The 288,358-nt window shown below is 45.5% G+C and overlaps 2 protein-coding genes across 2 annotated transcripts in view; one reads left to right on the forward strand and one right to left on the reverse strand.

The window, feature by feature from the left end:
* Positions 1–4,970: 4,970 nt before the first annotated feature.
* PIGU (phosphatidylinositol glycan anchor biosynthesis class U) lies at positions 4,971–174,422 on the forward strand. Its single transcript, XM_086932287.1, has 12 exons — positions 4,971–5,134; positions 32,966–33,030; positions 46,336–46,395; positions 52,172–52,234; positions 62,850–62,959; positions 71,238–71,338; positions 82,930–83,027; positions 102,827–102,981; positions 114,466–114,609; positions 118,367–118,491; positions 145,611–145,753; positions 172,346–174,422. The coding sequence occupies exons 1-12, from the start codon at positions 4,996–4,998 to the stop codon at positions 172,457–172,459; spliced, it is 1,317 nt and encodes a 438-aa protein (XP_086788413.1). The 5' UTR covers positions 4,971–4,995; the 3' UTR covers positions 172,460–174,422.
* Positions 174,423–271,200: 96,778 nt separating this feature from the next.
* Positions 271,201–288,358, reverse strand: part of MAP1LC3A (microtubule associated protein 1 light chain 3 alpha) — a 185,626-nt gene continuing 168,468 nt past the window's right edge. The window contains exon 4 of the mRNA XM_086932288.1: positions 271,201–275,278. Within this exon, the coding sequence (XP_086788414.1) occupies positions 275,116–275,278 (163 nt within the window). The 3' untranslated portion in view covers positions 271,201–275,115. The remainder of the gene's footprint in view (positions 275,279–288,358) is intronic.

The following is a 288,358-nucleotide window of genomic DNA, read 5'->3' on the forward strand; positions in this document are numbered from 1 at the left end:
GGGTCAGCTGCGGAAGGTAACATTACCCACATCCCCAACCATGGACGCACTGCTGCTTTCTGTGCTGCTAATTCAGGGGGTACCTGACCCACCCCAGGTGACGGGCTTGCTGGAATTACAGGTGGGACAACTATCGGGACCGGGTTAATGGGTGGCGTGACTGGTGCTATTGGCACGCTTATCGGGATTTGTGGGGCAGGCGTGGGCGACTCAGGTGCAGTAGGCGCTCCACTCGGGACTGGCCCCGGGGACCCCCCTCCTAAAAGGGGCTTGGGGGGGTGACTACAACCCTTCTTAGCTCTGCCACGTTTCGGTGGGGTCTTGAACTCCCCCCTCGGTCTCGGTGGCACTATTATCCGCTTGGGCCTCCCCGATGGCCCTGCCTGTGCCTCAACCCTCGCACCCAACTCAGCGACAGTCTTACCCAATTTGTCCACCTTCCCCAATCTCTTGTCCATTGCTTCCATTCTGCGCATCATGGTTTGAAACATCAGCTCCATGCGCGAATTCCCTGCACCCCGTCTGCCAGACATTCCTACTGTTCTAGCACCTTACCTGCACAATGCGTTAATTATTGGCACAATGTGCCTTGTACCTGTTCCAGGTTGGAGGCTCAAAGGCTGGCCGTAAGCACCACGCAACTGTGACCGCACACACCAGCTAGCCTGGAGTGTTTGGGCGAGCGAACTCTAGCCCCGCGGCCCACCAGAAGCAGTGAAATGCAGGCCTGCCCGTGCCCTCGGATTCCGCCGTGAGCTCCTCGGCTAATCGGTCAGCAGCGGCCCCTGTCCGTAAGCCTACGATGGAAGAGATGTTACCACCGATTCTTAGCTACACAACACAGCAAATTCCTTCGTAAATATCAAAACACTCCCCCCCCCCCTGGCTTGCGTAGATAGCTATTAATTGAAAAATTTTATTGGGGGGAAGGATTGCTAAATAATTTTACACTGTCTGTATTTTACTAAAACACCCTCTCACAGGCCACTCTATCACTTGTTGGCAAGTGAAGCACTTACAAGTGTGTACTTTATTTTAATTTAGTTTAGTAAATTCCCTCTCACCAAATTTTGGCTATCACGTTCAAAATTATCCCTTTTAAATGGCAATATCACGTATATAGTATATCCCCGATGCTCGTTTTTGCAAAATCAGGGCTGTCCCCGTAGAAAAACCAGGGCTGTTTAAACCCCAACATTTAAACTTTTCTTGAGTCTGTGAGCACATAAGCCAAAACGATCTGATCTTCTTAAAGCCCACTGTGGTCTCCCATCCAGCTGTTGCCCAAGCCGACCCTGCTTCGCCCTGACACAATACCTCCAATATGTGCCGAGCAACAGCCTCCCGCACGCTCTGATGAGCCGATCCTCGCTCTTCCGCCGCCCTAAACAGCCCGCACACTACCTCGCGCCCGACTTGCTATTAGATCCCCTGGCCGACGCGGATACTCGTGTGCTCTGGCCTCAAAACAGTTGCGTCCTCGCTCCTCCGGTGCCGATGTAAATCCCTAGCCGGGCTCCCTACTCGAAACGATGATGCACTACAGGCCCCTCCGTTTCACCGCAAAAGGCGCCAACAGCCGTTCCGGCTCCACGTGCAGCACCTGGAATGAAAAATAAAGGTACAAAGAGAGTGCTTCCCGTGCTCCCCAGGCTCTTAAACCCCCCCCTGTCTTGGTCCTGCCCCCTTGACCCGGAAGCGCTCAAACTGCTTCCGGGTCAACGGCGGGACCCACCAACCAATAGGGGCAGGTGAGGGGGCCGGGCCCAGCCATGCGTGCATTGTGGCCAAGCGGCCCCCCCATTCCTGACGCTCTCCAGCCCAGTCCTCCGCCTCTGTTATGGGGAGCCGCGGGACGGCGTCTCTGCTTTACGTGTTTCCTACGGCGTGTTATACCAGGGTTTGTAGACACAACCACCTGCTCTCCAGCCCAGTCCTTCGCCTCTGTTCCTAAAAATGTCAGCACAGGCAGTGGCGTAAGCATTAGGGCATAGTGAATTGAATGTTGAGTTTGCAGTTACAATGCGAGAAAATATATTTCCTAGGCAATTATTAGATAATAATAACAGTACTGCATGTAGGGCTCAACAAGAATCAGAAATCAAAGAAACCAATGTTTAAAAAATACAGTATATTTTATTGAATATTATGTACCAACTCCAGTATATAGGAGAAGTATAACACAACAGATCAAATGTACTTATTTTAAACAATATATAAAATCCATATAAAAAAATCTGGGTTAAAAATACACAATACAGTAGTAATTATCGACGCGTGTTTCGGCGTAACATACGCCTTCTTCAGGAAATTACCATACTTCTAATAAAATAAACATATTGTAAGGAAAATAAAAGAATAATGCGGGGAATGAGATTTTGATACCTTTTCTGATTACCTAGATACCTATCTCATTCGTTCTTTTTGGATCGATTGTTATCTGTCATTGAGTAAAAGGCAAACCCCGCATAGGTTAAATCAACCCCATTGACTGACGCAACTCTGAAGAACCACTTACAACTGATAAGTTTTAAAAGATTTAATATAAAATCAAGATTAATTGCATATACAATCCTCTTAGGATAAGGTTCACCAAATATACAGGAACTAGAAGGAACATAAATTCCCTAAAGAACCTCAGTCTACAAAAGAATACAATTAAAATCAGTTCAAGAATCAGCAAATTAAAAAGCATAGATATGATGTGGTTCCGTTGCGTCATCTAAGAAAAGAGAATAAACAAGTTAAATCTGTCCCTACGCTATACTAAGTGGCATTCCCTACTTCGCTAGTTCCTGGTACCCTAAAAAGGTGTCAGCAGTTTGACTTCCTAGGAAGATCAAACTCTCTTAGCCTCTAATAAGGTAACCTATGTCGAGAAGCAGTACCCTCTCTGCCTACCCATCCGCTCTCTAAGGGTCCTTGGCCTACTGCTCTCTCGCGCTCTGCTCTCTGATCTTCTGCGCTGAGCTCTTGTGCTGTCTTCTCCCCAGGGTGCTGTCCCTAAATACACAATCACAGTATGGGTGGAACGCCCCTTGACGCCCACCACGTACATTCTCATGATGTCATTTCTAGCTCTTTCCATGGCTTCATCTCTTCGCGTCGTCCGTTAAGTTGACCCTTCTCCTTCGGCGCCATCTTCGTCTTCTTGCTGGTGACTTCATTGACACTTTCGGAGCAAAAGTCTATCACCTCAGCAGAACTCTATTCTTTACGACTGTGTTCGTAACCTTCCTTGGTCCTGTAAACGGTCATTTCTAAACAAGACTCAAATTCCAAACGTCTCTTATCACGTTTAGACCATAAACTTCGTCCTGCATTGTCACCTTAAATCTAACAAGAACCTAGACCCTCGGCTCGCACTTTCACATCAAGGCTATTCACGACTCCTGTGAGCCCACTAAATTATATGTAGCAGACTACACTCCTGCGAACCCTTGGTCAAGTCAGGTTAAAATCACACATGACCTAAACTCTTCTAACATTCCTACAAACTCTTCTACACAGTATAACCTTTAACACACATTTATATATGTAGTCGTCTTTCGCTAATCGTTGGTTATAAGTGAAATACATTTTACATAGAATATAACTTTATATTCTCATTTGTTACATCGCTATATATGCTCTCTGCACATTTCTTCATCTTACATTTCATCGCTTTCTCCATTTAAAGTTACACACGTACATGAATTCTACTTTGCACTTTCTTCAGTTCTTAAGCATTTCTATACATTTCTACATTAGCCCACTATGTATACGGGCCTTCTAATTTATAGTTCCAATGGAGTACTAAAATATATACAGTTACATTTCCCATCACTCTGGTTACATCGGCAAATTTTATGCTACAAGTGCTAATTTCACGTTACAGATTCTACATTTGCGTTATATGCTTGTAAATATGACTCGGATATACGTTTTATTCAAATTGCGCTCTCTCAATAACATCTACGTGAAATAACAACATTTCCTAACATAGTTATAATTCATATACTCTAATGAATAATTTATCGACGTTTCCATATTGTCATATATGAACACAAATTATTAATACAGACATAGTCCTATTTTCGAGAGCACCTCCATCAATTCTTTTATATGACCAACATAAAATGCATATTACATGCCTGTCTATTAAGAGTTTGCAGTTGCATTCAGAAGAATAAAGACATGTTATCTTAAGCTCCATGTGTAGTGTAGTCATTGGCAAGTAGCCGGACTGGCGAGAACAATACACAGGGGAAGTATAGCTCTTTTGTCAATTTAAAAAAACAATACGGGCATTGTAGTTTTAGATCTATAGTGTGGTTATATGTTCAAGTAACATGCCTGCTACGGTTGCCACCTTGATGTTTTTGTAACAAGAATGGCCAGTATTGTAATGTCCTGACCGGGACAACAATTGGGAAAACCACCTAAAGGCAGTATTTTTTCCAATATCAGTATATACTTTAAATGGTAAATATACGACAAAACCACTGTAATATGTCTTCTAGAGCTGTCTTGATGATCCCTGTTTGATAAAGTATATCAAGACTGAAGGGCCATGTAACAAAGGTAATTCTAGGTCACGTTTACTCAAAAGTGCTCTATTCGGATCTGGGTTTAAAAAAACAATATTGCCAAATCTTGCAATGGATTGATGACTCGTTCACTATCATTACCTGCTAAGAGGGGTGACGAGCGTCTAAGCTAGATATGCACATGCGCCCCCAAAATACAATTGTGTGTGTACTCGGGCTACTTCTGTTGCCTAGAAGCAAGATTTGCTACATCAGCTGCAGCGTCGGGAGCGACAGCATTCACAGTGACAGCGTAATAAGGATTAACTGACTGGTGCTCTCGGAGTGCGGAAGCAGCTGCTGCTTTGTGTTTAGGGAGTCGTAGTTCTAAATGTTGACTTTCCCGCGGAGCTCCAAGGCGCTGCTGCTTCCGGGGAACTACAAGCACCGAAAGACCTCGCGCGTTGCTCTGTTCCGTGTAGTGAAGATGGCGGCTCCCTTGTTGCTGGTGGCTTTGGTGGCTTTGGTGGCTGCCACTATACGGGCAGTATTATTCCGCTCTAATTTGGCTGCCTTCATCTGCGAGAGGGTGGAGGTGGTGTCCCCGCTCGTCTCCTGGAAAAGAGGTGAGAACAGCAGGGAGGAGTCACTGTATACGCCAGATGTTAAGCATAATCGCTCCCACTAGGGAGTGGATCTGCTGAATGAAACTGAAGGAGGTTAGGTGCCGCATAGTACAGCCTCGCCAGATATTGGGACAACGTGCAAGTACACCTGATCAGAAGGAATGGGGCTAGGGATGGAAACTGTCATGAAAGAACGATCGCGGAAAATAGAGCTGGTGTTCACCTGCCATGAAGGAATGGGAATGAGAGACATTGCTTGGAGAAATTAGGCAGGACTGATATCTGCCATAAGAGAGCAGAGTGACACTTGAGACCTGCCTTGAACAAAAGGGGCCATCAATAACGCCTCAAACATTTTAAAGAAGTTTATGGGGTGAAATACGTACGGCGGGTATGTATGAGGAGGCGATTTTTCCCTAAAGAAATAGGGAGTAAGAGGTGATCCGTGCCATGAATATTTGTAAAAGGGATGTAATGAGACTTGGCACGAAGGAAGGGGCGGGGAAATGCCATGAAAGAATGGTTAGGTCAGAAGAAACTAGTGGAGTTATGCATGGGTGTTTATCATCTACACCTAAGAAATAACTTGGAAGGTGTGCAGCAAATATAATGGCCAACTTGTCCCTTAGCATGACACTGTGCACAGAAATGCTTTGGGTGTGCAGGACAATCACAAAACGTTTATACGGATGTGGTAGGGGAGAGGGACATTGCACCCCACTTAGTTGAATTGAAACATGAAAAAGTACTTATGCTTGTGCTTACCAAATATAAATAGAGATTTATAATAAAAAGCTTACATTTTAGTTGACAAAGCAAAGAAAAGTGCTAGTACATGTGCCACATCAATCTACTTCATACTTTGCAATTTTACACACTAAGATCATAAATTGTAGACTAAATCAGAGCGATAATAGGCAATAAGGAAAATGAGGGGGAAAAAGTCATAAAAACCTTTGATTACAATATGCAACACGAAGATACTTAGTTCGAGCAGAATACAAATAAACACATATAAAAGGAACTTTCAATCCTATTGAGTTATTAAAGACAAAAAGAAAGTGATTGTGCTCTGTGCTTAAAAGGCCCACAGTAGTCTGTTAACAACGTCAAAAAAACACAGAAATCATATTCTGGACCTAATTGTTTTTCAAGGGGTTTTAAATTGCTGCCAAAAAGCTGTAAACTTCTCAACACTCCCAACTCTTTTCTCATCTGCTTCTTCAAACTGTTTAGTCCTTAGCATTTTCACCTGCCATCCCTGAAGCGTTGGAACCTGCCATCTCCTCCAATTTTGTAATGTTAATGAACAAGCTATCGTTAATGCAATCAAAATAAAAATCCTGCCCGTATTTGTGTATCTTTCAGGTCCCCTTAGATAGCCCAAATAACACTACACTTGCCTCTACTTCCACCCTTGACGGCACAACTTTATTAATAACTGCAAATAGGTCCCCATCAGAACTGAAAGTTTTTGGCATGCATAAAATATATGAAGCCAGTCCCCCCTTCCTCCCTGATAACAGCGGAAGCACTGATCCAGAACTGAGGTGAACAATTTATGAAGAACTTTGGGAGTGCAATATGCCATCTAGCAGGACTAAAAGGACAACCTCTTATAGTTTGCCCTAGGGATTTATGCCCAAACTCAGGAAGGAGCTGCTTATCTCTTTCCTGCAGCCTACTTGGCGTTCTTTCAATAACTTTTTCCAGGAAACCGGATGTTTTCTAAGCAGCCTGTATAAGTTACTGATACCTGTAAGTTAGTTACTCCAAGCTATAGCCTGCCAGGGCAGATGGTGTTGTTGACTCGATTACTGTGTATTGGTAGATAAAAAAATGAATTATCTGTCCATAGCTTAGAAAGAACTAACTACACTGTTCCCCGTACCGCAGTAAGATCTCATTCCATTTGATATAATTGCCCCTCACTACGAAGTCGCTCAGCTCCTTAAATCTCTCAGAGTTCCAAAAACATATTGTTGCCCTAGATAAATTTAACTCAAAATGGTTACACTCTTGAAACTTAAGATAACTATAACCAGCCAAGTCTGGCGGGAACTAAAAAGTATGTAATGCGTATGCTCTTGAATAAACTTATAACGAGTTTTCTTAGACAGTTTGGCAGTTTTAACAAAGGTTGCGAGACTTATTACTGATTCTTGGACCATCTTTCTCAACAAAAAACGTCTAACACCTCTTTGCCATCAATTAATCATACCATGATATCGAGCAATGCTGCTTGGTAGTAAGTCTGAAAATGAGAGATTACTAGAACCCCTTGGGTCTTTTCCAGTTGCAATATTGAATACTTCATTTTAGGGGCTTTCCTGTTCCATACAAATCGTCGAGCAAGAAGTCTAGTTACTGGAAATAAGAGCTACTCATTTTTATAGGTAAATACTAAAGAGAAATAGTGGTAAAATGGAAATCTTGATAAGGGACACCCTCCCTATCAGTGTTAATGGGAGAACTGACCATCTTTCCAGTAATGATTGAACCTTGCTTAACATGATCATATAGTTTAGTTGAAACAACTGATCGTAACTTTTTGCCACAAATATACCCACGTCACTAATTGGTCTCTGTGAACTAGACCGCTGCTTTAAAAAAATCAAGAAGATCCTTCACCGAAGCTTTAAACAGAAGCATCTCTGTTTTACTTTGATTAATCTTGCAACCCCTATATTAGTAAATTCTTTAATCAGATCGAACAACCCTTGTATATTAATCTCAACCGGCTTTATATATAGAATGATATCATCCTCCCATAGCTTTAGTTTGGGCATGCCCGCCATGTTTGAATGGATTCCCTCTATTACCACTAATGGCTCAATAAAAAGAGCAAATAACATTGGAGATAGGGGGCAACCCTGTCAGGTGCCTCACTTGATTATCAGCGAGCCTGTAACTCAAGAATTAATGATCATTTTGGCTTGATCCCCCTGATATAGATTCTTAATCATCCTTATAAATTGCGTGGGGAACCCAAATTGACCAAAGCTATAGAACTAGGAAGTCCAGTTAAATACATCAAATGCCTTCTTGGCATCCATCGTTATTATTGCTGCCGCAGTTTGGGTATGCGCAAAATAATCAATCACATGGATTAAAAAATAAGTATTCAATGCCATTATCCTGGGCTCCTCGCCCTCCGCCTGGGACGAATCCTGGTGGCCCCCCGCCCTGGGCACCGCACCCAAACCGACAGACCACGCACGCAACCTGGGCTTCATCCTGGACTCCTCCCTCTCCATGACCAGACAAGTCAACGCCGTCTCCGCGTCCTGTTTTAACATCCTGCGCATGCTACGGAAGACCTTCCGGTGGATCCCCACTGAGACCAGGAAGACGGTCACCCAGGCCCTCGTCACCAGCCGACTGGACTACGGCAACGCCCTCTACGCCGGAACCACCGCCAAGCTCCAGAAGAGACTCCAGCGAATCCAGAACGCCTCAGCCAGACTCATCCTCGACATCCCCCGACGCAGCCACATCTCCGGACATCTAAGAGACCTACACTGGCTCCCCGTCAACAAGAGAATCACCTTCCGTCTCCTCACCCACGCACACAAAGCCCTGCAGGACCAAGGCCCGAGCTACCTCAACAACCGCCTCAACTTCTACGCTCCCAAATGCCACCTCCGATCGACCAACCACGCCCTCGCCGCCGTCCCCCGCATCCGAAGAGCGACAACAGGAGGAAGGTCCTTCTCCTACCTGGCCGCCAAGACCTGGAACTCCCTCCCGTCCGACCTGCGCCTGACCCAAGACCACCTCTCCTTCAGGAAGAAGCTCAAGACCTGGCTGTTCGAGCAGTAGCAGCACCCCCCCCCCCCCCCCCCAAGCGCCTTGAGACCCTCCGGGTAAGTAGTGCGCTCTATAAATGTCTTTGATTGATTGATTGATTGATTATTCTATTGGCTTCCAAACCTCTCTTATCTTTGTGAATTAACAATTGAGCAACAGGGGTAATCTGATCAGCCCAGACCTTTGTCAGCAATTTATCATCTGCATCGAGCAAATTTATTGGACGATACAAGCTGTCATTAGCTGGGCATTTATCCTTCTTCAAAAAGCTAACAATGGTGGATTCCTTAAACGTGGTTGGGACCGCCTGAATATTCCATTATACTATTAAACAGATCTACTAAAAAGGGTGCAAATTGGTTTACAGAAGCCTTGTAAACTTTTGAAGGAAATCCATACTTCCCACAAACCTTTGCGTTGGGCATTTTTTGAAGCGCTTCTTCAATTTCAGAGACTGTTATTTTGGCTAAGACTGCATCCACATGGGCTCTTGGAAATTGGGGCAAATGAATAGAACTAAAATATTGTTCTATATCAGAAGGTGTAGCTGGATATGTATTCTCTTATATTCTACTAGTAGTAGTAGTAATAATAATCTTTATTCAGTTCATAATACGGACATAAAAGTAGAAATTAGTATTCGCAACAAGCATACTATTGCTATAATAACAATATAAAAATCAATAAAGGTTTTAAAATGTAGAATCTTGCTCACATTAATAACTTAGCATAAAAACAATCAGTGTAAGAGACAAGGGGCCAGACGTACGACCCTTAAAAGTAGCAAATTGCGTCATTTTGCGACTCACAATTTGCGACTCGCAAAATGTAATTTACAACAGTGTCTCAGACACTGTTTGTGATTCCTAATGGGGTCGCAAATTCCATGCCTCATTAATATTCATGAGGCAGGTGCAATTTGCGACCCCATTGCGAATGCCTAGCAATCCCAGGGAAGGTGGCCTCAGCGGACCAGCATGTCTGTGACTTCTTTTTAAATAAAGCAGGGTTTTCTTTTTAAAAGCAGGCAGTTTTCTATACAGGAAAACGGGATGCATTTAAAAAAGAAAAATGAAACGTTTCTGTTTCATTTTTAGGTCTCGCCTGAACCAGCGCATGTGCTGCTCTGCGAGACATTTAGTTAGGACTTTTAAAAGTGCTGCCACACGGCCTAGCGCTTGCGTTCACGCTCGCAGCCGCCAGCTTTCAGCGCCCTGGCTTTCCTTTGCCACGCGCACCACTCACCGGCTCACACCCTGCTCCCCCTCCTGCCACAGAGCGCGTCTCCCGCGTCTTGCGCCATCTCATGGCCGCACGTCCTCAACACTTTTTCACCCTCCCCGCGATCACTTTCAATTCTCTCCCCGCGATCGCGACCGGCCGCTCACTTTCATTTTCACAGCTGCTGCTCCTGACGCCATCTCATGGCCGAGTGGGCGCGTCACTTTTTCACCCTCCCCGTGATTCCAAGTCCTTGAGACCTAATGTGCCATGTTCATAATGGCTGCATCACACACTATTCGATTAGCGGTTTTCAGACTCTGGCAGCATTTCACTTGCCAAATAATCCAGAGTTGTGTTCATTGATACTTGCATGTTGGCTGTGTGCACACACACAACTCCCGGGCTTTGTTCCTCCCTTTTGCGCGCTGCCAATGCTTGTTTTAAGTTGGTTGTGTTGTGTTTGTATGCAATTAAAAAAAAAGGTTTTAATAAAAACAGCATCAACAAAGAATCAATACCGCATAATGGACATTTGGGACTGAATTGTTCAGGGTGCAGTGATTATTATAGAACAACATGGCCTTAAGGCATCCCGTGACTTGTCTTAACCCCTTCCATGCGGCCGCGATTTGTGCCTGTGCAGCAGAATCGCGAGTGGGCGGGTTCATGACGGCCCCAGCCGTCATCAGCACACGAGCACCGTAGTGCATGACGGCTGGGGCCGTCATCAGCATGGAAGGGGTTAATGTAAATACTATAAATATTTTTACATTTCTAGTTCATATTTTGTGAGAAATTACGTGTGTTCCCTGGGACCACTTCCTGCTCTTAAAAAATATTTTCGCATCCATTCACAAAGGGGAAAGATTCCCGTCCTTTTAGCGAGTCGTAAACCCTATTTTTCGAGTTGGTAATAAGTTGCCAACTCACAAAATAGAGTTTGTACATGGGGCAGACCAATTTTGTAGTCGCAAACGGGACAATTTCCCGTTTGCGATGGCAAAAAATGGTCGTACATCTGGCCCAAGATTAATTAGTACACATTATTTACACAATAAAACTAAGAACATTGTATCACATACACAGTTATTTATGAGTCACCAGAGGTTGAACATTGGTCCAAAAATGAGAAGAGCCCCAATATTTTAATTCGTTTTAAGGCCCCAACCACTCCCTAGGGGGCAGCATCAATCAGAAGGGTACCATTTTTACATATTCTGCCCTGACATGTCCTCTCTTCTAAAACTCCATGCATGTAACAGATATCTTGATAAAGCAAAAATCAACCATGCAGTAGTGTCACTTTTGAAAATCCTAAAGGTGGGCCTCATTTGTCTTACAGACAAGATGTGACAAATAGGAACTAACCAAGATCTCCTATTTGCTGCATATCTGGTAAAAAGGAATACAAAAATGTTCTTCCTTATCAGGACTATCTGTATAGACTAGGCATAGGGGTGAGATGTTCTGGCCATTCCATCTACATCGAAAGAGATTAAGTGGCAAAATGCTGTACCTGAATTGTAAGTATAGGGATTTCGATTGCGGGGATGCAATCTGGTTCAGGAACTCCTCACAATACAAGCTGTCTTTAAAATCCAAAAACCTACCAGTTAAATCCCCTGCAGTTGGGGTAAGTCCATAGCTCACTCATGCCAAGGTTATGTAGCCACGTTTTAACATCTTTTAACCAGGGAATACTCCCTTTACTGTCCAGTGCTGTTAATTCTGAAAATGATTCTCTAATAGGGAGTGGTGCATTATTATGCCAGACACATGACCAATAGGCTAGAGGTCCAAACGCTGCAATGTGTGCTATAAGACTGAGGTCCAGCCAAATAGGGGTTAGGCACGCACTGCATGGTAAGCCCAGTATAGATCTCATGTAGATATTTTTTGTTTTCTCTATGGGTCCTACATTCTGCTAGCCCCGTATCTCCGCGCCATATAAAGCAGCACTTACCCCCTTTGCCCAATAAATGTCGATAACGGGGGTAACTGTCCTATATGTACATGTTTTCAGTTTTGTGGACATGGCAGAACTGACATGCTAAAGGGTGAGCTGGGAATTGGAAATTTGAGAGGGCCATGCTATAGTAAATCTGACCCCTACATAGACAAAATCATATACTTGTTCTCGCATAGAGTTTCCCAACTTAACTTTACCCTTAACAGATTTATGAGGATTAAACGCCATACATTTTGTCTTATTGACATTGAGGTCAACTCCAAGATCATTGCCTGCCACTTCCAGTTCAATAAATTTTGAAACCCCATGGTTGTCCGAGTGACAAGAAGTGTGTCAAACATTAAAGGCACAACTGGGCTACTAGCTATCTTAGAAGGGTCCCCATTACAATCATATAGGGACTCTAGTATACCATTCTAGCCTGAAGGGGCGAGAGGATCTAATTTTCCTTAATCCAAGAATGTAATCTTCCCAACAGGTGCCTGCAAAACAATTTATGTGAGATATTTATCGGGCTAATCGGCCAGCAATTAGCGGGATCGTTTTAGTCTCCCTTTCTGTATACACTAGCAGCCCGCCCCAGCGTTGCCTGGGGCAGAAAGGGGCTGGGGGCAGTACACCCGCTCCCGCCCGACCCCCTCCCATCCCGACTCCCTCCCGCCCCCACTCCTCCCGCTTGTCCCTCTGTGCACACCCGCTCCCGCCCGCCACCCGCCGCCCGCCTCCTGCCTCGATTTCAATGAGCATTTACTTTACCTGAGCTGCCGCTCCTTCCCGTGATCTTCACTTTACCGCCGCTCCTCTTCGCCATGACGCGCCCGCGCTCCTCACTTCACCGCAGCTCCATGTCTCTCCTCCTCGTCATCACACACGTCCTCATCACGCATGTCGCGGCCAGCGCTATGTCGCGGCCAGAGCAGCGTCGCGGCCGGCACTACTTCCAGGGCACTACTTTTTTTTTTAAGTTATATTTTTAAATGTATGTTTTAAAAAAAAATTTTATAGCCTATGTCCATCTGCATACCCTGACAATTTCTACAATGTATCGGGTGTGTGGATTGGCGCTGTGGTTCCCGAGTTTACCTGGCTCAAAGGTGCGTGTTCTCTCTTTATAATAGTAGTATAGATAGGGAACACCTCTACCCCAGCCTAGAATCAAGGACCTATGCACCACTAGAAATGGCATTAAAACAGCGATTAAGAATGACACTCCATAGGTGTACTTCAGAGCGGTAAAGATCCCCAGGGATTTTATCTAAACCAGGGGCTTTCTCTCTCTGTAGCACAGCGAGGACTAGCCTGTTTCTTCCAGGCTAATATCAATGGGGTCAATGTCCCTGGATTCAATACATATTCTGCTATAATGCTGCAGAAATACCTGAGCAACAGCATTGTCCTTGGAAATTAATGAATGACTATCAGGGTTCTCAATCTGCCTAATTACTTGTTTAGCGTATTTAATGCGGGTAGGACAGGCCATAACTTTTCCGAGCTGTTGATTCCCTTGCTACATTTTTTGCTGGAACAACCTTGAATTATTTATTTCCTCAAGTACAAAGAAATCCCTAAGATTTAGCTTGGTCCTTTCCAGCTGTTTTTTTAGTGCTCTAAAGGCCCCCTGCCCTAACACAAGCCCCTGTAGCATTAGTCACTGCCAGCTGCAATTCTTTTAATCCTGAAGCCAGCTGCTTATTTTGGCTAGCTGTATACAATATATTATGCACTGCGCCGTGGCTTTAAAGGCCTCCCAAACTGTAAAGCCTTCTGCCGTGTTACGATTGACAAGAGAAAACTCCCTTAAAAAAGTTTTCATGTCTGCCCTCCTGCCCCGGTTGGAGCTAGATTTAGGTAATAGCAAATTACCGAATGGTAAATACCGAATTTTACCGATTCTGTATTTACTAATCGGTAATTGCTATGTAGGACAAAAAATCGGTAAAAATACTGAATCGGTAAGATTCGGTAATTACCGATTCGGTAATTACCAAATCAGTATTTGCCATTGATTCCTATGGGCCTTGAAGCCCATAGGATTCAATAGCAAATACCGATTCGGTAATTACCGAATCGGTAAAAATACCGAATTTCCAAGGGGGACAGGGTGTCACTTTGACACCCTGTTGCACCCCTGTTTCTGGCTTGTGTGCCATGTGGCACACATACATGCCCTAAGGGGCACTGTGCATGTACACAGAAATTCGTATTTTACCACCCAATAGTATTGGGTGGTAAATACCGAATTTCTAAGGGCCTGTGGCACTGTAAACTCTGCCACCTACATATTGAATTACAGAATCAGTATATTTACCGATTCGGTATTTTACTGAATCAGTAAATTTACAGAATCGGTAAATATACAGATTCTGTAATTTTCGAGCCCCCTACATTATAATACCCAAATACCGACTGGTATTTGGGCTCCTACATCTGGCCCTTAGTTACCAAACACCTATCAAACTGCCATCTGGGCCTTTCCTTGATGGGAGCATCCAGCTCTATAGAAATAGAAATTGCTGAATGTGACGAAAACACGTTTGCTCAGATATCAGAACCTCCCCCCACTTCACTGCCTGAGATAATAGAAAAAAGTCAAACTGTGATGCTGTTTTAAAGTGCTGTAGGTAGCAAGTATATTGCGCTAGCCCAGGATGATCTTCCTGCCAAGGATCTATTGGTTAAAAGTAATGTTTTATATCGCCTATGTTATGTTGGGGGCCGTGGACCCGAAGTTAATAAATGATAAAAAAACTCTCCCAAACAAAACTAATGTTAATCAATAGGACATATTGGACACCAGAGAAACTCTTCTCACTTCAGCTCCTTGATAGTTCCTTATGTTGGAATTGTAAGTCCCAGGTGGGCGACTTAGCACACATGCTCTTTTACTGCTCCAAACCTTTTGGGACAAGATTTATTACTTTATTCAAAGAACCTTCAATTATCGCCCTGTCAGAGAATTCGCCTATGTTATGTTGGGGGCCGTGGACCCGAAGTTAATAAATGATAATGATGGACACCTGATGGATCTCATGCTTACACTTGCGTGCAAGGTTGTTTTAAGCAAATGGAAGAGCGCTTCGGAAGTGTCATTTAAAATTTGGCAGGAGTGGTTGGCCTCTTTAAGGGGGGAAGACAATACTACACTTCATTCTTCCCCATGGAGCAAGTTGCATAATAAACTCTGGAACTCACTCGATCCACTTGAATTTGGCTATGACCCGCCATAGGTCCTGAATAAAGTCTTACACCACATACCCTGGTTTTGTTCTAACAGTATTGTACAAATAAACACCATTACCTTATACCAGTGTCACTGTCAGATTGCCTCATGTGATTATATGCTAGCTACTACCGTCCACTCTGTTTTTCTATTTCTCCCCCCCCCCCTGCTTTTCTTTTTTCGTTCTAATGTCTCCTCATTTCGGGCTCATCATTTCACTTTTATCATTTGGCGATTGTGAATCATCTGCATTGCCTTCTTTACGGACAATTCGATCTAAAACTTGTTTGCTATGTTAGCACCATACTGGTCATTCAGGTTATTTGTTAACTATGCTGGCCTGTGATTGTCATTTTGTATTTTTTCCTTATTGTATTGTCATCCCCTGCATTCCTTAATAAAAAAGATTTGAACACAAAAAAATATAATAATGTTTAATAATAGTAAAGATTTTCTTTGTTTGGTTTTGAGTTTTTTTTTTTGCTGGATTGGATGTGTCTAGGGTAAGGTCTTGAATATTGTTGAAATCACCCCCAACAATGACGTCCTCTTCTGCTCCTATAGCGATATTGTGTATCTGCATTAGTGAATAGATTTCATTGCTAAGTGGACCATAATAATGAAACATATTACTGGGACGCGTTGGGCCAAAACTTTCCCCCAGAGCCAACGACCTTCAGGATCCCTGGTAACTTCCTTTATATCCCAGTCAATCCTGTTGCTCAAATAGATCGCAACTCCCCTCTTTGTGAGCCAGAGGAAGCAAAAAATGCTAGGTATTAGTTCTTTGGAGTATAGAATTTTGATTAATGCTCTTTAAATGAGTCTCTTGAAAAAATATTGCATTAGGACTAACCAATATCTGTGAGGAGCTACATTTAAAAGAGGAAGATTATTCAGTGCATGAACTACTCATACTTTGGGGATGTTCTATTCTAGATTGCTTTTGTTTTATGATGTTCTTTCAAGTGCTGTGTGGAGTGGCATTAAAGGAATAATGCATAATGGTAGCGTCTGGTCTTGTAATGAAATTCCATTAGCATTACAAGATACCACCTTCAAGTTCTAGATAATTAAGTAACATAATTGTAGTTGTGCACTCACTTGTCACTTCTCTCCAATTAATTACATTTCAACATGTTTCTAGTCTGCTAATTTTGATCAAAAGTGCTCCCACCTACCCTGAACCCCACCCTCAAATGCCCCAGTGATGACTCAATCCTGAAACCCATCCTTTAATAACCCAGTGATCCCAAATCCCTGAAAGCCTAACAAGGGGGAATTTCCCACATTACCCCTCAACCCCCAATGGTGCTACACCCAACTGTACTCATAACCCCTTAAAAAAAGGGGGGGGTGGGGGCCTCGCCCGCCCAACCTACATATATACAGATTAACCCCCTAAGTTATTACTCTACTGTGATATGGCATTTCTTCTGCGTCTCGTTTTTTTTTCCTTCTTTCACCCAATGGGAAATGCTACAATCCACACAATAGAATATACATCTGGGCATTAGTTAGAAATTGTTGACAAAAGTTCCTGAGCCTCTTCCAGATTGGTAAACAGATGAAACTGTCCCTTCATGAGAGCTTTAAATTTAGACTGCTGCACAAGGAATGCCTAGACACCTTGAGTCCTGAATAGCCCTGCAGTCCATATAAATTCCTTCCGGTGACGGGCTGCAACCACTAACATATCAGAAAAAATTTGAAACTGGTATATTCCCGGGGTTGAGAAGCTTCTCTTCTTGATTGCCTCAGTGAGAAAACGCTCTTTAATTCGATTGTCAGCAAAATTTCCGAAAATGGTGGGTGGATATTTGAAGCTAGATGAACATTGAGCCGGAACTCGACCCCTTGTAATAGTGAGGTTGCCTGAAAAATCGGAGGTGGCAGGCACAGCCTGCATGCTCTGCTGCTAGTGCACTCTGTTGCCACCCCGCCCCGGCTGCGGAAGGAGCCTGGATCTGGGTCATCGACGCAGCAGACAGCAGGCAGCAGCTCTTGCACGCCAAGGAAGGACACGAGTGGTAGTAGCCGGAGCGGCTTCAACGAATCCCCTTTCAGGGCACTCAGGATTTGCGGAGGACAGTTTAACAAGCTTTCAGATAAGCAGGCAAATCTGCTCGTTGTGACCACTTGAGATCAATCCCAATTTCACGTGTAGAGGTGAGTGCAGCTGGCTGCGAGGAGTCAGGCCTGGTTAGCCCACACACCAGTGGGTTTGGTGTGCTGGGAAGTGCTGCAATAAGTGTTCTTTTGGAAAAGCCAGGCCTGGAGAAAACATGATCTTGCATAATCTTGAACAATAGTAGAGTGAAAAGACAGCGTAGCTCTTCATACGGCTTTGGGAGGACAATATTTGCAGCCGACCCCAATCTGGTGTGTTCTGTGGATTGTTTTTTTTATAAAGGTCTGAGTTGTGGGGCACAAAAAAAAAGTATAAAGCAAAAGGTAAAAGCAAGAAGAGGTGATACAGTGAAGTGTTTTCATACTTTCAACAAGAATGAGAAAGCAACATTTCAGGGCAAGTGTCACCTCAGCTCCACTGGTGCCTTGCCCATTTCTTCCCAGAAAGGAAAAAGACTTGCAATTCAGGCCAAATTGGCGACATCCCATGCAAACCAACCTTAAGAAAAGCATGCAAGTAGGGAATATAGTTGAAGATGTACCAAATCAAACAAAGCCTAAGGAGTGTCTGCTATTTACTAACCAAACCTAGGGCACGCTAGGTGCATTGATGGATCAGACAGAAACCCTGCGATAAACACACCCAACATCCCCAGAATAATCCCTTTGGCACCAGCAACTGAGTACTTGGCTCCCGTCGATCAGATGCCTGTGCCACCAGTTACCAGGAAAATTCTGGAGCTCCAGAATGCTGTCATAGAACAGAACTATTCAAGTTCAAATTCCGAGAATGGGCCAAGGGGTGGACTCTTATTAGGAGGACATCTATCAGGACTCTGTCAAAAGTATTCTCAATACATATTGCTGGAGTTAAGAAAATTCAAGATGTCTAAGACACAAGAGATTGCTGTTGTTCATGACACACTTTCTAAGATTGAGGAAAGCATGACACACCTCTTAGAGAGATTGAAAAAGGCAGAAGCAAGGATTTCAGATCTGGAGAATAAGCCCAATTTAGTGCAGCAAGTCATGCTCAAACTTGAAAAGCAAAATGGGCATATGGTGAATAAGATTGAAGAGCTCGAGAACTATACACGATGTTCTAATCTACGCATTGTGGGCATACCAGAGCTGTGTGGGGGCCAACATGTATCCCTGTGGGTGGACTCTGACTGAGTTTACCTATTAATCCAGATTAAACCAGGTTCCCAATTTATTCCAAGTTGTTTCCTCGTATACCCCTTTCCATTGTAGTAGGTTGCATTCCTCAACAAATCCAATAATGCACCCCACCATAAATGAATGAGTAGGGGATCTCGATTAAGCTATCCCTTTGCTATTAAAAAATTTCCTACCATGATCATAAGAAAGAATATACCCTTAATGTTAGGGAAAGCATGATCAATTGCGAAAAAAGTAATGCGCTAAACCAAGGGAACTAGTTCCATCCTCACGGTAATCATAAAGCCCATAAAAATTCCAGCCCAAAATTGCTCCAAGAGAAGACAAGTTGCAAAGATATGTACATGTCTGCATCCAGGAGTTAACAACAAGGACATAAGCATTGAGAACAACAGCCCAATGTATCGTACCCTCAAGAAGCTCTGAACAAGTCATGGATCATCTCAAAATGCTGTAATCTTAAATTTGTGGTATTTACCGGAATATGTCCATCACTTATAGAGTCGGTCAGTAATTTGATATCTAATGGAACGGGGGAGGAGCTTCGCGGGCAAGCAAGATAGCCGCGTAAGCTCGGAGCTCCGCAGACCCTCCGGCCCTCCGCAATAATCCTGCCTGAAATCCTGATCCACGTAGGTGGATTCTAACTGCTGACGGGTCACTGATGCGGGAACTGCCTCCCGCGTTCGAATCGGAGGTTCCTACGCTGAGCTACGTCGTGTGCTGCCCCTTGCCAAGGAAGCGCCATTGTCTCCTCGGTCTCCGCCACTCCGCTGGCTTGGGATGCGTAGTGCTGGGTGGTGATCCCCACTTGCGGAGTTTCTTATACCACTGTGCCATCTATCACTGGACTTTGCTGCACCACTGCTCTACAACCTCGGCACGGTGCACCTTGGGCTCGGAGCTGTGTGTGGTGGCCCCACGGTCTCATCGGACCCAACATGGCGGGCAAGGGCGACCCGGACAAGACGGTGAACAAAGGAGGTCGAGGCAAGTCCCAAGTGCAACAGAACAGGATTGATCGATATGCTCAACTCCGCATATCGCCGGCACCGGGAGCCTCTGCTAAGGACACCTCCACATCGGGCTCGCCGGATGGATCCGAGCCCACCCTCAGTGATGTTATGGGGGCCATCTCGGGCATCCGAGCAGAAATGCAGAAACAGCATGAGGTTATGACCCACAAGGTGGACACACTGGCGGTGGATCTCACTCTCATCAGAGCCGATCTGGGTAAAACCAACGATCGGGTGAAATCACTGGACTTGAAAGCCTCGAGCCTCACCACCGACGTCTCGGACCTGCAAACCGAGGTCCGGACCCTACGACTCGCCTCTGACCAAGTCTTCAGGAGACTGGATGAATATGATGGTCGTGGCAGGCGACAGAATGTCCGCATCATTGGCGTTCCGGAAGGGTCGGAGGATGCATCTGCGGACCTGTTCGTTGAGGACCTGATTCAGAACCATCTTACTCCCCCCGGGTTGAGCAAATTCTTCTCGGTGGAGCGAGCGCACCGGGTGCCAGGTGGCCCGCCAAAGACTGGCGCGGCACCTCGACCCATCATTGCTAGGTTCCTCAACTTCAGGGACCGGGACGCAATTCTGCAGGCGTCCAGGAGGCATGGTCCGCTACAGTACCAGAACTCAGAGGTGAATTTCTACCCTGACTTTACCAGAGCGGTGCAGAGACAGCGCCAGAGCTACGGGGGAGTGAAACGGCGACTGAGGGACATGGGACTCAAGTACTCGATGATGTTCCCGGCCAAGTTGCGGGTCGAGCACGACAGCCGTGCAATGTTTTTTGACTTTCCGGACAATGTTAGCGAATGGCTCGACACCCTACCACAGCGAAGCGACGACCGGGAGAACAGCGAAGGGGGCGCGGCTGGTGGCGCAGATTTGTGAGGAGTGGCTCTATCAAGTGGATACTGGCGGTTGGTGGTCCTGCTATATGTGACACTCGTCTCCTTTATTCAGTGTAATAGCAATTTGAGATCCTGTCGTTTCATGGAGGGCGGCGGGGGGGTGTCCGCGGGGAATCCTTACTCCTCTTGGGGCTTTCTGTAGACTAGTTAATGGGGCGACAGGCACACTGCTGGTTGGGGGGGCTTTTTAGTCTGCTGCAGGGGTGCAGGGTGGGGGGTGTTTTGGGACAAGTTTGAATGTCTCTTAGAGTGTTTTTGTTTTCTTTCTTTCGGCAATGGGTGATGTATATTGTTGTACTTTCGATTCTGCAAGGGTCTCTCGGGCCGGGTGGGGGAGGGTGCCACGATGATGGGGGGTAAGAAATTAAGAGTTATCAGTTGGAATGTCAACGGGTTGGGTGACCGAATCAAACGGGGAATTGTGCTTCAAATGCTCAAGCGTCACATGCCTGATGTGGTTTTTCTGCAGGAAACTCATTTGATTGGGAACTCATGCAAAGCGCTCAGTCGCAAAGGGTACAAGATGGTGGCACACTCGGGGTTCACTTCAGGCTCTCGGGGGGCGGGCGTTCTTGTCCGGGCTTCCCTGCCGCTGGAGATTGACGTCACTACGATAGATGACAGAGGACGTTACGCAGCGGTGGCTGGGCGGTGGGAGGGGAGGACCCTCATCCTACTTTCAGTTTACGTCCCGCCTGGTCTACAGACTAGCACGTTCCAGGACCTTGGTGGCGCCATTTTAGCTCTGCCTGATGGCTTACTTATTGTTGGGGGTGACTTCAATTCTGTCTGTTCTGGCACTCTGGACCGACAACCATCTAGAGATCTTCGCCAATCACAACTGTGGCTGCCCTCATTTATAGACTCAATGGGCCTTGTTGATAGCTGGAGACTCTTACACCCTACGCTGCGTCATTACTCCTTCCTGTCCAGCGCCCATGGTAGCTTGTCCCGAATAGACTATATCCTTACCTTGGCAGCTCACGCTACGGCCGTGTCTGAGGCTCGTTTTCTGGCGCGTGGAGTTTCTGACCACTCACCGCTCCTGGTCTCCTTTGATTTCGATATTGCTTTGTCGGTGCGACCGGCAACGGTCAACCCCTGGTACTTTCGTAACCCAAAGACCCGTGTTCTACTAGCCAAGGCGATAGACCGATACTTCTCCGAGAACGAGGGTTCGGTCGGGTCGGCCGCGACTCTGTGGGAGGCTTTCAAGACCGTCCTGAGGGGCGAGGCATTTGCTTTGATAGCGGAGGCCCGTCGGAGCAGAGACGCCGATCTCCTCTGTATCGAGGAGGAGATCTTGAACCTCGACGCCCAACTGGACCCTGACCCTAACCCAGACCTCCTCCATGCGCTTTCTCTAAAGCAACTGGAGTACCGCGATCTCGCTACGAATGCCGCCCAGACCCTGGCTAGGGAACAGCAGGGCCGCATTTATGACGTGGGAGACAAGGCTGGCAAACTGTTGGCCTGGTTGGACAGGAGGGAGCTGGCCAGTCGGGTAATACCTGAGATCATGGGCGCGGATGGCAACCCTGTCACCGACCCCTCCGCCATCGCCGAGTCGTTTGCCGACTATTTCAGGGGTGTTTACACCTCCTCCTCTGACTGCACAGAGGCCGACGCGGCAGAACTTCTCTCGACCGTGGATCTTCCCTGTCTTCCAGAGGAGGACCGCGATGATTTGGACAGGGACATCACTTCTGATGAGATTGCCCTTGCGATCCGCTCCTTGAGATCTGGCAAGGCACCGGGTCCCAATGGAATTCCGGCTGAGCTCTATAAGATACGGCCTGATGTGGTCTCCCCGCATCTTCGTGCTATGTTCCTAGAGGCGAGGGACGCCGGCGTTCTCCCACTCGATCAGAGGGTGGCCACTATCGTGGTCATTCACAAGGACGGTAAACCAAGGGACGTGTGTCGTTCATATCGGCCTATTTCCCTACTGAACACCGAACCAAAGGTCCTCGCCAAATTGCTGGCTAACCGACTGGTTGGGATTATTGGCGACCTGGTGCATCCGGACCAGTCGGGCTTTATTCCGCACCGTAACACTGCCCTCAATCTGAGACGACTTCACGGCGCCCTGGCTAGGGCGCATACTCTCACGGAGCCAGCCGTGCTGGCGTCTCTAGATGCCACCATGGCGTTTGACGCTATTGAGTGGAATTATCTCTGGGCGGTGTTAGCTAAGTTCGGTTTTGGCCCGGTCTTCCTCAGCTGGGTGAAGCTCCTATATGCCAGCCCAATGGCTAATGTATCTGTGAATGGTCGCCTGTCGACGACCTTTGTCCTCCACAGGGGTACCAGACAGGGCTGTCCCCGGTCGCCTCTACTATTCGCCCTGGCTCTCGAGCCCTTGGCGGCCACTCTGCGCTGCCACCCCGACCTCCATGGTATCACCTGGGCACCGGACTTTGAGGACCGTATCTCCCTCTATGCGGACGACATCCTTCTATACCTGACGTCCCCATACCAGTCACTCATCGTCGCCTGCGACGTGCTTGAACACTTTGGGAGATACTCTGGCCTGATTATCAATTGGGCCAAGTCCTCCCTGTACGTGTTGAAAGGGGACACGCCGCGCCTCCCTAGAGGCTGCAACATCCAGGTGGCCACACAGGGCTTCAAGTACCTGGGGATCTACATCTCTGGGAACCCGAAGGTTCGATACGACCAGAACTTGCTCCCTCCACTGCAACGCCTTCGACGCGACGTGGAGGGTTGGCGTAAGCTCCCGCTCTCCCTGCTTGGCCGAGCGGCCCTGTTTAAAATGATGTCCTTACCCAGATTCCTGTATGTCCTACAAAACACCCAAGACCCGGTACCGGCCCGATACTTCCGAGAAGTTGAGAGTCTTCAGCGGGCCCTGCTCTGGGATGGCCGACCTCGGGTGGCGATTACGAAGCTTACGCTCCCGTGGTATGACGGGGGCATAGCACTGCCGGATGTACGCAGATACTATTGGGCCTCCCAGCTTGCGGCACTCAATCACGGGTTTTATGGGCCGGTAAATAGCCCCGGTTACGCTATGGACAGGTGGCTCATGAGTGGAGGTAATTATTACCGCGCCCTTTATTCCAGATCTCTGGATCGGCGTATGTCCGGTCCCACTAAGACGGCAGTCTCCATTTGGCGTTCGATCACCAGGGTGCAGGGATGGCAGGGCAGACTGACCGGTTTCACTCCCCTCTATGAATCCGATATGTTGGGCAGGCTATGGCACACCAAGGGCTTTGACAAATGGGAACTTATTGGCATCACCAGGGTGGAGGATGTGATTTCCAAGGGGACTATTAAGACCTTCCCCCAGCTACAGACTGAGTACCAGCTGGGTGACTCGGAGTTCTTTCGATATGCGCAGCTGAGGCACGCCTTGCTCTCTGCTATGACCCCTGGGGAAGACATCCCGGAAAGCTCACCGCTGGAGGACAGAGTGTTGGATGGCCATATGCCGGATAGTGCAATCTCGCTGTCCTATAAAAAATTAATTAATGTTCGCACTGACCTTCTCCTTGGGCTACGAGACCAGTGGGTGGCGGACGGCCTGGAGATCGATGAGGACGACTGGCAGAGTGCAGTGTCTTCCCCTAAGGAGGTTGCCATCTCATCCCGGCTTCGCTTGGTCCAATTTAAAATCCTGCACAGGGTGTACGTTACTGGCCCCCGCTTAATACATATGGGCTACTCGCCCGACGGCCTATGTCGTCGAGGCTGTGGTGCCCTCGCCACCTTCTTGCACATCCTCTGGGAATGTCCGGCCATAGCGTCCTACTGGAGGAGGATTCACAGGGTTATGAGTGAAGTGTCGGGCGTGGGGATTGTGGCGGAAGCCCGTAGGTGCCTCCTTAATATCTGGGAGCCGACGGATCACAACACAGCCCAAACTCAGTGGGTGACCCTAGGCAATATGGTGGCCAAGAGAGACATCGCTCAAAAGTGGGGGGCCAATACGGCACCCTTGGTGGTGCAGTGGAAGGCCAACATGGACTGGTGTATGCTCCGGGAGAAAACTGTCTATGTTGCCAGGGGTAAACCCAACAAATGGAACAGGGTGTGGGGTGCCTGGAACTCTTACCGGGGTGATGTGTGTCTACCGCCTGAGCCTGCCTCACTGGATGAGCACCTGTCACTGTGACCTAGGACACCAACTGTATACAATACCTGAGTAATCCTGTCTTTCTCCTCCCCCCTCCTACCATCCTTTATTCTCCTGTGTTTCTGAAATGCTGGTCTCTTTCTCCTCCTGGCCTTATACTCCTTGCTGTATTCTCCTCCCATTGCCACTTCTTAGCGTCGCTTGGCGTTTCTTCATTGTTATAAAATATAAAATAAACCTGTAATTTCCTGCTGTACCTGAACTGCACTATTATGCTCTGTTTATTATGCTGCCTTGCCTCCGGGATGTCAGGCTGAATAGCTGTGGTCTTTCGTGAAATAAAGGTTTTTAAAAATTAAAAAAAAAAAAAAAAAGATATCTAATGGAACATTCCGATGAAGAAACCATTTATTAGAAGCAATACTCAAATCATTGTCAAAGTTCGTATAGAAGAACTATGCTTAATTCTTTCCCTTTTCCTCAAGCATTACTTGCAGAAGTGGAACATTGTCTAAATACAGATCAAGATTGTTTTTTCTAAAAAAAAATATATATTTTTATTACATTTTCACAACACATCACAACAAATCAATGCGTATAAGAACATAAACACTGGCAGGCTTACCTCAGAGACAAGACCGTAGTAGTCAGATAACATAATAGAGGTACAGTTAATGGCAATGAAAGCATCGAAAAGGCCCATCAGAAGAAACGCACAACCATAGCAATGGACCTGGGAGCCCACAGGAGTAAAATGTACACAAAATAGTAGACAGACACACCCACCCAACATACCCACCATGCACAGTCCCCAGGATCCCCCACTCTCAACAGGGGGATCAATCACAAGAACGAAGCAGAGAGAGTGGAAGGCCAGTAGGGAGTGCCACTCGGAGTAGGATTTGGCGCTCCTGTATTCGAGGGTGGTACGAGCCGCCACATGGGGAACCATCCACAGGCACTAGGCCCCCTGAACCGTTCACGGGCAAGCTAACAAGATGGTGTCCCATACACTTAACATCGGTACCTTCCGAGCCCCCGATACTCCTCCCTCCCTTTTGCAGTCTGCCCACTTGGTCAACTCTAACCACCATTGGTTATGGGGATCCCGGACAGATTCCAACTCATAGTCAGTTGCCTGTGGGCAAGAATCAAGGCCAGATCTAAGAACCTAGCAGTAGCCTTCTTAGTTGCTGATCTTTAATGGAGGCCTAGCAAGCATAGTGAAGGGCTCAGAGGAAATTCCCAATCCTTGGCCCTTGAAATAACTGGAGGACCATATTCCAGTAGGACAATGAGAGCTGGCAAGACCAAACCATGTGAAAAAAATTGACGTCCTCAACGGCACACCAGGAACACTCCGAGGCCACGAACATAGCATGTGCAGGTTGGGGAGTCAAATAGGCCCAATGTAGGTAACATAATTGGATGAGTTTAAAATCCGTGCATTTCTAGATCCTTTAGTACTTGATTCTAATATTTTCCTCCAAGAGGGATCAGAGAGAGGAATCTCTAGGTCTGCCTCCCAACTTTCCCGGAGGGTCATTGGACCCAGCCACGCCCCCTTCATTAAAACCCAATCAAGTATTATGTGCGCCTTTGTTCTACCCGTGATAAGGAAGAGATGACCCAGGCAGTCATACTCCAGAAGTTCCGCAACGCCAGCACCCCACCATTTCCGTATCTTGCATGTCAGGGCTCCATGAAGTATGAAATGATCCACTGGGATATCCTAGGACTCCCAAAGATCTGAAAAAAGACACTATTCTCCTCCTCCAAACAAATCATCTGGGACATCAATCCTTGCCGCCAGCCACTCACGGAGACCTGGCCATCCCCCTGGCGACCCCCAATGCCAAATTACTAAAAAAGAAAGTTCTCAGGTGTACTTGGTCGATGTCCGAGTCTGCCGTAAGACACGAGGCCACACATGACGCATGGTCCTAATCAGGATATTCGAGGTCCGTTCTCTGGAAGCAGATGTCCGTTTCAGTAGAAAACCCAATAGGCATTCATTGGAAGGTGAGTCGCACTTAGCCTTTCCCACCCCACAGAAAGGCCCGCCAGTGTGTCTGTGACTGAAACTGCACTGCTAAGTAATATAATTCCAAGTCACCTGGAACTAGGCCCCCCTCGGCAACGGGCAGATGCAACTTCCAGAGAGCTACTAAGCAATGCGAGGCGCCCCAATAAAGCGGCAGCAGCAAACCATCCAGCTCCTGAAATTGTTTGGGAGTCAACTCCCAATGGCAGTGTTGAAACCAAATAAAGAAGATGCAGTAATATAATCATCTTGGAAACAGTCACATGGCAAAGTAGACCAGAAGCAGACGGAGCGATGCAGCCCAGCCAACACAAGCCGAAAGTTCCCCTCATACAAAAATTCCTGGGGAGCAATAAACAGCTGCTCTAAGGTACAAAAACGTATCACGCTCCCATCTCAACGTTGGGGCCGTCGAGATAGGACCACGCTCAGGGACATTTCCCCTCAAGGGATAAACACATGACTTGTTCCAAGTGCCGAATGAACCCCGAAGTCCGATAATACTGCTACCACCTCCAGGAGATCGATGTCCATCCCCTGAGATACAATACCATGCCATCTGTGTACAGAGAGAGGTAAGTACAGCTAGAGGCATTGCTCAGGCCTTGATAGTGTAGCCCCTGCAAACCGTGCAGGCGAAAGGCTCCAAGGCCAGCACAAATAACAGATGTGATAGAGGCAGTCCCTCTCCACGCAAAGTCCTGCGATATCAAAGTACCAGAACGGATCCTGGCCAGGGGGTCATGTAGAGAATCATTGTCCACCTGACAAAAGGCAAACCCAAGCCCTTGCTAAGCATAGTAGCATATAAGAACTCCCAACGGAGCAAGCCAAACTCCTTCCTAATGTCCACCAAGATAACCAGTGCTTTCGGTGGAAGTTGCTCCCGACGGTCTAAGGACAAGAACAGTTGCTGGATATTAGACAGAGTGCTGTGAGTTGGGATGAAGTCTGTTTGATCCAGAAGAAATCGAGAGCACATATGAGGACGTAACTGATTTGCTACATTTTTAGTCAAGATATTGTAATCCGCATTAAGCATAGATAGGGGGCAGTAATAATCAAGAAGAAGAGGGTCCTTATCCTTCTGAGGGAGTGACACAATGGCTGCCTCCCGCAGCAAGCTTGGAAGCTGACCACGCTGCAGGAATCAATAAAAAGGGCCACTCGTCTAGGAACAAGGTCCAATGCGAATGAAGCTTTAAATTCTATTGGAAACCCATCCAGGCCAGATACCTTACCCCTCGCCATGTCCTTAAACCCTCCCCTTACCTCCTGTTAGGTAATATCTACATCCAGTTGATCTGCCACAGTCAACTCAAGGAGCACCAGAGAAGATATAGTTCAGAATTTCCCCCTCACTACTTGCCACCCCGAGGAGTACAGATCATGATAGTGTTGAAGAAACACCTCATTGATCTCCTCCTGTGTGAATACATCATGCCCGAAGAACCATGTAACAGAAGTATAGAGTGATATCCCTGACATCCTGCAAAAGCCATGCCAGCATCATGCCCAACTTACTGTGGTACTGGTATAATGCTAATCTCAGTATATATGTTTTGTGTATGTGTGTATACACACTCGCCAGAAGCCTATGCATGTCCCTTATAATCCATGATCCAGGACCCGTCATGTTACCTTGAGGGGTGGACCCAGTGTTCACTTAGAGTAGACAAAAGGACTACTGTTCTTGTTAGCAGATAAAAGTGGTGGTGGCAGCGTATTGTGTTTTGTGAATCCTTAGCGTGACCAGACATTTTTATATGTGGCAGCAGAGTGTTGACTACAGGTCCCTCTTGTGTAAAGTTCCTCCGTTATGTGAAACCTTGGGTGAGGTGACAGCACTTGAAGTCCGCACTTTCTTCTGGAAGAGCTGAGGTTCTGCTTAGTGCCTAGACGCTTGCCAGCATGCTAGCAGAGGGGAGGAGACTGCCTTGCACTGCAGGAGGAGAGACTATCCAGGAGGAAAAGCCCATAGTGTTCCTGGTCGAGGAACATACAAAGAAATTAAACCCAGGAATGGTCCATGCTACAGTGAGTCTCTTGGTCTCTGTCTGTGGTTCTCATTGAGAGCCGCACCAACTATTGTTGTGCTACAGGTTACTACCTGCCTGATTTGGCCCTTGTCGGGCAGCAACTACATTGCTGCCTGAAACTTTCACCAGCCCTTGTTAGGATGCAGGTTTTTCTGGGTTGGTCTGAAGAGAACGCTCGAATGTTAACAAACTAATTTTTTTTCAATGCTTAAACAGTGGGATTTTTACCTTCGGAAATAGAGTAATACAAGCACCCTTATTAATCAAAAAGGCCAATGAGGAGCAGAGTAAAATGTGCATTCCAGATTGAGTACCCTCTGTCTCTCGCTATCCAGGAATCTAATAATCCCAAAGCCATGACGATTTTTGCTACTGTTGCTCCGACTTTAACAATCTTATGGATCCCTTGTTTAGTGAATCCATCCATGCAAGGATTCAGCAAAACATTAAAATCACTGCAAAAAATGTAAGGACCATCCCATTTTGATAAATTCAATTAAATGTGATACAAACATTTTTGGTTTCTTGATGTAAGGACTATAAAATGCGCATAGCACCAGTTCTGCGTTCCCCTTGACTATTTTCACTATTACCCACAGGCCCTTTTCATCTATCATTGATTGTTTGCAATCCAGTGTATTTGTTTTATACATTGCGGCTAAACCTCTAATAGACGTTGTTTGCAAAGTGCAGACCAAGACAGAATATCCTGCTTGATATACGTGGGGTTCTGGAGACACACTATTTTGGAATTGATCCCGTAAAACTCTTTGTTACTAGATTTCCTTTTGTGGCCAAATTTAAATAATTAACATTCCTTGTTCTTATACTTATTTTGGGTGTTGTAAAAGTGTTTACCAAACAAATAACCAGAGCATTCTCTGTAAACAGCCAACAATTGTAAGCACTCTTACCATTTTGTATTGTAAGACTCACCTTCACCACCACATCCCAACCACTTCCCAAACCACCTACCAGCTAACGCGCTTTCCTCACTCCAGGCATCTGAATCTCTCACCGCCTATTTAATCCACCCTCTTTCTGGGTGCGTGAGATGCAGCTTCTCAGGTGGGTCCCCTCCTCCATGCCTGAAAAGTGTGTAACAGAATGAACATGCTCTTACCTAATGAGATAGTATGGTAGAACAGGGGTACCCCAAAAAGATAACCTGGGGTTAACATATGTATAGGGAAACAGTGGTTCTATGTTGGCCCAGTAGGGTCCTGTGCAAAAAGTAAGGTCTCTGAGGGGGACACACGGTTATAACCGCTTAACTGCGGCGTCAATTCCACCACGGTGCGGCGGTTTAGCGGAGTGGGCGGGCCACGGCGGCCAACGGACATTCTCAGCACCACGGAGGTAGTGCTCGCCACGGCCATTGGCCGACGAAAGCACGCAAAGGGATCATTTGAGCTTGACAGTTAATCATCAAGGGAGCACACAAATAAGAGAGCATATGTAGTGTAAAATAGACAATTTATTTTACACAGGCATGATTTTCAGTAATCAGAGTAATCAGGTGCTCACATAAAGTGAAAAGTGCGTGATGTGACAAAGTGAGGTGAACTGAAAACATAACATCACATTGACAACAAAAGTAGGAACTCCGCATGAGTATATACAATTGAGGAACTTCCTGTTGTAGGGGTCGCTCCAGGATTGAATCATTTCCGCGCGTCAGCCAGGATGGTGCTTCACTCCCCACTGGGACTCTGACTTAATTTCAGACAAGGTATCACTGAATCCCATACGTTGGGCAAATTCTCCCTTGCAGCTCACCCCAGCGGCTCCTTAATTAGAGGAATACCCTGCCTAATCACGGCAACCCGAGTACCGCTGAGCCCTCCGTGCCGGCGTCGAGTCATTTCACTTTACTGCCAATACCATGATATTAGGCATTCTTAACTACATGGCCCACAAGTGATTAAAGAACACTTTTCGAATAGATTGCCCTTATATACTACTTCCGGCTGAAAGTAGTCCCTCCACTAATGACTTAAAAATTAACAGAACGTCCAGTGCAAGCAGCAATTCCTGCACCAGCAAAGAGACCGCTACCCCGACCCCCCCCTGACTATGCCCTGATTAGAGATTTCAGATTGCTCACTTATTGTACTGAAGATGATCTTAAGTCCCTAATAGATCGAAATGCCGTCGACCCCTACAACAGGAACTTCCTCAATTGCATATACTCATGTGGAGTTCCTATTTTTGTTGTCAATTTGATGATATGTTTTTAGTTCACCTCACTTTGTCACATCACACACCTTTCACTTTATGTGAGCACCTGATTACTCTGATTACCGAAAATCATGCCTGTGTAAAAAAAATTGTCTATTTTACACTACATATGCTCCCTTACTTGTGTGATCCCTTGATGATTAATTGTCTAGCTCAAATTATAACCCTGTGTCCCACTCAGGGACCTTACTTTTTGCACAGGACCCTATTGGGCCAACATAGAACCACTGTTTCCCTAAACATACCTAATAAGATGACATCATTATTAGTAACAGCTAAATTAGAAAAAAACTAAACATAACTAAACGAGTATATATACCATGTTTACCCCAGAAAGGCACATCTTCAATACATCTGACAGTCTGATGCCAGTTTAATCTACAACTGAAGTATGCATCTTCTTGAAGGAGCCTACATATTCTTGTGTGTTAATTGTGGATGTGAAAAACATAGTACTGTTCTCACACAGTTCTTTTAGTTGAGCAGGTTTCTTCAAATGATTGGAGTTGATGTTTGCCTTGAAGGAAGGAAGCACTGCCTGTGTCTCAATCTCCATGGCAAGATCTGAATCCTTGGCCTCGTACAAATTCTTAGAGATTTTAATTGAGTCTGCTTCCGTGACTCATTCTCTCTTCCTCCATATTCTTCCGAGTAGAGATGTTTCCAAAACCTTTATCCATTTTACGCAGTGCCCTCTGTGCCTTTAGATCAGCTGTCTTGGTGGCTTGGTTTCCCTGACTGCTTTCATCTTTGTAGAAACTAATTACTTCATACATTGAAGCTGAAGGAGGTTTCTGCAGGTTCTGAATATCTTGCTCCAGGGCATCACCACTACACATGTCAGACAGTGAGCTTAGAAACCTATTGGATTAAAAGGACCACTTCATAGTTAAAAACTTTCCCTTCACTGTAGTAAAATTATTAGCAGAGTTGTCCTGTTGTAATGCAAACTCGCCTTCCATTGTATGTTCCTTACGATCTTTTCGCAGGTTAACACTTGGTGATGTGAAGGAGGTCAACACCTTGTTTCTTGTCCTGCAGTTTCCTTCCTTCTGGGAATGACTTGAAGACTACCTCAAATCACAGTGCCTCCTCTGGTTTGTCTTCCACTGACGAAGGGATTGAGTGGCTGAGTCATTACCATTTCACTCACCCTAGTGTCTGCCTGCCTCACATGTTATTGATGTGAGATGCCAGTCTACTGAATAAAGTCATAGGAGAGGCCCTCTTGTATTCCTAGGAATGTAGCTGGGACTGAGGAGAAGCAAGACAGCACCTATCTCCTTCAGAACACCACCAACTGTTTGGGTATCTCCCACCCCTTCTTTTTTTCAAAAAAGTTCTAAGCATTTCAGGTGGGAATGTAACTGCTTTGTGGTACCAAAAGTTTACCATATGACTGTCCCTTTAAGGGGTTCTCGTGGAGAACTAAACCATGAGACCAAAGGTTGGGCCTTGATGTCACTGAACTCTAAAGTGAAAAGATGAGGTTAAGAAATAGTGAATCAGGATTCCTTTTTGCCGAGGGGGTTGTGGTGGGGTGTCCGCGAAATTGAGTGTGTGTTTGTCCATGCTGCCAGTGAAAGAAAATACATAATTTATTAAAATATTGCCTTAGGGTCTGGTAATTGTTCAAACCATTGCTAAATGTTTAGATAACCTAATCTGTAATCTACAAGAAACAACCTCATTCCCATCAATTGTGTTTTTTTCAGAGAATTAGCAAATATGAAGTAAAAAAAAACATTATTTCACATGTATTGTATTTTGTGTGATTCTTTTTTTCTCAATTTGCATGGCTTGTATCTAAGTCCTTCAATTAAGTATATTCAAGATAGACCCATCTATTGACAATCCAATAGTTGCAGTTTTAATTGTATGCAACAATACCTTTTCTGTACCCCAGAAGCTTCTGACATGTGTCTCAACACTTTGTTTTGCAGTGGTAGAAGGGCTTTCATTGCTGGACCTTGAAGTCTCTCCTTATGCTGGAGATTTATTTCATGAAGTAAGTATTGCTTTAGGTTACAGAGTTCTGTAATTGTAGATTAAATGAATATACCTTGAAAGGTCACCCAGTCTTCTTTTCGCATGTGGAACCAACAAACCAAGGTGTTAACAAAAAGCACATTATAAGCTTTTCCACAGAAGCATATTGAATAGTAATTTTGCCGTTTAAGATTTTCTTTGCATGTTCATTTTGCATCCTCTCCTATCCCTTTTAATATTATAAACATTTGGTACATGTGCTGGTTTGAGAATTGTAGATTACCCCCTTAGTGGTCAGGTAATCTGTTCTCACACATTGTCGGAGAAAAACAAGTGACATCTTGGCATGTACTTTGGTGTCTGGCACGTTTAGATGTGACTGTTCCATGGCTTCGAAGATTTTATGTCCACACTTAAAGGTCACTGTTATTAACCTTACATATATTGACTTCAGAAAGTCGATTTAAGTGCAGTTGATATTAAAAACTCAATATTTTGGTAGAACACCTTCCTTTATGCCCATCTGTGTTTCAATGTTTGCAACTCCATGATGACCACATGTGATTTATTCACTTTAAAAGTTGTATATAGCTCAAACATGACCCATGCGGATATCAGAGCATTTTACACATGTTCAGAGAGCAAAGACAAATGGGGAAAAAAGTTTGGATTACCACAAAATATAGACCCAAATGGATACAGACATACAAACACAATGATCCTGAACAGAGCACTCATCGAAACAATGATACCAAGCAGTATTCATGGGAGTAATTGACAAATCAAAAGATGTACTCAGAGAGGAGATCATAGGATCAGGGCTTAAATTTGTTCATGAGTAATATTTTAACTTATTTTTTTAAAGAAACAGTTGAGGAATTCAGTTTGGTTTTAGGGAACAGGGATGCTCGCTTATATGTTTTCTTTTTGGAGAATCTCTGTGGTTTCAACAGTAAGGTGCTGAAACTTCTGGAGGATCTGTTGCTGCTGGAGAATTCCAACTTTGAGCACGGTATCTCGGAGTATTAAAGTGTAGGGCTTTTATATGTCATGCATGCAATTTTTTTATTGAATTATTATTTCATAAGGGAGCCAGTTGAGAGCTTTTAAGTCCGGGGGTTGTGGCTATTTCTTTTTGAAACCATGATTAGTCTAGCAGCAAAATTGAGGAACGCCTTTAGAGGAGCCTTTGTGGATCTGGGCAGTTCGCACACGATTGCACTTCCATAGTCCCATCTAGGAGTTACTAGGGCTTGCACTGCAGATTTGAAGTCATTAGAGTGGATGAAGGGTTTTCATTTCGTCAAGATGTTCAGTTGGAGGTTCGATCCTTTTGTGGCTGCGCTGATATTCTTCTGCATGTTAAGCTTCTTGTTGAGAGTTAATCCCAGTGATCTTGCCGAGTCAATAGCTTGGGGAAGGCAGTTGAAGGCTATTATTTGTTTCAGCCAATCCTCAATGATGGGTAATTGGTTGGGAGGAGCGATTAATAGGAATTTGGTTTTGAGGGAGTTTAGTTTGAAGTAGTTGTCTACCAACCAGCTTTGTGTTCTTTGTAAAGGTAAATTGAGGGATTTGACGTCTTCAAGGGAGGAGACTTTCAGGTACAGTTGGATGTCATCAGTGTACATGTGATAGTGGATGGTGAATGAGCTCAGAATTTCAGTTAGTGGCTCCATGAACAGTTTAAAGAGAGTGGGTGACAGGGAGGAACCCTGTGGGACTCCTAGTGTGACCGGAGTGGTCTTAGATATGACTGATTACCCTTGAATCTTTGTGTTCTGTTTTGGACAGGCCCCAATAAGCCCATTCTAAGCTCAAGTAGTTCTAGGAAGTTGTCTTGTTTAACCATATAGAATGCCGAGGACAGGTCAAGGAGGATTAGGAGGCAGGATTCATTTTGATCCAACATTTTAGCGCATCGTCCACTATATGTGAAAACTGATTCGGTGCTCTGCCCCGGATGGAAGCCAGATCGAAATTAGCTCAGAAGGCAGAATTGTTAAATGTGGTAACAGAGTTGGATGTGAACACGTTTTTCCAGGAGCATCGGCAGAGTGGGGCGGGAGTTGTTGAGATCTGTGTGGTCTGCTGATGGTTTTTTAAGGATTAGAGACTTCTGCCCCAACGTTAGGCTGTCAGGGATAGAGCCTTGAAGTATAGAAGCATTAACAATATTGGTCCAAAGTGGGAGTATCGATGATTCCAACTCATTGAAAAAGTTGGAGATAAGAGGGTCGTAGAAGTGGTTTGAGGGGTTTTAGCGATCTTAAAATTTTGCGAATGTCACATTCCTTAAAGGTTTTGAAGGAAGACCATGAGGTGTTGCTTTTGCGGGTGTGCCCAGGTAGACAAGCCGGTAAAACCGTGAGGAAGAGGGTGGAGATAGGTAAGCGAGGACCATGTTCCAAAGCCCTCTACAAATCAGTTTTCATGTTGTCTGTCTTCTCAAGGAAGAAGGAGGTACATTCCTTGCAGTTAGGTGACACAATTGATCCAACTTGGGGCGGGTTGGGATGGCCATTTGATTGTAGTTTAGGAAGTTCAAATATTTCTTTAGGTCGGTTTCTAGCTTGGTCAAGTTCTGAAGACGTTGGCTTCTGACCTTCTGATACTTTTGTAGTACGAGTTCCTCGTTGTCAAAAGCTTGAGGTGTTCAAGGTTCAAGGTGTATGCAGGCAATACCTCCACCTGGCCTGCCAGAACTGTCTAATCTAGTGATGCCATAATTAGGAGGAGCTAGTATGTCAAGGGTGGGTGCAGATTAATTATTTAAGTTTCAGTCAGGATTAGGAGATTGAGATCATGTGCTGGGATAAGATTGGCAATATCCGCCACCAGTCTTGTGGCAAATCTGCAATTGAGTAGCATGTATTTCAGTTGAGGTTTGGTAATAGCAAGGGTGGTTAGTGTGAGGGTAACTCGCTTAATGTTGTGTTTGTTTACTACTCTGTAGTTGGGTCTTGGTTCCCTGTGTGGATTTGGAGAGATGGATTGGATTAAAGCATGATTGTCTATGTTATCAGGGAGTGATGAGTTGTTGTCATGGTATGATGAGTCATAACAGAGGAGGAGTGAGTGGATATCTTTGTCGAATAGAGGATCTTTTAGTCTAGAGGGCTGGATGGGTGCATTGGGGTAGGGTAAAGTTCTCCATCTCAAGTGTGTGGGCTCCTGAGAAAGTGAGATCCTCTTGGTTGGGCGGTATGTGGTAGGCAAGCTATGGTGGTTGGGGGATTTGCCATAAATAAGACTGTTCTTATTCAGCCACTGATTCATGGACAACTGTAAGGCGAGGCCAATAAGTCTTTGTAGGTCAGCTTTGAGTTGTTGTAGATAGTGTGTGATCTCATCAAGTCTAGAGTCAGGTGAGGTGTGGGTACAGGTTATCAGGTGTAGGGGCGAGGGGAATTTCAGAGGGGGGAGTTGGAGTTGAAGGAGTTGGAAGGCCAGTGGCCTGTGGAAACCTGCAGAGTGGATGGAGAGGCAGGTAAAGTCAATAATAGAAGAAGGAGATGAGGTTGAAAGAGGAAGGGGAGATAGGTTGCTATGCATAGTTAGGGACTCAGACTTTTGGGTGTGGCATAGGTTGCGGGATCTGGTGAGTCGGAGGAGTAGTTAGGGTGAGGGAATTAATGTCTTGTCCCGGTGAATGGGAAGTAGCTGCTCTGGGTGTGGGGTAAGATTGTAGTGTGAAATGATGATTGAGGAATGGGGGCTTGGGTGCAGGTGATGAGTAAGTGTTTCATGCGGAGTTAGGAAGGCCTTGGGCAGGGGAGGATTCAGTCCTATTTGCGGCTTTCTTGTTGAGAATGGAAAATGTCCTCAAATATTTCTAGGTTGCTATAAGATGATTGTATAAGGATAGCCCCATTGTTTTAAATGGTGATGGTTGCTTCTGCTCTGAAATCTGATGAGGGAGCAACCCAGACTCCTAGACCATGAGGAGTTTTCCTAGATGTGGAAATAAAGAGCAATGAGAACAGGGCTTTCCTCTATTGAGGTCTTCTATTGGCGTAAAGGATGAGGTCCCTTGTTATGACTACTTTATTCATAGAGAAGTAGGGGTCAGAAACCAGGGTTTCTGGGTGGGATTTGAGAAGAATATGTTTGAAGCTCTTGCCTGCTTTTCATGTTAGATTTGGGAAGTACTTAATTATATAGGCATAGCGGCCCGGCAGCTCCAGATTTGCATCAGTAATTCTTGTTTGATCCATATCAAGGACTGGCTGCAGGAGGCTATTGAAGGGAGGAGGGAATGGTGAACAGGGTTAGTGAAATGAAATACTAGTCTTATTGTTTAGATAGAATTGCTTGGGGCAAAACCTTGCCGCATACTAAATGGCTGAATTTTTAGGGAGTAGAAGGGAAGCGAGAGGCTGTCATAAGATGTATATACGGGTAGAAGCAGGAGCATCGGACCCAGAGTGCTCTCCTAATGCAGAGAATTGCTCAGACGCAGCAATGGAGACTCAGACCCAGTGTTTTCCCATAGACAGTTGTGAAAAAGGCTGCCTAAATAAGGCATGTAGAGCTCTTCAAATAGAATGATGTAAAACTCTTAACCATTGTAAGATGGCTGCCCCATTGATGAAGCTGTTGGAGTGTATAACAGCCCTTCTTTTCTTTCAGTGCCTCCAGGTGCCTTAAGTCCTAATGTTATTGTTTTGCAGGTGGGAGGGCCACCATTTTAGGGAAGGGGCCTTCATGTAGGGAAGAAGGGGTGGGGGGACCCTCAAATAGAGGGCTAGCCAAGCCCACTGGGGCCAACCCTCTAAACAACAAGCTCAAAACCATGAGAGCAAAAGAGAGGAGCATGTGAAATATGAGATTAGGGGTTCACGGAGTTTGAGGCGTGCAGAACATGAACTATGTCAGTGCTCCGTTAATTGAGCACCAGGGGTGCAACGCCCATAGTCAGTCTGCCAGAATTGAGCAGACAACACAAAGCAGCGGAAGGGCTCTTGTGTCAGCGGCAATTGTGCTCCGCAGCCCATGTAGAGGGCTCTCCAAGTTTGAGGCTGTCAGAAAATTAACCATGTCTGGGCTCTGTTACTGAAGCATCTAGGGAGCTGCACTAATAGTCAGTTCAGCAGAATTGAGCAGGCAAAGCAGCAGGGGAGCTCCTGTGTTGACGTAGGGCTACGATTTTCCTCCGCAGCCTACGGGAAGCACAAAATGTATCCAGGGGCGGGGAAACACTCTTGCTTCCATCATTTCTATGGGTCTGTGATGTAAATTGTGTTGTAGTAGGCGGGCTTCAAATGTCCGATGACTGCCTAGACACTCAGCTCAGTGCTCCCTCCACTCATTTCTCACGCTCTAACCATCCATCCGAGCTAATGAGGTAACCCCATCATCAACCAGTGATTACAGCATCACCGATGTACCACCGAAAGATAATTCCAGACATTTACCCTACTGGAAACTGTCTTTTTACCCTTGGGCCTTTGAGGACATTGTTGCTGAAAATGGTGTCCGCCATCCACAATAGTCTTTCCCGACGGCTCCCTCTTCCTATATTGGCTGAACGACCCATCACTTACCTGAAAAGACCAGGATCATATTTGTAGAGTAAAAGTGGCATTTCATCTGTGGGGTCAACACTTCCTGTGGCGCACCACTACTTCTTCACCACAGCGGGGACTCACGGCCTTACATGACATCATGGCTGCACCCTGCCGACTGTTCATCTCTGTCTGCACCAGATAGGTAGCAGGCACCCCCCAATTGCCATAACTACCATAAACTACCATGCCGGTTGCAGTGATAGTGCCAAACAGCGCCGCAGTGTTACCCCGCTATCCTGATTGGTTGTCATGGTACCACGCACCTGAAGATTGCCTACCTGTGACCTAACGGAGCTCCCGCTGCAGTTGCGACAAACCCTTGTGTACAGCCTACCTGCTCCTGTCTTCTTTCCTCCAGCACCACTGAGACTCCTGGCTGTGTTGCTCACCAGGAGACCACCTACTTGAATCCCAGCGTTTCTACTGTGACTTCGGCCTACACACCTACAGCCACCACGCAGCTGTCATTAGAGACCTAACCAACTCCCAGAGGCCTGATCCTTCAACCACCACTGGTACATCTGGAATACATAACTCACTGCCTGTCTTCTGTGATCCTTAAGTCCGTAAGAAGCGCCCAACACCACATCACGGATGTCCCTGGTCCTCCGGTAATGGGCCTTGATCACTGTAATCGCACAACCACAGTGTACAAACTACCTGCTCCTGACTGATTCGCTCCAGCTCCGCTGTGCCTCCAGACTGTGTCACTCTCTAATCTATTCCCAGCAGTGCCACTGCAATATCGATCTACATATATGCACTCACCGCACAGCTGCCATTAGAGGCCTACCCAACTCCTAGCGGCCTGATCCTTCCGCTGCCAGCGGCCATCTGGAGTACGCAACACGTTGCCTCACCTTAAGATGGCTGCCATATAGCTGAGAAACAAACTGCTCTATAGTAATTGGGCACTTACAAACTTACTAGCTATGTTCTCACTCACCTATTTGCTTACTTGCTACGATCTTATCTATTCTGTAATTACTCCGAGCACTGCTTGACACAATTTGTATTATCAACAAACACAGAGCCCCTCCAGGCACTCCTCTCATGCTTATTTTTCACCTGCATTTTTGTGGGGCGACAAACGGAACCAACACCTGGAGAAAGATCAATCCATAGGCCAACTAACAAGTATTTGACAAACTGTCTAATTACTTAACAGAAGATCGCCCAGATATCCATACCATCAGACATTTGGACAGCAGCCATTGGTCCTCAGCCAGTGTCCAGCAACCAGTGGGTCTGCAGCTAATAGAGAACAATAGGCAACAACCGACAACATTTATCTCCCAACCGACAGTAGACTACAGTTACCAGCAGTTGGTATCTTCAATCTTCTTTAATCACCTAGCGCTTTCAACCTCTCTCACCAAGATAGCCGACCATAAAGGAAAAGATTTCAAAGATCAGGAAGAACACCAAGAAAGCAAAGCTCCTCAAAAGTGACCCAAACCTGATACCCCATAGCCAGACTGCCAAGAAAAAAGCAAAAGAGATCTGTCTGTTAACGTGGAAGTTATCATCCAATGTCTGGGTGCTCTACATAATTTAACCCAAGCTCCGAAATCCAGCAATGATGCCATGAGGCAAGACTTCAGAGCTCTCCGAGACGACGTGAGGGGTCTCTCCAGCAGACTCACCGAGGCCAAATCTAGAATTGGTTCCATGAAAAATACCAACACCGCGACTGTAAAACGCTTGGATCAATCATCATGCAATGAAAATGATGGTGAGAAGACTCTCAGAACTCGAAGACCGTAAACGGAGAGGAAGTCTACGTATTTTTGGCTTACCAGAGAACACTGAAAAAGATGCCAACTTCTGCGTGGAATTCCTGGAATCCTGGATCCCTCTCACACTGGGCTTAAATTTCGACAAAGACTTTGAAATCGAACAGGCGCACAGTATCCCTTCAAGCATTCCGCCCAACTCTGTACCTGGCAACTACACTCGCCGTAGAACAATGATCTTTAAACCATTGCGTTATCCCCACACCTAAATCATTCTCGCCCACATAAGGAAAAATCAACAAGCTGTATAGAACAGATCGCGCATCATGATCGCCCAGGACTTCTCAAAAGTAAGTGTGGCCACAAGCAAGGGCTTCCTGGCCCTGCTTCAAGGTCTGAAACATCCCCTTCTCCTTCACCGGCCCAGCGAGATTTCGCATATTCTTCAAAGACAAACCATTGGTCTTCTGCACTCCTACCGATCTTCAAGCCTTTTTGGACACAGCCACATAAACAGATATGTCCATTTAACTATATATTAGGGGTTTTCCTGCTACAACGTTTTCATGTGCCTATCATTGACCTTTTTCACACCTGTGTACACGTAACCACCTGTGTCCTTTGTCTCTATGCTAAATACATCCTTGAGCTGCTGTGGTCTCTCACATTAAGGAAAATGGCCATGATCCTGTTTCTTCAGTTCTAACTAGTTAATTTCAGTCTGGTTGTTACTGGTGGTAACGCTCTAACAATCCATCTCAATACTAACTCCACAACAACTTAAGGGTGGGTCATGGTCTAATCCAATCACACCTGGATATTATACCTCAATTTACTCCCTTGAGTGTTCTTACTCATTTACTTACTTCTGTACTCATTCAAGTGCTCCGTTACTATGGTACTCTTGCACTAAAGCACTAAAATACTTGGTTACATTATTGAATCTACGAATAACCTACATACTCATGTATGATGCCCTGACTACAGTTTTCTCCTAGTTTTTTTTCCCATTTAAACACTTCATGGATTTGTTATTGCATTTTGTGTGTAATTCTTGAGCCACAATAAGCTGTACATCTCACACCAGAATGTTGTACCATTAGGATGGAGCTTCTCTGCCGATGGTTAGGCCCGGCCCTCCCATGGCCTTCCTTTCTTCTTCCCTAGATTGGGTTTGAAAATGAGGTTCACCTGAATTTCAAGGGTGGGGTGGCGGGCAGGATAGGATTTAGGGTTCTATTTGGTTTAATTATTTCTCTCTCTTACTCCTTCTACTCCTCCCAGTTTCTTTCTTTCCCTTACCCACACCCCCAACCACCCTCCCCAATGTAGGTGTAATTGAGGTGTATGCTCCCCCAAGCAGGTCTGCAAGGCTTCTCCCATGGTTTTTGATCTCACTACCCCACTCGCTGTCTGTCATCCCTGAGCCCAAGTCATTGCGGCAATATATACCCCACACACGTTCGCGCTAGATCTACCTGGCCACAGGTCTCTCCGCCACAACCTCAGATCTCATCACATATCACCTTGCAGCCCCACACGGCCATCAGCACTCCGATATCGACTTCTCACTAACCACTCAGCTGCTCCATTACCTGATGACTGACGTCAGAATCCTCTCTTTAAACACCAAGGGCCTCTCCCACCCAGTAAAACTTTTAAAAATAGCTGATTACTGCAATAAACTGAAAGGAGATTTTATTCTCCTACAAGGGACCCATGTTGATTCAATCAAAGATGCTAGATTATATTGCTCCTGGGTCGTAGATACTTTACTTTCTCCAGCCATAGCCAAGAAAAACAGTGTCATTATGTTATATGCAAACAAATCCGGGATAGCCGTCCTTTCCCACTCGCATGACCACCAGGGACGATGGTTAATCACAAGGATACTAAAGAAAAACAGAGAAACAGCTGTAGTAAATATTTCCCCACCTAAAGATAACTCGGTTGCCTTTTGGCAAGACCTAGACAAGCGCATCTCAGAAATCCCAGATAACGTTGGCATCATTGTGGGGGGACTTCAACCTACTAATGGAAGGTGTCCTAGATAGAACTACACAAACAAATTTATTGACAGCAGGTCTCACAAACACATGAAACTATGCTGCAAGAATAACAATCTAATTGATAGATAAAGATTATTGAACCAGAGTGGTAGTGACCACATTTTACTCCTCCCCACATTGCACTTTCACAAGAATTGATTATATCCTTATAGATAAATCTTTAGTGCCCAAGGCACAGAACCCCATAATCGAGCCCTTACTAATTAGTTACTATTCATGTATATTGCTTGAACTCTCAATTACAGACATGCACCCACCCCCAAATGTCTCGAACCTTAATGACTCACTCCTGGAGGACAACCTATCCAAATCTAAAATCAGGGAAACAATCCAACAATCCCTGGTAGAAAACAGAGCAGGGGACATATCGGACTCTGTTCAGTGGGATGCCCTGAAGGCCACTCTCAGGGGTACCCTAATGACACTAGCTGCCTCCAGAAACAAATCCATGAATAAACGTCTCAATTCTATTGCATCTAAAATAAATTCCCTAAACGAATCCATCAGACACTCCTCTGGGTCTCAACATATTCCTAAACTGTGCCAACTACAATATGAGTACAATCAAATACTAAGTATTAGAGCGCAGAAATGGGTGGAAATTGCCAACGTGGAAAAATCGACCACTAGAAACAAAGCCTGGAAGGCCCTTGAAAAACTACTTAAAATACTCTAAAAACAAAACCATCACCTCTGCCATTGAAAACAAATCAGGCCTCACAGTAAACTTCCCCCCTTTGAGATTCTTGAGGTGTTTCAGAACTTCTACTCAGACCTCTACACTCCAAACAACACAATCAACCCAAAAGACTATGTTTCATACCTGAACTCCTGCTCTCTCCCCTATCAGCCGAGTATAGAGCCCTACTTATTCCTCCAATTACTTCCGATGAAATCCGCTGGGCCAGTAAATCCCTCACCCCAGGCAAGGCTCCAGGCCCCAATGGGTATACAGTGAACTTCTACATCTACTAAACGTGCACCGCCATCCTAACATAACCCTTTCTTGCCTTGTTCCAATCGTATACTTCTACCGGCCGAGTCTCTGATTCAGCCTCATAGGCCTCAATAGTAGTTATCCTAAAAGAAAGAAATGATGCACTGGAGGTCAAAAACTACAGGTCGATATTGCTAATTGATATCGACTCTAAAATATACACCAAAATTCTGGCACGAAAATTAGAGAAAGTGCTACAAAAATTAATTGCCCCAACTCAATTTGGATTTTTTAAAGGCAGGCTAGCCACGGACAACATCCATGTTTGTTGCTACGCCCTTGAAAAAGCTTGGTCATCGTCCTCGCCCACCATGGCGATGGCGCCTGATGCGGAAAAAGCCAAGGTCTCCTGGATCTTCCTACATGAGACACACCGCAAATTCCAGTAGGCGAGAATGTATCCGCATGGTGATGGCCCTCTATGCTGCTCCAGTGGAGACAGTCAGGGTAAATAGCAGACTATCCAACTCATTCTCTGTAGCCCAAGCCACCAGGCAAGGATGCCCCCCTCTCTCCTATTAGTTATCAAACCGCTCTTATGTTACCTAAAAGCGAATGACAACATCAAAGGTGTCCAATTCCAATTGGGTAGGCAACTAATTGCAGCCTACGCCGACGATTTTCTGATCTTTAGATTGTGAGGAATCCACCGAGTCGATTGAACACATGCTCTCCACATGCAAAATGGTCCAACCACTATGGTCCAAGATACAGCAAACCATTCAAGACATCTTTAAATCCATTTCTCCCCAACCCTACTGACCTCAACACTCTGCCTTGGTGCATATCCACCTATCCCCACAAGACTCGCTTCTACACGATCTCATGCTAGCCCTAGGTTCTAAAACAATTCTACTAGAATGAAAATTCAGCACAGAAATACCCTTCAAGAGATGGTGGAACATTCTATGTGCCACCAGAAGTGCCGACAACATCATGTATAAAAAAAGTTCACAACACTTCATGCTCACATGGCCTATGGGACTCCGTCGACCATGATCTCCAAAAAGTGGACCCTCCATAGTTCTCATACACCAGGGCTGATACCACAACCACACATCTTATGGCTTTTAGACCTACTTCCACCTAACCCCACTGGCCTCCACGACACACCTGGAGACCATGCCCCTCCTCCCCTCCCCCCTCACTCCCGCCCTCTCTTTCGCCTCTATCTCTCTGCCTCTTGCACACCCTATCTATCTGCCTCTTGCACACCCTGGTATTTCATTCCCCCACCAAATAATGTATCTTCTGCTTAATCTCCCCAACCACCCAGTTCTTCTGCATGGGCCAGTCACATATGCTTCCATTCCATCTCTACCTATGGTAAGCCTGAAGTCACCAGTCCTACTATTGACAAAGACACCCCAGATGCCGTATTTTGTATACTATAACGCTGTTTTCCAACTATATTGAATGCTGCTATATACCTTACTCTGCAATGTGCAAATATCATCCACTTTGTTGCAGCTCTGTTTTTCTTTTATATATATTTTGGAAATAAAAAAAGCCTTTGAACATAAAAAAAAATGTCCCTTAACTCTATAATTGTCATGCCTTCCTTTTCGATTTCCATGAAGGGCGCTCGCCAAAGATGCCTTTGTTGAGGTTAATATTTGACCGAGTCAAGTTCAAAGTGTCACTACCATTTGATAGTATTGCTACTAATTAAAAGAGAGGCATATAAGAGTCAAAAATGTACTCGACTCCAGGATTTTGAATTAATGTCTGACTCTCGGGAGTTCTCAAATAATTTTTAGAGTACTCTTAGAAAGCTTCAGAGTCGCTAATTCCCAGGATCCTTCACAATCATTTCCATAAGTACACATTGAAATGCCCACTTAAACATATTGAGTGGAAATGTAATGTTAATATGCATTAGCATAGCTTTTTATATGCTCAAAATATATTTCCCATTTTGAGAAACTCCTTTTCTCTACATGTTCATCAGTTAGCTATTCTCCACATCATCACCATGATGGACTTAAACATATCTTTGAGAGTGAATACCTTGAAAAGATCGACTTGTTTATCAGATATGTTTATGTTGGATTTCAGTTATCCAACACCATTCTGTTTACTTATTTGCCGTGTTAGAGGCAGACGAGGACCACACATATACGCAGAAATGTACCACAATCTACTAAATATGGTTTTCAGAAAATCTAATTTTAGAAACACTACAGTGTTGTGGACTTATGAATATTTTGCTACTCAGCAGCAACTATTAAGTAAGAACCTTCACAGCCCGTTATCAGTCAGTATTAATGGTTTTTCCACATTCCTATCACCTGTTTTTCTGCGTAGTTCACAGTGTTTGGAACTTCTCGACATCGAGTACAGCAAGAAGACTTCGATTTCCAGGAAGTAAATCTCGCACATAACTCCATCATGATATACTTGCCACAAAACGTGCTTTCTTACATATTCTATAATGCTATATGAAATGAATGAAATGAAATGAATTCGTATTTGTATAGCGCACTTATACCCTGAGGTGTCTTGGCGCTGTACGCATACCGCTGTGGAACCCTTCCTGGCTTTTCCCTGTGAAATGCCCACTCCTGGGCACCCCCAAGGTGAAGCCAGGCATCCCGGCGCTGTTGGGGCCGTTGTGGAGATTAAGCAAGCTATTGCCCAGAGTTGCAGAGTGGGACCCATGATTAGAATAGGCACCGAGGCGAGAATTATCAGGTCCGAGGAAATTGAGCCCAAGACCCGGGTCCGAGTAAATTGAGCCCAAGACCCGCCGAGGCGGGAATCGAACCCTGGTCCCTGGCCAGACCTCTGCAACAGGGTCTGCCGCTCTAACCATTAAGCCACACTTTTCCACATATACCAAGTATCTACTATGCTAAGGTATTTATTATTGTAATGTAAATTTTAAACTATAATGTTTAAAAAAAGAATAACCTATACTGACTGTGTCTCCTTGTGTTTTTCTTTCCAAAGACACCTCTGACGATCTACCTCTTTCATTTCCTGATTGATTATGCTGAGCTTGTATTTATGGTAAGCACTAAATTCTTTTTCAAGTATTTCGACTTTGAATTCGTGTTTTGCTCAAGCAAAAATGGCAAGGTCTATGAATGGACTGTTAAGTAGTCACATTTCTTAGATTTATGAAAGGTGATGAAAGACTACCATGCCCATCTAATATGTTGGCAGTTGCAACTGAAATCCATTGACGTAGTCATTCGTAGACTTATGGCAGTTTTCCCACTAGTTCACTAGTTATGTGGCACAGCACTGACATAAGTACAGGCTTGTTTTCATCCCCTTTAAGTAGTCTTGTCAGCCAACATATAGGGGCATTCCAATGTGGACGGAAAGGGAAGAGGCTCCATCATCGGTGACCCCTATCCCTGCTTCAGACTGTGGCAGTAAAAATCCCACATGACTTCAACACTTTCTGCTACTGCCTCACAGAAACATGCACCCAACTGTCACTAAGCTGCATGGCTCTGAGTGACTGAAACCTCTTCTCTGCCATTTGAACCGTCTCGAAGGTAAAAACACTCCCAGTTGCATGCAGGTCACCTTTCACAAGGGTCTGGTGATCTTATCCTTCACATTTTCATAACATGCCTCAATTCTTTCACATAGTTCATTCTTCTTCCACATTACAAAGAATATAATGGGTATGGTGGCAGAATATCGTGTACTAAAAATTGTCTGGGGAAAAGTATTGGGCCCCAAATATTGTTTTTATAACTATCACCATAAAGTTAATAATGTGAAATCTATTTACAGTAGGGCATAGTCTTGTGAATGATATTTAGGGCTCAGTGTTTGTCTGAAAGTATTTTTGTCCTCAATATTCTGACATACTACCATATACTGTGGTACAAGGCTCTTAGTCGGGGTTATGTGTTGCAACATTGCCAACATAACAAATCATATAAATCTAGAAGTAGTAATTATGTAATGAAAAGATTATCAAGCAGTTTTGTGCATTTTGTAACATATTTACAATAAAAAACATTATTGGGCCGATTACGATGTCGGGTGGAATTGCTTCCGCCCGATACACGTCTCGTAAATGGGACTGACCGACCTCCGGTCGGCGGTCCCGACTGCCTGAGTGTTCAGTCGCATTCCGACATTCCCCTATGGGAGCATGTGTTAGGGCTGTAAACCAGCCGTAGTACATGCTCCCGTAGGGAAATGGGAGGTGGTGTTAATGCTGCACCCCGTGCCTGCACAGGTTGCAGCTAATAACAGGGGCGACGACTGGCCGGTTTCAGTTCCAACCGGCTGATTCCGATGGGAACTGAAACCGACGACGGCACTCGGAAAGCCTCCGACCGTCATCGTAATATGCCCCTATATGTCACATTAACTCTGTTTTTAAAATGTTCTTGTACTAGTTGCTATTGGTGGTTTTAGTTCCATGGGAAACACTGCAAAAACTCCTGTGAATCCCTCCGTATTTCCCACTTTTGAGCCACAAAAGTTGTAAATTCACCAATAGGAATTGCTTGGATAGAGGGAGACATAGTCTAAAAAGCTGCAACACCCTTGTCCCGAAATGAAATATTGTATCATATTGGCACCTGGGGGATTCGGAGAAACAATTATGTCAACCCGTGGTGAAGAGTGCTGGGAGTTATTCAGAAATATTCTCTTCTTTGCTCCCCCTGTGGATGGTACGAGCCGTTATGTAATTAATTGTATTCTCCTAGTTGACATTTTCTATTTAGAAAGTGTATATAATTCTATAAAGCATGTAGTGCTTCCAAATTTCACTTATGCACAGCTAGAATTTGTTAGTAGTAAATACTAAGTACAGTAATGAACTTCGTACGTAAGCAAAACAAACTTAATAACTATTCTTGATCAAGTAAAGAATTGCCAAATTCACCTATACAAATCTCTGCAAACCATGTGCTGGTAACTTTTTGTTGTCATATTTGGAGTCTATACTTTGAGAACTTCCTATGTTCCTTTTTGTACTTTACTGATTCCGGATGGCAATTTGTTAGAGCTTTCGGGCCAGGAAAAAAATACAAGAGCACTAATGGAGAAAATATCCTTTGTATAATAAAGGCATCAATCTCAGATTTAGCAGCAAGGCCTCATATATTCTTAATTGAAATCACCCTCCGTTACCCCCCAGTTTGAGCTCCCAAATGCTGATTTTTGCCAAAGAAATCTAATTTGAGAGAAGTTGCATTTATTATGATCTTCTCTGTATAGATTCCAGTCACCTAAAATGTACAGTTTGTTTCAATTTTATTTTGGTCATGTGCAATCAATGTGCTGCCCTACTTTTAATTATTATCAATGTTCGAGGGAAAAATAATCTATTACTTAGGGTTGTGCGAAACCCTCGTTATCTGCTGTAGCATAATTACGTGAAATAACAGCAAAATTACACGGAATTACACAACATGCATCTCTCACTCATAAAATTACCCAAACTCAAAAAATGTATTTCCTATTGATTTCCGAATGGTCATATTCAAAACACTGTCACTTGCATTCAGATTTATAGTTTTGCCCTCGAAAATGAGTCAGTCGGCTCGGGTACATTAATAAAATAAAAATAAAAACGTTCTGAAATTTGGGTGACCGTTTCATTTAAGGAACAGCGGCTTTCATTCAAAACTTTGCCATTCGCATTCGGATTTTTAGTTTGGTGCTAAAAAAATACTCGAACGGTCCTTTAGGGTAAAAGTCTTCCTGAAGTGGCACTGGCTTTCACAAATTACCCGAACGGTATATCCTGCATTAAAATTTCAACCCCAAAATTATGCAATATGGCATATAATTTCTCATGCATGAATTTTGTTACACAAAATTGCCAAAATTATGCAGTGTTGTTAAAATTTCGCCCAGGTGTATTTATTTAATTATTTATTTACTGCAGTTAATACACATTGTACTAACTGATTTCTTTATAACTTAAAACGTTTTAAGTTAAAGCTTACCTGGATTAATAACGTGTCTGTTTTATATTGTTCACTAGGTGACAACTGTGGCATGCATCAAAGCTGGCATACTAGTTTAAACAATGCATTATAACGACAGCTCTGAAACGAACTAAATGGCTGCACACAGCAAAGTAAAATAATATTCAGTAGCCCATTTGCTTGTGGCACAAGTCTGAAGCTAAATATGTGAAGATAAGATGTAAGTTCTGAAAAAGTACATGGTCTTGACAGGCAAATACTAGAATGCATAAACTAGACCAGAGCAGCAACAGAGACCAGACTGGTAGATTCACACCTAATGTTGCTAATTCAGTATAGTGCACCCTGCCAACTTTTCAGCACTATGGGGCCAGATTCCTATCTGGGCCGACCGAGCCCAGTGTTTTCCGACCGAACCGGACGCCTGCAGTCCGACCGAGCGAGTACGATGTAGCTTTGCCAGTGTACACCCGCTGTGTTTGGGCACACTGCTCCCTTCCCCTCACGCTGCCTATGCCTGCTCATACTCGGTCCCCACAGCTAGCTTCACAGCCCGACATGAAAGGGCACTGAAGTGACGCTGATCCAGAGCCTCCACCCCTCCCCTCTTCAGGCGGGCTGAGCAAGCAAACTTTGCCCAAAGCTACTGCAGCTGAAGTGAGTAACCGATACATAAAGCATGTAACGCATTGATTTATTGTGGCCATTTTGTACAGACCAGAAACCGGTCCCCGGTAGCTTGTTTCCTTCCCAGTGAAAGAATTGGCTTGGTAGTTTGGTTTGCCCTGTTCCCATGATACACTGGTCCAGGGTCAGACTAATTTGCATATAGCCAGGTTCTGAGCTGGGATGGTGCAGTGAGCGAAAAAACGGTGTTGGATTAAGCCCTGATCTCTTGACTGGGTGAGAGTATTCAGCTTAATTCAGAAACTCTGTCCATCACCACCCCCTGTTGTTTAATTATTTTGTCCACCATAAGCGTGGAAGGGTATACTCAGACGTGAGTCCCTTGCTCATTGCACCATCAGGATTCAAGCAAGCCGGGCCGAAGACGGCTGAAATGCCAGAAACCGGTCCCCGGTAGCTTGTTTCCTTCCCAGTGAAAGAATTGGCTTGGTAGTTTGGTTTGCCCTGTTCCCATGATACACTGGGCCAGGGACAGTCTAATTTGCATATAGCCAGGTTCTGAGCTGGGATGGTGCAGTGAGCTAAAAAACGGTGTTGGATTAAGCCCTGATCTTTTGACTGGGTGAGAGTATTCAGCTTAATTCAGAAACTCTGTCCATCACCACCCCCTGTTGTTTAATTATTTTGTCCACCATAAGCGTGGAAGGGTATACTCAGACGTGAGTCCCTTGCTCATTGCACCATCAGGATTCAAGCAAGCCGGGCCGAAGACAGCTGAAATGCCAGAAACCGGTCCCCGGTAGCTTGTTTCCTTCCCAGTGAAAGAATTGGCTTGGTAGTTTGGTTTGCCCTGTTCCCACGATACTCTGGGCCAGGGACAGACTAATTTGCATATAGGCAGGTTCTGAGCTAGGATGGTGCAGTGAGCTAAAAAACGATGTTGGATTAAGCCCTGATCTCTTGACTGGGTGAGAGTATTCAGCTTAATTCAGAAACTCTGTCCATCACCACCCCCTGTTGTTTAATCATTTTGTACAGACAGCTTCCGTCTAAGGAACAGGGCATAATTGCTGTAAAGCACTTTTTGGGCCCGCATCCACCACTCTGGCGTTGGTGGTAGACTAAAGTCACCCAACACGGTGTGTGATTTTTAGGTTTCACATAGAGCACTGCAGCATGTCGACTGAATATCTAAACTATCTTGAAAGGGAAGTTGCTATGTAGGAGAGGAGTGTGGACAGAGAGTGATAGACTCATAAGGGGGGTGGGGAGGTGAGGCAAATGGAGACGAAAGTTTGACAAATGAAGGAAAGCATGACCACAAGAAATAAACTGGAAGAAATAATAACAAGCATTTGCAATGCAATAGGTCTCGCATTAGGTAAATGAAGAGACATTGCCTTTGTAACTGTAAAAGTAATACCGGGAACAAAAAACTTTTTTTTCTTCTATTTATTCACTTTTGTAACAATGGCAGCACAACATTGTTTACCCGCTGTATTAACTTTCCATTTACAAAGTCAATAACTCTGCATTTAACTAATGCAGACCTATTGCATTGCAAATGCTTGTTTAACAAGATACCAGCTGACAAGGAGAGGTCTGGTAACTCTTGGGAATGTTCAATGCAGTTCTGTAATATCTCTCATTCTTATCTCTCTACCTTGGTATTCCACACTCTTTGGTCTTCCTACCTATTGCCTTGGAACCTTCCACACTTCCAATCACTTAGTTTGAAACTTTCTTTCCTCATCTTCTTACTTCGCTGAATCTTCTGTCATCAGTAGCGCTTTCTATGTGTGGTGCTTAAATGTATCCATGATCTGTCTTCTCACTGTCCTTTTGCTTTTAGACAACTTTACATAACCTCTTGCCTCCTTTGCTCTTCCTCTTGCATTCAGCGTGTCCAATTCCTTTCCCTTCGTGCCACTCCATTTCCCAAGTCCTTTTCCACGCCAGCGTATAACCGCTGTAATTCCCTGACATTCTTGTAGTTTCATTCACAACCCTCTATTTGTTTCTCTAAAACTCTCCTCCTTCCCTTGATTTCCCTGGTTATTTTCCACATGCACAAGAGAAGGGTGCCTACATTTTAATGTTTCATCACCGTTTTTGTATATTTCTGTCTTTGTACTGCGTTTTTGCTAAGCGCAGCACTTACATACAAACAAATGATACATTAAATAAAAGCTGTTAATGAGATTAAGTAAGCAAGCTGTTAATGAGATTTGATTTTCTTTCATCAGATCACAGATACACTGACTGCTGTAGCTCTCTACCTAGCAGTGCAGGACTTCAACAAGGTGACGGTAAGTTTATTTCCTGTAAGTTATGTCTTCAATAAAGCGGCCGTATCTTGTGCTTTTTGTGCAAAAAACCTGCTCGTGATCTAATCAGCATTTGTTATTCGGGTACTTTTTCTCTTCAAGGTGCATTTTACGTCTTCCAAGAAATATTTTGCATGACATTTTGAGTATCTTTTTAAATGTTGAAGTGTCTAATGTCCTTTGATTTGTTCTACATGTAGTGAAGATCATTGAGGCATAGAAAATATTGTTCATTTTAGCAAACAAGGACTGTCGGAAAACAGCACGGGTCAGAAATCACAATGTCCCTTCTTCATGAAGTTAAAACCTAAGTCTGTGCAGTGCACAATATTAACATTTAAAAATGTGCTTATAGACATAAATCAATAGCATTTTATGAAGAAAAATAAACAGATTTATTGTTTTTTATGGCATTGTGAATTTTAGAAACAATATATTTATTTAACAGTTTAGAATATCTCTCAGTTGTTAACGTCAAACACCCCCTTTTTTAATTGATATGTTTGTGTTTCTATTCAATATAAACACCAACAGTGGCTCTTAGCGGTATTTAGAATAAAAAGGAGCAATGTGTAAAGGACTTCTGATTGGTCCTTAAGTTGAATGGATAAGAATCAAAATTTCAATATGACAATGCCACCCAGCAATATAGTTTAATCCCCACAGATAAAATGCATGTGATGAAGTAGCTGAGATGCCCAGGGCTAAATTGATCACATGGGAAAACATATTAAGTGACATTTTGTATGTACAAAAAAAAGAAAGGCTCTATCGGATTAATTGATTCAGTGTTAGAAAAGTATACATCCGAGTCAAATAAAAATAAAAAAAACACCAAGTATTGTCTAGTAACCCCCATTGTAAACTTATTGACCCTTTCTTGGCTAATGTCTTCATCATTTTCAGGACCACAAACAAAAAAAACTCCAAACACCGAGGCCAAGGAAGTAATAGAGAATAAAACAACAATCCATGTAATATTTGTAAGCATTTTCACTTCATCAAAAAAGTTAAAAAAGGTAGGTGACACTGGCAAGAGGATTTATTCTGTAGTATAAAGCATTCATAGATCAATAACGGGAATTGGGCCAGCCATTCACATTGGTTCCTAAAATATGGGCAAGCAAATAATGTGCAAAATATCTAAAATCATATATGAAGTTGATACAGGGACTAAGCTACTCCCTGTAGGAAAGATCCTAAATGTAGGAGGATGATAAAAAGGGTTAATCCATTGATTCAGTGTTTGAATTAGTCAAGAAAACACTAATTACAAGGAGAGAAACCTACATGAACATATTGGCACAAATCTTTCAAAAGAAGAGAGATACCCAATGTATGGAAAATCTCCCAAATTGCTTCAAAGATGCCTGGAAATAGATTTGATCTAAAATTATGGAATAGACAAAACTATTGTTGAAAACTGTAGTCGTCAGAAGAAACAAAAGGAAGTGAAAGGACATACACAGTCCGTCTCAACTGAATAAGGAAGCTCTGCGTAAGTCGGTGTCAGCACTGTGGAGACTGAACTCTGCTTCACCCTCTGAAAGTGAATTGCACTGTGTAAAACCAATCCAGTTCTCAAAAAACAGGAACACTGTCTAAGTCGGTGTTAGTGTGTCAAAGACTGCTCAAAATAACATTGAGGACTTGAGTTGGCAAAATATTTAATTTTTCATTTTTAAAACTTTTTTCCTTTTTTATATTTTTTAAAATAATACTGGGATGCAACACAGTGTGAAGGTTTTTAGGTCTCGCCTGTCGATGCGCATGCGCATCGAGCAAGCGAGAGTATTGGGACTTATCCACTCTTTTCCGAACTTGCAAGGAATCGTGGCGATTCCTTGCAGTGCCCGTGACTTTTAAGCTCAATGCGCATGCGCATTGAGCTTAAAATCGCGTGCACGTCCGTCTTGGTTTACCCGCTCCGCCCCCTCCCCTTCCCGCCGTGTCGCATTTCTCCTCCCCCCTCCCCTCTCTTCCCTCCGTCTTGTTCCCGCCCCCTTCCGCGCTACGATTGGCTCCCTCCATACACGTCACAGCCCCTGTGATCAGCTATTTCCTGGTTCTGTATCACTGACGGCCCACCCTTCAGAAAGCCATCCAAACCCGATCGGCTGCCGGATTCACTCTGTACCCGAGCCACAATCCGATCAGGTATGTGCTCCGGTCACAGGCCCCTGTAAGTCCTTGACTACGGCCCACTGCTCTCCGTCCTCTGCTAATTCGTCCCTTCCTCCCGCAGGTTCTGCCCCCAACCCCCGGACGCCTCAAATGCCACTACAGGAAACGTACTAAGACAGTGCTCGATTCACCGACCACGTCTTGTGCATTCGGCAAGTTAGTATTGTTACCAGTATACCCTTTGCAACCACCCGAGTACCCCGGCACTCTCTTACAACCCTTTCCTTTTTCCTCCAGATTGACTCGAAGACACCCCTACCCCTACCGCGCATGATTGCTCCTAATAATTCAGAAAACCTTCAATCCTTCAGGTGTGACCAGCCGTGACCTCCTGTAATTGTGCAATTCCTGCCAACCGTAGTGCTTTGAGCAGGGTTCTTCCAACCCCCCCGCCTCCTTTCCCAGCTTGCGCCCCTACAGCTGGCGTTCGCTACAATCCAGCCCTTGACTGTCTGTCCAGCACCTTCAAGTGCACGCGCCCCCCCCAGCCCGCCTCAAGCAAATAACACGTGCCCACCCGTATTACACTGTTGTGCCTCTGGGCATGTCACTCGAGCTGGCCGTCCCAGATCATTTCGCACCATTCAAGCGCTCCCCCCCTCCCCTTTTTTCACTCAATTTGTCACACGATCTGAATACCCCCAGATAACTATGGGGGCACTAGACCAAACATTTACACAAGTACCTTTACGTACCATAGTACCCAGGTAGAGCAGGATACGAGCTCCTACATTTATGTACCTCGGTTCCAATCGCCACTACACATCCTTTACCATCCCAACTGCGACCACCCCGGTTGGTCAGTCCTTCCCGTAGACTACCCACCAGCTGCTTACCTTAGATCTCACTTAGGAATCATGAGCCCTTGAGTTCTTAGACCAACTTTCTCTGTTACACCTTGTGCTTCGCACTGCGCTTGCCTCCCTGACCTCTCCTTTCCCTCCCGCAGGACCTTCTAAACCATACAACCCTGTCCAACTGCTTTAGCCATTTTAAATCAGTATTTTCCCTTTTTTACCTGTTTTTTGCTTACTTCATAACAATAAAAATCTTAAACGCGGGATAGCTAATGAACACTTGATTTCTTTTGTTCCCACTTCCGGGTTGGTTTCTTTAACTACCGGGTTCCCGCGGCTGTGGTTACCACTGGGATTCAACCCGAGAACCATGACGTCGAAGGGAGACTAGAAGCAGGGGCATCAGCCTAACGAGTAAGTTTTCTTGCGGACGCCGTTTTAAACTGGCGTGCAATCTCCGCAACTACGGATGCTTGCCGTCCCCCTTTGCAGGGGCATAAGCCTTCAAAGCACCCCTTACCCTAACTTTGACGCCGATCCATTTGGCGCGTGTAATCGTCTCATAACTTAAAGCTATATGCACGTTCCGTTTTTCTTCGTGAGGACAGTCCCTTTTAATTGCTTGCGTTCTCTGCTCACTTTTGTATAACTTAAATCCTACGAGCTGCATTTTCGTCTTCTAACCGTATACTAACCTGTTAATTTAGATGTATTTCTGGATAACACTGCCTTTCTAAAAATAAACTCACTGTTCAGACAGAAATGTGGCGCAGTACCAACCATACGCCTTTCTGTCTATGTGAAACCAATAGTCAGCCAACATAAATTAAACAATATACAATATGCATACTTCCAGGCACACCCCTGGAAGATGCATAGATGCGTGTGCACCCACTCTGGCTTCACTCTGCCAGCCCCGCCTCCCTCGGCATCCTTCCTCCCAATCTCTGGCTCCCTCTGTCCTCTCACCTCACTGTGCCCGTTCTCTCCCCAGCCCCTCCTCTCTGCCGCTTTGATCTTCTCCGTGAGCCGCATGGCCTCTGAGAACATCAAAGCAGCCTCCAAATGCTGACCATTTGTCACCCCCTCCCTTCCTACTGGCATTCCCCCCTCCCTTCTCGCCCAGTCCTTGCTTTCTGTCGTCTTTTCCACTCAATGTATTTTTCCTCTCACTCCATTCTCGCATGTTCATAAAGGGTACTCTGCCAATGGACTTTTCATCGAATTCTTAGAGAGTCGTGAGTGCAGACCTCATGTGCCTTAATATTGGCAAGTTCCGACACTATGCATGCTTTGTTTCAGAACGCTGATACGCCTTCTTTTTAAGTCATCAAAAAACTCTTGCACCATTTGTTGGGCACAGCGTATATAGTACTGTAAAGTATTATTATTTTAAAAACGAAGTCTCATCAGAAGTCTCAAATGAAAAGTTCACTCCCATGTCACCAAATGGTAATTCTCTCAATTGTAATCTACTTCGTGTTTATGTCGGGAAAGTTTAGCAACAGCAGTGAAGCTGAGGTGGAAATCTGGGATAAACCATCATTCGGGTCAAGTGAGCCGGTGTATTAAGCTAAGGTATCCTTAAATTCAGCCACTTCTTGCACAAGCGGCAGACATCCTGAGACTTGCTGTACTCGTGAAATGTTGTAACATTCCCAGCTCGGGAAACATGACACGCACACTGTACACATTACCCATGAGGTCAGAGCAAACAACGCCTGCTTTTTTTTCACCCTCTGTTTGCAGTCACTTACAGAAAACTAAAGCTACATTCCTTGTGTCCAAAATGTGCTTTGCGCTTCTCCCTTCATTACGAGTGAGACCATTTCAAGAAGGTAATAACAATTGGCTTAATATGCATATGTTTTTCATCTGTAGGGGAGGTGTAGCTGTGCTCTGCTTTCGATGCTGTTTCTGTAGGCACCGTTGTTGAGACGAGAAGTGTTTTATATGCGTGCATGATAATGCAGGGCCTTTTATAACGACTAAAGATTCCAGAGTCGCAACTCACCCTCACCCTCACTCACCCTCACTCTCACTCACCCTCACTCAGCCTCAACTACTCCCCCTCACCCTCACTCACCCTCAACACCTCACCCTAACTCACCCTCACCCTCACTCACCCTCAACACCTCACTCGCCCTCACCCTCACTCACCCTCAACACCTCACCCTCAACGCCTCACCCTCACTCACCCTCACCCTCACTCACCCTCACCCTCACTCACCCTCACCCTCACTCACCCTCACCCTCACTCACCCTCACTCTCACTCACCCTCACTCTCACTCACCCTCACTCTCACTCACCCTCACCCTCACTCTCACTCACTCTCACTCTCACTCACCCTCACTCTCACTCACCCTCACTCTCACTCACCCTCACTCATCCTCAACACCTCACCCTCACTCACCCTCACGCTCACCCTCACTCACCCTCAACACCTCACCCTCACACAGTGCAATAGGTCTCAGACCATTTCAGTTAGAGCTTTTAGAAATGTTTATGGCTTTTTTTATTTGTAATTCTTTAGCATTGGCTACAGGAAACAAAAATGCTAAACATTTACCAAAAAAACCCATAAACAATTCTAAAAGCACTAACTCTAATGGTGCGAGACCTATTGCATTTCCAATGCTTGTTTTTTAATGAAACACATAGTACAATTGTGAGGTTAAGTTGTGCGGGCTGACAAGGCAGAATGCAGTGTCTCGTTAGCCCATGTGTTCATTAAATCAAATTCAACAGCAACAACAACGTTATTCGTTTTTTTACAAAGAAAACCATTAAAGTCAAGCAATCCTAGTTAAATTCATTAATTCATCAGGCTTCTCTTCTAAACTACAAAATGTCTTATGCATTTAGTCCTAACTTTCAAAGTCCTAAACCAGTTTATGGTTTGTCCATAGTGCAACCATTTACATCCCTCAACCAAATGGGTCTTTTAAGTAGACCAAAGTATTATTTGGGTATTGAGAAACTTCAAGGTTGTTTCCAATTCATATATCGCAGTATTTTATCGCAGATCCTGCTATAGGGACTAGATGCTCCACCACTCGTTCGAACAGAAGTGGTGACAATGGGCAGTCAGGATGATTACCCTGCTTCAGTGTGCAGGAATCAGAGATGGCCTTGCCCATTTTGATTCATTCCTGTAGTTGTGAAGGAAGCCAGTGTATCCATTTCAATATGTAGGATCCAAAATTGTATTTCTCAAGAACATGAAACATGAAGTCCCATCCCACAGATCAGTTGAGTTTACTGTGTCTGGAGAGGCCAAGCTCTATTCCTCCCAGGACATGTCCAATAAGTATTTAACCAGTACCAATAATCACATATTATGCACACTTACAGAATAGGATAAAACCTGACTGATCTGCAAGTAATAGTTTGTACTGGATATACCAGTGTTTTGGCAAAGAAAGATATAACCAGTCCTGCTGTTTATTGCAACACATATCCATAAGATCCAGTTGGGTAGTGGCGTCCATCAGTTGTCTAGTAAGGCTCTTGTGCTGGTCTTGATGGCGATATGTTTACCACTTCATACTACACAAAGTTGAAGATTACGGCCCAAATCACCCGGCCAGCAATTCATGTATTTCTACTTATGTAGGACGTTGGGTGCATCTACAGTAAGCAGACAAACCTCTTGTCCATAAGGATGTCGTTTCCAAACACACATCTCCCCTCTGGATCCTAAAGCACCCACGTTTTCTTGTAGGGGCCCCTTTAGCAATCCTTGTAGCTACTCCTTTGGAGGATGACGAGTAGAAGGAGCTTTACAAACTGCTTCCACAGGATATTTTACCATGTTGTAGAGGGATCAAATGGCTCTTTTGGAGGAATGCGTTGCCCACCATCTTGTGTTTTTTAAGAATGTGTGCAATCTTTTAAAAAACGTTTTTTTTTGCATTGTTATAATACACATTTCACAAAACGTAATATAAACAAGCAAAACACATTGCCAAGCAAATCAGTAGTTTGAATACATCAATAATACTTAAGTCTTAGGGCTCCTAGACCTGGCCCTAATGGCTATTTCTATTTGTGATTTATGTAGTCCCTGGGATGGAAAATGTTCTCAGTCCACCCCTCTCCCCTTCACAGGCTTTCATTTGCACTATAAAAGCCTGCACATGCCTCATGCTGTTTAATTCATCCTCCTCCTGGCTGTAGAAGTCTCAACCTCCCCTAAATCTTCTCTTACATTTTTGGGGAGCCTCTGCTCCCATAAACCACTTTTTCAGCCTCCATGCACCAATCCAACCCGCCTTCCACTTCGATTTTTTTATCGGCATTTGTGAGAAGCCCCACTGTCTCGGATTGTCTTTTTTGGATACAACAAGTCTGAATATGCAAAACGTAAGTTTACTTCTTGGAGAAATCCACGTTATTGGAATACCCAACATCACAATTTCAGATAAGGGTGGAATATTGCAATACCATTCATCATTGCTGCTAGCAACAAAAACAAGACCCTGATCCAGACCCACTCCTTCTTGGAGCCAGGCAATGCTTAATTTATAAATAAATAAACTGTGACTGCCGACTTTTACCACAGACTGGGCCCAGTTCTACCACTGATGCCACCTCCCCCTCTAGCATCTACCCCTGCTCTGCTCTCCAGCCTCTCTACCCTTGCTTTACTCTCTCTCCCTCTCTCTCTTTGCTACTTCTTTTCTCTCTTTCCTAAGTCAATCCCTCTATTTCTGATTTGCCCTGTCTCCTCTCACTTTTCAACCCCTTTACTCTTCCTTATCTTCCTCTCTCCCTTCTCCTTTCCAAGCTTGCGCCTCTTCACCCATCCCCTTTTTCTTCCATTGTTCTTGATCTACCTGTGCCACATCCCACTGCTCATTTTTCCTCCACCCTCCTGTCTTTGATATTTCCGTATACCCATTCATTTCCCTTTTTATTCACCCTTCTTCTCACCTCTCTCCCTCTTTTTTCCAATCACTTTATTTCTCCAGCATGTCCTTCCATAAAGCTTTGCATCTCTCTACTTCCTCTCCTCGCATCGTTTGTCATGCTCTCCTCTCATCTACCCGATTGTGTGTCCTATCTACCCTGACATCTCATTTTCCTTTCCCTAGTTCCTCATTGGCCCCTGTTAAACGTATCCATTGCTTGGTCAGATGCCCCCCTTGCCTCCCATGAACCCTTTCCCCATTCTCCTAAATGATTGTCTATTGTCCGTTCTCTCTTTTTGTTTTTCTTTCCTCCCTCGTATCCTCCCCTCTCTCATTCAAGCCACTTTTCAATCCTTCTGCCTTCCACATGAGTTCTCCCACACTCTGCATCAAATCTTCCCCTAATTCAGATGTGCTGCTGTGACAGCTCAAGGGCACAGTTAGACGTCTTGTTGCTGAACTCTTAAGTCAGCCTAAATTATGCCTGTCTCTTAAATGTCTGACAAGCAGATCACCGTATATTGCCGGGTGGACAGACAAGCAATGTTACATTCATCTTGGTCACTAGCACATTGAGTCATCAGCCCCATGTCACTGGGCTTTGTACAGCACACCCAGAGGGCCATAGGGAGTTCTGCTTACTAGATTGCAGACTTTGGTGGCTCTGTATGTGAGTTGAATCCCAGCTTCAGTTCATGCCTGAAAATCTTATAATTCTGGGCAAACCACTTATGCGCCCTCTCACTGTGACTAAATATTTTTTCATGCAATGGAATTGTGCATTTGAATTGTGCACACCCACTACAGTCTTTCACCTAGGACGGTTAAGATCCTGTTCTTACCATTCTCCACATCTCTACAAATTAATGTCAAAGATTAGGCTCACATGGACATGGCTCAAAACGTTCACACCGGTTTGAGGAACCTGATAAATGAATCCTACAGCCCCTCTTCTTTGAATGTTCTTGTGCGATTACTTAAGCATTGAACACCTTGGCTATATTTATGAAAGCATTTTATCTGTAAAGATTAAATTATGTTGTTGGGTGCCTTTGTGATAGAATGACTGTATTTCTGATACATTTAGCTATGGGACCAGTCCTTAGTCCTTTAGAGATTGCTCCATTGTTTTCTAAATGATACCACTGTCAACCACTGTTGATGCTCATATTTACTGCTCTAGGTTTCTGTTTGGCTGAATAGGGCTGCACCTGTTGATGTTACACATACTTATGTTAAGGCAGTGTGGAGGTCCTGGGAGGTGTAATGGAGCGGCTGCCTTGTGGAGACATCTGAAGGAAGCGTGTTTTCCACTGATCAAAATGTTCTGGCCTTGTCCCTAAACCCTCACAAACCTAGGATTCTGTTTCTGAACTCAATTTAAACTAAGTTTAGGGATCAACTTCTCAACATCCTTACTGAGTCAGGTTCAAGCCAGGTTATTGTGCTTCATCTGTAACTCGCATCTCCTGATTATGGTAAGTTTCTGGCTGCTGCAGTTTTAATTTGCTAGAGCCTAAGGGTGTTATATGTACTTTTTGCAAGTATGGTATCTTTGAGAGAATATTTGTTGCTTTATTATTATTTTTTCATTATGTGTCTCACAGTCTGATTTAGGAAAGATCTATTTGTAGTTTGTATATCACTTGTCAGGACAGTGTTTACTTCACAAAGGGACTGCAGATCACAGTTGTGTTATGTTATGCGCACCTACATCTCTTACCCAATGAAGTAGCTTTGAACAAAATTACATTAAAAAGTTCACACAATGATGTGTGCTTTGGGCTGCGTGAATGGGCATCCAATTTAGACATCATACCAGAGGCTCTTCTGCTACGAAATGCATTCATTACTCGGTTTGGAGACTAATGATGTAAGCAATGGCTCTAGGCTAGAGATGCCTAAGTGCTGGTCAGTTAATGTCCTTTGAAGTTGCTCTTTTGGGAATACTGTGTTGATGATTGACCCTAAAGATCCAAGGGCCCGATGTAGGTAATTCTAATTTACCACTTCTAAAATACCGAATCATACCGATTCGGTATTTAAGAAGTGGTAAATTAGAGGGGGGGAAATGTAGGTAATTCTGAATCGGTAAATACCGAATCTGTAAGATTCAGTATTTACCGATTCTGTAAATACCGAATCGGTATCCCCTATTGATTCCTATGGGCCTTGAAGTCCATAGAATCAATGTGGAATTACCGAATCGGTATTTACCGATTCGGTAATTACCTATTCTTGCAAGGGTGCAGGGGGTGTCACTTTGATACCCTGTAGCACCCCAATTACAGGCTTGTGTGCCATGTGGCACACATACATGCCCTAAGGGCATGTCTGTGTGTCACATGGCTACAGGTGTGCATGCACAGATGTGCATGCACACCTGGATTCGGTATTTTACCACCCAATTGGATTGGGTGGTAAAATACCAATTCTGTAAGGCCTGTGGGACTCAGAAGAGTCCCACCTACATCAGGAACTTACCGAATCGGTAAAAATACCGATTCGGTATTTTACCGATTCGGTAAATTTACCGATTCGGTCAATTTACTGAATCGGTAAAATAGGGACCCTACATCACAAATGACCATTTACCGGACGGTAAATGGCCACCTACATCTGGCCCCAAGTCTTTTTGGAGGCTTGTATTATGCATTTCTTTTTAATTCTTTCATTTGACGTTTGTTTTCTGTCTCCAACAGTTCAAAAAACAGAAGCTCCTCCTAGAGCTGAAGCAGTATGCCCCAGATGTGGTGGAACTCATCCGAACTCCTTCAGAAATGTACTACATACCACTGAAAGTAGCATTGTGGTAAGTGTCAGCTCCATAGATCATCTTATTTTTGTGAGCAGGGTTTAGCTCATTGTCAGATGCTGTGGTTTTGGTTCCTAGTTCCCCTTAGAGTATTTGCATTCTGTTAGGCTGCTGCATCATCGTTTTCGAAGGGAAAAGCTGTTTGTCTATGTCCTTGTGCTGGTCTGAAGCCCTGTACCACTACCTTGTTCTGTAACTGTTTTCCTCTCTACTAGTACCCCTTTCTCACAGCCAGCAACACTACAGTTGTTATTGTAATTTCAGCATCCAATTCTGGTCATCCACAGCTTCGCCTTTAGTGACTCGACCCAGAAGTCTGTCATTCTTTATATGAAGTATTGGCTAAGAGATTTGCATATTATACTTAGGAATATGGAAAACAATGAGCATCCATGTGTAAGTCTGGTGTTAGCCAAGACCTATTGATTTATATTAAACGTATATGTATAATATACTTACTTAAAGGGGTTTTTAGTAACCTCTCTTTATCCGTCGGTGTGTTGTTGTCAATCACATTTTGCATCTGCCCACTACAGCATACAGCATGGGGCGATAAGTCAGACTACTTCTGAGAATGGTTAACTTTACTTCGAGTGACGTCACCTTGCTCTATCACAAGGAGCATATCTGCACACAAGGTTGTTCCCTTCAGGGCCTGTGTTTTTGTTCTTACTTTATAATTATTTTAGTGTTGCCTTTATGTTTAGAGCCTGGGGTTAAAGCATGACTCAATTGTACCAATTTGAGCACGAGCCACATTCCATGCTTTACCACTTCCTGTCTCCTGCCAATACTGTTGTGAATTCTTTTTGGAATGTCCTTTCTTTATCTAACTGCTGGTATTTCACAGACAAATGCAAAAACAACAGTTGATGGACAGAATGCAGAACACTGTCATACATTCACCCCAGTACAGAGATCTGGGCCTAAATTCATCGTTTTATTGCACTCCACCCCACCCCAGTTCAGACATGGCCATATGCAAATCAGTCCCGACCCTGTGCCTCATGGGAGCAGTCCAGCCGGAGCTGCCAAGCCATGTCTTTCCTGGACCGGAATCAAGCATCCTAGGACCGGTTTCTGGCTATCAGCCGTCTTCAGCCAGGATAGCTTGACTCCAGTGGTGTGGAGAGCATGGGACTCACGTCTGAGCATACCCATCCCACTCGGGGTCACAAATGCAAAAACAATTGATGGACAGAATGCAGAACAATGTCATACACTCACCCCAGTACAGAGATCTGGGCCTAAATCAATCGTTTTTTTGCACGCCACACCACCCCAGTTCAGACATGGCCATATGCAAACAGCCCTGACCCTGTGCCTCATGGGAACAGCCAGGATAGCTTGACTCCAGTGGTGTGGAGAGCATGAGACTCACGTCTGAGCATACCCATCCCACTCTGGTGACAAATGCAAAAACAACAATTGATGGACAGAATGCAGAACAATGTCATACATTCACCCCAGTACAGAGATCCGGGCCTAAATCCATCGTTTTTGCACTCCACACCACCCCAGTTCAGACATGGCCATATGCAAATCAGCCCTGACCCTGTGCCTCATGGTAACAGTCCAGCCCGAACTGCCAAGCCATGTCTTTCCTGGACCGGAATCAAGCATCCTAGGACCGGTTTCTGGCTATCAGCTGTCTTCAGCCAGGATAGCTTAACTCCAGTGGTGTGGAGAGGATGGGACTCACGTCTGAGCATACCCATCCCACTCGGGGTGACATATGCAAAAACAACAATTGATGGACAGAATGCAGAACAATGTCATACATTCACCCCAGTACAGAGATCTGGGCCTAAATCCATCGTTTTTTTGCACTCCACACCACCCCAGTTCAGACATGGCCATATGCAAATCAGCCCTGACCCTGTGCCTCATGGGAACAGTCCAGCCCGAACTGCCAAGCCATGTCTTTCCTGGACCGGAATCAAGCATCCTAGGACCGGTTTCTGGCTATCAGCCGTCTTCAGCCAGGATAGCTTGACTGCAGTGGTGTGGAGAGCATGGGACTCACGTCTGAGCATACTCATCCCACTCCTAAGCATACTCATCCCACTCGGGGTGACAAATGCAAAAACAACAATTGATGGACAGAATGCAGAACAATGTCATACATTCACCTAAGTACAGAGATCATCGTATCCTTCTATAATTTCTTTATAAGGATTTGGACCCAAAAGAGTCGAAGTAAACAGAATCTTTTCTGCGACCAGTATTATTGTATGTGTTCAATTGAATCATGCAAGCAATAACTAATGGCAAAGGTTCCTTATCCGATAAGGTCTTCGCATCTGAACATTAACCGTTTTGGTGCGAAATGCAGAGTAACTCTTGGTGTAGAGTTGCAAGAAGTAACAGCCAACGGCCTTGCCGCCATGGCCCAAGCAGCCACTCTGCTGGCCCCATTCAGCCTGCTTACCACAGACCGGGCTTTCCCCCAGAGGGTCAGGATGTCCGTGAGGGGATGAGAGGTGCCAGATTGCGTCCTTAGCTCTACGGGAGAACTGGTGTTCCCAAGGTAGCCGTGTCGCACTAATCAGCCATTTGTTCCTAGGCAACTGTTGCAGCGCTGGGGTGGCCGCTCCTCCCGGCCTCACGAAAACCACTGGCTACATCTTCCACTGGCTGGGCCCCCTGCATCCCTGTACACGCAGGGAGGCTTTCCATTGTGCAGCATTGTAGGGTAATGTTCAATATGCATACGGAGACTCGATGATCAAATTGGGCATCTGATCACTAGTATGTGGTTGACTACCCAGTATACTCAATAATCCTCACAAAAGAGTAAGCACATAAACTGGTTTTGGGATTTATTGAGATTAGAATGGGTCTGCATTTTCTCATGTCCATTGCAACAATTGTCAGATTTTTATGATTAACTGGAAAGAAAATACTTTGCCAGTTTTGGCATCAAGAGATTTCTCTAGATTGTGCCACTGCTACCTCCCTTCATCTGCAAAGTCACGTGGGTACATCCATAGTCTTGTTCGTCATTAAACATAACAATAGCATTGTGTTAATTCACTAATCCCCAATTTCCTCTCCTTTGCCAACTAACATTTGTAGGCCAAAGGAGGATCCTAGGATAGTGTAACGGGCCCTACTCTTGTCTGAGCTGGGTTTGAGTAGTGCTTTGTGTTCTCCCCTTCACCATCTCGCCTTGGATCTGGCTCATCTAGCCCCAATGAAAGCGTCTGTACAGTTCTCATTGTTCGGGCTCCAAGCAACACCCTGGAGCAGTAAAGCATTGACCTCTGCATGGGGGTGGAGAAAGCCAGACCGCTCTGATCAGCCACAACCCTGCCTTACAACATGTTTTGGTGGGAAGCCATGTTATCTGGGATCATCACAGTATTCAAGGGCCAACCCTCCGCTCATGAGATTTTAAGGCTAGAAGGGCCTTGGGGTTTGGGTGCAATCTGCACTAACCTGGTGCGCGTGTTATCACAAATCCCCATGCTACTCCTGGTGCCTTCTCTCTCTGAGCACGAAATCCCTATGACCCTCTCAGAGTACCTGACCAGCTTCCATCACTTGAAAAATAAGCATTTTGAAAGCCAATAGGTCTCATCTTTTAATCCTCTTGGCCTTGTCCATGTTGTTTGTGGGCATGTGATTGCATTGGGGAAAGCATACAAGGGAGAGAGCAGCATGGGCCTCACACAGGGCTGTCGGATCTGTGCGTTGGAGGGAGGGGTTTTAAGCACATGGTGGAAAGAGCAACGCGTATCACGAGGGTGGAATCATTTGGAAGTTGAGGTTTAGGGAGAGAGCAACACATAGCACAGGTGTTTTCAGGGAAGGCGAATCAGATGAGGGAGAGAGGAGTATGGGGTGGAAGAGTTTGTGGGGGTAAGCACAGAAAGGAGAGAGCGAAACAGAACACAGGCTACGGAGTGTGTTCTGAGAAGGGGAAGGGCACACACGACATCAGCAGGGGGCACAGAAGAGTCTGTAGAGGTAGAAGCACACAAGGGAAGACCAGCATAGAGCAATGGGAGGGGAAAGCAAATGAGAGAGAGAACATCATTGAGTTCGGCAGTAGGTGAATGAAAGAGAGAGAAACATAGAGCGTGGGGATGTTTTGCTTGTGGGGAAAGCGCACGAGGGAGAGAGCATCACAGGGTAGAGGAAGCACTTAACAGAGAGAGCAAAATATATCCTAGGGTTTTTCTGGGGAAGCACATGAAGGATAGAGCAACATTGAGCACTGTGGGTATGGTGAGGCAAAGCACACATGGGAGAGAGGTGGAAAACACATGCACTGTTATGGAGTGCTTATCCAAAAAGGATAGTTCTCTAAAAAGCAACGGGTGGCTGTAAGCCCACTGTAAGTTCACAATCGGTCTGTGGAACCAGGCAGCTTGCGCTGTCTGATAGATGAGGCCTAACTATATTTACAGGTTATTCCAGCCAACCACAAGATGTCACTAAGCCCATAAGGAATAAATCCATACTTGGCAGAGCCACCTATCTTGGTTATTTAAATCATGGTTGTTCAGCTGCCTGAGACGTTTGCTGATTTGCTTACGGAAATAACCTGCAGTAGCACTCCAGCCCTCACTCCAGGCGACTAGTCGACCTCCAGGCATTTTGTTGCTTTACAGTTCCCCATGTGATATTCTGATCCCAAGCATTACTGAAGCCTGTTCTCAGCACACAGTATGCACACATTTAAATCTATCTATTCTTGTATATAAATATCTGTTTACTGATCTAATTTATAGTGTTCCAAAATATTGCCACCTCATTGTTGATCAAAGGTGTCCCGACACAAAATTGGTAGCAATATTGCCTTTTCAGATGACTTTTCCACCCCCGGTTCACTCACACTTTTCTACCTTTGGGAGTCTGGCCCTAGTTTCAGAGCAGGTGGTATCCAAATATGTGCTATCACTCAGATTTAGTCGAGTATTGTTGGAATTTCCCCTGACTCCCTTGGAGCTGTCACCCCAACTTCGTTTATGGGTTCATAGAAAAATATCCCTGACGGTGTTCTTACTGGATACAGTAGGCAGTGAGTTTGTTGGGCAACCACAATGCTAGCGCAGAATAAATGGTCCATCTGAACTAAATATACCTGCTGGTTGAAGGGCAGCTGCTCCATTGAGCACGTATGCAGGTGGGAAACATCCTTTACAACGCAACTTTTACCACGCAGTGCCTTTACGACGCAACTTTTACAACGCAAACCATTACAACGCATTGCGCTGGGGGGCGCTCTAGGATAGGGAATAGGTTTAATTTACTGTCCAACACCTTCCCTACTATCCACGGGGACTGGAGTTGGAATAGTAAATTAAACTATTCACTATCCAGCACCCCAAAGCACTATGCGTTGTAATGGTATGCGTTGTAAAAACCGCGTTGTAAAAGCATGCGATGTAAAAGCATGCGTTGTAATGTCATACATCCATGCAGGTCGTCCCCTTCATTGCTTGCTCAGATATCGGTTGTACTCTATCCTTTCATCTTTCTTAACCCCTTCGATGCTGATGACGAGCTCAGCTCGTCATCAGCCACGGGTGGCTTGTGCGGATGACGAGCTGAGCTCGTCATGTAACGCGGTTTTGCGAAAACAGCCGCACAGCGCAAAAATGACCGCAGCAGTGATGCGGTTAACCCACCTCCCAACCAGTTGATTTATTGGCAGCAGAAAATATTCACCCCTTCTCAACCTACAGTGGAAGCAACTGCAATTCATTGGAAACAGTGCAGCAAAGATGAATGCTGATTCCTGATGCTTGGTGTCTATTTGCTGTTACTGTGGCACAGAGTCAGTCCAACAGATTAGTGACAAACTTTGGAGATAATCCAGTCACTGGATCTCCCCTATTCGCCGATTGATCAAGCAGCTCTATATTTCTGGAGCTAGGACAAGTGACATCAAACGTCCTGAACGCCATTGAAATTCACAAGTTTTTTTCATGTTAATAATGAACTCTGCCTACCTGTTTTCCTTCAAATTCTACTAGACTGACTAATCAACAAACATCCAAATAGCTGTGGGTGTCACTCCTGGAGCTCTGTCCACTTATGTCTTTCCTATCCTTATTATTCCCCTGTAGGTAAGGCAGCTGTCGTTGTGTTGCTGTTATGTATTTTTTTGTCATGAGCATTTTTCTCTGTTTCGTATGATTACCTTGGCTCATTTGCTTTAGCAGGGTCTGCTATTTCTCAGCTGTTCATTTATACCCTTACTCTAAAATATGGTGGAGGGACGAGAAGAGAAAACGAGGATGTCTATATTTGCATCCTCCTCTTAAATGCATAACACAACGAAGCAAATGAGACCAAACAAGGTCAAGGTTAATTTCTCAATTTTAGAAGACTCTGTATTCATTTCTGTTAGTCAATAAAGGACCTTAATTTGTCAATATCCCTTTTATACTCTGGGAGTCAGTTAAAAAAAATTGAAAGGTATGGCCTCACACACCCCGGTGTCCTGATTCATCATAAGCCATCCTTGCTCATCAGAACGCATATGGATAAGGGGTTGGGCATCCAAAAAGAAAGGAAATAAACATCTCAGTGACTTACAATACAGACCTACCTTGAATTATTTCAGGAAAATATTCTAAAATTGGGATATGATCCCCACCTTGACCTTATTTTGTCTCATTTGCTTCGCTGTATTATGCATTTATACCCTTGATCAGTCGCTTCATGCGTTATCCTTGGATACCTTATACGCCAACTACCTTGACTTGTATTGTCGGAGTTATGTTGCACGCAAATGCCTCCAATTTTATTTCTATTCCTCTAACTCACTTACTGGAGCAATGATAACTCTAATGAATCCCCAAAACGTCACCTTCTCAGGCTGGCCTGAACGGGCTGTTCCCACCACCAGTTTCGATGCCATTGATGATTTAAATTTCTCTACTTGATGTTTACATTCAGGTGTTTTTCTGTTTATCTAGGTTTTTTAATCATTGGTGACCTAGCCACCAAAGTAATATAGAAGAGATATCCATTTATCTGAAATCTTTTGCAACCCCAAACAGTATGTCAGATGTTCTTGAATGATTGAATGAAGTGCATGCAGCACTAGTAACATGCCCCCTAACTCTGTCTTGGCGGAGATGATGTGCATCATGTAAAATGTACATTTAAAAGAGCATTTCTTACCTTGTAATCATGATCTAACTCTTTAGAAAGTGCCATACTCTTAAGTCATTCTGTTACAATCCGAAACGTAAACTCATTGCCTACATCCAGTAGTCCCCATCCAAAACAAGCTCACTTCTTATTCATCTCACTTAATCTTGTAGAACTTTCCTACTTTGTAGGGCGTGCGCAACAGCCTGTGCCGACTGAACAAAGTGTTCAATTTAAAATAAGCCGATTTACCAATATATTGTAGCAAGTCATTTGATAATTCATATGGGCTGTCAATGCCCATTGTAGTCTCACTCTCCTCTTCAATCCTTCTGCAGGCTTGCTTCCATTTCTACTTCTGCTACCTTCACTATCATTTTTTTATGGTGGAACATTTCCCTTAGGATTTTGCATGGCCTTCTTGCCTGTTGCACAATTCCTTCTTATGCCTACAGCATTTTGAGGTTTTATCCATAGGTCGAAGATATTCGTTGCCCTCACAGATAATGGACATTTCTTTTCAAAGAAGGCACTTCAGTTTGTGGGGTATCACCACAATCTTTCTTGTTCCTTCGTTCATTGAGGTCCTATGCTCAGGATTCTGCAGATTCCTTTTTCATCACCATTAGGTCTTCTGTAGAGCCATGAATGAATTATTCCTCAGAATCAGGTGAGAAACCATAATTTCATCAGGATCAAGGTCACTGATGTCAAAAAGGAGAACATTTGGCCTGCTAGGCATGTCATGCAATGCTGGTTATGGAGTGTAGAGTGTTTCCAGCCTGCTATGATGCATTTGTGAGAGACCCACTCACCCCAATACACTGCTGCTGTGAGTTGTCACAGCTTAAAATCATCTTTCAAATACTGTCCTTTTGGAGAAGAGCCTAAGTGTTTTAAAAGTTTCATGGACCTAGATTGGAGCATCAGAGAGACTTAAGATGATATCACAGAGGTCGAGTGATCAGAGGTTCTTTTGCTAAATTCTGCTTTAAGTAAACAAATACAGATGAACAATGTGCATCTCAATTGTATGAGTGTAACTGAAATGATAAAGCTGTTTCCTAAATTCTCAGGCGTTATAATTCTCCAGTCTCAGAAGAGCTCTAAGTGTTCCTCTTTCCAGGACACAATGTTTCTAAATAACTGTTTTTCTTTCCAGTTATCTCCTAAACCCGTTCACAGTGCTGTCTTGTGTTGCCAAGTCCACCTGCGCCATCAACAATGCCATCATTGCATTCTTCATCCTGGCCACCATAAAAGGTACCATTTTCTGGCATTTCATTCCCTTTCTTCCAGTTTAATGGGCAAGTTAATGTATGATTTAATTTCTGTGTGAGCAACAAAAAGAGGCACCATGCATTCTGGAGTTAATCCGAGGAAACGCATTTGCAAATGTTACTGTGGTTTCTACAGACTTTTGTTTAAAAGAAGGATTGCTTCATATAGAGGCTAGCAAAACAATAGGGGGCTAGACTCAAAATATGTAGGATGTGAATCAGATGTTTTGTTTTATCTGGTAATATCACAACAATGCAGAGATATTCATATGTATTTACAGATGTAGGAAATGCTCCCAAAAAATGTAGATGATAAACTGCTTTGTGCCAGAGTCAAGTTACCACTAACCTTTAGATCCAAATTGTGCTGCAGGGACAACGTGGAACTCATAAGTCTTCTTCTCCGTTGACAGTGATGAACACATCCTAAACTGTGCTCAGTACTGAAGGCGAAGAAGTGGAAAGGGATATGAGAAAAAGAGACATTATCAGGTTGTTGTCACACAGCTTGCCTGGTCAAATGGAGGCTCTCTTGGTGTTCTGCAGTCTCTCGTGAGTGACAGCTCTTTTGTACTAAATAGAACAAAAGACTGCTATTACTCTCTGCTCTTTCATCAATTTCAATTGCATCCAGTGCTTTTTCTTTACATGCTTACACATGAATGGTAACCTTCTACATAAACTTAAAACGTACCAGAGAAGCGCGGGAGCAACGGATGCATTATAATAAACACGCAATATGTCAATTGCACCAGTACCTTTCTCTTGCAAGAGCCAATGGATTTGTTGTGAGACTGGTCCTGTCCCAATGTCCTATCCTTAGCTGAAGTACCACATCTTGAGGCACGGAAACAAAGGTTTACTCAGAATTTGTAAATAACTCTGCAAAGGACCAAGAGAAAGCTTTTGCAGCATAACATAGAAGGTGAGGCAGACTTCCAATTTGTAGGCCAGAGCTTTCCAAACTCTGTGTCGGGACACTGTAGTGTGTCACCTGCCATGTGTGGGTGTGTCGCGCGATGATGCATAGCTGCCGAGGTTTCAGATTGCCATGTGTGACGTTTTCATAAAACCGGACTCTTTGTTTTCTTCGTTTCCTCAAGGTGTGAAGATAAGTTTTTTTTTTAATATAAATCTTTTTATTAAGAATACCACAAAGAAAAAACATCCGGTGACATACGCCGCTCCCACATTTGTGCATATATACATTTCTGTACTACAAAATAATACATATAGAATATCGTTAAGGGATCACAGGGCGTCATGTGTTACCGCTTCGTCCTGACCAACTGGGGGAACAGAAATATCTCCACGATAACTATTCCAGGCATCCCAAATATTCCCCCACTTCGCAGGACAGCCCCTAGCAACGTAAACCAACTTCTCCCTGTACATGCACCAGTCCAGGTCCTCCATCCACCTCTCGACCCGGGCGGTTGGCTGGCACCCCACAGCTGAGCAATGTTGCGCTTGGCTACCATACATGCCAGGGTCGCCCATTGTCTCCCATACGCACTCAAATCCGTAAGTTCCAAAACATTCAGGATGCATCTTCGGGCCTCCAGTGTTATCTCCACCCCCAGCACCTCTCGCATCGTATCATTAATTTTTACCCAATATTCCTGTATCTCTGCACAATGCCACAAAGTATGCATGAAGGTTCCAAGCTCCCGCACCCCCTCCGGCACTCCCCAAATTCCCCACATCCCATGCGTACCAGCCGGGGCCCGTGACATATGACCGGTGAAGGATCTTTAATTGTACTAGCCCAAGTCTCATTTGAATAGCCACTACCTTTGTAGAGGAGACCGCCTCCCTCCAGTCCTCATCATCTAGTACCAATCCATCGGCACCCCATTGTGTCCTAATGGTTGCCAGCGGATCCACCATATTATTGATATGTTTTTTATATATTAGTGAAATGGTCTTTTCCGGGAGATGACCGTCTAACACTCGATCTTCCAGGGGGAGGCGTCTGGGAGCGTAGTGCCTCTGGGAATGTGCATAAGTTAGGCATGCCTAACTTGGAGGTAGCGGTAATGCTCACTCTCCTGGAGATGGTATTTTTCCTGGAGGGAACTAAACGTGAGAACTGTGTCCTTTCCCCAAATATCCTTGATCTGGGTGATCCCAATGAGATCCCATTTGTCAAACCCCTTTGACCTCCACAGGCTGCCCAGCCTCTCCGAGTTCCACAATGGGGTGGCAAGTGTGAGCTTCCCTTCCCACTTAAGATGTCGATGAGCTGCCTGCCACATCTGCACTGCATGAGCCGACGGCCCAGCCAGGGTACATCGTCCGGATCTGGCATATAATGCCCTCGTGAAGGCGCCCCCCGGGCACCTGCCAGTGGTCCATCGCATACCCGGGGTCTCCGGGAGACCCGTATATGGTGTGGTTCACCGCAGCTAACTGGGAGGCCCAGTAGTATTTCCGCAGATCTGGCAAGCCGATCCCACCATCGTACTAGGGGAGAGTAAGCTTAGAGAAGGCGATGCAGGGCTTGCCCTCCCAAAGAAGCTGCCTTTGAAGGGCCTCAATTTCCTGAAAGTAGTATGACGGCACCGGGTCCATTGCCTTCTGAAGCGCTTACAGGAATCGGGGAAGGGCCATCATCTTGAAGAGCACTGCCCTACCTAAAAGGGAGAGCGGTAGCGTCTTCCACCTCATCACATCCCCTTTAAATAAGATCAGCGGGGGGCCCAAGGTTTTGGTGTATCGTAACTTCGGTCTAACGCCACATAAATGCCGAGATATCGAAATCCTACTGGTTCAATTTGTATCGGGCAGGAACGCGGGACTACCGGAGGTTCTCCTCTAAGGACAAAGAGCACTGATTTCGACCAATTAATTGCGAAACTAGAGTATCTCCCGAATATAGAAAGCACGTCAAGAAAACAGATCAGGGATTATCTGGGAGTGGTGAGGTAAAGCAGGATATTGTCAGCGTATAGCGAGATCTTGTCCTCCCATTCCAGCGTCCAACACAGCCCTCTGATCGACCGGTCCCACCGGACCCATGCCGCTAGCGGCTCAAGGGCCAGGGCAAAAAGAAGCGGGGACAAGGGACACCCCTGTCTCGTGCCTCTGCCCAGAAGGAAGTCGGCGGATTTTCGATTGTTCACCACAACCCTGGCGAGGGGATCTGCAAACAAAAACTGACCCAGTTAATGAACTCTGGGCCAAAGCCCATCTTCGTAAAAACTGCGAATAAGTAGGGCCACTCAACCCTGTCAAAGGCCATGGTGGCATCCAAGGACACCACTACCGCCGTCTCCTGTATCGTCGGGGCCCTGCCCAATATCCCGTGTAGCCTCCGTAGGTTAAGGGCCGTATTTCGACACAGCATGAAGCCAGATTGATCCGGGTGGACCAGGGTGGGAATAGCTTTAGCTAGCCTCGTCGCCAGGAGCTTCGCCAGAACTTTAGGCTCAGCATTTAGCAGCGAAGAAATGGGGCAAGCCAATTTGCACTCAGTTTATACAGCTCTATAGGGATGCCGTTCGGGCCTGTGGCCTTCCCGGAGTGTACTCCCCTGATGTCCTGCGCCACTTCATCATTTGTGAGCGGGGAATCTTAAGTATTTCGGATAATCTTCCGATAGCGTGGGCATACGAATGTCATGTATCATGGCCTCGTTTTCTTATTCTGTGTATACCCCTGCGGATGTATACACTTCACCATAGTATTCTGAGAACTCGTTCGCTATAATTTGCGGAGCAGTGATCCTCTCAGAATCACCTTTCTGCAACTTCGGTACTAGCCTCGACGCCCACTCTCCCTTCTACAGCCACGCTATCAGTTTACCTGCTTTGTCACCGTGTTCATATATCCTGCTCTGAGTATCCGCGTGCTGTGATTTGGCCCTATCTCTAGCTAGGCCCCTATATTCAGCCTGAATGAGTTTTAACCGGTGTGTACCCTCAGGGGTCGCTTCCTTGGATACCTCAATCTCCATCCTGGTCACCTCCGCCTCCACCCGGTATACTTCGGCCTGACCTTTCCTCTTTTTTCCTGCGACTAATGCTAAAACCTCCCCTCGAATGACAATCTTATATGCCTCCCACAGGGTCAGTGCTGAGTCTACAGAGTCCGCATTCTCTTGGAAGTATCTTTCCATACTCATAACAATTTCCTTCTTGGCAGCGGGGTCCCTTAAATGGCATGCGTTTATGGGGGCTATTCTACCTACTTCAAATTGGCCAATTTCCAACCGGTGAATGATCAGATATTCCCCTACCCAAGTGCCACACCTCTCGGACCGTCGCCGCCTGAGCCACCGGTATCAGTACATAATCAGTTCTGGATAGGGTGTGGTGAGCAGCGGACGCGTGTGTGTAATGCACCCCGCTTGGGTTTCTCAACCTCCAACCATCGATAAGCCCTGTTGTTTCTAAGAAGTCGGGAAGCCACCTCTGGGACGGCCTCAGAATTCAGGCTGGGTGTCTATCCACCTCACCATCCAGCACCGCATTAAAGTCCCCGCCCATCACCAGTAGACCCACGGGCAAAGTCAGGAAGATTGCACCCAGGTCTTGGAAAGTGTCAGATTGCAGGCCTGGTGGAAGATAAACAGACATAAAAGTAACAGTTCTCCCTTCCCACTCCCCCGATGTGCTGAAATACCTGCCTCGATGATCAGCCCATGTGGCCTGTATGGCCAGGGGAAAGGAGTTTTTCACTAAGATACCTGTCCCCCTAGACCCTGTAGTGAATCCAGCATGCACCACCAACTTCTATCCCCCCTTGTGTAAGGCCATGCAACGATTCCCAACTAAATGTGTCTCCTGCAGTAGCACTACATCTGGGGAATGTCGCTTAATCACTGGTTCACTATTCCCCTCTTAATTTTGTCCCTGAGAACATTCACATTCCAACTGAGCACATTTATCCCTGATCCTCGTCTAACAGTAGACATTATAGTGGTAAGGAACTAGTCCAATCATAGCAATGTCACCAGATGCAAAAAGAAAATGAAAACAAATTGCAAATATAAATGCACGCAAAAAAATACCAATATCCAAAAATCCCATCTCTCTCAACCCCCTCCCCCCTACTGCACCCCTGCATATGGCTGTCGCCCATCCTCAACTAGCAGTGTGCCCGCGCCCAAATTCTAAGTAGTAAAAGGAAGGAGGACCCAAATCCCCGCCACAACCCCCACCCCCCGTCCTCCCCAAACACATCCTTGAATCTGGGACAATCCACAGTACTTTTCAGTTAAGCGAGTCTAGTCAAGAAATCGGCTGTGGAGCCACCCCAGCCCCTGACATTACAATACTGCACATTAGATTCCACTGCCTTATTTATACTTATTCCTGTTGTTCATCTTCTCCACCTCGGTCCCCGTCCTTCGGCTCGCTCGAATGCCTGCTGTCCAACCAGTCCGACGCCACCTCAGGGTTATCCCAGAACCAGGCCTTCCCGTTGAGTTCAACCCGCAGGCGGGCCAGGAACATCATAACGTATTTCAGTCCCCTGTCCCTGAGTTTCTTCTTCACCGGCAAGCAACTCTGTTGTTGTTTCTGCACAACTTGAGTAAAGTCCGGAAAAAAGGAGAGCGTCGCATTTTCATACCTCAGGGGGGTCCCCGCTCGTGCCGCCTGCAAGATCGCATCTCTGTCTCGAAAATTCAGGACCCTCGCAATCATCAGGCGAGGGGGGGCCCCGGGCCTGGGACTTCCCCCCGGCAATCTGTGCGCGCGCTCGACTGTGAAAAGGTTACTCAGTCCCTTGGGCTTGAGGTGGTTCAGGACAATGTCTTCGACAAACAGATCCGGGGCTTGGCCCTCTGATTTCTCGGGCACCCCAAGAATGCGAATGTTGTTCCGCCTAGCCCTCCCCTCATATTCATCAAGCTTGTGATCCGTCAGGGCTCTTGAGGTCTTCAGGTCTCTTACCTCTCGTTGCAGCAATGCCACGTCATCGATCAGACTGGCAGTCTTGAGTTAAAGTGATTTGGCTTTCTCATTCGCCTTCGTTAGATACGCCCGCATCAAGTTTACCTCAATTGTGACCGTGTCTAATTTGTTATCTAAAGCTTCCATTTTCTGGCCCAGAGATGCCTGGACCCTATTTATGGCTCCCATGACATCTGTCAGAGTTGGTTCACTGGGAGGGCATGTTGTGTCTCCCCCCACCGACTGAGCCCTCTTCATTTCTTTGGGGGAGCCTTTAGGCATGGTATATCAGTCCAACTTATTGGTTTGAATGTTTCTAGATCCCTTGAAGGATCTGGGCAAGGATTTTTCAGCTTCCGGCTTGGCCGCCATCTGAACGCCGTAACTTTGTCTCTGCCCGTCACTGGTCAGAAGATTGCACCCAAGGGCCAGGGTCATAGGGCTCCCCTCTTGTCTTCCGGTCACTCCGAGTCCAGCCGCCGTGTCGCCTTACCCCCAGGAGTCTCTGCAAGTCAATATCCAGGTCCCCCAGTCAACCAGCAAGTGGGGCGGTCTTCACGACCACCGGTCATCCAAGCACACAATGGACAAATCGCCAAACACTAGCGCCCACACTTCCGCCCGTAAAGCAAGTAGTTTGAGTCACCTGTCCAGCTGCGGGGCGCAGAAACTGTAAATGCGGCAGGGCCACTCTGTTCCGGACGTTCCTCCACCCCCATAGCAGCTCGACCCCCAACTCGACCCCCACAGCCAGTACTTAGGGCTAAAGGGTCCGCTGGGGGCTTCACATGCGTCGTGGTGCCAAGCGAACTCTCACAGCACCCTGTACTATTATTAGCAGGAGAGTTTCACCGCGATAGGGTAGAGCACGCCCGGTCAGGACACCTCCGGGGCCTCTCCTCTCCACTCTCCATAGAACTCCCCTCTTGAACAAGGCGTTTTCACGGCCACCGCCGCTCGTCGCGCAGTTAGGATGATGGGCACCCCCCCAGGCCACCGGCTCACATCGTAGGTTCTTCCGCATACGAGGGCAGTGCAGGACAGTTATATGAGCCTCAAGGGGACCAGCACCACCAATCCACCGCCCACCGGGGCCTCAGTGTTTAGTTTGTATCCTCCATCAGCGCCACATTCAATATCCGCCGGCTTCGGGCCTCCGCCCCGCAGAGCAACGCCTCGTACTCATGCAGGGCGGCTCCTTTCTCCAGCTCCACGGGGCAGTCCAGGCTAATCACACGGTGCCAAGGACTCTTCGCAGCCGCAACGCCCCCAATGTGCACTCCGCCGGGCTCGCTACAGTCTCAGATGGGCGTCAGATAAGTTACAGGGCCGGACCGGTAACTTCCGGTTTACAGACCCGATGTGTGTGCATTCGGCGACGGGCTCTCCACTCACTCAAGTCCCCGGCTACAGATGCAGGTAGGCCACCGATTGTCGGACGGCATATCTCCGGGACCGAGCACCCCAGGCGGCCCGGAGACACAGCTGAGGACGTCACTTCTTCTGCGCGTTCAGGGAGTGGGGTTATGCTGCAGGATTGCTGCCAGGATATTGAAGCTGTAAAAGGAGGTCGGCGGAGCCGAGCCCTCACGTGGCCATCTTGGTCTCGCGCGTGGCTCCTCCACGAAGACAAGATTTCAAATCAAGTAGCCGCTTCTTTATTTAAAATCTTGTCAACACATTAATAGTTTCTTGCCACTTATTTACAAACTGGCTAGTACCGTTTACCCACTTTATAAACAGTAACAATTACTTAAAAGTCAGCATGCTTGAGGTGATTCTGTGTTATAGATAGAAGTATTTTATCTTGAGAGAATGCTTCGGCTTTGCATGCTGGCGCTGTGCTAAATCGCTGCAGGAATTCTGTAATTGAGTCGCCTAATTGATTGAGTACTCTTTCCCTGCATGATGCCTGTCCTTGAGGAAAATCAGGGGATACACACAATTACAGGTTTTTCCGTGTTCCCTATTGTTCATCAATAGATTAACTTAGGCCGCTCTTTTCAAGAGACTGTGTCCTGTAATTTAAGCAGGAAATTGACTAGTATTCCAAGCTTGTACTTTGTTTACTTTATGTTATATTAATCGCTAAATTACACAACAAGGCAATAGGAGGTTGCAATTAGCATTAGTCACAATTGCTACTTTTACTTTTATATAATGCCTACACTTGATAAAAAAGTCCAAAATATAGACAGTTTTATCTTCCTTAAATGAGATATCTGACTGAAAAAGGAACATTGTATTCATATTCATATTTGTGTGTAACCTGTCTACATTTTGATTATTGTTTTGCATGGATGACATATGGTTATGTACCTAAGGCTAAAATAAGATGACTGGACAGTTTGGAGCGTGTGTTTTTAGGATCACCTCACCACTGATCTTTTTCTGAGAGTACGAAGAAAGGATTTGGATCATCAATAACAATAACAAATGTCGATAGAGCGCTGCACATCACACTTCAGTTTCTTAGCAGTGTAAAAAACTAGATTACCCAATTTAAGATACTTAATTAACCGATCTACGGAAGGATGAAAAGTTTAATTTGTCTTCGCAAGATTTGAATTCACAATATCCAGATCGATATCCAACACTTTTTTTTAGTGATGAGTGTTTAGCTCTCTGCCACATAAAGAACACTAATTTCAGTGTTCAGTTCACCTTGAAGTTTCATGTGCTCTGGGTTCCATCACTGAAGTTCGCAGAAACCTCTGAATCTCTCAGGATTGAAAATCTTATTTTCAACACTAGATTACTTTGAACATAATGATAATTATTTTGGGGTCCAGGGAGTTTGCAAATCTTCAAGGATTGTAATATACTGTATCAGAAAAGTGACACTATCTTCTTGTGAGTTAGAAACATAATTTTCCTAGTTCCGTGGTACACAATGTATCTTATAACCCAAACTTAAAAACAAACTATATATATATACATAGTAATTTTCATAAAAGAAATATTTTGCAAAATATATCAGTAGAAAGAGTTCGCAGTCAAGATGGTGTTGTGCAGATATAAGGTCTTACTACATTCAAGCATGGAGTGTGAGGACAGGAAATATACAGTGTAGAAACTTAATTCTCGTTGGTATTATGCACATATTCTCCTATGCATTACAAAATGTATATTTACTCATTTGATCAAAAAGAAAATACCAATGTTTTATTATCAAGTATGAACGTTGCTTTACTGTGGTTTGTAGCTTCCAGTAGCTTTGAATATGGTTGCTATTCTTCATAGATCAACCAACAAGGTACCTACTTTACTTTCCCTGCTCCGTTTCTGGTTTTGTGTTAGGGGAGGGACGCAGCATATAGATTGGCTGCAGCCTGTTTCTGCTCATGTGCAGCAGTAGAAACATTCCTGCTGCCACACATCTCTTTGCAGCTTTTCATGTTAAAAAAAAAACAATTATCAGCTTTGCAGTTTGCAAAGCACTGAAGTTTAAACATACAGCGCAGTAAGCCCTCTGACAACTTTGCACACCCCTACCTAATAAATAATTCAGACTTTACAATTATTATTCCTCCCTTTCTATGCACACGTTTATTAAAAAACACAGTTAAAAACTGAGTTATGCTTTTGACAAAAGTGCAAAACCAAAGAAACCCACACGTTATGGCCATTCTCAACTGGGCCTGGAGTTTTCCCCCATCTGTTTAGAGGCCATCCAAGCTTTTTCTGAGATATTCCTCTTTGGCCATTCTAGCTCTGGCAGTCTTCCCTGTAGTGGTAATACTTCCAGCATTCACATCTCCCCCTTAATGGACTGCAAACTGTCAGCAGAGGATTTGATCACAGATTAATCAAGGATAGGTACTAGTAAGTTTAGTTGGCCCTGTGAGTGAGTGTGAGCCTGCCAACACAGCCTTAGCTCACTGTGCGCGAGGAAAAGTTTACTGAAAATCGTTAGTGAAATACTGCACTATGCCCTTTGGTTGCCTACAGCAAAATCAAGGGAAGAAGGTTTAAGATTTTAAGTTAAAGGTGTATAATTAAAAAATCCCCCTAAGGTGGTTCGGGCTCGCTCGCAACACTGCTTTACTGTGTCGCGAAATGATGCATGTCTCGAAAGTGTGTCACCAACATGAAAAGTTTGGAAAGCTGTGATGTAGGCACTAAAGAAGCCAACTGTATTTTCACAATCCAAACACAAAATGTAACTCTTTCTAGCTAATCACTAACCTGAGGCCTCTGCAGGCTAGATGTTAAAAGAGCATTAAGCTAATACTTACACTAGCGATTCTTAACTCTAGTCTGCAGACCCCTGTGGGTCCGTGGGATCTGCTCAGGGGTCCACAACTGTTTAGAACATGTAATCATTTGTGTAGCCTAGTAAAGCGTATATAGACAGAATTTCTTTTAATTTGAACCTAAAAATTAAGTTGCTGCTGTTGGCTTGAATCATGAAAGCAACTGAAGTACAAAAAGCAGAATCTATTATGTGCAACATGTGGCCTCGAAAAAAGCACTGGTTCGTGTCAACAAAAAGAGAGCATGCATTAAAGCGAAACCCCCCAGAGATATTCTGGAGTCTAGTATTACCAGTCCCCAACCTTTCCATTCAAATTAAAAAAAACATTTTTTTGTTTAGTTCTTTATTTGTGAATTCAAGAAAATATTTCATATTTGTATATTTGATGTCTAGTGTTGTGTATTGCTTTGAGGTTCGCATCATATAAATTGCTTATGCGGGGGTTCCCTGCTTCCAGTGGTTATTCAGTGGGGGTCACCAGATTCCATTGGGGGTCCTCAGGAGTCAAAATGCTGACATGGACAGAACTGGGGAGCTAAGGGCATCAATCCGTTATTTGTGAACTAAGACTATATTGATAGAGTAACTTCCTACTAACCAGTCCATCACAAGATATCTAGGTTCATATATCTTATTGTGCTACCAAGAAGCAAACAGATGTATGCATGCAAAGCCTAAAGCCCATTAAACCCCGGGTAAAGCAGCCATGGCAGCCATGTTAAAAAAAAAGTATCTCTGACTGAGATTTGTAAATCGGCTACCTACAGCTACCCTGCTTCTCTGTCATGGCTATCTGTACTGTATTAATGAACAGCCATCTTTCCTCTCTGAATACAAGGAGATTGGTTGGGTTGAGAGCCCCGTTATGAACTGGAGATAGACAGTGTGATGCTGTGCCTTAACGGAAAACCTAGCACAACCTGCAGCCTTAAAGGCACAGTGCAGTTTTTTCCCTGTATTTTCAGCCTGAAGGCTTAGTATGCCCACACGGACATTGTGTTTCCTTTTTCCTGTTTTTAAGACCAGAGGGGTTAACAAGGTTACTTTATAAGTTACTTCATGTTTATCTTATCCTAGAAATAGCCTAAATTAAAGAAAATTACTGTGAGCTAGATAGGGGTAGGTTAAAGTTAGTTTAAACATATTTTTTTTCTCAAATGAGACTTTTTGTACTTGTAGAAAGTGTGTAGATTATCAGTGTTCAAGAAATGAACAAATATTCTAGTTTTACAGTTGAGAAACGTGTTCTTCCTGCTTAGTATGTAAGCAGCAACCCCCTGTTTCTTTATGTTATCTGTTTATCTGGGCACTTTGAGTAATAATTACCCAATTCATACTTTATAACCAAATGTTTAAGGTGGGTACCATTTATGTCCTTTAAATTAACAAAATATGTTGGGTTCTACTTTTTTATAGGCAGTGCCATTCTTAGTGCTGTATTCCTGGCTTTAGCTACATACCAGTCGTTGTATCCGCTCACCTTGTTTGCTCCAGCATTGTTGTATCTGCTACAGGTAAGGATCATTTTAAAAGATATGTCTAATTTTACATGAAACAACAGCAGTTCGGACATTAAGATTTATGTTGTGAATCTGTTCCCTAAATACTTGTTGAACTGTTTTTTAGCTTCTGACTGAGGGTGTTGTCTTTTTAGAAAACTGACAGTTCATGCAGTTATTCTACCTGCTAATAGCCAGTATTTTACATTGCAATTAAGACTATAATTCCCCCTGGAAAAAACAAGTAATGCCAAATATTGATGCGTAAAGGGTGAATCTGTTTTTGCATAATCATCAGAGAGAAAATCTGTGTAATTCTGGAGAGACTAAACTGACACTTTAAGACTGTTCACAGTGGAAACAGACGGAGGAAACTTGTGCAAGCTAACAGTGACAGTAAACAAATGACGGTTTTGAAGTAAACTTATTTCATCTTTATTCTAACATATTGTTGCTGCAGGCGAAAATCTGTATATCCTCTTGGGTGTCTGCGAAGATATAGATATATATATCACCGAATACCTGTAGTTCAGTCAAGTGCTTATGTAGGAAGATCAATTTTTGTTTCACTAATAACCTTGGTGTCTTTTGACAAAACTGCACAAAACTTTCCATAAAAAGATGGAATCTGCCTTGGCTCCTTCACGAAACGTTTCACGCTGATCTGTCAAGTGTTGCCCATGAAAAACTAGCATTTACAATGCAATGGTTTCGCCTTTGGAAAAGTTAGAGCTATTGGCATTGTAAATGACAAAATTTGTATTTATGTGTTGGTTTTGAAAACAGATAAATAAATGGCATTGTCATTTACATTGCCATTAGCTTTTGTACTGACTAACAGACTCACGTGTCCACCCCTTGAATTAACAACTTATATTTCCCTATACTAATATACCACTAACCCTTTTTTGGGCTCCAGAGTAGCATGCTACTTGCTGAAAAAGCGCTACAACACCGGGTCAGGAGTAGTAAGCGCTACATGAATGCAATTAAAATTATATTTACCATACATGGCCAATTTATACTGTTGCTAAGTACACCTGTCCTGAATGATGGCTTGTCTATTCAGCATCACTGCTTACTTATCCTTCGGGGTGGACAGTGGAGCAGTTTTAATGATATCAGTGCTGTCTGGAGAGTTCTGAGAATCCTTGATTTCCAAAGGTTCCTAATATGAACAGTCAAATACACATATATCTTCTCTATCTAGAAGTTGCAACTACTATACTAGCGACCTAGCTTGTAAAGCAGGTGTAACCAAGGTTATAACTGTGGACCTAGAATTGAGACTGAAAGATATCACACCTGAGGGATAGCTTTTGGTGTTTTAGGCCTGAACTTTTAAAAATGCTGTCACACAAAGAGACATGCATGATAGCTCCTTCGTGTCTATGAACTATGTTACCTGTAGAATAACACTTGTGTAAATGGTCTAAACATATTACCTGTTTACACCTTGATGAAAGACTATGCTTTCTGAAGTCTGCTTGTGTAATTCTTTTTGTAATCAGGATAGCTTTGCCCTGATGGTTGGACTCCAACCTAACTGAGCCTCTCGGGCTCTCCAGGAACTGCAGCCAACGTTGGAGCCTCTCAGGGCTCGAGAGCAAGGTGGGGGGCAAGCGGAGTCCCTCTCGGGGGACTCAGCGTCACTGGAGGTAGGCGGAGCCCCTCTCGGGAGACTCGGAATCACTTGAGGCCTCACGGGCCTCTCAGCACAACGATACTCGCTCTGGAGGGGAGGGGCGGGCACCGGCAATGTGCCCCGACACCCCTCCTCTCCCTCAACACACTCACCGGTTCTGGCGGTGCTCGGCAGCGGTTCTGCCTCTCGGGCGGCGGTAGCACTTTGCAGGGCTCTCTCACCACATGAGAGCCCCGCCTTCACCATGCGCCCGGCCGCTCTTCACCCGGTCCCCCATCTCGGGACCGGGACTCAATCAGGAGCCTTCGTGGCTCCTCGGACAGTAGTTTCTCTCTCTCGCCGCGATGGGGCGGGACTTCCGGTTGGGGCCACGCTGGGATTGGCCGGCTGCCCAACCGCTTCCGGGTCGTCGCAGGCAGCGCGGCGGCCCGGCGGGGACTTGAACAAACTCCTGGGCTGCGGCGGTGAATTAGAGGCACACGAGGGGTGGGCTCCCTCCCTAATTTAAATATGCCACGAGGAAGGCACTCGCTCGGATGCGATCTGGCGGCAAATGCCGGGTGGGCTCCGGCTATGAACAAAACAGCGCTCCCAGGCGCTAGGTCAGCAATACGGCACTCCCAGCGCTAGGGCAGATGGAAAGTGCTATAAGTGAAAATGTAGCGCTCCCAGCGCTGGGATTGGCCGGCTGCCCAACCGCTTCCGGGTCGTCGCAGGCAGCGCGGCGGCCCGGCGGGGACTTGAACAAACTCCTGGGCTGCGGCGGTGAATTAGAGGCACACGAGGGGTGGGCTCCCTCCCTAATTTAAATATGCCGCGAGGAAGGCACTCGCTCGGATGCGATCTGGCGGCAAATGCCGGGTGGGCTCCGGCTATGAACAAAACAGCGCTCCCAGGCGCTAGGTCAGCAATACGGCACTCCCAGCGCTAGGGCAGATGGAAAGTGCTATAAGTGAAAATGTAGCGCTCCCAGCGCTGGGATTGGCCGGCTGCCCAACCGCTTCCGGGTCGTCGCAGGCAGCGCGGCGGCCCGGCGGGGACTTGAACAAACTCCTGGGCTGCGGCGGTGAATTAGAGGCACACGAGGGGTGGGCTCCCTCCCTAATTTAAATATGCCGCGAGGAAGGCACTCGCTCGGATGCGATCTGGCGGCAAATGCCGGGTGGGCTCCGGCTATGAACAAAACAGCGCTCCCAGGCGCTAGGTCAGCAATACGGCACTCCCAGCGCAAGGGCAGATGGAAAGCTCTATAAGTGAAAATGGAGCGCTCCTAGCGCTTACAAGCAGGATAAAGCGCCCCCAAGCGCTAGGACAGAACGGCGCACGGACAGTGGGAGGGGGGGGGGCGGGAACGGACAGCGGGAGGGGGGGCGGAAATGGCGCACGGGCAGCGTGAGGGGAGGGGGGGAAGGCGCACGGACAGCGGGAGGGAGGGGGCGGAAACGGCACACGGTCAGCGGGGGGGGCGGGAACGGGGACTCACCTGGACTTCTTCCGGCGGCCGTGGTCGGCATAATGACGAAAACAAACACCTAAAAAAAAAAAAAGAAACTCCACCCACCGCCCGATGACGATGCAAAAAGGGTGGAGAGGGAAAAAATCTCGGGAACGCCCACGAATCTGGTCCGGCCTTGACGGACAGATCCAGCTTCCAATGGCTAGCCTCCATTTATGGAGCTAGCCAATGGAAGAAGGGGCGGATTCAAGTCCCCCATACTGCAAAACAAAAGATTTCTCCTGGGGGCGGAGCTAGGAGCTCCGTGCCCCAGGCGAAACCTAAAAAGGTGGCGGCCCAAATGTGTAATTTCATATGTTATATTCCATAGGAATCTTTGCTGTCCATTACAGAAAAAATGGCTGAATGGAATGACACCAAATTTGACAAAAGTTAGAATTTTACTCAGAAAGTATGCTTTTTTTGATTTGGAATAAATAATGTTCAACTGATTAGGCAATCATTATTAGTTGGCTAGAACATGAATATTATGTTGCTGCAGCCATTACAGGACTCAGAGACATGTTCTCTGAACCCTGAAAATAAATAAAAAAATATATATATGCGTTTAGGATGTACACACATTGACACTCAGTGGCATGTGGGTGCAAGGGGCCAAGGGGCCATTACAGTACTCTGGGCCACCTCCCTCCTATCCCCCCTATTGAACTGCATTCAAGTGAAAGCCTGTTTTTGAGGGTCACAAAAAGTAAAACATGTGAAGGATGATAACAGATCTTAGTCACAATGCAACTCATTTGTTGCTGGTGGGATACTCCTTTTAGGAACCCTGTATGTATGACAACAGTGTGGCACACCTGAAGCCGTTTTGATTGAATCAAAGCTGTAGAACTTGACGCATTTCCTTTAGAAATAAACAGAATGAAGAAGTTATGGCGTATCATTCTCATCCATGTCAGTATAGCATTCTAACAAGCAGACTGAAACATGTACTTTCAACATCAGTAAAACTCTATCAGTTAACTGCCTTATGATAAATCAGAGAATGCAGAACAATGCTAACATGCAGTCTGCTCAAGCAAAAGCCACAAAACATGCACTATTCCTTTAAGAGCCTCACTCTTACTCCCGTGTTCCATCATCCCCAAGAGGCAATAGTTAGGTTAGTTATTCTTTGCCGCTCCTTACAACCAGATCCTGAAGGTTTGAGCTCTGCTTTTTTGTCGCTTTCACTTCAAAAGTCTTTTGAAGTTGGTTTAAACTATCTTACTTGATTTCCTTTAGAACTAGGAAGCGTTCTCACCTGTTTCCTGTCTTTAATCTTTTTCATTTTCCAGTCCAAATGCCTTAACTTTTCATATGATGGGTAGGGGTGCCCAAGCACATTCAAGAAGGTGTTGGGACACTGGAGAACAAACTGTTGCCTGACACTGGATGGGAGACTACCAGGAAACAGCTGCACTGCTGTACAGGGGCTATATACAGATGAGCCTTTGAAACGTTTATCATATAAAAGAAAGATGTCTCCAAGTTTTTTGTAGGTGAAAGAGAATGGGTAGGGCTATTGAAACGTGTTATTCTACTTGATCAATATATGGCACAGCTACTGTGCCAAAATGTATTAATCAAATGTAATATTGTTGCTATATATTGTGAACGTTGGGAAAAAGAGTAAGTAAAGTTTGAAAAAAGTTCTCTGCCTGTGGTAAGAAAAAAGCCTAGTCAGAACACCATGAACTCTGTTTGATATTTCTACCAGAGGGTCATCACCTTGATAACTTAGGGCACTGTCCAGGAGTACTCAGCATGACAGACAGAAAAGCAGACAGCACAATCTACAGGACAGACTCCAGAAAGCAGCTTTGGGATGTTTCGATGTGTGAGAAGATTTACCATCCACTTCAGCACCCTCCTCATGCTCAAGGGACTACCCAAGAGGTAGATCTAAGTAGCAGAGAAGAAAGGAACAGAGATGATGTTCCCATTCAATATCAAGACCAGGTACTGTTGCCAAAATGATTGCTGCCCAGACATGGGACATCCATGAGGTTGAAGTCCTCGACTTTGAGAAGACACAGTAAGTTGACATTGAAACGACCTTTGACATTGGTGTCTCCTACCTCAATGTTAACTCTTAAGAGACTCTCTCCATCAACATTAATACTACCAGAGTCAAAGCTAAAGACCACATTCTGGATCTACTTCAGAACTGAGGCTTTCAATAGATTGGCTTTATCGCCTCAAAACGAGAAGAGTGCTACGATCTTCTGAATCTGAATATTCAAAAAAGTACTCTCCCACTAGAGATGGTATGCTGTGGTCAATGTTTCACTTACTCCTTCTACACGGAGATCAAACTCTCCAGATTTATCACCAGCACCACTGTCTACTCCACTACTTTGAACGTCCCCACAGGGGTTGAAGTCACCAGTGGTCCCTTGGGTAGCGCTGGTGCCACCTGAGACAGCATCTAAAGAGACTTCAGGCAAATGAAGATCATGCATTCAATCTAGAGCTTGCATGATGTCTCATTCTCTTTCAAAGTGCTTTAGCCACAATAGTGAGACATCAAATTCTAAGCGAACCTCTAGGAGACGTAGTCACTTCCCTTCATGGTCATTCTATACATCAGGCAGTTCTGTAGTAGGGGATCTCTGTGTATAGTCATAATCTAGTGAATAGTCCCGCCCATGTGCGTGGACCCCGGCAATCAAAAATAATCTCTTAAGTTGTCAAAATAATGCAGAAACTGCAAAGACACTTAAGAGAGAATTTAAAGACAAATAATGCAGCCTATATCCACAGGCTACACTGTCCAGTACTTCAACTAGAAATTCCACCAAAAAAACACCACACACAGTACAGCCTGCTAGTTTCTACCATAGAGAAACCTGCCTCCCCCAGTCGAAGACTCAGGAATGATAGAGAGGAAGGTAGGGACAGACAAGCCCCATAGGCTGCCATTATGTGGCTTAAATAGGATACTGTGCCTTTAAGAGAACTTTCCAGAACTACTCCCAGTATCCCAGAATGCATAGCAGGTCCCTCTACTTTCAGTTCTTTTTTCCGGCTCCTGCTTACAGGACCCTGGCATTGAGCTCTCCCTTTTTCAAGGGTTTATTGGAATTGTTTTTGCACTTTTGAATTCTAAAAGTGTTGCAGTTTACTTCTTGGTGTTCTCTTCTCCTTTTGTGCTGTTTTAGGCGTTTTGGGGCTCCAAAATGCCTGGCCTTTTTGTTAAGTGCCCAGCATGTGAGAGGAAGAAGGCCAAGAGTGACCCCCATGATGTCTGCATCGTGTGCCTTCCAGAAGATCATGTCCCTGAGGATTGTGTCATCTTCCAGCAGCTTTCTGCTCGGACCCTGAGGGACAGATTGAAGATCAGGCTGGCTGGCCTGGAGGATAGGCGTCTGCGGGCTGCAGGTGGGTCTGGGCAGCCTGGGAAGGTTCCCTCTGCCTCTGCTGAGGCCCCTGGGGGGCTCCCCGGGGGCAGGAAGTCCAGCAAACGGTCCCATTCTCCGTCGACGTCGATGGCATCGACAACGACGTCGAGAGGGATGACGACGGCGTGCTCCCCTTCTCCCCGGGGCTCCGGGTCGAGACGGCGTGGCGGCTCGACGGCGAAGGAGAAGCCGACATCGAAGCCACCGTCGACGTCATCGTCTTCGTCGACGTCGAGATCTTCCTACCGACGCCGAAGGCAAAGTGACGTGCATCGGCGCTCGCCGTCGAAGCGGCACCGACGCTCGCCGTCAAGGCGACACCGTCGAGGCGACACCGCCGATCGCCGTCGAGGCGACACCGCCGATCGACGTCGAGGGGCTCCTCGACGTCGGGAACATCAAGACGACGGCGGCGTTCGTCGTCGAAGGCGGACCGCCCGACGTCGAGAGGGCGACGTGAGAAGTCGCGGAAGAGGAGGTTGACGTCGAGGAGTCGACGGTCGACGCCGAGGAGAAGAGGGTCGACGCCGAGGAGACGGCGATCGACGCCGGAGTCCATGAAGCGTCATTCGACGCCGGAGAAGCGTCGCTCTGCATCCAGCAGACAGCGGTCAGCGTCAAGGAGTAGGTCACCCTCTCCAAAACGGAGCAAAAGGGAATCTAGTCCCAGGAGTCACGCTGCTTCCAGTGGGGGACGCAAGAGGAAGCGGTCGCCTGCGGATGGGGATGGCTCTCCGCGCCCTTCGCCTAAAGGGTCACCGGGCTCGGTGTACTCGGACGTGTACACGCCATCTCGGCCCAGGACTGCGACTCCTCCCCCTGTGCCTAAGGAGGACCCTCCACCCAAACCACCACTGCCTTCAGGAGATCCTCCTCCACCTCCGGTCCCTCCGCATGGGCCCACCCCGCAGCCGAAGGTTCCTCCGCCGAGGTCCACTTCCCTGCCGTCCCTGCCTGTTCCTCCTAAGGGGACTCCAAAACCGAAACCCAGGGAGGAACCGACGAAACCCCGTGAGAAACCACGGAAGACCCCTCCACGTAAACCGAAGGAGCGCCCACGAGCTGGCAGGTCTCGCTCTCGCTCTGGGGGGAAGGAGAGATCGCGGCGCAGATCATCCACGAGATCGAGACACCGCCATAGGAGCCGCGAATCTCGCTCACACACGAGGTCCTCTGGGACCAGGGATTATTCCCCTACTCTATCTGGGTCACCGGACACCAGAGTGTCCCCGATAGATGACCTGGTGGCGTTTCAGGACGTCCTGTTGAGGGGCGCTGCGAAGCTAGGCATATCCCTGACAGTGCCTACTCCAAAGACGTCGGTCATTTTCGAGACTCTACATCAAAAGCACCTGTCTCGTCCTCTCCTGCCTCTGGTGCCGGGCCTGGAAGAACCGGCTATGGCTCTGTTTCTCACCCCGGCGGTGACGAGGGCGGCTCCATCAAGATTACTAAAGAAGTACCGGGCTCCCGACTCGGATCCGGCCTTTTTGAGAGCGGAGCCTCCGCCTGACTCTGTCATCGTCACGGCGGCCCGCAAGCAGCATGCCACCACTCCGTCCTCCACGGTTCCCCCGGACAAGGAGTCAAGGTGGATGGATTCGGCGGGGAGGAAAGTCTGTGGAACTTCCGCTACCTCCATGAAAGCGGCGAGTGCCACGGCTCTGTTGGGCCGATACGACCGCGCCCTCTGGGACTCCCTCGAGCGCTTTGCGGAGCATTTACCTCGGGAGCAGCGCGAAGACTTCATGGAAGTCCTGAGTGAGGGGATGCTGGTGGCCAACCAGATAATCAGCGCGGCAGCGGACTCTTCCCTGTTGGCGGCTCACGGATTTTGCCACGGAATCAACCAACGGCGCCACGCATGGCTCCGGCTTACGTCCCTGAAACCGGACGCACAGCAGAGGGTGGCCAATCTGCCGTTCTCCGGTGAGACCCTCTTCGGGAAACATGCGGATGATGAAATGGCCCGCATGAAGGCGGAGGCCGAAACGCTGACGGCTGTGGGCCTGGAGAAGCCCAAAGAGACCAAGAAGCAGTACCACCCCTTCCAACGGCGGTTCGGCGGACAAGGCCGAGGACGAGGACAGGCTTCGGGGCACTCGCAACAGCAACAGCAGTTCCGTAAGCCGTTCCAGAAGCGGCAGAGGGGCAGGGGAGGCCAGCAGTCGGCTCCGGGGCCCAAGGGCCAGGCTGGGTCTAGGCCCTAGGAACTTACTTCCCCCGGATCCGTTACCCACTCCGGTAGGGGGAAGCATCCAACTTTTTCTGGCAGAGTGGAGAAAAATTACTCAGGACAAGTGGGTGCTGAATATTGTTTGCAATGGATACAGTCTTCGGTTCACCAGCCCTCCTCCAGCGATTCCCCCGGTCAGCTCGCAGTTTCAACTGCGCGAGCTTCAGGCGGAAGCGGATGTCCTGTTAAGGAAAAGGGCGATAGAAGACGTACCTCGGTCTCAGAGAGGAAGAGGTCTGTACTCCCGGTTCTTTCTGGTTCGCAAGAAGGACAAGAACGAGTTCAGGCCCATTCTGGATTTGCGACAGGCAAACAAATGGATTCGCAGAGAAAAGTTCCGCATGCTGTTGTTGCATCAGATTTACCCTCAGTTGCAACAGGGAGACTGGCTTTGCGCTATAGACCTACAGGATGCTTACTTCCATGTGCCCATTGCGCACAAACACAGGAAGTTCCTGCGGTTCCAAGTCGGCACCAATCACTATCAATACACAGTACTCCCATTCGGACTGAAGTCTGCGCCGAGAACGTTCTCGAAGTGCATGGCGGTGGTAGCAGCGCACCTGAGGAAGCACAAGGTGTTCGTCTACCCGTACTTGGACGATTGGTTGATCAAGGCATCCTCCTTCTCGGAAGCGCGAGCACAATTCCAGAAGACGTGCGTTCTCTTGAACAAGCTGGGGCTGCACATCAACATGGCCAAGTCTGTCCCGACTCCGGTCCAATGCATACAGTACTTGGGAGCCTCCATCAATACGCTGTCGGCAAGCGTGTCTCCTTCGGAAGAGCGACGATTATCACTCCTTCGGAAGGCTCAGGCTCTTATGACGACTCCATCTACAACAGTGAGGACGGTGTCTTCTCTACTGGGATCGATGGCCTCTTGTATCTTCCTGACGCCTCACGCACGGCTGCACATGAGACCGCTGCAGGAGTGCTTGGAGGACCAGTGGGATCAGAGGAAAGGATCTTGGGACGACAAGATTCGACTGTCGCTGCATGCTCTTCAGTCTCTGAAGTGGTGGTGTTCGGCGGAGAATCTCCTCAGAGGGGTTCCCTTTCACAAGGACATTCCCACACAGACTGTCGTGACGGATGCGTCTCTTCTGGGATGGGGAGCGCACTCCGGGACTCTACAGATTCAAGGCACGTGGTCACCGATGGAGGCCACGTATCACATCAATTTCCTGGAACTCAGGGCTGTTCACTTGGCGCTGAAGGCCTTTCTTCCGTCCTTCCAGACCAACTCTCTGCTTGTACAGACGGACAATACCACCACGATGTATTACCTCAACAAGCAGGGGGGCTCGAGATCGCGCACTCTGTCGCAGGAGGCGCAGACGATCTGGCACTGGCTCCTGGCCAGAGGACTGACGATAACGGCCACCCATCTGCCAGGTGTGCAGAATGTTCAGGCGGACGCACTGAGCAGACTGGTTCAGGAAAACCACGAATGGGTCATAAACGACGAAGTACTAGGAGAAGTCTTCGCAAGGTGGGGAACTCCAGACGTAGATTTGTTCGCCACCGCCGAAAACAGCAAGTGCAGAGACTTCGCCTCCAGGTACTTCCAGCAAGGGACGCTGGGGAATGGGTTATGGATCGATTGGACGAACAGCTTTCTGTACGCCTTTCCTCCCATTCCCCTGATTCCGGCGGTGCTCATCAAGCTGGCCCGGTCCAGGGCTCGGATGATACTCATCGCCCCGGAGTGGCCCAGGCAGTGGTGGTTCACGGACCTACTTCACCGGTCTCTCCTTCCTCACATTCGGTTGCCGTGCAGGCCGGACCTTCTTACGAAGTTCGGGGGACGGATGTTACACCCCAACCTCTCGTCTTTGAGTTTGACGGCATGGCTCCTGAGATAGTGCAGTATGGCCATCTGAATTTGCCCGACGATTGCATGGACATACTGAAAGAGTCCAAGAGACCTTCCACTCGGACTTCATATGCTTACAAGTGGAAGAGGTTTTGTATCTGGTGCCAGTCTAAGAACCATGATCCTACGACCTGTAAGGAAGATGTCATCCTTCCTTACCTTTTACATTTGGCGCAGTCTGGCCTTAATGTGCATTCCATTAAGGTTCATCTGGCTGCATTGACTGCCTACAGGAAATGCCCTTCACAGACTTCCTTTTTCCAGATCCCCGTGATCAAAGATTTTCTGGAAGGATTGAAGAAAGTATTCCCTCCTGTCAGGCTTCCCTCGCCTTCATGGGAATTGAATGTGGTGCTGTCCAGATTGATGAAGGAACCTTTTGAACCTATTCATAAGGCTTCGTTGCAGCACCTGTCCTGGAAGGCGGCGTTCCTCGTGGCCATTACATCGGCCCGCAGGGTGAGTGAAATTCAGGCGTTGTGTTGTAATGAACCTTATACTGTATTTCATGCTGCTAAGGTTGTTATGCGTACTCACCCTAAATTTCTTCCCAAGGTTATTTCTGATTTTCATGTCAACCAGACTATAACTTTGCCTACGTTTTTTCAGAACCCTTCATCCCCAGCGGAGAGGTCTCTCCATTCTCTGGATGTTAGGAGGGTGTTGAAATTTTATCTGGATAAAACCAAAGATATTTGTAGGTCTGACCAGTTGTTTATCAATTATGGATCGGTCAGGACGGGTCTTGCGACCTCTAAGCAGTCCATCTCTAGGTGGATTGTGTCCTGCATACAATTGTGTTATCAGAAGGCTAATAAGACCTTAGGAGGTAAGCCTAAGGCTCATTCCACCAGGGGCAAAGCTGCCACGACGGCTCTGCTCCGTAACGTGCCCATTGCTGAAATCTGCAAGGCAGCCACTTGGAAGTCGGTTCATACCTTTGCTAAGCATTACTGCCTGGACACTGACGCCAGGGCAGACGCTCAGGTTGGCCAGGCTTCGCTGCGGAATTTGTTCGCACAGTAGTGGCGTTATGTATTATTCTCCACCGCCGCTTTGGTGTGGGGATGGGCTTGCCATTCTATTCACTAGATTATGACTATACACAGAGATCCCCTACTACAGAAGGAGTAGTTTCTGTCCTGTAACTCCAGTTCTGTAGTAGGGGTATCTCTGTTATAGTCATAAGCACCCACCCTCCTCCCCGGTGGAGATATTTCATCATGTTAAGAATGCGACAGGTCTGGCGTGCTTCGCCTTCAAAAAGAACTGAAAGTAGAGGGACCTGATATGCATTCTGGGATACTGGGAGAAGTTCTGGAAAGTTCTCTTAAAGGCACAGTATCCTATTTAAGCCACATAATGGCAGCCTATGGGGCTTGTCTGTCCCTACCTTCCTCTCTATCATTCCTGAGTCTTTGACTGGGGGAGGCAGGTTTCTCTATGGTAGAAACTAGCAGGCTGTACTGTGTGTGGTGTTTTTTTGGTGGAATTTCTAGTTGAAGTACTGGACAGTGTAGCCTGTGGATATAGGCTGCATTATTTGTCTTTAAATTCTCTCTTAAGTGTCTTTGCAGTTTCTGCATTATTTTGACAACTTAAGAGATTATTTTTGATTGCCGGGGTCCACGCACATGGGCGGGACTATTCACTAGATTATGACTATAACAGAGATACCCCTACTACAGAACTGGAGTTACAGGACAGAAACTACTCCTTCCTCTATCAGGAATTTGTCTCCTCCATTAACTGACTCTCAACTTGCAAGAATATTGCCCGTGTATAACACTAATACCTTTAATTAGGTATTATTAAATGGAGTAGCAAAGCCCAACATTCCTGTACTGGCCACTACTATGTTGATTATTTTTGAGAACTTCCATAACAGGGCAAGATGTAGGCCGTTATTGGAAGGGAACTAGGCATGAAGCAGACACAGGCATAAAGACAGCAAGTGCTACATACCGCCTTGCTAGGCTTCTTTAACAGATGTCTATGGAACTGTTTATAGAGATGTATTTACAGAAAAACTGTCATGAGAGAACAGGCACGATTTTCAAGAGATACTTCAGGAGATAATGCTAGTGTCCAACCAGGTTATTAGTGTTGTAGCAGGTTCCTCTAAATTGTGTGCTCATAGGTACTGGCATATATTTTGTCTTGGGCGCAGTTTCTAGTTATGCCTTATAGGGTTGAAACCCGATGCTCAACAGAAAATCCTCAAACTGCCTTTAGCAGGCACAATATCTTATTTGGATCACACACGGATGATGAGATGACGAGCATGAAGTCAGATATAGATACCTTAAAGGCAATTGGTCTAGAGACGTAAAAAAAGAATACTAGAGACTCATAAGCCCTATTAAAGTTAGTATTTCCCACAGAGAGTTTAAAAACTTCAGTGGCAGCCACAACAACCAAGGCAGCATTTCCACCAGAGAAGACCAATCAAAAGCAAAGGAGGCTCAGAAGACCTCGACACCTGCAGGAAATCCTCCCCCCCACCCCCCACGAATAAAGTCTTACGTCCCTCCTCTCCTTTAGTCACTCTGGTGGAGGGAAGTATCACGAATAATTAGCATGAGTTGCAAAATATAAAAATTTTGCAGTGGGTATTCACTCAAGTTTGTGTCCTCACCCATATGTACCACCCAAGAAATCCTTCCAACTACGTATGAATTTGCTTCAAAAGCAGATGAACAGATTAGTTTAGAAGCTTGTGGTGGAGGAAGTTCCATCCCACCAAAAAGGGACAGGAATTAATTCTCATTTCTTTTTAGCTCACAAAGGGGCACCTGCAATAATGCCAATATCAATTAGATTAAACTTGTCTGATTCTGAGGATATAACTAACACCCAAGAGCTCGGCGCAAGTGGGCCAATGGAGGTCATTGAATCTCAAACCCAAGCCCCACATGGTTCACCTAATTATGAGGCTTGTGGGGAAAATAGGAGGCGGCTTCTTCCTAGAAGGCATCCAAAGACCGCGAAGTAGGGGTCAAAAAGTGTTATTGTGTCTGATACTTCCACTTCGACACAAATAGCAAAACCACCTACAGATCTAACTGGAGGTGGCCCAGATCATTGTCCCAGCTGTGTGGTTCAAATAGTGGCTGAGCTAGCAGGAAGGTCAAAGAAATTTTGAGTGCAGAGCTGTCTCCAATACTGACATGCTTATTATCCATTGAACAAGGGCCAAAAACCTGTGCAAATCTGACACTGTTGTAAATGAATCTAGTACCCTAGTGTAAATGTTCCTGATTCATGTCCTTATATAGGTATACATTATCTAATCCTTATATAGGCATAGAAATCATTACCATATCTAGACTGAGCCTATGCAGCCCAAATACGGCATGGCTATTCCACTAAGTTCCAAGAATCAACAACGATTTCCTAGAAAAACCCGCCTTCAGCAGCCTGGGACCTCCCCTTGACTGTATACTAATTTATCTAGGAAATCTTGGAGTTTTCGAAGAACTGAGTCTTTGATGACGTTATTAAGTCCAATCACACGTCAAACTCGGCACCTTCAAAGTATAAATATGCCTAGATTTGCCCAGACAAACACACAGTGGTTTGGAGCAGATCGACTAACTACTTGCCCGACGCCCTGCAGCAGCAAGTGCCGAAGGAAGCCAACCCTCCAGCTGACGCACTGAGAGACTCTGTCTTTTCTCCTGCCGAGAAATCCAGCTCCAGTGTTTCCAGGCTACCCTTCCGGGTTGCTGGGAAATCGAGTCCTGAGAGAGAGATGCAAGACATCCTTCATTCAAAACCAAGGTATGGAGCTGATTAGACCCTTAGAGAATTCTTGGATAGATTCTTGGCAGAGAAATACTAAACTCAAGCTACTCCTCACTTACTACTTCCCTCGTACTAGACTTAGGTTAGGTACACCGGGGTAGGCGTATTTTAGAAGCACCAGTTGAGTACTTTTAGTCATTATTTTATCACTGTATGTATTTTATATTTTTAAAGCAATTTATGGCTTAGAAACCATATCATGCTTTTACAGTACTACTTTATAATACTTTTGTATTATATGCCCTGTACTTTATAACCAGTATTATGATTGTAGCAGTACATTTCTTATGCTTCAGAGGGAAGACTGTTCAATAAATAATTTTTATTGAAAACGCCTGTCTCTCTATTTTCTCAGCACCTCTGGTGAAACGAAGCATGCACGATTGACTGAGTAAAATAGCTATCTATTGTTTCCTCGACTCTAGAGATTGATTTCTTATTCTTGGGAAACAAAGTTGTCATGTTTATGCGGTTGTCAGAAACTAATTCCTTCTTGTGAATTCGAGAAAGTTTCTAGTGACCTCTGAGCTAGCTGGCACTCACAATTAAGTCTAATGCATGCTACAGAGACCTAGTCGACCTCAGTCCTACGTCTAAACTGCAGTATATATTATTCCAATGCGCAGAGCCTATTGGGAATATAGGAACTACACTACAACACCACAAGTGTATGAGTTGGGTGAAGGGTAAAATGATACTCGAAGAGACACAGTCAGGCCCCTCAGAGGTTCTGTTCTGCAAAGCAATGGTGAGAGCTCTGATTGCACTGCCTTATTCTGTTGCCAAACACGACATCACCAAATATGACAACAATAGTCTCTGCCCAGCGAACAGTTGAAAATCAGTTGGAGACTCTGGCCTGCTGGAGGTAAGTCAGTACAGAACTCTCAAGAACGGAAAACCAAAGGAAACCCCAAAAACCTCAAGTCATTAACCTACCCTCTAAATCTTGCCTGTATATAATAGTTATGTCTGGCTCTCCAGAATTGCGAGAAGGCCAGCTGGAGTCACACAAGGAGTTAATAAACAAGTGTCTGAACTGGCTTAGTATGAATAGGAAATTTCCCCTATCACTGCAACAATATATTCTTTTTGTGCACTGGGTCAGGTGGATTGGGAAGAGAAGGGTGAACCGGACAGGGAACTGTATTATTGTTAACTTTAGAAACCCAGACATTGTGCAAATTGTTGTTTGGCGATATGCACAGGAAGGAATGGAATACAAACATTGTGCTTTTGCCACTACATTACTTTTACAAATCTTGATTTTTCGCCAACAGGGGCCACCACAATTTGAACCCCAAATACCCAGTAAATAATTCCCAAGCCTATCACAGCCAACACAAGTATATAGGAATTTTACTATCCTTGTCTGAAATAGGTTTGACCCATTGGAAATGGTTCGGTTGATTTTGTAACAAAGAGATTGGACAATCTAGCATTTGCCTTGGGGGAAGAGATATTGGATCGGATATTGAAGGTACAGCCACCATCATTTAAGGCAGGGATTTAATAGTAGTTTCTCTCCAGTTGTCCACAGATTCAGCCCATGAGCTCCCATTTGGTGCACTACCTAATATACATTTAGAGCAATCCAATACAGCCATACAAATAACAAACCTGAATTCCTTGTGCAAGCATCAATATGACCAAGGGAGAGGCACTGTACTGGTTGCGAATGTGGTGGTGGTGGATAATCAGGGTCCAACTAGATTGAGCACTAACCATCTGGTTGTGACATTTGAGGACAGGGTCCCCTGGAAGGCTAGCTCGAAACAAGGAGAGTCATCTTGTGGGGGTAGGGAAACAGAATTATGAAAAAGAGGTCCAACCAAAACGTTTAGTGAGGGTGCTCTCATGGAATGTTGCTGGGTTTGCCTCTAAACCTGATTGCATGGAATGGGGCCAATTTATAGGGTGCTGTGATGCATGTGTATTACAAAAAACCTGGCTTACTATGGGATTGCTTTGACCCCCAGAAGGCAGCCCTACTACTTGAGAACTGCCCTGCTCTCTGAGAAGACTGGACCTGATGTCTTTGTCCCAGGCTTACCGAAGTGACTCCAAGGGTCAGTTGGCTGACCTCTTCTCTGAGGTACAGGGTCACAGTAAGCTCCAGAGGCCATCATTCAATTGGCAAACAGACCTGCTGCACTGAACCTGCAACTCGACCTGCTTGAGCCCTGCTGTCCTCCGTTGGAGTGAGGTGCCTCCCCAGGTCCTGTACCCTTGACTGGCATAATTTGAGCTCCTCCTAAGAAGAAAGGACACATCCTGAAGTTTTGGCCTTTTTGCGCTGAGACTCGGAATACCACGACTACTGCCAATGCGAAGCTAGGGTGAACCCAACCCTTTGCGCTACAGCAACCGCCAGAGATGACTGGTAACGCGAGATCTGCACTTTGTGCTACATCAACGACAGCCCGTGGTGACCGGTAATGCGAGGCTCCAGCAACGACCATCCTCAACACAGAACTGGCTATTCGCACTACTGCAAAGACTATATACAACACTCTCCCTGCTTCTTGCGGCCTTTTCCCTGGCAAACAGAAGGAGGTAACATTTCAGCTAGACTAACCTGGTCCCTGTTTACGGCCCATGCTCCATCGTGGTTTGCTTGAACTTGTGACTTTACCCAGTCTGGCACGTACATGTACCCATGAGCAGCTCTTTGTCCTTTTAGGTGCTATACCTACCTATCTTTAGTTCTAGTGATTGGATTTTTGTTGTTCTAGTCTCATTGTATACATTAACCCCTTCCATGCTTATGACGAGCTCAGCTTGTAATGAGGCACAGTGGAGCTGTGCTCCTGACGAGCTGAGCTCGTCATAACTGCCACGGCCCGCCCACGTGCGGCTAATTCCCCGGCTGTGCGGGTGTTCTATGGGAGTGGGCGGAGTTGTGAAGAGCCCAGTTCGTCATGAGCACAGCTCCACTGTGCAGCATGATGAGCTGGGCTAGTCACGAGCACCTCGCCGCCGCTCGCGACCGCCCCCCCCGCACCGCGGGGGAATTAGCCCGCATGGATGGGGTTAAAATATTTCATATTTTTCAAAAGTAGTTTGGTATTTTTGTTGTGCTGTTTTCCCTTTATTTCTGTTTTTTGTGCTGCATAAATTCTTTACACTTTGCCTCTAACTTAAGCCTAACTGCTTTGTGCCTGGATACCAGAGGGTTAAGGACAGGTTAAATTAGAGACTTTTGTGGTTATCCCTGGCAAGGATTGTGGTTGTTGCCTGAGTAGGGCACTCACCCCTGGCAAGGATTGTGGTTGTTGCCTGAGTAGGGCACTCACCCCCCCCCCCCCCCCCCCCCCCCACACCAGTGACCTTGTTTTTTGCAACTTTGATGGTAATGCCCTTGTCAGAGAACTTGGATTACAGGTAAAGGACAGCGGGAAGTCTCCTTCTATCTCTTATTAATTCACATGAGAAAAACCCATGGAGGCAAAGAAAAGGACTAGGAGGATTAAAGGGTGAAAATTCCAGGGCTAGCTAACTTCCTGTCTAGAAACTATGTCCTCTCCTGCCAGTGGCACTAAGAACTCTGTGGCGGTTTGCAATCCACCTCTACCACAAAAATATCCCTGTCAACCACGCCCTCCCTTGCCTACTATTTTGCCATTGACTAGAGCTCCCTCATCTATGACGGTTCATCCACCAAAACATTCATCAAGTCAACTATTGTGCTTAGCAGAAGGGTCAAGGGCTAGGTGGCATTTCTTCTCAGAGGAGGACTATGGAGATCCAATGTAATATATCTGTTCTAATGCTGGAGAAGAGGAGCAAGATTTGTACTATCATCATACTCATTATAGGACGGACCTTGCACAATGAAACTCCCATGTGAACCAACACTTCAGATACATGTGAATTTCCTTACATGCCTGCAGAAAGTGATGCAGGAATTCTGCAAGATTCTCTCTAAATTCACCCTAGGTCCAATGTAGAAATTAAGTCCTAGTTCTGCAAATTCGTGATTCAGTTACTACTACAAACCAACAGATAAAACAAGGCCTTTTCCCACTCCCCAGTTGGAAGCAGTAGGAAGTTGGTGCGATGGAATAAGAGACAAAGAAGGTGTGCTATAACTGGATAGAAAAGATGACAACCTGGAGGATGATGTTACTGTAGTGAAAGCTTCATGTTTACTTCATTCCAGATGAGAATAGTAAATATCAATAGTTGATCCAGTGAGCAGTTATCAAAGTTGAATTGATATTAATGAAAGACAAACGCTGTTTATGTTAACATTTCAAGTATAAATCCAGGACGTGTTTTGAAACCATTCCTGTACCCGAACACTTATGGAAGGAAGGTACACTTCTCGTTAAGATAACTGATTCGTTTCCTGAGCTTGTTTTCAGAGCAACTTTTCCCAAAAACCTTTTTGGCTTTAACTACCTGATTTAGCCCAGAGGACAAGTGAGACCTGATTTAGCCAGAGCCAACACAGCTTAAGAAGGTTGATCTTCTGTATATGGGTCTCCAGCGAGAGAAGGAAGTTTTACGATTTTTCTAGGAAAAAGTTTAGTGCTGTTGCAGTCACAACAGTCAAGGTGAGCTCTCCCCTAACCACCCTGCAGTGGATATCTCAACTTTGTAGCACCTTAAGGTATCTTGATGGACATCCGGCTAGCTGTGTCAGTAGGGTTTATGTTACTGTAGGTGTTTTTACATGAAGTATACACCAATCAGCCAATGCTGCTGTAACACATTGGCACAGATAGCACAAAAAAGACCTCCTTTCACCCAGAAGTGCAGGCAAAAATGAAAGATATTGACGTATGATGGACGCCTGATGGTGTTAAGTTGGCATGTGAATGATGTGCTGCAGAATAATTCAACTGAAACGAACAGTGCACATTACGCAGTTACTTCACAAACAAGAAGTTAATCTATTTTCTATTTGTGGCTCAACAGCAATGTCACATTTAAACTACCCACAGCAAACAATATGGTAACCCTGGTACTTCCAAGCATACAGCACATCATTGAATACTACACACAGAGATCTGATTATTGTTGTTCATGTCTCCCATGTGCCCATGCAACGTATCAAACCATAGTAGATGAGAAACGTTGAGACCGTATAACTATTAATAAATGCAAGATATAAGCAATATATACCAGGAGCTGTTCCTCTGTGAAGATGAAAAAACACTCTAATTTTCCTGCAGGTGTTGGCATCTGCTTTTTGCTTCTAAACTTCTGTTAAAGTATAATTTTGTTTTCATTGTGACAAGTTATAAAGTTGGCTTGTTAGCTTTATTAGTGTTAAAATCAAATGTTTTTCCCATGTCTCATTGCTTTGGTTTTCTTAAACCTTGTGCTTCTTTTCATTCAAGAGACAGTTTATCCCTGTGAAGATGAGTAGCAGACAGTTCTGGCTTTACACTGGGCAGTACACTGTCATGTTCCTGGGAAGTCTGGTGGTGCTCATCTGTCTTTCGTTCTTCCTCCTCAACTCCTGGGATTTCATTCCTGCTGTCTATGGCTTCATGTAAGTAGCACAGATGTGGAAATTAAATTGGATTGTGGTAAAAGAAAGAGTTAAAAAAAAAGAGTAAAACATTTATATTACTTTATCGATTTTCTTTTAACCAGTAGAACACATCTTTTGTTTGCCATTAAAATATATGCAAAATAGCATTTTTCTGTAAGGGAAAATGGGTACGATTTCACTAAAAGTGCATTGAAAAGTTGAGAGGAGACTACAGAAACAGTGAAATGTTTTTTCTTTTATTAAGAGGAGCGTGGATTGTGAGAAATGTAGGCAAGTGATACCAGGACAGGCAATGAGTAACAATCTTCCCTATTAGAAGGAAAATATTGGGGGTCACCACGCTCCCACTACCCTATTGTTGATGAAAAAAACAAATCCTCCCCACAGCAATGACAAGAGCTTGTTCACTTGAGTCAGGGCTGAGTCTTTTTTGTAATCTGGGCATGCCTGTCTTTTTAAAAGCTGGAAACCGCAATTGCATTTTCTGGTTCTACTGCCAGTGCTCGGGTTGTTTTGTTTGTGCTTGTTTTTGTTTGCCTGGTGCTATTGTCTCTTTTACCGGCCGTACTTTCACTTTCACGGCCGCCAGGCTGTGTCTCGCATTTCTCCTCTCCTCTTCAAAGGTTCCCTCCCACCCTATTTTTTATTGTGTATTGACTATATAATGTTGTGTCATCGTCTTTTGAAACTTGGGTTCTTCTGCTGTGCCACTGAATGTTTATTTGGTGATGGACATATCAGCTGAAGCTGATATGTGGATGTGTGCGTGGTACCTGCTGCCCATATTTTCCAGTCTGGCGGTCTTTTACATTCGGGTGCATTTTAAAATGCCAGGAACTCTCCAAGAGCAACCATGGTCATTTCTATTGTTTCAAAATCTGCTTGTTCTGTTGTTACTAATTGCAAAAAATATATCTGGGAACATCTGCTGGGGGCAGGTTCGTCTGTGAATTGATTGCAGTGTGCGAATGTGTGACTTTTTATCTCGCTTCCCCACCCTTTCATCTTGCTTTTCCAGTTCCTCCCCCAACCTGTCTGTTGCTTCTATTAAACTTCAAACAGCACTTCTCCGTGTTTCTGCCCCGTCCCATAATCACCCCACCCTACGTGCTTGCATGCGACCTTCCAGAAACACGTAGACACCTTTAGTCTGGGCACAACACGCAGTAAGTAATCCGCATTTATTCATTAAAACAATCGTTTCTCCCTTGCTCAGCATGGCACTTGGCTTTACCTCAATCTCCCACACGCCCGTCGCTGCTTTATCTTGCTACCCCACCCTTTCATCTTGCGTTTCCACTCCCTCCCCCAACCAGTTCATGCCAGTCATTTGGGACAGAAGGTGGACGGTAGGCGCATATATAGTGTTTCCTGTTTATTTATTTTTTGGTTGACCGTGAGCGTATACATGTCCAGGAAGTTCATTATACACCTCTTAAGTCACCCGAGACTTACAGGCGCATTCCAAGAAACGCCCCGCCATAGCCCCTATGGACAGGCAGCAGGCAGGTTTACTTCAGGTATAAAAGGGGCATGCAGAGTTCAGCTAGAGGCAGGCAGGCAGGGCCATTAAACAACAGTTTCAGGTGCATTCAGAAACTGGCACGGCAAAGAAAACAACCCGGTGGGGCTGTTCATCGCAGCTGGCATATGCACACTTTGCTTACTGTGAAAGGATGATTGTTTCACTCAGAAGCTGCAGTTCACAGTGCGCTGGCAAGTTATTTTTATAACATTAGCACCAGTTATTGTTTACAAGTCTAACATGATCGAGCGTCTTTCTGACAGCCGTGCAATGTTTCCTAGGTCAAGGCATCACTAGTTGTGTTTGCAGACTGTTCTTGCAGCACATTCTTTCATCCACCAGCAAGGTTTAAAGGTCACTTCACAACCACAGCGGCCTTCGTACTTCTGTGGCAATGTCAGGTATAATTGGTCTTGTATAATGCCTGCCCTTCAGTAGTTTCTTTTTGAACCAAACATAACTGATCCTTTACCTATTTTACAGAAATGGTTTTTAAATGGTTAGCAACAGTTTCAGAAGTTATACACATTTTAACTTGTCATTCCCTTAAAGTACTTATCAAGAGTGGCTCTTAGTATGATAGAGTGTCAAAAGCTTTGCTTTTTCACAGCATTTCGCTCCAGCCTTTGGATTTAATTTTTTTTCGTAAAGGTGGCCTTTTTCTTCATGTTCACTTGGCACCATAGGACACTTCTCACCTTTGATTAAGTTCAAGCCTTTTGCTTTGCTAATGGTATTGTATTCTAGCTTTGCATTATTTACTGTATATTTGTGATATGTTGTATTTGTATGTAGTTAGAATTGTTTTGTTAGCTGTGTAGAAGTTTAAAGCATAGCGTTAGTAGTAAAAGAGCATTGTTTCAGATTTGGGTGGTGAATGAATAGAAGAATAGTCTGTGTGTTAATTTAGTATAGTGAGGATTGCAATAGCATGAGGTAGACAAAAGGGGTGAGGGGAGAGCAAATATATGCACATATCACAAATATACACTAAATAATGCAAAGCTCTTGGGTCAAGTGCCCATATGCTAAGCCATCCTAGTAAAGCAATCAGCACAACGTTTTAGAGCAATGTATATGTACATCAGATGGTATGTGTGCTGTCCAACAACACTTTAGTGATTTTTCACCTCATCATTCTGCATCTCCACACCAACCCTTCTTTCACCCCTCTTCTCTCCTTTCTCTTACCTACCCTCTATCTATCCTCCTTATTACCTTCCCACAGCATCACTCAACACCACAGCATCACTCGGCACCACTCAACGCCACAGCACCACTCAACGCCACAGCACCACTCAATGCCCCAGCACCACTCAACGTCACAGCACCACTCAACGTCACAGCACCACTCAACGTCACAGCACCACTCAACGCCACAGCACCACTCAACGCCACAGCACCACTCAACGCCACAGCATCACTCAACGCCACAGCATCACTCAGCACCACTCAACGCCACAGCACCACTGAACGCCACAGCATCACTCAGCACCACTGAAGGCCACAGCATCACTCAGTACCACTGAAGGCCACAGCATCACTCAGCACCACTCAACGCCACAGCACCACTGAATGCCACAGCATCACTCAGCACCGCTGAACGCCACAGAATCACTCAGCACCACTGAACGCCACAGCATCACTCAGCACCACTGAACGCCACAGCATCACTCTGTTCAACCATTCAACAACAACTGGTTCTAATATGTTCTCTCAATGTTTCAAGATTTATTACAAATGTCACAAAAATATGTTAACATTTCACTGCTGTTCTTGAATTTTCATCACAATAAAATACAATGAACATAATCTTCCCAAAAGTTATTTACAAAAGTTTAAGCTATTGCCATTATAAATTACTATAACTTTTATTTAAGTATTAATTATCCCCAAAAATAAAAGCCATTGTTATTTGTAATATTAATACATCTAAGTCATGTAAATACATATTGTCAGTCAGTCAAAATATCTTTATTCGGCTTATTTAAAAACCATACAAAGAGAGAAAGGATAAAATACATTTCATACAAAATTTTCCATAATACACATAGCATTAAGTAGTGACAACAAATTTTAAAATTGTAACAAATGGTTAAAAAAGGAAGTTTGACATAGGTAACTAATCTTGACAGACAGCTTTCGCCCTTGAGGCGGCTACCAGAAATTTAGCAACGCAAAAAGTAATGTGGGGATTAGGTAGTAATTGTAAGAAGAGCAAAGCCGGTCTCACCTGAGTGAAGCCGGCTTCTTTAAGAATTGGCAACAAGAATTTTTTCCTTGGCTCTAAGTACAACCCACAAAACATAACAAAATGCATTGTATCTTGTGCTGAGAACTGGTCACAGCTACAGGGCGGGGCTAAATCTGGCTTCTGCCAATTGTTAAAAGAACCTAAGTAAAAATGCAGCAAATTAAATCTAAATTTGGTTAAAAGAAACCTATGGAAGGGGATTGTGACGAAACCAAGATAAGGTGCGAGTGATGGCGAGCTGACCAACAAACAATGATCCCTCACTGCCGGTTTTACTAGTTCACGTTCTTCACGGCATGCCTCCTTCCTTCCCATGAAAGACTTTTTTAGAAAGTCAAGGTCTTGGATCCTAATATTCTCCGGGGAGGTAAAAAGCTCTGGGCGGCCTAGGTCTAAAAAAGCCCTGGCCAAATAGGCCAGCCAAGAAATCTTGTTGGATTTATCAAGGGACAGGACATCGGACATGATTTTATGATTCAATGGGAGTTCTTCATTCATCCACATTTTTAGCCAAAAAATCAAAGGGGCCATACTCAACTTATCGGAAAGAAACTGTAAGCCAACTTCTTTGTGGATAGAATACGTTGGGGTCGACTGAGGTACAGAGAGTAGGGTTCTAATAAATCCATTCTCCGCTCTCTGGATTGGTTCCACATTTGCATATCCCCACAATGCGGAACCATATAATGCAATGGCCACAGATTTACTATTATAGATTTTTAGTATGGCTTCCATAGGCCTGGCCCCCAGCCTACCAGCAAAGCTCAAGAGTGCTGATGATGATCGAATGACGGCCAACCTCTTAGCTCTAACCTGTGGACCCCAGGACCCTTTCTGGTCAAACAGTATGCCTAGATATGGGAATGTGGATACCCTAGAGACCATGTCCCCCCTGCATGTAAATGTTTTGTTTCTCTTCCTGTGACACTCTAGACCCACCACCATTGTGTGTGACTTGGCAACATTTATTTTAAGATCTAATTGCTCCATGAATGAACCAAAGGCGTTCAATAGGCGCTGGAGGCCAACTCCCGTGCGGGCGATCAGCACGCCGTTGTCCGCATATAGGAGCGCCGGGATCTTTATTGCTCCTACACGCGGGACGTCGGCTTCCTGCCCCCCTAGGTGTGCGCCCAGGCCATTGATGTAGATGGTAAAGAGCAAGGGGGCTAAAATGCAGCCCTGCCGCACACCCCTCAATGATCTAAAGAGAGCGGTGCGCCTACCCTCATTTGTCACACGTACACTTGAGAAGAGTTCTTGGTGCAGGGAGGCCATAAAGGTGACCAGTGCCTCATCAATACCCATCTCCCGCAGAATAGACCACAACTTTGTCCTATTGACCAGGTCAAATGCCGAGGAGAGGTCCATAAATGCAAGATACACGGACCCCTCCTTGGCTACAGTGTATTTGGAGATGAGCAAATGCAAGTTGACGCACTGTTCAATAGTCCCCTTTCTTTCCCTAAATCCGTATTGGATTTCGGACAAACCACCACAACCCTCAACGTTTTCCCTCAACCTGGATAGAAGAACTCTTCCTAAAATTTTTACTGATGAATCCAGGAGGGATATAGGCCTATAACAGCCTGGATCATATCGCAAACCTTTTTTAAAGATGGGAACTATGGTGGAGGTATTCCATGATGCAGGAACAGGGTTACCATTAACTGCATTGAACACGTTTGCCAAAACTTCAGCCCACAGTTTTGGGGAGTACATAAAAAAGTCGGCAGGCACACCGTCAGGGCCAGGTGCCTTGTGCTTTGTAGTGGACATAATAGCTTTTTCCACCTCATCTCGATTAAAGATGATGGGGCGGATGACTGGGCTTGTCGACAGGACATCTTTAGTTGCATCAACAGTGTCCCCATAGACATTTTTAAAGTGAGATAGCCACTTTTCATCAGGAATAATGCAGTCCATAGAATCATTATTGTCGTCTGAGAAAAAGGGCTGTTTGATGATGTCCCAGAATTTTTTACTATCCTTCAGGACTGCCGCCGAAAGGAGGCCCTCCCATGCTTCTTGTTTGATAGTATCCTTTCGTTTTTTTATTGCTAATTTATAAGTTTTCCTGAGTCTGGTAATCTCATCTTTTACCCTGGGAGTGTTTTTTAGGGCTGCCAGTAATAGTCTATGTGCTTTTGAGCATGCTGAATCGAACCAGCGCTTATTTCCTGGGATTCCTTTTTTTGTCTTTGCTAAAAGGTCCTGTGACACCTGCCCACATATTACCTCGAACGCCTCTACAACTTCTTGACCCTGTGCACAAGGATTATTACAAACCTCAACCTGCCCCTAATCTTTGAAAAATTTTCAGCGTAAAATTTTTCCGGAACCACCTTTGCCCATTTCATGCGTCTACCTTGGTCAGTAGTCCTCAGGGGGTGGGCAATTACTTTCAATGGGGATGGTCCCATGTTGCCTCCCCACGCCACTTCTAGTTCTACCGGATTATGGTCACTAAAATGTGATTGTGTGGTGTGATAGACTGTAACCCGGTTAAGGATGCCTAGTGATACAAAAATGTAATCTATGATTGTACGATAAGGGATGCCAGTAAAGGTTGGCAATCTTATACCACCATCTGGTTCATATAGGTCAAAGTTGGCAACAAAATCTTCCAGCTCCTCTCCCTCTGTGGTATGTTCAAAATGAGGTCCCTCAGGTCCATCATCCCCTTCAATACTGCTACTCCTGCAATTTAGATTGCACGGATGAATATTAAAATCACCTAATAAGATATAGTCTGTATCAAACGTATTATTCTGACTGACCAAATTTAAAATACTATCTAGATCGGTAATATTACGGCCTCTATAATCACTATTCCCTGAGTTATAGAAGTTTATATAAATAGTCCTACTAGTGTTTTTAATCACTCTTTCAACCATCAAGATATTAGGGGAGTCGGTGCTAATCTGCCTAAAACTTCCCTTTAAATCTAAGGAAAACAGGAATAAAAGGCCTCCCTTGGCCCTCCCCATGCGACTGTAAACGGCTGCTTTAGTAAAACTAATAAACCCATCCCACCACTGATTGTCTGAAATGTCCCAAGTTTCCTGAAGGGCAATAATGTGGTGGCCTAGAACAAAGCTTGACCAGGCTTTATCCTGACGCTTACCATTTAGCCCTGCTATGTTCCAGCTTATTAATCTACAGGAATCTATAGGTGTCTTAGTTTCTGGGTGCCGCACCAATGCCACTTCAGGCTCTCGCTGTATTTGGGTTAGTTCATTAAATCCCTCATTCAATACGCTATGTGGGTTAACACAGCCCTGGCCCTGGATCGAGCTATGGTCAGGCAGATATGGCAAGGATATGGGATGATCATGCCCAGATGTAATTCGGTCTTCGTGCACTGACTGAGGAATAGACTCATCGGGGTCTAGGCCATTGATGCGTGGATTGATCTGATCCAGTTGTTGAACTATGGACTCTTTCCCCTGGTTTGTAACCTCTATATGTCAGTCGCAGTCATTTAGGCCGGACAAAACTCCGTATCTGTTCCCCATTCCCAGTCCCCAATCAAACGGGGTAGACACCTGACCCCATCCGTTTGCTGCTGAGTTCCACATAGGCTGAGGAGTATTAGGTCGCATCAAGAAGTGTTCGTTCCCCTGCCTGGTCATAAACCCGTTTCCCTGGCCTCTATTATCATAACCCGGGGTATTTGGGCCCCACCTATTTATGTTGGGCCAAAATAGCCCTGGTGTTCTGGCCATTGGCCCGTTCGGGAAGTTGTGTTGCCCTATCCCACGGCTAGTCATGGGGTGAAAATCATTGTTAAGTCTGGGTCTGGTTTCCCCGCCCCAGTGAGCAACTCTAGCGTTCCTTCTAGGCCTGGAGATGTTGGAGGAGGTCGCCATCTGATTCTCATTATAAAAGAATTTCAGGGTAAGGGGGATTATGGATCCAGTTCTACGTTGGGGTGGGAGGATATTAGCGAGAATGTTAGGGAGTACTTCTGCGCTAGCAAAATTTAAAACTACGCAGTCCCCTTTAAACTTCTTAGTCTTATTCCCAATCCATGATACCCTCCTTGTCATGACAATTTCCCCCGCTAACTGGTCAACTCCCTGATCTGCCATACGCATATTATTGGTGAGCCAATATAAAGCTTTGTCTTTTAGTCCTTGAGCGGATTCTCTTTGATCCTGAGATAAGACAGGAACGTTCGCCAATACCAGGACTAATGGTGAGGCTTCCATAATAAATTGAGAAGAATCATCCCCTAAATACGATGGGGCTGGCGCCACAGGTTGTAAAGTGGGGGGCTCTCTTATTGTGTCCTGGGTGGGCACAGGTGGTGGAAATTGGCCTTCCGGGGTGGGCTGTTGTTGAGCTTCCATAGGGCCTGTATCTGCACCCGGATCCTCCTCCACGATAACGACTGGTTTAATAACTTGAACGGCTAAATTCTCCAAGTCATTAACCATCTTACTTTGCAACCCACCCATCTTTTTTACTACTGCAGTTAATTTATCGATCTTCCCAATAAGTGGCTTGATAATGGTCTTAATTTTAATATCTATCATGTCCGAGATCCTATTAAACAGGTCATCGTCGATGATTTGTCTGAGCTCATCAGCATCTTCGCGCTCCACATTATTCCCTTTATGTCTAGGGGGTGAGGCAGTCTTTTTCCTTCCTAGCTGTTTCCCCCCCGTTTAGCTTGAGCTTTTCTACAATTTCTCACAGGTCGCATAAGAGGCGATGAAGGTGAAGGAATTTCCGCAACAGTATTTTGCTGTTGCTCAGAGTCAGACACTACATTAGTTGACTGATCAGCTAACGGGTCGGAATTTCCATCATCTATGCCAGTGTCTAATGAATTAGTGTCGGGTATGTGAATTGTAGGATCAAGTAATGATGTACCAGGCGTTTGTGCACTAGGATCGGGACTCAGTGGGAGCAAAATGGGTGATTGGCTCAAACCTAAGGATTCCCTTCTATCATTATTTATTTTTTTAACCACTTGGACTAAGAAGGAGTCTAAGGTTTTGAGTGGTGCTGGGGTAACAGGGGGCCAATTTTTTAGACATATTTATAAGAGAGTAAAGATGGTATCAAAGATCAAAAACTACTTAAATAAGTGAAGTAGGGTGATGAGGACAGGCCGCAAGTCTAGCAAGACAAAGAATACAACAATACCAAACAGCGTAAACAAATTCTTGCTTCAATAAATTCAAAATCCTAAAACAATTACAGATGAATGCTAAGGTTCAAATATGGGTTAATTTCGAAAAGTAGCCTAAGATCAGTCCGTGTTAATCTCAGGTAAATCACCTACAAGGCGAAATCATTCAACAGAAATCTAATAAAAAAAAAAAACATGTAGGCTAAGACTGGTCCTATTCTCAAACATTAACCCCTCCTACTAATCCGAGTTCCTGGGCGATTCAGTGAAGGCTCAAAAAACCCTCTTCAAACTGACCCCCGTCTGGTAACCAAGAGAAGAGTGGGGGGTACAAATAGCTAGTGGACCAGCACAGCACAGTTCAGTATTAAACAATATCAGTAGTCCACGAAATTTTCATCTTATAACACAGTACCTTAGCTAGTCCGTAATCAAAATGTCAGGGAGTGGGCCCCGCCCAGCCTCCGTCGGCCCCGGACGGCCACAGACGGTCCCGCCCTTGTCCCGGGCTTCTCCCGGCGCTCCCGCGTGCTCCCGCGCAGCGGGGCTACACCATTAAACTTATACGATCCAAAGGGGAAGGAGGGGCCTGCAGGGAGAGCTGGCTAGGTGTTTGCAGTGAGGGCGGGCGGGCGCTCCTGGGACTCATAGTCCTGCGCCTCCGCCTGCTCGCAGCCCTGCAAGATCCAAGGTCACAACCCCCTTTAAAACCCTTTAAATCCAAGAGGGTCTTCGTTGGCTGTCCTCACGATGCGGGACCCGCGGAGCGGGTACCGCGAGTTGCTGATCAAAAACGGAGGAAAAGGGAGACAGATCTGCTGGCGCCGAAAAGCTGCTGCCTGACGAACAAGCGGCAAGGTATCCCACCAAATCACCGTATCAGCTGCCTTTTCTTGAGACCAGTGGGGGAGGAGCCTGCAGGGAGAGCTGGCCAGGTGTTTGCAGTGAGGGCGGGCGGGCGCTCCTGGGACTCGTAGTCCTGCGCCTCCGCCTGCTCGCAGCCCTGCAAGATCCAAGGTCACAACCCCCTTTAAAACCCTTTAAATCCAAGAGGGTCTTCGTTGGCTGTCCTCACGATGCAGGACCCGCAGAGCGAGTACCGCGAGTTGCTGATCAAAAACGGAGGAAAAGGGAGACAGATCTGCTGGCGCCGAAAAGCTGCTGCCTGACGAACAAGCGGCAAGGTATCCCACCAAATCACCGTATCAGCTGCCTTTTCTTGAGACCAGTGGGGGAGGAGCCTGCAGGGAGAGCTGGCCAGGTGTTTGCAGTGAGGGCGGGCGGGCGCTCCTGGGACTCGTAGTCCTGCGCCTCCGCCTGCTCGCAGCCCTGCAAGATCCAAGGTCACAACCCCCTTTAAAACCCTTTAAATCCAAGAGGGTCTTCGTTGGCTGTCCTCACGATGCGGGACCCGCGGAGCGGGTACCGCGAGTTGCTGATCAAAAACGGAGGAAAAGGGAGACAGATCTGCTGGCGCCGAAAAGCTGCTGCCTGACGAACAAGCGGCAAGGTATCCCACATATCCCACATATTGCATTACAAATGCTATAGGTGTCACGTTTTCAAGAGTTAAAACTATTGGCATTGTAAATGACAAAACTATTAATTTAGCTATTTTCAAAACCAACGCATACATAAAATATTTGTCATTTACAATACCAATAGCTCAAAATTTCCTAATGCGAGACCTATTGTATTGCAAATGCTTGTTATGGATAGTACCCCTTAAATCTGAGGAGATAATGACCGATTTCAGACAGACTAATGCTACTTGGGACCTCTGCAATTTGTTCCAAGGTCTGCGATTAACAGTTCAGAGGGATATATATATTTTAAGACGCTTTAAAGCTAGTTAGTAGAAACAATTATTGCGCAATCAGCCATTGATGAGTTGCATTTGGCTAGGGTAAACTTTTTTTCACTCCGATTCCCATTTAATGTTCAGTAAAGTTTAATGATGGGAGGCGTATTGGACAAACAACATGGATGCCAAAGATGACAATGTCTAAAGGTGGCAACTAGATTAAGTAGTAGGATACAAAATTATAATTTTAGGTTATGCTCAAATGATTTCATGTCCTACTAGACTGGATCAAACCTAATCTGGCTGTGCATATGGACCTGTATGCATCCTCAATGCAAGGGGATTCTTTTGCCATTTTATGTCCTCAGTAAAATAAACTTATTGTGTTTTTTAAAGTGGATGTAGAGACCCCCCTTCCATCCAACCCATGATTATCACAGTGTTGGGGGTATGTGCATAATCTAATATTGTCGGCAACAGAAAGATAGTTCATGAGATGTCTTGGTGTTCTTAGTGTTAGGAGGCAACTAATATAGAAGTACTAAACTCATAGCTACTATACGCCCTTTGTTAACTTATATTCTACTGTCTCCATTGTGTGTTCTGAAATCCAAACCAAAAGCTTCTGAATGGATGTTGGTGAGTGCTTTGGTGCCACTTAGGTGGCATAGCTCTTTGTAGATAGATATGATGATGGGACTACAGCTTCTGTATAAGTATTTTATATGCCTTTAATCTTTTTTCTGTTATTGTAGCCTTTCTGTCCCAGACCTGACACCAAATATTGGACTTTTCTGGTATTTCTTTGCCGAGATGTTTGAACACTTCAGTCTTTTCTTCGTCTTCGTGTTCCAGATCAACGCCTTTTTTTACACCATTCCGTTATCCATCAAGTTAAAGTAAGTGACTCTGTTTCTTAGCTTTTTAATAGTTGCTTCCTAAGAGAGACCAGTGTATGCATTTTGCTTTCACTGGCAAGCCCAGTATAGGGCCTTGCATCTTTTTCAGTGGATTTTAATCAGACAAATCACAGTATTGTTAAATCACACAGTACCTGTTTCTACTTAGGGTACTGAAAATATGTCTGGACAATCTTTTTGTGTCACTTAAAGAATCTTATGCAAATTGCTACTATATATCAATCAAAAAAGCTAGTATGATTTATGAAATATTTGATACATTTAGAGTTTGGGCTTTTTAGAATGCACATGTATCCTCCAATCATTCCAGAGGTACAATAATTACTTGCCCTGAGTTTTCACAGTCCAGATTTCCTTCTCCCGCACTTACTAAAGTCAGCACATTATGAAAAGCAGGGCCTTTTTAAATTAACTTGTAAGATGGTCTTTTAAGACTTTTTAGTATACAATGTCCTAAGGTTTGGTTGTCACACTTGTCCAGTCTAAAAAAGAAAAAGTACTCCCGCTCATGATTCTTTTAATTTAAATATCTGGAAATTAAATTCTGAGATGGTTACCTTTCAAAGCCTTTTAAAGTCCCTTAGAGTGCTTCATCAGATTACAGATAAACATTGAACTACAATGTAGTTAGCAACATCAGACATCATCCAAAGCTACTTTCCTTCTTCCAGATAATTTTGAGCCATCAGACAGTGTATTCGTTCAGTATGATAATTGGCAAAATCCATTTTGGTGACCTTATTGTATGGCCTTCAAAGGGCACCTCATGACAATGATGTACACTACCTGATTTTACCGGATATGTGATTGATGGCTATACAACTGTCTTACACCACATGAAGCAGATGAGTTTTGGAGATTTGAAGCTACATCAGCAGCAATTATTCTTCGCTATATCAAACTTTTTTTTTTACGGAGTTTTATATAGAGCAAACTTGACCCGCAGGTATTGGGTATCAGAGCGCTTTACATAGCACCAGTTGCATTACATGAGGACACATTCATTTTTGTTAGGCACAGGGAGATTAAGTTATTTTGCCCGGAATCACAGGATGTTCTGCGTCCTTGCTGAGACTCCAACCAAGTTCCCCAGATTAGAGGTCGACCGCTCTAGCCATTAGGCCAACTTTGAAATGGTCACCTTCTGTCTTTATGGAATATGTGTACATACACATAAAAAATGAGGCGCTCCTGAGGAAAATAAGTCTGTTTCATGTGAATTAGAGAACATTTAAATACAAGTATAGGTGTCGATCCACTGAATAACTTCAACCAAAATGGATGGAAATGGTTTCCGAAAGAAAGACTTGGAGAAATACCATTTTGTATGAAATTATTCTTGCATCTCCATAAAATGTTATTTCCTTATGCTTCTTTTATGTCCTGTTCGAGTATGTCAAATGTGTGGTACCGTAGAGTTTAGATTGACCTTCATTTTGTGCAACAGTTGGTGCCGGCTGCCCATTATCTTTACATCTTTTAGTAACGCCACCATAGATCATTATGAGATTGGATGGTAATTACATGTCCTTGAAAGCAAGGCTCAGGAACACCATTTGTGATTAAATGCAAATGATGGATGAACAAAATGGAGGTGGTGAACATCTGGGCCAGGGCCTAGCTTTAGACTTTACATTGCTATCTGAAATCCTTGAGCCCATCCTCTCTCCTTGTGACTACTATGGTAAAGATCTGGAGTTCATAATCGTCATCCTTTAGTTTAGTTGCACAAATAGCTGATGTTTCCTCACAATCCAGATTATTCCAATACCTTTCCCATCTTGATCTTTTCTCTGACAAATGCATTTACAAGGGTAGTAATAGCTTCAGAATTTCACTACATAGATTAAATGGTTTCAATGAACTCCGGATAGAGTGAAGAGCTAATAACTAGAAAAGCATGGATTTTTCCCACTTGTGTGTTCTCCTCACTAGCAACAGGTCATGATCATATCTGGTGCAAAGCCTTCATCATTACCCACTCAGGTTTTTTTATGTTGTCAGTCCATTGTTTTCGACTCTTGGTTTCAATCTCTATATTTTAGTACAGTTGTTAGGATGCTACTCAAACTGACTGTCGACTATGTGACATTTGTGTAGGAGTCACATAGATGGTAGAGCTTGTTTAATGCACGCGGATGATCTCTGGAACCCCACGCAGCCCCATCTCTACTAATCCTCAGCACTACACACATTGACCCCCCTCTGCTCCACGCTACCTCCCATTACACTACCATTTCTATCACCAGACTACTGCTTAACAGCACCACACCCCTCCAGCAGCACACTAGCAGCCCACATTGTAATCCCCATATGATTTTATTCTTATGGTTAGGTTTAATATTTGCTCCTCATAATTCAGTCAGGAGTTATCAGAATTGTTTGGTGTATTTCTGTTCGGTTACGTGGTATATGATAGGAAGTTGATCATCTTTTAGTTTTGTTCTCTATGTTGCAGGGGATTGTGTGGAAGCTCTTGAATGTCTCTTGCCAGCATTTCACAAATTTCCACTAGCTTGGAAGCTCAGCCTGCTTCGACATTCCAACACATCGCTCTTTTCTCACCATTGTTTCTGTCGTTTCAAACATTATCACTTTTAAGATTGCTTTAATTACAGCTTCTTTGGGGATAAGGGTTATTGGGATGCACTTGTTTAGCTTGATCAGATGTAGTGTTATTTCCACATGGACAAAGTGGTAATTTGTGCACTTTCCCCACTTTCCTGTTTCGTCATCAGCAATCTGTTTCTCTTCCAGTCCTACTTAGTTCTCCTGCCTCTAACTGGGGTGGAAAGTGTACCAGCAGTATATCTCTTATGCCCAATCCTGGAGGGTCTTCCAACATACAGACCACTTCTTGCTTTTCTTCCTACCACTTCCCTCTGCTAGATTAAAACATTCAGTCAAAATACAAGGGAGAACAGGGGAAAAATATAGTTCCCATAAGGTCGCAAATGTCGCACATCCAATTTTCACCATAAATCCTTGTAATTTAAATATGCAGACTTGTTAGAAAACAAGCCACGTAATATTTAACAGCAAAAGGGGTTCATAGGGTTGAAATAGTACAAAACACTTGATCGAGAAAAAAACTCAAATTTTTATGTGGATATCCATCAATTATTTGAAAAATGGCAAACATAACTTGTCAATGTCATTAAGAGGCAACGAAATTGATTGGAGCATGGATTATTTGAACATTGAGAACACTGACAATGGTCTCACCCACATTCTGTTTAGTAGTCATTTGCACCTATTTGGCAAGTATGCACTTAATAATTCAAATTTACTGATTCTCTTCAACAACAGCCCTGTGAGGCAATTGTACTCCAAAATAGTACATGGAATATTGAATATTTTTTTAACTATGGGCACTTCATACTTGAGGTGATGAGTATTGAATAATATATTGTTTGTAAGCTATGATTGATGAATGAGTCGACTATTGGTGATGAGTGAGGGAAAATTGGGTCATGAAATTGAGTTGTACGAGGTTCTGGGCTGGCTAAGAGACTAATTCTAAAAACAAATGTAATCATAGTCCTCCTTACACTGGAGCCTTTTCTAAAGGTGGTTATCAACTAATTGAAATGCCTCTCAGATTCATTTTTTTCTGCTTACCAGAGTAAATGTAACTACTCCTTCTGAAGCACCATGTGCCTAATTATTAATTAAATAATTTCTCTAAGATGGTTGGTTTGTTTCATGAGACACATGCTATTTTTCTTCTTTGCAGGGAACATCCGGTGTTCCTGTTGTTTCTTCAGATAGCCATCATCTCCATCTTTAAGTCTTATCCAACGGTGGGCGATGTAGCCCTGTATATGGCCTTTCTTCCAATGTGGAGCCATCTTTACAGATGTAAGTGCCCTCTCTTCTCACGTACTACCCGTCTTTTATTAAAAGCTTGGTTTGGCTTATTTTTATGAAAAATATTTTTCCCAGTGCTTCACCAAACACACTTACACTTTAGACCATTGTGTATATATTTTTGATTGAAGCAATGAAAGTTTTGCATGCAATTAAACAAGGATTATCAATATGCTTCAACATAGAAATAGAGGTTAGCGCTCATGTACTTTATGATTACATGTTATTGCATTTATCGTAATTTAGACACATCTTAATTCATACATTTGAGACTGCTTGGTGTGTGTGTATAGTTTTCACTTTAAAAACACAATTTACAAGTTTCAATGTAATATTTTGTTATTGCATTTGGTGTGGGAGTTAAGGTGTCATAACCAATCTTAAACATGACTTCACTTTACCTCTAGATTTGTTAGTGAATGTATGGGTTTATTTTGATGATTTACAATATCTAACTTCTTGGAAATTATTATTTTCCCACTGTACACAACTTTTGTCCAAGCTCTGCACCTAACCGTTTTTAGTGGCCAACCCCATCCTGGGGTGACCAAAAGGCCTAGCATTCAGCCAGGCTCAGCTCTAAATTACCACAAGCAGACTGCCACTGATGCATTTAGCCGCACACAGTGGAGGTTGGCTGCAGGGCCTGGTCAACATCCTGGCCCTACACCCAACTTGTCCTTCTCCCATGGCAATGAACTTTGGTTGTGAAGCTCTGATTTACCTCTGGGCCTGGCCTTTGGCAACCCATTCGCTTTGTGTGTTGCTAATTTCTCAAACTCCTGAAAACATTTACACCAAATCAAGCCAAGACACTTTCCCTTGGGGCGTGGCCACGGAGGGGACCAAGATGACTGCCTCTGCCTGAAGCTCCGCCGGCACGGGGATGGATTGCCCTGAAAACCATGTGATCCACTGACTTTTGGAGGACCTCGTACCGCCATCCTGCAGCCGATCCAGTCACGATCCGACAAGGGTGATCCTGACTCTCCTGGTGGAGGGAGATCGGAGATACGGCGGAGGGCACTGTGTCCCGGGTGCCTCGTGGTCGGCCTCCCTTGCTGCGCTGTGCTGGTGAGTGGCTCGGCGCTCGAAGCGTCCCGCTTGTTCCCCGGCCCCCCGCGGCGTGTCGGGCGCGCTCTGCGCTGCTGCCCTGCCTTCAACGCCGCCCTCTTTGTCCCGGTTCGTTGCCGCTGCCGCTACGGCTTTGGTCCTGTGCTCAGCCCTTGGGCCTGCGGCGGCGCCCCGGGCCTGGGACTAGATTTGCGGTCAGGCGGCTGGGACGCGGGTGTGGAGCGGGGCGCTCCGCGAGGCGGGAGAGACCTGGGGGCTTTGGGGGGCGCTGCGGGTGATTGTGCTTTCCCAGTTCCAGCGGCCCCACCCGACCATCGGCCTGAGGATGTAAGGGGCCTGAGCCAGTGTCTGGCACTGAAGGGACCCGCTGCTACCCTCCCCCAAGCCTGAACGACGGACCTCAGCTAACGTTCCAGCTCCTGGCGCAGTGAGTTCTCCTGCCTCGAGCTTTGGGGCACCAGCCCCAATGGCTCCCCTGACTGTGTGAACATACCTGCAAGTGGCACTTTGGGAGCATTTCCGCTGGATGGTCTCTCCTCCTGCGCCTGGCTTTGTGGACCCTACTTGCGTGCCCCCCCCCCCCCCCAATCTGAAAGGGCTGCCAGGCCCTTGTTCTCGCCCGGGCAGCCTTCACCATCTATTATTGTCTGGGCCTGTAATCTTTGCCCTGCCGCCTGCCTGCCTCCCCTCAGTCTCTGCCACCTTTGCTGGGTACCTGCGTTTTTGCCCTCCCTTCATAGGCTTGGACTGACGCCAGCCTCCCTAGTGCCACCATGGTAAAAAAAGATCCAAACCAACGGAAACTCAACTTTGCTGGGTCGTCCCTTCCCTCAGCTGAACCCCAACGCGACTCCTCCTCTGGGGCGACGGGGGGTGCTGACTCTGATGATACTACCACTCTGATGACGGCCATGATGACAGAAATGAGGGCCAGCTTTAAATCACTAGATGGCCGCTTCGACAGCCTCGAACAAAAAATGGCGGAAATGGGCTCTAAAATTCAGGCCCATGATCGCAGATTGGACCTGGTTGAATCCCGAGTATCTGACTCTGAGGACAGCGCTGCTAAGTCCCTGAAACGGCTCAAGCGGGTGGAGAGAATCCTTAAGGAGGTGGCTGTGAAGAATGAAGATCTAGAGGCGTGTGGACGACGCAACAACGTACGCATCATTGGCGTCGCAGAGACGACACCGACGGGCCGGATGGACGTCTTCGTCGAGCAGTTATTAGTCGAACTGTTTGGCAGAGAGCTGTTTACTCAGGGGTTTGTGGTGGAACGTGCCCACAGGTCATTGGGGCCTAGGCCGCGTCCTGGCCTCCCCCCAGGGCCATCATTGCTCACCTCATGAACTACAGGGACCGAGACTCGGCGCTCAGGGCAGCCCGTGAACGAGGTGAGGTGACATGGCAGGGCGGCACCCTATCCTTTTTCCCAGACTTTACGTTTGCAGTCCAGGAGGCGCGTAAGAAATTCAATGGCATGAAGGCCACGCTTCGCAACTTAGGCCTCAAGTACGGTATGCTATACCTGGCGCGCCTCAAGGTAGATGTGGCAGGTAGATACCACATTTTTGAATCGCCTGCGGAGGCACAGGAGTTCTGCTAGCATTACAGACAGCGGGGATCCAATTCAACCCCTACAACACTCCGGGCCCAGTCTCCCCGGCTCGAGCGGAATCGCAAGGCAGTGCTGACCTTTTCACTGAGACTGGATGTGACTGACTATCTACACAGAACGCTTTGGTCCTCCTCTGAAGTTTGTAGTATTGTTCTCTAATGCTATCGATAATTTTCTCATTGATTTAAATGGGTGGTCGGTCTCCCCGGCCGGCGTGGCGTTGCCTCCCCCATGGCGGATGCTACTACAGTTTTGGTTAATGGGGTAATTCTAGATCAGTTGTACTCTTTGTGTGCCTGTACGACACCACCATTGTCTGTTCCCATCGATAATCAGTTGTTCTGGGTTTGCCTCTCTGGGGTTGCAATGAGGCTGGGAGGTGGGTGGGGGTTGGGGTTTTTCTTTTTTTCGTTTTTTGACCTGGTTTTCATTTACTGTTGCGAATCACTAAATGCATTGGGCTTTATCACTTCTATGTCCGCTTTCCACACAGCAGCTTTGTGGGCTCCCAGATGGCCGGATTAGATCTACAGAATGGCCCGTCCAAGCTTTCCCTGATGTCTTGGAACGTTAGAGGGCTGAACGATACAAGAAAGCGTAGGCAAGTTTTTAACTACATTGCCCGACACGACATTGACATCGCTTTCCTACAGGAAACGCACTTGTGCCCCTCGGGCTCGCAGACCCTTGGCAGGAGCTGGGGCACGCATCGGTATTTCTCACACTACTGCAGGTATTCCAGAGGGGTGGCTATAGTTATACACAAGAGGGTGCCCTTCGTTACGTTCTCTGTTGCAAATGATCCTAAGGGTCGATTCTTGATTGTATCAGGTTCCCTGTTTGGCCACAAGGTTACTCTGGTTGGTGTATACGGCCCCAATACAGACACTCCCGCCTTTTTCCGGACTCTACGGGTGAAGTTAATGACATTGGACCCTGGCTTGTTGTTAATTGGAGGGGATTTCAATCTGCTGCTAAACCCCCATTGTGATGTCACATCCTCCTCCCCAGACACCAGGACTCGTTCGCAACCTATATTGACTGACCTCTGTGAACACTTCTCCCTTATCGACATCGAAGCTCGGTTACACATGCTCTTCCCGGAATACACACACCACTCCAGTTTCCATAACACGTGGACCAGGTTAGATTATTGGCTGATTTCCCCCGGGGTGGCTGGGTGGGTCGAATCCCTGCTCACACTTCCGCGCACGCTTTCCGATCATTCTCCGGTGGTGCTACGCTTGGGGGTCCCCCGGCTGGGTGGATATGAGAGGCAGTGGCGATTTCCTGGGAGGGCTTTGGCAGACCCGGTGTTCACGAGACGATCCGCAAAGCCATAGGCGATTATTTTGAATTGATTGCTAGTTCCGTGGAGTCTTGCGCGACCTTATGGGAGGGGTTTAAGGCCACTATTCGTGGGGTCTGTATCGCCACACACGTTGGTGTTTTGCGCGACATCAGGACTTCCCTTTCCCGTATCGAGAAACACATCCAAACACTTGATGAAGTATTGCAGCGGGCTCCTACTGCTGAGGGCGAAGCGCAAAGGTTAGCATTGTTGGTTAACTTCCGTGAGGAAGCGGACAGAGAACTAAGATTTTTGTCTAGACAACACACGGCGCGGCAGTACGGGGAGGGTGACAGACCCGGGAAATTGTTGGCGCAATTGCTTAGACCACCACGCCAGTCGCCATACATTACGGGCATCGTTGCGCCGGATGGTAGTCTCCGCCATTCCACCCCGGAAGTTTGTAAGACCTTCTTGTCCTACTACAAGACTCTATACACTTCCACCCTATCTGATGATTTAAATGGTCAGACTGCATATTTAGATGAGATTACTTTGGTCTTCCTTGAGAGGCACATGCAGGAGTTTCTTTCCCTTCCAATTACCCTGGAAAGCATTATGGAGGCCTTCGACGCGCTGAGAGGCTAGTCGGCCCCTGGCTTGGACGGCTTTTCGGCCGATTTTTATAAAGCTTACAAAGAAGAGATCACTTCCCGGCTTATTGAAGTCTATGCTGAAGCCCTTGATTGTGGATATTTACCCCTACATTCAGGGAAGCGGTGAAAATCCTCCTCCCCAAACCAGGTAAAGACCAGACTTTGTGCAGTTTCTACAGACCTCTCTCATTATTGAACCTCGATTACAAGATTCTAGCCAAAGTTGTAGCCATTCGGCTTTCCCTTTTAATGGAGTTTATAATATCTCCTGCCCAGTCCGGGTTTGTCCCACATCGGTCCACCTCTTTAAATTTGCGGACTCTGTTCTCGGTCATACACCGCATCGACCCTGCCACCCCGGCCGCCACCATTTTATTAGACACCAAAAAGGCGTTCGATTCGCTAGAAGGGCCCTTTTTTATCAATCATGAGACGCATGGGTATGCCCGAAGGCTTGGTTTCGACTGTAGCTTTGCTGTACACTCTCCCCACGGCCCTGATTCGCCTGAATGGCACCATCACTGAACGATTCACATTAGCGCGTGGCACACGGCAGGGCTGCCCACTGTCCCCCCTACTTTTTATACTGGCTAAGGACCCTCTGGTCCGACACTTCCAGGAAAAGCACCTGTTTAGAGGCCTCCAGTTTCGCACTGGCCCGCTTTTAATGTCGCTGTACGAGGATGACATGATTGTTTATGTTAGAACGCCCGATGTTAATCTGGAACCGCTGCTGGCCGAAATCACGCGATTTGGTGAATTCTCAGGGCTTCGAATGAACTGGCATAAATCCCTTATTGTCCTTCTCACCCCGAGTACCACCCAGTGGGACAGTGAGTTCCCTTTGGAATGGTGCGCGGACTCGGTTAAATATTTGGGGATACATATTCATCTAGACACCGTGGGCATTATAAGGTTAAATTACGGTAGGGCGTTAGATTTCCTGGAAGACCATATAGACCGTTGGATATGCCTGCCACTGTCGATGGTTGGACGCATTGCCATTATAAAAATGGTCATACTTCCTCGATTTTTGTATCTTTTTAACAATATTCCTATCCCCCCTCACGAAGATTTTTTTCTCCCAATTACGCTCCCTGCTTTTGCGATTGGTTTGGGGAGACAAAAACCTGCGCGTATCCTGACAAGTGCTTACTCTCCCATATGACCGGGGTGGCCTCGGTGTGCCCGACTTTTATTTGTATTTTTTGATTGCGCAGTGCTCCTTCGCTTACTCTTGGTTCCACCCTGATGCCCGTATATTATATCTTAGGCCTGAAGCTGACTTGGCCCTAACGCACACGCTATCAACGATTCTTCCCAAGGGGATTCCTAGGGATCCTTAGGATATCCAGAATTTATCCTCCACGTGCTGGGCATGGGACAAAGTGCGCAGGTTGCTGGGCCTTGACATATTGTACTCTACTTCCCTTCCTCTCCCAAATGCACACTGGCTTCCGTTAACCGGTGAGTCAGTGGTTAAACATACCCTCGCCAAGTTTAACCTACACACGATTGGTGACCTCTTCCCCGACGGCCATGCCTTTAGCATAATTGATGACCCCCGCTTCACAGAACGCACCTTTATGGACGCTTTTGTATTGACCAGGCTCAGATCTATGATGCACTCTGTTTTTCCTACTTTTCCGCTGGCCCCTGATGAGGCTCTCTCGCTCTCGGCTATCATTCAGCATCCTCCTGGTGCGCATTTGGTAGCCAGATTATACAGACTGTGTTGTTCTGCGCTGCCGGCTCGGGACGTCAGGGTGCGGGCGGCCTGGGAAGCAGACTTGGGGAAACCAATTGTGGACGACCAATGGGCCCAGTGCTGCAGGGTCACTAAGCAAGTCTCGTTAAACTGTAGGCATAAACGTATTCACTTAAAGTTTTTGCGACGCCTTTACCACACTCCCGCTTTGGTCCATACGATTGACCACACCCGCTCTCATCAATGCCCAAAGGGCAGTGCACCTCACGCAGACTTTGCCGACCTTTCCTGGACCTGCCCCTTGTTGTGCGACTACTGGTTCATCACACTTTTAGTCAGGTGCTTGGGGTTCCCTTGTCCCCTACCCCAGAGATTGCACTGCTAGGGTATGTCTCGAACTTTCCACGGTCTATCCGTAAGCTTGCGGCGCTGGGGTTTCTATTGGCAAAAAAAGAAATAGCTCTGTTGTGGTGCTCCAGGAGGCGCCCCAGCTTGAAATCCTGGCTGCGCAGTATGGCCTTCTGTAACATTAATTGCGTGGAGTACTCTTCCATGATCCCTGCTTCCTCTCGCCCTCTTGACATTTGGGGTCCCTACCAGGATTACATAGCTAAGATCACTGCTGAACACCAGTCCCAGTTGGGGAGTCAGATGGTCCCGACAGGGGTGGGCTGATGGGCCCTGCTTACTTAGTCTATCCCAGGTAGGCCGCCTGAGGGCTGCTGTGGTCGGCGGTCGTGGCCTGCCAGTCCATGCCAGGATCTCTCCTGGGTATACATAGCCTGCTGCTGTGGGTATTACTGGTTCCCTCCCCCTACATTTGTGCTGGGACGCTGGATATCCTTTCATGCCACTATTGTAACGGCCTCTGACTTCCCCCATTTTTTGGTTATACGTGACTATTGAATTATCGTGCCACTATGTGATTGCTTTTGTGATGCTATACGAGAATTGTGTGGATGCTCTGTCTCCCCTGTACAACTCTACTATGAGTGTGATGCACTGTGTTATTTGGATTGCATATGTGATTCCCTTCTTGATATTTTTTTATTTGTTTTTATATATCTTAGAAAATGACAAAGTTTAAAAAAAAATAAAAAGCAAAGACACTTTCCCAAGGTAAAATTCTACTTTCATACTAGGTTTGGTGTAATTTCATTTAGCCCCTTTGTCTTTAGAGAATAGCAAATAATCATAGGAAGTTGAAATGGGAAAAGTCACTTTTTTGACCGCCCTGCACTAAACTTTCAATGCCAAATCCAATATTTATTTGTATTTTTATTTAGGATGGTGGGGGGTGTTGCAGTGCCAAAGGTATTAAGAAAAAAGGACATAACAACACACTTGCAACTTCCAGTGTGTAATAGATATATATCTATTTCTTGACTTCACAATTCATGTTCAAAGATGTTTCATTCGCTATGCGTGAGAAAGAAGTGGTCAAAAAGAAAAGAGAAAATTTCAGTTCAATTTCGAATCACTATTAAGTAAGAAAAGCTGTTGATGTATTTACTAATGCAAGTTATTAGTCACTGGTTTCAGTCAAACATTTCATGTTAGTAAAAGATGCTTTTTGGCTGATCAGATATAATTAGTTACATAGGTGAACAAAGCACTCCCATTAACGTGTAGGTCACAAAACTGAAAAGCACATCATTTATTATCTCCTTGCATCTTCTGAAAACCCAACACCCAAGGTGTTGATTTACATTTTTGTGTCGTAATTCTGTATTGAGAGATTAAAGGTATATACATAGGCACTGTAATTCTTCAGGAAGGCATTCCAGTCCCTTGTTTTAGCTTGTGAAGTCCTCCAAAACGTGGTGTAACAAAGCTTAGTATATACTTCTGGCTGTTGCCGTCACCGTAGGGGAACTCGGAAAAATGACAGCAAGTGATGAATGGAAATTGAGTAGTCAATGCTTTTTAAATGTTTGGAATTCCTGGAGACAGTATTCCATCCCTGTGTTATTTATCCTCTTTGTGTCATTGCAGAAGGAGACACTTTAGGGATGACTGGCAGCAAATGTACTCTCTACCTTGGAGTGAGGTCCCTGAGCTTTTTAGAATGTCTGTTTTTTACAGTCCTATAGTCTATTTCGACGATGAATGTGAGACTTCTGTGCATGTATTTATTGGTTACTACCACATACTATGGGCATTTGTGAAGCACAGGCTGAAGATCTATATTTTTAGGGGGTTTCTAAATTACAGCTGGCTGAATTCTTTCCTCTAAGTCACATTCTGGGCTTTAAAAAGCTATGGGGGGGGGGGGGGGGGGGGCGTGCCCAAGATGGGGGGGGGGGCGTGGCCAAGATTGCGGGGTGAGCGGACGCTTCTTCCCGCAGCTCCTCCGGCCCGACTAGGCCCGAGCCCTTTTTCGTTAGCTTCTCTCCCCCCGCTGACGCTCAGCGGCTGAGAGACGGGCGGCGGAGACCATTGATGCTACTTTGGCCCCGATCGCTCCGGCGGAAGCACGCTAAAAGACCGATTGCAGGACGGCGGAGCGCCTTGGAGGCGGAGCAGATCGGGGCGCTGTCCGGATGCCTCGGCTGGGGCCTGGTGCTGATGTCTAGCGATCTGGAGTGAAGCTCGCCCCGGTGCTCGACGGGGATCGTCAGAGGGATAACGGCTGTGTGACTTCACTGCTCGAGGACCCTGCCGTGTGATCGTGGTGGTGCTTGGACTTGCGGTGGTGGCCACTCATGTGGTGCGGGCCCCGGCCCCGTGACCAGTTGGCGACTATGCTTAGGATCGGAGCCAGATCTACTGTTTCTCCTCTCTAGCTGGACAGCCCTGGTTAGAACTTTCCTCCGTATGCCTGGCTCCTAGAGTGGCCCTGGTGGCATCGCCGGGCCTGGACGATCTACCCGGCCCCGCCCAACCGCCATCTTGTCTTCACGGCGACGGTGACGCAGCCCTCCTTCAGTGTCGCTTGAGGTCGTCTCCTACACCTCTGCTTTTGCACAGCTCTCCCTTCCTGCGGGATGCACCAGCCGGGGTTCCCCTAGCGGGGGTCCCTGTTGGAATCTTGGCTGAGCACCGAATGGCTTTCTGTGACTAGACTGGCCCGCCATTTTGTCATCTGCGGCGCAGGTCCCCTATCTGGCCGGGAGTTCCTTCTTGAGGGACTCTACCGAACGTTGGAAACTCATCGAGGGCCGAGCCCGCTGGAGGTGGTCGAAGCCAGTGTTCCTGCTTCGGTTGAGTGCGACAGAGTACGGGATTCGAATGTCCGGAAAAGGAGGATCGAGGAAGGGGGATCGCACCCTGCTGGACATGCTTAGCAGGGCCCAGCAACAGCGGGACAGGGCGCAACCGTCTCCGGGCTCTTCCCGGGCCGCTGCGGACCCGACCGGGGGTGAGCCCCCCGTCACGAGGTCCTTCATGGAGGACCTGTTCAGCTCTCTTAAAGCAGACTTCCAGACGCTGAAGCAGGAGGTGGCCAGTGAAGTACGCGAGGTCCGCAGGGAGGTGGAGGGCCTTGGTGAGCGGATGGAGACGGTGGAGGCAGCGGCCCAACGTCAGGACGACGAGATTGTCCATTTGCAACAGGACGTTCTCCGTCTCAGGGAGCAACATGTTGAACTCCAAGCCCATAACGAGGACATGGAGAACAGGTCGAGGCGGAATAATATACGGGTACGGGGTGTACCGTCTGCAGATGAGGGGACAGACCTGGTGGGCTATTTGCAGGGCTTGTTCCGGGAGATTCTTGGAGAGGCCGCAGACTTTCCGATCCGCATCGACAGGGCCCACAGAGTCGGCCGACAGCGACAGTCGGCGGCACCTCCGCCGGACATCTTGGCCTACCTCCCTGACTTTCCGATGAAGGAGCGCATCATGTCCAAGGCCCGCAGGAAACAACCATTGACGTTCCGAGAGCGACCTGTGGCGCTGTATCAGGACCTGTCTGCCATCACATTGCAGAAGCGCAGGTCCTTCAAGATTGCAACCGATTTCCTGCGCGAGCACGAGACACCTTACTCCTGGGGGCATCCCTTTCATTTGATATTCCGTTGGAACGGGGTACTGCACCAGCTGCGCGCCTTGCAGGATGTTTGCGGCGTCTTGGGGCTCACGGCTACTGAAGAGGATGGAGCAACACCGACCTGGAGGCGCTCGGATAGAGGAGGACGACGGGGGTCGGCGAGAAGGAGTTCGGCGGCGAGCGCTGGGCGGCCTGACTCGCCCACCATCAGAGCGGACATGGCCAGTGCCCTGAGAGAAGCGGCCAGGGACTCGGCCGCCTCGAACGGCGTGGCCTTGACGGCCTAGACTCACTCCGGGGGGAGATGGACACAGCTTCTTCGCTGCCAGGTTCGGGGGTCGGAGGGAGGGTCGGGGGGGAGCGGGGGAAGCGAGTGGCCGGACATCCACTTTTGGTACTTTCTGCAGACTTGTCCGTTTTGGGACTTGACTGGGACAATGGGTTGTTTGTGTTTGAGTTGGAATTTGGCTAGTTGCCATTGGTTCGTTTGGGGTGGGGTCGAGAGTTGTTCAGGGGTTGGGAAGGAACCGTCCGATATTTCCTGTGTTAACGCTTGGTCCTATTTTGCCTGTCCTGCGCTGCTGCCCTGCGCCCCTCCCCCTCCGGTTGCCGTCCCGCGACATAGCGTCTCCGGACTCCGGGAGATATGTCGTCCCTGAAGGTGGTGACCCTTAATGTTAAGGGTCTGAATAACCCTGTAAAGCGTAGGGCGATTTTGTCTCTACTGGAGGGGACACAAGCTGATATATGCCTCCTGCAAGAAACCCACTTGCTGTCCCGTGACTGTCATAGAATGCGCTCTGCCAGGTTTCCCACCCAGTTTTTCACCTCTGCTGCGTCCAAGACTGCGGGGGTGGCTATTCTGCTGGCGAGCTCCTTCAAGGGGGAGGTGTTGTATAAATTTGCTGAACAGAAGGGGAGGCTTTTGGCATACCGCCTCCGCCTGGGGGGCACATCGTTTACTATTGGCTCCTTATATAGCCCGAAGGACCATCAAGAACGCTTTTTAGATTCGGTGCTGATGGATGTAACTGCCTCCCCCGATCGTCATGTTATCCTAGGAGGTGACTTAAATATAGTCTTCGATTCTGCATTAGATAGGTCAGCGCAGCGATTCCCGCAGACTGGGGAACTTTCCCAGGCCGGGAAGGCCCGAATCACCGACATGGATTTACATGACCTTTGGCGCACCCTCCACCCTACAGATAGGGATTACTCCTATTATTCGCATGCGCACCGGACCTACGCACGGTTGGACTACTTTTTGGTTAGTGGACCGATGCGTGCCGCTGCTACGGCGGCGGACATTGGGGTCCTGACACTGTCTGATCATGCGCCGGTCGTGGGTACGTTTGCGTGGCCGGCGACCTCCCACTCTCGGGGGGTGTGGCGCCTTAGGGACACCCTTCTGCACAAAAAAACAGTTGTAAAACATATTGAGGAGGCAATACGGGACTACCAGGCACACAACAGTAACTCAGACACCTCATTGGCGACACAGTGGGCGGCGCTGAAGGCGGTCCTCAGGGGGGAATTCATCTCCATCTCCTCGGCAGAAAACAGGGAGCGGCAGTGGAAGAGGGAGGAGCTGACTTCCCAGGTCCGGGAGCTCGAACAGGTCCACCGCCGTACGGGTGCTCCAAGGGTTTGGAGGCAGTTGAAGGCTGCCAGGAAGCTCCTGTCGGCGCTGGACATGGACAGGGCGGAATACGCAGCGTTACGTCTGAAACATGCATTTTACACAGGGGGGGATAGGTGTGGCAAACTCTTGGCACACAGGCTCCGTGTCGCGCAACAGCGTAACGTAGTGAAGGAACTCTTGGGTACGGACGGGGTGGCTGTCTCGGGTGATGCGGCGGTGGCGGAAACCTTTTGCGGTTTCTATGAGGCGCTGTACACCGGGGAGCCCTCCTCGCCGCGGGAAGCCGTGGAATATCTGGAATCTGTGACCCTTCCGGCGCTAGACCCCGCTCAGGCGGAATATCTTGAGCGCGATATCCACGTTGAGGAGGTGATTTCCGCGATAGCCAGACTTAAGCACGGGAAAGCCCCGGGCCCGGACGGTTACACGTCCCTGTTTTACAAAACCTTTTGCCCGGTTTTGGCCCCTATCCTCGCCCGGCTGTTTAACTCCTTCTCCGAATCGGGAGCCATCCCACCGGATCTCCTGAGAGCGACGGTCTCGGTGATCCCGAAGCCTGGGAAGGATCGGGCCTTATGTGGCTCATATGGGCCCATCTCGCTCCTGAATGTCGACCTCAAGTTGTACACAGGGATTCTGGCGTCCAGGCTGGCCCTGCACCTCCCGGGTCTGGTTGAGGCCGACCAGGCTGGCTTTGTGCCCGGCAGACAAACTGTCAACAATACTAAGCGAGTGACGCACATTCTGGAAAAGGCTTCGCGGATCCCAGGCGAGCGGATGCTGCTGGCGGTGGATGCCGAGAAAGCTTTCGACAGGGTTCACTGGCCTTACCTCCAGCAGGTGCTCAAGAAACTGGGCATCGGTGATAAATTCTGCTCGATGGTTTTCAATTGTTACAGGTACCCTTCCGCGGCGGTGAGGGTCAATGGGTGCAGCTCCCGTAGTTTTGCAATCGAGCGCGGCACGAGGCAGGGTTGCCCTCTTTCCCCACTCCTCTTTGCTCTTTATATGGAGCCGTTTGCCCAGAGGATCCGCCAAAACCCGGATGCAATCGGGATCAAGATGGGGCAGTATGTTCACACGGTCAGCCTCTATGCGGATGATGTCCTGCTGACCCTGGACGATCCCAGGAGGTCCCTTCCCGCCTGCATCCACGAGTTGGATGCTTTTTCACGAGTGGCCGGTTTCAAAATGAACATGGGCAAGTCGGTGGCTCTAGATGTGTCTCTGGCTGCGGATACTAGACGGGACCTTCAGCGGCTCTTTCCCATGCAGTGGTCATCGTCCCTGGTGCCATACCTGGGGATTCTGCTGGCGCCGACGTTGCCAGAGATGGTAACGGCTAATTACACCTCTCTTAGTAAGAAGATCAAGGAGGAGCTTGGCCGCTGGATCAAGAGCCTGTTGTCTTGGCTTGGCAGGATTGCTGCGGTCAAGATGACGGTTCTGCCCCAGATCCTATATCTTTTCCGAGCCTTGCCGCTCCAGCCTCCAGTGGGTTGGATCAGGCAGACGCAAGCTGACATCGCACGCTTTGTCTGGCAAGGCCGCAAGCCGCGGATGAAGAGGGTTCTCTCCACGCTTGCCCCGGAGGCGGGGGGCCTTGGTATTCCGGACCTCCGGAAATATTTTCAGGCGGCGCAGCTGAGATACCTTGTGGAGTGGAGCAGGTGGGAATCCGATAAGCACTGGCTCTTTCAGGACCAGGCGGTGGCAGGGCGTACCCTCCAGGAAGTTCCATTCTTGCGCCGAGTTCACCGCCCCCCCAACCTTTACGCTTCCTTTGTCACGCGGGTTCCCCTGAGGGTGTGGGACACTGTTTGCGAGGTTCGGGAACTCACCACGTTCCCCTCGCCATTTACGCCCATAGTGGATAATCCTGATTTCTCCCCAGGGATGGAGCCGGGCGCTTTCTCCCATTGGAGGGCGGCGGGCTGCCGAGCGCTATTTCAGATTTATGGGTCAGAGGGAGTGGTCCCCTTTCAGCACCTTCGACAGGAGTTCCACCTGCCGGAGTCGGATAGACTGCGATATATGCAGGTCCGGCACTGGGCGCTTCAACCCCAAGTGCGGGACACCGCTGATCGTCAGATAACACCATATGAGCGGTGGCTGGTGACCTGCGCCTCTGATGCTAAACTGATCACTGATCTCTACAAGTTCTTACAGCCCCCTCCGTTTCACTACTATAATCCGGGCAGGGAACGATGGCACAGGGAATTGAGTAGGACACTTAGCCACAAGGAGTGGGACCAGATTGCACACCGTGCGAGACACTCAGCGTATCACACTGGCCTCACTGAGACATTCACCAAGGTGTCCACATACTGGTATTACACGCCAGAGAGACTGCACAAGATGAACAGGCATATCGAGAAGGAGTGCTGGAGAGGTTGTGGTCAGGTGGGGACCCTTTCGCATATTCTTTGGGATTGCCCCTTGTTGGCCGCATATTGGAAGGAGGTTCTTGATGAGGTTGATATGCATTTTGAAATTGAATTACTGCGCTTTCCGGCGTATATATTGCTGGGCCTTCCTAATGGCCTGATGTATCCGCTGAAGTCCTGTAGGGGCAGGCAAATCGCGATAGCGCTGGGCTCAGCGGTTCAGAACATCCTAATCCACTGGCGCACCACCGCGGTCCCCTCCATCACTGGCTGGTTGCACAGGCTCTGGCATGTGCTGGGTATGGAAAAATTGTCACTCACGGTAGCGGGGGAGATAGACCAATTTGATGAGCTGTGGCAACCCTTTTGTGCGCTATTAACTACCGAATTTAGGGAACTCACCCGTCCGAGGTACCTCAGGCTCCTAAGGTTGACGCCACCGGTGATTCCAGCAGACTAGGAGGGGTAGCGGGGCTGGGTTCCTGGAAGGGGGGGGGGGTGCGGTGGGGGGGCAAGTAGTGTTACTAGCGGTACATTGGACGGGGGGTGGGGGGGAGTTGGGGTGTTTGGGGGGGGGGGTTCTAGGGGATGGTGGGTTGGGTTCCTTTGTGTTATTGCTTATTATTCTCTGCTCAGACTGATGGTGTTGACTATGCTCAGATTGGAGGTATTGCTTATACTTAGCCTTTTTCATTTGCTGTTGCTTCCTTTTCCACAGCGGACTAGTCCACCGTCGCACTCGTAATGTCATGCTCACTTCCTTCGCTTAAATGTATGTAACCCTAACCTCCTATTCCCTCTCCCTATGTTTTTGTCTTAATAAAATGCTTTAAATCTAAAAAGCTATGGGCCTTAAACCATCTCTGTGTTTTTGCCTCTTTAACATCTTTTGAGTAATGTGGTGCTCTGGGAGGTATGGAGGGAATGGAGTGAAGTGTTAAAGCTCAACATTTTTGCTAGGTTTTCTTTCCATTGTACTTTGTGGATGGTACAAATAAGTTGAAAGTTAATTCTCGCTTCCATCAGTAGTTGATACAGCACTTTCAGAGCTGACATTTTGGTCATGCTTAACAATTTTCAGGCACAGTGTGGCTTCCTGATAGATCAGTGTTTACTTTCTTTTAATTCATTTTTTAGAATTCCCTTTACATGCCCATGCCATATTCCAGTGGTTCAGTTCTGCCATGATGAGAGAACTCGCCTGCTCGATAGCCTCAAAACAAAGATCTTAAATGTTTGTTAATTCTGTTTTTTTTTAGTGATTGTACATCCCAGGTTTCCATTTTAGCTCCATTATGGTTCAATTTGTTCATGGAGCACCTGATAATTCTAATAGAGAAGTCAATTGTTTAATTCGCTACTTTTTAAACTATCCTCACATTTATTTGAAGATCTCCCTTCTTGAATATATCCCAAAATTCAGATTGCCTTCAAAGTCTAGAGAAGTGGATTTTATTAAATTACTTTAGTCTCAACTGAGAAAAGACTGCATTAATTCTACCATCCAAACAACTCAAATCTAACTTCAAAAGAAAATGGCTCACTGCATTCAATATTAATGGCTTAGTAGCAAATCTTTCTAAGGCAAGATCTCCTTTCAACTTGCAGTCGCTGAACTCTGAAGGAATTTGAAGAAGGGATGGTTTTGGTTGAGTGCGCGGATGCACTTCTTAGGCATATCACGCGACCGATCATTGTCGAAGTCACGTGGCTCAGGTAAGTCAAAGAAATATAAAAAAAACTCAAGACATTCGAACACGTCTCTCCTTCGTCCTACCACTCCCAATATTGAGTCATGTTACAGCCCTAGTAGCTCTAGGCCATGGAGTCATTCCCACATACAAAGCTGATTCCAGTGCTGCCTCTGATGCTCCCCAGCCTTCCCAGGCCATTTACGATGCCTCAAAAGCTCCATGAGCTGAAAATCACCTTAGATAACCCTTTGGATCCCCAGCAGACTTCAGTCAGGTTACAGCCAGCGGATCCATCCCCAACACAGACTGTGCCTCTCAACCTCGACTTGATGCCAGCCCCATCTTCGAGTTCAACACCCTTTTAATGTGGCCCTGTCAGCCATACTGATGGGGACCTGGATAAATCCAGAAACTTGCACTCCAGTCAATAGACAAGTTGCAAGATGGCATAGATCTGCTCCTGGGAATCCGGACTTCCTCATCCAACACACCACCTCAGAGAGCCTTGTGGGGTAGGTGTCTGAGTTGACTCAGCCCCAAAGCGTTCTCTCTACCCCACCAGACAGGAAAACAGAATGGATGGAGACTTTTGCAAGCGCATGTTCTCGTTTGCCAGCCTTGCATTCCATTCAGTCAACACTAGCTGCCTCCTGGGAAAGTACTTGCATGCTCTGAGGAACATAGTAGTGGACATCTTTCCGTCTGTCCCTGATGACATCAGACCAACCTTCCAGCACCGCATTACAAATGGGCAGAATGCAGCAAAGTACTCCTTACATTTAGGCTGGACACTAATAACTGTTGGGTAGGGCAGTCAGGAAAACACCTGGATTCGCTCCACTGGTTTTCTCAAATGTTATCCAGCAATCCTTAATAGAAATATTATGGTCGAGGCATATGAGCTGCAGATTACACATTGTACATAGATGGCCACCTAGTGTTGGGCCCGGATGTTTGCAGTTTGTTTTTGTTATAGAAAAGTCTTTTGAAGTCACAAGATAGGTGACTTCTCCTTTGGATCATACTGCGCATGGGCATCGGCTCTATCCCCAGATAGTTTTTTTCCGCCACCGGGCTCGGATGTGTTTCCAGCGCTCCGTGTTGGAACCAATTTTCTCCGGCGCGCAATCCTCACCAGCTTCACCGATATAGTTTCGAACGCGTTTCCCGTCGACGCTACTCTTCAACTTCGAAGTCTTCGATTCCGGTCGTCGACGAAGGCCTTCGGGCCCACCTAGGCCTCAACTCCAGCTCCTGGAAAGGACGCCATTTAAAAAGTGTCCTCAATGTGGGTCGAAGTTTCCCCACACAGACCTATATGGGGTGTGTAACCTTTGCCTCTCTCCGGAGCACGAGACCAGAGACTGTTCCGCTTGTGCCTCCTTCCGTTCCAAAAAGACGATCCGGGAACGAAGAGCTAGGAGAACAATGGCTCGTTCGTCAGCTCCGATTCCAGACGACATCTTCCAAGAGAGCGTCGACGTCCCAGAACACCATGGCGTCAACAGCAACTCCGAGGTCGAAGATTCCGAAGTCGAGGACATCACTCCAGCACAGCGGGTTGTAAGTAAAACCGTCAACCCCGACCCTTCCTCGACACATTCAAAAAAGGCTTCGGTCACACCCTCGCCCTCGGGCTCGGGACACTGCTTCCACTGCCCCGCCTTCGGGCCCGGCTAAGAAGCTCACTAAGCCTTCCGGCGACTCGGGCTTGAGTCGACCTGCCCACGGTGCCGGCGCACACCTACCAGCACCGAAAAAGACATCATTGGCCACTACGCTGGCATCAAAACAATCGGTGCCGATGCCTACTGCTAGCCCTTCGGCATCAAAACCAAAATCAAACCCAAGCAAACACGCTTCGGATTAGAAAAAATCATCGGATCCGAAATATCCATTGGAGCCGAGAAAACTGTCTGATCCTAAAAACCCCATCGGAGCCCAGAAAATCATTGGAACCAACAAAACCATTTGGAGCCAAAAAATACTCCTCCAGCTAAGGACACTGCCAAAAACATGTTTCAAAGCCAAAAGAAAGCCCCAGTTCGGTGCCGAGAATTCCCTCCGCACCAAAAGATCTGCCTCCTGCACAGGACTTATTTCATCCAGACCCTGCACAAAATACTCTTGTTAAGGATCCAACTACTGGTCGACAAACGACCACTGGATACACCTGCAACAGCTCCTCATCCAAAGAAAAGGACATTGCCACCTCTCCTCTAAGGATTCCTCCCACTATTCCTCCACATGTGCCATCACCACCTGCTCCCCTACCACAGCACTCCCCTACATCTTCTATCATACCAGATGATGACAACAGGGATGATAGCTCTGATGATATAGGCGGTGGTGCAGATGATCCCTCTATTCCTCCAGGCTCACCTGACCGGTGGGATGAATATACCACCCCAGACGTCCCTAATGTCCCTCAAGACGACATATATCCCTCTAGCCCTTCCCCACCAGAAGACACTATCGGATTTAATCAGATAGTACACAGGGCTGCACAATACCATGGGGTAGACATACATACTGACCCTATAGATGAAGACTTCCTAATGGATACCTTTGATAATGCACAAACGTCCTCTTCAATTTTACCCATGCTTAAGGGAGTTATTCAGCATGCTCCAGAAGTCTTCAAGGACCCAGTTAGAACTCAGGTCACCAACCCACGAATAGAGAAAAAATATAAAGCTGCCCCTTCAGATCCAGCATATATTAAAGGCCCAGTACCATTAGACTCTCTAGTGGTCTCTAATACACGCAAAAGAGCAAATTCACAAACATCAGGTGAAGCTCCCCCACTAGATAAACAGTCTGAGCTCCTTGACGCATCAGGTAAAAGAATTGTGTCTCAGGCATCAAACATGTGGCGTATTGCCAATACACAAGCATTATTGGCAAGATCTGACAGGGCACATTACGATGAATTAGAATCTTTAATGCAACTCCTCCCTGATAGATATAAAGACAGAGCAAATGAGCTTATCCAAGAACGGAAAAATATTACAAACATCTCTATTCGTTGTGCACAAGATGCAGCAGAAACTGCCTCCAGAGCTGTTAATACCAGTGTTTTGTTGCGTAGACACGCATGGCTACGTATTTCAGGATTCAAACCTGAAGTCCAAAGTGCTATACTTAACCAGACCTTTGATGAGCAACACTTATTCGGACCTAATGTAGATGTATCCCTTGAAAAGATGAAAAAGGATACAGATACAGCCAAATCTATGGGAGCCTTGCAGTCGCAGGCTCCGAAACGGTCATTTCGCCGCTCATCTTACAGAGGCGCCACCAGGGGATACTCTTCAGACATACCCTCTACCTCTTATAAAGCCCCTACACAATCCACCTACAGTAGGGGCTACCAAAGATGTGGTTACAGAGGTAACAACAATAAGGGCAGAGGTTAGAACAACAACTCCAGCTCTGCCTTCAACCCTGCCCAAAGACTTCCCTCCCCTTCCCCCGCCCCATTCCACTCCTGTCGGGGGACGACTACAACAATACCTACCAGCCTGGGAAAACATCACATCACATCAGACAGGTGGGTGCTACAAATAATTCAGTCAGGTTACTGTCTCGAACTAACATCTACCCCCCCCCCCTAAACATACCACCCAGACAGCGTCCAATCTCACAAGAACATCTGATACTGCTCAGACAGGAGGTTCTATTCCTCCTGCAGAAAAAATCAATAGAAATAGTTCCAATGCATCAGCAAAACAAAGGAGTATACTTCCTGTATTTCTTAATCCCAAGAAGGACGGATCTCTAAGGCCTATCCTAGACCTCAGACCCCTAAACCTGTACATACAGTCAGACCACTTTCATATGGTCACACTCCAACACGTGCTTCTGCTCCTTTTACAAGATGACTTCCTTGTCACTCTGGATCTCAAGGACGCCTACTTCCACATTCCTATCCACACAGCGCACAGAAAATATCTCAGATTTGTACTAGATGGTTAGCACTACCAATTCAAAGTACTCCCATTCGGAGTCACAACAGCACCAAGGGTGTTTACCAAATGCCTAGCAGTAGTTGCAGCACACTTAAGAAGACAGCATATTCACATCTTCCCATATCTAGGCGACTGGCTCATAAAAGCCAGCTCATACAGCCAGTGTGTACAACACACTCACGCCACAATTCAACTGCTCCACGACTTGGGATTCTCCATAAATCACACCAAGTCACATCTGCAACCGTCACATGTACAACAATATCTGGGCGCTACAATAAACACCCAATTAACACTAGCGTATCCCTTTCCAGCTAGGATAACAAGTGTACAAACTCTCCTAACAAAATTCAAACTGCAACACTTGCTTCAAGCTCGAGTGTTCATGCAGCTCATAGGAATAATGGCATCTTGCATATTCATAGTACCTCACGCAAGACTACAAATGCGTCCACTTCAAGAGTGCTTAGCACGACAATGGAACCAGGCTCACGGTCAATTAACAGACCTAGTGTTGGTAGGCAGTCGGACTCATCGTTCTCTGCAATGGTGGAACACCAGAAACCTTTCAAAAGGCCGACCGTTTCTAGAGCCAGTTCCTCAAATAGTCATAACAGCTGACGCATCGCTCTCCGGGTGGGAAGCTCACCTACTGCATCACACCATGCAAGGCAGGTGGACACCGCAACAAAGGTTACTCCACATCAACCACTTAGAGTTACTAGCTGTATTTCTAGCCCTGAAATCTTTCCAAAAGCAAGTATCATGCAAAGCTGTCTTAGTCCGCATGGACAATATGACAGCAACGTATTACATAAACAAACAAGGAGTGACACACTCTCTGCAGCCCTCTCAGTTAGCGCAGCAGATATAGAGATGGGCTATACCACTAAAGATCTTCCTCTTAGCCCAACATGTTCCAGGAGTACAAAACACCATGGCAGATCTGCCAAGTCGACAGACACAGCAGATCCACGAGTGGGAACTTCATCCGCAACTTCTTCAACCGTTCTTTCAACTGAGGGACAACCTCAGATAGACCTCTTTGCCACCCATGAAAACGCAAAATCCCCAACCTTCGCCACCAGATATCCACACCCACTGTCCAAAGGCAATGCGATATGGATGAACTGGTCCGGAAAATTTGAGTACGCTTTTCCTCCTCTCCCACTACTTCCGTTAGTGGTTCGCAAACTACAGCAACATTCCCTAACACTTATTCTAGTTGCTCCAACTTGGGCCAGACAACCGTGGTACACCACGCTGCTGCAACTTTCTGTAGTACCACACCAGAAACTAAGCCTATCTCCACGCCTATTAACACAGAACCATGGAGAGATAAAACACTCGGAGACCCAGCGCAGCTCAACCTTGCGATCTGGCTCCTGAAGTCATAGAGTTTGGTTACCTTAACCTCCCTCCAGACTGTATGAACGTTATTAAAGAAGCTAGACAACCCACCACTAGAGCATGTTATGCAGCTAAGTGGAAACGGTTTGTAATATACTGTCAAAACAACCACATCAATCCTTTAAATGTGTCTATTCAACACATCATAGAATACCTATTACACCTTCAAAAGTGTAATTTAGCGTACACGTCCATCAGACTGCACCTTGCGGCCATTGCAGCATACTTATACTTACAAAATAGACAACATCTATCTCTTTTCAGAGTACCTGCCATAAAGGCTTTTATGGAAGGACTCAAAAGAATAATCCCTCCCAGAACACCACCTTCACCAGTGTGGAACTTAAACATTGTTCTCACACCGTTAATGGGACCCCCTTTGAACCGTTAAAAAAAATGTGAATTGCAATTCCTAACTTGGAAAGTAGCTTTCCTAGTAGCTATTACTTCTCTCAGAAGAGTTAGTGAACTACAAGCATTTACCATTCAAGAACCCTTTCTGCAAATGCATCATAATAAAGTGGTTCTACGTACTAATCCTAAATTCCTTCCAAAAGTAATTTCGCCCTTCCATCTGAATCAGTCTGTTGAGCTGCCCGTATTTTTCTCACAGCCACAAACAGTCGCAGAAAGAGCTCTTCACACCTTGGATGTCAAAAGAGCATTGCTTTACTACATTGAAAGGACACAAACGTTTCGTAAAACTAAACAACTTTTTGCGTCTTTTTCGCCACCACATAAAGGTAACCCCATATCAAAATCTCGGATAGCTAGGTGGATTGTTAAATGCATAAACATCCGTTACTACAAAGCTAAACTTATGTTATATATTGCTCCCAAAGCCCATTCTACAAGGAAAATAGCGGCTTCAATGGCATTTTTGGGGAACATTCCCCTAGATGATATATGCAAAGCAGCTACGTCGTCTACACCGCACACATTCACAAATCACTATTGTGTAGATGTGCAAACTAAACAACAAGCCACTGTGGGCCAGGATGTGCTAAAACTCTGTTTCAAACAACTGCAACTTGAGACCCTCTGGGTAAGTAGTGCGCTATATAAATACGATGATTGATTGATTGATTGATTGATACTGGTGGTCGCCGCTAAAGGTGGGTACTGCTATACAATCTATGCACAGTGTGTAATCTGCAGCTCATATGCCTCGAACGGAAAATGCCACTTACCAGTATGCATCTGTTCTTGGCATGTAGAGCTGCAGAGTTACACACGCCCACCCGCCTCCCCGGCTACCTTTATCTGTTTCAGTATTATCTTAATCGGATACAAATTAAATGGACATCACTACTTTCCTGTAAGACTCCATCACTTCCCTAATTGCAAAAAACAATCTGGGGATGGAGCCGATGCCCATGTGCAGTATGATCCAAAGGAGGAGTCACCTATCCTGTGACTTCCAAAGACTTTTCTATAACAAAAACAAACTGCAAACATCCGGGCCCAACACTAGATGGCCATCTATGCACAATGTGTAACTCTTCAGCCCTACATGCCAAGAACAGATGCACACTGGTAAGTAGCATTTTCCTTAAAGGCTTTTGGCTATTTGGAACGAAGGCAGACTTTCCCTTGGAGAGATTTAAGGAGAGGAAGCCCACAGCATGCTCTCTAGGAATAACCCCAACTATCCGGCAATTTAGCCAACAACTTAGCCCCTTTCGAAGCTTCAGCAGAAACCTCAGAATGTCCCTCAGCAGCAAGCAATATGCCTATTAGTTTTTTTTGTGGTGGAAGCAGGGGGGGCTCAGATTTTGGTATCCTTAATTTCACATCCTCCTGATATTCCACCCACACTGGAACATCTCCCAGAGAACCACTTGTACATACTCCGAGTAGAAGTTTGGGATATCTTAGTCAAGAGAGCCTTAGCGAAGGGTGCTGGCATCTGAGAGCAGGACTGGTTGTTAATCCTGTTAATTTTTGTGCCGAAAAAGGCCAAGGTCCTCTATCTGTACCCTCTAAAGTTCTTTCTCTGGAAGGAGAAGTTCTCTCTACTCTGAATCCTGGAGACTGGATGGTGGCATTGGCCTGCAGGTGTCCTATTTTCACATCCGCATTCTGCAATCCCACAGACATTACCTTCAGTTTCAAAGAAGCCATAAGCACTTTCAGTTCTCTTTGCTCCCCTTTGGCCTTCGGTGTACCTCGGGTGTTCGCAGAGGTGATGGTGCTGTTCGCAACTCATCTTCGGAGGTTGGGGAATACCAGTCTTCCCATACCTCAACAACTGGTATAGAAAGCATGCTTTCTTCAAACAGTCATAAACCACCTCCAGACGACAGCTGACTTATTGACATCACTGAGCTTTTCAATGTGCTGAAGTCACTCCTGACTCCTTCAAACCTTCTCCCCTTTAGGAGAACCATCCTAGATGTGCTGCTCTTCCGAGCCTTCCCTCCTCCTCAATGAGTCTAGGACATTTGAGCTATGATCCAATGTTTCAACCTTTGACCTGGATCTCAGTGAGAGCAGCACTAAGGCTTCTTGGTCTCTTGGTCTCCGGCATCCTGCTTGTGGACTATGCCAGGTGGCACATGTGAGCTCTGCTGTGAGATCTGAATTGTCAGTGGACTCCACACCAAGGGAACTTGTCACATTCCATCCAGGTGTCGGAGGAGACTGCGAAAGGGTGATCCCAATTGAATAGTCGGCACCCCTCTTCCTACCCCACCCAGAGCTAAAAGTCATGACAACAGATTTATCCTTGCTGGGTTGGGGATGTCATCCGAGAGAGCTGGAGATTAGAGGACTCTGGTCTCTGGTGGAGACTCTCCTCCACATCAACTTGCTGGAGTTGCGAGTGTTTTGCTTGGCATTGAAGGAGTTCCTTCCAGCCATCAGAGGGGAACGGGTACAGGTTCTCATGAACAACATGACCACCAAGTGGTATCGCAACAATCAGGGTGTCATGGGATTATAAGCCATGTGCAAGGAGGCTCTACGTCCCTGGAAGTAGCTGAGCACTCAGGGTATCTGGTTACACAGCACCAGACAGTATCTTTAAATGCTAGAGTGGACTAAGTCAGCCAATGTTGCCTAGTGGATCAAATGGCAGTTCTACTCGGAGGTGATGTAGGGCATCTTCAACAAATGGGGAGAATCCTGACTCGATCTATTGGCCACCATAGAGAACTTGAGGTGACCAAATCTTTGCACGTTGGAGTTTCCAAAACCAATTCTTGCTGGAGATGGCATCTGTCGGGATTGGGACTCAGGACTCCTGTAAGCCTTTCTGCCCCGCCTCTTCTGCCCTGAGTGCTGAAAAATGTCAGGAAAGACTGTACCCGAGTCATCCTGGTGGCTGCAGACTGGACGAGGATCGTGTACTGCACAGAACATTTTGCCATAAGCATATATCTGTCCTTTCAGGACCCCTCCTGTCCCAGCACCAGGGCAGTGTCCTACACTCAAGCCTGCACAACCTACACCTCCATACGTGGAGATAAAGTGGTGGCAGTTGCAGGCTTTGAGCTTCCTCCCAAAGTAGTGGGTGTCATCCTCGTATCAAGGCCTCCTTCCTTCAAAACTATATATGCAGGATACTGGCAGAGGTTTGTGGTCTAGTGTTTCGCCGGTCAAATTCAGCCTTTATAGGCAATATTATCTTGCTGTGGCTACGGTTAAAGGGTATCGTTCTGCCTTTCTACAGTTAGCTGATCAGCCATCCCTTTCCAGATCACCTATTGTGATTCATTTCTTAAAGGGTCTGGTCAGTATGCTCCTGCAAACACCTTTTTATGATGCTACAATGGGGCATTAGTTTGGTTTGCACCTTTTTAATGTGCTCGTCCTTCGAAACAATGCATAGGTATTCTCTATGGCTGCTGACTATAAGGTGTTCTTCCTTGCCATTATCTCGGCTTGCCAGTGAGTGTGCTTCAAGCCTTGCCCTTTCAACAGCCATACATGGCTTGCTTCCTGGACAAATTGGTCTTCAAAACAAAAGCAACATTTCTGCCCAAGGTAGTCACGCCCTTCAACATAGGGCAATCCATCACTTTACCAACTTTTCGCGCCCGGACTCATCCCTCCAAGGAGGAAGTACCGCACCACCGCCTTGAGCCTAGGAGAGTCCTTAGTTTTTACATTGTTTGCACCAGAGACCACCGGCTGTACGATCAACTTTTTGTCGACTTCTCAGGAGCAAAGAAAGGGAAAGCCGTACTCAAAAGAACAATGCCTCAGTGGATGTTTTTATGTATCAAGATCTGCTGTGAGCTGGTCAAGAAACAGCCTCCAGAAGGCTTGCTCACTCATTCCATTTGAGCACAGGCCGCTGCTACTGCATTCGCTCACGGTGTGCCAGCCTCCGGCATCTGCCAGACTACCACATGTGCGTCTCTTTACTACTGCCTGGATAGCCAGGTCCAGCGAGACAGGCATTTTGCCCAATCTGCCTTGCAGGATTTCTTGGTCTGGGCTTTTTCATTAACCCACCAACTGGGGAGATACTGCTTTGGTATCCATTCTCAAGCTGACGAATCTGCAGTTAAAAGTCTATATCAGAAGAACATGTTACTTTTGGTGATGCTTTTTCTGGTGGAGACCATCTAACCGAAGATTCCTCACCAACCCTCCTTCCTCTCTGTTCTGTGGAATGGACTCATATGGCCCATTAATAAGATCTCAATGTAGAGATCAGCAGACCAGCATATCTGATTTCTGTGGGCTCTGCATCCGCCGGCGCCGACAGAGATAAGAAAGAAACTGATGTCAACTTGCTGCGGTGGCGCATATATTGTGGCCTCGATGTCGTCATAGCAACACAACAAGATGATGGACGGAATACTGAAAAGTTTCAAACACTCATCCTCAGTCACAGATCGGGTTCAATCCATTGTGCTTTTGCTCACCATGCCACCCCAGTTTGGACCCAGCCACATGCAAATCAGTCTTGACCCTGCTCCACATGGGAACAGTCCAGCTCGGACTGCCAAACCAGGTTCTCCTTGGACCGGAAACAAGCATCCTGGGACTGGTTTCAGGATATTACCCCTCATCAGCCTGGCTAGCTTGAATTCAGTGGCACAGTGAGCAAGGGACCCACACCTGGGCATACCCTGGCCACTTAGAGCGAACACAGAAACACATCAAGATGCTGAACTGAGTGCTGAAACCTTTCAAACACTCACCCTAGTCATGACACCTCTGATCAGCATGCAAGCGAATTGCAGTTAAAAATATACCAGATCCATTCTGGCGCCTGAGGGTAGTCACAAGGTGAGCAGTCTGTAGTTAGGTAGAGTCTCTACCAGAAAAGGCGTTATCAAAGGTAAGCTAATTGTTTGTTTATGTCAGCTGTGTATCTATATAATTTTTTGTATTTCCTCATGTCTCCGTATATCAGGGGCTTCCAACTTAGGTGTGAGATGGTTGGATTCTATCCAGATTTTCTTGATAACCACTTTCTAACTAAATAATTTCCATTCAGATTAACTGTGTGTACATTTACGCTGTGTGCAAATACAGATGTTATGTTATGTCTTGAAAATGTGGCATGGATCTGGCCCTCCTGATCCCACCTTGGATATCTGTGCTCTATAAAGGGTGGATGCACAATTTATTTTGGTACATCAAAGATTGGCAACAGATTCCGGTTTTGCTATGTTTTTACCAATTAATCCTCATTACTTTCTTTTGGCAGTTCTACGAAACATCTTTATAGTCTCCTGTATGCTGATTGTGTGCTCCCTGCTCTTCCCGGTCCTGTGGCACCTCTGGATTTATGCAGGCAGTGCCAACTCAAACTTTTACTATGCAATTACATTGTCGTTCAACGTCGGACAGGTCAGTTGTACCATTGAAGTAATCAAGCGTGTCTCTTATTTGAACCCAAATGGAAGCATGCAACATTGTTGATTGAGTTAATGCTCCCCTTTCCTCTCCTGTGATCTGTTTATCACGATTTTCAGTAATGGAAATTGTAATCCAGCCTTTAATTCTACTAAGGTTAGTAAAATGAGTACCTTTAAATTGTGTAAAACTGAAACCTGTTGTTTATAGAGTTTAGAAACTGCACAAGTGTGGTAACAAGCACCATATCAAAACATATTTTTTTAAATAATTTAATGTGACATTGTCGATTGCACAAGGAATGGAGTTCACAGCTAAGCGTGCAAAAGTCTTAGAAAATGATATGACAGGCATGCCAATCTGACAAACTCTGTGCAAAGGGGATTACATCAGTTCACCATAAGATAACTGTTTGACAAGTGGAGAACCCCAGAAATTATATTTTTCCTTATAAGTAAAAATAAAGAATGTCACAACGCTGCCTCTTAGTGATCACAAAGGGTGCCCAATAGGATCTTACCCACATAGTAAATTATATTTGCTTCTGCTTTTTCAACAGTACCACTGATAAACAGTTATAGATAAAATACAGGAATCCTCCATGTCATTGATTTGATAGCTCCCACAACCACCAACAATGCCTGTACTCTCTTCTGAATGAGATGTTTGTGACACTGCAAGAAAATGAGAGTACATCACAAGATGCATAGGAAATGGGGAAAAGTATGCATGACAACCCCAGATTCATGGAGGTCGTGGAATTTGGATCTTGCTGTTCTCTTCCAGGAGATCCTCCTCAAAGTCATAAGCATTGAATAAAACCGCCCACCACAGAGATCCTGAAGCACTTTAAAACAATGTATACAAGTATGTGAATAAACTTTGTACTACATATATGTTTGCAGCTTAAATGAAGGCTAAAAGTGGGCAGATCCCGTAGAATTTTCTTCGTTAAAAAGATGCTAATTACCTAGAACTGAGTCACTAATTAAAAAGTGACCATTGAAAATCTTTCACAAACCTTTTTTTAAATGAAAGGGATGTGTGCCATTGTTACCCAATGGGCTGTAATGCAAAGCATAGTAGAGACAACTGGCACTGTGCCTTAAGAACTTCACAATACACCCTGTATCTCCTTATGCCTCACAGATGACAGTTAGGACAGTTAGGACAGTTCCCGGAGACAGGATCCTGAGGTACTGAGCTCTGCCTTTTTGGAATGTAGTTACATCTTTGTCTGACAAAAAATAGATTCTCTTCTTATCAGGATGCCTTCACTTTTTGTGAGTTGCCCTTCCTGTGGAAAGAAGGCTCAGACAGATCCTCACTTTGTATTGTTTGCCTTTCTGACAATCACCACCCTGACACATATATCAACCCTCAGAGTTTTTCCAGAAGGCCTCTCAAGAACGGAGAAAAAATCAGGCTTCATACTCTCCAAGAGAGAAGGCAAGATACAGCAGCTGGGTCTTCAAAAGGCCTTGGATGAGTTAAGTTAATCCTTCTTCCAAAGCACCCTCTTCTCGTTCTAGAACTCAGATACACTATCGAACGCACCGTTGTGACATTACTCAATGCCAAAGCACTCCCGACGTTTGCCGTTGAAGCACCCTTGGCATCGAAGTCAATGCCGACAACCCATGGACTCTTGACATCAAAACGCATCTCCACATTAAAAACAACATCAATGTTAAAAGACATCAGATAGTCTACACAAAAACATACTACGCCGTTGTTACAAACATATCCCCCATCTGCCACTGAATCTAGACCTTGCTCTACATCAACTTAAATATCTCACCATGCTGGCTCCAGAGTTTACAACATAGAAGTTTGCCACATGCATCAGACTCTGAGTACTACTGCAATTATTCTCCATCGCAAGACACGCCTGACATCCGTCTCTCAAGTACACCATCCCCAGGAGATCAGAGTTAGCTCACTTCTCTCCGGGCACACTACCTAATACTATGCCACCAACTGCTCCTGCATTTCCCCTGAGAAGTCCACATCTTCATCACATAAATCTCCACGAAAATGTAGGAGTCTGTTACACCATCTCTCCAGATCTAGAACTAGATGTAGGAGACCATCAAAAGGAGATTGATCGCCAGATGTTATAGATCAAACAGGAGGCCAAGATCTCAGCATAGAAGAAGATCTCCATTTTAGTCAACCACTACTTGCTTATCGGTCAGAGGTTATTCACCTACTCTGACAGATACACCCCCATCAAGAGTTTAGTACCTGGCTTATTGGAAAGTGAGATGCAGTTATTATTCACACCTGCATCAGTGAAGTCTGATTCAAGTAGACTTCTTACAAACAATAGGCCTCCTAACCAGGACCTCTTGTTCCTTAGAGCAGGCACTCCTTCATCTTCCATTCCACTAGATAAAGAAAGCAAACAAATAGATCTGTTGGGAAAAAAAGATGTGTGGAACATCATCCTCTACGATGAAAGTTGCTAGTTCTTAAGCCCTGCTGGGGATGTATGATAGATCTCTGTGAGCATCGCTACATGATTTACAGAAAAGCTGCCATAAGTGGACAAACCATTCTTTCAGAAGATACTAAATGGAATTAAATCAGATAATAGCTGCAGGAGTTGACATTTTAAATCTGTGCATGAAGAACATCTTGACTCAGACTATCTGGACTCAAAACCAAGATCACAACAACTGATTCTGAATTTGCCTTTTTGGCAAATACACTCTTTGGGTCTCATGAAGACGATGAGATATCCTGCATGAAGACTGAAATGGACACTTTGAAGGCTGTTGGTCTAGAGAAATAAAACAAATATTGTAAGAGGTAAATGCCCTACGATAGAAGATACTTCCTTGAGAGGGTTTTAACCTCTCATTGGTCTCACCAGCAACAACAACAGAGCCAACCCTACCATCCTAGTAAATATTCCAGCAGTAGGGGAGACCAATAGCAACAATTTGCATCAGCAATATTGTTCAGAATGCATATTCTGTTTGTTACAAGTCCCCTCCTCTCTGTTTCACCAGTCACAACATTGGCAAATCAAAATGATCTAGTGCAGAAGGGAGTCAACAGTCTTTTGGCTGTGGAGGAGGTTCTTGCCGTTGTTTGAAAAAAAAGCAAGATTGCATACTTTTACACATCCTATAGACGCCTATTTATGTTTAATGCAATTCAACTGACACTTTTGCTTCTGATTACATTTTATTTTAAATTTTATTTTATTAAATACTTTTTTTCTTTTTTCTTATATCTTATATATTATTTTTTCTGTGCAAAATATCAAATCTTACTTACATTTACAAAATCCAAAATTCATTAGATACAATACTTTTGTTCATAATTATATACAGAAAAATTTCCTTCAACGCGTTTCGGCAAAGCCTTCCTCAGGAATTCTGTATATATTCTGTATCAATGATAATTGTATTTTAATAACGTAGAGGCCGACTCCAGAGTAGGGTGGAGCGTCTACAGATACGACGCAATGGATGACTAATCCTCTTTCACCAGGGTACGCAATAATATTGACACCATATTGGGATCTATGATATAAAAGTATGAATGTGTTCACACTAAGTAAATACTGCCGTATAGCAACTGGACTCTTATTTTTCCTGCCGGCCTTAGTTCCTTGTTAGAGCTGTTAATCACTCAGATATTGGCCAGTAGTCCAAGATTGTTTCAGATTCAAAGCGTGTGACTTTATAGTTGTGAACTTCACTGGATATTTGATGATAAAGCGTCCCAGGGCATGGCTTTGTGTCGGCGTCTCGCTCGGAGGTTCTTGCCACCAGAGAGGTTAGGGAATTTATCTTCGGATTTTTCTGATGCGGAAAATATGACTAAAAGAAGAACTCGCATCCATTCTCGATCTTCAGGTAGTAAACAAGTACATGAAGAAGGAATACTTAAGAATGTTGGCATTACACCAGATCTATCCTCAACTACACCAAGGAGACTGGATATGTTCAATAGACCTTCATGATGCCTCCTTCTACATTTCAATACTAACAAAAAATTGAAAATCAGCTCCTTGACCATTTACAACATTTCTGGATATTGTCTCAGCCCATCAAAGGGATCAAAACGTCTTTGTCTATTCATACTAATATGACCGGCTTATAAAAGGCATATCATCAACAGAAATATGAGAGCATTTCCAGTCTTGCCTCAACTTACCCAGTACAAAAAATAGAATACCTTGGAGCAATACTGGATACACAGTCTACACAAATGTATCCTTAGTAGGAGAGGTTAGCATTAGTCTGCCTGAAGTGTCAGAGTCTCTTACACACTTATCATCCAACAGCGAGACAGATCTCGTCCCTAATGGGTCATCCAACAGCGAGACAGATCTCGTCCCTAATGGGTTGGATGACTTCTTGTATTTTTCTGGTTCCAGATGCAAGGCTGAACATGAGGCCCTCACACAAATCCCTAGGGGACCAGTAGAATCAATTCTTGGACCACTGAAAAAAGGAACTGACCCTCTTACAGTCTGCAATCCAATCTCTTCCATGATGGAAACAACCAGATAATCTCCTGATAGGAATACCATTTTATCACGTTCTTACAGTTCCAACACTGACCACGTATGCATCTCTTCAAGGATTGGGAGCTGAAAGGGGACACTTCACACCCAAGGTTATGGGGGGGCAAAACAAAATGACTTCTATCAGTCTTCTAGAATTGAGAGCTGTTGATCTGGCTCTGAAGTCTTATCTTCCATCAATAATAGCAAACTCCCATCTTGTTTAGATAGACAATACAACAACAATGTACTATCCGAACAAGCAAGGAGGAACCCACACAAGACCTCTATATCTCCAAGCTCAAGCAATATGGAAAGGGTTTATAGCCAGGAATTTAACAATAACAGCTAATCAACCTCCAGGTGTTCAGAACAATCATTCAGATTAACTCTGCTCAGTATTTTAAGAAAAAACATGGCAGGGTTCTACACTATTAGCTCTTGCAAGATGTTTTTCAAGTCATGCGCTCTCCGTAAATAGATTTGTTATACATGCAAGCCACCAAAAATGTCAAGGCTACGCATCTAGATTCTATCAACGAGAGTTGAAAGTGATTGCTTTTTTGATAGACTAATCAGGAAAATGTAATTACGCATTTACCCCAACCATCTCATACCAACAGTTTTCATCAAATTCTACAGGTCCAAAACCAGAATTATGATGATAGCGTTAGAATGGTCTCGTCAGTGAGTGGTTCACTGACCACCTTCGCCTATCAGATTGACCACACAAGTGACTGCATGCAGACAGGATCTCCTTTACAAGTTCCCGGGCCAGATCATGCACCCACACCTTCCAACACTATACTTAATGGCCTGGCTCCTTAATTCTTCCTATATTGTCCCCTAGTTCTTTTACAAAACTGCATGGACATACTATGAGAGGCTAAAAGACTTTTCACTAGAAAATCGTATGCTAAGTTGAATAAGTTTTGATTATGGTGCATCCAGAATAACCGCAATACATTCTTGTGTCAGGAAGAAGTGATTATACCTTACCTACTTCATCTGGAAAGGTCTTGTTTACACTTTCAGCTATAACTGCTTATAGAAGCTCTCTATCACAAATCTCTGTTAGAATACCTGTGGTTAATAATTTCTTAGAATAGATTAAAATGGTATTCCCTCTGGTAAAGACACTGTCTCCTTTGGAACTTAACGTGGGTCTATCTAAATTAATGGGTGCCTCCTTTGAACCCATCCGTAAAGCATCTCTACAACATCTTACATTGAAATTGGCTTTCTTAGTCACTATTTCCTCAGCACGCAGAGTTAGTAAAATTTAGGCATTGTGCTCTATTGAACCATACACAGTATTCCTTAATAATAGGGTGGCAATGAGAACTCGCCCCTGCTTTATTCCTAAGGTGGTTTCAGAATTTCATGTTAACCAACCCATTTTGTTACCTACATTTTTTCCGAATCCATCTAAATTAGCAGAGAAATCTCTAAATTCTCTTGACGTAAAGAGCCCTGAAATTCTATCTAGACAAAACTGAAGCTATACGAAAATCAGACCATCTTGTCATCAATTATGGTCTAGTAAGAACATGTTTACCATCCTTAAAACAATAGCTTTCTAGATGGTTAGTTAAACGTCTTTCATACCAACTAGCTAAGCCCCCCTACCTGGTAGACCTAAAGCACATTCCACATGGGAAAAAGCATCAATTATAGTTCTTCTTATAAATTTTCCCTTTTTAAAAATATGTAAAGTTGCTACTAGGAGACCTGTTCATACTTTTACTAGACACTACTCTCTAGATTCAGACTCAAGAGTGGTTACTCAAGTAGCACAGGCTTCTTTGAGGAACCTTTTAAAATTATTTTTGTAGCTGTTTTCTTGTGCACCTATTTGTGGGATGGGCTTGCTATTCTATTCAATTCTTATGACTATTGATGGGGATCCACTGGAGGAGAAGGAATGGTTACTCACCTGTAATCCTAGTTCTCTTCCAGGGGAATCCTGATCAAAGTCATAAGCTTCCTGGACAGAGACTACTACAGCTCTCAACATTTTTTCACCCAAGAGCCTCTAAAATGATCTGTTAATACAGGATGTATTGTGAGGTTCTTAAAGGCACAGTTCCAGTTTTCTCTATTATGTTTTGCGTTGCAGTCTATTGGCTAACTATGTCCCATATTCCCTTTCCTTTTCCTTTTAAAAAAGGTTTGTGAAAGATTTTTGTGGACTTTTTTGTTAGTGACTCAAATGCAATAAAATCTGGCCTTCCTTCATGCTGACACATTTATGTAAGATACTGTTGTGCAAAAGCTTTGTTGTACATCCGTGTGTAATTATTTTTAGTGCTCTGGGATCCCCCTGCATGGGCCGCACCATTCAGTGTTTATTACTTTTGATGAGGATTCCCCTGGAAAATAAATAGCATTTCAGGTGGGTAACTTTTCCTTCTCTAGTGAATGTCTGTAAGTGTTGAGGGAGGCAAGGAGACTGCACACAAGATTGTGTTACCTATTAAAGTCTAAAAAGATCACTGCTTCTCCTCACACTGGACATAGAGCCATTGTTGAATTGGATTTGTGTGATGCCCAGTTGCAAGGCATTCACCGGTAGTGGGGAGATTGTGGTTCCAGATCTCCCTTTACACAGATGACATTCTTTTCTTTCCTGGGAACTCCCAGTGGTCTGGTCCCACACTAATGAACATGCCGAATTGTGGGGATATATCCAGGCTGAGAGTTTGTTGAAATAAATTCACGATCATTCCTGTGAGCAGAGGCCTAGAAGTCACGAGCTGGAAAACTCAACCAAAAATACAAATTAACAGTTTCAACATCTTAGATATCCCAATTACTACGGCCCCCAAATACCTGGACTTCAATCTCATCTCAACGCACTGTCTGAGAGACTGCAGGTCGTAAGTGCAACCTTGCCAATTGAACTGTGTGCACCATTTTCACCATGTGCCCTTTGATTTCCATCCATAGACTGCCCACGTCTTGTAAGGAGGCCAGGTGTTCATGAATTACTGCATAAAGGCATATAATTATTTTGTCTGGAAAAAACACCTTCCCTAGATCTGTTCTGAAACAGGCACCAATAAACACGAGATCTTTGGATGGAGACAACTGGCATTTCTTGATGGAAGAAGTCCCAGACTAGTGATGATCTCTTTTGCCTGCTGCCAGATCCGGTTGGCCTGATCGATTGAGATGCACGAAGAAACCAATCTTCTTAGTATGAGAAAACTGGATTCCCATCACAATCCTTCCACTCTTGCTTGACCACATCCAAGAGGATCTAGTAAATTTGCAAACCAACTTAAGCAAATTTTTGAAATTGTCTTAAGCAGGATGTCTTCAGAGGTTCCAGGCCTTTCAAGCGAAGGAAGACTCATGTTATCTCAATCAATCAATCAATCAAGAAATTTGTATAGCGCGCTACTCACCCGGAGGGCCTCAAGAGATCTTGCAAAACATCCTTAGAAATGTATTACCCTTCTGATCGGCAGAGACTGGCAGCTCCTCACCACTGTCCGATTTTCCAAAATCTGAAGGCACGACCATCTTCACCTTATTAAAAACTTCTTCCCTTTTTGAGGCAGAGAGTCTCTGGATTATCTGCTCTTCTTTCCCAGACCTATTAGGCGAGGGAGATTGAGCTGGAGAAAGTGAAGAGCCCGAAGAAGGAAAAGGAGAGACATGCTTTCTTTTGCTGGAATGCTTCCCCATACTCCCAAAGTGCCAAGGAAATCACACACCACAAGCAGGAAAAAAACAAAGCAATCGGGATCCACAATTTACCCAAAGCACTTATCTGAGGTTCAGATGTATGCCCCTGATGTGCGCTATTGTCAGCGCGTCCAATACAAAAGTGTGCACATGCGTGGTCAAAACGGACCAAACTGAACATGCAGGAACCGTAAGCAAAACGCTGGAAAGGTAAGTGTAGCCACCACCATCCCCCATGCAAAACTATAGGGGGAGAGTGCTTGGTAGCAGGAGGAAGCCTCTTGCACCAGCTTCATCCTCCTGAAATCCCACTTTGGAGGTGTACTCAATCCCAAGCTCAGCAAGGAAGATAACATGCCCTCACGGAGGTCTAAACACAGCAGAGACCAACTTCGATCCTCGGCCCAGCAACAGGAAACAAGACACAAGGAACAATGAGTGCCAGCCCATGTTATGGCACCCAGGCTGGGGTGGTGGGGCTAGCTTTCTTTGGCATCTCTTGCATTGATTCCTATTGTGTGAGGTGACCGACACCTCATTAGTAATGACTGGGATGGGGATGAGGGGCATAGGGGTAATCGCAGCTCTGGCGACCTCCCCTTACACTATTAAGACACCTGACCAAATATAGGTCTGTAAATATCATGAAGAATAAACATGAAAAGAAGGTGGGGGAAAGGTCCTTGTGATTTTAGAAAATGTTTTGCATGGCACTACAACCAGCACCATTAGAGTGATGTGTTTCTGTGGCTTTTTCTGGCATCATTATAGATTTGTTGCATTTGCCGCATAATCGATCAACTGCTGCATAATAATGCAGATTTTAACAAAAAAAATAATTTCTAGCTCAAATAGATCAATGGTTTCTAAAAAACAATGCAATACTTATTGCTGTGCAGTAGCAGGCCCTATGCAAAGTTTTCTGTTTCTTTTTGCTGGATTTGGGTGTTAAACTGGTACTAAAGAAGTGAAACCTTTGCCCAGACAATTATCCTTTGTAAAATGGCAAAGTAAGGAAGTAATATTGTCACAAAATGTGCTGCCTTAGGTAGTATAATTTGCCTTTTCTTGCCACATAATTTGGTCAACCCTGGCACATACTTTGGTCCTCTGATGCCACACAATTGCAGTGAGATATCTACTAAAGGTTATCACTTTTTTGGATCTGTTCTGTTACTGTCTCTTGAACAAAGTGTAACAAAAGTATACAAGCCACCTCAGCGGACTTCCATTAAACCTAATATTCTCATATCGCTCTTTTTTCCCCCAATGTTATTTTAATACTTAAGCTGTGGTGCCTTACTGCGTTTTTGCTTTTCTCCTCCCACCCTGTCCCGCGTTGGTGCTTGCCTTGTCTAACCCTCCCTCCTCGTCCTGCTTTGCTCCCCCTCCCATCCCGCTACAAAAAAAATTGACAAAGCAAAGTAGCTCTCCAATACACAAGAGCTATTTGGCATTGTCACTTTTTTTTGCCATGTTGTACAGCAGCATCTCTTCTGTGCAGCAGTGGTTGAAAGTGTATAAAATAAAAAAGCATCATAGTGCTACACAGCAGCTGTACTGCTGTAAAACCTGGCTAAAAAACATTGACAAAGCCAATAGAACTCACAGATGCGAGACATATTGGATTTGCCGTTGCTTGTTCCACTGGTCGGTGTGGACTTCAACCTGTTTTTCTGCTCTTAGTGTATCCACCCTACAGCCCCAGTTTTTGGGGGGGGGTCTCACCTCCTAGAAAGTGATTGTGCAGTCTGTTGCTAGAGCATTGTCAGCTTACAGTAGGCTTAGAGCAACCATTGCTTACAAATCATTGGCTTCATTGTCACTTTCATTATATTTGAAGGGTTTTATATAGCACAAACAAGAGCCTTTCGGGTGACAGAATGTTTTACAATAATAAGAAAAGTTAATTATGATCCAAACGATAACGGATATACATAAAAGTACATACATAAAATTGGTATAGTTACATAAGCAAACAATAGGAAGACAAACAGGAGCACAAAGTCATTCATGAGCAAAATCCGATAGGGAAGGTAAGTAAACAGAAAAACAGCTCAATTATCAGTGATGGAGACGAAAACGTTAGGCATGTAGATGTTGCAAAGGAGACGAGGGAGATACTACCTCAATGTGAGAGGAATCTGTTGGATAGTAGTAATTTTACTTCTTTCCTGAAGGTGAAAGTAGAAGACTTGCACCTAGTCTCTGGAGGAAGGGAGTTCCAGATCGTAGGGGCCATTCTAGAAAAGGATCGATTGTAGGTTTCTTTTTTGTTGAATTTTTGTGGCGTAAGTACAAGGGAGCTTGTGCTTCTAGAAGATCTTTTTCTGCCAGATAGGGTCAATTTGTGGGCCAGGTAAGAAGGCATGTTGTGGTGCCGCACTTTGTGGGTCATACAGACAATTCTGAGATGAATCCTAACCTCATAGGTTTGCCATTCAAGTGATTGGAGGTCAGGGTAATATGATCTCTTTTTTTTTTTTACCTTGCAGCTGCGTTCAAGGTAGACTTCAGCGTTACAAGGGTGGCACTACTATAGTATAGTTTAGATATCACAAGTGCTTGGAACACGGTTTTGAGATCTGCTGTGGGAGGGAAACGTTTTGTTTCCCTAATGCATGTAGTTGGTGGTTAGCTCCTCTGGTGGCACCACTGATGTGATTTTGCATGGAGAGGGCATTGTCCAAAATTATTCCTAGGGATTTAGCTGAGTCAATGATGTGTGGGGTACAGTTCAAGGCAGTAAGATGTGGGAGCCAGGGATACATGGGGCGATACTGGGTGGTGAGATCAGAAGGAATTTTGTTTTGAGGGCATTACGTTTGAGGTGTTTACGGGTCAGCCAATGTTGTGTTTTAGTCCAGGGGTTATTAAGGATCCTAACATCATCGGGAGAAGCAATTTTCACATAGCGTTGAGTATCATCTGTATACATGTGGTAGAGGATGTGAGAGAGTTTGTGGATTTTGGTCAGGGGCTCCATGTACACATTGAACAGTGTTGGGGAGAGAGTGGAGCTGTGGGGGATGCCTGGCATAACTGGTGACTGATTGGAAAGTGTGGTTTATTAGAACCATGTGTTGCTTCCCCAACCCCCACCTTCTGTCATTCCAACCCCCTGCCCCATGGTAAATCCTTCCACCCGCTGGTACTAATTTATTTTCTTTTTGTTTATCAATCCAACATGAGTGGAATTTTGTGGTGAAGATTGTGTGGAGCTGTTTTCCCCAGGACAGCCATTTTGTCATGATAGCATGGTAGTGCTTGGTTGGATGAAAGTGTTTGTTACCTTTATTATTCGTCTCCTGATCTTTATTAGTCGGTAGTTCTGGACTGTGTCATTCCAGATGAGAAATGGCTCTCACATTTTAGTGAGATCTATGGCAGTGAGGGCCTTGCCTGCCTAGAGAATGATAATGGGTTCACGCAGTCATTACTACCCTTAATATTCAAAGAGGATGAGGTACAAAGAGCAATCCTCGAGATGTCTAAAAATAAAGCCCCAGGTCCGGATGGCGTCCCAGCGGACCTATATGGTACTTTACCCAAATTATGGGCGAAAATTTTAACTAATGTTTTTAATGCTTCCAGTATAAATGGGTTCCCTGCATCATGGGCTACTTCAATAATAATCCCAGTTTTTAAAAAGGGTCTGAGGGGGACCCCTCCTGCTACAGACCCATCTCTCTGATAGACTGTGCGCTTAAAACCTTGGGCAGAGTCATCCTTAGGGACTGGCTTGAGGATAGAGGGGTCCTCTCCAACCTTCAAAACGGCTTTAGGGAGAAGAGAAGTACCCTCGACCAATGTTTGAATTTGTATCTTTTGATAAGCAAATACACTCTGGCCAAGGAAGGGTTGCTCTATATGGGCTTTATGGACCTTTCCTCTGCCTTTGACCTGGTCAACCGAGCAAAGCTTTGGTCAATTTTGTTGATTATAGGGATTGACCCATCTTTGGTAAACTTTTTTGCTGCTCTTCATCAGAGTCTTTTAGCGTCAGTCAGGGTTACAAGGGAAGGTAGATGCACCAGTCACTTTAGTTCTAAGCGGGGTGTTAGGCAGGGTTGCATCCTGGTGCTCCTTCTTTTTACTTTATATATTAATGCTCTTGATAAGTCTTTAGAGGAGGCCTCTCTGGATGTTCCACGTATAGGAGATTCTGTAATTCCTGTTCTCCTATACGCGGATGACGCAGTATTATTGGCCCGTACTGGCCTTGGTCTCCAGAGGTTGTTGGATTCCTTTCGGGACTTTATGGGATCTTTGGACCTGCAGATTAATAACAAAAAGTCACATGTTATGGTTGTTGGTAAACGCCCCAGGGGTCTAAAACTAAAACCCTTTTTATGTAAAGGTGCAGAGGTAACAAGGGTACCTGTCTTCACATACCTTGGGGTCCTCTTTGATGAAAGAGTTACATGGGAACCTCAACAGAAGATTAAAAGTAACGCTGTAGCCAGGTCTACGGCGGCACTAATGGGCTTTGCAAAGCGGTTGGGGGTGGGGGCAAGACCCATGGAGGCACTCCTGACGGTTTATAAATCCAAATGCCTGGCTATAGCCACGTATGGTGCTTCTATATGGGGCTTTAAACCACAAGAGAAGATACAGGTTGCAGAAAAAAACATTTTTAAGATCCCTTTTGGCGGTACCTCAATCTACCCCACATTTTCATTGCACACAGAATTAGGGCTGGGGTATGTTACCGATCAGTTGAAAGTTGCCCCATTGATTTGTTGGATAAAGACCTGGCTGAATCGAGAAATTACATTAAACCATCTTATTTTAAGTGATTGTACTTCTATGGAGAAGGCTGATAGGGTGCCTCTGGTTAGCTTATATTAAAGAAATGTTTACAAAACTCTGGCGCCCTGAGATTTACACATCACCTGATTTTATTAAAAAAGAGGATTTAAGTTGGACAAAGAAAAACTTTTTGGGTATGCTATCATTGGATCGTGAGGAATTGGAGTTGAAGAAATCTTGTGTAAGAGCTAATTATGTTCTATTAACTTCACCCTCAGTCGAGCCGTACCTAAAAATTGTTACAATCCCTTTTCATTGTCACCGTTTAATTAGATTCCGATTCAATATAATTCATTTGTCTCTTGGGATTTTTTCCAGTCTGTGGCAAACCTGAAACTTCTAACCCTTGTAGTTGTGACAACTTTTCTACTCAAGACACGATGCACTTTATTATGTTTTTTGAGTACTACGCGGATATTAGGAAAAAGTTTTTAGTTCCGATATTGAGATCGGCGGGTTTTTTACAAGTCAGGCCCGCTCTTACTTATCTGTAGTTGCTAAGCAGTACTCGTGACATTTTTGGTGTTGCTAGTTTTTTAGTGGCTGCTGTACGGAATAACGCCAAAAGATCAGCTGTTCATAATTTCCCTATCTGACTTTTATTCATTATTAAGATTTTATAGAATTTTTTTATCATGGAATTTTATTACGCTTTGTATATTGTATGACAATTGTAATTATGATTGAATGTATATATTTGTTATGAATTGTTTATATTGTCTTTTATGATTTTAAGTAATCGGATAAAGTGCTTTGACTGACTATTAGTCGGTGTCCAGTTCTCCCATCCCAACTGAGCACTCTTATGCGGAAGAGGCCAGAGAAATAGATCTGTGTGGAAACCTATATCAAAATCCCAGCCAGCAAAAGACGCCAGGTACTGAAGACCCATGACTTGACAGCACAAGCTGGTACCAGGAGGTTGGCCTTATGGCCTTTGTGCTTGCACAGGAGTCTGAGATAGCTGTAGGCCTTTACCTTTACTCTCACAGCAGTCAATAAGACACAGTTGAGAATTAAGAACGGTGTGGAGGTAAAACCTGCAGCCCGATCACAGAGGATCCAGAGGAATTTGGTAACTCCTCATCCAACTGCTGCTGGTATAACAGATTAGATGAGTTTGATCTTTTCACTTTAGAGACTGCTACCCTTGAAGGGGCAGAACAGCTACAGGAGAATCCAAGCTTGACTAGGTACTGTGGACACAAACCACAGATACTAGAAAGGACTTCTGGAAACCGTATGGTTGTTTTGGGAAGATCTCTAAGAACAGGATCAGCAGGGAAGTTAAATTGATAATATGCGTAGTGCTATGAGCCTCCAGCATCATGTTGTCTGCCCAGCAAGACAGTTGTGGTTGGACCTCTAACGAGGCTTGCTTTTTGAGATCCATGTGTCATGGTACTTCAGTTTTTTCTTCTACATCCTGTGTCAAGTGAGTTAGGGCTTCCACCTACTCTTCTAGTTATTCCAAGACTTTCCATTTGCAGGGTAGATGGGGCTATGCCTCATATGTGCCACCTGCATAGTGTGAGATCTGGACCTAAAAGAGAGGAGATGGGCCCGTCTGATATTGTTGGGACTGTAGCAGTGACTACTCACAGGAGAAGCTTGACCCAACTTTGTGGTAGAAGTCTCCAGAGTCACCGGCGAGAATTGAGACCTGTTTCCCAGAGTTGCAGCAATGGTGGTAGTGGCAGAGAGGCAGTCTTGACCACTCAGTGCAGAGGACCTGCAATGCTACATCTGGAAAGAGAGACTTGCCCACTTCTTCCATTAAGCAGAGGTTTGGGACATCCATGCCTACAGAGTAGCTGAGTTTCTCAATTAAGCAGTAGAGTTCCTGATGCAGGAGATGGTTTTATCCATAGGTAGTCATAAGCTCCTATGTTCTTCATGACCAAGGACCAGAAAAACAGGGCTTGTTGCAACAAAAAAGGGAAAAATAGTCTTGTGACCTGGTTCTTTCGCCTTGGCCAGGTTTAATCACTCTGAATGCATAGGTCCAATAAAGGTGATTTCCATGTGGGTAGTTCCCTGGAAGGAGTTTCACTGCCTGTTAGAAATGGGGGTATCTAGTTGGCAATGGTTTGCACCTTTGTCCAAGTAGGGACCCTTGCTTCTACTCAGGGTAAGGGAGTTAAGCCCTTACACAAACCCTACTCACCCCCTTGGTAGCTTGGCACGAGCAGTCAGGGTTATCTCAGAGGCAACGTGTAAAGCATTTGTGCACACATACAGTAATATAGTGAAAACACTACAAATGGACACCACACCAGTTTAGAAAAATAGGAAATCTTTATCTAAACCAAAACCAGACCAAACGACAACAATCCACCATAAATATGTCAAGATATCATCAAAAATAGGTTATTCACAAAAAAAGCATGTAGCAACAAATAACTCCCTCTGAGGCTATTATGACGTTGTGACAGATGAAAATTCCAAAGTACAGCACCAACCGCGCCATACACAGGCTGGGCAGGAAGCCACAGTGCCCCTAACAGTACCTTGGCAAACTATGAAATCAACCACGGAGCATGGCATTGGGGAGGTGATGAGACATTGTCACTGGGTGGCGTCTGTTCCTTGCAACCACAGGGGAGATGAAGCATCTGTTCTTTACTGCGAGACACGAGCGGTGAGGCATTGATTTCTTACTCTTGCCGGAGAGATGTTGTCGCGTTGGCAGCAATGCATCGGTTCCTTACGACGATGCGGGGTCGATAGATTCCGGAGGTCACCCATGGCAGATCTCGGCTCCGCGATGATGAAGCACCGGCATTGGTGAGGTCAGGGCTGTGGTGCAAGTCGGGGTGGTGCGTCGTGAGCGTCACAAGCGATTGCCTCGGCTCTGATGCAGACAGCGGCCTCGGTGACGGTGTCAGAGTTGATGGGGTGCAAGGTGGGGCTGCGGTTAAAGTCGGCGATGTGTCGTGCACTTTCCGAGCGGTGCCCACTACTTCGATGCAGCTCGCTGCATCGCTCGCTGGTGTCAGTGTTGCGTTTTACATCTATGGTAGCTGAAACAACAGTTCCAGGTGCAGCTGGACAGAGGAAACGAAGTCTTTGCGTCCCCGAGATTTCAGAACAGGAGGCAAGTTCTACACCAAGCCATTGGAGCTCTTCTTCAAGCAGGATACACAGCACAATTCAGTCTTTGTCCTCTCCTTGGCAGAAGTAGCCACTGTAGGCCAACCCAGCAGGGCATCCACACAGCAATTGGGCAGTACTCCTCCTTCCGGGTTCTCGAGCTCTTCTCCTTGGCAGAGGTTCTTCTTGAGTCCAGAAGTACTCTAAAGTTCTGGGGTCTGGGCCCCAATATTTAATACCACATTTCCTATGTTCTCTTGTGGCAAAAAGTGTCTCCGCTCAGTCCAAACCAGTTCTGTCCTCTCTGACCCAGCTTTAATACAGGAGGTGAAGACAGCATTGTACAGAGGAGACATTGCCTATTCAGGTGCTAGTGAAAACTTCTCCCACCACTCTAAATGCAGACCAGACCTATTCAGCCCAACTATGAGACACCCAGGAAAGGCAGGACACACTCCAACTCCCCTTGTGGCTGTCTACAGTGAATGCACAACCCCAGCCCCTGTCACTCCAAAACCACACAGTCAATGCACAAACCAGTAGAGGCACACAGAATGGCTAAACAAGAAAAAGCCTTCTTTCTTAAAAGTGAAATTTTCAAACACACAATTTAAAAAGCATCTTTACTAAAAGATGTGTTATTAAATTCTGAGTTTAGAGAGCCTAAACCCCATTTCTCTATCTTGTCCCAATGAAAAGTTATACGTGTAAGATGTTACAAATAAACTCCCATGTTACCCTACGGGACAGATAGTCTATCAATAGTACAAACCGAATTGCTCAGAATTTCACTATCAGGACAAGTCACAAACACTAGTACATGTCCTACCACTGCACCCTGCACACAGGGCTACCTTGGACCTACCTGAGGGGTGTCTTACATGTAAGGAAAGGGAAGGTTAGGGGCTTGCAAGTGGGGGCACTTGTATGATCGACATGGCAGTAAAAACTGTGCGCAGATGCGGCAGCGGCAGGTCTGAGACACCTTTGAAAGGCTACCTGTGTGGGCATAATGGTAATGAGAACAATCACAAGTTTACCTTCTTCAAACAATTCCGTTTCTAGATGGATAGTTTCTTGTATAATTCTTTCATCCCAGATGGCTAGGCAACCCCAACCTGGTAGATATAAAGCACATTCCACACATGGAAAGTGTCATATCCTATCCCCTTGGTTTGTTCCTGACCTCCTCCCTTCTCCTCCCGCCACCTTTGGTAAAATGAAGTAAGGAGGGATGCAGCAAGTGAGTTCAAATATCTTTAATGTAAAGTAAAGAACTTTACACCTTCAGCTTGCCAGTCCTAGGCGCACCTCTGACTGGCCAGGAATCTTACCAACATTCTAAAGCAGCCTCCATCTGAGGATTCTACGGTGGAACCAAAGGTGACGGGAGGGGAAGGAAAGTCAGGAACGAACCAAGGGGACAGGATATAACAGAAAGGCTGCTACAATAACTCTTCTTAGAAATTTTCCATTTCAGAAATATGTAAAGCTGCTACTTGGCGATCTGTTTGTACCTTTACTAGACACTGCTGTCTGAATTCAGACTCCGGAGCAGCTACTCAAGTAGGGCAGCCTTCTTTGAGGAACCTCATCGGGTGAATGTTCGAGCTGTTTCTATTTCTTTTCTGCTAATTTATGAGATGGGCTTGCAATTCTGTTCAGAACTTATGACTATTGATGAGGCTCCCCTGGAAGAGAAGGAAAAGTTACTCACCTTTAATGCTAGTTCTCTTCCAGGGGAATCCTCATCAGAATCACAAGCAACCCTCCCACCACCTCAACATGGACTACTACAGCTCTCAATAATGTTTCACCCAGGATCCTCTAATTTACGTAAACATGATGTGACTTAACTGTCTCCTATGAGGCATGATGGGCTATAGGGGAATTGTGAACTTCTTAAAGGCACAGTGCCACTTTGTCTCCCCTGTACTTTACATTGCAGCCTATGGGCTACCATGTCACACATTTTCCTTCCTTTTCCTTTTAAAAAAGGTTTGTGAAAGATTTTCTATTTGTCATTTTTTTATCAGTGACTCATTTTTATGTAATTGGCCTTTTAAGATGAAAATTCAATTACATCTGCCCATTTGTAGCATTTTTATTGGCTGCAAATACACATGTAAAGTACTGTTCTATAAAGTTGTATATACATATATGTATAATTTTGAAAAGTGCTCCGGGACTCCTGCATGTGGGCAGTACTAATCAGTGCTTATGATTTTGATGAAGATTCCCCTGGAAGAAAACTGTGATTACAGGCGAGTAACTTTTCCTTTGTGACACAAGTGAGGCAATTGTGTGTATGTGACTGCGTTTCTGGTACCTTTTGCTGATGCGCCATTAAATATGCCACCCTCCACACCCGGGACTGGAGTTTGGAGCCAACCGTTAGCCTGTACCATGACAGTTGTGCATTTCCTAACAAAAGAGGGCACAAGTTAAATAAAGCAATCTTCAGAAGAGTGGTTGGAGTTGGGGTGGAGCCAAAAATCCCAAAGAGAAAAGATGGGTCAGAAAACATGCAGTGTTAAAAGGTACCATCAGGCAGTACTTTAAAAGATATTTTTAGACGAAAACCGTTCTTATTAAACGCATAAATCTCAATCTGTTTCTGAAAACGGACAGAAATCTAGTCAGAAACTACTTACATGAGTCAAAGTTGTAAAGGAGGTGATGATGCCTGCCAATGAAGTTGTCATTTTAGGATGTAGCTCTCAAGAACAAGTTTTGAAAGAAAAAAATTTACAAGCATGAATTATGAAGTTTGCAAAGTTGAGCAAACAATCGAAGAACTTGACACAAGGTTCAAGATAGTAGTCAAGGGCTGGGTGAAAGACAGACAAGAAACTAGTCTAAACAGTAAACGTATTTGATGTGGCAGTAGCTTAGGTGTTCTCTGGTACATGATAGACGTGATCAGCATCTAAGAAGGGATGTTTTATGTTAACATGTGTACTCTCCCTTGTTGATTCTGGAACGTAAAGCTCTATACCCTTTTTTAGGTTTCGACCTGGCCAGAGCAACTGCGTAGCAGTTGCTCCACCCAGGGCGAAATCTAATGTTATCGCAATAATGGGGACTTGAAACCGCCCCTTCTTCCATTGGCTAGCTCCATAAATGGAGGCTAGCCATTGGAAGACATCAGCGTCAATCACTTTCTCCCGGTCAGAACGCGAATCGTGGGCGTTTCTGACTCTTTTTTTAAGTCCCGCCCCTTGATGCCGTATGTCCCGGGCCGTGCTGTGATTGGCTGCCGGCCCGGGACACCCCAGTGACGTCATTCCCCGGGCCCCGCTGTGATTGGCTGCCGGCCCGGGACCTGAGTTTTTCTGAAGTGCTTTCTTTGTGTATTCCTCCCGTTGCCCACTATGCCGCTCGACTTGCCGCGTGGAGTGGACCGCTGAGCCTCACTGAGGTGGAAGAGAAGCCGATGCATCCTCTGCAGGTCCGCTACGGGAATTTGGAGTTGGACGAGCTGGGGAAGGAGCTGACCCCTGTAAAGTGGTGATGTTCACAAAGCACATATTACAACCCCCACCCAGGTAACGAAGGGGGGCCGTTCCAATAATAGAGTGCAGTTCGGCAACTGTCCCCTTCACTAGCAAGAAGCTCATAAGCTCCTCTCCCCGTTCTCTGTATTCTCATTACTCACTGTATGCTATCATTTTAATGGTATCCTGTACCCCCATATCCCCCCCAAAAAGTATTAGCGTGTCTCATGAATCGGCGCCCAAGCGACCTTGGCGCCTGTCACTTTCGGGTGTTTAAGGGCAGACAAGTTACCCTGCAATAGCCAATGTGTACTAGTTCTAGCTTGATAGCAATTTGCGGGCAGTGACAGGGCTTCTCTGGGTTTCTAGAGCACGTAAATGCTAGAAACAGGGCCATCGCACCCGCTGCGTTCTTGGCTTCTAAAGGCAGTGCTGCAGGGCGGAGCTCGTAATTATTTAATACCTCAGTTTAAGAAATTATGACAGTGACTAATCGAACTGGCACCTGCAGGGAGTTCCTAATGTACGTGCTTCCTTCTCACTCTACTCAGCAGCATTAGGTGTGCACGAGAGCGTGGGGCGCTAATTTTACTCACGATCATGTGTCAGTTGCGACACTGACGCATAAAGTACATACCGCTCGGATGCCAAGTAAAACTGAACTGAGACGTGCCTAACAGGTTACGTGAACCTGGAGTGTTCTGTAGTGGAAAGATGGGTGTACGCTTGCTCGCCGAGTATTAGCGACCTTTGCCAAATACGGTATTATGTTTGGGTGACTGTCGTGTTAAAGGTATCTTGGCACCGGTATGTACGTCGTTTACCTATCGTGGGTTGAGCCTTCTCAGAATCCAGCAACGTGACTAGCCTCAGCGGAAACACTTCAGGGGAAATAGCCACAAAAGAATAAGAGGTGAGCACCTCCGAAAGCACTGAGTTGGCAGAGCACCAAGCCTTTTCCTAGCCTCATTTTCCTCTGCGCAGACCTCCCAGCTGGAAATGTTTTCATGCGCTGTACTCTACTGTGTGCTGCATTTGTGTTTGGATGAGTAATCATTTTTCATGATGCAGTTGCAGAGGTCGCTGCTTTCTCGGATCACATGTTTTTTGGCCGCGCCATTCTTAAGTGTTGCTTGTTGGTCCCTAAATCTGCTATAACGGAGTTAGAATAAGGGCTGCAGGACTGGTTTGTTTGTGCTTTGGATCGTAGTGCTGCAGAGGTTGAGGATTACAAGCCAAAGTATACACTGTGCTGAGCGGCGGTGCGGAGGAATGGTGGAGATCCACTTCCTGCCTGGGCACGTCCCGGTGTTAGAGGTGAAAGGTGAGGGAGTGGTGGTGAAATTTGGCATTTTGCTAGTTTGGCCAGCACATATATTGAAAGGGGGTGTGAACTGCTTCTACGCCCACCTGACTAACTATACTCGTTGTTGACTGTATCACCTTATTTGCCATAGTGCCCCTCCCCATTGAACATTACCCCTCGTTTAACACTTTTTGATTACAGCTTCGATATAATCATCACTTGTTTTGAGCCTGTTGAGGATTGTGCGTTGCTTTTTTAGTGGGACATTCTGTCGTGATTGACTTTGTGCTTGCTGTTGGTTCGGTTCCTGCTTGCAGTAAAATCATTTTTTGATATGTAAACTAAAAGGAAATAAATCAGTCTCAGTGCCACAGAGTCACAGATTACAAATGCAGCGGAACACTTCAAACAGACCTACTGAAAACACATAAAATAACTCAAAGAGACGAAGGAAAACTGCACTGGAGGCCTGGGTTTAATCATTTGCTTCAGAATCACTAATTCAGAGGTCGGTGACTCCAGTACTACTATTGACCCCTGATCACAACTAGGGGCTAACTCTGTTTCCGATGAAAACCCCTGTTGTGCCTGAAACGGATTTAAATCAAGACTGAAATTACGCTTGTTATTTGCCCATGCTCAAATTGCACGCCCACACTGTTTGCCAATAAATGTTCATTCGGTAAAATCATGATGAGTACCTTCATTGCAAATGGTGTAAAATTCCGATTTGTACACCAAGGTGAAAAAAAAATATCACTTTACATTAGCACATAGGCATCTGGTTAGGGGTGCAATTTTCCACTCGAATCAGAGTTCGACACTTTGAAATGATGAAGAACACGATTAGTATGCTATTACCCGCCTTAGGTGTGCACAAACAGTGCTGTCTGTTATCAGCCACGGATGGAAACACACTCGCTCCCTCTCACACACAAACTCTCACACACACTCACTTATTTTTGCAGCGAGATTGCTGTCGTTTCTTTTATTTGCAATGTCAAGATTAGGGAGAGCTCCCCCAGGGCCTAGGCGCATGACGACTTCTCCACGAATTGTTCTGTGGAAGAGACACAAGGGGGCGCTGTGCTTGCTTCCCTGCCCCATGGCTGTGCTTGCTTCCCTGCCCCATGGCTGTGCTTGCTTCCCTGCCCCATGGCTGTGCTTGCTTCCCTGCCCCTGGCTGTGCTTGCTTCCCTGCCCCCTGGCTGTGCTTGCTTTCCTGCCCCCTGTCTGCGCTTGCTTCTCTGCCCCCTGTCTGCGCTTGCTTCCCTGCCCCCTGTCTGCGCTTGCTTCCCTGCCCCCTGTCTGCGCTTGCTTCTCTGCCCCCTGGGTGCGCTTGCTTCCCTGCCCCCTGGCTGCGCTTGCTTCCCTGCCCCCTGGCTGCGCATGCTTCCCTGCCCCCTGGCTGCGCATGCTTCCCTGCCCCCTGGCTGCGCTTGCTTCCCTGCCCCCTCGCTGCCCTGCTTCCCTGCCCCCTGGCTGCGCTTGCTTCCCTGCCCCCTGGCTGCCCTGCTTCCCTGCCCCCTGGCTGCGCTTGCTTCCCTGCCCCCTGGCTGCCCTGCTTCCCTGCCCCCTCGCTGCGCTTGCTTCCATGCCCCCTCGCTGCGCTTCCTTCCCTGCCCCCTCCCTGTGTTTCCTTACCTGCCCCCTCGCTGTGCTTCCTTCCCTGCCCCCTCACTGTGCTTCCTTCCCTGCCCCCTCGCTGTGCTTCCTTCCCTGCCCCCTCGCTGTGCTTGCTTCCCTGCCCCCTCGCTGTGTATTGTATTGTATTGTGGCATACTTGTATAGCGCAACCTGTCACCACCAAGGGCATCCTGGCGCTTTGACCCGTACTCAATGAAAACAGTAGCTCAGCCTATCCTGGGAAAAAGATAAGTTTTTAAAGCCTTTCTAAAGGATAAGAGATCTCCAAGGCTTCTCAAGGATATAGGCAGAGAGTTCCAGAGTTTGGCTGCCGCTACTCTGAAAGAGCGGCCCCCCATCCTCACTCTCTGGAATCGTGGAACTACCAGTAGCCTGGATGACGAGGAGCGTAAAGCTCTAGATGGACAATACCAGGCAAACATTCGCCGCAAGGGAATGGGGCCCAGGCCATGAATAGCCCTGAACACAATACACGCTGCTTTGTAGCGTACCCGTAGATGAACTGGCAGCCAATGAAGTTCTCGCAGTGCTGCCGTAGAAGAACTGTGGTAGGGGCGAGAAAGGGCAAGTTTAGCAGCAATATTTTGCACCCTTTGCAACTTGCTCAGGAGTGTTACCGGGGCCTCCAGAAGTAGTGCGTTACAATAGTCAAGTCGACTTAGGATGGTACAACGCACTACTTCTGGTCTGGCTTGCACAGGGAGGAGAGGAAGGACCTTGCGCAGCATGCGAATCAGCATCATACATGTTGAAGAGGTCTTATTCACATGTAGATCCAACTGCAGGTTAGGCCCAAAAGTGACGCCTAAATTGCGCGCTGATTGTGCCGCAGACACCGTCTCTGAGAAGGACGGAGGCCAGAAGTCTACTGGGAGATCGCGAGGAACTCGATCGGTGGAACAGTGTAAGACCTCCGTCTTTGTTCCGTTGAACTGTAGCGAGTTCAACCGGAGCCATTCCGCTGTCGCCTGCATGCACCGGTGAAAGGTCTCCAGTGTAACTGCATCCTGTCCCTCCAGAGAAAAAACCAGCTGGGTATCATCCGCATAATTAAATGCGGAGATACCGAAGGTTTTAATGAGCTGGACTAGGGGGCGGAGGTAGACATTAAAGAGTATGGGGCTGATGGCCGAGCCCTGAGGTACTCCTTGTCCCACTCTCCGCTCCTCTGAACTGAAGGGGGGTAACGAAACCCGTTGCTGACGGCAGTCCAAATAGGAGATTAACCAATCCCTGGCCTTGTCACTGACCCCGCACTCCTCCAGCCTAGAGATCAGGGTGGGATGGCTGACCGTGTCGAACGCGGCCGACATGTCGAGCAGCACCAAGAATGCTGCCCGACCACTGTCGACTCGCGCCCGCAGATTGTCTAGCACGGTCACCAACGCGGATTCCGTCCCATGCGCTGGGCGAAAGCCGAATTGCGTCTCATCCAACCAACTGTTCCCTTCTAGGAAGCTGGACAGAGCGCGGGTGACCAGCTTTTCCATAATTTTAACCGGAAAAGGGAGCAGGGAAATTGGCCGGTAGTTAGAGAGGCAAGCAGGGTCGAGCGTAGGTTTTTTTAAAAGCGGAGATACCACTGCCTTCTTCCAGCAGCTTGGAACAGTAGCTGTCTCGAATGACTGACAGCAGATGGCGTGCAGGGGCTGGGAGAGGTCCTCTTGAAACACCTTCCATAGTCTTGGAGGGAGAGGATCCAAAGGCGAACCTGAAGAAATCGTCAGGGCTAAGTCGCCGAACTCCTTCAGGGATGGAAGGGGGAAACTACTCAGCTGGGGTCGACTGGCCTCGCTCGCCGGAGCTCCCAAACTGAGAGCTGGCTCCAAGGAAGGAGAAAAGGGACTCCTCTGCTGGGGTCGACTGGCTACGGTCTCCGGAGCTCCCAAGCAGAGAGCCTGATCCAAGGTGGGGACGAAGGGGCCACTCAGCTGGGGTCGACTGGCCTCACTCGCCGGAGCTCCCAGACTGAGAGCTGGCTCCACAGGAAGAAGAAGAAGGCTACCCTGCAGAGGTCGACTGGCTACAATTGCCGGAGCTCCCAAGCAGGGAGCCGAATCAGGGGCTGCGAGGGAAGAACAGTTCAGCTGGGGTCGACTAGCCGCAGTCGCCGGAGCTCCCAAGCTGAGGGCCTGATCCAAAAGAAAGAAAGGAGGGCTACTCAGCTGGGGTCGACTGGCTTCTGCCGCCGGAGCTCCCAGGCTGAGGGGCTGCTCATCTGGTCGGGGTCGACTGGAGGACGTGGCCGGAGCTTCCTGACAGAGATTGGTAGCCCTCTGCAGGGGTCGACTGGCCATCTCCTCCGGAGCTCCCTCCTCAGTGATGGAATTCCGTGGGTCCTGCAGACCTGCCAGGATTTTACGGATTTTTTCCTCAAAGGCATCCGCAAGAGAGTCACAGAGGATTGCTGTGCTTGCTCTCCTGGGTGTGTGGGTGTGTGTGGCTCTGGGTGTGTGGGTGCGTGTGGCTCTGGGTGTGTGTGGCTCTGGGTGTGTTGGTGTGTGTGGTTCTGGGTGTGTGTGGCTCTGGGTGTGTGTGGCTCTGGGTGTGTGTGGCTCTGGGTATGTGGGTGTGTGGGTGTGTGTGTGTGGCTCTGGGGTGTGTGTGTGTGTGTGTGTGGCTCTGGGGGGGGGGGGTGGCTCTGGGGGGGTGGCTCTGGGGTGTGTGTGTGTGTGGGGGGGGCTCTGGGGGTGTGTGTGGCTCTGGGGGTGTGTGTGTGGCTCTGGGGATGTGTGTGTGGCTCTGGGGGGTGTGTGTGGCTCTGGGGGTGTGTGTGTGGCTCTGGGGGTGTGTGTGTGGCTCTGGGGGTGTGTGTGTGTGTGGCTCTGGGTGTGTGTGTGTGTGTGTGGCTCTGGGTGTGTGTGTGTGTGGCTCTGGGTGTGTGTGTGTGGCTGGCTCTGGGTGTGTGTGTGTGGTAGTAATTGCTGTCTGCTGAGCTCGTCCAGTAGGGTACAATAGGTCTTACATTTGCGAGAGATTAAGCTGTTGGCAATGTAAATTACAATGCCATTTTTTTATCTGTTTTCAAAACCAACACATAAATAACATTTTTGTCATTTACAATGCCAATAGCTCCAACTTTTACAAAGGCGAAACCGTTGCATTGTAAATGCTTGTTTAAGTTGTGTCTTATATGCATTCTTGGATCTTCTGTCAGTGTTCCAGTGCATGATTGATGTAATGCAGGACGGATGTGTTCAGTGTATTCCACCACTTCAGTTTGGAGAAATAATTAGTGTTAGGGCTGAACCCTGAAGAACATTCTCCTCCAGCACTGCCAGAGCTTTAATTGAAAAAGACACACAGATGATGGAGGGAATGCAGAGCAGATCTAACATTCACACCCACTCAATAGATCTGGATTAAATCCATTGCTCTTTTTCTCACCATGTCACTCCAGTTTAGACCCAGCCACATGCAAATGAGTCTTGACCCTGTGCCTCATGGAAACAGTCCAGCCAGAACTACCATGCCAGGTCCTCCCTGGACCGGAAACAAACATCCTGGGACATGTTTCGGGGCATCACCCCTCATCAGCCAGGCTTTCTTGAATCCAGTGACACTGAGCCCAGGACCCACGTCTGGGCATTTCCTGCACACTTCGAGCACGAAAGCAAAAGAGACATGATTAATTTAGGCCCAGATCTCTGTACTGGGGTGAATGTATGACGTCATTCATCATTCTGTTAATCGATTGTTCTTTTTGCAGAGCTTTAATTGAAGCTACTTCATTTGAACCTTCCTGTCCATACATGAATGCATAAATAATCTATAAATTTAACACATGTAGATTGGCCAATACTTGCTACCTTGATTGAGTCATATAGTTAATTTTTATTATCACTCCCACTTCTGGCTTTTAAATATTCCAATATGGGGGAACCCCTGAACCAGAACATAGTGCAGAACTCAAAGGGTTACAAACCGAACCTGCATCTGCTCTTAGATGTTCTAAAATCTGACCACCACAGCTATTGACACAAGCGCTAATTGCTTCTTTTATTTACCCGCAGATCCTACTGGTTTCCGATTATTTTTACGCCTACCTACGGAGGGAGTACCACCTCAGCCACGGCCTCTACCTGCGAAAGAAAGATGGCACAGAAGCGGCACTGGTGTTGAAGTAAAGGGACACTAATCGGGCGTGGTCCCGGGAAATGGACGTACTCGGCCCGGTGGCAGGGTGAAGCCACACGGTGGTGGTTGGTTGCCTGGCAGAGCCTTGCCAGGGATCGTACTTTATCCGGAGCACTGAAGTTTGTTTCCAAGGGTTGAAAAGTGTTCCTCGTACGCACTGTGGAGGGTGATTTCTTTTTTTATAAATTTCAGAATAAAATATTCTGTGAACTGGATGAGAACTGAAAGACTTGAGCACTGAATGAGGAGACAGCCTTTTTACTTGTTGCCCAATCAGTATAAAAGCCAGCTGAAATGGCTTGGGTGCATTTTTTTATTATTTTATTTAACTCGAGGGTTGCCTTCCCCTCCCTGCCCCCCATGTCTGCCGTCTGCACAGGAATTAATACTTTTCTTTGAGTGTTGTATTTGGCCGATAGCCAAACCTCTCCCTATGTAGTAACGAGAGGGTAAAACGGGCGCGATTCCAGTCTTGAACAATGTTTATTTTTCCCGGAACAACCAGTTTAATTTTTGTACATGTTTTACACAAACAAGATATTAAAGTGCGTGGGGAACGAAGAGGGGGTATGTCGATGAAGCCATTAATTGTCGCAGAACAACAATACTGCCGTTGTTTAAAATGTTCCAATAGTTCGTCTACGGATGTCACACGCAAGGTTCCCCTGTGCGTGCTAAAGGACGCACTGCATTCTCGGTCCTCACAGCTACTGGCTGTCTTATGATGACGTTAAAGCCTCAGAAGGACGTACCCGTGGAGTGGGATTTAACCACACGCTGAGATGCTGGGTCAGGGTGTTCTTAAAAGAGGGTTCTTTTTGTTCACACATAAATTTGTATATAAAACCTTTTTTTCAGATACTTCCAGATGTCTCGACAACTTTTTCTTTTTTTTTTTTCTTTTTTTTTTTTTGTTGCTGTGGTGCAGTTGCCAGCATTTTACTTATTTACATTTTGGACAATGGCGAGATTTCCATTTCATTCCATGCCTTGCTCTTAGCCACAATCCCTTGGCCAGGAATGACTTAAAACTCCACGTCACTCCATCGCCCTTGCTGTTGTCATTACCATCTGTTCCTATGATGTCATAAACTCAACGTAACCACCAAAACCTCTGAAATGTGCATTACCTGTTTGATTTGGATGAGTGGTTATTCCTCTCACAGCCCTTTCACTATAAAATAGCAGTGGTCAGATATTACTTTGTAACTTAATTACGTGTGTATTTAATTTTTGAGAAATGCTGTCACTTAGCAGATTATTTATACCTCTCACGTAAGTGACAGAAAGTCCCTTATTATTAAGTCATGAGACATCCCTACCTCCTATGCAATATTATTTCAGTAAATGTAAGAACCCCAACAGACAGGCTCGTGGCAGGAATCTAAAACCAGGTCAGACAAGCTTTGTACACTATGACACCCTTGGCCATGGGAGAAGACAGTGTCTTCCAAGGACCAAGGGTCACAGGTCTTGCCTGGCCTTTAGAGAAATGTTCCAGTGCAATGTATGGGAGTTTAGCAGTTGCAATGACAAATTGCTCCTCTCCCAAGTGCTTTTATCAGCACTGTGCTAGGGCGAGCATGTACTTGAAGTATATTTTCTATAGTATTCTGGCAATTTGAAATTGATCCTACGTAGTTTGAGGAAAAGCACCCAGAGAAGAACTTTACTTTAAATAAACTTGAAATAATGAGTGAAGCAATGCACTGAACTCAGCACCTTATTGCTGGCAGTTTCTTTGGTACTTAATTAAGTTCGTGTATTTAGAAAGCACTATTCACATATAATTGTACATTGAAAAGTTATTATAAGCCTGTGCATTATTTTCCTTCTGTGTGTATTCTCTAAAAATGCTGAAGACTTTTCTTTGACCACATTTAGTATTTATGATGGTTTCCTCACCAGTTGATTGTATCGAATTTGCATTTAATAAATTTCTGATTGTATAAAGCTGACTGAGCATATCACATGACTTGTATGTGAAAAACATCTGTTATCTAATGTTTTCCAGTAGGTCAATCCAACAGACCTTTAAGCTGTGTACACTTAATTTCCTTGCCACATTTGTCTCCAGCTGTGGCCAGGCTTATTCTACCAGCACACTGAGCTATTAAACAACCTTAGCTGATTGAGGCTGCTGGGCAAGGATCTGGCAAAAGCTGTTGCTTGGCTAGTTTCTTGGCACAAAATGCCCACAGTAGGCCAAATGCATGGGATTCCATGCAGACAGACAGAGCACTTCATTATAACAGTGCTCCTTTGGAATAGCTTTTTAAGTATTGAACTAGAACAGCAGGAACATTATACCATAAATACAAAATGTGTAGCCTCTTGACTCATTCTTAATTGGCATAGTGTAATGTAAGTGGTGGTGGTAAATTTAACTCACTGGTCCTCTTAGTGGGCTGTTTCTTTTTAACTGAAGAACAAATAAAAGCTGTGCACCCATCGGAAAGCTACATTTCCAGGCCCCTTGCCATACCTTCACCTTGTAGGACCACCCCTTTGCTAGCCTTTGGAATTCTACAACTTTTACTTTCTCAGCATGCAGTATCACAGCACATTCTTTTATACTTTGTGACATCAGATCTAAACAGAATGGTTTAATGAATGCATCCCATTATTTAGGCATAAAGAATAGTTAAACTCAAATAACGGATTATAGGATCATGTGATAGAACCTCATGCAATGTGGGAGGTGTAAAAATATCTAGTTGAAAATTTAGAATATCCTAACGATGACTAATTTTTCCAAAGGACTGGCCCACAAGGACATTAATAAGTGGAGCATCTGAACCACATATGGCGCTAACTCGGAGTCCCAACCTCTGTTCTGATACCCAGAGTAAATTCTTTCTCCACTTGGCATCCCACCCTACAGGAAAATCTTAACTGCCTGTCACCCATTATGATAGGGCCAAAAACGCATTTAGGCAAATGGTGAATGTCATAAGACCATGACAGACAGTCCATATAAAACAATACAGCAGCATCTAAACCTAAGTAGTTGGAGATTGTGAACAAAGAATACTGTCGAAAGTACTCTCATAGGAAATAAACAAAAACAGAAATTACAGTTGTACGAAAACAGGGTATAGCAGTCTATCTTGATTTTGCGTATTACCTAGCTGTAAGCTGTTAATGGGATAGCTTCAGAACAAGAATCTCTTGCACTGCCATCACAGGTGAGCTGGCGAATGCTAACCCATCCTTTTCCCGTGTTATGGGTGTCATAAATGAGTCCTAATATTGCTTGTACTTGGATGGTCAAGTTTCCATCAGTAGATCCCCTCCAATTTGAAACTATTTTCATTGCAATAATCTGGTGTTCTACGTGGGCATTTTGGTATAGTACACATAGATCCCCCTCACACCAATTCTCTGTTTTTGTTAAGCCATTAGAAACCGCTTTTCTCTTATACATCAAGTTGGACTCACATGACATAATGGCTATCAGTTTTATGAAAAGCCTAAATATCTGGTTTTGACTTTTTCTTTATCCTGATGTTCAGTCTGCTACCTTGATGTTCAATCTATATAAAGCACCATTGAATTTTGGTGTGAGCTCTCAACATTTGACTTAAAATGAGTGATGTTCATGGAGATGCTGGAGAGATGCATTGCCCCAAGTGTTTAAGAGGCGTGTACCTTCCACTCCTGCCCAACTTTCGTCAGCCCTGAGTACTCTAGTAGACCTCCATACCACAAAGAAGAGAGGTGAAGTGGCGAGTATTTCTGCGCCAATATGTTGGTTGAAGGAGAGGCTTATCCAGATTTATAGAGGAAGAGAGGTTATGGATGTGATGCCTAATCTCCATCGTGATGCTTTTCTGAGGATATGCCTGCTCCCAGGCGGTGGTGATCATAACTGCCCAGCAGATGGAACATTGACTTTCTGGTACGGCAGAGGTCCTCTGTTTCCTCACCATCCTCAACCCACTACCTGCTCAGGGAGCAGGGTAATGTGCAGGTTAATACCTGGACTGTGCTGCTGATTGAAAAGGCTCTCTGTCAACGGCTCGCGGAACCCGCTGCGCGGGTCCCGCTTCGGACTTCTCCCTCTGTTTGGCGCTTCCGTGGGGTTCAGAGAGGCTGCAGGGCTGCGAGTGGAAACCGGGACTCACACTCCCAAGAGTCCCGGTGTAAGCGGCCGTATCACCTGGCCCCGCTCTCCCTGACCGCCCCGCCCCACCTTCACCAATAGAATAGAGGGAAGGACCTTGTGCTACGTGGGACACTCCTTCCATACCTGGACTGTGCTGCTGATTGAAAAGGCTCTCTGTCAACGGCTCGCGGAACCCGCTGCGCGGGTCCCGCTTCGGACTTCTCCCTATGTTTGGCGCTTCCGTGGGGTTCAGAGAGGCTGCAGGGCTGCGAGTGGAAACCGGGACTCACACTCCCAAGAGTCCCGGTGTAAGCGGCCGTATCACCTGGCCCCGCTCTCCCTGACCGCCCCGCCCCATCTTCACCAAACCCCACCCATTGACCTTGGATCTACAAATACGGACACCAAACGCTGCGCGGGAGCGCGCGGGAGCGACCGGGGCGAAGACCGGGCAAAGAGCGGGCCGTTTGAGGCCGTTCGAGGACTGAGCGGACTGGACTGGCCCATCCTCTTTTGCCCTTTGTTCTATACCACTGAGGACCACAAAGCTCAACTCTTCGTTTTCCATTCCACACATTATTTGTTGACTGGCTTTGCCCCTCACTTAAGGTATGTGCACTAGAATAACCAGGAGTAAGGCCTCTAAAGGTGGTCATCCAATTAGTGGTCCTATGGATGACTTCATTACCCGCACCAATTTCGCCATAGATCAGGAAATATCTAAGCTCCAAACTCGGGTATCTCTTGAGTTGGCAGCTGCTAGAAGACTGTCTGAGGTTATTGCTACCTCCAAAAAATCCTCCTTGGGCCCCATAGCCGCGGCGGTTACTCCAGAGCGCCCTCCTATCCCCCATTGTATAATTTCACAGGCTGAGGTTCACCCGACCCCGCTCTCACTTGCCCCTTCTCCACACCATGTCCTACAACCCAATCTAGTGGAAGTGAGTGTACCTGTCACCTCTTGCACTCAGAATGTCACTACTATCCTTCCCCCTCCAGTGGTATTTAATGCCCCTAGTGCTACCCAACCAAATCGTAAGCCTCGCTCTCGTTCCGCTTATTCACGGAAGAAGGCGAAAGTCGCGGTGTCACAACACTTGGCACTGACGAAAGGCTCAACACCTACTACCAAAGGTGTCCGGCCTCTTGGGAAGCAGCCCCCAACGGAGGGAGGTGGGGCGGGGTCAACCATCGAGACACCCAATATCACCTTGGAATCTGAAGGTTTACAGGTAGATAGTTTGGGCAATAACGATAGGGAATTTATAGATCTGGTATGGGAATCCCTTAAAAAGCTTTTTTCCCCTTTAGATCTCAGACTCTCACGAATCGAAAACAACCTACTCGAGATGGAAAAGAGCATTATTGCTCTGGCCACTCTCGGTTTGAGAAGTCTTGAGAACCAGGGCCTTCCTGTAGCTGACGCTACTCCTCCAGCTTCCACATCACAAGTACACCAAATTCTCCCCACTATACCTAGCACTGCACGCCCGGTCCCCAAACCGAGGACTGTGGCTGTGGACCAAATTTCAACTGCCACAATCCCTAAGGCCCCCAAACGGGCTACCACCCACTTATCTGCTAACACTAAATCTGGAACAACTTCAAAACTCCAGCTTGGTGAGGCGATTATACCGCCTACCCAGGATTTCCAGGTGAAGAATAACTTTAGAGGGGGTTATATTGACCTTCCCCCGGAAGCCAACGACTTTGTAGTTGTGCTGACGGGAGTTCCTCAGATTAGCAGCGGCCAATATGAGAATCACTGGTCCTTGAAAAATAAAATAATGCATTGGCTTAATGTCAATAGACCTATTCCCAATGGCCGCAGAAGTAAAGTCCTGATGGTGCGCAGAACTTCTTGGGTGGGCCCAACTAGGAAAACGAACCCGGGGGATTGTATAGTTGTAACTTTTGATGATCCACACACGGCTCAGCATATATGCTCGTGGCCCTGCAGTGAAGGGTCCTCTGTCATCCCGAGGCCATTGTCCTTTTTCTATCCCCCACGCTCCATGTATAATCAGACGGACAACTGGTCATTAATTCATCACCAAACAAGGCGAAACCGCCCTAACCATCAGGTGGATCCTCTTTTACACTGGAATGGTTTCCCAATCTCAAATAGATTCGGAGGCCTGGAGGAAGTAGATTGACTCTCCAGGCATTCTGGTTTCCACATAGCGGGAAATGTATTACCTTTGCCAGCTCATGGGCCTTCTGATTCCCTTTGTGCAGGCACTGAACCCTTAGCCACTGTCCATCCCTCTGGCTTAGTAGGAACATTATATAGCCCAATTCCTGAAGGGGGGTCGATAGTTGCGAGCGGCGCAGATCTAGCTGATCTGACTGTTCTGGGTGCTTTTAGCCCACAAGGTAGGGATGACCAGTTGGCACCTTCCCACATCCTATCCAAGGTCCCCATCCAGGCCACACTATCTGTAGGAACCCAGCCTGAGGAAATTATGGCCCCTACAACCTCCCAAAAAATTTCCCAAAATGAGCCCTCAGAAAGGCTACCTTTAGTGGCTGTGCCTATACTATCTGCATCTGCTCACTCTCTCAGCCAACCTACCATAGTTGTACCCCCGTTAAAGATTGTAAGCTGGAACGTGGCAGGGCTAAATCGGAACTTTGACAACCCAGAATGGAATGTGTTCTTAGAGCCATTTGACATTTGTATCCTGCAAGAAACCTGGGCTCAGGAACCAAAATATAGAGTAGGATTTACTACCTATTTTGTCCCAGCTCTCCAACAAAGTGGATCAAAGGGTCGCCCGTCTGGAGGCCTTCTAATATGGGTCAGCATTGCTCTGGGTCTAAAAGTGAGCCAAAGGTCCACACACTCTCCTGACCTGCAGAGGATCTCAATACATTGCCAGGGGGGAAGGATGTTAGAGGTTTTCAACCTGTATCTGAGGGGCGCCAGGAGTGGGACATCAAGCCTACCTCAGACAGGTCTTAGCAACGACCTAGCCGCTTGCAAGATCGACTCCTATATTCTCCTTGCAGGCGACTTTAACTGTTGTTTTGAACCCTTGGCAAAAGAAGATATTTTGGATTCCTTTGACGAAGACACAAGAAGAGGAATCCCGATCCTGACCCTCGACCCGATTCCTAAATGGACACAAAGTGCGATAGACATCAATGCACTTTGTATGGAACACAATTTGAGATCAGTGAATGGTCGATCAAAATCGGACCTTATGGGTGCTCATACTTATAACAGAACGGGCTACACCTCCAGAATTGACTTTATCATCTTGAATTATAATCTCTGGCCTTTTCACCTAGACATGGAGGTTGTAGCATCTTGCGATAGTGATCATAACCCCCTTTGCCTAACCCTCTCTTCCCTTTGGCAAACTAAGAAGTATGATAAGCAAGTCCATATCTGGAAGTCATCCCATGAAATTGTTCCGTCCAATTGTGGTAGGCGATTGAAGTGGGCAAAAGTTAAAGCAGACGAGGCAAGGTTGGCGCAAGCCGGGACCATCTTGTCTGTGGTGGAGCCTCGGCTTGACGCTTTAAGTCCATCCAGTACAAAAGTTTTATCACTATTTTCAGAGACCATAGTAGCACTGAGTAAACTGTTTATCATTCCACATAGTAAATCCAGGGTGGTTTCCAAAAGTGACTCCAATGCTAGAGACAAATGGTATTCCCCTAAATGTCGTGCTGCTAAGGGGGAGCTCATTGCTGCGGTAAAGAGTAGGGACCCAGCCGCTATTAGTTCCGCAAGGAAATCCTACAAAAAAATAGTGGCTGAGGCAAAGGAGGCTCATGATTATCACTTCTGGTGTGACCTAACTGAAGCAAGTAGCATGAAGAATTCCAAAGGGTTTTGGGATCTCCTAAGAGCAAGGAATAAGCCCATTGACCAGCAAATAACCTGTAATATCTCGGGAGACGCTTGGTTTGCCCACTTCTCCAAGCTTTATTCTGCTGCACTGGGCTTGTCTCTTCCATGTCCGGGATCTTTGTCCAACACAATAGTTAATCCCCTTGCTATTGACGGCCCGTTCACTAGCCAGGAAGTTGAAAGGGCTATTGGGGGTATTGTCTCCAATAAGGCTCCAGGTCCTGATGGGATCCCAGGTGATTTATTGAAATCCTACCCAGCCGGTGGAGCAGATTAATCGCTTCACTTCTAAATGATTTAGAAAAGGGGGTGGTGATGAACAGAGTGTCTGAGTTAAACAGACCACTCTTACCCAGTCTAAAGATCAGGGCTTGATCCATCACCGTTATTTATCTCACTGCCCCAACCCAGCTCAGAACCTGGCTATATGCAAATCAGTCTGTCCCTGGCCCAGTGCATCATGGGAACAGGGCAGACTAAACTACCAAGCCAATTCTTCACCAGAAAGGAGACAAGCTACCGGGGACCGGTTTCTGGCATTTCAGCCTTCTTCGGCCCGGCTTGCTTGAATCCTGATGGAGCAGTGAGAAAGGGACTCATGTCTGAGTATACCCTGCCACACCTATAGTGGCCAAAAACGATTTAGAAAAGGGGGTGGTGATGAACAGAGTGTCTGAGTTAAACAGACCACTCTTACCCAGTCTAAAGATCAGGGCTTGATCCATCACCGTTATTTATCTCACTGCCCCAACCCAGCTCAGAACCTGGCTATATGCAAATCAGTCTGTCCCTGGCCCAGTGCATCATGGGAACAGGGCAGACTAAACTACCAAGCCAATTCTTCACCAGAAAGGAGACAAGGTCCCCGGGAGCTTGTTTCCTTCCCAGTGTAAGAATTGGCTTTTGTAGTTTGGTTTGCTCTGTTCCCATCATGCACTTGGACAGGAACAGACTAATTTGCATACAGCCAGGTTCTGAAACTGGGATGGTGCAGTGAGCTAAAAAACGGTGTTGGATCTAGCCCTGATCTCTTGACTGGGTGAGAGCTTTCTGCTTAATTCAGAGACTCTGTCCCTCACCACCCCTTGTTGTAAATATTTTTGTCCACCCTAAGCGTGGAAGGGTATTCTCAGATGTGAGACCCTTGCTCATTGCACCATCAGGATTCAAGCAAACCGGGCCGAAGACGGCTGTAATGCCAGAAACCGGTCCCCGGGAGCTTGTTTCCTTCCCAGTGTAAGAATTGGCTTTTGTAGTTTGGTTTGCTCTGTTCCCATCATGCACTGGGACAGGAACAGACTAATTTGCATACAGCCAGGTTCTGAAACTGGGATGGTGCAGTGAGCTAAAAAACGGTGTTGGATCTAGCCCTGATCTCTTGACTGGGTGAGAGCTTTCTGCTTAATTCAGAGACTCTGTCCTTCACCACCCCTTGTTGTAAATATTTTTGTCCACCCTAAGCGTGGAAGGGTATTCTCAGATGTGAGACCCTTGCTCATTGCACCATCAGGATTCAAGCAAACCGGGCCGAAGACGGCTGTAATGCCAGAAACCGGTCCCCGGGAGCTTGTTTCCTTCCCAGTGTAAGAATTGGCTTTTGTAGTTTGGTTTGCTCTGTTCCCATCATGCACTGGGACAGGAACAGACTAATTTGCATACAGCCAGGTTCTGAAACTGGGATGGTGCAGTGAGCTAAAAAACGGTGTTGGATCTAGCCCTGATCTCTTGACTGGGTGAGAGCTTTCTGCTTAATTCAGAGACTCTGTCCCTCACCACCCCTTGTTGTAAATATCACTTCTTAATGAGGCTCTGCTAGGAGGATCTTTTCCTGACTCTTGGAGGGGCGCAGAAGTTGTGCCTATCTTCAAGAAAGGCAGCAGGGACGACCCAGCCAACTATCGCCCTATAAGTTTGTTGGATTCAACCCAGAAGGTTGCGGGGAAAGTGGTACTGGGTAGGATTTTGCAGTGGGCCGATGAGGAAAAGATCCCGTCCGATTTCCAGGCAGGCTTTAGAACAGGGACAGGCACCATCGAGCAAACATTCCGCCTTCTAATGTTATATTGGAAGGTGGTGGTGCTGGGAGGGGGCACGTTATATCTAGTCTTTATAGACTTGAGAACGGCCTTCGACCTGGTCCCGCGGGCACTATTATGGAATGTCCTTGATGGATTAGGGTTACCCACCTACCTGTTGTTCTTGCTTAAAAAATTCCATGAAGACAATTTCGCCCAGATCAGGTGGGGTGTTCAGGGAGAAAAAACATCTCGCATCCCTGTAGACAGGGGCGTCCGCCAGGGGTGTGTGCTTGCCCCCACTCTGTTTTCTCTCTATGTCAACGGAGTGGTGGAGCATCTGCTGCAACACCCTGCGGATGCACCTACTTCAGAAATTGCTTTCTAGCTTTAAATCCTTTTGTGACACCAAGGGTTTGGCTATAAATATAAGCAAGACCAAATTCCTTGTCCTTAATCCCCCCAAGAAATCCGTCGCCCCCCCCCTGTCTTAGACTCTATCCCTCTGGAAAGAGTCAAAGAATTTGATTACCTGGGAATACGTCTGTGTGACTCAATGAGTTGGAAGGCACACCACCAAAAGGTGTTTCTGACTCATAAAAGGGTCACAGGAGCCTTGCTCAAGGAACAACGAGCCTCTTCCTTGAAACCAATTGGGGCAGTGCTAGATATCTACAGAGCAAGGGTTGTAAGCGCAGCTCTCTATGGCGCAGAACTGTGGGGCACGCAGAGAGTCGATACCCTGGCCCATCTTGAAAACAACTTTCATAAAGATCTGATGAGGCTACCCCACAGTACTCCTACAATCCCTCTCTTGCTGGATGCAGGTACTCGCCCAATTTGTGAACAAGCAAAACTACGCCCCCTGCTACTTTGGACCCGGATATGGAATGTCCCAGAATTGTGTAGTTACGCTGACGCCCTAAAAGATCTGTTGTCCCTTCCAGGTTGCAATAAGGTACCCTGGTTCAGGGAGGTTAAACGACTGCTCTATGAGCTGGGTTTAGGAGACGCCTGGGTTAATAAAACAGCACCGCCCAAGCAGTTCCTAAAGAACGTTTACTGGTTATGGGTAAAAAACAACAGAATGCGTAATTCCAACCATTGCAAATCTGTTGCCCAGTTCTTACTAGTTAAGGAGCTCCCCCTCAGGGAACCTTATCTGGACTTAATTCACAACTCCGGAGACAGATCACTATACTTCAAATTCAGGGTGGGTGTTCTCCCCCTAGGATTGTTAACTTCCTCATGGAATCCTCCTCTCCAAACGGTCCCGTTTTGTCCGTTTTGTGATTCAAGGGTTGAGTCTGTCGCCCACCTCTTGTTTGAGTGCAGTGTCTACGCAGCTCCTAGATTGAAATGGCTAAAACCCTTGTGTAGGAGTCTAGGAACAAGATCACACCTAGAAGCCCTACGTATACTGCGCTCTGATGCCCGCCCATTCTTTGCATGCTGCATGGCAAAATTTCTAGGCTGGGCATGGCGTATAAGAACTGCAAGAAAGCTGTTGATCCCGTGATGTGCTTTTTTGTGATCTGCATTATACACTAGCGTATATATCTTGAAGGATATCTTAAATGTGTATCTTGTGTCTCACTGTTTTTATTACGATTCCCTACGGTATTTTTATTATGTATCTCTGTAATGTTTTTATTTGATGTTTTGTACTGCTTTTATGATATGTACCGTATCGAAATAAAGCTATATTACATTACAATAAAAGGAGAGGGACTCAACACCAGCAGAAGTTGGCGTCTCACTAAGCCTGTCCCAAGTACCACATGCCTTTCAGTAGTGAAAGATCAAGCGACCTGTTGGAGGAACAAGCTTGTGATGCGTGGAAGGTTGTGTGCTCACCTGCCAGCACACTTGCAGGCCTTGCGTTTGCCAACACAGAAGTGAGTCTCTGTGGCACTGTGTAGGGGAGGGATGATTGTCCGGATTGAGCCCTGGGAGCGAAGGCAGTGGCGATCAGCAGCAAGGAGTACTGCTGCTGACCCACACTGGGGGCTATGGAAGACAGGAGGAACCCCCTGCATGGTTTTCGCATTCTGTGACTTGCAGGGCCCCGAATGAAACAATTTTGAGTAGACTGACTAGGCTACTACGTACACTGAGAAGTATCAGTGAACGGTTCACCCTATGTCTCCCGTAACCAGTGCAGCAGCTATTCTGATAGTGACCTTTGCTGAAGCTTACTCAGCCCCAAATGCCACCAAAGAAGCAAACTTAAAAGTGTTGGCTGAACTTTTTTGTGATTGTGCTGCTGTCAAGAGCGTCGACTATAAGGTCCACAACTAGGACATATGTCCAAGGATTGACCATGGTGCTCACCAAAGCCGAATTGATGGAAAGCCTGTTGACCTTCAGAGAGGAGCCCAAAAGCTCCCTCGACTCATGCCTGAAGAGATGCTCACAGGAACTTTTGTAAGCCTATAGAGAAGCTTACACGAGCTTCTAGGGATCTAGTCCCCAAGTAAGAGAACCTGCACACATATGTTTACTCGCAGGGTGCCAGAGTCCTAGACTTGGAAACGAAGGTTGACCAACAGGGTAAAGTTGGCATTGCTTTAGTGCAGGAATTTAAAGTTTTATCAAGTACAGCTGCAACAACCATTGTCGAGTGAAAAGCTGAAAAACCGTTCTCATTCGAGAACATTTCAATAAGAGGCATGGTAAACAAGGCGGAGGGCCCAGATCAGTAGGCTTGTGGTGCGTCTATTCTCCTTCCTTTTGGTTGCCACACATAGAGCTGTTAAATTGGACAGAGTCCATAGGGTTGGCCGGAGGAGGCCAGCACATGATCGCAGGCTGAGGAATGTTCTAACAAATCTCCATCATTATTCAGAAAATTAGGTCATTTTGAAGGTGGCAAGAAGTAAGTGCAAGGTTTCTTAAAAATTTCTCCTGCCAGCTGTACCAATATATAGCAGTGACCACACTACAGAGGCTACTGTTTTTCCAGCTAACTAGAGAGAAGCTGGAGAATGGTGGTATTTGCTACAGATGGACATTCCCCTTTGGGATAATACTCGGGAACGATAATAATAAAAGAGTACAATTCACCGACTTTGTGGAGGCGGCTTCCTTCTTGGGTGCCAAGCTGCAGAAGGGAGAGGCCACAGAGGGAAGACCAATCAGAGACAGTCTGATTAGTGTTAGAAATAAATTTCAAAGTCAAATTACATCTTGCATACCGTATTAGAATTTAACTTTAGAATGTATTTAAAACTCTGCTGAAGAATCTGCATAAATAAATCACACGTAGGGAAAAATGTGCTTGCTTTTAAGGTGTAGGAATCACCTTAGAATGCGTTTAAAACACTGCTAATATTTGGATAAATAATTCACATGTAGGGAAAATGTGCTGCTTTAAACATGTAGGGAAAATATTGTGAAATAAATAAAAAATGTTGTAGGCTATCAATTTCAATGTGCTTCTGTGAGTAGGCCCAAAGCATTTTAGTTTCGACTCTTGCTCAAAGCTAAATAGACGTTTATTTATAATAAATTGACTAGCACCAGTACCCGACTAAAGAATGTGCTGACTTCAAGATTTTTCTTTTGCTTTATCACTCCATATTAGCTCACTTTGCTTTAGCAATTAATTTGCTCTGGATTCATAATGAATAGACAGTTAAAATAAAGAATAATTTAGATTTATTTTGTGTGTGCTTAACCAGGACATTGTCGATAGATTTGTTTCATTGCATTTTGACTATCCCTTTGTATTCACAACAGGACTTTGAAGGCAGCTAACAGCTTATGTAAGAGAGTTCTCATGAGAACTTCCCCCCATGATACCACTTTTGCAACATTAGATTAACTATATGCCGGCGTGAATGTTTACCGTGGGAATTTGGAGGGGAAGCAACGGATGCTGTCGACACTATCGGGCGAGTGGTTTCCATTGGTTGGAGGCGATGTTCCTATTTACTGTTACATTACTGTGCCAGTTATATTATAATTGAGAGTTCCTAGCAAGAGACTGAGACTTTGTGGGAATCTTTCCTTCCACCTCGTTGCTGAAAGCTACTAATGACGGTGACTCTACCCTCTTTCATCCTGAGTCTTCTTGATCAATGCTACTGCAGCAATCATTCCTCTATCACAGATTGATTTTAACAGTTGTTACTGAAGCTGTGGGGAACTCAGCTGAGTTTCCAAAACAACTCTTTATGGGGAGTTCAAGACTTTATCTATGCTCCGAAAATCTTGATCTTTTCTAGAAGAAACTCTTCATGGGTTCTGAATAGGGTAGTTTAGGCTCTTTAGCTAGTATAGTGACAAATTCCCTTATGAAACACTCTGATTTATGCTGTCACTAATCAATCTTTTTCCCGATGGTTCTGTAAGTTGGACTCATTTGAATAAGGATGACAAAATCACACTAACTCTTTAAAGCTAAATAAAGGTTTTGGAAACTTTTTTAACTTCTAGTCATTGACTGAAAATAAAGAATCTGACAGTTGATGAGATACATGACCTGTCGTTCTGTTTTAGCTCCATTGGAAACTCGGTGGCAAAGGTCCTTCCGACCTGTCAAGCGCCACAGGATTTCAAGCGTCCAAGCTGTAAGTTGGGGTGCTTGATTTTAAACCCTATTTTTCTACCAATCCTTGGGCGCTAACATTAGAAGTGGGGGCCTGAAACCACCTGAGCCAGTACCGAAGACCACGGCCAAAGGTGATGTGAAGTAAGGAAGAATGTGAAGGTCCTAGTACTGACACCTGATATTTGACTTAACCACTGAGCACTGAAAGTTCCATACAGAGACCAACATCTTTTTCTGTGCTTTGGAGGTGTTCAAATTTATGGTCCTCCAGGGCCATCTGTTACAGTGATTGCTTTTTGAGGAAGAATCCACGGTATGTGATGCCGCAGCACTTGTTTTTTAGGTCAGTGAGTCGCAAAGGGTCCACAGGGGGCTCACCCTGTACTCCTCTAGTACCCTAGGGAGCCCACCAGGCTGAATTGTGGCTGGCTTTGAATAGACATTGGCTCCAGAGGGCTCGGGGTAGTCGGGCTCTGCTCTTAGGTAAACGCATGACAAACCAGTTCCTAGTTGTTGTACGCTTGATCTCATACTTCAAAATTGCAGGGAAATAATCACTGAATGTAAATGCATGGAGGAACCAAGCTACACTTCCCATGCTGTATTGAGGAAAAATGGCTCTGTGGGGGCCAGGGTAGCAGAGCAGGGTGGATGCAGCGTTTGATTACTTCACAGAGTTTGACCACCTAGGCTTTCCACTTGGGCATTTGCTGATCTGTAAAAGAGATTGCTCTCTCCTTTAGAAAGGTTTGTACTTTTTGATAACTGTTTTTTAAATACTATATGTTTTGTATGCAATGTTGGAGTTATTGGAATGTTGTTTGTGGGAAGAGGGAAGGTTGCAAATTGGGCTTTTCGTTAAGGAATTGCTATACACAGTCTTACTATATGGTGACTTCCAAATCATTTCGCTACTTTCCTGAGCTCCTTACTTGTTTACCGTTTCTTGGGAAGCTCGGAGCTTTACACATGTAACTCACAATAGATTCTCTACATAGTTTCACTGACTGTAAAAGGCCTTTAATTCACCTACTAAAAAGCTTACAGTCTGGAAATCTTTCTTGTTGACTCAACTGCAAAGCATATGCCTGTAGGAAGCTCATTTGACCTCTAAGTACCCACATAGGGTGAAACACGGACTGTATCTTATGGCACTATACTCATCGGCAGTCTCTAAACACAATGGGGTGGCCATTTTTAGGTCTCGCCTGCTCAGCGGTGAAATCTCTTGTATTTCATATATCTTAAAGGGGGCTCTTTTATCAGTTCCCATAACCGCATTACTGTGTTCATTTGCTTTTGGGTGAAGTGTTTTTTGGTTCACTTCCCCTGGCTGCACGCATTTATGATACTTCTACTAAAGCTGTTCACAATGTTTAAGCCCCATTCACCATCAAGATAAGATCTCTTCCCATGGAAAAGGCAGACATCTTCTAATAGTATGCTGGAATACTTGCTTTTTAATACTTAGTTGTGTAATGCATATAATTTGGTCTTAGAACGTTTGGGGCATTTCCTATTCATGCCTCAGTATCTTTCTTTGCACTTCATAGGCATTATCGGATAACATTTTTCAACGTAATCTATTTGGTCATTATGATCGAGTTCTAAATGTTGTAATAAACATTGCACGTTAAAAATAATGTTAATACACAAGAGCTATGCTATATTTTAATACTAAGCAGGCAGCCACAAGTGCATTTACCTTGCAGACAACAGGGCAATGATTTGAATGGTACAACAGGTGCAGTGGCACCTGGGCCTAAAGCTCTAGGGACCACAGTAAGCCAAGATTATTGCTAAAATGTTTAACTAAACAGGCAGTCACAAGTGCAGTTACCTTGCAGACAGCAGGGTTATGATTTCAATTGTGCAGCAGGTGCAGTGACACCAGGACCAAAAGCTCTAGGCAGCACTCTAAACACCTAAAATTGCTATATTGTACTACTAAACAGGCAGTCACAAGTGCAGTTACCTAGCAGATTACAGGGTCATGATTTGAATGGTGGGGCAGGTGCAGTGGCACCAGGTCCAAATGTTGTCGGAAATCCTCTAAACACATAATATTGCTATATTTTAGTACTGTACAGGCAGTGACAAATGCAGTTACCTTGCAGTTAAAAGGGGCTTGATTTAAATTGTGCAGTGGTGCCGGGTCCAAAAGTTGACCTAACTCCACTAAGCACCAGATTTTGCTTTATTTTACTACTGAACAGACAGTCAGAAGTGCAGTTATCGTGCAGGCAACATAGTTATTATTTGAATGATGCAGTGGCACCGGGCCCAAAAGTTGTCAGAACTTCTGTAAACACCTAATATTGCTTTTTTTACAACCAATCAGGCAGTCATTAGTGCAGTTATCTAGCAAGCACTAGGGTCAGGATTTCAATAGTGCAGCAGGTGCCATGGCACCGGGACCAAAAGCTCCAGGCACCCCAATAAACACCTAATATTGCTATATTTTACTACTATACACGCAGACAGAATTGCAGTAATCTTGCAGTTAAAAGGGGCTTGATTTGAATGGTGCAGCAAGTGCAGTGGTACCGGGGCAAAAAGCACTAGGGACCCCACTAAAAACAGAATATTGCTAAATTTTACTACTAAACAGGCAGTCACAAGTGAAGTTATCTAGCAGGCACTAGGGCCATGATTTCATTTTTGTTTAATCAGGCAGCTATTTTCATTCAATGTTTTCAGTGTGTTAATACCATTAATACCATTCTTTATGTGTTTTAACAAATAGATACATTCACCAGTGATTGGCATCATAGCCCCATGTAACACAGCATAAATCAATCATTATAGTCATATGCGCATGTACATTTTCATAAAGCAGTAAATGTCATAAAGTGCTCAGTATCTCCATATGCTAGTTAATGCAATCATGTATCCCAATATATCTCACAGGCCAGTTAATGTAATCAAGTGTACCATATATATATATATATATTTATCAGTGAATGCTATGATGTGCCCGATATGCCAGCAAATTGCATAATGTGTCGCACACATCCCACTATATGACCGGCAGGTAACTAACATTGCCTGAATATTCCGTCATATGGAATTCAATCCATAGGGATCCCTTTTTTTTATTGGCCATTGAATATCATAGTTCTACAAAGGGCATTCTGATTAGAGCAAAAATAAATCATTGAGAATATATTATGACTATGATTAATGCAAATTCATACAGTACAAGAGTAAAACAATCATCGAGGTGGAGAAATAATAAAAAAAAAGAAAAAGCCGAAAAAAGGCTCAGATTTCAGTAGGAGATCAGATTAGATGATCTAATATTAACCCCCAGATCCTAAACCTAATTTACGTTTACTTACCCCTTTAAGAGAATATAAACTATGCTCAGGATTACAAATAGCATAAAATCTCGCTCTCCACATCTCAAAGGACAGGGGTTCCTTCTGATTAGTCACAGACTCATATGACAGGCCCAGAAACATCGCAATGGGTGTACTAATAATTTCTACACCATTCATATCAGTCAGAAAAACCTCTATTCCCCCAACTAATTGTCTTAGGGCCCGATTCACAAAATGAACTTAAGACTCAATCCTAAACTTACTACTGTTTTGGTATTCACAGATTGCACTTACTACTTTTGGTATTCACAGAATGAACTTACTACTTTTGGCATTCACAGAATGCACCTACTACTTTTGGTATTCACAGAATGAACTTACTCATTTCGGTATTCACAGAAGTTAGGACTCCTAACTTTAGGACTCCTAAAAGCCTTCTGTGAATACCGAAAGTCTTAAAATTAGGATTTTTCTCAATTTAGTAGTAGTAAAGGTAGGAGTCCTAACTTTACTACTACTAAATTGAGAAAAATCTTAATTTTAAGACTTTCGGTATTCACAGAAGGCATTTAGGAGTCCTAAAGTTAGTAGTCCTAACTTTACTACTACTAAATTGAGAAAAATCGTAATTTTAGGACTTTCGGTATTCACAGAAGGCATTTAGGAGTCCTAAAGTTAGGAGTTCTAACTTTACTACTACTAAATTGCGAATAATCCTAATTTTAAGACTTTCGGTATTCTCAGAAGGCATTTAGGAGTCCTAAAGTTAGGAGTCCTAACTTCTGTGAATACCGAAATGAGTAAGTTCATTCTTACTTTCCAATCTTTATTTCGGCCATTTGGCCATAAAAGAAAAACAGTACACATATACAATCACAATAAGTCAAAACATTAAAACATTGGAAGTACATATGTTAAAAATACTATAAAAACTGTGCATCTAAAATTTTAAGGGGGACCCAACACCTTTAAAATACGGTTGCGCGTATGCCAAACATTGGTAAGAAATTTTGATAATGCGAGGACAGTTGGGCCAGAGAGATCAGATTTTAAAATCCTATACATTGGAGCATATTCCCTGCCGCCCATATTCCTAATCAATGGAAGAAGCCAGTATTTCCGCGCTGCCCTGTAGGCTGGGCAGAAGAAGGCCACATGTAAATCGGTTTCCTCCAAAGCATCACAGGCCGGGCACTGCGTCGTAGTGGGGGGCGATGACCAAGTACTTGTAAAGGACCGAAAGGGCAGTGAGCCGTATCTCCATTGGAGAAACAGCTTCCTAGCAAGTACCGGAAAGATAGGATCCAATACCCTCTCAAACCTATAAAGGTCCTTGCTTTGCAAAAACACAGAGGATAGAGACCCTTCTGCCTGGGTAACTCGGGCCCTAGCTAATTTGTGTTCGTGGTATACGTTAGTCAGGGACCTTTTAGAGATGTTCAGTGCGGCATTCGCAGGGTCAGTCCATAAGTCAGGGAGCCCTAGTTCCATGCAGGTGGATTGGATATTTTTGACCCAAGGGATACGGAGCGCTTTTGGGTGGTTCAATAATTCTGCCAGTTCCGCCCTGTATGCTGCAAGATCATTACTGCTCCACAACCTACGCCAGAAGGCTATGGGTCTCAGGCTTATTTCATCAGATAATGGTCGTAGACCGAGGTCAAGCCTCAAGGGGAGGAGCGGGGTACTGGGGGGAAGCGCGGTTATCCGTCTTATAAACTTGTTTTCTGTTAGTGACAGGCTACGGCATGGTGTGTGTCCCCACAGTTCCGCCCCATACATGATCGCTCCCCTGGCCTGGGCCTTGTATATCTGGATTAGGGCCCCCAACGGGCGATATGAGGAGCCGGTCATCATCCGGGCGATACCCCCAGTAATTTGTGTAAGTTTGAGGTTCGCCCTACTCTGGTGGGATCCCCAAGTCATGGTTTCATTAAGAGTCACACCTAGATATTCAAAGGTGGCAACCCTCTCGAGCCGTGCTACTCCCAATTGCGGATTCGGCCGCAATTTTTGGCTCGGATTTAAAACCATGAATTTAGTTTTGGCCGCATTGATTTCTAGCCCCCTGTCCGTACAGAAGGCTACAAATGAATCAAGGATCCTCTGTATCCCCATGGGGGTTTTAGATAGCAGCAGGGTGTCGTCCGCAAACATGATTGCGGGCACCCTGCTGCCATTTAGTTGGGGGGCGTCAGTATAATCGGTGGCATTTAGGTGGGCGATTACCCCGTTGACGAAGAGGCAAAACAGGGTCGGTGCCAACACACAACCCTGCCTTACCCCTCGGTCAACGGGGAATCTATCGGTCAATTCCCCCGACCTCCCACACCTCACTCGGGCATAATTATTATGATGGAGCCTCTGTAAGATTACTAGGATGTCCGGGGGGACGCCCATCTCTGCCAAGACGCTCCAGAGTTTTCCCCTGGGCACCAGATCGAAGGCGGCCCGTAAGTCCACAAAAATTGTGTACAGACTGCCGCCCTCGAATATTGCTGCCCTCCAATAGATAAGATTCAACCTAAAAACCTGGTCCACTGTGGATACCCCCTTCCTAAATCCCACCTGATAGGGACTAAGGGCACCCACCTCTTCCATCCAATCCTGGAGGCGATTCAGCAAAACCCTGCCAAACAGCTTCTGTGCTACGTCGATTAAGCTGATGGGTCTGTAGTTGGCCGGGAGGAGAGGCGAGCCCTTTTTAAAGATAGGGACCACCTCTGCCCCCAGCCAAGTACCAGGGATTTCCATGCCGCTTAGAACTCCATTGAAAAGGGCAGTAAGGTAGGGGGCCCATACAATGGGCTCCTGTTTGAACATATCCCCAGGTAAGCCATCCAGTCCTGGCGCCTTTCCAGAAGCAAGACCTGAGATGGCAGCGGTGACCTCACCCAGCGTTATCAGCTCTCCTTCATAGCCTGGACAACCAACCTCGGTGACAGTAGGAGATTCTCCCGGCTCAGAACTGTAAAGAGACTGGAAGTGAGCCTGCCACACCCCTGGGGCAATATTGGGCTCTATTACCGATTGAAGATGCCCCGACCCCCCATTCACTATCCTCCAGAACAGACGTTGGTTTTGGATCGCTAGGGCCTTGCTAAGTTCTTCCCACTGATTTTCCTCCCACTCGGCCTTAGCGTGGGCAACTAGTTTCTTGTAAGCCCGCCTGCTTTGTCTTAGGCTATCCCCCCCTAGTCCCTCCTTAATAAGTCTGAGGATTTCTGCTTTTGCCCTTCTGCATGCCGGACTATACCATGTTGTTTTGCCTTGTCGCCCCTGTCTAGGTTTTCGTGAGCTACTAGAGAGATGAGGGGCCGCAGCTTTTATAAGGTCCTCATGAGCCTTGTACAATTTAGCCCGGGAATCATTATTGCTTGCCTCGCTGTCCAAACTCCCCACAGTTTCCAAGATGGGAGTTATCCCCTCATAGAGCATGGGGAGTTTGTTCTTGCTTGTAACCAAGTGCTCCCACCGGATTCTTCTCCTACTATTTTCCAGGAGAAGCGCAGGTTTGTTCCCTTCTACATTGGTCACAGGAGCTTGAGGGCCAGGATTGACAAGGTCGAGCTCGAGCGCATTATGGTCGCTATCTGACCGTTCCATAACCCTAAAATCCTGAATGGTCGGCCACTTCACTATTTGGGCCAGGACATAATCCAGGCGGGACTCTCTTCCCAGTCTGTTGTAGGTGGTTTTACTGGGTATATCTGATTTCATTCGCCCGTTACAGGCTCTGATTCCGAACTTTAGGGTTAGAGCTGTGATTTGTAGTGCTAGTGGGGTCCAAGCCTTCGGGGGGGGAGCTTCCACTGGGGGGACTGCCCATCTGGCCTCTTCTTCCGATGAGAACCCCTCCAAAAGACCAGGAAGTGGCTCAAAATGAGAATTAAAATCCCCTCCCACCACATAGAATGAATCACTCGGTAGTTCAGATATAAAGTTCGTGAGTTCATCTATGGTCGGTGATTCCTTTGCAATTCCCACTGGCCTAGAATAGATGTTAATTAACACAAGTTTGGCTTGGTTAGGCCAGGATAATGAAACCACAAGAATGTCTTCTGAGTTAGCCGACAACCGTGTTGCCGTGCAGCCTAGATGAGATGCAACCCAGATCGTGAGCCCCCCTGACGGACGGCCCTTGCCTTCCCACCTAGCTGGGATGGAAAAGGACATGTAGCCTTGATGACCATAATTCTCTCTAGCCCAGGTTTACTGGAACATACATACATCTCCAGTCTCGATGTAATTTACCCAGTCCGGGTCACCCAGTTTGTTGGCCAGTCCAGCAACATTCCAGCAGATTAGCCTTAGGTGTTCGGAGGTGTCAGTTGCCGTGCCAGAAGGGTTGGAGGGGATGGTTACAGGTGCTGCTTCGATCAATAGTTCTGGCACATTACCGACGGTGGGGGCAGATGGCTCAGGGAGACTGCAGGGGCCATTATCCAGGAGCTCTGGTCCATTTAATAGTTCAGGGACATTGCCAACACTACGGGCGAGTGGATCAGAGAGTCTGCAAGAGCCATTATCCGGAGTCACCGTGACATTCAATAGACCAGGAATTTTACCAGCGATCGGGGGAGATGGATCAAGAAATCCGTCGGTGCCATTATCCAGAGTCACTGGGCTGTGAGCAGAAAGTCAGTCAACCCCATCCAAGCTGTTCAAGCAGTTAAAGCGGTTGAAGTGGGAATAGGGTGTATCAGGCACTTGGAAGTTAGGGTGCTGTGCATAAGCTTTGTGTCCGCGTCTACGTTCCACCCTTATCCATTCGTCATGCGGAGGAGCATAGTGCATGCGAATAGGAGGGAAGAAGAAGGATACTGGGAGGGTCTGGATGGTGGAATCCAGTGAACGATTTACTCCTTCACAAATATGCAAAACGGTGCCCGGATCTTTAAAAGTTACCAGAATGCAGTCCCCTATTATTGTTTTTCTGGTCTTCCCTAGCCAGGGGACCCTTCTAACCATAATAATCTCGTTGTTAAAATGAGATGGTAAGGGTCGGTTCCAATTTAGCCACTTGATCACCTTTTTCTTTAGGGATTGGTAATCTTCATTTTCGCCAGTTCTTAGTTGAGGAGCACCTGCTAACACCACCGTTAGATTATTAGCTTCTGGCGGCAGATCTGGTCTCCGTGGTCTTGGGACTGGTCGCCCCGGGGGAAGAAGGAGGGTGCTGCCAGCTTCGGGGAGGCCATCATTGGTCCCTGTCTGAGAGCTTTGGGGGGCAGAGTCTATTGGTTGTGAAGGCCTATAAGTTGGATTATTACGCGGTGCCTGGACTGGAATAGCCATTAGTTGCTGCAGGGGGGGAGCAGTAGGAACACCCCGGGGGGGGGACTATGTTGGTACCCTGTAAGGCTCCTGTTTTAGGGGGGTTTCCTACAGGGAGATGAGGTCCCACATTCTTGGATTGCTTACTAACTAAGGTGTTTAAGGTAGTAAGGGATGTCTCTAGTATAGTCAGCCTTATCTCAACCTTTTTCAGGCTGTCACTAATAGGCTGCAAAAGGGAACGAAATAAGAATTCTATACTCCCTATAGATGTGAGAGGGGGGTTTGTGTTGGATGTGTTGGCCACTGGATCGCTGTTAATAGCAGCTATGCTGGGGCTTGGATCTTTGTGGGGGACAGCGATAGGCGCAGTCTCATTGTCCTTCCCAGATTGGAGTGCATTTTTATGTTTTTTGCCAAAATCTAGGTGAGATAGTTTGGTTTTCCCCCGCCCCCCCCATGGACTTCCTACTGCGTTTGCTAGGTGGAGGCCTGTGCAACTCCACCACAACACTTTGCTTTGGCTTGCTCTTCTTATTTATATTCGAGGGGGGAGATTGGGTAACCAGGTTAACTGGGGTGTCAGATGACAAGGATGGAGTTGTGTCTGCAACTTTTTCAGGCAACATGCCAGGGGTGCTTGGGATTTCCCGAAGTAAGAGGGGGAAGTCCTCAAGGGTCGTCGGATTTAAGCTATTGGGGGGAGTACCCTCCTCTTGAGAAATAGGATACGGGATAATTTCTGTCAGGGGTCTACTCTTCATTGATTCAATGGATCGCCGACGGTCCGCCCTACGTCTCTCTAGGGAGTTTTCTTTGCCCCCATCTCCTTTGGCGGATTTGAAGTAATTGTCCAGCGTCCCAGTATTGCTACCCCCCTCCCTTGATGGAGTTTCACGTGTTGCCGGTGAGGGCATCACCGTATGCACAATCAGAGTTCAACCAGAGTTTGGGTGAGAAAGGATAAGGGGTATGGCCCAGCCCGGCCTCCTTTGGCCCCTGACGGCCACAGACGGTCCCGCCCTTGTCCCGGGCTTCTCCCGGCGAGCTCCCGCGCAGCGGTACTCACGCGTTAGTTTATAGCTGTGGTGGAGGTGGGCAGGTCGTTGGGGGCGGGGCGGGGAGGGAGAGCAGCCCAGGTGGAGCGGGCGCGGGTTGCTGGGGCTCCTGGGAAATGGAGTCCCAGCCCTCTTGCTCGCAGCCCTCGGCCCCTGGTGTACCCCAGCAGCAGCTTCAGCCCAGGAAGGAAAGCGCCCCTCTGCGAAGCGGAACCCGCGCAGCGGGTTCCGCGAGGCGTGGAGAAAGTTGCACAGAGTGTCCTCAGGAAATCCAAAACGGCAGAGGCAGGTTTGTTGGAAGGTCCCACGAACTGCAGGGCAAGCCGGTATTTAATTCACCTGGTCGATGGGGGCGGGGCGGGGAGGGAGAGCAGCCCAGGTGGAGCGGGCGCGGGTTGCTGGGGCTCCTGGGAAATGGAGTCCCAGCCCTCTTGCTCGCAGCCCTCGGCCCCTGGTGTACCCCAGCAGCAGCTTCAGCCCAGGAAGGAAAGCGCCCCTCTGCGCAGCGGGTTCCGCGAGGCGTGGAGAAAGTTGCACAGAGTGTCCTCAGGAAATCCAAAATGGCAGAGGCAGGTTTGTTGGAAGGTCCCACAAACTGCAGGGCAAGCCGGTATTTAATTCACCTGGTCGTTGGGGGCGGGGCGGGGAGGGAGAGCAGCCCAGGTGGAGCGGGCGCGGGTTGCTGGGGCTCCTGGGAAATGGAGTCCCAGCCCTCTTGCTCGCAGCCCTCGGCCCCTGGTGTACCCCAGCAGCAGCTTCAGCCCAGGAAGGAAAGCGCCCCTCTGCGCAGCGGGTTCCGCGAGGCGTGGAGAAAGTTGCACAGAGTGCCCTCAGGAAATCCAAAACGGCAGAGGCAGGTTTGTTGGAAGTTCATTCTGTGAATACCAAAAGTAGTAAGTGCATTCTGTGAATGCCAAAAGTAGTTAGTTCATTCTGTGAATACCAAAAGTAGTAAGTGCAATCTGTGAATACCAAAACAGTAGTAAATTTAGGATTGAGTCTTAAGTTCATTCTGTGAATCGGGGCCTATGTTTAGAACACATCAAAATCATATGGAGGATGTCAGCCTGATCAGCCCCACAACAAAAACATTTACCATAATTAATCCCACTCCATTTAAACATTTTAGCAGGAGTACAGTAAAGATTAAAGATGGTTTTAAAATGCTGTGCCTTTAAATTTGAAGAAATCAAATTCTTCTCCTCCATAACGATAGAGGCCTGCAAAATGTCACGCCTTGCCTCAGTGTAATATTCCATTTAAGATTTTGGGCCTCCAAATCATTCATCTGAGTTTCGACAAGACAACTACAGAGGTTGCAGATCCTTTATCCCTGTCTAATAGCCTTGATCTAAACATTTGTGACTAATATGACCTGGTTGAACTTCTTCTACAGAAAATTGTGGATCTGCAAAAACTTTAAGATATCTGTTTTGGGGAGAGAATATTTTTCAGCCAATGCGGAGAATGGGAAAATATGATTTTTATTAAAAAAAGCCCCTTCTGTTGCTATCTCCTTTGGTCTCCATCTAGCCACAATAATATCCCAGAAAATAGAGGGTAATTACAATGTTGCAGAAGTGGGTATCTAATAACAAATCCTATCGATCTGAACGCATTTTCGCACCGATTTCCAAAGTTGCCGCCGCAAGAACCTTAAATTTAGTCTTCTTATAGTTACTTGGTTCAACCAACTTAAATAAACATTTTTTTGCCTCTGAGCCAAGCAGCATTCCCTAAAGTCTCTCATTACAAATGGTACTTCACTTGTGTGGGTAGGCCTAGTGCCCATGACAAGACACGTCCCAAAACGCAACGTGGACACATCACATTTTTCCACTGAAAACTGACCCTTTTCTTGCAATGTACCTAGCTGTGGATTTTTCACCGTAGTTCAGCCGGCACCTAGGCAAACCTGGCAAACCTATACATCTTTGAAAACTAGACATCCAGGGAAATCCAGGATAGGGGGACTTGAGTGGCTCTCGCCAGGTTCTGTTACTCAGAATCCCTAGCAAACCTCAAACTTTGTAAACAAAAAACACATATTTTCCTCACATTTCTGTGATGGAAAGTTCTGGTATCGGTGTGGATACACAAACTTACACCCATCCAGCATTCCCCAAAGTATCCCAAGTAAAATGATACCTCACTTGTGTGGGTAGGCCTAGTGCCCACTAAAGGAAACAGCCCAAAACGCAACATGGACACATCACATTTTTCCAGTGAAAACTGACCCTTTTTTTGCAATGTGCCTAGCTGTGGATTTTGAACCCTAGCTCAGCCGGCACCTAGGGAAACCTAGCAAACCTATACATTTTTTTTAAACTAGACATCCAGGGTAATCCGAGCTGGGCTGACTTGTTTGGCTTTCGCCATGTTCTGTTACCCAGAATCCCTTGCAAACCTCAAACTTTGTCAAAAAACACATTTTCCTCACATTTCTGTGATGGAAAGTTCCGGAATCTGCGTGGATCCACAGACTTCCACCACCTAGCATTCCCTAATGTCTCCCAATGAAAATGGTACCTCACTTGTGTGGGTAGGGCTAGTGCCTGCCACAGGAAATGTGCTAAAGTGCAATGTGGACACATCAAATTTTTCCAGTGAAAACTGATCCTTTTTTTTTTGCGATGTGCCTAGCTGTGGATTTGGAACCCTAGATCAGCCGGCTCCTAGGGAAACCTAACAAACCTATACATTGTTTTAACTAGACACCCAGGGGAATCCAGTATGGGCTGACTTGTGTGCCTCTCACCAGGTTCTGTTACCCAGAATCCCTTGCAAAGCTCACACTGTGTAAAAAAATATATATATATTTTTCTCACATTTCTGTGATGGGTAGTTCTGTAATCTGCAGGAATCCACAAACTTATAACCACCCGGCATTCCCCAAAATCTCTCAATAAAAATGGTACCTCACTTCAGTGGGTAGGCCTAGTGTCCGCAACAGGAAATGGCCCAAAACGCAATGTGGACACCTCACATCTTTCCAGTGATAACTGACCCTTTTTTTGCAATGTGCCTAGCTGTGGATTTTGAACCCTAGCAAACCTGTACATTTTTGAAAACTAGACTCCCAGGGAAATCCAGGATGGGGTGACTTATGTGGCTCTCATCTGGATCTGTTACCCAGAATCCCTTGCAAACCTCACTTTGTTAAAAGAAAACACATTTCTGTGAGGTAAAGTTCTGGAATCTGCATGGCTCCACAAACTTCCACCCACCCAGCATTCCCCCAAGTCTCTATATATAAATGGTACCTCACTTGTGTGGGAAGGCCTAGTGCCCAAGGCAGGGAAGGGCCCAAAATGTATTGTGGAGACATCAGATTTATCTATCACAAGCCAACCTGGTTTTGCAAGGGGGTCACCTTTGTTTTTGGTCCTGGGCTCAGTGGTCATCTTGGGAAACCTACCTAACCCAGACATTTCTGAAAACTACTCAGCTGGGAGAGTCCAAAAAGGTATGACTCTCCATCAAAGCTCCCACTGTCTGGATGTGATATCCTTTCCAATACTCTTTCCTCATTTACTGTCATAAGCCCATGTGCGGCTCCCTCTGGATTCTAGAAAAATGTAATAGGTTTTTTGGCAACCACACCTTTTAAAGTTTAAATCAAAGAAAAATAGTACAATGCCCAGTGTCAAGGAGCATCGCCCAGTGGCTGTAAAGTGCATAATCAAATCTCTCAGATTAATCCTGGTGAAAGCCCTGCTTACATTGGAGAAGTGAATTAATGGAGCAAATCGGAGATGAGCCTACACCCTCCCACACACCACCTATCAAATGGGCCTGGTTTCAATGCCAGATTTAAGTCAAGGTTGAGAAGTATTTAAGTGTACGAGGAGGGAAAGGTAGTGAATCGACTTGCTTGATATACTATCCCACATGTTTAATATTACCCTCAGTGGTTAGCTTGGCACGTTCTATTAACACTCGTAGCAGAGTAGCAAAGTAATACATTTTAAGGGTAGATGGACTAGTTCTTCAAGATGCTGATGACCTTGCAGTAACCGTAAAGGCACTTGTAGTAATGAGGTCCACGCAGGTAGGATGTAGATTAAGTAGATTTATTGAAGTAAGTTACAAGTAGAAGGGTTCTGCCTGCCTGCTGCTCATCCCATTCTCCAACTGTCACACTTCACAGGCACCCAACATTCCAATATGCATCATCACTCCAACATTCCATGCAGGACACAGCACATTCACAATGCCTAAGCAGGAGAAGAGATAATGTCAGAACATTCACATGAACAGGATACTACAGCACTCTTGTGTGGGAGCCATTCCAGAGGAACCTGTTTATGGGTGTGTGGAGAGTTTTAAAAAAACATTTGTTCTCTACTTTTATTGATAATGATTGGAAGAGATATAAAACCCTTGGAATTATATTCATTGTTATTACCTCAATTGTCCCGAACCAAGAGATAAAAAAAATTAGGGAAACCATCTCCTTAAGTCCCTACAAATTAAATTTCTTTGAGGAGTAGAGGGTAGTTAGACTTATACAGATTGGCAACATGTGACATGATCCTGATACCCAGATACCTTACATCTGTGGCAGCTCACATATACACAGCTATTTGTTCTGTAACGTTAGCACATCTTGCATGGAGGATGAAATTCAGAATTTCAGATTTCCTAATGTTCATTTTATAGCCCACCACTCTCCCAAACATATTTCATTCATTTGCTAAACCCACCCGAGACCCCAATGAAAGGATGACATAATTTGAGAAGAGCGTCAACTTCAAATCTTATGCCCAAATATCATCATCTTGATGTAGCTGGGCTGCTACCAGTTCAGTGCTCAAAGAAAGTAATGTTGGTGACATTGGGGACTCCAGTAGTGTTCCCCTGTGTCGGTCTAATGGTTGTGATACTTGGCCATTGAGCACTATTCTTTCTGTGGGGTGTACACAGTTAACTAAAATCAATGTTCCTCAGAGCCATTGCCAAAAAGGGCCAGCCAACCTGATTGAAAGCCTTCTTAGCATCTAATGTGACTATGATTATTGGGACTCCTTTCCTTTATGCCATCTTCACAAGGTGGACTAACCTTCAAGCCAGTCACACTTTAACAAACCCCGACTGATTGAAGTGAATCCACTTCAGTAGAATTTTCATAAGGAGTATGTCTATGTTGAGAACGTTTCCGAGCGTCTTTAACTAGTTTCAATCTCACTGGATATTCCCACACACGTACAATGTATTGGTGCTCCCCTCTGCAAAATACTTAATCCATTCATCTAATTTACGGAATAGCTAGGGAGTGAAAGTTTTGTAGAAACTCCCTGTGTAGCTGTTAAAGCCTGGGGCTTTGCAGGCTCTTATTGAGCTTAGGCCCATCTACCTTCCATATCAGTAACTGGTGCCTCTAACAGCTCCCAGGGGCATATGTACAAGCCCCTTTCGCCATCCCAACATCAATTCTATTGAAGTTGTGGTGGCGATAGGGGCTGTACCTTATGTACAAGGCAGCATTAAGACACTTAACGTGGCTTAACGCTGCCTTGTACATACGGCCCCCTTTCACGCTATGGTTACGTGAAAGGGATGGGCAGTGGGTGTTCCACCACAACTCCCATTCATTCTGATGCTGCCCCCTATGTGGAAGGGTAAGGCACATAGGAGGCAGCGCCAAACTTAAGACAAGGTAAATCCTGGTCTTAACTCGGCGAAACGAGGAGAAATGCATTATTTCTCCTCATTTTTGCTTTTTCAACGTGCAGCACACATGGAAAAAGCAAAATGCCATGGTCTGTTTATGTACAGAAAGGTGTCCCTTCCTGTACATGAACAAACCTTAAAAAAAAAATCAATTTTGTCATTTTCATGTGTGCTGCAAGAAGCAGCACACATGGAAGTTACAAAATGGCATCTTAAGATTGTTTATGTGCAGGAAGAGACACCTTCCTATACATGAACACTCTGGTGCAAGGGTGCCTGCGCAACTTAGCACCATCGCAGGGGGAAAAGCAAGGGTGCACACATTTGTGTAAATATGGTGCAGCCCTGCGTTTCAGATGTGGCGGAGCGCAGCGTTAAGCCAAGTAGGCTAACGCCTCGCACTGCCACTTCCTTGTACATATTCCCCTCAGTGTCTGCAGGACTCTAGTCGGGTTAGATTTTTGTTAACAGTTTAATCCATCGGAGAGTGTCTGCCGAGGAAAGGGAGGTGATAAACGTTTTAAATTCTCTAGTGATTACTCTGCATGTGAGATTATTTTGTCCATGAATTATTTTTCCAGGTAATTGACATGCTAATTGTGTTCCAATCTTGTTACTTGTCTCATTGGAATGTCTTTTATGGTGTAGCATTATGATCTTTGGGTTATTGACCACCATAGCATTCGGCTGACCTCTGTATTCTGTGAGATTCCATATTACAATTAAGGAGGGTGTCTGTTCGTATGTTTGGGTCGACTCTCTAAATTCCACTCCAAGTTTTTCTGTTTGTAGCATTCAGAGCTGTCGCAGATTGGCTACACCATCCCAATCTACACCATGGGTACTCTGTTTCCCTCATTCATTATCTACAATAAATCACTAACACCATTGCCGGCTGTATCTGTGCCCCCACAATGGACTCGGCAACATCTCTACCAGTAAATAACGATGGATTTGTTTATGGATGCAGTTCAGCCTCAATCCTTTGTGGGTGTCAAACAGATTAGAGCTAAACTAGAGACATCTCAGTTTTATGAGTACCATAACCCAGCTCCAACTCGCCCTTCCAGAGTCCGAGGATAATAAAGATTATCACAATACTTCACGCTACATCATATTGTCCTGTTAAAGGCCACGCAAAGTCTGAACGTGTTTTGTTCTTCTGTTTCTGCTATTCTAGGTCTTTTTTGGGCTTGCTTTGTTTGTAATATCCGAGCCAATTTAACCAGTAATGTCAAATGAAAGATGAAGAAAAGAGATAAAAGTGCATAGAAATACAGAGAAAAATACAACGAAAAAGAAAAACACAAGCCTCAAAAATGAAATAAAAATAAATTCTCGTTTATTTCCATTTAAAAGAATACAGGGGCATATCAGCAAGGGCCGGCGATAATTATTGCTAAGCGCGCTTAGCGCAAGGATAATTATCGCTGGCTATCGCAGGATTTCATGGCTGAGATAGCGTGCTATCAGCAACATTCCTCTCCAAAGCGATAAAATTCCATGCGCAAGCTGCCAAATGTGCGATTTTCGCTGGAAATCCAGCGATAATCGCACAACATTTGGCGATAGCTTGATGATAGGGCAGGGCAGACTTAGCCATTATATCCACCTTCCATTGGATATAATGGCTAAGTCAGACTGAAAGCAGGCATAAGGGAAGTAGCGATAACTGCGGTTAGCGCTACTTTTCATATCGCTACGCAGGTCAGTGAGCTGCTTACTGATAGGAGAAATGTCGGTTAGCGACATTTCTCAGGTTATTTGGGGGAGGAACACCCACTTTCCATCTCATTAGAGATGCACAGCTGGGCGTTCAGGGAAATGGTGAAAAGGCATGGAAACACGAGCTAACGTGTCCATGCTGATAGGGCGTTAAAATTATCGCCGCTTTAGCGGCAAAAAGTGCTGCTAAAGCAGCGATACTGCCCTTGAAGATATGCCCCTGAGTTATTACATGTGGGTACTCAATTAGGAGCGTAATAACAAATCCCTGTAACCGTTCCTAATACTTCACATAACCCAAAGCTGTGCAAACAAATGCCAAAAAAGACTGTCGATAAAATGCATTATACAGTCAATAGAATATCTACACAATTTTAGTTGTAAGCACTGCTCAGTCGATACATTCAATCAAATACAGCAGCTCTTAAGCTGTGGTTGCGGGCCCATGCCAGTCAATGAAGCCTATTCAAGGGGTCCAGTCTCACACAGGCAGTGTGGCCCATTTCTGTTTTTGTGATGCGAGTCCAGGTGTCAGTGGCGGCTTGCATAGGGCGTGCTGCGGGGTGGTGAGGCGGGTTAGGGGAGGGGTGATTATTACGGTCCTCCGTTCTGTCTTAAGTGTGAGTTTACAACCTCCCCACCCTGCCCCTCCCCCGACCACCCCACAGCAGTCCCTATGCGAGCCGCCACTGCCAGGTGTGCAGACTGGATAGGCCATGCAGGTAGCAGCACAGACATAGTGCCCTTCTCCTTACTCCAGGGCTTGTACTAGCAAGGCATGGGGGCGAACAGCCTTTACCCCAAAGTTTTTTCCACGAAATGCAAGTACAACACTTTTTTTTACATCAGAATTACTTTTACCACGCTATTCTTTACCACGCAAATCTTTACAAAGCATAAATGTTTGTATTGATGACCATGCGGTATCTAGTTTATATATTTTAAGGGTAATTTAACAAGGGGGGTTGGAGGGTCTCCCCCAAAAAGTAAAACAGTAATCCACATAAATAAAAAATTTTTTTAATATATATATATTTTTATATATATTGTTTTAAGATTTATTGCATAATTTTTTAACAGTAGGTGGCAGTGTTAGATAGACTGTGACTGGATTTTTCTGTAACTGTACGTGTGGTAAAAGTGCGTGTGGTAGTGGATTGCGTGATAAAGGTATTTAAGAAAAGAGTGTATTTAAATGCGTGGTATTGGTATGCGTTTGAAAATCGGTGTTGTAAAAATGTGCGTGCTAAAGTAATGCGTGGTAACGTCATACATTGACTGCATGGAACCGCCTACCTACACTGCTTCTGCAAGCCATAGAGCTACATCTAAAACAGACTTTCGACCCATCTAAGCGACATCACCTGCTCCTGGCTTGCAGTCTGAATGAAGTGTGCACAGCTACTGCACTCTTGCATGGTGACTTGGGCTGACACGTTGCCATTCCTTTCCAATGTAAGGAAGGATGGATACTGAAAAACAAATAAATAAATAAAAAAACTGTTGAGGGAAGCTCATGGAGGACCTTTCCCCCATCCATTTGGACCAGGCACTCCGTAGTAAGCTAAATACAAAGACAGACAAAACTATAAAACACACTGCATATACTCTTTTGGATTCCCTGACTATCACAATTAGGGAAACTTTGAACAAACTACTACCTGAAAAAATGCTTTAGAAAACAGGTCATACAAAATGTAATCATTGGTCTGTCCAAGACCTACTACATAGTAAACTTATCTTCAACAGCACAAAGACTCTGGTGAAGAACCCATAGTCCTCTATTTAAAAGCCACTTCTCAGCCTTTTAAAAAGAATACCGTCTTAGATTAAAAAGGAGAACAAAATATATAACAATATACTTCCCAATGGTTATGTTAGAAATGGGGATATCTTGTTGGCAGTGGCTTGCACCCTGTCCAAGTAGGGACCCTTATTCTACTCAGGGTAACGGAATTACACAGCTAAGATGACCCCTGCTCACCCACTTGGTAGCTTGGCACGAGCAGTCAGGCTTATCTCAGAGACAATGTGTAAAGCATTGGTACATAAAAAAACAGTAACATAGTGAAAAAACTACAAATTAACACCACACTAGTTTAGAAAAATAACCAATCTTTATCTGAATAAAACAAGACCAAAATGACAAAAATCCAACATACACAAGCACAGATATGAATTTTGCAAGAATAAACTAAAAATACAGTTCCTTGAAGCTGATAGCGCCATCCGGCGCTATGGTGGCATCAAGAACAACACAAATCCAACAGTTCAGTGATATGGCGTCAGACAGACCCACAAAAACAGTACCTGTGGAAGTGAAGAGGCCTCGGGGAACTTACGATGAAATTCGAAGATGCAGCATCACCAGGTGTTGGTTCCGAAAGTCAGGCTTAAGTCGTTGAGGCCTTGAAGTAACACGCTCTGGGGATCGAGCTCCGTGATGTCGAGATCAGGAGCGCTGGTGTAGGCGGGGCCAGGGCTGTAATGTCGTCCTGGTCGATGCGTTGTGCGCTTCACAAGCAGTGATCACGACTTCGGTGCAGGCAGCGGCGCAGTGTTGGTGTTGAAGAGATATCGGTAGAACCAGGGCTGCGATATGAGATTGGGCAATGTGTCGTGCTCTTCAAGAGTGGTGCCCTCAGCCAGGGTGCAGCCAGTGGCGTCGGAGACTAAGTCAAAGTCAATGGCGCTGTCGTTATTTAACCTGGGCCTGTGATGTAGTTGAGGTGATGCGTTGTGCTCTTCACAAGTGGTGCTCTCTGCTTCGGTGCAGGTAGCAGTGTCAATGATGGTGTGCAGCAATGTCCTCGCAGTCTATGCATCGCACTCTTGGCGAGTGGGGACCACAGCTTTGGTGCAGGCAGCAGCATCGATGATGGCGTCTGAGTGGTTTCTCTTGGTTTCCAGCACACTACGCAGTTCCAAAGGCCCAGGTCCAGATTTGGCACCTCTTGTCAACAGAGGACTCTTAGCAGGGGAGCCCTAGTACTGGAAACAAGCTGGAGATTAAGTCTTTTCTGGCCCTGAGACTTTCAACAGGAGGCAAGCACACAGAAACCCTCAAAGAAACTTAGGATTGCAGGATGTAGAAAGTAAAGTACAGTCCTTTTACTCCTCAAGACAGAAGCATCAAGCAGGAGGCCAACACAGCAAAGCAAAACAGCAAAGTGGCAGTCCCTCCTGACAGCTTATCCAGCTATTCTTCTTAGCAGAGTGTTCTGAGTCCAGAAGTGTTCTAAAGTTATGGTGTCACAGCTCAAGTACTTATACCAGTTCCTGCCTTTTAACTAGGCAAACTTCAAAGTAAAGTCTTTGCAGTGCCTTTCCCTGACCTGGCTCCAGCCACACTACAGGGGGGTGGAGACTGCTTTGTGTGAGGACAGGCACAGCCCTATTCAGGCATCAGTGACAAATCCTCCCACCACTCTATCTCAGGAAGGTCCATCAGCCGGGTGATGGGCCATCAGGATATGCATGGCTCACCTCAGCTCCCTTTGTGTGACTGTCGAGAGTAAATGCACAAGAGCCCAATTGTCATCCTAACTCAGGCTTGTTTTCTACAGACAGGCAGAGGCACAGAAGGGTTAGCAGGAAAATGCCCACGTTGTGGCATTTTCAAACATGCAATTTAAAAACCAACTTCACCAAAATATGTATTTTTAAATTGTGAGTTCAAAGACCCCAAACTCCAAATCTCTATCAGTTCCCAATGGGAAATTACACTTAAAAGATATTTCAAGGTAATCCCCATGTTACCCTATGGGAGAGATAGTCCTTGCAAAAGTTAAAAATGAAATTAGCAGTATTTCACTATTAGGACATGTAAAACAAAACCGCATATGTCCTACCTTTTAAATACACTGCACCCTGCCCATGGGGCTTCCTTGGGCCTACCTTAGGAATGACTCGCATGTATTAAAAGGGAAGGCTTGGACCTGACAAGTGAGTGCACTTGTCAGGTCGAAATGGCAGTTTAATACTGCACACACAGACATTGCAGTGGCAGTCCTGAGACATGTTTGAAGGGCTACTCATGTGGGTGACACAATCGATGCTGCAGGCCCACTAGTAGCATTCGATATACATGCCCTGGGCACACCAGGTGCAGTTTAGTAGGGACTTAACAGTACATCAAATAGGCCAATCATGGATAAACCAATCTCCAATACATTTTACACAGGGAGCACTTGCACCTTAGCACTGGACAGCAGTGGTGAAGTGCCCAGAGTCCTAAAACCAGCAAAAATGAAATTAAGAAAAAAACAGGAGGGAGGCAAAAGGTTTGGGAATAACACTTCAAATAGGGCCAGGTCCAACAGGTTAGAAATTGCTCCCAATCTTGATAGAGCTTTTTATAATTGACAATGAACTCCAAGAACCCATTGACTGCTCTTAAGAGATGATCTTTGATCCAGCTATTAGTGAAAAACTCTGGGCCAGATTTATCAATGTGTTACGTTTCCCTTGGTCACACAAGGTAACGCAAGGGCAACGCAACACTAAAGTCAGATTTACCAAGCCATGCAGGCCAACTTGCATGGCCCTGCAGTGCTTGCTAAATCTGGAGTAACACAAGACAGCACAGGCTTGCATTACTCTTGCATTTCTGTTCTCTCTGAGGAGAGTTTGACCATTGTGATTTAATAGGCAGGTTCACCCTCAGATATATGCCAAAAGAAGTATTTCCAACAACCAGTAGCTTTTCTATAGTGGCTCTATTCCACCATGCTGGATATGTTCAGAACTACAAAAATATCATTGAATCCCACAATCCTCTGCAACTTCAGACCCATTTCATTGCTACCGTTCTTAGCTAAAATGTTGGAAAAAATTGCATTTATAGAATTTAGAAATGCTATGGAAGCCAATTCATTATTGGATAATCAATAAGCCATGTTCTGCCCTAGACACAGTACTGAGCTGGTTGTTGTATCTGTCCTGGGCATCCTTAGAAGGATGATGGACAGGAGAGGCCCGGGAGCCTTGGTGTTCGTGGACCTCTCTGCACTGTTCGAAACCATTGATCGAATAATGCTTCTATAAAGAATGTCAGACATTGGTATACAGGGAATACCTTAGTGGTTAGAATCCTTCTACTCCTACAGGTAACAAAATATAGTGACACCTGAGTATCTTCCTACTCCTAAACAATTTGACTTTGGCGTATCCCAGGATTCCATTCTTTCGCTGCTACTCTTCAATATTAAGATGTGGCCCTTGGTTTATCTACTGAACAATCGAGGCACTATTTTTTTATGCATGTCGATGATACTCAACTTATTTTTAGTATCTTCTAATCAGTGAGGACCAACCTACAACCTCCCTCCAAGCAGATAACATTTTTAGTTGCATGCTAGTAGATGACCGAAAACTATTTAAAACTAAACCCTGGCTGAGCTCAGGCTTATGCTTATCTTATGCTCCTATAAAACCCACATATCATTACCAAAGTATGCTGCTTACTTACTCTCTTCCCACATAACTGCCTACTCCAGCCTCTTGATGTTGCCTCTGTTTGATATTTTTTTTTTGTTTATATAAAAAAATGTCTCAATACAAATTTTTGAAATAAAAAAAAATCTAAACCCCGATAAAATAGCAACTAAGAGATATCTGGCCAGACTCCAAGTAGGGCAAAACCTTGCAGTATGACTGATCTGTGGCCTTAACAAATCTGACTTGATCACCAAAGCAAGAAAAACGTTTCACTGGTTTTCAGTTCCTGCCAGAATCATTTGTGAGCTATGACCATTGGCCATAAGGCTGTTTATGCTCAATCACCAATCTTTACGGCCAATGAATTTCAGTGGCACAAGTCGCAAAAAAGATCTGAGACCCAGCAATCATTTCCTTCTTTCTGCCCCAAAATCGCAGACAAAAGGTTTTGGTGGCAGGACCCTTTATGTGGCCGCAGCAAAAACTCTTTGCTCCTAGTCTCCATAGCATTACAACAATTACTCAGCTTAGAAAAGTGTCAAATACCTAATATCAATAACCTTTTTTAATTTTTGCCTCCTCCATTTGAAGCAATGAGAAACCTTTTATGGTTCAACGTTTGTCTATATCAAATATACAAAACATAAGCACACTCGTCTTCATCTCACCCCACACCGGTAGTACACACAAATAGCTCCATCTACCCTAACCATCCTGCACTTACGGGTAGGGTCTTAAGGACAAAAGTCAGTGGATCCTGTACTGCCTGCCTCCAATAAGGAGGCAGAAAATGCAGCTCTTCTTGAAAGTCCTCTATGCTCCAAACCCTTATTGGCTCAGCGGCATATATGAGTAGCATGTTTTCAACAGATTGATTCATGTTGCACCCTATTGTGCTATACATAGCTTCAGTGGGAGTGCATCTCCATTTATCTTTTACCCTGTATATTCTCCCGTGCACTGTCTGTTCCTAATTATCACTTCCCATTGACCCTAATTTCACTCTCTCCCCATACCTCATATATGTAGCCCCACTTTTTCAGTCTTCTCATGGCTGGCAGCCGCCTACTGGTCTCCTCCGACTCCTCCCTGTCTCCAGGATCAACTTTGGACCTAGACACAACGGGCCTGGTTCACAAAAAAAACTGAGATGAAAGTCTAATTTTACGACTTCTGGTATCCACAAAGGGCATTTATGAGTAGCAAATGCCCTTTGTGAATACAAAAAGTTGAACTTTAAGACTTTCGGTATTCACCAAGGGCATTTATGAGTAGTAAAGTAGACTGATACAATAGTGAAAATAGTGCTCCACTTTTAGTTGACTGAGTCTGTTTAAGAGCTCCGCCCTGCCAAACTGCATCGAAGAGTTTCCCCAGACGGCAACTCGTACAGATTCTCTCTCTCTTCACTGAGAGCATCTGGACATGTATGCTTCTCTGAAGACAAGAAATACAACATTCTTGTGACTAAACCTGATTGCAGGGTACTCGGTTTTCACTCTTTCCTGGAAATGTTGTTCCTGAGATTTTCTGAGAAACACAATTGTACTTCCACTGGACGAATACTTTTTATTGTCTTGAGCCCTGTGAGACATTTCTGGTACTTTTTTGGCACACAACTTACAGAAAAACTCACAAGAGAAAAATTATGTTTGCTGTTGTTTTCTAACAATAATTCACATTTCAAATGATTGTGCTGTTTACAACTATAGTCGATGTTTTAGAAAAACTTTTTACACAAGACTACAATGTGTCACGTAATGCTGCGCAACAACCAACATTGCTGCTCTGCATGCTATTAAAATGAGAGAGCACAACAGGGCCATATCTATTAAGATATGGCCCTGTTTTCCTCTTTTCCTGCACTGGTGCATTTTAGGCTACCTAGCGCCATCGCACGCAACTGTGCACCATAGTGATGTCAAGCAAAAGTTTCATACTGGAAGGGTACCCTTCCTGTACAAAATGCTATGTATTCGCATAGTTTAAAACATTTATATCTTTGTGTGTGTGCTGTACAGTACAGTACACACCCAAAGTTAAAACCTCTTGAGGAAAGAAATGTTTTTTCTTATGGTAGATGTAGGAAGGTCCTTCTGCATGGTTACCCCCGCTTTTGGCCTGGTGTTATGTTGGTTTTTGACTAGCCTGACTGGGCTCCTGCTAATCAGGACCCCAGTCTATCTGCTTTCTCCTGAAACTATTCACTCTGTGAATCCCGAAAGTAGTAAGTGCATTCTGTGAATACCAAATAGTAGTAAGTTTAGGATTTAGTCTTAAGTTCATTCTGTGAATCGGGCCCTATGTTTTATGTACTTAGGTACACCCCAGATTGGATACTGGGGTACCCTTGTCAGTCACTAGTATATGGTACCCAGGTACCCAGGGCATAGGTACCCCAGAGGTCTCCCATGGGCCTATCCCTGCTTACGAATTTTAGTAGAAACAGTATTTGCGTCAAAACCTATTGGCTGTTGCATGGCAATGTCCATGACCCGCCTATCGGCAGCCCCTTGGGCAAAGTAAGCCGAAAGCTCTTCTTCAAGTTACTTTTGACTGCTATTTAGCCCCAAAAATGCTTTGCACTGGAAAGTAAATACCAAAATCAAACCTTTGCACTGGTTTGCAACAAAACAAACCAAGCACAAAGGAATGAGAAATGTTGCAGCAGATTCTAATGTGACTGTTTCTCAGTACTCTTCCCAGAGAAGAAGTTGGGAGCTTCGGGGATTAGGGGGTACAGATTTTTATAGAACCTCACATTGTGCGAAGCGAAGTAAAGTGTCATGCTGATTAACTTATTATATATAAAAGACAGCAGGAACATTACAAGACGGAGCAGCACTACACGAGCCCCTGCAAATCCTTTGTAAATCTGGACGTTTTTTGGGATTCTGATACAAACATTTATCCTTGTTAGAAAAGTCTCCTTCACTCATTCTTTAGAACAATCTCCAGTGGCCAGGAGCAGACTGTTAAGAAAATGGTGAAGTGGCATTGCTAGTCCCTCTTCCATTTCTGGGGTCCCCAGCAGTCACCCTTTTCATTTAAAGTGAGCAGTAGCTGTTTTTAATTTTGCCATCATCTATGACATTTAACACAGTGGCCTTCACCATGGACCTTCCTTCCGAACCCAACGAAGACAATTAAAAGGCAGTCTCCAGGCAATGATTGGGATAACAATCTCAAAACGCCCTTTGAAAAATGACTATTAAAATGTCCCCCCCAGATGCACCTTAAGCCTGCTTTATATATATACCTTTCAGCCGACCCACAACAACACAACGCACTGAGATTGCTTTTTTCACGCAATCCAAGAATACTTCCCCCAGACAAAGGATGGTAAGAAGAAATTCACTGGAGGTCTGCGAAACTGGAGGGGCCAAAGAGGACATTTTGATTAGGATGAAGACCTTTGGGAAGTCTATATTGCACCTAGATGAGGCTTAACTTTATTACAGATATCTATAGAGTTCATACCTAGCCACATGATCAACTGGGGGGCATATTTACAAGGGCATTGCATCACTGGGGCATCACTTTTTACAATGCTTCGGTATTGAAATGCCCTGATCCATATTTACAATGAACCACTAGGCCACTTTGTGTGGCTTAACGCCGCATTGTACATATTGTACCCTTTCACGCAGTCTTCTGCGTTAAAGGGGCCCGCAATGGGTGTTGCTGTGGGCGTTCCTCCACAACACACATTTTTTTTTACGCTGCCCCACATTTACAAGGATCCTTAAATCTGAGGCAGTGCCAAAAACTATGCGTTAGAGTGGCGTTAGAGTGGCGCAAAGAGAAGAAATACTTTTATTTCACCTCATTTTTTGCTCATTCTGCAGCACACATAGAAGGAGAACATCACTTTTAATAACTGTTTATGTGCAGGAAGACAGATATTGGTAATCTTTAGAAGCGAGTGAGGGATTGGGGTGCGATATAACACACCTGTGAGAAAATCAAGGGCTATCAATGATAGCTCCACCCACCCCTCGTTCAGCCAGTTGTTTACTACTAGGATGTCTCCCGTTCAGTAATACAGATGAATGCCAATATCAACCTGAATTGTACGGTTGAGTGGGTGGAGGTTGAGGCTCCCAGTGAGGTCCAGCTCCCAGTACATATGGATTCCCAAGCACCCAAAGCTAAGTCATCGGATCAGTAGGGCAGGATGCCAAGCCTCATTGTCCCTGTCTCTTCTGAAGGGGATCAAGAGTGATTTGGACCAGTTGACCCTCAGTCCCGACACCTCACATGCACATCATGAATGAAGATGAGATGGGCCCAGTTTCGGCTGGGTGGATCATGAAGAGGATGACATAGTTTGCAAAAAGGGCTATCCAGTCTTCCAATGCCATCTCCCAGTCAAATTCCCACACCAGAGTGTCGCAACATATTCCCAATGCTATGGGCTTTATAGCCAGGGAGAAGAGGTGAGGGGAGAGGGAGTACCCCTGTCTTGTGCCCCGGTGAATGATGATTCTGGGGAGACCACACCGTTCACCCATACCTGCGACTCAGAGTATAAAGCTTGGGCAAAGATGCAGAACCCTGGTTCCAGGCCCATCCTGGCAAGCACCTCACACAGGAAGTACAAGTCTAGGGAATCAAAGGCCATCTCAAGCATCAATGCAGTAGCACATTGTAACTCTTTAAATCAGGCCAGAGCCAGGTGGACTCTATGGATACAGTGTATGGTACTACGGCGGGAGATAAAGCTGCTGGTCCGGGCGGACCAGGCCACCAAGGACATGAAGCAGGCGGCAAGCCAGCAGTTCACCATAAAATTTGACCTCAGTATTAATGAGTGAAAGGGGCCTATACAAAGAGCAATTGTCTGGGGGCTTGCCAGGTTTCAGCAGGACTACTATGGTGGCCGACTATCTCTGTTAGGCAAATGCCCACCGTCTATTGCCTCGAGGAGCATGTTCACAAGAGGTGGAAGGGTGAGGTGTTGCAAGTTAAAATAATATTCTGTGGGAATTCCTTCTGGAACTGGAGTTCTTACAGGGCATCGCAAAGCTTCTCCAAAGTCCACATTGCGCAAGAACCTCACTCTCAGGGGGAGTTAGTGTGCGCATCGGGATATCCGTGATCAGTGGATGACGTATCTCCCGTGATGGTTGTGGCTTCGCGGCTAATTGGGATTTGTAGTGCATTGTGAATGCATTAACCACTGCGGGCCCGGTCGTGGCTTGCACTCTGTCTGGGCCAATGATAGTGGGCACTATTCATAATGCCAATTGCATTGTAGCAATCCACTTAGAGAAGCCTGCCTGACTTATCCCCCCCACCCCAATTCGTATGTTCTGGTGGTGGAGGCCTCCCAACACCTGCGAGCCTCCCCCAAATTTACCTGTCCAATGTCCTCCCTCTCCACAGCCTGACAGAGGCTCAGGGGTTCCATCAGATTTCCGCCACCCTTAAATTCGAGCGGGAGTACCAAGTTTCCCTTTGTGCAATCTGGGTCTGTGTCTCACGGGCCAGGCCCTGTATGCCGGAGTGGGCATTCCCATTGCTGGCCTTACAGGCCCCTAGAGTAGCCCTGTGAATCAACCGTCCCCTGGTTAGTACCAAGGAAGACCTTGTTTCCAGTGCCCAGACAGCACATCCACGAGAAATGAAGCATTAAGATGTAATGCTCATCTCCCCCCTCTCTCCTCCAGGGCTCTCCATCTGAAGGCCAATTGGTGCATGGTCAGAGAGGCCCTGGACTAAAATGCAACCCACCCGTGTGTTGAGTAGGTTGGTGTCGGGTGACAAAAAGAGTTCTATACAGGAGAGGGAGCTGTGCGCAGCGGCGACGTGTGAATTATCACCCATAGTAAGATTCCAAACCCACCAGGCATCACAAAGCCCAAGACACGGTGCCCATCAGGCCAGGCCCCAATCTTGCCTAGGTCTGCACTGGGGGATCTTAGGGAGTCCAGGGAACCCAGGAAATTGTTAAAATAACCACCAATGATGAGCCCACTAGTCAGAAGGGACAAGATCAAGTCTGTAAGCAATATCAGCTTAGAGTTGGAAAGCTGTGGGGGATCACGCATACTTAAGAGGTTGTAGGAGGAGCCCTCTACTGAGCCCTCCACCAACACAAATCTGCTTGAGTTATCTCAGGTCACATGAGATACTGCCAGTGGCAGGAAGCTGTGGAATAGAATGGCACCCCCCCACCCCACCACCCAAGAGTCTTGATGAAATCCTGAGTAATAAACTTCAGCACACTCATTTGGCTAGGAATGAGCAATTGTTCAACTGTAGGTGCGTCTCCTGAAGCAATACCACCCGGAGTCTGTGTCTAATGACAAATTGAAGGACAGCCCCCTGCTTAATACGATCCATCAGCCTGTTGACATGCCACGTCATAGACGTGAACGCCGTCATGGCGGGTCAAAAGGGAACAATGTATGATGCAGGTGTGGTCTAGCTGGACTGTATCGGGATGCGGTGGGGCGTGAGCCCCAGTGGGTCTGTGGGGCATGTAGTGCTGGAAAGCACAGCTGATGTGTGTAGTGCTTGTGGAAGTAACTGAGAACCAAACATCATAACAAGAAAATCACTACCTGTTCCGCAAACACCCCCACCCTATACTTCCCCCCAACAGAAGCATCTTTTGTTCAAACATTTCCCCATTACAGTAGTAGGCAGAGAAGGAAACTGTACATTAAGTCTCCCTCTTGCAACACTCAGCCTCTAAGAGCATGAACAGGGTGCCTATGCAACGAAATGGCAGTAGAGATTCACATCTAGCGAATGCTTAGGTCAGTCATGGGCATCATACGGTGGGTATCAGGACAGTTCATCAGGAGCTTTCTCCATTGTAGGGGGGCAGTGTCCCCTCCCTTTCTGAAGGGGTGGGGGCATCATGGCGATCTCGGTGGCCTCTGCAGGATAGTTTCCTGCAACAGGCCCCCGCGCTCCATGCTCGGCTCCAGGGGGGCCACACGGGCAGGCCGGTCTGGCCACGGCAGCTGTGGACATTGTTCTGTTAACCATTTCCAGGTGTCATCTGGATACTCAAAGAAGTGAGATTTGCTCTCAAAGAAGACCCACAGGCATGCCAGGAAGAGAAACCTGTATTTTAGGGCCTACGACAGGATTTTGTGTATCACTTGGATGTATGACTTGCATTGGGACTGAACCAGTCTGGTGTAGTCTGAGAACAGCATTACTCAGCTAGATTGGTATGTGAGATGGCCCTGGGACCTCACAGGATTATGTCTCTGTTACAGTAATTCTGAATCTTGGTGATCATGGGCCAATGGAAGGGCCGCTTATGAGGCCGCTGTTGAGGGGCCAGAGGGCCCGTTTGACTATGAAGCATTTCAACAATCGGCCAAGGTTGATCCAGGATATGAGCAATTGAGTTTTAGGAAGTCCTCTGGGGTCAATCATCCCAGTGGCGGCTGCCTCTGAATGGTTGTGGTGGGCGGGGGAGAACAATAAATTAATTAGACTACCTTCAGCTGCCTCCGAAGCCTCTCCTCCGTCCTCACTCAGTACTGCAGCAGGAGCAAAAGCACCCAGGCTCCCAGACTCTCCCAGCCAATCACAATGCTGCATGAGCAGTGTCGTGATTAGTCTGAGCGGGCTGTTTGGCCGCTCGGGCAGTGCCTAGAAGCCTAGGCATATTCTCCACCAGCCAGGTGGAGCCAATGCTAAGAGCACATGACTATTTGGCCGGCCCAAGAGGGCCGACCAAATCGGCATGCAGACTTAGGGAGTGCAAACCACCCCTCACTCTGGCGAGCTCAACCACACCCTGACCTGACTCCGAGTCCCACAAGGAGAAATAAAATTATAATAATGTCTTGTTATGATTTCATTTTTCTTTTTTCCACTGCTCAAAGAGCAGGGGCGCGATGCTCCTCCGCTTTAGCGGAGGAGCCACCCCTGATCCTTCCGCCCCCTCAGGGAATCCAATGAAGTGGAGGTCGCTCTGTGGTCCTCATTTGTACTGTCCTCCCCCTGGCAGTAAGGGCTGCAAATGCCCAGGTCAAGTGGGTCACACATGTTGAAAGCTCAAAGACAGCGTCCTCCTGGTCTGAGATGTGCCCCCTCCACCTCAGAAACGCCTCACTGTAGTATTGTGGAGATGTTGCCGTAGGAGGGCCATATCAACCCAAACCTCCTCTATCTTAGACTCGAGGGCCATGCAAGAGTCGTGGATCGCCTGGAGGATGACCATAGTATCTCCCCCACACCCGTAGCATCCCCCTTAGAGTCACAACGGGGGCCGCTGTCAATCTTAGTGGTCGCCACCCTGTGCCCTGAAGAGGAATGATGCCTGTAATGCATAGAGCGCATTCATCGTATGTTGGTGGGGGCCACAGAGGAAGTTGAGGGCCGTTGGCTGGGAACCGTGTGCAACTGTGCAGTTGGTTCTTCCTCATCGGAACTTGAGGAGCATCCCAAGTATAGGCTAGAATTTTGTGCAGTGGGTGTACATTTATAATGTGAAGATTGGGTATAAAAGGAGACGTCTTGCCTTAGTAAAATGAGCAGTCTCCCGAAAATTTACACCGTGATGTATTTCTAGGATCACTGTTACTAGCTGCAGCTAGTAAACTTGGTCTCTGATGCCATCCAGAAGTATTCTGTGTCTCTGTATACCAAGACAGGTGAACTCGAAGATCTTAGGCGTGCCCCTGAATCCGCTGGGTTAAACCCCGGTTCTTCAACTGGCGCCCAACGTGGGCCGACTTCAGCGGTACTGGTCCAAGCCTGAAGATTGTGAGGAGCCCGGTGAGGAAATTCTGGAGGACAGCCACCACTTCATCGACCCCTGCATGTCGACGTGGACCGAAGGTTTTTTCTGCGAGGCTTCCCCTTTCCGACGGCTGCGAAGGACTGCTGCCCTGACTGTCGCCCTGTCTTGGACCCTCTTGTGATGATTTGTAAGGCGAGACGTTAGACGGTCTTCTGGTGGCGTGACAGACATTTTGGTTAAGTATAAGTGGGTCGCTCCCACGACTTTGTTTTGTTTCTTAGTTTTGATTCGGCCATTGCAATAGTCGAAGCCGAGGGGTTCGTATATTTGCGAGTGTATCATTTTTGATAACCCCTTGAAATTTGAAGCAAGACTAGTGAGCTAAAAGATGCCTGGTTTTAGCAAATTTAGGAAATGGTTTTGTTGTAGTTGTAATAGGGATTCCTGATTGGAGGACTCTTGTCGGATACCTCCGGTTGGAACTCCAACTTATGAGCTCTATTCAAAGCATGGTGTAGGTCCCATTACCTTTAATGAAGTATGGGTCCGTTATTCAAGGAAAGATGGTATTTTACGATGGGCCCAACAGGGAAGTTTTGAATCAGATGTTTTAGATAACCTAGAAGTTGCGCTATTTAAGAAGAAAGCCCGGCCGGCGATGTTTGACTCTTTCCGCCTTTGGCGTAAGGTAGCCAAACAGCGAGAAATTAAGCAAGCTAAGAGAGATAGGAAGGAAAGGAATATATTGGTAATGCAAGCTGCTAGGCAGTTTAAGGAAGATGAAGAAGATTGTGCGATTGAAGTGTCAGATAGACAACATTGCATGGCCATTGACAAATGTTACCCGGCTTTGCCACCCCCCCTTTCAAATGTGACTGAAGACCCTGCAAAGGAACCTTTGATGTCACATTTACTGAGATTACCACCCCCTTATGTGCAGGGTGCTACTGCACCTCCGTTACCTCCAGTTGTTGCACCCCTTGTTGTCGTTCAACCCCCTGTTGTAGTTCAGCCACCCGTTGCTTCACAGGTGGTTCTTCCTCCCCGCGGCGCAGCCCCCTCCAGGGCTGCCAGCCTTGCCACCAGCCTTGCCTCAAACTCCTTTGCCTTACACTCCTTTATCTTCGACTTCTCTTATTTCTGTCACTACGTCTCTGTCGCCTCAAAACACTTTGTCTCCTGTCCTCATGTCAACTTCTTCTCCTTCTGCTCGGCAACGAATGACTGAGACTGTCACTAGTCTTTTGTCTCCTTTCTTTGGGTCACTGAATATGACCCCTGTTTCTGAACGTAAGCAGAGACGTAGTCAGCTCCCTGGTACCGAAGAGCGGGCAGTGTTAGATCTCGGTGCTCGTAGATGGGTTTCGAATACCTCCAAGTAGAGTCCACAAGTGGTTATGGATATCTTCCTACAGTGGGAGGCACCAAAACAAAGGTATGTTTTTGATGTCATGTGTACCTTCCTTCGTCAGGAGTGGGAAGATAATGAGTTGGGTTCAATTCCACTAGAATTGCTTAATGTTCAGTCTGAATTTGCTAAAGGGACGATAGTGGGTTCCGATGTTGAGGAAGCGGTAGAGACACTACTCACTTTTAAGTCTAGACTTCCACCTCAGTCATTGTTCGAACCTGACTCTTCTGTTAGGAGAAAAGTGAAGCAGTATCCTATGAGAGAGGTTCCCCCCCTATGGAGAGAGGCAGTTGTGGCTAATGCCGCTCATGGTATTGCAACAAAGGGTGGTGAGGGACAGAGTCTCTGAATTAAACAGAATACTCTCACCCAGTCAAGAGATCAGGGCTAGATCCAACACCGTTTTTTAGCTCACTGCACCATCCCAGTTTCAGAACCTGGCTGTATGCAAATTAGTCTGTTCCTGTCCCAGTGCATGATGGGAACAGGGCAAACCAAACTACAAAAGCCAATTCTTACACTGGGAAGGAAACAAGCTACCGGGGACCGGTTTCTGGCATTTCAGCCTCTTCGGCCCGGCTTGCTTGAATCCTGATGGTGCAATGAGCAAGGGACTCACATCTGAGCATACCCTTCCACGCTTAGGGTGGACAAAAATATTTACAACAAAGGGTGGTGAGGGACAGAGTCTCTGAATTAAACAGAATACTCTCACCCAGTCAAGAGATCAGGGCTAGATCCAACACCGTTTTTTAGCTCACTGCACCATCCCAGTTTCAGAACCTGGCTGTATGCAAATTAGTCTGTTCCTGTCCCAGTGCATGATGGGAACAGGGCAAACCAAACTACAAAAGCCAATTCTTACACTGGGAAGGAAACAAGCTACCGGGGACCGGTTTCTGGCATTTCAGCCTCTTCGGCCCGGCTTGCTTGAATCCTGATGGTGCAATGAGCAAGGGACTCACATCTGAGCATACCCTTCCACGCTTAGGGTGGACAAAAATATTTACAACAAAGGGTGGTGAGGGACAGAGTCTCTGAATTAAACAGAATACTCTCACCCAGTCAAGAGATCAGGGCTAGATCCAACACCGTTTTTTAGCTCACTGCACCATCCCAGTTTCAGAACCTGGCTGTATGCAAATTAGTCTGTTCCTGTCCCAGTGCATGATGGGAACAGGGCAAACCAAACTACAAAAGCCAATTCTTACACTGGGAAGGAAACAAGCTACCGGGGACCGGTTTCTGGCATTTCAGCCTCTTCGGCCCGGCTTGCTTGAATCCTGATGGTGCAATGAGCAAGGGACTCACATCTGAGCATACCCTTCCACGCTTAGGGTGGACAAAAATATTTACAACAAAGGGTGGTGAGGGACAGAGTCTCTGAATTAAACAGAATACTCTCACCCAGTCAAGAGATCAGGGCTAGATCCAACACCGTTTTTTAGCTCACTGCACCATCCCAGTTTCAGAACCTGGCTGTATGCAAATTAGTCTGTTCCTGTCCCAGTGCATGATGGGAACAGGGCAAACCAAACTACAAAAGCCAATTCTTACACTGGGAAGGAAACAAGCTACCGGGGACCGGTTTCTGGCATTTCAGCCTCTTCGGCCCGGCTTGCTTGAATCCTGATGGTGCAATGAGCAAGGGACTCACATCTGAGCATACCCTTCCACGCTTAGGGTGGACAAAAATATTTACAACAAAGGGTGGTGAGGGACAGAGTCTCTGAATTAAACAGAATACTCTCACCCAGTCAAGAGATCAGGGCTAGATCCAACACCGTTTTTTAGCTCACTGCACCATCCCAGTTTCAGAACCTGGCTGTATGCAAATTAGTCTGTTCCTGTCCCAGTGCATGATGGGAACAGGGCAAACCAAACTACAAAAGCCAATTCTTACACTGGGAAGGAAACAAGCTACCGGGGACCGGTTTCTGGCATTTCAGCCTCTTCGGCCCGGCTTGCTTGAATCCTGATGGTGCAATGAGCAAGGGACTCACATCTGAGCATACCCTTCCACGCTTAGGGTGGACAAAAATATTTACAACAAAGGGTGGTGAGGGACAGAGTCTCTGAATTAAACAGAATACTCTCACCCAGTCAAGGTGTCTCCTTTCTGGTAAAGAATTGGCTTGGTAGTTTAGTCTGCCCTGTTCCCATGATGCACTGGGCCAGGGACAGACTGATTTGCATATAGCCATGTTCTGAGCTGGGATGGGGCAGTGAGATAAATAACGGTGATGGATCAAGCCCTGATCTTTGGACTGGGTAAGAGTGGTCTGCTCAATTCAGACACTCTGTTCATCACCACCCCCTTTTGTAAATCGATTTTGGCCACTATAGGTGTGGCAGGGTATACTCAGACATGAGTCCCTTTCTCACTGCTCCATCAGGATTCAAGCAAGCCGGTAGCTTGTCTCCTTTCTGGTAAAGAATTGGCTTGGTAGTTTAGTCTGCCCTGTTCCCATGATGCACTGGGCCAGGGACAGACTGATTTGCATATAGCCATGTTCTGAGCTGGGATGGGGCAGTGAGATAAATAACGGTGATGGATCAAGCCCTGATCTTTGGACTGGGTAAGAGTGGTCTGCTCAATTCAGACACTCTGTTCATCACCACCCCCTTTTGCAAATCGATTTTGGCCACTATAGGTGTGGCAGGGTATACTCAGACATGAGTCCCTTTCTCACTGCTCCATCAGGATTCAAGCAAGCCGGGCCGAAGAGGCTGAAATGCCAGAAACCGGTCCCCGGTAGCTTGTCTCCTTTCTGGTAAAGAATTGGCTTGGTAGTTTAGTCTGCCCTGTTCCCATGATGCACTGGGCCAGGGACAGACTGATTTGCATATAGCCATGTTCTGAGCTGGGATGGGGCAGTGAGATAAATAACGGTGATGGATCAAGCCCTGATCTTTGGACTGGGTAAGAGTGGTCTGCTCAATTCAGACACTCTGTTCATCACCACCCCCTTTTGCAAATCGATTTTGGCCACTATAGGTGTGGCAGGGTATACTCAGACATGAGTCCCTTTCTCACTGCTCCATCAGGATTCAAGCAAGCCGGGCCGAAGAGGCTGAAATGCCAGAAACCGGTCCCCGGTAGCTTGTCTCCTTTCTGGTAAAGAATTGGCTTGGTAGTTTAGTCTGCCCTGTTCCCATGATGCACTGGGCCAGGGACAGACTGATTTGCATATAGCCATGTTCTGAGCTGGGATGGGGCAGTGAGATAAATAACGGTGATGGATCAAGCCCTGATCTTTGGACTGGGTAAGAGTGGTCTGCTCAATTCAGACACTCTGTTCATCACCACCCCCTTTTGTAAATCGATTTTGGCCACTATAGGTGTGGCAGGGTATACTCAGACATGAGTCCCTTTCTCACTGCTCCATCAGGATTCAAGCAAGCCGGGCCGAAGAGGCTGAAATGCCAGAAACCGGTCCCCGGTAGCTTGTCTCCTTTCTGGTAAAGAATTGGCTTGGTAGTTTAGTCTGCCCTGTTCCCATGATGCACTGGGCCAGGGACAGACTGATTTGCATATAGCCATGTTCTGAGCTGGGATGGGGCAGTGAGATAAATAACGGTGATGGATCAAGCCCTGATCTTTGGACTGGGTAAGAGTGGTCTGCTCAATTCAGACACTCTGTTCATCACCACCCCCTTTTGTAAATCGATTTTGGCCACTATAGGTGTGGCAGGGTATACTCAGACATGAGTCCCTTTCTCACTGCTCCATCAGGATTCAAGCAAGCCGGGCCGAAGAGGCTGAAATGCCAGAAACCGGTCCCCGGTAGCTTGTCTCCTTTCTGGTAAAGAATTGGCTTGGTAGTTTAGTCTGCCCTGTTCCCATGATGCACTGGGCCAGGGACAGACTGATTTGCATATAGCCATGTTCTGAGCTGGGATGGGGCAGTGAGATAAATAACGGTGATGGATCAAGCCCTGATCTTTGGACTGGGTAAGAGTGGTCTGCTCAATTCAGACACTCTGTTCATCACCACCCCCTTTTGTAAATCGATTTTGGCCACTATAGGTGTGGCAGGGTATACTCAGACATGAGTCCCTTTCTCACTGCTCCATCAGGATTCAAGCAAGCCGGGCCGAAGAGGCTGAAATGCCAGAAACCGGTCCCCGGTAGCTTGTCTCCTTTCTGGTAAAGAATTGGCTTGGTAGTTTAGTCTGCCCTGTTCCCATGATGCACTGGGCCAGGGACAGACTGATTTGCATATAGCCATGTTCTGAGCTGGGATGGGGCAGTGAGATAAATAACGGTGATGGATCAAGCCCTGATCTTTGGACTGGGTAAGAGTGGTCTGCTCAATTCAGACACTCTGTTCATCACCACCCCCTTTTGTAAATCGATTTTGGCCACTATAGGTGTGGCAGGGTATACTCAGACATGAGTCCCTTCCTCACTGCTCCATCAGGATTCAAGCAAGCCGGGCCGAAGAGGCTGAAATGCCAGAAACCGGTCCCCGGTAGCTTGTCTCCTTTCTGGTAAAGAATTGGCTTGGTAGTTTAGTCTGCCCTGTTCCCATGATGCACTGGGCCAGGGACAGACTGATTTGCATATAGCCATGTTCTGAGCTGGGATGGGGCAGTGAGATAAATAACGGTGATGGATCAAGCCCTGATCTTTGGACTGGGTAAGAGTGGTCTGCTCAATTCAGACACTCTGTTCATCACCACCCCCTTTTGTAAATCGCTCATGGTATTGCGGCTGCACCGTCTCATTTTCAGCGAGTGTGGGTGCATGTCCCTTGGTAGAGAGCTGAGGTCCTGGCTCTTAAGCAGATCTTGCCTGACCCCCGTATAAATCCTGCTGGTTATTACAAGGAGTTGTCTCAGACAGTTGATGCGTGTGTTATGAATTTAGCTGACATAGATATGTTGATGGGTAATGTAGTTCCTCAACCCTTGTGGGCGAAGATCCGTCACGAGGATCACGCGCCAGAGTTAGGAGATACGTGGGTTAATATTACTGCTGCAGATGGTCGGCAGGTAGGAGGTGCCAAACCTGAACCCTTAGTGGCAGAACTACCTGGTAGGATTATTAATTTAATGAAAACTATGATGCCTCCTCTGCTGGTAAATTGCGACAAGTTAGCAGCATGCAAACAAAAGAAAGATGAGAGTGTGTCTGATTTCTTCACTAGGTTTGAGGAAACATTCATTGATCATAGTGGTCAGGACATGAGTACAGAAGGTGGTCAGAGGTTGTCTGTAGATAAGTTTGTTTTTAATTTACTTCCTGAACTTTCTAATAAGTTAAAGGACTCTGAGAGTTCATGGGCTGTTTCTTCTTCGGCCCAGATATTGGCTACTGCACAATACTATGAGAATAGAGATAAAGATGAGAAGGATAAAGTCAGTTTCAGCAACCTTCCCAGTTTCAGCAACCCCCACAGTTTCAGAAACTGTTGCAGAAGTCTGAGTCTTTTGCTTCGCGACTCCCGCTAGGCCCTAATCAGTGTGCTTATTGTAAAGAAGAAGGTCACTTCAAGAATAGTTGCCCGATCTTGCTACAGCGTGCGAATGGTATGTCTGGTCTGAGAGGTCGTGGTGGTTTCCAACAAGTACCTAGGGGTAGGGGACGTGGTACGTATCCCCAGAATGAATGTTCCTTTTCCCCTCAGAATTCTATGAATTATTTTGCCCAACAGAATGTTCCGACCATCCAGTCCGCTCAGTACTACACTGATGATTATTATGTTGGAAGTGAGAGTGAGGTTTTAATGATAGTTAGGACAGCCATGTACAAAGGGAGGGAGTAGTGTCAGTTACAGTAGACCAGAGTGGACCTCATGTTGAAGTGATTACATCAGGTGTTGCAGAACCTTTTCTTTTGGATACTGGTGCAGCAAAGAGTTCTATCATGCACTGTAAACTCTCTGGCGCACCTTTGTCTGGCTTGACCAATGTTTCAGTAGGATTTTCTGGCGCCCCAGTTCATAACCCGGTTTATTGTCCTTTGCCCCTTTCTATTGGTCCCTGTGAATTGGAGGCTCCCCTTATTCTAACGACTGGCTGTGGCGAGAATCTGTTGGGTTTGGACTTGTTGAAAAGATTGCATGCGACATTACATTGTTCTCCTTCGGGAGTACATCTTACGGTGGGTATGAAAGTGATTTCCCAGATGTATCTGTCTAAGGATCGCCTTCCATTGGAACTGCGTTCTCTCCCTGATACACTTTGGGCTACAGGTGCCAATGATGTTGGTCTCTTGCAGATTCCACCCTACGTTGTTACCCTTAAGTCGAATGCTAAATTACCTCGCATTCCTCAGTACAAAATTTCCAGTGATGGCGAAAGAGCTCTTTTAGCGATTATCTAGGATTTGGTTGAGAAAGGTGTGGTTGAAGAAACGAGAGGTAATGTGTGTACAAGTCCTGTTCTGCCTGTCCTTAAGCGTACTGACTCTTCTCGGCCACCTGTGTATCGGTTTGTGATTGACCTTCGAGAGGTCAAGAAGATCGTTGTTCCACAGTTTCCTGTTGTCCCGAACATTACTGCTTTATTGACTATGATCCCTGCCTCAGCTGCTTGGTTTTCTGTTATTGATCTGAAGAACGCTTTCTTCAGTATTCCGATTGCTGAGGAAAGTAGGGATATTTTTGGCTTCTCTTTAGGAGGCCGCAGTTTCCGGTTTAAGCGCGCTCCTCAAGGTTTGTGAGAGTCCCTCCATTTATAGTCAGGCTTTGAAAACTCAGCTTGATACTCTTGCATTGCCTTCTGATTCTACTCTTATCCAGTATGTTGATGATCTGTTGCTGCTGATGATGAAGAGGTTTGTAAAGAAGTTACTCTTTCTTTGTTGCGACACCTGTCTGACCTTCATCATAAAGTATTACCTCCGAAGTTGCAGTATTGCCGCCAAGAAGTGACCTACTTAGGTCATCTCTTGTCGAAGGAGGGAAGACGATTGACCCCAGAGCGTATTCAAGCGATTGCCCAAATGACTGTGCCGTGCACACAGAGAGAGGTGCGTGCCTTCTTAGGTATCACCTCGTATTGTAGACAGTGGATTCCGAATTTTTCTTTGCTAGCTAAACCTTTGTTGGCATTTACTCTTAAGGACACACCACACCCTCTTCCTTGGTCTGACGAATGTCAGAAGAGTTTTTCTAAATTGCTTGATGCATTGTGTTCTGCTCTTGTGTTTGGCTACCCCCGACTACAGTAAGCGTTGTCAGTGTTGTCAACTTTCACCTGGAAAAGAGCAATGACAGCAACGCCACCTCCCTTCTGGACAATCTCGCCAACCTCGGACTCAAACAACTTGTCACTACGCCCACCCACATCGCAGGTCACACACTCGACCCTATCTTCACCTCCAGCAAACATGTCTCCTTCAGTCACACCACTACTCTCCATTGGACGGACCACAGCTGCGTACACTTTATCTACAATAAGACCACAACTCACAACCATCCTCAACCTACTCTGCGAAGAAACTGGAACAAAATCACCATCGACCAGATCTCCTCATCGCTTCTTCTAAACCCCCCTGCCCACTCTTCAAACCCCGACCAAGCAGCCATTAACCTCACCCAATGGCTATCCAACAGCGCCGACATCCTAGCACCGCTGAAAAAACGTCAAATCAAACTAGGCAGCAAAAACGCCTCCTGGTTCAACGATGATCTTAAGAAATCGAAGAAACCCTGTCGCTCCCTCGAGAAGGCCTGGAAAAAAGACCCAAACACCAGCACCAGGGACGCCTTCAAAAACACCACCCGCATACACCACCAACTAATCCGAGCTGCCAAGAAAGCCGCATTCAAAGACCGACTAGACAACAACGCCCACAACAGCAAGGAATTATTCAACATCGTCAAAGAATTTACCAACCCCTCAGCCAACTCCAATGATATCACCCCCTCTCAAGCCCTCTGCGACTCCCTAGCTTCGTTCTTCCACAACAAAATCGCAGACATCCACAACAGCTTCGACAACCGACCCGGAGACCAACCCACCCAACCTTCTGCAGGACCTTCACCCCCCTTGAACATCCTTAATGACTGGAACCCAATCTCCACTGAGGACACCATCCACCTGATGAACTCCATCCACTCAGGATCCCCCACAGACCCCTGCCCTCACCACATCTTCAACAAAGCAGACTCCATCATAGCACCACACCTCCGAGACGTCATCAACTGCTCACTCAGCTCCGCCACCTTCCCAGAAAGCTGGAAACACGCAGAACTTAGCGCCCTTCTGAAAAAACCCACAGCGGACCCCACCGAACTCAAGAACTACCGCCCCATCTCGCTCCTTCCATTCCCGGCCAAAGTCATCGAGAAAGCCGTCAACAACCAGCTCGCCGCCTTCCTCGAAAGCAACAAATCCCTCGACTCCTCACAGTCCGGCTTCCGAGCCAAACACAGCACGGAGACCGCCCTCATCGCAGCAACAGACGACATTCGAACTCTACTGGACAATGGAGACACAGTCGCCCTCATCCTCCTCGACCTCTCCGCAGCCTTCGACACAGTCTGCCATAGCACCCTTCTACAGCGCCTCAAAAACATCGGAATCCAAGGAAAAGCACTGGAATGGATCACCTCGTTCCTCACCGGAAGAACCCAGAGAGTCCGCCTCCCACCATTCAACTCAGAGGCCTCTGAAGTCATCTGCGGCGTACCCCAAGGGTCCTCACTCAGTCCCACCCTCTTCAACGTTTACATGAGCCCCCTCGCGGCCATCGCACGCCAACACAACCTCAACATCATCTCCTACACGGATGACACTCAACTGATCCTATCACTCACCAAAGACCCTAACGGCGCCAAAACCAACCTACATGAAGGAATGAAAGAAGTAGCCGAGTGGATGAAGCACAGCCGTCTGAAATTGAACTCAGACAAAACAGAAGTCCTTATCTTAGGTACCTCCCCCTCCACTTGGGATGACTCTTGGTGGCCAGAGGCCCTTGGAAAAGCACCCATCCCAACGGACCACGCACGGAACCTGGGCGTCATCCTGGACTCCTCACTCTCTATGAACAGACAAGTCAACGCCGTTTCATCATCATGCTTCAACATTCTTCGCATGCTCAAAAAAACATTTCGCTGGATCCCCACCGAAACCAGAAAAACAGTCACCCATGCACTGGTTACAAGCCGCCTGGACTACGGAAACACCCTATACGCCGGTATCACCGCAAAACTCCAGAAAAAACTCCAACGCATCCAGAACGCATCAGCCAGACTCATACTAGACATCCCGCGTAAAGATCACATCTCTAGTCACCTGAAAAACCTCCACTGGCTCCCCGTCAATAAGAGGATTACTTTCCGCCTCCTAACCCACGCACACAAAGCACTTTACGATCTTGGACCCGAATGCCTCAACACACGACTTTCCTTCTACACCCCCTCTCGCCAGTTACGATCTTCCAACCAAGCCCTTGCTACCGTACCTCGCATCAATAAAACCACCATGGGAGGTAGATCCTTCTCCTACCTCGCAGCTAAAACCTGGAACTCACTCCCCACTCACCTTCGTCTCACTCAGAACCACCTTGCATTCAGAAAGCAACTTAAAACTTGGATATTTGACAAGTAATCCCCCCCTTCTTCAAGCGCCTTGAGACCCTCCGGGTATGTAGCGCGCTATACAAATCCTTTGACTTGACTTGACTTGACTTGTTGACACAACAATTTGGAGACAAGCAGCGCCCATGTGCGTATTTTTCAGCTACTTTAGATCCGGTAGCTAGGGCGTTGCCTAGTTGTCTAAGAGCTACAGCGGCAGCGGCTGTTTCTATCCGATAGTCTTCTGGTTTGGTATTGGATAATACATTGATTGTGATGGTCCCACATGCAGTGGGTACCCTATTGAATAGAATGAAGACTCAACATCTTACCAGTGCGCGTTTGTCAGGTTATGAGTTGACGCTTTTGGCTAGCCATGTGCACATCAAGCGGTGCAACACATTGAATACAGCTACATTGCTGCCGATTTTTGTAGAGATAGATGCTCAGGAACACCATGACTGTTTTCTCCGGACAGAGGAGGAAACGAAGGGTAGAGTTTATCTGAAAGGTAATCCTTTTTCGAATCCTGATGGTACCCTATGGGTAGATGGTTTGTGCTTTAAGCTTCCGAATGGAGAGACGACTGCAGCATATGCGGTCACAACTTTGCACACGATTGTTGAAACAGCACGTATTGCAGAGAATTCAGCGCAAGCAGCTGAGTTGATAGCATTGACTAGAGCGTGTGTGTTGTCAAAAGGAAAGAGAGTGAATGTTTATACTGATAGCCAATATGCATTTGGCGTGGCTCACAGTTTTGGTCGCTTGTGGAAAGAGAGAGGATTTCTTACTTCCCAGGGTACGAAAATTCAGTATGGACAATTAGTGACTGAACTTCTTGAATCACTTACTTTGCCGACCCAAATTGCGATAGTGAAGTGTAGTGCGCATAAGAAGGTTACGGATGATGTGGGTCGAGGGAATGCGTTTGCAGATGAAGTAGCGAGAGAAACGGCGAAAGATGTGACGAGTCGGATGTATGTTGCAGGTCCTGCCAGATGGGTTGTGGAAGGAGGAATGTGTGAAGATACAACAAAGTTGAAGATGATTCAGGCAGAAGCTACTGAGAAAGAATTGAGTATGTGGAGAGAGAGTACGGGAATGTTGGATTCAACAGGCTGTTGGGTTGAGTTGTCAGAGCACCAGCGATGGTTGTTGCCGGATGCATATGTGCTTCCGGTGGTTACTATGGCTCATGGGTGGGCTCACATTAGTTCAAAAGGGATATGTAAGTTGTTGGCTCCGGTATGGCAGAATGGTGGAATTCCTAGGTGTGCTGAGAATTTGGTTAAACACTGCATGATTTGCTCGATACATAATCCTCGAAAGGGAACCCCAACTCCAGCGGGTCATTTTGCTCCTCCAACGGATCCGTTCGAGGTGTTGCAGATAGACTACATTCATATGGAAAGATGCAATAACTTGAAGTATGTCCTTGTGGTTGTTTGTGCCTTTTCCAGATAGATAGAGGCCTACCGCCTAAAGGATAATACTACCTTGTCTACAGCCAAGGTTTTGCTCAAATAATTCTTTCCCAGATATGGCTTGCCGAGGATGGTATGGAGTGATAATGGAAGTGAATTTGTGGGTCAAATTTTGAAGAAAGTATGTACGGGTCTGGGTATTAAACAGAAATTTCACGCTGCGAATCACCCCCAGTCAGCAGCCTGGTCGAGTGCTATAATGGCAGTCTGAAGCTGAAGTTGGCCAAGGTGCAAGCGAGCTCTGGTCTTACATGGCCCGATGCCTTACCATTGGCACTTTTGTCCACGAGAACGACAGTACATTCTCGCGTGGGACTTAACCCATACAAGATTGTTTTTGGACGTCCGGCGAATGTCTGGGGTGTACCGAGGCCTAAGAAGTACAGTGATATCGAGTACCCTATGTTGGTTGACTACTTACATGATTTGACTGCTAAATTGCCTGTTCTTCACCAACAGGTCCATGACACTTTGCCTTCAGTTTCTGTAGACGCAGGCCACACGATTCAACCTGGTGACTGGATTCTAACCAGGAATTTCCAGAGGTCAAAGAACTTGGAACCAAGATGGACCGGTCCATACCAAGTCCTGTTATCAACTCGGACTACTATTAAGGTGTTCGGCAAGAAAAACTGGGTACATGGTACCCATTGCAAGAAGATACCTTTGCCCTTACCGTACGATAAGTGGGTCCGGGAAGGTGTTGCCGATTCCGATTGTGAAAGGGTTCCGAGATTTGTACCTTTTAGCGATGCACATCTTGAATGGACTCAGTCAGAAAGTGCGGATGATGAAGTCTTGCAAGAAGCTGTGTCGCCGTGTTTGAGACTTGATACTACGCACCCAGAGACACTCTTTATTTATTTATTTTATTTGCTGGTTTTTATAGTGCTATGAATAGACTCCCAGAGGAGTATCTCCGCGCTTATGACAGCCGGCCTGAAAAAAAGCTATAGTGGTAGCAGAGATATCTAAGAATAATTATTCAGGATAAAGGGAAATTCGCTAGAATGAGCTAAACAGAAACTCTTTCAGGTTCTTTCTGAAACGAAGATGGTCAGAGCATTGTCTCAATGGCAATGGAAGCATATTCCAACAATGGGGCCCACCACGGACAACGCCCTGCCGCCTAGCCTGGTTTTACTGATTTTAGGTACATTTAATAGCAGCTGTTCACTGGACCTAAGGGTACGAGCAGGAACATATGGGACAAATTTTTTTGTCAAATATTCAGGTCCTAATTCTTGAAGACTTTTATGAATAGTACAGCAGGTTTTGAACTTTACTCGTAAACGTATGGGCAGCCAATGAAGTTTACGCAGTAAAGGTTTGGATGGAGATCTGGGGGGTGCATTAAGCACCAGCCTGGCTGCTGTGTTCTGTACTACCTGCAGACGATCTAAAACCTCTTCATTAGCTCCTGCTAGCAAACCATTGCAGTAATCTAGACGGCTGATCACCAAAGCCTGAACTAGGGTTCTTCTGTGTGAGTCAGGGAGAAAAGGGAATATCCTGCGGAGGAGACCTATCACGTGGAAACAAGATCCTACAGTGACATTAACATGCTGTTTCATGGTCAACTCCGGTTCCAGACGTACCCCCAAATTCTTGATTATTGCTTTGGGTTCAGGGACTGGGCCTAAGTCTAGAGGCCACCAATCAGGGGACCATTGGATCCTGGCTTTACCGAAGAGCATCACTTCAGTCTTCCCAACATTGCATTGGAGAAAGTTGGAAGACATCCATCGCGCTACTGCCTTCATCCCATCAGAGAAAGATTGTATAATCTCAGGGGTAAGATGTTTAAAGGGGAAGAGTAGCTGCGTGTCATCAGCGTAGGACACTGGACAGAAGCCATAAGATCTGGTTATTTCTGCCAAGGGGGCCACATAGGTGTTAAATAGGGTTGGACTTAAACAAGATCCTTGCGGGACCCCCTTGGTGATCTTAACCTCTTCAGATCTAAAATCACCCATGGTGACACATTGGGTGCGGTTGGAGAGGAAGCTTTTAATCCAGTCCAGTGCCCTCCCGCCGATTCCACTTACAGTCAGTCGTTCGATCAAGATGTTATGAGAGATGGTATCAAATGCTGCCGATAAAACAAGTAGCACCAGGACAACTGAATAACCATCGTCCTGGTACATACGTAGATCGTCCGTTATCGACAGCAGGGCCGTTTCGGTGCTGTATTTTGGCCTAAAACCTGACTGTGATGGATCAAGGCTGTCTGATTGCTCTAGGTAGTTGGAGAGGTGTTTATTAGTATGCTTCTCAATAATTTTCCCTAAGAAAGGTAGAAGGGAAATCGGCCTGAGGTTGGACATGTTAGTCCAAGGAGAAGATGTATTTTTCCTAATTGGTCTAACTAAGGCCGTTTTCCATTGCAGAGGGACATTAGCTGTATTAAGTGAGAAATTCACCAGTCTCTGAATGTCATGACCAAGTGTAGTCCCCAAAGGACCCATGAGCCTGGCTGGAAGTGAATCAACCGGGCTCCCGCTTTTGATGTCCATAAGCAGCTTTTGAACCTCTTGTAAGGTCATTTCAGGCAAATCATTGAATGAGTGAAAATTGGTGGGCACAGTTGGTACCGAGGTTAGATTATCTAGGCCAGTCGTAATAGGGATAAGAGCCTCTATTTTATCATAAATGGCATCAATTTTTTCAGTGAAAAAGTTTGAAATATTATCACAAAGGTGTTGTGACGCCATGTCTGCACTTTCACAAGCTACCGGTTTTAAAAAAGGGTTAACTATCTGGTATAGAACTTTGGAGTCGTTACCAGCTGCCTCCAACTGAGTGGTAACATGGTTCTTGCGTGCAGATCGTATAGCTTTGTGATATACACTTGTGATATACCTCTTTCAGGATCAAACTGTGCCTGGTAAAGAACGCTACAACTTAAGGTCTAAAGAGGACAAATAAAATCTGATTTTTTTTGTGACTTACACTCTTTCAGACAAGAGACTGTTTTTCTTTTTCTTTTTCGAACCACCATCCGGGTTCAGCTGCAGGGTCGCGGTATAAGACTTAAGGGGTGGCCTGCGTATTGAAGAAAGGTCTGCGGTTCTAGGGACCTCTAGGACGCCTGGATGCACACTTGAGTGAAGAAGGCAAATTGCCGCGAGCAGCACGTTAGAGGATGGAGTCTGTTGTAACGGAAAGAGATGTTGAGAGAATAGATCTTAAGACAAGATTTTGTACATTGATACATAGCAAATGTTTTATAATATTGTGCTTTTTGACGTTTTTAAGTATCACATTAGCTTGTTTGAGTTGGACTGTCTATGCTACACAACAGACATCTGCACCCACCTCCCAACTTATGCTTTCTTTCACTACTGTTTCATTGCACCAGTTTTATACGTTGCCTGAACATGAACAGACAAGGAGATCAGAATTTGTCAACAACTCATTCATACAGTTGTTACATCAGCATCAGTTAGTAGTAAATACTACTAATTGTTGGGTTTGTGGTCTTATGCCTCATACGACAGATAAAGGTATGCCTAATTTGGTTTTGCCTTTTTCTTTTAATGGGTCTGTGTGGGCTTTTCAGACCATGTTTATCTATGCAAATGAGTTACGCCCCTTACGTTCCCTTAAAGATAACTCGAGCAATAGTACCTTGATAAGGGGAATAGTAGCTATGATCCGAGATATTGATGCATATAATGCTATCCCTAAGGATGAGGTGCAGGCCTACATTGGTTGGGACGTGACTGGATATAGTACCAGCTTGACAGAGAAGGAGAGACGAAAAAGGTCTCCCCCTATTTGGATTGTACCCCACCGAGGCCATTTTTGTTTGCAAGGTAATGGTCGGAATCCGAAAGCTCAGCTAGTAAGAGTGTGTGTGCTCAAACCTATGTCTATTCATCTCGGACTTCTCTACCGTTTGTGCCAGCTAAAGGCACATATTTTGTTTGTCATGACAGAGCCTACACATGGTTGCCACCTGATTTTTCAGGAACGTGTTATGTGGCGTTTCTGCTTCCCCCTACATACAGTACTGCTTCAGACTATCATAGAATGAGATATGGTAGAGGTGTCTTCAGGAAGATACTGCAGCACACGAAGTAGGAGATTTCTTCAAGGGCTTCCTGCCCTTTTGAGGTCCTATGATCAATAGTAGGCATATTCAACAGCTTGTCCGCGTTGTTGAAGCTACTATTAATGAGACAGCAGGTGCTCTTAATAATGTTACAGCTGAGCTTCAAGCGGACCGCCTTATGACTTTGCAGAACCGTATGGTATTAGACATCATACTTGCAGATCGAGGAGGAGTATGTAAATTGATTGGATCCAGTTGCTGTGTTTACATACCAGATAATGCCCCTACAGTGTACCAAGCCATCTCTAGGTTGTATAAAATCTCTGAGTCTATCCATGTAGACGAAGGAGACTGGTCATTGACTGGATGGTTTTGGGGACTGCTGTCCAAATGGAGATGGAAGACTCTGACATTCCTTGGTATGGTTTTAACCATCCTTTTCTCCTGTTGTCTTTGCATCCAGTGTGGTCCCGCCATTTGTAGTCTTTGTGCTACTATGTGTGTTTGGAGACCTGTCCCGAGAGAAGTAGAGAATAATAAGATGATGCTACAGCACCACCTTGATGACCTCATGAAGGTTCAGATTAACATTAGTCTTAGGTTATTGCCTACGTAATGGCAAAAGGAGGATCTGAGGTTTTGTAATTCTCGAGTCTGACTCCATTTTGTTCTGTGCCACCATTTTGTGTTGGCCTCACGTAGGCCTGTGAAGGTAGCCTGGCGAACAATTTGGCCTGGCCTTCTTAGTTCATGTATACATTAACTAGGTTTCTTTTTGACTCTGAAATGAACTATAAGAAACTGACCTCTTCACCTGAAACTGACCTCGCAAAGCCAATTTCAAATCAACAAATTTCTGCTACGCAAACTCAAGACCTTCCAGAACACCGCGGCCAGACTCGTCCTCGGTATCCCACGACATGAACACATCACCCAACACCTGCAAGACCTCCACAGGCTCCCCATCAAGATAAGAGTAACCTTCAAGCTACTCACTCACGCCTACAAACCCCTCCACAACATTGTACCCAAATACCTCAACGAAAGAGTCTCCTTCCATGTACCCAAAAGGAACCTGCTTTCCGCTGACCTGACAGAAACCCTGCGCATCTGCAGAACCAGAGTGGATGGAAGAGCCTTCTGCTAAATCACCACCAAAGCCTGGAATGAGCTCCCGGTCAACATCAGACGCTCCCCTACTCTGCAAACCTTCAGGAAGAGCCTCTCGACCTGGCTATTTGGCTGACCGGGAGCCGCACCCCCCCCCCCTTCCCCAGCGCCTTGAGACTCTCATGGGTGAGTAGTGCACTTTAAACCGCCTGATTGATTGATTGATTGATTGAAACAGCAGAGAATGAACAAGACTTAAGACCTTCACCGCTAGGCTGCCATATCTCTCCTTTAGGACTCCACGAGCGCACAGCGACTCAGCAACTTGCCTCTACTGAGATGCCACAGCCCCCGCTGCACACCTCCTTGCCAGCATAAAGGTAGGCAACTGAGCAGACTGGCATCACTCCCACCCCAGCTTCTTAAATCATACATGTAACCATTCCAGGAGCAGTACACACATTTAGTTTTTTGCATTTGTATAGGTAGCGCTTTACATGCGTACCAAGTGAATTGCTACGATCCCACTCATGATATTTTGTGCACTGGGTGATGGAGGGATTTGCCAAAATTTGTCATCAATTGAAATAACTTAGTTGGGCTCGTACACCAGCCTGATCAGTTTTCAAATCAATTGCACTGGCACTGTGCTACCCTAGTTATTTCAACAAACTAGCAGGGGGAATCACTGGATGCTGATCCCACGCTGAGACTCGAACCTGGTTCTCCAGTTACAGAGTCAGCAGCTCTGACCTTAACGCCGAGTCTTCTCCCTAGCAAGGAGGCAGAAAGCACCATTTGGCCCTGGAATCCAATGTTTTCCAAAACAGAGTATGCCCAATACCGCCGGGATACATACATCCACCAGCCCCTAGACCCCGTTCCCCCCTTGAGGCGCAACAAACAATCGCCCACATAGCTATCAATACTCCACCATGAATAAACCACATTGCACCCTTTACCAACAAATACCAAGAACTGCATTGAAAGCGCTAGAGACCCCCCCAACAATGTGAATGAGACGGGATGCTCAAATGAAGACACTTAGCAAACATTGTGTTCAAATTTTGATAATCGGCATACAAATAAAGAAACTTCACACCTTTTCCTCCCATTAGGCGCAGCCAGGCATGTCCTAAAAGCCCAGAGGCAAGAGCCCCCGGCCTCACTGGCGCCACCCTGCGACTACAGGGAAAACACCCCACAACGGTGGGGGGTCGGGCTTGGGCATACACAAACTCACCGGAATCGTGGAGAAAGTCAGACAAGCCTTCTGGCCCACACGTTTGACGTGACGAAAGATGACCCTGCCACCACTGCTGGGGCTTGAAACACTCGCCTTTGAGGGGCGCATGACACCAACTGCAGAAGCCCTTGCCTATGAGCTACAGCTCCTTGACCGGAATGCAATGACGGCGTGTGTGGTGTCCAGCGGTGGAGAACTAGCTGTCCGCCAAAATGCTGTTGAATGCTCGTCGGCGCGGTGAGCTGCCAAAGAAGACGAGGGGTGGAGGGAACTTGGTATTTATCACCCCAACAGCCCCTCCCCCCAAAGTTGCACCTCGTCTTGACCCCGGGAGTGGGCTGGTGGTAGCCCTCCAACTTGTTGGAAGCCTCCAAAGCCAAAGCCAGATGCTATTTGGGGTGGAGCGGACCATGGGGCATGGGGATGCCGAGGTGGTCGCGTTGAGCACTCCGCAATCAGCCCCAGTTCTGCTGGAATTACAAATAAGTCAAGTTCTTCTTGACATTAGAAAGTATGGCGCTACTCAGTGCAACGGACAACAGCGAGAGAGTCCCATCTTATCATCAGATACATGTTGGACTCTAGACTAGAAAGAAAATAGGAGGGGTTAAAGAGAAATATCCTCCTAGAAGAAGTAAATACACTTGGCACCCTAACAGCAATAATGATAATTTCCTTGGCATGCAGTGTCCATTTTGGTGGGCTAGCGCTCTACAGGAAGCTAGCAGACTAAAACATCAGGTAGAGAACCTCATATTGAGGGGAGAATTGGGGGTTGTCTCAACTTACAGATATCACTTAAAAGTAGTTTCGAATTGCCAACATAGGCCCAGATTTACAAAGGGCTTGTATTGCCCTTGTATCACGCAAGGTGACGCAAGGCACCACTAGCATTTAGTGAGCTTTACTAAGCCATTCAAAGCCACCATGAGTTGCTCTGCATGGCTTAGTAAATCCAGAGTAACGCAAGTTAGCACAAATCGCTAAAACAATCCTGTCTATTTTTTTTATTTAATGCGATTTTATATAGCGCAAACTTTACCCGAAGGTGTCCGAGCGCTTTACATAAGAACCAGTTGCAAAACATAAGGACTAAGGATTACATGCGTTACATAAAAGATACAAACAGAAAAAATTGAAAATGTACAAGATGTAAAGTCACACAAAGAAGAGACTGGTGATTAGAGTTATCTCTATATACATAGGGAAGGGCTACGGATGGATATACTCTAAGAGTCACATAGGAATGGTAGAGAGTACACAAGTCTACTGCATATACTAGTGATTAGAGTTATCTCTATATACATAGGGAAGGGATACAGATGGATATACTCTAGGAATCATATAGTAATGGTAGAGAGTACAAAGGTCTACTGCATATACTAGTGATTAGAGTTATCTCTATATACATAGGGAAGGGATACAGATGGATATACTCTAGGAGTCATATAGTAATGGTAGAGAGTACAAAGGTCTAATGCATATACTAGTGATTAGAGTTATCTCTATATACATAGGGAAGGAATACGGATGGATATACTCTAAGAGTCACATAGGAATGGTAGAGAGTACACAAGTCTACTGCATATACTAGTGATTAGAGTTATCTCTATATACATAGGGAAGGGATACGGATGGATATACTCTAAGAGTCACATAAGAATGGTAGAGAGTACAAAGTCTACTGCATATACAAGTGATTAGAGTTATCTCTATATACATAGGGAAGGGATACAGATGGATATACTCTAGGAGTCATAGAGTAATGGTAGAGAGTACAAAGGTCTAATGCATATACTAGTGATTAGAGTTATCTCTATATACATAGGGAAGGAATACGGATGGATATACTCTAAGAGTCACATAGGAATGGTAGAGAGTACACAAGTCTACTGCATATACTAGTGATTAGAGTTATCTCTATATACATAGGGAAGGGATACGGATGGATATACTCTAAGAGTCACATAGGTATGGTAGAGAGTACAAAGGTCTACTGCATATACTAGTGATTAGAGTTATTTCTATATACACAGGGAAGGGATACGGATGGATATACTCTAAGAGTCACATAGGAATGGTAGAGAGTACAAAGGTCTACTGCATATACTAGTGATTAGAGTTATCTCTATATACATAGGGAAGGGATACGGATGGATATACTCTAAGAGTCACATAAGAATGGTAGAGAGTACAAAGTCTACTGCATATACTAGTGATTAGAGTTATCTCTATATACATAGGGAAGGGATACGGATGGATATACTCTAAGAGTCACAAAGGTATTGTAGAGAGTACAAAGGTCTACTGCATATACTAGTGATTAGAGTTATTTCTATATACACAGGGAAGGGATACGGATGGATATACTCTAAGAGTCACATAGGAATGGTAGAGAGTACAAAGGTCTACTGCATATACTAGTGATTAGAGTTATTTCTATATACACAGGGAAGGGATACGGATGGATATACTCTAAGAGTCACATAAGAATGGTAGAGAGTACAAAGTCTACTGCATATACTAGTGATTAGAGTTATCTCTATATACATAGGGAAGGGATACGGATGGATATACTCTAAGAGTCACATAGGTATGGTAGAGAGTACAAAGGTCTACTGCATATACTAGTGATTAGAGTTATTTCTATATACACAGGGAAGGGATACGGATGGATATACTCTAAGAGTCACATAGGAATGGTAGAGAGTACAAAGGTCTACTGCATATACTAGTGATTAGAGTTATCGCTATATACATAGGGAAGGGATACAGATGGATATACTCTAAGAGTCACATAAGAATGGTAGAGAGTACAAAGTCTACTGCATATACTAGTGATTAGAGTTATCTCTATATACATAGGGAAGGGATACGGATGGATATACTCTAAGAGTCACATAGGTATGGTAGAGAGTACAAAGGTCTACTGCATATACTAGTGATTAGAGTTATTTCTATATACACAGGGAAGGGATACGGATGGATATACTCTAAGAGTCATATAGGAATGGTAGAGAGTACAAAGGTCTACTGCATATACTAGTGATTAGAGTTATCTCTATATACATAGGGAAGGGATACGGATGGATATACTCTAAGAGTCACATAAGAATGGTAGAGAGTACAAAGTCTACTGCATATACTAGTGATTAGAGTTATCTCTATATACATAGGGAAGGGATACGGATGGATATACTCTAAGAGTCACATAGGTATGGTAGAGAGTACAAAGGTCTACTGCATATACTAGTGATTAGAGTTATCTCTATATACATAGGGAAGGGATACAAATGGATATACTCTAAGAGGCACATAGGAGTGGTAGAGAGTACAGAGGTCTACAGCAAATACTAGTGATTAGAGTTATCTCTACATACAGAAAAGCAGAGTTCCATTAAGTGGGGTCGGAGGGGGATGCAGTCGAAGGGGGGATGCAGTCCCCTAACACCATGGCGCAAAGGTACCTGCATTAACGCTAGGCAGCACTCAGTGAAGCCAGCGCAGGGAGAGTACAGGAATGCACCATATCTAAGTAGATATGGAGAAGTCCTGCTCTCTGCCCGCCTTGCTCCACTGCGGGTCTTCTTTGTAAATCTGCCCCTTCATTTCTATTTTACTCTCCGGTAGGAAGGAGCGAAGCTTTCCACACACCAGGGACTAAACAGAGGGCGCTCCAAAGGGATGAGGCGCAGTCCTACAGGGACCTAGTTTAGGAACTGATAACACAGGTTTTTGTAGGTGGGATCATGCTCATTAGTTGGGTACATGCTTAGGCATCATACAAGATATAGCATTCCTAAATGATACAGTTGCATACTTGAATAAGTTCTTCTAAGGGATCTATTTCACACGGCTGGAATGCAGTTTGGGATATACCAATTTTTTAAACCTAATACATGTCAGAAGGCATCCATCGAAATGTAATCGAATGGCTTCAAGGAAACTCTGAGGAGTACAGTGTTAGGAGTTGGGGCCCAGCAACAGAGAAACATCTTGAGGTTCATCTCACCACGGAATAGGAAGAATCTGTAAAAATGCATCAAAAAACTCACAATAGGAGGCAGGAAGACTGCAGCCTCAAAAAGGACAGTACTCTAAGAATGAAAAGGCAGATATGACTCTTCTAAAATTACAAAAAAATACCTTCTATGAGAAGGTATTAAGGTAGACAAACATCTTGATTTGCAGCTCCACTCACAGCAAGCTAAGGAATTACAAAATAGGAATTTGCTAATGATGTTCTTCTTTCCTTAACTAAACTGGACACCTCAGTTAATGCAGCAATGCAAATCTTAACTGAATTCGAAGAGCCCTCAGGATTCAGAATAAACATGAACAAATCAGAGCTCCGGAACATTTCCATAACCTTGGAACGAGTAACTGCATTGAGAACAATATCCCCTCTACAATACGCTTGAAAACGTATTTATGAGTGTTGTGGCAGGGGCAGTGCAGCAAACTTGCTGCACTGCCCTGCGTCACAAGGAAAGGGCAGGGATGCACCGTATTTATCCAATAAGGCACATTCCTGTACTTTTCCCTTGCGCTGGTGCTGTTTTGGCATCCTAGTGCCAACGCAGACACACTTGCACCATGGTGCAAGGGTGCCTGTGTCTTAGGAAGAATTGTTTTTGTGTATAAAGGGGCACCACGCAACCATGGGACTTGCGTGGGAACACGCATGCATTGCCCATGGAACGCCTACTCAAAGCAGAGTAATGAGAAGCAGCGATTTGCTCTGTGTTACTCCATATTTTTGGAGCCACTCAAAGCGGCTTTGCTTGGCTTCAAAAATATGAGACAGTTTGCGTCGCTCTTGCACCACATTGCGTGGTGCAAAGCGATGCAAACCAGGTCATAAATATGGTCCTAAATATCTAGCTAAAACCATAGCTTAGGGGGGGTCTTGGGCACCACACATTGGTTCTCACTAAAAATTGGAAACAGAAGCATATTTAGCCAGATGGTAGATGTATTAATGTAATGAAGATGAATGTTCTCCCACGACTGCTTTACCTGTTCCAGTCACTCCTGACACCCATTCCGATCAATAAACTGAAAGTCCCACAATAGACCATATTGAGTTGTATACTGGGTGGGCAAAGGATCAAGGATATCTCAGTAGAGTCTTATCACACCATGGGAAAAAGAGCGTCTGCCATGCCCGAATATTGTTAAACATTTGCAGATTGTTGTGTAATGGTCAACCAAAGAGACCAAATACAGGTGGCTTTTTATAGAGCTGGTACTAGTGGGTGGAACCCTCTGGAACATACCTTGTCTTAGGAGACCTATGCTCGCATACCATATAGTAGTGGTGGCTAGACAACTTATTGCAGCCTGCTGGAAAAGACCAGCCATTCTATCACTGACACAATAGATACATGATCTTTGGCAGATCATAATCATGGAGAAGATTACCTACGAATTCCATCAGCAAAACAAGTCTTTTGAGAAAACAAAACAACCCCCCTAATTCAATGTTTGGTGGAAATGGGCAAACGAAGACTTCTTAACGAGTTGAGATGTCTCCAATTGCTTAACCTGCAGGAGATGTGGATTGCAGATTCGTAGACAAGGAAGTGGAATGGCCTAGAGACGCGTTACCTCAATATATTTATAAGGATGGTGCTTGCGTTGTATTCAGGGAGTGGGGACTATGTTACATTGTGGGAAGAAATTACAAAATAGCCCTATTGGAGGGGGTGAGTACTAATTATATACACTGGAGAGAGGCTTGGAGGAGAAACCTAGATACCTCAGGAAATACAGGGCATATTTTCGACTCACAAATACAGTCTTTCTTGTGCCCTTCTATTCTCTTCTTCTGTCTATCACTTTCTTTCCTTTCTCTTTTTAGGTCTCGCCTACGCAGCGCGCATGCGCTGCATAGGAGAAAGACCTTTAGCCTTCGGTTCCCTTTTTGAGACAAAAATGTGCGCGTGTTGCATTGCTTTGAATGCAACGCGTGCACGTTTGGCAATTCCCTTGCGGGAGCGAGCTTTGGCAACATATGGTTGCTGGCTCCTGCAAGGGAATCGTTCTCTCGCACTTCCCCCACCTCTCCCACTTGCCACTTGTTTATGATTGTAAGCGGCCAATCCCCTTCCTGTTTGCGACGCTCGCCGGGGCCCTTGTTTTTCAGCGCGTCTACTCTTCTCCGTGTTTACATTCCTCCCTCAGTGGCACGCTGCTCCTACTTGGCAACAATGGCGGCGTACAAGGATACATTCGAGCCTCATGTACCTGCTTGCTGTGGCTCGCTCCTCAGCTGTTCCCATGCTGTAGGAGGCGCCCGCCTCCCTCGTGGTTTCCTGGTGACCAGCAGACTTCCCGGGTCCTCGGCGAGACTGAACCACTGTTCCGCTCCTGCTGCAGCCGGCTTTTCCTTCATTCCTGCTCACGTTGCTGGCTCCGTCTCATGCCTGCAACCCACCCCGCAGGCATGGCATCAATGCGATGCAGGACTTGGAAACACCTCCGAGGCAGCCACACTCGTTGCATAGAGAGATGGGGGGACAGCAGCATGCTGAAGAAACTTAAGCAACACTTTCTGGCGCTCAGTAATTAGGGACTGCTTCCAGCTTAGCGCCCGTCTTCTTCAGGAAGTGGGGTAAGGAAATAGGAAATCTGTACCTCATTCTGAGGCAGGCATTGCAGAGCTTGACGATTCATGCTGTGTACACCTTTTAACAACTGTATGCAGCAGAAATGCCACGTTCGGAGAGAGCGGTCCATTCACTACGTGGTTGCATTTGATTCCCGTTTTTTTATTAAATGTATATAGTCAGTGGCCATGCTGTTGGTATTTAAAATAAGCCCAGCAAAGAGCTAAAAACTGTGCTTGTTTTTGTAGACACAGGGCCAACGCTGACTCGAACTCAGCTCTCAATACCAAAGTCGTCAACTCTGGATGTTATCCCACATCCTCTTTGTCTAAAACAATCAGCATTTTTTTAGGGCTGTTTGTCTCCATTTCCCTCACTGAGTTACCCTCCCACTACTATGCAACCACCGTTAACCCCTTCCTCCCTTTTCTTCCCCCGAGCGCCCCCACTAGTGTCGATGCGCAATTATTACCTTTTTGAGCTGCTTTGACCCCCGTGAAGCCGTACGTTTGAGCTCTGTGTAGAAATATACTGCCAAAGTGAGACTATGACAAAGAGCTAGAAATCATTTTCTTTAACTATGTTTTGAATACTGGAGGAGAAATCTGTGAATATGTGACACATGGGAGAAAAAAGCGTAATGCTTTCAAAGCGAAAACAGAGAGACAGCAACAAGGTTCTGGGTAGGAGATAAGTGTGAAGAGAAGAACAAACGGTGAAAGTGATGCAGGCAGTGTTAAAAATGAAAGCATAGAGGGCGCGCAACGCGGCGGACAAGATGGCCGCTCCCCCTTGAGCTCTGCGATTCAGGCGGCGCTTTCTCTACGAAGGATCCGTTTCCAGACAGCGTTTCTTTACACAAACGGCGGAATTCAGCATCGGAAATGCTCCCCTGCTGCTGGGTATGCTTTGCCACCTCTAACATGCATTTTTTCATGTAGAAAAATGCGGAAAAACATTTTTCTCGAAAACGGCCGCCATTTTTTTTTCACTCGTTTTTTTTTCTAAAACGTTCCTTTTTTCTTAATTTGCCTGAATTTGGCCTTCCTGCTTCTTTTTTTTTTTCATCTACTGTTGTCACTTCAAGATACTTTGTTTGACTAACTTATGGATGTTTCCTGGATGTATTTTTTTTTTACCTCAATACATACTTCAATGTGCGTCACCGGTTTATGAGGTACTTCCCTAGCTTCTCCTATTTGCGCTACCTTTCTTTTGTTGTTTGCTGACTCCTGATGCGCCTAATCCTTTTTTAGGGTGCTTTTTGCTCCACTGTTGTGGCTTTTGGGTCATTTTTTCACTTACGCATCCAGGTGGGCTGCCTCCTCTCTCCTCCTTCACTGGTCCTCTCCACATTCGCCATAATGGAGCATACACACAACTCAAAGGCATCCAATGCTGCCTCTGCTACTCGCAAAGACTCTGCCTCCTCTGGTAAGCGCCTCAAAAAAGATCCTCCTTCTCCCTCCAAGTCGCCACTTCCTGTTACTCTTGAAGATATCATGGAGGAACTGCGCCTCATTCGCCCCTTTATGGCGGACACCACTCCTACTCTACAGAGATTGGACGATAAATGGTCCAACCTGGACAAGAGGGTATCGGATGTTGAACAAAAAATTAGCGATGCTCAGGACGTTGTTGCCAAGGTTGCTAGCCTCACTAAGGAAGTTGAAATGCTCAAGAAATCCTTTGAGGATTTGGAGAATTGTAATAGGCGCAATATTCTGCGTATTTATGGCGTTCCGGAGAATTCGGAGGGGTCGGACATCATCCAATTTTTGAAATCACAAGTCTTACCTATCATTGGACTGCCTAAGCATCTGGATGTGAACATTCAAAGGACGCATTGTCTTGGTCCCAAAAATTCTTCTACTTCTTCAAAACCCAGAGGCATCATCGCTTATTTTCTTCTCTACTCTGACCTCATGTCTATTCTTCATTTTGCCAAACAGCACAAGCAGCTACTATGGTCTGGTCACAAACTCTTTTTCACTCAGGATGTTTCAAAGCAGACTGCTGCACGTCGCAAGGAATTTTTGGACTTACGACCTACGCTTCGATCCATGAACGCTAGATATGGCCTCATTCACCCTTGCTTTTTCAAGGTTACCTACAAAGAAAGAACTTTTAGCTTCGATGACCCAGCAGACCGTCGCAAATTCATCCACACCCATAAAGAAGATTCCATGGAACACAGCAGTTCTTAATCTCTCAATGTTTTGTTCATTGTTTTATAAATTCCCGTCATGTTGTTCCTCATTGTAATATTTTTATTTTCTTCCATTTTGTTTTTTAGGTCTCCTCTCCAAGTGTTTTGGTTCTTTCTTCCCCTCCATGTACTGTTCTGTTATACGTTTTATACATCCCAGTTCGCTGCCTTCTCTTCACAAATGTTTGGTAAGTCTCCTTCATTTGTTTTACATCGTCGTGTTTGGTCTCCCATTCCATTTTTTTTTTTCATTCCTGTATTCAATGTATTTGAGACCATGCATTTGATGTTCTCTTTTATTGTGCCGTCGTCTTTTCTTGCTGCTCCCGCTCTCACTTTATTGTCCTTCACGTTTTCGTCCTGCATGGCTGAAGCCTTTTGGTTTTTTTGACATCCTCTCTCTTCTATTTATCTCAGGGGAGTCTCGATCTCCCCCTCCTTTCTCCTTTCTCCATTCTCTTTCCCTTTATTTTTCTTTCTTCATGGCATTCTTTATGTATTTCTGCTTTCCTCTTTCTATTTTCCTTTGTTTTTCATATTCAGACTCTCCTTTATTCTCTCAATTTTTATTTTTTTCACGATCCATCTGTTCTCTTTCTATATATTCTGGTAATGGTGTGTTTTGTTTCTTTAGGCTTATCTCGTTCCTTTCAGCTGTTTTTTCTTTCCTATTCTAAGCTTTTTATCTTCTGTTCGTGTCTATCCCATCTTCCCTCATTGTTTTCTGTCTTCATGCTTATGTTTTCTTTTTTATTCTTAAATGAATGGTCTTCGTGTAATTTCTTGGAATGTTAAAGGTCTTGGTAACCCGGTTAAAAAACAACGGATTTGATCTCATTTAGCCAGACTGAAATGCCAAGTTGCTCTGTTGCAAGAAACTCACCTTTCCCAAAAAGATCTTTTCTCTCTATGTAAACAATGGGTGGGTGATGTATTCTGTTCGCCCTCAGTTAACAACAAGAATGGTGTTATTATTTTGTTTCACAAATCATTGTCAATTCAGTTAAAAAATGAGATTTCAGACTCGAATGGCAGATGGTTGTATTTAGATGTTACAGTTAATAATTCAGATTTATCCTTTTGCAAAGTTTTATTGTCCCAATGGTATCGATCTCACTTTTTGGAATGATTTTTCCATGTTTCTCTCCTCCCACACTAGTGTTGATTTAATTGTTGGAGGTGACTGTAATCAGTTAATGGACCCTTTCCTGGATCGTAAATCTCAGACCAGATATATTCCTAATAAAATGCAAAAGTCCTTTTACAGAGCAATCTCCTCTAGAGGTTTAATTGACTCCTGGAGACTTTCTCACCCCGATACCCTAGAATTTTCCTTTTTCTCCCCTGTCCATGCATCACATTCCCGGATTGATTATATCTTTCTCACTCAACACTCTTTCCAATTCATGACAAATGTTGAAATTGGCTCCATTCTCATTTCAGATCATGCCCCTGTTATTCTAGACATTGATTTACCTTCACCAACTCCCAGCTCTCGCCGTTGGCGTTTCAATAATTCTCTCCTTCTGGACCCTCAATTTGTTGATCAATTTACTCTTTTTATTGAAGATTTCTTTCATACTAATCTTAATTCAACTTCCCAATTCCATTTTGTCTGGGATGCTTTTAAAGCTTCAGCTAGAGGCTTTATCATCGACTTTGTTTCGCGTAAAAAGAAGCAGGCCCTTTCCAAATCCTCTCTTATTCTTAAACAAATTAAAGAACTAGAACACATTTTTTATACATCCAACTCTCCTGAAGCTCTTTCTTCTCTCATTAAAGCTAAACTTCAATTTAATACATTTTCTTGTGATTCGGCTTGCAATCATCTTTTAAAATTTAATTCCAAGATGTATGGAGGGCGTAATAAAGCTGACAGATCTCTTGCAAATGACCTTAAAATTAAGAAACAAAAATCCAAAATAGCTGTTATAACTGATGCCCATGGGATTCGTCACTGCACAAATGATAAGATTCTTGACTGTTTCGTTCAGTATTATTCCTCTTTATATACACCTGAATCGACTCCATCACCTTCTCAAATTGATTCCTTTTTTCTAAATATACCCAAATCCTCATCCGCTGACCTTGATCTCTCCTCTCTTGATGCCCCCATTTCGGAAAGAGAGATTCTGCAAGCAAATTCTCTCTTACCCAAAGATAAATCCCCCGGCCCAGACGGTTTTACCGTCTGCTTTTATTTTCATTTTAAAAACTGTCTAATACCACATTTATCCTCATTGATTTCTTCTTTTCTTTCCTCTGGCGAATCTAAAGGTTCTTTTACCCAAGCCATGTTATGCTTACTCCCTAAAAAAGACAAAGATCCCTCCCTTTGTAAGAATTATCGGCCCATCTCCTTAATCAATACGGACTGCAAAATTTATGCCAAAATCTTAGCTTCCCGATTGTCTTCTGTTGTTCCGGACTTCATCAACATTTATCAATCCGGCTTTGTTAAAGGCAGATCTATTACGGATAATTCTAGAACTCTCCTTAACATTATTCACCTTGCCTCCAAAATGAAAACCCCTCTCGCCGCCATCACCCTTGATGCTGAGAAAGCTTTTGATAGGGTTAACTGGGATTTCATGTTTGGGGCCCTTCGCTGGCATGGTTTGAGTCCTCATATTATTAAACGTATCCATTTATTATATTTGTCCCCCTCTACTTCTATTTGGGTTAAAGGCGCTCAGTCAAATTACTTACCTTCACATAGAGGCACCAGACAAGGTTGTCCTTTGTCTCCCCTTCTTTTTATTTTAGCATTAGAACCTTTCCTTGAAAAAATCCGGCGTTCCACATCCTATTCCGGTTTTGTTTATAAAACGTTAGATATCAAATTCACAGCTTATGCTGATGATATTTTACTTTATATCTCTAAACCTGCCACTTCTTTACCTGCACTTTTCTCTTTACTTACTGAATATTCCTCGGTCTCTGGATATAAGTTGAATATTGATAAGTCTGAAGTCTTACCTCTTAACAAATACTGCCTTTCACATATGTTTCATGGTTTTGAATGGAACCCTACGAGCATTAAATGTTTGGGTGTCCTATACGCCACATCTATCAAAGACACCATCAAAATTAATCAAAGATATTCTTTCCAAGCTTTCTGCTCTCATAGAGCGATGGTCCCCCCCTATTTTTATCATGGTGGGGAAGACTGGAAACTATTAAAATGATGCTTCTCCCCATTATTAATTTGTATCTCTCTATGTTGCCTATTTCTCTCCCTGCCTATTTTTTCACACTTATTAATCGCATCCTTGCTCGTTTCCTTTGGAATAATCGTAAATCCAGGATATCCCTGTCTCGCCTTCAGCAACCAAAACATTTAGGAGGTGTAAATTTTCCCAACCTTGTTCGTTTTCATTCTTCCTTCACCTTAAAACAAGTCTGGCCATTCCTCGCAAACTCGTCCTCTCCCCCTATCACTGCATGGAGTGCCCTAGAGCTAGCTCAGCTTTTGCCTTTCCCTTTCCTCGCTGCTACCCATTTTTCTCAACCCCCTAAGCGATTTCTTTCACCCACTTTTAAACTCTCCAGGGCGCTCTCCCTCTCATTGTTTCGTTCCTCTTTTTCTCAAGCACATTTACACTCCCTTATCCCGTTATGGTATAATCATTCTCTGAAGATCAATAACAAAGCCCTCTTTTGGAAAGAATGGATTGACAAAGGTATTATGTATGTAGATGAGCTATTCGTTAATGGTTCCTTATTGAATTTCTCGACCATATGCTCCTCCTTTCAAATATCCAATACATATTTTCCCCAGTTTCCTGATTTTAAAATAGCCCTGTCTACCCTCACCTCATACCACACTACCTTATCTGATACTGTCCCACCTGACTCTATTCCATTAGATTTTACCACCCCACACAAAGCTGCTACTATTTATAGGATCCTCTCCCGTTCTATTCCCAATCGCCCTAAATCCAAACCTGAACTTGCATGGGAAAAGGATCTAGCACAGGATTTTTCCTTTCCTATTTGGGAGTCCATCTGGTCTAAAATTCACACCGTATCTCGTTCAGCTAGCACCACTCAGACTCTTTATTTTTTTTATAATCGACTTTTTCTTACCCCCTCCGACCTTTTTAAGTTCAAGGTTCTAGACTCCAGTCATTGTTGGTCATGCCGTCATCCTGATGGTACTCTGTTTTATATGTTTTTTCATTGTCCCTTGGTCAAATCCCTTTGGCAACACGTATGGTGCAAGCTGAATGAGATTTTAGGCTCCAATCATACTTTTGATATTGTTGATATTTTTCTGGGTGGTTCCTCTCCTATTTGGAATGTTTCATATACTGTTCGTAATTTTATAGACTTGTTCATAGCCATTTCTTTGCAGATTATTACTACGAACTGGAAAGATACTGTGGCATCCTGGTCCTGTGTGTCTGTGCCTCATGACATAGCTGCGCTGATGTCATGAGACACTGGATTCTCAGATGGAATGTTATCCTTTGACCACTAAGCAGTTGCTATCTTACTTTATTGCTGGCTGGATGTTCACCTGTGGATGGGATCTTTTCTTGGAATAAACCTCTACTTTTTACCTACAAGTTGTGGATCCTTATTTTACATTTGGCGACGCAGGATGGGAAGAAGAAGATAAGATCTCAACACCTATCTCAAGTTTTTTTTTTTTAAAAAAAATATTTGTTCCTTTAAAAAGGATTTGTTCCTTTGAAAATTCCTGGATACTTGGAACAACCCGAGATACCCTGGTGGCATTCAACTCTCAACATGGAACATAATTGAATAACTTTGCACTGGACTTTAAAAGAGAAAGAGACTTCTATCTCCGTTTTCAGGGTAAGAAGATTTCAACTTAATTTTTAACAAGAAAACAAACCACTTTGTTTTCTTCCTGCATATTTCTGATGGTGTAACCTAGCGGTGCTAACTTTATTGACTTTTTAATTACTAATTCAGACACTTTTGCGCGTATTTTATATAGCGCACTCGATCTCTGCAACCTGCATTTTTCGAATAGTCTCCTACCTGCCAACGTCTTTGCAAGCGCCTTCACGAGCGAGTGTCCTCACGAGCTGCCTTTTCCAAGAGAACGCCATTGCCAGAATCTGGAAGCTTTGGAAGATAAACATCTTGCTTCACCTCGCTTCTCGACTCTTCACAAAGCCTGCCGGGAGACACGCAAACGTGCCGCAAGGCACCCTGGGAGTCACGCAGACGTGGGCGCCATCTTTGATTGGGGAATTTTTCGATCTCCAGTTCACAACTGGATGAGCATTATCTTCCTAGAGTCAGTACAATTTTAGAAAGATATCATTTTGGTCGGAGAACACAAATGGAAGAAGAAACAATTGAGAACTATATTACAGCGTTAAGGAAACTTGCGTCCTCATGTAAGTTTGGGGCAAGTCTTGATGAGCATATTAGAGATCAGTTCATGCTTGGGTGTTATATTGAAAAGGTGAGAGAGGAATTGTGGCAAAAGGATGAACCTTCTTTAGAGGAAGTTCTTACTATTGCTAAGAGGATAGAACATTCTATTAAGTGTGTAGAAGTCATCAAAAAGAATGGTGACAACAAAACTACGAAAGAGACTGTGAATGTTGTGAAATCTACTGCTAGAACAAGTGAAAATCAGCAAAAAGACTCTAGAAATGAAAATGTTTCGAACAAAATTCCTTATAAAAGAAAGGAAAACAGTTTGGATTTCTCTCAAGTAAAGTGTTACAGATGTGGTAAAATAGGGCATTTTGCCACTGATAGACAATGTCCAGGTTGGAAAGCTTATTGTAGTAAGTGCAAAAAGAAAGGACACTTCACCTCATGTTGTAAAGGGGGAAACTATAGAGGTAGAGTGAATGAAATATTTTATGATTTTGAAAATGATGATAATCTAGATGAACACCTAGATTGTGGGCAAATTTATATTCAAACTGTGAGTGCTGAGGAAGCAAAGAATTCCCCTTGTGATGAAATTTTGGTAGAAGGTTATCCTACCAAAGTTTTGTTCGATTCTGGGGCAAAGATTACTATTGTGGCAAAAGATTTCTTCTTGAGTAAGTTGGGACATAAACTTGAGCTCTCACGCCCCGATATAAGACCATTTGGTTATGCTGGTCAACCCATTAAACTACTTGGAGTTTTTGAAGGTATGATTAATTATAAGAATAGGTTGGCCAAAGCAAAAATTTATGTTTCTCAAAAAGGAGATAGCATAATAAGCTGGTTTGCTCTCAAGGATTTGGGTGTTATGCTTGATCCGAATTCGACACCCCCTATTCTCCTAAAAGAACCCTTTCCCTGCACACCTCAAATTGTTTCATTAGTTTCTCATGATTTCACTAGTGAACTGAAATCCAAATTCCCTAAAGTTTTTTCGGAAAATTTAGGATGCCTTAATGACTATTGTCATCGTATCATCTTGAAGAAGGATGCTGTACCTGTCTGCTGCAAAGTGTGTAATGTACCTGTAGCGGTCAGAGAACAAGTTAAAGATGAACTTGATAAGCTGGTCAAGGGAGGCATTATAGAGACAGTAGAGGGAACGGAGTGGGTCGCCCCGATTGTCGCAGCCAAGAAATCGGACAACTCTCTCCGTCTCTGTGTTGATTTAAGAGAACTCAACAAGTGTGTGGTTACTGATCACTATCCTCTACCCAAGATTGCGGACATGCTTATGCTTCTTAAAGGTGCTAGAATTTTCAGCACCATTGATCTAAGGTCCGCGTACCATCAGATTAGATTGGAAGAGGATTCGAAAGACTTAACCTCTTTTGTGACACCATATGGCACTTTTAGGTTCGTTAGACTACCATTTGGTTTAGTGTCAGCCGCATCGGTTTTTCAGAGGGCATTAGAGAAAGTCTTAAAAGGTTTACATGGTGTTAGAGTCTATCAGGACGACATTCTTGTGTTTGGCATAGATAATCCTCAACATGATCTTAGGCTATTTGCTGTTCTAGGAAGGTTGTGTGATGCAGGTTTGACTGTTAAGATTGAGAAGTGTAAATTTAGAAAAACTTCCATTGATTATCTAGGTCACACCATTACAGAAGGAGGTATTTTGCCTAAGGAAAATCTTATCTCTACAATTTCTAAGATGTCTCCCCCGCAGAACAAGGAAGAGTTGATGAGTTTTTTGGGACTTGCTGAGTATTATAACAAATTTGTGAAAGACTTTGCCTCTTTGTGTACCAATATGAGGTATTTGTTGAAGAAGGGTGTAGACTTCATTTGGGGGGAGAAATGTCAGCGTGAGTTTGAGGTCATCAAGGAGAGGCTAGCTTCTGCTCCGAAATTGAGCAGTTTTGATCCTTCTGAGAAATCTATTTTGATTACTGATGCAAGCCTGAAAGGTTTAGGTGCGGTGCTTGTACAGAAATTTGAAGGTATTGAGAGGGTCATTCTTTTCTTGTCAAGGAGTTTGAAGGGAGCTGAAACTCGATACTCAGTGATTGAGCGTGAAGCTCTTGCTGTTTACTGGTCAGTCAAGAAGCTTAAAAACTTATTGTGGGGAACCAATTTTGAGGTCAGGACAGATCACAAGCCGCTTTGTGAAATTTTAAAGAAAAAAGGTATAGATGCGGTGTCTGGTAGAATCACAAAATGGGTTGTTGGTTTACAGGATTATGATTTTAGTGTAAAGTATCTACCTGGAGTAGAAAACAAAGTAGCTGATGCTTTGTCTCGCCTTGTTCCCAGTTCTGAGGTTGAGGATGAGGAAGATTGTGATGTTGATGATGAGATGGTTTGTGTTGTAGAAGAGGCTGTCGTTGATAAAGAGAGGTGGTTGAAGATGGTTCAGGAAGATTCGACTCTGGTTGAGGTACTTAAACTCCTAATGACAGGATGGAAGATTAAACCTAAGTGTAATGAAGGTCTTGAGAAATTTTGGCATGTCAAGGATCAGCTTTCTGAACAAAATGGTTTACTTTTCAGAGGAACTAGATTGGTTCCACCCTTAGCTCTTCGGGATGAGCTTATGTCTTTAGCACATATCGGTCATTTAGGAATCTCTAAGACTAAGGAGATTTTAAGGAGCTCATATTGGTGGCCAAATATGGATTTGGAAGTAGAGCGCAAAGTTAGGGATTGCATTGACTGTGCTCTTAGTGAGAAGGTAGTAAAACCTAAAGTCCAACCCATGGTGATTAGAGACAGACCGGATGCGCCCTGGAAAGAAGTGGGTTTGGATATTTTGGGGCCTATTACTTCAGCAGGTTGTGAGTGGTATGTTCTTGTTCTGGTTGATTTCTTTTCTAGATGGCCAGAAATTGCCATAACTCGTGGTATCGAGACTAGGCATGTAGTGGATTTTTTAACTAAACTTTTTGCTAGAGAGGGCATCCCTAACGCCATCCTCACAGATAATGGTCCCCAATTAGTCTCTAAAGAGATGGAGAATTTTCTGTTAGGGCAAGGAGTTAAACACAAAAGGTCTTCCCTTTACCACCCAGAAACCAATGGTATGGTTGAGAGATTTAACCGTGTCCTTAAAGAGACTATTAGAATGGCTAAGTCTGCTGGTACAGATTGGAGAACAGATGTCTTTAAGAAGGTTAAGGTTTACAGGTTATCTCCCCATGCCGTTACTGGAAAGACTCCTTTTGAACTTTTTAGATCACGCACTCCTAATACCCTTGTGGTACCGGCATGGGTCAATGACTTGCAACCACCTCCTCGTGATGACTCTGATGAGTGGATGTTGCGTGAACTTTCTAGAATTGAGTCTAGAAAAAGGATGTTTGATAAGAGACATTCTGTTAAGGTCACACCTGTTAAAGTGGGAGATTGGGTACTTATTAAGAATCCCTGCAAAAACAATAAGGCTCTTTCTGCTACCTTTAAGAAGCCTATTCGTGTCATCAAAGTTTTCAAGAACGCCATCAAAACTGCTGATCATCGTGTTTGGAATTTGAACAGGGTGGTGGTGGTTAGAAATGATCTTGTGGAAGCTTCTTGCAGTCGTCATTCTCAAACTCCTAGAGTTGAGTCCTCCTCACTTCTTCGCAAGTCTGCAAGGGTTTCTCATTCTCCTAAATATTTAAAAGACTACGTCACTGTGTGATTATTGTTTTAGCTTTGTTTTGTTTTCTCTTATAATTGTCTTGTTGTTATTAGAAGGGAGATGTGTGGCATCCTGGTCCTGTGTGTCTGTGCCTCATGACATAGCTGCGCTGATGTCATGAGACACTGGATTCTCAGATGGAATGTTATCCTTTGACCACTAAGCAGTTGCTATCTTACTTTATTGCTGGCTGGATGTTCACCTGTGGATGGGATCTTTTCTTGGAATAAACCTCTACTTTTTACCTACAAGTTGTGGATCCTTATTTTACAGATACCTCAAAGATCTCTTATGCAGCATGGTGGAATTTATTATGTCATCATCACAGACTTGATCGTGCCCATGCTATGACTACCTCACTTTTAATTAAAAGAGATTTGTTATGGTTACCTTTAACAGATTTTCTTTCCAGACATGTATCCTAATATGCCGCATCTGTTCCTCTTAAATTCCTTTTTTCTTTATTTTCTCCTATTTTCTGTTTGCCTTTCCTCCTCCCTTCTTTTCTCTCTTTTTCCTTTCTTTTCTATGTTTCTCTCTTACCCAATTCCAAATTAAAAAAAAAAAGCATTTTCCCTCAGTATATGCATTATGTTTCCCTTTTTGGGATTCTTTGTTTTATGTTTCACATTCATATTGTATCATCCCATCTTTTCAATGGTTCTTATTGATTGTGTTTTTGTACTAATGTTTTACTTGGCATGTTTGATTCAATAAAGCTTTCTAAACTCAAAAAATGAAAGCATAAGTAGAAAGGGTTCACTTTGACGTCGGCAAAACATATACAGACCCCCACAAACAATAGCGCGCACACACAGCACTACAGGAATCACTTCACCCGTTCTCAGCACACCTGTGACGATCACACTCTCAGCGTGTGACCTTGCGCCTCTGGACGGGCCTGGAACCAGGCGCCATCAGTGTGCAGGAGGTAAAAGCCATATTTGTTATGTGGGTTTGTGTGCCAGTGCATATCTTATAAGGATTGACCTGCTATTTGTGTTTTTTTAGATCCGAGGATTGTTGTAGGAATGACGAGCTGCGCTGACCAGCTATGAACGTACATTAACTTATGCATGCCCCTAGGTCAATTCACTGCGTTGGACCTTTGGATTGTAGAAGAAAATTATGTGCTGCGATATTCTGCATCGATTCCTAAACTTGTCAGGCCTGGGATAGGATTTCAGCGTGCAGTAATCCTCTACATCGGGCCTCATTTAAACATTGCAATACTCGGTTTCAGTTAGAGGTCAGTGATTGTTGTGGTACATGTGGCAAGGTGCGCGCTTTTCATTTCCAGCTGCAAGCCTCTGATAGCAGACGTGAGTTTGAGGTAAGGGCGTAATGTTCCCGTCTTCTAGCGTATTATAGATGTTTTTTATAGTTACATACTCGAGGTTATTGTAGAGTTGTGATTTAAAAGTACAAGACTTAATACCTGATGAAATGCGTTTATCTTTTAAGTGACATACTGCAGTCCTCCCACAATCGTTTTTATGATCTTAGGAACAATGATAACATGCCCCTTGGCTGTTTTTTAAATATTTATTTCTCATGACCTATTGTCCGTGTCTGATTGAGGATATAGGTTACAAAGAGGTCCTTGTGCAATGACAGGACTGTGATAACGAAATAAATCTCGGTTGCTGCATTTACCTCCCATTACCATGTTATTAGAGACATGTGACTAAAAGCAGTCGAACCTTCCTGTCCTCTGAATTACTTTCTTGGGATCCCTGCGATTTAGGATGAAGACATGTTCCAATGTTCTGGTCCCGTAGTTTGCTGATAGGATTAATGTACTGAAATGATGACTAAGCCACGTTTTATGGCAACACGTTTAAAATAATGAGTTCAGTCTTCAGGTTGAAATGTAGATCTGATGTTCTGGGTAAGCTAAGTACTTGTGTGTGCCTACACCTACACATCTTGAGGTGCCTGTCAGGCCTTGGTCATGTGTGAACATGAAGCATGAGTTACCATGGGCAGGTCGGTCATTGAATATTGGGTGTACAATTGATCCACAAATGTTCAAAACTGTTAATGCTCGTGAATCGTGCATTGTAGACGGAGTATTCCGTGAACCCACAACAGTTCATCAGCTTCGTCATGTTAAGTGCACTGAAATTAATGTTCTCCTGGGTTGTGCTTTCACTTTTTTTGTGTGGCTTGGGGGTACTTTGGCTTTTATCCGCTCTTTTTATTTACGCTCTGACTTGTAAGCACTGAATGGATCAAGACCTCATTCTAACAATACATTTGAACCAGATAATTGACAATTGTAGCCTTAGAATATCTCCAAAGTTTGTTTCGTTGCACATTTCGTAGAAATCTCCACTACCTTGACTGTCCCCGATTTTATTTACACTTGATTTTCCCTTTTTATTTTTCTTTATGAACGATAATTACGTGTTCGAATGGCAGTTAAGAGCTGTATGTTACGCCATCGTTTCAGCCGTTTGGGATGTTCCTGCCATTTTAAATCTTTTGTCTGGCAGGAGAGGTAGGTTTCACTTTGATGTCTGGGCCAGTAAAAGTAGAAAAGGTCTCCCTTTATTTAATGGTCTGTGATTATTTGATGACTCCAAGAGTTTGGAGTCCCAGAAGTATTCTTAAACTTGCAGACCGTAGGTTTTGCTTTATGCAAGCTGCACTCGGTCATGCAGAAGACTTCTGGAGACAGAAAAGTAATGGACATGAATATGTCTTGAACTGCTGGCTTTGTGATCGACGAGCAAGATATATAGGGCCAGATGCATCAAGCATCCATTTTGCGATTCCTTATTAGCGAAAAATAAGGAATCGCTAATAAGGAATAGCAAAATGGAATGCATCAAGCAATCACTATAAAAATAGAGATTCCTTAGAATTCCTTAGTTGCGACTAGCAAATTGCGAGTTGCAATTAATGAATACCTCCCCATTAATTCCTATGGGCCTAGAGGCCCATAGGAATGAATGGGAAGACAATCTCAATTTGCGATTCGCAATTAGCGATTCGCAAATTGAGATTGCGAGTTCAAGGGGGCAGGGGTGTCCAAAGGACACCCTGTTACACCCCTGAATGTGATCTGTGCACATATGTTGCGCACACACATGCCCTTAGGGCATGTGTGTGCGCAACATGAAACTTTGAAAAATGCACAAAAGTGCATTTTTCAAAGTTTTTGCAAATTACCATGAAGTTGTACTTCGTGGTAATTTGCGTGCCCTATTAGCGAATTTGCTATTTTTGATACTTTCATGCATTGCATTTAAGGAATCTCAATTTGAGATTCCTTAAATGCGAACAATCGCAATTTAGCGAATTCTCTATTTGCGATTTTTGCATTTGGGATGATGCATCCCAAATGCAAAAATTGCACTCGCAAAGGGCCGGATTCTGAGAATCTGGCCCTTTTGCGAGCGCATTTCGCTTGATGCATCTGGCCCATAATGCACATGCCATGTTTTAGTAGTGGAGTTAAGCTTTTTCACTTTGATAATATAGCCTCTGATCCAGATAATCGACTATATTAAGGATACCTGCTGGTAGATAAGGATGAGTTGATGACTTATCTCTTACCCCCAAAGCCTCTAAGGACTAACAGCCAGATTCATCATTGTGAAGTTTTGCGAGTCTGAAATAGCGATTAATAAGGAATCGCTATTCCAGACTTGCAAAGCGGGATTCATGTAGGAATCGCAATATTTTTTGCGATTCCTACAGGTTCCTTATTTGCGATTAGCTAATTGCTAATCGCAAATAAGGAATGACTCCCCATTCATTCCTATGGGCCTAAAGGCCCTTAGGAATGAATGGGGAGTCATTCCTTATTTGCGATTAGCAATTAGCTAATCGCAAATGAGATTGCGATTTCAAGGGTGCAGGGGTGGTCCAAAGGACACCCTGTAACACCCCTGAAATGTAAATTCACACAGATGTTACACACACACATGTCCAAAGGACATGTGTGTGTGTAACATGCAACTTAGAAAAATGCATTTAAATGCATTTTTCTAAGTTTTCGCTATTTACAACGAGGTTTGACTTTGTGGTAAATAGCGGTTCTAAATTGCGAATTCGCAATTTTTAAATGTTTCAAGAATAGCATTTAAGGAATCTCTAATAGAGATTCCTTAAATGCTATTCCTCGCAAATTTGCGAGTTCCTAAATAGCGAATTTTGCATTTGGGATGATGAATCCCAAATGCAATAATTGCACTCGCAAAGGGCCAGATTCTCAGAATCTGGCCCTTTGCGAGCGCAATTTTGTTTCATGAATCGGGCTGTAATAATGATAATAATTCTTTATTTGACAGTTTATTTAAACCATTAAAATATAGTACAACCCAAAACAGTTTATTCATAAAAGAAAGTACAATAAAAAGAGCATAGATCCTAAAAAAAACAAGCATTGGCATAGCCAATAGGTCTAGCTTTTGGGACCTTAAAAGTATTTAGTTACACAGCACAATATCCTTGGTGCGACAACATCAACTGTTGCATGGCTAAACACTTATAAGGTCCCAAAAGCGAGACCTATTGGCTATGCCAATGCTTGTTTTTGTTTCTCACCCAGGCACGGCAGGTGGGGTTAGCCAAACATATGTCTCGAAGTGATCATAAACACTGTTAGACAAACTACGAATAGCTAACCTTGTAACGGAAATGCTAATGCTTTTGTGTATAAAATGCAATAAAATACTTTGAAATCAAAAGATCTGTTGTCTAACTCGGTGGTGTTAAGGTATACTTTGGAATGTAATGGAAAATTTCATAAAAAGTTGAACAAAAAATCGTACACGACCTACTGGGAATAAAATGTATACTGATGAGAAGAAAAATATAACTTACTATTGTCTTATGTCCTGAATCACGAACAATATACAAGTCAACCACCTACACCCTTTATTGTTGTGATACAGGTGCATATGAGGAGCTTTTCACCTTTACCACAATAGATACATATTATAGGCCAAAAATATTTATAGCCATTAAGAGCTTTTTACAGGGAAGCAATGCCTTGATGACAATATTTATAAATATCTTCAGCTGGTGGCACCAAATGTAGATTTGGCACCAAGTAAGAATTCGTAAGGGAGGAGTTTGTGATGCAATCGAATAATAAAGCAGGTCAGGAATAATTGTAGGTGTCAAGTGAACTCTTCCTACAGGAAGTCTCTGCATTAGCACTAAGAACTGAACTGCCAGGACGGCATGTAAAACCAGTGTTCAGACGAAGAAAGGTGCTGTAGTACAAATAGAAAAGAGAGCTCTTAAAACCAGAATATAGTTCAAGTGAGAAACAATAAAAACAGGAGGTGGAAGAGTTAAAGAGCAAATTATTGTGCTAGGGGTGTGGAACTATGAGTCACAGGGTGAACAGTACAAAACGTCCTATGAGCATGGAACAATGCCCATCTGCATAAAATGTCTGCCTAAAAATGTGTACATGAATGAATAATTAGTCTTTATTCAATTATGCAACATAATCATGAAAGATAAAAACATATAAAACCACATATATAAGTTTAAAATCAGGAGCGGCCCGGGCAGGTAAAATCGGTGGGGACAGGTTGGGGGGGGCCATGACAAAAAATTAAATAATTAATTTTCCCTCGTTGTCGTCTGTCGAAATCCCCCAACCCGGCCCCACCTGTCTTACCTGCCCAGGCCGCTGCTGTTTAAAAAACAAGAGTCATCGTTATAACAGATTTTCACAACTAAGAACTCTTAAAACATTCCAGAATAATGCACCAAAAAGTGAACATGAATATTCGTCTCAGTGGATTGATAATGGTAATTTGATATTTCATGTGGGGGGTGTAGAATGGAGGACATAAAGGTCGCCATCTTATACTGTGAATTTTGGTGGGGTAGGAATTGACAATCTCAGCATTGAAGTACCGTGGTTCTCTTTAACGCCATCAAGGTGTTACCATTGCAGTGTCAGCCAGGTCAGAAACTGGGGAGGTGTCTTCTAACTGTGGGGTGCACCCATGTGGCTGTATTCCCAAGGGGATACAAATGCCTCGGAAAAAACTTGTAAATGAAGGTGGCATGGAAGTCCGACCTTGTTTATTTGTCAGTTTTACATGCTGTCTTGATTTGCATCCTGCGGTTGATTGTATGAAAGTATAGGAACTGTAATCCTGAGTGTGCATGGGGGCAGGATCAGTGGATATGGGGACAGGGTTAAAGGAATGGCTAAAAACAATAAAATGTTCTGTAACTATTGTATTTTTTTACTTTCAGGTAACTCTTTTATGTTATGAAACCCCAGTTGGCTAATAAGATCACTGCAGGTGTGTGTGTCTGTGTGTGACCAGAAAACCACCAAATTCCCTCCGGATGTGCGCAGTGGGGAATTGTGATTTATAGTGCTACGAGATCGGCGCCTGTGACAGAAGCACTGCATGGGCGGCTTTAGGCCTGTGCAAGCTGTGCACCTGCACAGGGCCACCAAACCCCAGGGGCCACCACACCAATATATAACCTTAATATAATAGTCTTCTGAGGATGGATACATGTTTGCGTGGCAGCCCCTGGCAAAGATTTGGCAGCCTCCGGCTCTGTTCCACTATCAAACATCCTGACCCCCCTCTTCACTGGCCTCCGCGCTCCACCCCGCCCGGACCCCCTCTTCCTGGGCCGCCTGCCTACGCTCCCTGCCCAGGGCCACCATGAGCCTAGAGCCGCCCCTGAGCACTGGGAATATGTAAGACATTTTCAAATTCTATTACACACAGTATAAGATAGGTTGCTGCAAAATGATTTAGCGTTTAAGCTGAAACAAGTGCTTTGAAAATATATATTTTAGTAACCTGTACCTAGTTCGGAGAAGTGTCAGTTAAACGGACGCACTCCAGATGGCACGGAGGAGGGTCGCATTCAGGTGCAGAGCCATAATCATCTGGCCACTGAGGCCTAAGGGAGCAAAATCTTTTCTGTTTAAAAATGGACAGCAACAGCTTCCTGAGAAAGATGCCCCATGGATTGGGTGAGTTATGGGGGCTTGCTTTTTTTTTTAAGAGCCAGCATTACCATTAGTGCAGCAGGTGCAGTAGCACTGGGGCCAGAGGTGTGAGGGACACTTCAACACGAAAATGGCTGGCTTGCTACCAAAAGGGAGAGTGGGGACCCATTTTCCTTACTAGGATAATGGCCCGATAGGGTCACCCTTGCTGTGCAGGGAACAGGGCCAAAGCAATGGGAGGCGAGATGCTAGGTTTTATTTTTTATTTACACAAAGGAGCAGACAGCCTGCTTTGGGTCTCGGGACTCTAGGAGTGATGCCCAGTGGTGTCGGCAGATGAGAAAGCCCGCATCGCAGATCTGTAGGTATCATTGGTGCTATGTGTACAGTTGCACCTAGGCCCAGGGTTGTGAGGTCCAACTAATCCCCAATTATGAGCTCTTTCACCTTTCTTCCTTGCTTGCATTAAGGCCTAGTGTACCCTTGCTGTGCCAGTGTTGTTTTAGGCCTGAAAGCAGTGGGCCTAAGGAGGGGAATTATTGAAATTGAAGCAGAGAAGAAAGCTCAGTTTGGGCCTCACAGAGATGGTGGTGAGGGGGAAAGGGCATGATGGAGTCTTGTGCTTTACACAAACAGCAGAGAAGACAGCCCACTTTGCAAGGCATGAGCTACTATAAGAGAAGCAGGTGCAGTGGCAATGGGGCTTAAGGGTGTGAGGAGCCCACTACATCACAATTATGACTGTTGTAATGTTGGGTTGGGAGCCCATTTTCCATATTAGGGCTGAAGGCAACCTTGCTGCAAAGAGGGAGGCAGCATGTGGGAGTTTTTTTTTAAGGGAGAGCCTGTTTCCCTGATCAGACAAGGATTGGTAGGGAAGGGGTGAAGGGGGTAGGGAAGACAACTTGTTAGTCAAGGCCAGTGCGATTATTAGTTCAGCAGGTGCTGTTGCACTGGTGTCCAAGAGTGTGAGTGGCTCACAATACCACAATTATGGGGAGTAGTGTTTTTCAGCCCTTTTACAAATCTCACGTTTAATGTGGATTATGCGCTTCAGAAAAAGTACCCTTGAAATGTTCTCATAAGCCTGTCCCTCTGCGCTCAGGCTCTCCTGACTGCATGATGCTGAAGCAGGGCCCTCTCCCTCTCACCCAGTGCCCTCGAGTAGTCCATCCCCGGCTGCTCTAAAATGCCGGCGGGCCGCGGCATTGCATTTCTTTATTAATTTAGTTCCTGGGCCTGTTCTGTCCTAGCGTGGGGACCTGACTGCAGGGCAGGACAGGTCTGAGGTGCGAATATCAGTGTGGTGTGAGCAAGCGCGGCCAGGCCCGCAAAACAGTCACACTGTGCAAGGTGACAACGAGCCGGTTAGCAGCTCATCAAAACTTCGCGCGATATTAGTAGGAGTCCGTGTGACGTCACATCCTCACGGTGCTACGGCCAGTCTCAGACTGTCACTCAGCCCCGCGGCGCCACGGAAATCATATAGATACAATTGTCGCAGCACTGACTAACTGCTACTGTGAGTCTAAGAGAGCCTGCGCTAGAACTGCCCGAATCCTTCGAGAGGCTAGCCTAGATCCCAGGATGTTTTTATATGACAATAAAAGTAGTTGAGCAAATACCGCTCAGCGCAAATATCACTTTAAAACTAGCCAAAGTGGGTGGAGAAGGGTGACCAAATAATCATGGGCTTCATTAAACACTGCACACAATATGCAAATATTTACTATACCACAAGACTCACGAACGGATCCTCGTCGTGGCGGCCCCTGGGGTTTGGCGGCCCTGTGCAGGTGCACACTTTGCACATGCCTAGGGCCGGCCCTGGCTCAGCTCTCCCTGCCCAATTCCCCAGTCCTTGCCATTAAGTTTTGTAAGAGGGCCCATGGTGAAAACACATTGCGAAAGTTAACTTCCTCTGAAGGACCCGGAGCCCAACTGAATGGCCGCCATCTTATGCGGACAAAGAAGCCATGTTTCTTAAACATTTCCACTCAGTTCCCCCAATAGTTTACACTAAGAAAGCTATTATTTAGAGGGCTCGCCAACTCTCGATTCAATGGCAATGCTAAGTCTGCATTCCAATCGCCAGGTTATTTCACGCACAAATGCTTCCCTCATGTCTCCTTGGTGGCTAAGATCACTTTATTTGTTCAATCACAGACAAGAGAAAAATGAGCAATATATTTTGTACATTATGGCACTAGATTACTGGACTGGCAAGAATAAGGTAGCACAATGTGAGCTCAGTGTTGCATATACCAATGACGCCGTAGTTCTGATTCAATGGGACTGACACATTTAGCGATCACAATACCCTTTAGCGATCACAATCCATTGGTTGTAATTTTGGATCTTGCCCCAAGTTCAATTTTCGAAAAATTAAATGGTGCAAGGGACATTACCCCATCAATTGATGGCCTACGGTTAAAATGGAGGGGAGTGAATTGTGAGGCTATTTTAACAAATGTACAATTGCTATTCCCACATTTGATTGACTCTTGTAAAGTTTTAAGTAATAATTATGATCAATTAATTGCTGATTTTGAATCGTTATGTTCAGCCATCAAAAGCCTTTTGTCTGTTCCACTACCCATAGAAGGTAAAGAGCCAAGATGGTTCGATTCAGCATGTTCCCTGGCAAATAGAGAACTAAGAAAGGCTCTCTCCATGAAACCCAGGTGTAAAACAACCGTTCAGTTAGCTAGGAAACAGTACAAAGCTACAATATCAGAACGGAAGGCTAATCTACTTTCCGACCAATGGGACTCTTTGGTAATCAGCGCAAACTTGGGTGGCAGCGGCCCGTTCTGGTCGTCTGTTAGAAAAACACGGGAAATGGGAAAGAAACTTACCCAAATCAGTTGTAACATTACAAGTGCTGCATGGGAGACCCATTTTTCTAACATCTATGCAGCCCCTAAAGAGGAGTATTCTCCATCTATTTCTGACCAATCAGGTGGTCTATCAATTTTAGAGCATGAAGTTAGAATAGCCATAAAAGAGAGTCTGGGAAATAAAGCTCCCGGACCAGATGGTCTCCCTATTGACATCATTAAACATGATGTTGATTTGTGGACACCCATTTTTCTTAATGTTTTTAACAGTTTACCAAAAACAGCCATGCCAACTACTTGGGCCACCAGTATTATTGTCCCCATTTACAAAAAGGGAGATAGGTCTGATCCAGCGAACTATCGCCCTATCTCCCTTTTGGATAATACTTTGAAAGTATTGGGTCGTATAATTTTTCACAGAATACTGGACTGGGCGAATGACAATGACTTTTTAGACCCATGTCAGATGGGGTTCCGTAGTGGGGTAGGAACAGTGGAGCAATGCCTAAACTTAAAATTGATAATTGACAAATATAGTGTTGCCCGCTCCTCCCCCACTTACCTTGCATTTATGGACCTCTCGTCCGCCTTTGATCTTGTTAATAGATCAAAGCTTTGGTCCATTCTCTCAACTAATGGTCTTGATGACACTCTGGTAAATTTCCTAGCCTATCTCCATACGGACCTGAAAGCACGGGTACGTATCGGGATGGGCGGAGAAGTATCAGGAGCCATTGAGATAGGAAGGGGGGTGAGACAGGGGTGCGTTCTAGCACCCCTGTTGTTCATCATTTATATCAATGGCTTATCCTCCTGTCTGAAAAAAGTTACCACAGATGTCCCATTTGTTTCAGGGAAACCACTTCCAGTACTTTTATATGCAGACGATGCGGTGCTAATGGCCCGCACTCCTAATGCCCTTCGTCTGCTTGTACATAGTTTTGTTAAGTTCATGGAGGATCTGGATTTAAAGGTCAATTTTAAAAAATCTTTTATTATGTCCTGTGGCCCTGGCAAAAAGAAACTTAATACCATCCAGTTAGGCACAGATAAATTGATATCTGTCACTAAATTCCCATATTTAGGGTTGGTTTTCGCTGCGAACGGCTCGTGGAGTGGGCATATGGCCCACGCCACGAGCAAGTTCTCGAAAGCCAACAACTCTGTTCTAAGTCTCCCGCGCCCAAAGAAAATAGGTGCCACTAGGGCTATTTTAAAGATTTTTAAATTACAGTGCGCACCTGTTGCCACGTATGGAGCGGAGGTATGGGGATCAAGAAACAGTCCATGCATCCAAAGTGAGGAGAACCGCTTCTGCAGGAAAGTGTTGGGTGTACCAATCTCCTCATCAACCTTTATCTGTCATAGTGAACTAAATACTCCATATATTAGTGATTTTATTAGAGCAAGACCGGCACTCTTTTGGATCAGAATCTGGCAGAATGAAGCTGCTGCTCTTACTCAGAATATTATAAAGGACTGTCTAAGTAGCGACCATGGAATGAGAATTCCATGGTTGTCTGAAGTTTTAAAATCTTTGAATGAAGTTGGCAGAGGAACTTTGTTTAATGATCCCACAACTATAGAACTGCAGGACAAAGTCCAGGTCAAGAACGCACTATATGCACTTTACAACAATGAAAGACTCAGAAGCGAATTACAAAAATCAACTGTAACGAAATATATAGGCAATGGTTTGTGTGGACCGACTCTGCCGCCCTATCTCTCGCTGCCTATGACTAGCTGGGAGAGATCATTGTTGTTTCGTTTAAGGGCAGGAACAGTAAAATTTATGTTGTCATTTCCACTAGGACATTGTCATAGCGTTGATTCTACCTCATGTCCCTGTGATGGTGTGAGCACTCAGGATGATTTGCACTTTTTATTTTTCTGTAAATTTTATTCTGTGTACATCAAATGGTTTTTAACTCCGTATTTTAAAAAATCCAGACCACTGACCCTTCAAGACTCATATAACATGTTAATTGCCTTGGATAGTGATGAACTGACTTTTCGCGTCAGTTCTTTTTTAAGACTGGCTATACGAGCACGCAAAACGATGGAAAACCCATGAGTATGATAAATCAGCTTTGTTAATATTACTATGGAAATTAGCATATTGTTTTTAAAACACATTGTATTGTCACTGCATAAAAGGGTATGTTATATGTATATTGATTTTTAATTAATTACTATTTGCATGTTTAATTACTTTATGTTTGTTGATGAATTATGTTTGGTACTTTTATGAATTTTAAGGAATTCGAATAAAGGTCTTTTGAACTTGAACTTGACTGACACATTCTACTGTTTTTCTTGGAAACGTTTTCATTAAAGGGGGGTGCAAGCTGCCATCTGGCACTCTGAATCCATCAACTCCGGCATTTTGGTCTTTGTGGCTATAAGTGGTGGAATATTCAGCTGGCTTCCCTTTGTGGCTATAAGTGGTGTAATATTCAGCTGGCTTCCCTTTGTGGCTATAAGTGGTGGAATATTCAGCTGGCTTCCCTTTGTGGCTATAAGTGGTGGAATATTCAGCTGGCTTCTCTTAGTGGCTAGAAGTGGTGGAATATTCAGCTGGCTTCTCCCTACCCCGTGCCCACAGAAAAAGGATATAGGAAATACGATTTGTTTTATGTCCTATGTTCTCAAGACTGCCAGCTGATTGTCATCCTAAAACCAAAAATTGAATAGCCCTCCCCGAGAACTTCCAGAAAGTACGATTTGAATACTTGCTAATCTATAAAAAAAATAAAACATGGCATAAAGGTAGTCTAATTCTAGACACCAAAACTGAATATGCAAGTAGAGTCACTTCAGTTTCAAAATATGGCAACAGGCTGATCTTCTTGAAGACAAAAGTTGTTTTTCCATTTGCCCAATTTTGCTCTAACCCTCATCAATTTTCCTCTAGGGTATGCTGCTATCTGCATTTAGGGCATCAGGACCACTTATGTATTCATATTTTAAAGGCACACATTATTCCAATCAAGACTTAGTGGAGCAAAGCTGAACCAGCATACTTATGACAAATTACCTGGGATGCTGGACAGTTGCTACTGAGCAAATTTCCAAATCATTACAAGTTTATGGAAAACTCAGATTGTTTTCCTTCCAGCAGGAAACTTAATTTTCATTCAAGCACCTGTTCCTTGTGGTTGGGTCGTCAACTGAGAACACTTTCTTTGTGTCTAAGCACTAAGGCATACACTGAAGCTGTGGCTAAGCATAACGACAGACACTGAAGCAATCTGTTAGGACCTTCAGTCCGACATTGATGCTTTGAGGAACATAAATATTTCTCCTCTTAACAGTCAATTCAATTCAATAAGTAGTTATTGTTTGATTATTTAAAGTCATACAATATATACTTATAAAAACAAAAAGAGGTCAATATTAAAAATGTACATTTAAGCATAAAAACGTATTGTTCATTATTTGGATCACGGATTCCACGTTTAAAAAGGTAAACAAGTCATCACAATATATATCTGAGAAAAGCCAATTATAAACTCTAATTTCCCTTTTACCGATACTAGTACCTGAAAAGTGCAGATGTGAAAAGTGCAGATGTGAAATTTCGCTGTTGTGCATGTCCAATTTGTACGGTTCGGCAAATTTCCTCTGCAGGATTGCTGGCGTCTGATAACCGGATTACAGTTTCTTTTTTACCATTAATGTAAATTTTGCATAAACCGAGTTCAGAACTTTGGCTGTTGATTTAAGACATCTTATAAGTGCTTGTCTGCAAGACCGAATTCTGCGAATGGTAAAATGTCCATTTTCTTTCTTCCTTCAACTCGGAACATATGTAGAGTAAATGGATAAATGTTTTCTTCTCCTTTTTGCATAATCGGCAAGGCATCAATTCTGTTGAACGCAACAATGGCATTGTGTGAGATGATCCTGGGAAATGGCCAAATTGTGCTTACATTTTTCCTTTCTTTTTTAGTTTTGTGGACCAAGGAGTTTCTAAATAGGTTTGATGGCTTGGCCGTTTTGTACTTGTTCATGATTAACCATGCATGTGTTCCTTTTGCAAGGAATTCTTTGTCTTCCTTCAGCGATAGTCGTTTTGTTAATATTTTTTTTAAGATTCTGATGTTATTGGCATATCCCAAATAGCTTGTGCTGAGTACTCATCTAAGGCGGCTTGTAAGTACTTTCAGAATTGTGATTTTTTATTTATTTTTATTTATTGCCATAGCAGTTGGGGTTGTGGTGTCTACTTGTATGCTTTTCCACACCTTTATAAATTGCCCTTTCCTAGCATTGAGCTGGTTGGGTAACCCGAATTCTAGCCTAATTTGGGAGGGCAATGCATTACTTGGAAGCTGGAAAAGTAACTTGAAGGTTTTAGTGAGAACATTGTTTACGGTTGTAGAGTCCTTACCGCACACTGCTTCACTACGGTATGTTATACTTGGCAATCTTTTTACTTTTATTACTTTTAAGAGTGGGAGATAGCTAGGCCCCCGAGAATCTTCTGCAAGGATCAAAATGCAGTCAATAAGACATTACCTCTCCTTTGCAGGTCTATCTTGTGTGGTTGAAATTATCCCTTATCGTAAAGTACTTCCATGTACTGGCATGTTTTTACTCGCTCCAGCCGAGGATTTTGGCGATACCATTTATGCTTGTGCTTAGTATCTTATTTTAGCTTCCATTACTTTGGTCTTGGTGTCGTTTATTACCATGCTATTTGCCAAGGAGTAGTTTGATATACAGTTTATCAGGCGATGTAACCCTATCTTTGTTTGGCCTAATAGAATCACATAATCTGCATATAATAAATTTGATAAGAGTCTTCCTGCAAATTTGGGAGGATAAGCATTCACATCGTCCATTGCTTGAGTTAGGTCTGATAAAAACAAGTTATATAGAAATGGAGGAAAAACATACCCTTGTTTTAGGCCCTAAGGAGGTTGCAATTTTTCTTGATGGGAATGAGCCATCACCTATTCGAACTCTAGCCAGATGTTGGAGTATAAAGATTGATTTGCTTTTAGAAGGGAAGAAGGTATTCCTTGTTTCTTCAACTTTTCCCAGAGGGTTCATAGGAGTCATTATTAAAAGCTTTGGATAGACACATACTGTAATGAACCCACCGTCTTTATTTAGAAATTCAGAAGGCCATGGACAAAGATTCCTTGAACATGCTAGAGGGTATGCAATGTTATCTGAGAGCCGGTTGCCCTACGCCAACTACATTCAACTCACACAGCAGAACCCAAATAATTTATTTACAAGAGTCTTTCTCACTTCAATTCAGAAAAGAATCCCACAATTTGCAAGAAGACTATGTTCTGTTTGTCACCCTGAAATAAGCGTGCACCACTTACATCCACTGAGCTACTTTGCCATTGCCTCCTAAGTGTTGCTGATTTTCAGACCGAAGTAACAGCCAGATTAATCATTGTCCCGTTTTGCGAGTCCTTAATAGCGATTATTAAGGAATCGCTATTAACACCTTGGCTGCTAGGGAGTTTTCCCCTCCTGTGCTGCAAAGTGGGATTTACCATTCTTCATGGCAAGGTCAACTCGTTATAAGCACAGCGCAGGTAACACCCATGACGAGCTGACCTTGTCATGAGCATGGATGGGGTTAAGGACTTGCAAAACGGGATTCATGTAGTAATCGCAAAATAAATTGCGATTCCTACAGCTTCCTTATTTGCGATTAGCAAATTGCTAATCGCAAATAAGGAATAACTCCCCATTCATTCCTATGGGCTAAAGGCCCATAGGAATGAATAGGGAGTTATTCCTTATTTGCGATTAGCAATTTGCTAATCGCAAATAAGGATGCAATTTCAAGGGTGCCAGGGGTGTCCAAAGGACACCCTGTAGCACCCCTGAAATGAAAATGTAGACTGATGTTGCGCACACAAATGTCCAAAGGACATGTGTGTGTGTAACATGCCAAAGAAAAAAATGCACTAAAGTGCATTTTTCTAGGTTTTCGCTATTTACCACGAAGTCAGACTTCGCGGTAAATAGCGGCCAAAAATTGCGAATTCGCAAATAAAAATTGGTTAGTTAATTGCATTTAAGGAATCTCAAATAGAGATTCCTTAAATGCAATTCCTCGCAATTTAGCGATTTTGCTATTAGCGATTATTTGCATTTAGGATGTGAATCCCAAATGCAAAAATTACGCTCGCAAAGGGCCAGATTCTCAGAATCTGGCCCTTTGCAAGCGCAATTTTCAATGATGAATCTGGCTGTAAGTGTCAAATAGTATCTGAACGTGCTGAGGCATTAATCAGTTTGTAGGTGGGGATCATTACATATCCACCAGAGTTGACGCTTGATATTTTAATTCTTTAAAAAAATACATGATGCAAATCTGATCCAATTACTAGATGGTTTGCTTATGTGGAAAATCAAATTGTAAGGTTATAAATAAGCGGTCAGAAATTAACAAGTGAAACAAAATACTTTCTATGACAGAACAAAAATGTAGAATCGTCTATACATTTTATTTAATTTTTTTGTTTCATTTACATATATTTTTGGTACATGGAAAAAAGGAAAATGTTTCGATTTACAATTATCAGCAGATTTTGTTTTTCAAGTGAACTGTCCCTTAAAACACAGAAGGGCCAACCAGAATGCAGTTAAAATACAGAAAGAGAGGGTTTAGAGAGGCAAAGTTAAAGTCCATCAATGCTTGCATCGATTGTAAAAATTGCGCTTCTTTTAGGACAGGCTGGTTTGGGGAGCGGGCACGGGTGGGGAGGAGAGAGATTGCATAATTTGAAACAAGCCCAAGCCAATGGAAATATGTGCCCCTTTTCCTTGCTGTGTGGATTTTCTAATTCATAGAAGGGAGAGCTGCATTACTTGTGTACGTTATAACTGGACTTTTTTTTTATAAATATCATCACACAAGCTAGGCCTACAATGTCCTATGCTCAACAAAAATGCCCTTTTCCTTTTTAATCCATTGCCGGATCGGATTGAAGATGGTGGATGTGCTTGGGGACCACCAGTTAACAATTATTTTACCTCTTCAGACCAGCTTGAAGAGTGATGCATGTATACCACTGAGTCTCTTGGCCCATTTGTAGCTGAGGGCTACAATGTTGGTCCTTAAGGGACAGATCCATGCCATATTTTTATCTAATTGGACATAATTTACATGGTTGGTGATTAACCCCCAAATCTGCTGGCTTGTCAACCTGCCCTTGTTGTCCTGCGTTGGAAATCGCGAACCAACGCAATATATAATGGGCAAACCCGAAAGGCCATCTTCCTCTCACAAAAGTTTTAAGCTGGCTCCCTTACCATTCCCTCCTCTAAAGTTCCAAGTTATTGACTCTGTGTGGCAGATCCCTCCACCCAAAATGTTCTATGGCACCACCAAGCCACAATGAAAATTGGTAGAATCCAATCCTTGTTACCAGGGTTCACATGTTCTGAGATGGACGGATTCCTTGAAGGCAAATTAATTTTGACACCTCCATTCGGGAGTGCCTTACAAGGTAAATTCTCTCTCTCGGGGATAAAAAAAAATGGTTAAATGACACTTTTCAGCGGCACGGCATTTGGTGAACATGTTCAACTTGTTAACTTTCTACAATGAACAAGAGCATCTCTTTGTTCCTCTGCCTCCTTCGGGCTAGTTGAAGCTGAAGGACATAGTGGTACTAGTACCACAAACAAACCATATCACTATTAGGCATGTCTTCTGCAACATGAGACATTCCATGCAGAATTATAAAAACAGGAGATTAGGCTGATTTTTTAATAACTCTCTAAGGTAAATCTTGCTTGCAGGTGTTGCAGGCAAACACTATATGGATTGGGGGATGATGGACTCATCTTCCTTGGAGATGAACAGCATCACCTATGAGGAACCCTTCTTAATGTCCAAAATCTTACAGACCTGTGTAAACTGGCGACATCCCATCAAAGATATTGCTTAAGCTAATAATGCCATTTAGTGGCGAAATCCATTGAGGTTCTCGCAGACTGCTGTTCTAGTTTTGCCTTGCAGACCTACATGTGCATCGGGGTTTCATGCAGCAGCTGCACCAAACTTTGCATATTTCTTAAAATACCCCCCTAGGCCATGCTTGAACAGCACCAGGCACATCTCTGAGGAACTCCTTTCCCTCATTGGATACACTTATTTACATTGCTAACCGTCAACAAAACTCAACTACAAGCATCCTCCAACCGGCCTTTGCAAAGTAATTTTATACCACAACGAAGCAAGTTAGGTTGTGCATCGCCTGCAATGGCAAATCACTGGCGACAACGGGTTATGCTATTTTTTGCCAATATCTAAAAACTCTCTGATTTAGGGTTAGCCCCTGGTTATGGCATGTCCCTAAAGCTAGGCACAACAATTCTGTGTCTGCAGAGGACCGACTTAGAGGTGCTGTTTCCTCTTTAACCGGATCAAACAACAAGGACGGAGCCACTTTTTGAGAAATGTTTATCATTGTCACCTGCAGATATTCACAGTTTCCACACTGTTCAGTAAGTTTGTACGGGTAGCCAGAGAAGCAAAGCAAGGAAACCATTAGCAGAACCTGGACAAGGTGGTCAGTGAAGCCTGTTTGGGAGATCTCGGTTTCTGTTACTCTAAGATGGTGGCAGGGAGGAGGATAAGGCAGTCTGGAGCTCGTGGCTTCAAATACCTTTAGAGTGTAGCATTATATGTGTACTGACTGGGGTGTGAACATATGACATCCAAATATGGTCTATCCCAGCAAAGAACCACAACATCAACTGCCAATCTACTGCCGGAAGGTTCTGGGCGATAAATGTGGGCAGAATCTTTTTGCTATGCTGACACCTGTTGACTGAACTATGAATGTCTGCACAGCTGTGCTCAGCTGCACTTCAGTGCATTCCTGTTTTCGCTCCCCTTGTCTCTCCTTCAAGAAGACTAAAAGGAATCCACATGATGCGATGCGGGAACCAACAAGAACTTGTCACTATTTTTTTGCTTACAGAGGGTGAGGTGGTTAGTTGAGAGGAGCATCACTGGGCACTGTTACCACTAGATAGTCTAAGTACAGCGCCAACTCTACGCACACCCAAAACAAGTCAGGACTGACAATGCCTCTTTAAACCAAACAGAGAACCTTTAAATGTTTACAAAGTGAGAAAAACAAAAAAGTCATTCATACCTTAAACTTGGATAAATTACACCCAAACCAGTACTAATTTTTTTTAAAGTGCGAAGAAGCATTGCTATCTAAATAGGAGGCACAGTAATTAAAAAAACAAACACACTAGTAGATATACATTATCCACAGTTCTAAAAAAGCACACAGATGGGACCTGTAGCACCACTGGCTGATATGCACTTAAAATCAACACGCGCCGCAACACATGCTAAGATGGCGGAGGTACAGTTCTCCAGTCCAACGAGACTGTCAGTTCTTGAGCATGTGCAGCGTCAACAAACGATTAATGGTTTGGGGCAAAGAGGAGGGTACCCACTTCGGGAGCAAGAGTTGATTTTGAACTGGTGGCAATGGGAGGCAAGTACTCTGTAGGTGGGAGCCCAAAAGTGAACAATTAGACGAAGAAATACATGCAATTATATTTTTAGTCCCATCTCTATCCCTCCCCACTTTAGCAAGTTCGTTCTGAAAACAGGGGTACTGGCTAACTAGGGATCATCTGAAAATACTAAGGTAATTGGTCATCCAAGGTGTATCGGCCTATCTCGATACAGCATCTTAAAAGCTGAACTGTATCCGATAAGCGGGTGAACCTAGGCACACCGGCCCTCATTTACCCTCTTTGAAGAAAGCGGGAAGCATCAAGAGGCACAGTGAAGAGCCCCAGCAGTACAGTCCCTAGACCGCCCCAACAAAAGCTTTAAAGGAAAAACACAAAGCGAGAACAGTTTCAGGAAGCCCCATACTGCTCAGTCAGATCTATTTTCCACAAAGAAATTGTGAAAAGTTTCCATAAATTTGCTGCCAACGATCTCTCAGTTGGGAAAGCTCCTGTTGTTGACACAAACGTTTGGAAATAGTCCTTTGCTAATCTATCTTTTTGCCAAAACGTGATTCAGTATATTTCAAACAAGGTTAACATATAAAGATAAAACACAAGGGGCAATGAACAGTTTCAGTTGAGGGCTAAATAAAAAGAAGTGCCTGAAATGATCAAAACTCCTACATGGTTGTTCTTAAGTCCGGACCTGGGCCAAACACCTAACAGCTGGGCAATGGGGGGGGGGGGGGGGGTGTTTGGGTTTTTTATTGTTTGCAGTGTAACAAGGAAGAGGACTGGTATCCGCTGTTGTCCATTCTGTCCTATGTTCAGCCTCACTCCTTCCTTGCTTGACAATGGTAGCAATCTGGCTTTATGTTGGCGGCCTACGCTCGTTCGTTCAGTCCACAGATCAAAAGCCGAAGGTCTCTTGCGAAGCGTACACCATGTACAGGAAGCCATCTTCATCCTTCTCTTGCTCGTAGATCTCAGACAGGGAGCTAGAGACGCTCACCATGCTGCGCTGGTTCACCAGCAGGAAAAAGGCCTGGTTTGGGTTGAGCTGGAGACGCCGCCTAGGAAGGTAGGTAGAAAGCCACACATTAGACATTAGAACTGCACAGCAGCACACACAAGTCAAGGTTCCTCTAAGAGCTCTAATGAAGACAACCAGTGATTCAAATCCGTGATAAAACAGATAAATGTGAAACTGTTAGAAAAAATTGGCTTTTATTATGATGTGCTTATGGGCACAGTAAATTTATCACAATTCAATAAAATGTGGTTACAATAAATCAGCTAATGGTGAGGAATGCAAATGCTACTTACCAGTATGCATCTGTTCTTGGCATGTAGGGCTGCTGACATTCATATCTGTGCATAGATCGCCGCCTAGTGTTGGGTCCGGATGATTGCACATTGTTGTCCTGGAAGAGTCTTCGAAGTATCACGAGATAGGTGGCTCCTCCCCTGGACTACAGTGCGCATGGGCATCGCCTCCATCCCCAGATTGTTTTTAGCCATTGGCAGAGATGGAGTGAAATATGTGAGTGATGCCTTATGCTAAGAGTATGAAAATATGTGTAAAGAAATACTGCAGCTGCTACAGGTGCCGGGGAGGAGGGCGGGCGATATGAATGTCAGCAGCCCTACATGCCAAGAACAGATGTATACTGGTAAGTAGCATTTGCAGTTCGAGGCATGTGGGCTGCTGAATTCATATCTGTGCATAGAATATATAGCAGTCCCTCCATTAGCGGCGGCCGCCCGTGCCAGCTGCAGCAGTTTGAAAAAGCGTTTTGAGAACAGCCTGGCCAACAGCTGCCTGCTGTTTAGAGTGCACATCTACACAGTAATGTTTAGTGAAAGTATGTGTGGTAGACCATGTGGCTGCCCTACAAATATCTTCTAAGGGAATGTTACCTAGGAAAGCCATAGAGGCCCCCATCTTTCTGGTGGAGTGGGCTCTCGGCGGAATTGTGAGAGTGCGTTTAGCTTTAGCGTAACAGATCTGAATGCATTTCACTATCCACCTAGCGATCCCAGCTTTGGAGATAGCATTTCCCTTGTGGTGGGAGGCAAAAGCAACAAAGAGTTGCTTGGTCTTACGAAAATCTTTAGTCCTGTCAACGTAGTACATCAAGGCTCTTTTAACATCAAGGGTGTGGAGCATCCGCTCCGCCAGTGATTCTGGGTTTTGAAAAAACACTGGTAACTCAATTGTTTGGTTCATGTGGAATTGAGATACAACCTTGGGTAAGAATTTAGGGTTAGTGCGGAGCACCACCCTGTTAGCGTGTACTTGGAAGAAAGGTTCCTGGATGGTGAGCGCCTGCAACTCGCTAACCCTCCGTAGCGATGTAATTGCTACTAAGAAAGCAACCTTCCAAGTCAGAAACTGAAGCTCACAAGAGTGCAGTGGCTCAAAGGGAGGACCCATCAGCCTTGTAAGAACCACATTGAGGTTCCATTCTGGAGCTGGTGGTGTCCGTGGTGGAATGACTCTTTTGAGTCCTTCCAGAAAAGCCTTGATAGCAGGGACCTTAAAAAGGGATAGGTGTTGCCTATTCTGAAGGTATGCTGCCATCACAGACAAATGAATGCGGATGGAAGAGTACGCCAAATTGCATTGGTACAGGTGGAACAGGTAGCAAATAATGTTCTGAATGGAAGCGTCCAGTGGGTCAATATCGTGGTTTACACAGTACATGACAAAACGCTTCCACTTGGCCGCGTAACAAGCTCGAGTAGTGGGCTTCCTTGCCTCCCGAATGATGTCCATACAATCGGGGGGAAGATTGAGGTAGCCAAACTCTAGGACTTCAGGAGCCAGATCGCCAGGTTGAGCTGTTGCGGATCTGGGTGCTGAATGTCGCCATGGCTCTGCGTCAGAAGGCTGGGGGTGAGATGAAGCCTTTGATGCGGTACCACGGAGAGTTCCAGAAACGTGGTGTACCATGGTTGGCGAGCCCACGTTGGAGCAACCAGGATGAGAGTCATCGAGTGCTGCCTGAGTTTGCGTGCCACCAGCGGTATCAGAGGTGCTGGGGGAAAAGCGTACGCAAATCTGCCTGACCAGTTCATCCACATCGCATTGCCCTGCGATTGCGGGTGTGGGAACCTGGCGGCGAAGCTTTGGCATTTTGCGTTCTCCTTTGTGGCGAACAGGTCTATCTCTGGATGACCCCACCTTTGGAAGTACGGTTGGAGTACTGATGGATGTATCTCCCACTCGTGCATCTGGTGGCTGTGCCTGCTGAGCAGGTCCGCCATCTGGTTGTCTTTGCCCGGGAGATGCTCCGCCATGAGGAAGATGTTCCTCTGAATGGCCCACTTCCACATGCTCTGAGCCAGATGAGACAGCTGCGGAGAGTGTGTTCCTCCCTGCTTCTGAATGTAGTACATGGCCGTCATGTTGTCCGTCCGGATCAACACGACCTTGTTGCACAGATGTACTTTGAATGCCTTTAAGGCCATGAAGATTGCCATCAGCTCCAGAACGTTGATGTGCATCTTTCTCTGCTGTAGTGTCCATAGTCCCTGCACCGTGTAATGGAGTACATGCGCTCCCCATCCCTGGAGAGAAGCGTCCGTTGTCAGGATAATCTGTGGCACAGGCTCCTGGAACGGTCGGCCCTTGCAAAGGTTTTGTGGATTCCACCAATGCAGAGAGTTGTACGCCCGACCGCTCACCAACACTAGGTCTGTTAGTTGCCCATGAGCCTGAGTCCACTGACGTGCCAAGCACTCCTGAAGCGGACGCATATGTAGTCTCGCGTGCGGGACGATGGAGATGCAGGAGGCCATCATGCCTATCAACTGCATGAACACCTTCGCTGGAAGCGAGTGTTGAGGCCTGAATCGTTGGATCAGCGTTTGGATGCTGGCGATTCTCACTGAATTTGGCTGCGCAGTGGCTGCCAGAGTGTCTATTGTCGCGCCCAGATACTGCCGTAGATGGGCGGGCTGGAGATGGGATTTTGGATAGTTCAGCGAGAACCCCAGATCGTGCAGGAGATGAATAGTGCGTGACACGTGGTCTGCGCACTGCTGTTCTGTTCTTGCCTGAATGAGCCAGTCGTCCAGATAAGGATAGACGTGGACGTTCTGGCGTCGCAGATGCGCCGCCACAGTCGCCAGGCACTTTGTAAAGACTCTTGGCGCTGTGGTGACCCCGAACGGCAGAACCCTGAACTGGTAGTGCTGGTCTTGGATTGTGAATCTGAGATACTTTCTGTGGGAAGGATGCAGGGGGATATGAAAGTATGCATCCTTTAGGTCCAGTGTGGCCAGGAAGTCCCCCTGTTGAAGCAGAGGGAGAACCTGCTGTAACGTGAGCATATGGAAGTGCTCCGAGAGAATATACCAGTTGAGGGGCCTGAGGTCCAAGATGGGCCTGAGGGATCCGTCCTTTTTGGGGATTAGAAAATACAGGGAGTAAACCCCTGTTCCCCTTTCTTGCAGTGGAACAAGCTCTATTGCCCCTTTTTGCAGCATGACTGTGACCTCCTGCTGCAACAAGTGCAAGTGCTCGCCGGACATAGGACGGCTTCTTGGAGGTATGTTTGGAGGAGTGGAAGTAAGTTCCAGACAGTAACCGTACTGGATAAGAGATCTCACCCACCTGTCCGTGGTGATGGATTTCCACGCGGACAGGAACTGCTGGAGTCTCCCCCCGACCGGTGTTGTGTGGTCGGGGGGCAGTGACAAGACGTCACTGCTTGTTGGCGGTGGTGGACCTGGAGCTATTGTTTCCACGTCCCCTGCCCTTGACGTTGTTGCCTCTGTAGCCACCTCTACCCTTGTTGGTGTACGAGGTCTGGGTATTGCCCTTATAGTACAGTGTGGATTGCGATGCTTGACCCCTGGAGGTGCCTCTGGAACTGGAGCGGCGAAAGGAACCACCCCGAAACTGCTGAGATTGGAGAGCCCCCATAGACTTAGCAGTGTCTGTGTCTTTTTTCATTTTCTCCAGAGTCGCATCCACCTCGGGGCCAAATAGGTGGTCAGGATTGACTGTTTGGTTGAGTATGGTTGTTTGTATATCTGGCTTAAAGCCTGATATTCGAAGCCATGCATGTCACCTCAGCAACACACTAGTGTTGATCGCCCTGGAGGCAGTGTCAGCCACATCTAGCGCACATTTGATGGAAGCGTTAGTGATTAGCTTGCCCTCCTGAATTAACATCTCCCCAGCCTCCTTGTACTGGTCAGGTAAGTGCTGCAACAGTGTTTCTAGGGTGTCATAGTGAGCCCTATCGTAGCGTGCAAGTAGGGCCTGCGTGTTTGAAATACGCCAGATGTTAGCTGCCTGCGCAGCAATCCTTTTTCCTGAGGCCTCGAATATTTTCGACTCTTTGTCTGGGGGAGGAGCGTCACCAGTTGTCTGTGAATTCGCCCTCTTCCGAGCATTGGATACAACCAAAGAGTCCAGTGGCAAGTGTCCCTTGATGTATGTTGGATCCGAGGGCGCTGCCTTATACTTTTTATCAATCCGAGGATTGATGACCCGCGCCCGAGTGGGCTCCTTGAAGACCTCCGGCGCGTGCTTTAGCACTCCTTTGAGCATTGGTAATGTCTTGACTGACTTCTCGGCCACTGAGAAAGTGTCAAACAAAAAGTCTACATCCACAGGATCTGAGTGGAGCTCGACATCATGGTTAGCTGCGGCCCTCTCAATCAAGGCGTTGAAGGCTGCAGAGTCCTCCGTCGGTGAGGTCTTTGTCGCAAAGAGCTGCGGTTCCTGACCCGATTGCGGGTCGTCTGGGTCGGCTCCGGCCGACCAAGGTTCATGTTCCTCCTCCGGATCCGAGTACGCCGGATAGTTGTACTCGACCTCCTCTTCATCGTCACCTTCCCCCGCGTTAGAATGCGTTGGAGAACGTTCCACATGTTTGGGAGACGAAGGCTCTATAGGGGCCGAAGCGCCCGCCGAGTCCTTTTTGTTCTTAAGAGGAATCCGAAAATGTTCTAGCACCGGCTCCGTGGTGATTTTTCGTTTGAGGAGGGACAATTTCCCAGTATTGGCGTCGATGATGACTTCTCAGCGCTCCTCATCCGCGAGTGGCTGGAGCCGAAGCTTCGACACCACCAACGACGCTTTGGACGTCGACATCTCCTTCGAGGGCACGTCCGCCCCCTGCTTCGGAGCGAAGGCTTTCGGCGTCGACTTTGGCGGCAGGGTGTAGCGAATAGGTGGTTGCACCTTTGCCGGCTTCGATGCGGTCTTCGGTTTCACGGATTCCGGATTGGGAGCCTCAGCGTCCTTCCGAATCCGTTGCAGGGACTCAGCGACCTTTTTCGTCAAGGTTGAAGAGGGCTTGACCGTCTCGAGCGATTTCCCCAAGTTGGGAGTCGAGTCTGCCGGGGGCAGCGTCTTCGGCGCCGACACCTTGCCATCCTTGGCCCCGACGGCTAGAGCCGGCGCAGCCGGAGCTTTGGAGTCGCCTTGACGCTTCTTTGGAGCCTTCTTCGGGTCATCGACCTCGACCACCTTCGGCGCCGACGCAGCCGCGCCGGCCGCCTTCGCCTTCGGTGTCGACCCCGAGGCCTTGGGGTCGGCCATCTTGGCGTGGCTCTTCAAGTCGGCCATCTTGACTTTTTTAGGTGTTGACGCCTCTAGAGCCTTCTGTCCCACCAGTGGAGCTTTCACTTTCGGTTTCGAAACCGATGGTGTGGATCCCGATGGCTTCACTTTCGTTTTCGTCAACGGGAGTGGCGCATCAGAAATGTCCGTGGCCAGGCCGAGAGGCGGGGCAGTTGGACTAGTAGCAAGGTCTTGGGTAAGGCCCGAAGGCGATCCCTCGACCTGGGCCGTATGTTGGGGATTGACCCCTGAGTCAGTTTGGGGGTGCTCCTCCTCCGAGCTATCCCCCACGGTGGCAATGGCCCCATCGTCGTCCCCTACCTCGTCGCCGGCTTCATCGAACTCCTCATCTCCCGCGTCGTAGTCATCTCCCTCCGACGCAGGGCTAGAGTCCGAAACCTGAAAGACATTTTCGTCTTCTTCAAATGCTTCAAAGATGTTGTCCGGCGGGGGCGCCGGGGGTGCCGACAACTGGGCCTGGAGTCGAGCGGCCCGACGATGCTTTAGGGTCTTCTTGCACCGGAACTTTGAGCAGGCCATACATCTGGCCTCGTCATGGTCCGGTGATAAACACTTGTTGCACACAGGGTGCACGTCGAGGTGTGAATACTTGGAGGTGCACACCGGGCACCTCTTGAACGGAGTCCGTTCCATGTTCAGTAACTTGGAGCGTCGAGTAGGCCCGTCCGCGCCGACAGCACGCGGAGGGGCAGGAAGCGTTCGGAGCTGAGAAGGAAGACAAACCCGAACGAAAACAATACCGACGCCCAGCCTAAAGACCTTTTGGTCTCAAGTAGAAACGAAAACAACTATCTGTCCCGAAAGAGGGAACCGAAACACATCCGAACCCAATGGCGGAAAAAAACAATCTGGGGATGGAGGCGATGCCCATGCGCACTGTAGTCCAGGTGAGGAGCCACCTATCTCGTGATACTTCGAAGACTCTTCCAGGACAACAATGTGCAATCATCCGGACCCAACACTAGGCGGCGATCTATGCACAGATATGAATTCAGCAGCCCACATGCCTCGAACGTTTTTATGCATTAACAAATGTGCATCGTTAACAATGTGCAGAGTAGTAATCTACACTTGAATCCATGTGTGACACTATTGGTTATAAAACAATGTTGATATGACCTGTTAAGGTGCATTTCCCTAGCTTATGCGAACTAGGCCTGAGCTAGGCCTCTGCGCCATCTGGTCCAAAATGAATGCCACTTTCATTGTTTATTCTGCTACAACACGTAGTCAAGCAAGCATGTTTGTTTAATTATGAATGACACTGTATCGGAGAAAACTCTCTAGCATGAGCCCACTAATGTAACATTTGTCCAAGGCGCTTCCGCTTACATGCAGTATTCCATTCCTTCTTAATGGTTCACTGTTGTTTATGTAACTAATTTGTTCTGACACTTCCGGATGAAATTCAGACAGAGGGAGCTGAATCAATATTCATGTAGTGGGTTAGTGCTTACTTAGATGGTAGGGCTCTATGGCGATTTTTAAGACTGTATTCTGATTTGTTGAAAATGTATTTCTTTGCTCACACCACAGTGATTCTACACTTTCCATGCTCTTCTATCAGGACATTTACTATATAACCAATCGGTTTTGGGGGTGAGCTAAATGATCTTTAGGTTCTACTAAGGATGCTGTCAGATTTCTTACTGATTTGGCAGCATATTTTAAATGTTGCCAATTGTTCTGTATTGTCCTATTATTGAAAGCCTTCACAGGGGTAACAGTCGGAACACCACAGTCTTCACCACAAGTGTTCCGACCACACAAGCTAAACCGCACTTGCCATAATCACACATATGCTGAACCACGCATATGCGTGGTTAAGGTAGTAAGTGGTCTAGATGCTGGGGAAGGAAGCAGGACGACCTCACCAGGAAGAGAGCTGCAGTGAGGTAAGTTTGGTTTTCTGGGCAGGGGGGCATGGTAGTTTTCTGGGTTGGGGGTGAGTCAGGGGTAGTTTTCTACACTGGGAGGGTCGGGGTAGTTTTCTGGGTCGGGGCAGTTTTCTGGGTTGGGGGCCCAGGACTAATTTTCTGGGCTGGGTAGGGGGTTGGGGTAGTTTTCTGGGCTGGGGGGGGGGGTCGGGTAGTTCTCTAGGCTGGAAGGGGTCGGGGTAGTTTTCTGGGCAGGAGGTCAGGATTATTTTTCTGGGATGGGTAGGGGGTCGGGTAGTTTTCTGGGCTGGGAGTCGGGGATTGTTTTCTAGGCTGGAGGGTCGGGTAGTTGTCTGGGCTGGGGAGGGTTGGTTTGTTTTCTGGGGTGAAGTGTTCGGGCTAATTTTTGGGACTGGGGTAGATATCTGGGCTGGGGGGTCAGGGTAGTTTTCTGGGCTGGGGGTTGGGTGTTTTCAGGGCTGGGAGGGTCTGAGTTCGTTTTTAGGGCTGGGGGTTCGAGGCTAGTTTTTAGGGCTGGGGAGTTAGGTAGTTTTTAGGGCTGGGGCTAGTTTTCAGGACTGGGAGGATCGGAGGTAGTTTTCTGGGCTGGGGGGGTCGGGGTAAATTCCAGGGCTGTGGGGTTCGGGGTAGTTTTCAGGGCTGGAGAGGGTTGGGGTCGTTTTCAGGGCTGGGGGAGGGTTGGGTAGTTTTTTAAAATAGGGGTTTGGGTTTTAGGCCTAAGGCCAGTGGGTTGGGGTAGTTGTAGGGGCAGTGCAAGTGGGGTGGGAGGGGGGTCAAGGTCCTGTTCAAGGGTTAGGGACATCATGGGGTCGGGAGCGGTTCAGGGTATTGGGACCTCAGGGTGGGGAGGGGGTGCAGGGGGCAGTTTGTAGCTCAGGGTGGGGGGTCGCGACCATAGCCATGCATACCCCTCCACCATTCATGCCTTTACCATGAATTTACGTGGTAAAGCCATGCGTGGTAAAGGAATGCATGGTTAAGACGCATTTGTGGTTTAGGCTGCGTGGTAGAGGCATGCGTGGTTTATCCCGATCGTGCCTCTATCATACAACCATTTTACGGTAATTAATTTACATATTTAATTGAGATGTGTTGCATCTGAGCTTCGACTTTTTTGTATTGTATCTTTTAAATTTACATAGTGCACCTTTATAAATCTAGATATCCGCCCTAGAAATCACTTATTGAGTCTCCTTAGTTTATTGTATTTTTTGTATGCTGATTTTGTACCTTACCTTGGGGACATACGGTTAACACCCTCTCTGATCCACCCAACTTGTGGTTGAGCTTTTGAGTTGTAAGATTTTAGAGGTACTGCGTGCCCACAATACCTTTACTTCAACCAAGAAAAAGCTAGAACACAGCACCTCATTTAAGGTTTACAAACTGAAAAACGGTCAAAAAATGTTGGGGTCCCTGGATCGTTTTAGTTCCATCTCTTCCAACACAAAAAATTAAACTGCGAATTGAGAAAGAAACAGTAACGTGCATTAACAAAAAAATTTACAAAACCTATATTTGATTTGAAAAAAGGAGGAGAGTTTTTAGAGATCCTCATAATACGTAAGAAGCAGACAAATAGTTTAACCAATAAGCTGGATAAGATCAAAACATAGTGGGATGCTTGCTTCCCAAAGTTCTTTCAGTTTCAATTATTTTCTATACATTTATTGTTCTTTGGTTCAAAATAAATTATAAATCATACAAACCGACTGTTCGCGAGTAAAGGAACAGGAACATGAATAGGAAATTTCCTGCTATTAAGTGGAAGCACTGGACAATGGACTTGCCTACTGTCAGTCAATCCACTTTATTCGATGACAGGGTTTTATAATGAATTGAAATATCAGGTATGTATTTTAACTGTTATGTCTAAAGATTTGAAATATTGTCTATGTCTGTATCCTGTTTTTGTACTTTTATGATTTTAAGTAATCAAATAAAGTGGATTGACCGACTGACTGACTTGCCTACTGAGTTTTTAGGTCTCACCCACAGCTTTTAGTGGTCTTCTCTTTAACACCCATTGTGTAAAATAATAAAATAAATAAAATAAAGTACCGTCATAAAATACAACGTAGTGGGTTTTGGGTCAACCCACTAATTTTCTTTTGTAGGCTTTCTTATCAATTGCATTTGCTTGATCCTTATTAGAAGGCTTTCCTTCCTCTTTTTGTGTTTCTCTCCCCCTTGAAACATACCTTTTTAAAATATCATTGTGACTGGATAACTTGTATAATTCAATGGCTTTTCTTTTACTGTCGTCACTCGGGGTGTGTGCATTTGCTCTCTATGAAATTTCCTGGTTCTCCATTTAAACCCCACACCCCCAATCTATCCGTGTGGCTTCCACAAGTCCCATCTCAAATTCAGAAGGACAGCAACAGATTTATTTTTGCCAGACCTGAATAAAGATCAAACTTTATTGGTCTGGTTGTCTTTTATCTCTTGCCTTCCATATGTTGTGTGAAAGCCCAGGCTTAGGCAACAAAAGGCAGCATTTATGATGCTGCGGCGGGGCAAGTGGCTGCACTCACTCTGCATCCATTTGAGGCAGAAGGTTTACTTAGAGTGAATGCAGAGAAGATGTCTTCCCTCAGAGGCCCATAAATCTACTCCCATGGGTTGATGCAAAAGAGCAATTAGCCATAGCATTTGTTCTAGTTCAAAGATGTGCGGAAAGTAGATTGCAGGTGTTCGCCTTTAAACTGTAACACTTCCTTAGACAGCTGCTATGTTCTTTTAAGAACCTGCAACTCGTCCTCAGTGTGATTTATAAGCTGTTATTGCAGGATTTTTATTTCTGTTCAGAGTTTCCTGTGTGGTATTTGGAAAATATGTTGTGGCGTTTATAAAGAATAACATTGCTTAATTCAATGCTCAGTCTTGAGATACCTTAAGATATTTGTTTGCTTTCCCTCCAGTATTTTCAAAACGTTTCTTTTACTTTTTTACTATTGTGTTGGCACTACCCAATAGCCTATCTTTCCCATTACAAAGACAAGACCAACTAGCTTTATCAATGTTTGTTGAGAAACTTTTAATTTGAATTAACCATTAAACTATGTGGATATGTTTCCTGACCTAAACCTGGAAAAGATGGCAGAAGAGTTATTTTCCAAGAAGCAGCTTCTCACGAGGGTGGATGTTTGGACAGAAGGACAGGTAGACAAGCAGAACACAAGCACATTAACAATCACCCTCTGGTTTTCATTTCTTAGGTTCATTACATCCACTTTAAGCTGCAAGTCCCCTACCTGAAAACTGCCCCGTAATGCAGTTTCTTCCTGCTTTACACAATTCTACCAGTTACAAAACAATTATCAGGTGCAGTGAATACGGGCATTACAGAATGGGTTGGAACATTAGCAATCATACTCCCTACAACAGTAGTTATGTATTCCCTACCTCATCTACACCCTAGAATACATCTTATGGTGGGAGCCAAGGATCCTCTGTGTGGGTAACTCACAAAGGTCATCATGAAGCACCTGGTGAAAATATAGGAAGATTGTAGAGGACTGTAGAAAAGTAATATGTGTTATTTAGTGAGCCACACAGCCCATGACCAAGCTGAAAGCAGCACAAATAGCGCTGGGTCTTGCCAATCTTGGCCCAGGTGCTCATTACTTTTTTACAACCCTTAAAACATAGTCTATACTCCTTACATTGTCTTATAAATGTCTCCCAGATGGGTTGTGGTGAAGCTGGACACTATGTCTTGGCGCTCCCTCGATGTCCTGATGGGCGCTCTTGGGCTCGCCTGAGCCTACAAATTGGGTGCAGCAGAGATCGGGGGCTAATGGCAGTTGGAATCAGTGCCTAGATCTAGGAGCTAGACACCACCTGGTGCACTCATGAGCCCCAGCCCTGTTCACAACATCACGCTTCGAGGCTTGATCAGCAGTAAACAGTGGTGGCAACCTCTAATGTTACCAGCTCCCAGAGGTGACAGGTTTGGGGAGACCAGGAGTGCAGAACTACTGTGAGGACCAGAGAAAAGTGGGCATGCAGACTCAACAGAGCTCCATGGTGAGGATCAGCAAAGAAGGGACCTGGGCGATGGGGTACAAGACGAAAATGGAAGAGGAAAACAGGAAACAAGCATTTACAATGCAACGGTTTCGCCTTTGTAAAAGTTAGAGCTATTGTCATTGTAAATGACAATTTTTTTTATTTATGTGTTGGTTTTGAAAACAGATAAATAAATGGCATTGTCATTTACAATGCCAATAGCTTAATCTTTCGCAAATGTGAGACCTATTGCATTTGCACCCACACGCACACACACACAGAGCCACCCACACACACACAGAGCCACCCACACAGGAGTGAGGGCGGAGGGATGGAGGGAGAGAGCAGCGTGAATCTCTCCGAATCTAATGAAAGCCCTTCCTAAGCCTGATGTATTGCACCTGGCAGTCACTTGGTCTGCTCTAGCTATTGAATAATTGAAAGGGTCTGATCGGGGGGAGGGGGGACCTTCCCGAGGAAGTGTCTCTACACATGTACATTTCCAGGCGGACCTGCTCGGCTCCCCCTCTCTGGAGCAGCTTTAAGTGTTCCACTCTTGGTTGTGTGTCTTTCCTTCCCTTGTTTATTCGTTTCCTGTCCCTTGCGCTCTTTCTATGGCGGGCGTTTTTGCGGCGGTGGGAGGCGCTGTCTCTTCTGGTGACCAGAGAGAGCAGACACGAGGGGCACAGATTGAGCGAGGAAAGAGGAGGGGTGAGAGGAAAAGAGACGGCAGGAGGGGAGAGAGAGTGAGAGAACGAGAGAAACCGAAACTGTAAGAGGGAAGAAAGAAAGCTGAGAGGGAAAGATGTGGCGGCGTTTGGTGAGGGGGCTCGGATCTCCCGTCCAATCGGAGAGCAGCGGGCTCGTTTTCGGTCGCGTTGGTACCAGCCAGGTACGGGGCCCTTCGTCGGGGGTTTACTGATCCCGGCTCGCGGTGGTGAAGCTGCACACGGGTTATTTTAGTGCGCTCTGCTCGGGGAAGGCTCACAAACCTTCAGTCTGCACCAAACACGTGTCGATGGATTCGGGGGCGTTCCCGGCGTCGCGTGACGTCGGCAAAAGCCAAAGAATCTCGGGAACGCCCCCGTGTCTCCTCCGGCCATGACGGACGCCTCTCTGTTCCAATGGCTAGCCTCCATTTATGGAGCTAGCCAATGAAACAGAGGGAGGGACTAAGAGTACACACTAAGAAACATAAGATTTCTCTGGAGGCGGAGCCTAACGGCTCCGTTCCCCAGCGAAACCTAAAAAGGGAAGTGTTGCAAGCTTGCAAGAAAACCACAATCTGACTTCCTGCTCTAGGGACTCACAGCAAAACCACTTGCGCCTTCCCCGAAGGAGGGGCGGGCGGTGGGGCCGCGGAGTCCGTGAGGTCGAGTTAGCGCCTCAGACTGCGAAGCAGCGCTGTAGTCTTCTTAAGTCACCAAAAACACTTACAATGCCAGGCTAGAATATACGTGAATACCTTGAATTATGGGTGCATCCCGTCGAGATATCCATCTAGCCTTTTTCACCAAACACGGGCAAACACGTCTTTAGCCCTCTTGTCACTCTTTAACAACGCACGTCACCCAACATAAATAGAAATGATGGTAAAATAATACATGCTCCTGTTACAGCATCAAGACCTCGACAAA

This window comes from Lissotriton vulgaris, chromosome 7 (assembly GCF_964263255.1).
Source record: "Lissotriton vulgaris chromosome 7, aLisVul1.2, whole genome shotgun sequence".
Lineage (NCBI taxonomy): Eukaryota > Metazoa > Chordata > Amphibia > Caudata > Salamandridae > Lissotriton > Lissotriton vulgaris.

Coding starts and splice junctions, on each gene's coding strand:
- PIGU (XM_086932287.1), top strand. CDS start 4,996: ATGGCGGCTCCCTTGTTGCTGGTGGCTTTGGTGGCTTTGGTGGCTGCC. Junction 5,135..32,965: donor GCTCGTCTCCTGGAAAAGAG/GTGAGAACAGCA, acceptor TTTGTTTTGCAG/TGGTAGAAGGGCTTTCATTG. Junction 118,492..145,610: donor GTGGAGCCATCTTTACAGAT/GTAAGTGCCCTC, acceptor TTCTTTTGGCAG/TTCTACGAAACATCTTTATA.